Source organism: Falco biarmicus, chromosome 11, assembly GCF_023638135.1.
Source record: "Falco biarmicus isolate bFalBia1 chromosome 11, bFalBia1.pri, whole genome shotgun sequence".
Classification (NCBI taxonomy): Eukaryota; Metazoa; Chordata; class Aves; order Falconiformes; family Falconidae; genus Falco; species Falco biarmicus.
Window position 1 is genome coordinate 18,122,068 of NC_079298.1, and position 288,358 is coordinate 18,410,425.

Consider the following 288,358-nt stretch of genomic DNA (forward strand, 5'->3'; position numbering starts at 1 on the left):
GCTGCTGTGGGGTAAGCTCTGCTCCTGTGACAGCACTAACACCAAAAAGCAAAACACTCTTCAGCTACCACATTTCCTCAGTCTCCTTGCAGGGCTCCTTACAAGTATCTAGCTATTTTATGTACTCATGTCAGGGCAAAATTCAAACTCAGAAACACAATCCAAAATTGTTTTAAAGGTTTTTAAGATACTCCCTAAGAATGAGATAATCATTCGTGAGAATTGATGCAGTCCTTACAAATAATCAGCTCTTGCCAAAGACTGAATTAAATCAGAGGGACAGCACTGAATCCTGTTAAGAGTATACAAGAGGAAAATGTTTCATACATATTTTGCATACATTTTTCCACTGTCTAATTGGGCTGGAGGAGTGAGATAACTCATAGCCTATTGTTCTGGCAAGCCACCAGTGTAAAGAGAGCAGGGAATTGTTTACAAGCTAATATTAGTGCAGTAACATGCCTCACTCATTTTATTTCTATGTTGGATGGATGTCACAAATTCTCATGTAGGAAATTTGGTCTTCCTTTTGCCACAAAGATTAGCTACAACCTGTGATACCAGTACTTTGCTGGAAGGAATAGTACAGGAGCTTCACTGCTGTGTTATTATCTGGGATCTATTATGTTTTACATTTTTCAAAAATCTTTAAGCTAGATCTTTGACATTCAACTGCCTATAAAGACATACACCACCCGATGAGAAGCTTTGATGTGCATTTTGAGGATTAAATAATCTAGATGGAAGGCAATGTGTTTCCAGCCAAGAAGAAAACTATGGAGGAAATTTTGCCTCCTGCCGTTTAGCACTGCTGGCAGTCAATACCTTTTAGCCTACCCTCTAAATTTGATTTCATACATATTTACAGACTATTTTTCCTCTTACTACTAATTCTTTTGAGACCAAATTAAGAACAAACATAGCAGGAACAGGCTTCATCAAATAAAAATGTAAATATGCTGCATCTCATTTTTGGATGAAGAAAGTTTATTTAAATATTTTCTCCAATGGAATATCTTTGCAGTATCATTATTGTTTGCAACTGGAAAAGTAATAGCCTTGCAAGTCAGAGTAACCCATTGAGGCTTAAGCAAATTTATGCATTTAAATAATGTAGTTTACTTGTAAAAAAACCTAGAATTTCTGCATTTTCAGACAGGGAAAGAATACTAATAATAAAACAATTAGCTACTAAAGAAAAGATAATCTTATCTCCTATATCCAAGGTACACTCTCAAATAGCTCAATAGTTTTAACTATGGAAGAAACACTGAAGTAATCACAAAGCAACTTTTTTTTTATATACGTTTGAAGGCAAACTGAAAAATCTAAAACTAAAACTGAAAATGATGGTGCTTCTACAAAGTGACATTAATCCATAACATACTTTCAATTTTAATTTTTTTAAAGGAGGTTTAAAACCCATTGATGTTTTTTGGGTTTTTTGTCTGTGTTTTTTTTTTTTTAATTAGCAGCCCACCTGTTCTGTCTGATCAACTTCACAGGTAAATAGAGAAATATGGTAGATACAAGGTACTGTCTTGATGAAGCCAATGAAGTTACAGCTGTGACACTGGTGGAGTCAAAATCTTACCAGACATGTTTGAACTCTTTTACTTCCCAATTTAAGTTCAATGAAAAAAATAAACATACCTTGTCTGACTAACTGAATGCTCTGATAGTCTTTCCTCAGTTATTACCTCTAATCACAGCCAAATAAGTATTCTAAAAGGATTCTGAAAACCATTAGCAATAATTGTTGCTATAAACAACAGAAGTCTTTACATTCCATTATCTTCATTTTTCAAAAGTTATAAGACATATTTTCATCTGTAACGACAGGCTTCAGTAAAGTTCAGCACAAAAAGCAGAGTTATGTACAAAGCAAGAAAAGAGTAACTAGACATGTTTTCTATGTGTTCCTCTGGCATGGCATCCATAGTAATTTTGCCCTCTAGATTTCTCTTAATTTTAAGGTTCTTCCATCTCATGCTACCCAAAAACCACACAGAAGCTTCCATATGGGTTTTGTAGGACCAAAGTAGCACAGGGACTTGTGAATCTAGCTTTAAAACACTGTTAAGCATCTTATGGTATCAGCTGCTTCCCTACATATCACGCATTAGCTACATTTACCGTACTTACAGAGAAATAATAAAAAAGAATTTAGCAAGGCTTTAAACATCATGTGTGTGCTGTTAAGGGGTCTCTTCTGGCCAGTCTCTGATGTAGATTAGACACCTAGGGATGTTCTGGTAACCAGGTTTGCCAGAGATAGGCACACTGTTTCTGAAGGTGGCGTCCACAGTGCCATGAGGGACGTGTAGGAGAAATGAAAGGTTGCAACAAGAAGCCCGCTGGGTTCTCAGGGCCACATCAAACTTCCTCTCCACTCCTCAGCTTCTAAAGAGAGCATGCAAACCAAACTCACTGAGCTAAGGATGTCAGCATTTACGTGGGCATCTGTACATTATCCTTGCCTGCAGGTATTTCTTCATAGAAGGATGTATTAGGGCCTGCTACCTTGAATCATTTTCTTTTGAGAAACTGAATCACAGTTCTACTACTTCTGAAGTGTCATATATTCACAAGCGCAATATTAAACTGATATGTGTTTGTTATATAGTATATAGATATCCTTTGTTGATGTCTCATGATATTTCTATATAGGGCAAGATAAAATCTACTTGAAAGAAGAGCAAATATGTTAACTGTTTGGTTTTTGGTTTTTTTTCAAGAAAACTCATGCAGAGAGGTAGGAGAGATTAATCCTTTTGTAAGTACTGGCAACATTTCAGAGACATATCTACAAAGAATTGTGACAAGTGTAACAGTGACATTATGTAGAATCGCGAGGAGACTATAAACACGAAGTTAAAGAGCCAAACTTCCCCGTTAAGTCTCTGTCTACATCAATCCGTAAATCGCGTGAGTTTAAACACAACCCCCTAAGCTGGTAGGCATGTTCATTGTTTGTAGGCCTATACCTGCAAGTCTGCAGTAGGAGACCCAGATATTCTAAATTCAGGATTGTCCCCTATGATTTTACACTTAATTTCTCTGTTTTTTCAGGAAAAAAATCTGCAGCTCACTCTCCGCAACTGCTGTGCCTACTGTTTGCCCTTACAGATTGGAGGGCAACGGTGAAATGGGCCCTGGGAACATGTCCCTGCTTGGCTGTGTTGGCAACTGTCATACAAACAGCTTGATATTTCTTTATCTGCCAGACTTCAGATGTATACAAATATTAACTACACAAATTTCAGGAAATTTTCAAAATTTTCTGGAGACTAGGAACACACATTTTGAAGGTTTGTGGAGTACTAACAATAATAAGCTAAATGTAGAAAAAGAAAAAATATCATGTTCTAATAATGAAAAGAGAATAGAAAGATTTAAGACTGACATTTGAAAGAAAATATTTCTTGCTAAATGTTTTTCTTTAAAGGCCTGGCATCTGATTTCTGCAGATAAAATGTGTTCATGACAGTAAGTGTTTTCTTAGAATTATATCATATAATTTGTGAGAACTGAAAAAAACACAAACTTTTTCCCATCTGCAAGATTATATTCAAGAGAGATGTTTAGCAAATTCTCCTGTAAGGACTGTATAAATCAGAATTATACAAATGAATGTTTTCACAATCTCAGAGGCTTCACCACTGTAATTAAAAGGTGAATTTTTCACTTTTATTTTGTTATTCTTGTCTCCTGAGTCTGATTTATAACTTCTGTTACACAATTATATTCATTTATTTCTTTGTGCCATGTTGTATGTTATTTCAAAAGTAACATCTAGGGTGTCCTTGCTTTAAAATGTAGATTTAGCCTCTCTGGATGAAACTTGGTAGAACATCTGTGTTTGAAAGTATGAAAAATTACCACATTTTCTGAGTGAACCAGGCTGAGTGCTCACATTATACTGTCTCTAAGAGAAAATTAAAGTGCTGCTGATAGCTGAGGGACTGGATGGCTCAAGGGAATTGTAGTGTGACACAGTCTTTCATCTGATGAAAACCAGCATGAATTTAGCCCATGCTGATAATGACCAAAAGTCATTATCATTTGTTCAGTAACTTATTTAAAATGAGTTAGGGGTCCAGCTCACGTCTTGGTAGTAAAGAGTCCAAATTAGAACTGAGCAAATAATGAAGAAATATCTCTGCAAAAATGATTTCATATTTTTAAATTAGTATGCTTAAACTTCTTTGTGTTTATTACCTTCTTAATATTTTAACAAACATGTCGAGGAGGAAGGATGTTTGTGAATTTAAAAGATGTATCTCCAAATTCTCATGGAAAGCAAATCCTGAATTTATGGAGGCAAGTATTTGCACTGGAAAAAAGATCTACTTCTTAGGATTCTGCTTATTCAACTAAGTACATTAAAATATCTTCTATGTGTTCTCTGTGCCTGGTCAAAACTAATAAACAGCTTCTCTTTCATGAATCGGATGCTAACAAATGAAGTGCTTTCAAGAAAGCTACAGAATCACAGCTATTTACAAAAAATACTCAGCAAAGAGAAACATCTCACCAGTTAAACAGAAAAAAAGACTCCATAAAAATACATGGTATCTTATTAACTTAATATTTAGGATAAACTGAGGCCTGATGGAAGTGAGAATGGAGAATTTAGGTCTTTGCAGAACTGGAACAAAGACTGGTGTGTGAAGTCATTCTGGCAATATGGCCAGGGATAAAAATCACAGGCTGATGTATGAGAGACTATTAAATCTAGCAGAAGCATTTGCTGGGCTCATGTTCCCAAAACAGGGTGTATGAATAAGTATGGTCGTCTTGCAAAAATACCTCCAGTGAAGGTATCTGGTGTATGCTAGCAAAATGTGTAAGTGTAAAGTAAACTTTGGGTTAAAAGCTGATATAAAAACAAAAATAAAGTATCTGCCAAGCTACATAACTCTCAGTAGGGCTGCAAGGAAGGAGGACTACATCATTTCACACTGACATTTAACATATGCCTTTACAATGCCTAAGCATCTCCATCATATACGGCTACCTCTTTGCCTGACTAGGACAGGGGGTTGAATACTGCACTTCAAGTAGGCAACTTATTGTCATGGTGGTACATTTAATGAAAGCATTTAATGAATATTGGGATCTGGAAAGTAGGGGTATGGATAAGAGATTCACACAATCACTCAGGTTGGCAGGGACCTCTGGACATCATCTTGTCTAATCCTGCTGCTCAAAGCAGGGTCAACCTGAGGAGGTTGCTTAGGGCCATGCCCATTCAAGTTTTGACTGCTTTCAAGGATGGAGACTCCTAAATCTCTCTGGGCAACCTGTTCCAATGTTTGACTGACCTCACAGTAAAAAATGGCTTTTCTCATGTTTGCATGGAATTTCCTGCATTTCACTGTGTGCCTATAGCCTCCTGGGTTTTTGTTTGTTTTTTTTTTTTTCTGGTCACTGCTGGGAAGAGCTTGGCTTCATCTTCTTCACTGACTCCCATCAGGTATTTATACACATGTTCATAAGACACACACACACACACCCCCAGGCATTTTCTCCAGGCTGAACAACCCATTTCAGCCTCTCCTCATATGACATGTGTTCCAGACTGCAAATCATCTTCCTAGTCTTTTGTTGAGCTTCTCCATATCTCTCTTGTTCTGGAGAGGCCGAAATTGGACACAGCACTCCAAATGTCTCACCAAGACCCAGTAGAGGGGAAAGATCATGTCCCTCGACATGCTGGCAAGGTGCTGAAGACTGTCATCCTTTGCCACAAAAGGACGTTGCCGACTAATGGCAAACTTGGTGTCCACCAGGATCCCAGGCCTTTCCTGCAAAGTTCCTTTCCAGTTGGTCAGACCCAGCCTATACTGGGGCATGGATTTACTCCTTCCTAAGTGCAGGGCTTTGCATTTACCAATTTTTAATTTTGTGAGGTTTCTGTTAGTCCAGTTCTCCTGCTTATCGACTTCTCTCTAAATGACAGCAGAACCTCCAGGTGTTATCAGCTGCTCCTCTCAATTTCATATCGTCTGCAAGCAATTTTGGATTCTCTGCAACAGATCTCCCAATTTCCAAAAGAATGAAATCAAAACAGTGTGAAACTAGTCACAGAAAATGGAGAATCAGCTTCTGAAAAATGAGTGACTTTTGCTGCAAGCAGGAAACAGGGAAACTATGTGGGTGTAACTACAGAGCTGAGCTGATGGCCTTTCATGTGTGAACACATGCAACAGACTCAAATTCCACTCCTATTTTACTAAGGATGGCTTATGGCCTCAACCTTTAAAGGCAGACAAGAAACAAGGTTGCAAAGACAATAAACAACCGTGCTTTGTTTCCCTTGCATTCGACACTCTTGGCTGGGCTCCTGATTCCCTGGGAGCAACAGGACACAGCGACACTGCAAATAACATGAACCGTGGCAAAAATCACAGGCAAAGGAGAGCACTTCCAGCATTTATATTTCTGTGACTAACAATCATGGCACAAGCCCCATGAAGGTCTGGACAGACTATTGTTTCAGACAGCAGCTTCTCCTCACTGAGAAACACCATATTTAACTGGAATAAATGATATTACTCCTGATTTACATCAGCAAGTCTGAGAGGAGAAAAACACCTGGAAGAGCTCACCATGAGAGGAGCCATAAGCTTATTTCTATTGCTGCTAAACAGAATGTCAGCAACAACATTTCCAATCTGTAATTTGTACTGTTCACTATGTTCGTCTTCATGCCACAGGGAAAAATTATGCTTAAGGCAGAATGATTACACCACACTAGCCTTAAGCTAAAATGACATCATAAATAAACAGTGCAAGAAATAGCAATAATGGCAGCAATCAAGACAGATGTAAAAAAACAAAACCAAAGTAGAAACGTGGCAAAGTAATACATATTCGAACTTCTAAAATAAAACTAGCTAGGACATTTAAAGATCCATTTAGAATAATAAAGATAAAAAATGGCAAACTAAAATCTATTATTATGCTTGAAATCGTCCTTTTAACCTTTATTTAAATTAGCAAAAGTTGCATGTTCATACCTGATGGCAAAATATAGTCCTTTTCTAGAAAACACGGAAGTTTGGTATTAATGCAGAGTATGTAATATTAAATAAGTCATCTATCATAAAATCTAAGTCATGACTATATTGCCAAGTATTGAGCTTAGTAAAGAAATACTAATTCTGCTTCAATTGGTCCAAAGACCTATAAAGATCTCCAATAAAAATTTGGGTGAATAGCCCATTTGCAGACCAGTAGCTGCAATAAAGGAGACAACATCTTCACTTGTTGAAAGTAATATCCATTTAAGTTCTGAACACAAGCATCCTCTAACAATAAACCAAATGAGCTCTCAATATAAAATATGTCTTCCTTCTCTGAAAATCTGTATAGCAAATACAGCCCAAGGGAACTTTTAGCAAAATGCTATAAAACTGAAAACTGACATTAATAGGAAGTACTGATATATCCTTGGTGACAATGAGTTCAATTCTCCTGCCACTGCATAATGGAAACACCAATTGGCTCCAATTTGCTTCGATTGGATTTGCTCCGATCAGTGACAGAAGAATGAGGCCCAGTCCTGCTGAGACATCATTATGAGAGACAGATTTAGCGGAAAGTATTGGCCACAGCTGAAATATGTGACTCTCTAACGTTACTCAGGCTTTGGTTGAAATCCATGGGGGTGCATAGGACACAGAAATGTGGTCAACGCAGTCCTCAGAGTCAATGACTAGTTCATATCATGAGCTCCATAGGTGAGGTAAAGCACATGGCATTTCTACCTTCTCACTGCATACATCTGTCTCAAGTCCCCCTCTGTGCAAATTTACCCTGGCCCTTTATTTTCAAAAAATCCTCTAGCGTCTCCCACCTCCTTAATTATTGTGCCTGTCGCACATCTTTCTTTTCTGTCTGCCTAAATGCACCTCATTTTTTTTCTCTCATCCCGGCCTCACATCTTAGCCTCTTTCTCCCTTCACTGATCCTCATCAGATCTCCTTTAGTCCCTGCACTGCAGGGGTGGTGAGATGGGGGTGCTCTCCCACAACATCTGCCCAAAGCAGCGTGAAGTTCCGACTCTGTCACTCTATTATTCCATCTTTTCTGCAGTGTGCGTGAATTTTGAAGGGGATGAAGCAGTACTACAGTCCTCTTCAGGAAAGCTAGGAAGGGGAAATGCAATCTGTCCCCTTACCACGATGTTCTGACAAAGAACAGATATGCTGCACCAAGAGAAGGTGCAGGAAGGAATTTACAGTGTGCTAGAAATATGTGATTAATTTTATACTGAATCCAACTTAATGGTACAATTGATTTTTTCCTTCAACTCAGGATTGAAAGGCTATTATAATACTACTTATCAATAGAGAATGTTAATTCACACTTTGATTTAAGTGGGTAAAATGGGGATTTAATTTAGATTTACTAAGACAGCAATTGCATGTTAATTAAATAGCAATTGATTATTAAAATATTTTTACTGAGCTTTAACAGCTCTACTATATAAGAAGATTTGCTAAATTACTGTCCAAATTGTGTCTTTAGATGTACTGCAGTGAATTCAGTGAGGTTGCACTGATGCAAATGAAAATGAAATTTGACTAAATAGTTGTTTTCTCTTGAGTTAGTGTTTGTTTAATATACAGTAACTCACTAGTCTACATCAAGTACTTAGCTATAGATATTTAGGATAGTTAAAGTGTTAAGGAATGTTATTGATTATGTCATATGTTTTGAAGGTGTAAAATATGATAGTAAATATCTAATAGCATTTATTAATTGCCAAAATAACCTTTAATTCAGAAAGATACCAAAATCTGTTGATACCTTGGTACTTAATTTTGGCAGCAGATATATAAAGTATAAATTAATGTCATATATAGCGATCCAGGCTATTATGGCCATAATAAAATTAGGTTAATAACAACATGGAAATCTCAGTGGGGAAGTGAGGGCTGAGCTGGACTCAGTCACTCACCGGGTAAGAACTCTCTTGTGCTGTTGTGTGGTGTCCAGGCACAGAACACTAAGCAGGTGCTGTGATGAACTTTTTTTCCACTTGATGCTGAAAGCTGGGCTCAGGACATGCATGAGCATAGCCTGGGTTCTCCCTCTGCAGCTGAGGCAGCCCAAAAGGGGACGCCATAATTTGCTTGCAGAATATTCACTACCAATTAACATAATCAATGGAGATCTTTGCCAAATTATAAGGGCAGGATAAAACACTACAGTTGCATTAGTAGAATCCCATCAGAATCTAATTCTGTATGGGTAGATGTTTTATCTGTATTTTCCCATCAGAGTTTAAGAGGTTGACATCTTCAGGGAGGAGAAAAACAAACATTTTAAAGCCTTATGTAGCCACACAGTAAGAGCATAACTGTGATTTTTTTAATCACTTTTATACAGTCTTAGATTCTCACCCAGTTCTTCCCTCTTAAGATAGCTCTTCTCTTGAAACAAAAACAAAATGTACTGATTCTCCCAGTGTGCATATGGGTAAAAATTCCCCTTTCTCATTATGACTCCTTGGACATATTTTTTTTAGTGTTATTCTAACTAGTCATATTCAGCTTTTTATTCCTGATTTAAATGTTTTTATCACCCCTGATCATCTCCTGTTTTATCTGCTGCCTTTCAGCAGTTCCAATTCTTCCTGGTTTATAGAACACCAGCACAAATTTCAGCAACACTGCTCATTGGCATTTTTGTTTTCCATCCTTCATGAACCAGAAATATTCTTCCAGAGCATGATTTTCCAGTCCTTTGACTTATCCTATGTCTTGTGATATCAGATAAATCACCATTTTCTTTGGAGAAAGGGCTTCCATTTCTTATTTTGTATGAAAATGCAGTTACCAGATAAAGGTCTTTGGCAGTTAGAGCCACTATTTTTTCTCCCCTACACACTCTGATGAACACTAGAACATGTATAGCAGAATCACAGAGCAATCCTCTGGATGTCAACTCCCCTCCCCCAGCTTATCTAGTACAGGTTGGGTGGGGGTGTGGGGGTGTGTAAATCACAGTTACACCAAGCCAAAGCTGGATTTTAAGTCAATATCCCTTCTTTCAGCAAACACTGGTGCTGTGTCAGGCAGACATACACAGAATGACAGAATGACAGAATCACTGAGGCTGGAAGTGACCTCTGGAGATCATCTAGTCCAGCGCCCCAGCTCAAGCAGTGTCAGCTAGCGCAGGTTGCCCAGGACCATGTCCAGGTGTGTTTTGAACATCTTCACAGCTGGAGAATACATAGTCTCTCTGGGCAACCTTTATCCTTTCTCTTTCATGGCAAAGTGCTCCCGTCCAAGGAACTCAAAACCTTCCCGTCAGCATCAGTCTCTGCCTAAAATTTTATTCACAGCTGAGTTTGGTGACAAAAAAACCCCACCCTGGTTTCCCCCCAGAGCCTGAGGACTTGCTTAGGGTCACACCAAACACTGCCACCAGGCATGCCCAGGCTTTGGTAATGGTGGGGGGTTCGCTCCTGGTTTCTTCAGTTACCAGCTCCAGCTCATATTTCTTCTCTTTTTGAAGCCATTCCAAAGCAGTTCCTGCCTGAAACACGATCCTCTTCCCTCCCCTTTCAATCCTCCAACTAACCTACAAGTGAAACTCTCCTGCAATGTAAGTTCATAATCTTAGAATAAATGTCAGTTTGTATCCAGTAGCTGATCTTCCAACAGAAAAGATGCAAAATTTAGCCATTTGGTTTCTTGCAGTGAAATAGTCGGGAACCACATCAAACAAAACCATATACTTCTGAACTTCTTGTGCTATTGTAAACCAGATACAAGGGATTCAATTACTTACTCTCCATACAAGTACTTAATTTACCTTCTTGGGGAGGAGGGTAAAGGAACAGCTCAAGTGCAGCTGTACAAAGTTATGTTGTGATTTTCATTACTACTCCTACCTACTGGACACAAGCTACTCGGTCTCCCTAGGAAGTACAGACATACAAAATATAAACCAAATACAAGTCAATGTTACTTTTATCTCTATTTCTTGTTCCTTTGCATTCACACTTGTGTGACTGATTTGTGTGTGAAATGGTTTCCAAGTTTTCAAGCAAAAAGCAGTTAAGAAACAAAATATTTATACTCTTCTAACTTGTACTTCCTGCTAGCTAGATCCAATACAGATGCAAAGTCACTGGTCTGCAAGAGCCTTGCACAGTTCTATAATAAAATAATTAAATTAGTGAGTTGTGTTTAGATCAGAGATTCTTGGCTGCCAGCTCCTAAGAACTGGGGGAATTCAGAACCGCAGAAGGATCATTTGGAGTCCATTTGGCAGAAACGTCAGAAACTTGCTGCTCCTGGGAACATCCTTTTCCAATAACATTTATAGCTCTAGATGGAAGTGAAAAGCACCATATGTTAAGAGTTTCCTGCAAAGCTTCCTGGTAAGAGAGGAAATAAATTCAACTTGTCACATCTGCTTGTGGGCCAGTCAAGTAGGATTTTATCACAGCTTTAAGTGGTTTACAAAACTGTCCTGTTATCGACTGAAGGGAGCTTTACTTCTCAAGTTTTTTTTTTTCAATACGCATGCTTATATAATCTCAATCATTAAATGATTTATTTGTCAGTGGAATTCAGTAACATGTATTATTATTTATCTCTAAACAACAAAGATTACTCAGTTATTCAGCTAACAGTAACAATTCAGTTGGGAGCCAATTTGCATGGTTCAACTGAATGGAACTACGGAGTTCCATTCTGCCCTTTGGTTTTTTTGACCCCAGCACTCTATATTGTATCACATTTTCCATGACAAAGCACATTTAATTAGAGAAAAGTCAAGCTTCTACCATATTCAGAAATCCTAGGTCCTAAGCACTGTAAATGCAATGCAAATAGCTGGCTTCAAATTCCTAGGGAGTCGGGGATCCCAAGGAAAATATGAACCAATACATATTGCCTCTGTAGTTACTCAAGAAATCATTACTCCCTTTACAGAAAGCAGAAATCTGTTATGTGAAGTGCAAAGATAGCACAAAACAAGGCAATAGTATTTTGCAGCAGGAATTTTTGCAAAACTCACAGCGCTATGAAATCAGGCGTAGCCAAACTCCACAAGCTACACACGCGTTTTTTGGCATCTTGTCCTGTTCTCATTGAAGTCAGTGGGAATTTTGCCACTGACTAAACAAAGAGGAGGATTGGGCCCAAACTATGCAGCTATTTGCCAAAATAATCAAGTTACAGGAAATTGCTCCTCAAAAGGTAGACGTGTTTCAAAATTCCAGATGCCTACATGGAGCTGATCTAATTTACACACACTGGGCCTTATACCGTTCTCTGTCTCTGCACACAGTTCACTTTGATGTTAATGGGAATCTGATGCTGCTTCAGGGCAGTACAGTACGTCCCTTAGAGCCCTTCATTCCACTCTTTATCGGTAAAGAGTGAGCACAAAAGAGTGGAAGGAACACATCACATTACATCCAATATTCATGCAATTATTGAAGAACACTATATGTATTACATTTGCAAACTGTCCATAATAATTTAATTTTCTCTCCTCAATTTATAATATGTTAATAAGGCATGAAATTAAATGCTTTTTAACATACAACTGATTATGCTATAATGTATCCAACAAAGATTGATTACTGAATAATAAATCAACATTTGCATAAATATTTATATAATTTATTTTTTAAAATCCCATACTGCATAAACAGATAACATGGGAAAATGACAAGTACTAGGACAGAAATTGTACTTTGCCTTTTAGAGGTCTTTTTTCTTGAGACTCATCAAGACTTTGCTATACATTGAGGAAACAACCTGTACTCCATACAATAAGAAGCACTGTAGTCTTCCTTTAAATGTTATCAAAACTTCATAACATAGCATGCTATTCTTAACCTGCACGAACAAACAGAAAACTTGCCAGAAAAGAAGAAAATTGCACTTGAATTGCAATACAATGTAAATTAGCTTTACCCAATGCAGAATTTTCATAAAAAGCTGACAGTGTATTTGGGATCAATCCTTGCTCTTGCTTGTATCAATGGCAAAACCTCTATCTGGTCTTGTACCTATCATTACTGTATCTGACCCTCAGAAAATGTTACTGCTAGTATTTCAACCTAGGTTTCTCTGTGACAAAATGACAGTTGTACTCATTATATTAGCAAGAAGTTTAGGGTGAATAGTTTGTGTTTACAAGACACCAAGGAAAACTTTCAAATACGAAGAGAAATCTAAAGAAACTCCATTAGCAGAGACTGTTGAGAACTTGTTCAGCAGATTTCCTAGCAATTATGGTCACACTCTGCCTGCCTGATAGCAAAACTCAGGTTTTATGGACTACTTGTCCTTGAGGAGCTTTCCACCAGCCACAGCTCAGATACCTTCTCTCTCCTTCACACGGTGCCTGCTCCAAAGATGACTAAAGTAAATGGAAAGACTCCCCAAGACCTGATGAGCTTTAGATCAGTTTCACATTCTGCACAATCTCCTCGTAAACCAATGGTCATTCACAGGCTAGTCCCAACATTGGACTCTGTCCTGCCCATACTGAAAGGGAAGGGAGACTCCAATTTGAGTTCAGCAGGAAAGACAAACTGCATGTGACTGGATAAATGCCTCTACCTTGACTAACTTTGTTTATGCTTCTTGTTGTCTTATTTAGAAGTGTCAAAGATATTTTAAAATAACATTATCCAAAACCTGCAGCCAAAGCAATGGAGTAAGTTTTTCTGGACATACTAACTTGTTGCTTAAAAGCCAGGAGCAAGAAATGGTTTGTGAGAAATCATGCTGGCTAGAACACAGAATCCTCTTGTAAAAAGAAAACCAAATTTAATGTCTGATTTAAGATAACCAATTAAAAATAAATTTCAGTGATAGAAAGAGGAAAAGAAATTTATGAAAAAACTGTCATGAGAAAAGAAAACTGCAACTGTTTTTTTCTATATTTGCTAAAAAGTCACCAGCTAGCCCGCAGAAAGTGCAAAGGAGATGTATTCCACACAGGGAACAAGACTGAAATAGAGCCCAGCTTTGCCTAAGTGCTGCAAGCTGCTGTGCACCTCTTGAGAAACACTCGGCTCTTCACAGAAACCAGTGGGAGTTTTAGTGACTCACACTGTTACAGCATCAGATTTTTGGTTATTAATGTGGATTATGTTTAAAAAGTCTGTTTTCCTGCTCAGAAATCCTGTGATTAATTTGATCTCCAGTAAGTTTTCAGGAAGTACTCATCATTAGTGGAAGGACATGGTATAATTTCAGCTTTTACAAAAAGTTTTGAGATGATACTTCCCCTGGCTGCTGCAACCATACATCTGAGAAAGGAGGTGGGAGTGAGAGAGGGACCTGATGGGCTGCCCTAGAGCTCCTCCTGGGCTGCTCCCAGGGCACAGAAGATGCCACAAAGCTGAGTCTTCCAGGCAGTTTCTGCAAAAGTAGTATTTTTTTTTTCTACCTCTTCCTATCCCCTTTTTCATTCTCAATTACTTTCTCCTTTTTGTATCCAAGGTACCATGTAAGAGGATTTGGGTTTTAAGAAGCGATACTCTCTTTGTGACTATTCCATCACAAGTGGAGAACGCCAGACCGTCCGTGTCTGCTAAACCACACTCCACCTCTTAGATTGCTGTTCTGTGTTTGGCACCAGCTTCAAAACCCATTTCCTAAAATGCACAGAACTCTGTAAGCTGCAATCCCTCAGGTACAAACTGGTAATGCTACTTAATACACTGAATTCTTAGAGCTTTTTTCTGTGATCCCAAAATGCTTAGAAATATAAATATTCCTTTTGCACACAGAAAACCTGGGGCACAAGTGCATTAAATGACTTAAGAGTGTACACCCAACCAGTGACAAAGTTGGACACTGGTCACCCAGCTGGCAATGCACTGGATCATCTGACATCCCTGAAGTAACCAGATCCATCTTTCCTTCCTCACAAAATTTGACTAGTCACCTCATTTTTTCTGGTTCAGTTAAAGACTGCTGTATATGTTCTTTTTTAAAGATTTCTTTTGCAACTATTGGAAGTTGTTCTCACCCCATTCCCTCCTCCACCTCACCATTTGATCTAGCGGTCCCTCAGCCAAGTATAAGAAGGGCAGTGTGCTGCCCACCATGCCCTGACTGCTGTGATCCACATTTCCAGCACTTGTACTCTTCTACGTTCACTTTTTACTACCAGATTTCTTACATGCAGCACACTGTGAAAGTGACACAGGATGTTACATGAGGTGTACTGAAATGCTTTATTATTAAATATTTTAAATTAATCATGTGTGATAGTTAATTATTCATTGAAACAAACCATGAAAAATAGGGACTGCAGCAATTTCCTCTCTTCAGTATCAGATTGCTACTAAATGTATAGCACAATAAAACACTCAAATTAAAACTTCCTGATGTGACACCAAATTACTAAATATCTGAACTGCTGAAAAATTAGAAGTATAACCCTTGCACAACATATTTGTTATATTCATTTCCTACTTAAAACTGCGTCTTATTTGGAAGAAAAGAATATTCATGATCTCTCTTCTACAGACTGGAAAGGAAGTTTCTTGATTTGCCTGAAAGTTTTGAACAGCAGCATAAGCAAATCTTAAGGAAGGCAAGCAGTTGGTGGTGTATGGTGAAATTAATTACATAGCAAAGTGTCACATCTTGAAGCCAGTCTTCCCACCTGAACAGCTTAATTTTTATTATTATTATTTATTTAGAGTGCCCTTCACCAACACTGAGTAAGAGCAAATGTTCACTGCACCAAAGAACTTGAAAATTAAAATCTTATTACATCCTCCTTGAGAGAGGACCCGTGTTGGTGGAACTAGTCCTTGTAATAAGCAACATGCAAGATAGGAAGAATCTGCAAGAAAGAAGCCTGGAAGAATAAAGAAAAAAATAAATCACAAAAGAAAGAAGTCTCTAAAAGAGATGAAGAGTAAATTGCAAAGGAAAAGTTCAGCCAAACCAAAATATGATACATACCCTGCTAACCCTCCAATGCTATTGTACAATTGTACCTCTCAGGCTCAGACGGAGTAGGCCCTCTCCTGCCCTCCCTTAACAACAACCAAAACCATAAATGATGCCACAAAGATAAAAACAGGATAGAAAAGATGAAAGAACCCAATCACAATCTTTTTTTTTTTTTAATGATTTTGTTGTAATTTTGTCATAAGCACTCCACTATATAAGTTTAGCTCCTATATAATTCCCAAAGCCTTCACAATATGTAAACATAAGAATTTTGACTGAACTTAATGATTCTATTTTGAACTGCCTGGGTTCTGGCAGAGATACCATTATAGTATATATTCCTGAAGACTCAGTGTAACGATCAAAGCACTCTCAAAGTACAGCGATCAATGAAGGGTTGTTTGTCTGTCAATCCTTCAAGAGAAGCAGGAATGCCCGGCTCAGCAGAACAGCAGGAGAGCACGGTGCTGTCTGAGGAAATCACGGCTTGGTCGTGGTCTCTCCAAGGTAATAATATTTTGTCAGTATTATTTCTTTTCTTACTATAAAAAGAGATCTGTCTTCTGTGAACCCATTTGTTAGATTGCAATTTAGAGGTTTAACCTTTCATTAGTCTCTATCCACTTTCATTAAAGCCACTAATTTGACAAGTGAATGACTTCTTTTTGAGAGGTTTGTCCTTTCCTTTCCAAAGAGATTTTTTTCACCTCGCCTATCAGCGCAGCCCAGGCACTGGGTGTGATTACTGCCTTCTCTGCCGACAGAAGGAGGCTGGAACAGGAGAGTGCCTAGGGAAAGGCTTGCAGAGGTGCAAAGGGATTACATACACAGATGAATTTTAATACTGATCATCTTTTTACCCCATTCATCCATCCTCTGCTCTTCCTTCCTCACTTTCCCCTCAAGTAAAAGCCCATGCTCACCCTTCTCTTCATACACTGAGATATTCCTAACAGCACCTTTGAATTCTCTCTCTTCCTCTTACATGTCCTTCTTCTAGTCTTTCTCCTGCTTTGATTCTCCTTTGCTTTCTTTTGTTTCATCTTATCTCTAGTCAGGTCTCCTATTATTTGTTTCGTCTTTTGTTGCATTTTTCCCTTCATACAGTTGCTCTTTTGGTGTGCTACTGACTTAACTTAGTTTCTTTTCCCAAATCTTGAAACCACTGTTGGAAAATTCTTTCTTCTCCTTTTTCTTTTTTTTTTCCTTTTCCCCACCACCCCCCCCTCCCCCAAAAGCTAATCCAATCTTTCTCCAAAGCACAGCAACTCGAGCAAATTACAGCATTTTTTTAATTTAATCTAGCACCTCCTCAGTGTTGCTCTTTTCTTGACCATCATACTCCCTCTTGCTTTTCTTCAATCAAGGATAGAGAACTTTTGCTGTTCAAGGTGAGAGAGAAAGGGAAAGGTCATGAGACTGCTCTTCTGAAGCTCTCGCGATGCTTGTTGGAGCCATTTGCTAATATTTATATTATCTATTGAATTGTTGCTGCCATTACAAGATCCTTCCCCTTTAAGCCTCCAAATGTTTCACATCATAGCCTTTCACTGTTTTCTAGAATTATATGGCTCTCCGGTCTTCTTATAGTAATAATCTGGAAATATATTCTGCACAGTATTATTTGTAAGCTTTGCTCTCCCCATCACTTTCAGGTTTTTGTTATTTAGCTTTTTATCTGTCAAAGCTTGGACCACTGTATTTGAAATATACTACTCAACATCTCTACACTGGAAGAACTGTGAGAGCAAAGGAAGTATGGACCTTCCTGAAAGTGTTCCTGTTCCCTGACAAGCAGGACATAGAACTTCTGAGAGCCATTACGTTTCTTCAGGCATTACCCTATAGGTGAAAGCTGGCCAATACGTAACAACTGTTTGGAAACAGCTGGCATAAGTGGGGTCAGCGAGGGAATGGGTTCCATTCTGTACAGTAAGGTTTGTTCCTATATAGGCTCTGCTCCATAGTTTCCAGAATCAATGAGCTGCGAGTGGTTGTTTCTTCTCAGGTCAGGTTGTGCATGTGGGGAGCAGTGCATAAAGAAAAATTTGTAGAACCCTGAGGTTATAATACAGATAGGGCGTAAGTAATTGAAAAAAAGAATGAAACTGCCATGACAAAAGGAAAATAACAGAAAACATAAAATAAGAACAACATGCAGAGTACCAGGCCAGGCAATCACAAGGGATGGAGAGAAGAAGAGAGATGTGGGAGGTAAGTCATCTTAGCTCCTATCCACACAGTAAATCCCCTCAGATTTCTCATAATATGTGAAATTATACGTAATTCTCCTCAAAGTTGTTGACAATAAAGCTAATTCTACCTCAACAATGTGGTTTGCTCTTTACAGACATCAGCATGTAGCAATAGTTCTTGTCTATGATTCATCATAGCGTAACTATATATGTATACAGCAAACTTATTCAAAAAAACCACAACCACTTCCTAAGAACAAACACTCTAATCCACAGTTAGAAGAAATGCATTTTTTTCTCTAATTATATATATGGGTTCTTTGAATTGAAAGTGTTAACTCTTAGACAAAGCAGCACAGAAAGTCGAAAGCTAAGCCAGAAACAGAGATAAGTGTCTTGCTTTCAAAGCCTGTCTCTGAGCATCATTCATTCACCCTTTGTCAAAAAAGACAGTTTGAAGAAAAGAGTCAGGCTGTAGGAGATACTAACACAACTGGACAAGTAGCATCAGGGAGGCCCTGAAACGTAGTTAGGATGGCAGACAAGACAAAGAGATAATTTGTTGATATTTACTTGATAATTATTGGATGCAAGTGTTCTCAATACTAAAGGTATAGGCACTTTGAATCTTAACTATGTGACTCTCCACCTGTGAAAGTTGTTTCCCAAACAGATAAATTCTAATTGATAAGTGACCTCAGGCTGCTGAGATGCAAGAACAGCAGCCATACAACAAAACTCTACACAGACTCATGTGAAGAATACCAGGAAATTGATTCACTTAATACCTAACAAGCTTTTTTTCTCACTAGATTTTGTAGATCAGTATTTTAACAATCTGATTGAGACTTCAGCTGCATGCTCACTAGATTCCCTTTCTACATCCATAAACAACCCAACAAGTTGAGTATGGTGCTCTGGATTTTAGTAAAGACAAGGCTCCTGCCTTGAGCAGATTAAACTTCAGATAATCCTAAATGATTGAACTAATCAGTAAGAACAATCCTCAACTAAATTAGTAAAGGCACTTTATGGTTTACACTGCCATTGCTCTCTTTTCTAAGGGGAGTTTATGTTTGTTTTGTTTTAAAATGATCAATTAAGGGAAATTTGTCTGGTGACAAGAATTCTTCTAATTACTAAATTTTCACAGTATTAAATACTTTAAGTTAAATCAACCAGCATTTAGCAAAATGCTGCTCCCCCCTCTTTCCCCTTCCACATACATACTTTTTTCCTTCTAAAAGCCCTCTACTGAATTGGTTGTTAGGTGCTAATTGCAAATGATTAAGCACTCACCAGTCTTACACTTCTTGCTTTAATATTAATGAGATGTATTAGCATGGAACATGGCTTGTATTAATATTATAAACGGAAGCCTGCATGGATCACTGCCTACTGTTTTGCATTACAAGGAGCATGCAGCTAAAGAAAAAAGTCCAATTTAGACCAGAAAAAGCCTAGTATACCATATATTTCTGTTGGCAACAAAGAAGTAAAAGGACTGAAGAAAATAAAGTTAAATGCTATCTGTTCATATAAACAGCATATCATTTTTTCCATAACCAGCAGTAGCAAACATATAAAAAAATAAATTTCTCTCATCCATCTTTGAAATAACTGGAATATATGAAGCTAAAGTTAAATTTAAATTATTCCATTAAGCAACACCATGCCACAGAAAAATACCTTTTCTGCCTTGCTCTGAAGAGGTAACTTGAAGTTCTTTTTTCTGTGTATATCAGGTTCAAGGACTGTACTACATTCAAACATCTTACTTGTGCTTTCCTATTCATAGGATACCAAAGCGTAGGTAGCGGGGGTTTTAAGTATGTATATGTGTAATTATTTATCCTTTCTTCCATGAAACCTTCACATTTCTTCAGCCACCATAGACATGTAAAACATGGGTCTGTTAGCATGTACACCTTAACTGCCTTGACTCGTACTCATTATACATAGTAAGTCATGTGCTAAAATTAAATCCAATGTGTTAGAAATTAAAAAACATTGTTTTCATTGTTCATTGCTTTGTGCAACTACAAATGGTCATAATATGTTTAGATGATAGGCAAATGAAAGCTCTCTGCAAACTGTGTCAGATTTAAAGACAAACGCCCTCTACAAAGCCTGCATTTTCTGGGGAGCCTAAAGTCTCCTCTAAGATGAAATTTTTAATGCCAGTTACTGGAGAAGTATGGAAAGTATGGTGTGCACACTTAAAAATAAACGACAGGTTTCCCTCATCTGAAAAATACAATAGTTCTTTTTTAGCTTTTCTCTTGAAGCTGGTTATCAGAAAAAGCTTGTGGAAGGAAGGGAAATTATAGAGCCTTTTTATAAATAAGTTGGAAGGATCAATACAAATGTGACTTTACAAAGACAAAGCCAGAGAACAGAAATATATAACCAGAAGCAGAATCCTGGGATAATTTTGCCATTATAATAGTAGCAGGAGCGCATAGCAAAACTGAGAGAGGACTGATATCAAAGCTCCAGGTTATAATGTCCCATATACATACATTACTGCTGTCGACATCAATGAAACAGATTAAACAGCAAAGGGAAAATCTAGCGCAGAAGATGCTCTCAAAGAGAGTGAGCAGCTCAGCCACAGCACACCATGTAACATGGGACAGTATCACTCATCAACGAACTCCCATGGGTGCCTGGCGCTCCGGTAGCCCCTACTCATTTAAAAACTCTGCCCAAACCAAGAAGCATTGACACAGAAGCACAGTGGAAGCAAAAAGGGCACATGAAAACAACAGAGCCAAGGAGCGCTGAAAGGGAAGGACCCTCCCTGGCCAAGCACCATCCTTTTGCTGCCTCCTGTGCACTGCCTTCAACTGTTGCTCTCGTGGCACTTCAAGTTCAGTACCGACCCCACAGCAAAGCCGTTCCATGCACCTCGGTGGCTCGTGCAGGACCTGGCACAGGCCAGCAGAGGAAGGACTGGTTTAGCACAGAAACAAGAGATGACTGCAGCTGCACAATATCATGTGCTGCCCTAGGTAACTGACACATCACCAGCTAGTTACTTGTTTCGCTTGTTTTGTTTATTTGAAACTTCTACATCTATTTCTGTTTCCTATTACTTGTTTATTTTGACTTTCAAATATGGTATGTAGGAATGAGTAGGTTGGGATCTTGTAGCTGCTGATCTCAGCTACAGGTTGGGTTAACTGGAATTTCATTTGGACAGATGCTACAGTCAAAGACAGATTTGTGAAACACTGCAATTAGAAAAATATTTTTTTTCAACAGTAAAAACGTTTGAATTGTTTTTTTAACCATTACTAGATTTCACAGGGGATTATGAAGATAATATATGAAGATAAGTGCCCCTAATTAGTCTAATGAATATTTTGGTTTTGGTTTTTTTTCTATTGAATGTCATTACAGAAAAGCAACAACATTGGCACAGTGTAACTTCACATTCAATGATCTCTGCTGTCATTATCCTGAAACACCTTTTGCATAGGGAGACTGTTTTCCCAACGTTTCTTATTCCCTACCATCCGTCTGACAGAGAGACAGGAGCTGAATGAATACCAATTGTCACAGTGATGCTGTGGCAGATTCAAGAGTTAGCCAAGTTCACTTGAATCCTACTGACTCACGCTTCTGTCACAGAGGTTGACAATCACTTGTTCATCTAGGAGGGATGGAGACATACCTTATATACCTGTATCAGTCATCCAGATTTTTCTGAGATGGAGGTTGATGAAAATTATTCCCCTCCTTGTGAAAAGATGAATAAAGGGTTGTTCCACTTTAGCTTCTTCATTAGTCCAAGAATGCAGTATTAGTAGGGCTAAATTTATGGTGTATATACACAAAGGAGGAATATTAAGAAAAATAGTCATCAAGTTATTAAAAACACTATCAGATTACATTAATTCTGATACAAGACTGATATCAAGTTAGGGTTGTCCTCCAAACCTTGAGTTCCAGCTCTTACATTATTGAATTTACAACCTTAATAATGCCTGAGATTTTCAATGTATAGCTTTGTTTTGACTGCATATACATAGAACCATCATAGAAATTCAGCGTTTGCCCATATTTATCACACACTGTCACAGAAGTTTCTCAGCCTTCTGTTCTTAGAATTGGAAATAAAACTATTGCTAAGAACATAATTTTCAAGACAAACTACTTCCTACAGGAATACTAAGACTGATCATTCCTTGGAGTAAACACTGCCTTTTCAGCCCTTGAATCAATGAAATTGAGCAGTCATTTCAAGTCAACTCCATAGCTGATTATTATAAAACTTGGCTTTAATTTCTAATGCAGGACAGGAAAATTCAAAGGCAGGTTCCCATCTCCAGTGAGACCTGTCCTCTGGGAATTACGTACTTCTCACTATCAGCAGCTAAACCCTCTTTGCAGCCGCAAGACAACCATTTATTCCTCAGTGCCTTATACAAAAAAAATGATGAGCACCACCCAGATGCTGTCTTCCTGGGTGCCACAACTCACCCATACAAGATTCTGCCACAGCTCTTTCATTTCTTTCCTTTATGTTCTCTGCTGCACCAAAGTGATTTGGCATAATTGATGGTAGAATTCTCCTAACATGAACTTTGGGATTTAAATGTTTTAGATTAGTGAGTGTTCCTATTGCACATTGGTGACTGTCTGTGCAAGTATTTGTTCTTCAGATATGCTACTGAGACTTTTTCTCTGAAAATGAGTGTTTGGAAAGAAGACAAAACAAAAGAAAAAATCAAAATAAACAGCAAACACAAGAATTCTTGTGGCAGTAAGGGAATCAGGGGAAGCATTAGGTTGGTATTTGGCTACACGCACTACTGAGTTCAAGGATTGTGCTGTTACTCTGTATTAAATTTCAGTTTCTGCTGGACTTTCCCAGGACATGACCATTGGTTTTCCTTTTGGAGAGAAAGAATAAATTAACCACTAGATGGTAGAGGAGTTGGCACAGTGTATGGCTTTACCAAGTAGGATCACTACACCTACCACTACAAATGTATCTCTAAGGTGTAAGTCACTTGCCTGAACGTACACCAGAGTATGGCAAAAAATCCTGCTACTGGCTCTCTAATTCATGCCACACCAGTCTCAGCAAACATATGCTACAGTTACACTATTCTTCCTTTTATACAGCAAGGGCTTGATGAAGGACTAGGATATCACTCTTGTTACAGCAGTTCACTTTCAACAGTTCGAGAGAGCTTTATCATTTCATTTACAATTGTCTATAAATGCATCTCCTCCCTCAGTATATTTTATTTCTTTTTCAGGATAGTGAGCAATATTGAAAGGTCTAAAATCCACCTTTCACAGTACCAGCTACCTCAGGCAGGCGAGCAATGGTTCTTTTAGTTAATGTATGTCATGGTAATCTCAGGAAATTTTGATTCAACGTTGTAAACTTTACAGCTCCACAAATTTCCCACATAAATTACAGTTCTTCACTTTCTAGTACAAACTGCAGCTTCTGCACTACATGGCTCTGGATAGCAGAACCGCCAGAAAAAAGAGACATTTGCCTTCACTACTGATGGCATTGCAGTGGAATCACCTATCTTCTTTGCTGCCTTAGCCCTGCTGACTTCTCCAAACAGGTGTAGAAGTGGGAACAGTCTCTGCAATGTTTGGTCTCTACAAATACATAGTAACTTGATCTTACATGGATCTGAACCGCTAAGCCCCAGCTCAGGAAAACATTTCAACACTTGTTAAGCTTTAATTCAATAAATTACCTAACTGAAGTCCACTGAATTACTTTGGTCCCTGAAGTTAAGCACAATAAAGCATTTAAGCATGCACTGGGACAAACTGCTCTGCACTTTTGAAGCTCGTACCCTTAACTGAGCAAGTCTTAACTGACTGTCACGCTTAGGAGCTGTGGAATGAGAGTCTCACCCACTTTACTTCCTTTGGTCTTGAGTCCTTAACAACAAGCACATTATTCAGTCACCTCTTATTGCACCACATCAGGTTTGCAACACTGCAGCTTCAAAGAGGCAAAGTGCTAAACATGAGGCAGGCTGATCATATGACATAAAAAATATGAAAGAATTTGGATATGGAGGTGGGAAAAGAAAAAAAAAAAGAAAAGGGAATGAAAGCATGTGCTTACAATCGCTGGACAAGAACAGCTCTCTCAAAGACAATGTACTGTACATATGTTATTTATATGCCACCATTTTAATGGCTCTTCAATGAAAAACATCATGTTACCATGGTAACTGCCACATTGCGTGCTATCTCTGAGACTACCACATCATCATACTAGACACACACAGCGTTTCACACCAATAAGTCATGGGCATGTCTGGTATTTTACAAAAGAACAACGTGAACGTATTTTCTTTACCTTAACCCATTATTCTGCATACACATTTTCAATATTAATTTCTCAATATGAAAAAGGAAAATTGTGTTCTTGGTTTGTTTGGTTTGGTTTTAATTGCTTTAGCAGATGGCAACATGTGTTCATAATGGCAACTCACTATAGCAGGAAAAACTTCATTTTCAATGATGATTTTACCTCTCCAAGCATCCACAAGCTATTTAGAAGTTGGAGAAGAATTTGTTGAATTGTTTCATCTCAATTTAAAAGTGTCTACTAAATCCCTTTTGGCATTTCTGTAACACTGACTTTTCAGGATATTTTGCAGGGAGTTATGCTTGTCCGCAACTGAAATTCCCTGCAAAGACTCACTGTGAGGTGCAGCAGAGGTCCATCTACATTCTTCACTCCATCATTTATATATTGTAAGATATTGTGCACCTTTCCTAAGCCACTGAACAAGTAATGTCTCTTGCCCCAAATGCTTCCATATTTCTATCCAATGCTATATTCTCTGTCAGTCATAACTATCTTAAAGATTTAAAACTACACAAAAAATGGACTGAATTTTCCTTTTGGGATAGGGCACAATGAAAAATGTTTTCCCATGAGCCTAAGGAAACTTTAGGTGTCTGTACATAGTCTCCACAGGCAGAAATTCAGAATAAACTATGCGAGAGTATCTGCCCGCTGCATACAGTAACAGGTCTGAAACCTGTGAACTAACATCCGTTCAATGATATAGCTGAAGGAAACACAGCTCAGCAGTCTGATGTTTGTAATTTGATCAGTATGACGTCTTCAGACATTTCATACACTTTAAATGGGCAGGTTTATTCATTTTGTATGCATTATTACATAACCTTTTTTTTTTTTTAATCAAAGAAGAACTAACTCTAGAGCCTACCTGTGACAAATAAAATATCAGTATTGTTGGCTACATTCACGATACAATTAGCAGAAATATCAAGCTTTTAAACTTACTACAATGTTGTTAAACATAGTAGCAGATACCACAGTGGGACATTGCTTAAAGATTTCTTGAGAAAGGGAGGAAGAGTAGGAGCCATCACTGCTAGATTTAAGGCTCCTGCTCTGCTGCACAACATATGGGTGATAAAGAGATATGACCATTTTTAATTCCAAAACCCCTCCCTCAAAAGACAACCGTGATGCCAAAATTCAGGCCAGCTTCTTGCTATGCCTCAACATTAAAAGCCCCAAAAGGCTTCTGATTTGAGGGTATATGAAAGTCAGGCAAGTCTACTATGTAGTCCAGGAAATTACCTAGAAGACAGTTATACAGAGGCCTGAGATGTTCCAGCATTGGAGGACTGCTGTTAGGGCAGCGCCACGTCGTTCCTAGGGCTCTGCCCCATAACACAAGCTCAGCAAGAAACATGTATTTTTGATCATGTGACTTATCACACCAGTAACCAGCGCTTTTCTCTAAGTTATAGAAAAAAATACCTAACTAATATACTAAATATGTGATTCATCTGGAGAGATATTTTTCTTTGAATACTCAGGGATATCCTGCATTGTCACTGATAGGGACAGAACTTGCTCAACTTAAAAACTTTTTAATTGACTAGAAAGTCTGGAAGCCCTGAGGCCACGTATGCACATTGCACAACAGACTGCTTCTGCTTTCCCACTAAGAATCAGGAGCAGCCTTGCAGTATTTTCCTCTTACTCATGAAATTGGAACTGAAAAAACAATGAATTTCTCACACTGTACGGAAATGAGCTAAGCCCCAAGACAGATACTGGGAGCTTTAAATCCTCACACCAGAAGTTATTTCAGACCTGACAAAACATACTTGTTTATAATATTAAGCATAGGCTCTAATGGCAGGAGTCAGCATATCTGCACTTTCTAGGCCACACCGCTGCGCACAAATGGTGCAGGGGGTTGTTGATTTTTTTCTGCACAGATTGGAAGGAACCTTTTTATTAATTTTATCAGAAAGTCATTTGGTGGTTTGTTAATCAATCAAAAGATAGAGGTCATGAAAGAATAGCTTAATATAACAAAGTTAACATGCCCATATAATCTATTCCTATTACCAAGTTTCAAACACAGAAGAAAGCCATGTAAAAGTCTCTATGTAACTGCAAATTTTGCCAGTTTTGCAAAAGGACAGGAAGAAATAGCATTAAGAATTTTAAAGGGGTTCAAATCGTCCTATGAGCACAGAAGTTAAGAAGAATAAAACCAAAATATTTAACATTTAAAAAGATGTAGATACTAAATTAGTAGAATTTCAGTTTTAAAGTCCTCTGACTTCCCCAAGTTTGGCTGACTATTTCAAGCTTCTGTCTAATGTCATTATTTCTCATTTGGCTCTCTGCTCCTCGAATTCTTGAATATCCTTACACTTTGATCCCCCTTGTAGCTTTCTTCACTAACCTCCTACTTCCCATTCTACCGAACTACTGAGACAACTTTAAAAAGGTTATTGTGCATTTAATTGCACAGGACCAATGATGTGCTTTCTTTGCCACTTAGTATCTTTAAATTCTATGCCTTAGACCACAAAACCCAAGCTAGTTCTGCTTGCTCAGAAATCATGATCTGCACTGTTATTGATACTAACAATAAGGGACCAGACTCTGCAACAGCAGAACACAGAATTTGTGGCAGAGATGGAAGAAAGTGAAACAACTGGACATCAATTTAGATTTGTTTCCTTAACATTTTCAAGTTGTTCTGTATTGTGTAGGAGCAATATGGTTTAAAAAGTAATAAGAAAAGACAAGTAAGTGACCACTATTTCCTGTAGTTTGGTCAATTCAGTACATAGAGTTCTTTCTACCTAGAACCCATCAGTGGTGTACGGGAGAAAAAACAGGAGTGTGGGAAAGAGACAGAAAGGGAAATGTAGTACATTGGTTGTTTTAGAAGGCTCTTAATATCTGCTAGCAAACTATATGGAAAAAAAAATGAACTAGTGCCAAGCCTTCATATGTTCTAAACCAAACTTGTAATAGAAGGTTTTCAGCACTGGAGAGAACTTGTCGCTCATTTAGGCATCCAGGATCCATACGACCAAGACCCAAGTGTGAATTGTTACCCATCCTCAGCTACCCATATTTCTGAAGTGCTTTCCATATCTCATTGCATCAAAGAAAGAAAAGTGTAGTTATTATTTCAAAATTTGCTGAAGCAGCACTTCTTAAATTATGCACTCAGGACTTTTTTGAAATCTGTCATTTCCTAAATTTTAATCCTACCTTTCCAGACATTGCTCATTATCACCTGAAATTCAGGACCACAAGCAAGGAAGACTTGCTGAACACATGGTTACAAGAGACTGATTTTCCTAGCAAAGACAGACATGTGAAAGCTTTCAGAACTTCATTTCCAGCTCTTGTGAGTTTTTAATGATTTGGATAGCGTGGGTAGTGGAAACAGATGCTATCGTCTCTACATTTTTGGCAGAGGATAAAGCAGCAAAGGCTAACATATTCATGCTGTTTGCAAACTGATGTATACCACAGATCATCTTACCAAAATACATTTGGGCAGGACAGAAAATTTTCAGCTCTTGACGATAAAAAATTATACCATTAATGTCTAAATATATCATTACTTCTTAAAAGAAAATACCCCCCACCCCTGCAATACATAATCCTTCCTGCAAAGGACACATATCTGTGTAGCCATTTAAATTCTTTTCCCTCCCACGAAAGAAAAATCAGGCTTGCCAAGTGCTTTAGGATCCTCAGATGGAAGACACTTTGTATGACTGAATTCCATTACTTATTGCTACCATGCAGCATTCAGTACATCCATAAGGCTTCCTGCAGTCGGAGAACTATATTAAGACCTAGTGCAAGCAAATGTAACTCCACTGACATCAGCAAAGCTGCATTTACATCAGGCCTCAACATGGTCTAAACGCTGCTGCCTACAGTTCATACATTGTCTGTTCTTACCAGAGAAGCCTTTGTAACATAATGATTACTGCCTAGACCTGATCCCGAACTCAAAGGTACACAAGCTACTCAGAAAAGACGACTAATGCAAAGCAAAGGTCCATCTTTGTTTCAACTTAAGCTTCACCCTGTCCTAAAGCAGCTTGATTTGGAACCTTAAAAATTTAACCTTTAAAGATCACAAAGCAATAAAGCAGTTAAGTATTAAGGAGAGCTGATAAAGGGCTTGAAGCATTCTGTCTTTCCATATAACACAACACACTAGACCACAGCCTCTGCAACTGTGTATCCCTGTCCTTTGTGTTATCCCCTCTTTATTAGTTGTAGGCTGTACGACTGAGATGCATCATGTATCATATTTAATAAACAGCATCTGTCATCCAATAACCTGAAAATACTTCAGTTGCATTCTCTCAAGAGATTAAACTGCATATAAAGTGGTGAAAGAGGAAGGTAATTCCAGAATACACTCAACATCCTAACACCTGAGAACCCAATTCGGCAGCTCATTTTGCACAGGCAGGTCACTGTGCAAGTGCATATCCTCCTTAGGGTCAGTGGGACTATATGGGTAAGTACACCCCAAAAAGGGATCTGGTTTCAGGATGAGATTTTCTAAGAATTCCCATAGCATTGAGGCTCAGGAGAGGCACCAATTTATATCATGTAAAAGGCCAATCAGATAGTGTAGACTGACAATTACTTACAACTGACAATAAAACGCAGGGTATTTGACAGGTTTCATTGATAGTTAGAAAAGAAACCTCAACTCAAGATTCACTACCTGACCTTTGATCTGACTAGGCCCTATTCCTAGAATCAAGCTGATATCACTGACAGCATCATCAGGGATTCTGATGAGTAAATCATATTAATGCTGTCTTGAACTGTACGAAAAACATAGGAAAGGGAATCAATATTTTTCCCATTGTGGGAAACAGAAGGTCACTGAAAAGGGAATGGCATTATTCTCCAGCTTCTATTAGCCATGTCCAGCCATAATTAAAAACAAGATACTTACAATCATCTGTTTTATAGTGTGGTGAAAATAATTGCAGTATGTTTTGTATTTTGGCTTTTAAAAGTTACAATTTAATTTTTTTGATTTCTTTACTTCTAACAAAGTAATGACATAAGCTTTTATGCAGCATCGTTTGAGAACAGTGTGTCATGTTTTTTTTTAAAAAAAACAACTCTGGGGAGTTTAAAACCAGACTTGCCTCATACCAGACTAATACTTAAAACAGGTGGTGTTAGAAAAAAATCAAGTGGTTAAAAATCGAGTCTCAGTTGCATTTTTTTTTTTTTTTTTGGTTTAAAACTACCAGAAATCTCCACTCTCTCTTTTAAACTCTAATGCTATTTCCATATACACTATAACATAAAAATTATTTGGCTAATCTATCACAGCTCTACAATCCTACTCAGTTACAATAAGAATCCTACGATTCAGTTTCAATGAATTTTACCAATAATTAAAAAAGCTGTGTTAAGTATACTTTAAATAAATACATTAAAATATTATTGTTTTAAAATAAAATATTTCAAGTGAATTGCCAGAAAAAGACAATTATGTATTATAGAGAAGTGAGAAATTAAAACTGCCCACCTTTCAGAATACGCATTAAGGCATATAATATTTCCTCGTTTTCCTTCTAATGAGTAACAGTGATCAAACAGTTTGGAATCATGGTGGAGTCTTTGACCACTCTGCAAGTTCTGATTATGGCACTTGTTTTGACAAGCAGTGACTACAGCCTGATGTTGCTGTGTTTTCCTCTTTAGGGAAAGCTGTCTTGGTCGCCTAGAGAAGGTACGGCTGCTCTGGAGAAGATGGGGAAATAAGCAGATCATTTTTTCTTAGGATTACTGTGTACCATATCTAATGCTTCTTATTCCATCTGTATGCTTGAGGCAATAAGTCCTACCAGTAAACCTTTCACCTTTCACATTTTCTATTCAAAGACTGTCAGGACAGATGGCAGTAAATGCCATCTTTATTGAATTATGATCCATAGTACTTTACCAGAAATAAGCAAGTATTAATCAAAGTACAAAGGTTTGAAAAAGGTAGAGCCATGGGAGCTTTGGGATGAAAACAGCTTGGCAGACATGCTTTCATTTTTGACAAAAATTAAAATAAAGAAACATTACAGGAGGTAGAAAACTTGCCAGATACCGAGCAGGGTTGGATGGGGTACCTTTCAGACTCTCTACAAATTTTCAGAGTATTCTGTCCTTTGTTCTGTGCCATGTCTACATGCCTAACATGGCTGTTTTCCTGGGAGAAAGCATAACTTTTTGATTTTAATTCCTTTTGTATTAATTTTAGTTAGTTCACCAAACGTTTTCAATTACATATGTTTGTCCTTAGGCCTCTTACTGGTTTGGGGTTTTTTTTGTGTCTTGATTTGGTTTCGTTTTGGTTGTTTTTTAAAAACAAAACTTTTTTGCCTCTTCTTGTGGTCTTGCTGGCTTTTTGTCATCATAACTTCATGCTTCTGCAATTTGTTGTGGCCAAAGGACAAAATCAACACTAGTCTTTCTCAGAGCAGCATCGCGTTCTTTGCACTGCAGGTTGGAGATGGGACACTGCAGTAAACCTGTACTCGTGCTCAGTGTAGCTCCAGAAACAGTCTGCAGTTTGTCCCCTGTCCAGGAGGAGTTCTGAGCTAGCAAATAATTTGGCAAACCAAAAGTGTATATTAGAATTTGAATCCCTTAGTACACCACAGCTCTGGAAATTTGAAGCAATTACTTATTAACAATTACCTTTAATTGCCAAGGACTATTTTCTATAATTTAATAGAAGCTCTGAGACAAACATATATATGATGGAGTACGCTCACATACGACCTAGGTCTAGCCATGACAACTAGGAAGATGCTAATGGGCTACCACAGCCTTTTTAGTCCCCTCACCACTCCCCATGAAGCCAAACACCGCATACAGTGCCAGCTATCCCGTAGCACATCTGCTGTCGGAGCCACAGAAGCAAAAAAGACCTCTCTATAGATACATGGGAGGACATAAGCACACATTAGAAGAACTACCTCTGGGTGACCTTTTCTCATATTAACTTTCTTTTATGAGTGTGGTTTAAATGCTAACAAGCAGGTAATCTGTTCATGCACTTGCATGCTGAATACCTTGAATCAAAGGCATCAGTCAAGTCATACCAGGTTTTAAGGAAGAAACTCAGACTTAAAAATTCTGTTTAGTTCAAGTTGGAGCCAAAAAGCTGTACACATCTACCGCAGATGAAAGTGTTTTCTCCAGTGAAATCCCACTAGGTGTTTTTCCAATAGCAATACTCATTTAACAAGTGCACTCTGCCATGCAGGTGGGACCTGTTAGGAGCAACAGCACACTGGAACATAAGCCCTGTGTAATTAATATTTATTGCTTACGAATATTCATTTTATTTATGTCTTCATAGCCAGCCCCATGCTCTACAAGCCAGCATGGTAGGAAAGTAGTAAAAGTTTTCACTAGCTATATGCACCTTCTACTGTATAAAACGTCTCCAAACACCTAAACACATGCATTTATGATGATTTTTTAAATTAAATAGAACAAAATATCAACCGATTTATCACTTGTCATAAAATAAAACAAAACACTGAGTGACTCCAGATGATAAATATTCAAAAATGTCAACATGGGGCAAATTACAGTCTGAATGAGCAGCTCACAGAGCTGATTTGCCCACATACATGTTACTCTCCAGTAATCTCGATGCGAGCTTGCTTACCCACTGATGAAAGGGAAGTTATCCTGCAAATACAAGTGGGCAAAATTATGCACAGCTTGTGCACTGAGGTCAGAGCAGCTGGCAGGCTGCTAATTACTCACGAAGTTACCCCACAGTAACTCAGCAATGTGTTTGCATTCTGGACTTTGAAGCATAAGCAGCTCTAGGCACCACAAAGACTCATCACTTAACATCAGGCAGTGGCATGTAGCACAGGGTATTTATTTACAATTAAGGCTCATTCTTTTTATAGGGACTTTGTACAAGACCTGAAAAAAACTTCATTTTACAAGACCCACTATTTTGAACTTACCTAATCTGACACCTAAATAGTATCTTCACCTCCTGTGTATCCTTTCCTCCTAAAGTAGTGCACTATTATTCCTCTCTTTTCCCATGCAATACTCCATGTTATTTTTCATAATGACAAATATCAATTTATCTACTGTTCATCGTTTGTTGTCACTGGTAGCATCCTTCTCCTAACAGCACTTTTTGTGACATTTTTCTGGTATGGTGGCATTTAAAGAAACTGTGGTTCTACTCTGCAGAGCACTTTACTTAAATTTGGTTCTGCTGCAATCAGTGAAGTAAAGTACTTGTGTAAATGCTTTGCTGAACTAAGGCATAACTAAATATCATGAATTCTAAAAACCTAAATTTCCATTTTGTCTCCAACAGCACAGCAGTTCTCTGAAAGGCCAAAATAAATCTCATGTACATCCTAGTCCAGTGGATAATAAATATTTTACATTTCTTCATATATATGTAAATAAAAGTATATAAATATATAAATACATACTGAAAGATATAGATATTTACGAATTAACACTGGCACAAAATAAAACTAGTGTTTGTTCTCTCACTCGCTCAACTATTTGTATTTTAATGCATTTTTTCAAGGACATAGAAAAACCTAAAAATTAGCACAGATAAACACTATGAAAAAACCTTTTCATTTATTAATACTTCTTCTACCTTTTAAGTAGGATATTTTAAAGGACTGTAAATACAATTTAGGCTTCAGAGCAATGTTGTATGTCAAACCACACAGAGACTTTCTGTATGGTTCTGTGTCAGGTGGCAACTTCTACCAGGTTACTGCCAGTTTTAAATTGTTAAGAATTTCTAACATCTATCTATATGTCTATTGTTATTTCTGGTTGACTTTTGCCAGGTTTGCCCTAAGTATAGAAGAAATAAAAATCTGCGCTATTTTTAAGTCATACTTCTGCAGTTTTTAAGATCAATATTTCTTTCAGAAATTAGATAACACCATTCTACCAGCAAGATTAGCAAAGCTGTGATATGACATAGTACCACACATGTAAACTTGTTCCATAAGACTTTAAAATCTGTGATCATCCTTGTTTTTTCCAAGGACATTTTTATCTGTTGGAGGACAATGGGTCAAGTAGCAAAAACTAAGCAGTTACTCCAAGGTAAACTTCTCAGTTATTTGCATTCAAAACTAGAAGCACGAAAGACTAGAATCTAGTCCATGGATAGCTTATGAGATAATTTACTTGGGCAATCTCACATCAGGGCTGTAGCAATGAGCAATGAAAAATGAGGAAAAGAAATAATCCAACAACATGAACAGAATAGTTTGAAATGTCTATTTTCCCCTTTCTCCTCCTATTTCAGTCCCAGGTTGTTTATTACTCAATACAGAGCACATGAAATCTGATGCACAGTAATGTAAATTCAACTTTAATGATGCAATGAAAAATGTCTTATTGTTACCACGATCAGTTTCTTTCTGGATATAAGAGGATTTATAGGATTCTGAAATAAAGCCTTAAATCCATTATAGTTTTCCTACAGAAAAGTAAAGGCTGATTGCTAAGGACAACAGTAACAGTATTTTGGTGAACTACAGACCCTACTTGTCATTAGTGGCCAGAAACTAAATTAGATCTCACAATATATTTTTCTCTATATATTCTAAACAATCTTCTTGCTATTTGACCCATGTAATTTCAGAAAATAGGCTGAACACCGGTAAGTTTGACAAAGCTGCAGAAAAACAGACTGCTGTACAGCTCTGTTTCTGATATATTCCTAGATTAAAATAGCTGGTAATTTACATCCAAAGATGTAAAATAAACAACTCATGAGGCATTCAAGTTGGAAGCACAACTCCTTCTGCAAAACTATGAATAAGTTATTCACTAGCATCAACAGTAATTTCATCTAGATTGCAGTCTTTACATTGTAGGCACTGAAGGGATATTAAGTACAACAGTATTAACTTCTGCCTTTGTTATCAAGCAATACCTCTTACTCTTTGAAATTGAAAACAATGGCACAAAAATAAAAGTAAAGAAAGAACAACAAGACCAAAATTAACTCTGCAAATCCAGAGGATATGGATAAATGTTTGTGAGTCTACTGAAATGCTTAAATGAAAAACACTGTAAGCCTTAAATATGCAGCTAGATTATAGCCCTACTTGTAAAGGAAGAATGACATTTCTGATGCAAAATATTAGACCATGCTGAGTGAAATATATTACACACTTGTTCCAGGTGGGAGATCCATAAAGACTGTTTATTCTTTACCTTGTTCAGATACTTTTCAGAACTCAAATTAAAAGGGGAAAAAATAAAGAGACAAACATCAAGTATTCAGTATTTTACTATCAGCTGCTTGGTTTCATTTAGTGTTAACGCATATATGCTTTGGTGCTTACAAAGAGAGTTCCAAGGAACGTTGGGTGTTATTAGATTGATAACCAACTCATATCCCCAGCAGGTGGCTCATAAATACTTAAACATATGCAAATTAGTTGGGAGAAGATAGTCTTCATTTGTGGTTTTAGGTCATACTAATGTGATTTTCTCTTTCAAACAGAACTCAATAGATGTGTCAGAAGGGGTAAAATTCTTAATGGAAGAGAACACAAATAGTTTCTAACCTGCTGGTAAGGTTAGAAATGTCACGGGTTGTTGTCATTACCATGGAACAGAGAGTTCTTCATCATTTCAAATGCCTTTTCATATCCACAGGTAGTCAGATAAGTGACCATTACCACATGTAGCAAAAGGACAAACAGATGGGATGCAGCTCATTCATTTTTGTCTCTCCTGTACATTTCTACTGTTTTCTAAGTTTGCAGTCATCTACTGACTGCAAGATGGGAGTGGTTCCCTCTTTTCTTCACTGAAAAGACACTATGTACAACACATATCATGCCTTTTGGAAAGCTGCTTTCTCCAAATTTAAACAAACTATTCATTTGGATCTTTGAGACAGTATCTATCTGGCACACTACTGATGCAGGCACAGTTCTAACAGAGACTAAAAGCAGAATCAAAAGGAAGATTTGAACAAAAAAAAATCTTTGATGATGTTTCTCCACACTATTATTTTTAAGCAAGACAAAAAAAATAGAACAAGGTTAAAATTTAATAAGTGAAACAGTGATATAATCAGAAATTTTGTAACACTGACAGATTATATCAGAGTATCAATCATGAGTCATGATATGATCAAGACAACTGACCTGATGCATCATTCAAAATATTTTAAAGGAAACTTGTCATTTTCAGTAAATCACAGCTATTAAAAAAAAGAATCCTAGCAAATTAACATTTTCAGCCACTGAATATAATTTTAGTCAAATTTTGTATGTAATTTATGCAATAAGCCTCATGTATACATAGACATATATATAGCTTGAACAGGTAAAGTGCAGTAACCTTTGAAGTGCCCAGTGTAAAACTGCAAACAATCCATCTCTTTGCACATCTGCTTACAAAATTATAGAGCAGAAAAGTCAGTGGTGTGCACAGTTCATACCTATGGTTGTTGCCACCTAAGGACAGACAAAAGCATCTCTAACTAGACAACTGGGTTCCTTTAGGCACTAGCAGCATGTCTTCATTTAGTTTGATTTCAGTAAGTGAGCGTTCAACAGTGACTGCAGTGCAAGGTTGTAATTACGTCTCAGGAGTGGAAAGACACTGAAGCCCAGATTCTGCAAAGACTTACACATGTGCTTAGCTTTCTCTGCTGTAAGAAAACCCATTCATCTCCATGAAAACACTGCTCCCTGTGCATGCAAATACATGCATAAGTTCTTGCTGGACTGGGGTACAGCATGGAATTTTATTTCAGTCATTTAACTGTGCAAACTTGCCAATTTTGATTAAATGTTAACAGTCCAGTAAAATTGAAAAATGTTGTCACCCCTAGCTGAGACTCATACCATGAATCCCTCACTGTTCTTGGCCCAGCATTAGCCCAGAATGACTGTTTTCACACCACTCAAAAGACAGATCAATAGAGTAATATTCACATTGGCTCAGATGGCCAGAAAAAGGCCTAGTGCAGTGTATTTATTGGCATTAAGGTTTGATAAGATCAGCTGTTACCAGGAGCTCACATTAGAGCTGCTATGGAAGAGTATGTGGTGATGGACCCAGAATAAACGATCTGCTGGACCTACGCTGAACGACAGGAGTGGCGAAGTAGGCTGCACAAAGGGACATACAGTTTTAAGTCATATAGGACTCACCATTTCTAGCCTGATTTGCTGGATGAGTGTTCCACTAATGGGGCAAAACAGTCCATCTTTCAAACAAAGCAGCAGATTTTTAGGAACGGGTTGTCAGGGACACAAACCAGCAATGGCACTCCTGTTCTGTCTGTGCCGGAACCCTGCTGCTGCTGTGACACTAGGGGAAGCGGTAACATTTGTGAGCCTGAAGTAACATCAGCCCCCTCCTGTACCCATCACGAGCAACTGGAAACCCATCTCTTCAGGTTTCCTCCTTTACCCTGAATGGGCTTTCCATCCTAAATCACCTATTCTCCTTCCTTTTCCTTTAGACAAACAGTGCAATGGTAAGTACCTGGGACGCTCCCACGCACGGAGAGCAAGGGGACAATCTTGGGCATCAAAATAAGAGAGAAGTAAGAAACTACAGTGTGTTGCTTATGACCCTATAGCTTATGACACTCACTTATGACACAGACTGAGAGAGGTGCTTACATTTCAAATTAGATCATATCATGCTGCCAATCATGCCAATTCTCACTGCTGAACTTCTGCCTAGGCCTTTCCTTGCACACACACTGCACGTCTGCACAAGCACCACGCACATCCCCTCGCCTTCCCAGGAAGGCAAGTTACTCCAACCTTTTGCAAGGAAATGGAGCTTCATCCTAGGTTTTGGAGCTTTCTTGTTATGTCTGAAGAGGAGTGCCCAGTCGCCTGGATTCCTTTCTGCCAATTCTGTGTCCTCTGGAGGTAACGGGAAAAAATCCTGGGAAAACTTTCCCCTAAGGAAAGCTGAGAATTTCCCCAAATCAACCGCTGACTTCTGCCTTCAGACATAAATGTCTCCTAGTATGTATTGCCCAGGTGTTACACTGGAAACTCTTTTGTGAGTGAACTTGCCATTGGAAGAACTCAAATGTAACGTCATAGCCACATACAAGAGAATACACTACTAACCAAACATTTCACTGAAGGTGATTGTACAAGCAGACTGATGTATACAAGATCTTTTTCATTTATTCTTTAGAGGCACTGAACTTTTCAAAATTATGCTAGTTTGGAAACGGAAATTGCCTAGCAGTGATACTTAAGTTGCAGCTGGGCTGCTGATCACGTCCAATGCCTTACTGGTATACTGCAATGTAACTAAATCAGAAGCATTATTCTAGTTCTCATGGTATGCAGTCCTATCATTGTGGTCCCATATAGAGTCCCATTTAAGAGTTCTGGTTTTGCCCATTAAAATTTGCTGGGGAAGATTATATGGGCGGTTAGGACAGAGGTAGGGAGGGTGATGAAATTTGTGATGCTTCACCTCTGCAAGTAAATTACTTATTTTGTTAATTTGGAATACATATCTTACAATTGCTTGATTTATAAGTACACAAGAAAAGGATAATTACTCCTGTTTCACTTCACTACACCATCATCCTCCATTATCCACAGTACCCTTTTAATCTTCTACTTAGTATTAATTATAGAGAGAAGTAAAGTTATACAAAACAATAACAAAATAGCAAGTAAGGTAGTTACAAAATGTAAGCAATTTAGGGGACAGGTATTGCGCCACTACACTGTACTAAATTTACAGACGTGAATGAATTTAATAGTCACACAAAGAAACCTATGAAATTAAAAGTTTAATGTAAAGAACCTTAGCAGACTCTTATCTGTAGTTACTAGTAAACTCTCTTTACACACACATCGTCTTTTACAATATCTCTAACTCTTTTTCCCTCCTTAAATTATATGATTTCATCCAGGCTATAAGGAAAAAAGCTGAAGCTCTGCTAAAACATTCTAATGGCTTGTAAGATGCTGTCGTTTTCTGGTTTACATATCACCACTTATAAGTAAAAAGTTATTTTATGCTGGTCATGTAGAACACATCTCCATTGCACGTTTCCTCCTATTCTCTTCCTAGCTAATAACTTGGAGTAGGGATTTAAGTTAAATGGTTCTACACCTTGACCTCAATCTTGATGTGAACCATAGGTGGCAGAGACTGTATTAGAGTTGTCTCTGGGGTGTTATGCAAAAGACTTCAGTGCTTATATAGTAAAGAAAATTGTGCTTTAGTGCTAGCCTGCTGAGTATGCATTATAATTCCCTAACTATTTTCAGCAAGGTGTTTTATGGGATTCAATGCTTTCAGGTGCCATATATTTGGTAGGAGGTGGCATTAAATTTTTCATGTAAGGTTCATTAGCTAGGTTTACATGTTAAATTTAAAATTTTTCTTGTACTTTATACAGAAGTATGCCAAGTGGCTGACGCAAAATCTAAATCTCAGACCCTAAAACTATATTATTATTCTTCCCCCTGCCCCCCACCAAGAAATTGTCTAAACAGTGCAATTCAATATAGATGTGCTGGGAAAAATATATTGCAGAGGAAAATATTGCCTTTTATAAACATACAGACTAAATAAAACCAGTAAAATCTGCTAAAACCATTTCTGGTTTACTCAAGATCTGTCTGGTGATACTGCTCCAGACACTTAAACAGAAATCAAAGACCTAACTTTAACATAATGGATTGCGGCGCTGGAGTGACTCTTTATAAAAGAGAAACCCTTCTTAAGAGCTGAAACATGTCTTGTGAGACAGAACACATCATGCCCAGTGTTACTTCAACATAACTCCTTCCTTCAGTCTTACGCAGGGGGAAAAAAGACAGCCCTTTCCTTCTGGTTATTTAACTTCAGTCTGTCTTTACATTTTATCAAACCAAAGCATGAGGGCTTTGGGGCAGAGATTATATCTGGGGATGTACCAGTACTGAGCTCAGAACCATGGAACCAATGGTTCAAGTTGAAAGATTTTATGATGTTCTGATTTACATAATAGAGATGCTTTCTAGATGTATCTATATATACATATATAATCTCTAGTTACATGGTCTTTCTGTGTAAATATATATATACACACATATACATACACACACATATCCATATATGCACACATAGATATCAGGCCAAGCGTGCCCATGAGCACGAATTCCACTGAACAGTAACTCAAAATCATGATTCATTGTAAACCACCATCGGTAGGATTTCAGATTTGCCAGGAGACTTTTCCTGCATTATAGTTTAGTGTCTCTGTTTCTTTTAGTCCTTAGCTGCTAATATACTGATGAAAATTAAAAATTTCACGTACACCATCAGAGCTGTTAGTGCTCTGACAAACAGCAAGCACCTGTACTATCTACTTCCTATGGCATTCATAAATTTTTTAGTTACTTTTGATTCCCAAAACTTTTATGGTGAAATACAAAAGAAGAAAAACTCAGTTTGCTTAAGATAATCTTGATCTTACACAGCTATGAGGAAAACAATTTTTGGGTTTGCTCTTGAATTGAAGAATGTAACATTAAGCTAGTTCAAGAAAAGAAATAAAGGATATTCCTCTTCTATTTCTTTTGGAAGCAAAAATTAGAGCTTTCTGCCATTCATAAGTTGTTGGGGTTTTTTTTAGATAAAACATCAATAAAATGAGTTGCACATACAATTCCTCTTAATATTCCATTAGGCAACTGTGCTGAATGTACTTTTATTTGCATGTGCTATTTACAGCCTACATGTACCAATGCTCTCTCCAGTTCATTTAATACACATTTAGACAGGAGAAAAAACATTACAACTACAACAAGACAGTGTATTTGGAGAACATATCCAGCCTACCCAAGCAAGTGTAGAAGTCTACCCCCAAATGGTTTAAGCTGAGAATAGAAGGAAAAAGACCTAGAGCAGGGGTGGGAGGGGACTTGTTTTAAACATCAATGATGTATTTGTTCTGCTGAAGTACTGTATTTTCATTTTGCCTTTGATATAATGATTCCCATCACATATTACCATTACCCTCACAGTCTGATCATAATGAAATAATGAAGTGGGCTTATGAACAACTGACACAGAACACTAGATAGTCATCACAATCCTTTGCCAATCCATACTACAAAAAGAGTTCGGTTTAGATGTTGTTAATTCTTGTGTTCACGTAATTCATATTTCCAAAGAACATTATTTTTACCTATGTAATCTTCTCTCTTCATCTACTTTATTTTCCTCCTCTCAGTTACCATTCTTTCCCCAACCTTTCCCTGCTTTGTCCTGTGTGTTCCAGCAATTTATTCTTTCAAGTACTCTTTTTAAACATGATTGTTAGTCCAGAACATTTGGGTGTTTTATATCTAACTCAGCCATTTCCCGGCATACGCATTTCAGAATTTCTCTGAGTCATTTTTAACCTTTGATCAGCTTTTACTGCCAGGACATAAGTCTCAATATGTATCAGATATTTTATGTACCATTAAAATACTATATCTTTCTAACTTTCTTTATCTGAGTGCACCAGTTTTTCAAACTACATTCCACATGAATGGTAGTTTTTGCTGTGTTCTCACTAACTCTACAAGTAAGAATTTCCCTCGCTATCCCAGAATAATTGCATCTTGGGGTTTTGCTCAAACATGCATTTCAATATTATATTACCACATTATACTGTAATACAGGTGTCGTACCAAGAAGGCAAAAAAACCCCCCCAAACTAAAAACCTTATGCACTACAGTTAGTAGTAAATCAAAAGTGAAGGATTCTCCAAAACCATGATGGGGGACACTGAATGCTAGTTATTAAGCTAGTTCAAGATTATCTTTCAACACTACCTACCCACAAGGCACCCCATTTCCGGGAGAGAGGAGAGGCACTTATGCAGATGTATGCCAGTGACTGAACAAAGCAACAGTAACTAAACATGCCAGTTTTAGAAACATAACATGATTAAGATATAAAAAAGTCACTTTTAACTGTTTCATTAAAATAATTGCAAACACTATGCATAACAATTTACCGTAGTTAGCTAAGACCATGCAAAGCTGTGTACTTAATAAATGAGGTTCATCTGTAGTAAATGGCTTGGTACAACACTGGCGTCTCTAATCAAATTTGGGACAGATGAGTTCCATACATTCAGTTTATTTCATTAATTTACAGCTGCTTAGTGCTCATGGTAGATGGTCAAATGATATTATTTGTGACAACACTAAATAAAATAAGCAAAAGAAAATGAGGCACATGATGTATTACCAGGATAAATCATACCACAAAATGTAGGGAGATGAAAGCCTACAGCAGCAACACTTAGCACACTTCATTTGATTCCCATCCGTCAGCTTCAGTGCCAGTGGCTCAAAAAAGAATGCAAAGGTAAATGAACACCAAAATATGATTTACAGCACTTGAAAAAGAATCACACAGAAATAAATCAAAATTCTAGTGTTACTTGAGGCCAAGGTTTATTCAGAATATGGGACTTTTATAATAATATACTGCTAGTGTAAAAACATCACAGTACAAATGCAGTCATAAAAAAGTCCCAAATAAAATAAACTTCATCTGTAGCTAAGCCAGTCTACAAAAGGGTCAGGGGTTAGAATTTTCGGGTTTTTTTTTTTTTTTTTTTTTTGTTAGTTATATTCATTTCATCCTGAGGAGGATTCATAGTCACCTAAAATTTCAACTGTGGCTCATGATGCTGACTGCCTTCTCATTTGCATCAGTCTTCACAAATAAATGGTCCTCTCCTTTTTTCTTTTTTACATCGAGATAGACTTCTGAATTGCTCACAAATTGTATGCCTGTGGATCATAATTCAGATGGGGTGCAGCCAGGGGGACTTTGCCAGCTAGGGAGGTTTCTCAGCCCTTGCCAGCTCCTGGGTAGCATGGTGGCTCTCTCCTGTTCAGCAACACCTCATGCCATATGTAGCTAGTTGACAGGCTGGCCAACCATACATCATGCATGGGGCTACATCCGTGGGGGAAAAGTTGGGGTGCTCCTTGCTAAGGGGTGAGGTACGTGGTCAGGAACAGTGATAAAGCTAACAGAGCAAGAGATCTGCATAAAACACAAGGTCTGAAAGATCTCAGCACACACAAAATGGAATTTTCCAACAACCTGTTTATCCTGGAGCAAACAGCTCAGCTGCTGGCAAGAGTCGCATGCGGCAGCACACAGCAGGGCAGAAAGCAGCAGGCATTACCCAGACAGGCAGAAGCAAGGAGCCATTTGTGCAATGGCCTGTCCATCCTCCACCTTGCAAGTGACACCAGTTCACACTGTTGCCCTAGAAAAGTTCTTGAACATTTGCTCTACAATCCATGGGGGTATGTTTTCTCCATCTCTTCTGACACTTTTTATGAGCCACTGTTGGGACATACTAGCCTAATTAAATGCATAAAAGCTTCAGTAAAACCACCAGGTCTGAGAGAAATCTTAGGGGAAAACACAAACAACTAGACACACATTGCAGGCTTGTCCTATGTGAAATAGGAAAAAGAAAAGGAGCCCTTGCATGCCACACTGTATCCAGGTCAATCCTCTCTAGATTATCCTCAAGCAGGCACGCTATATGCAGTTCCTGGACTGGTAATATTTCACAACTATATCAGCAATCATTATTACACTAAGCTTACAGTGTTGATTGGTTTTGCTTTCAATAATCGGAGCTCTTTCTCAAGGTTAACTAGTCCATGGCTGCAGCCTGAATGTTTGATTTCCTTTTTTCTTAATTGCATGTAGAAGCAACACATTGGAATGATTTTTGACCACCTACTGCTATATCTCATAAGATTTATATCCAGTACTTTTATTAACAGGCTAAAAAGCAGCAGCAAAGAAAAGCTTTGATGATAATAATAAAAAAAACCCTAAACCTTATTTCATACCTGTAACATCATTCACAGAAAGATATTTTCCTAGTGTTTGCTCCACAAATGCTTTTTATATTGCTGAAACTTAAATTGTAATACTGTTGCAAGTAGGGATGAAACATTAACAAATTTAGGCTACTAGAGCTGTATGAAGTTAAGATTATACATTTCAAAGGTTTAAATAGGTGTTTGCCTAAGAGCAGCAATCTCTATGGAAAACAAGTTTGAGAAAGAAAACACCAGTTGGATTTTCATTCCATTATCATTGAAATGGCATGGGGCTTTTTTTGTTAATGACTGAATAAATCAGCATTTCAGCTTTATATTCACTACATTTTCTCCTAGTTATTCCATGTTTGATGCAAAGCTGAACGGCAGCTAAGAAATAACTCGCTTTACAATGAAATGTGGAGTCCACAAATTTGAATTGGTCAGACAGTTGTACTAGATGATAATTGTTAAGTCCCTTCCAGCTAAAACACTGTTCTATTCTATTTGTATTAGCTGAATTACCTCCCAGGGAAAAAAAAAAAAAAAAAAAAAAAAAAAAAAAGGGAAAAACAAACAAAAAAAAACTACCAGGGGAAAAAAAAAAAACCACCAACCACCACCACAACCAAAATAAATGGGATTTAATTTATTGTAACAGCTAAAATAAGAAGAATGAAGAATCTGGAAGATTGCCAATGTTCTTCTTATTGAGGTGGGAAGGATGATAAGGGTGATCCAGGGAATTATAAACTCATGACCCTCATTTAAGTACCTAAGAAAATTGTTAAGAAAGTCATTACAGATGTCATTATAAAGTACCTGAGGCGCAAACCAGCATAGCTTTCTGTAAGTGTAAACTTTCTCTAATGTATTAGAATTCTCTGAGAAAGTTAAAACAATGAATAATGGGAGAAATATTATATATACTGTAACTTCAGCAGTTTATGATGAAACAACTCTCCATTTTATTATGGTGAAATAAGGATGAATTTTACAAAATAACAATAAAGAATTAAAGAATGAATCTTACAGCTTTTGGCATGAAAGCTATTACATATCATTTGGGGTCTGGATGCACATTTAACCTGTTTCCCTTCCCCCTCCCGTCCTGAAGCAGGCAGTCTCAGCACTGTATGGTTGAGCCATTAGGTTCATCTTGGGTCTTTACAACCCAGGCAACTTGCCACAACCTTTCCCTAACAGAAATGCAAAGTCTTTTCCTGCTCGCTATAGATTTGGAGCAAGTCTTCATTTTCCCACCAGCAATAGCCCCAATAGTTTTCTAAAAAGCTGGACATAAGCACCCCACCAAACCACTACAGCAGCACCACACACAGATATAAACACAAATTTAAAGCTTATGGCTGGTGAGAGAATCTCTTCTAGTGCTTGTTACACCCCAGTATTATTTCCTACCTGCATAAAAATGTTGAAAATAAAATGTCTGATTTCTATGATTCAGTATTCCGGCTGTCAACTGAACTGGCAATTAAGTGTTGCATGCAAGAAAAATTATCTATATATGCACAAGAGCTAGTAGAAGTAATTATGTAGTTAGTTAAACTTAGAGAATGTAGAAGAACCTCCTGAGGTGGTTAATGCAATCTGCACTAGGCATTTGACAAACATCTGCAGGCTGAAGCTCTTGGAGCCTGATTGTCAGCCCCTCCATAGCTTTTGCAGTTATTCACACCTGCACAAGGCAGGTGTAAAGCTGGTGTTCAGATCTGGTGGTGTTTACATCCACACAGCACAGCTGTGAATGTCGACAGAAATCAGCTCAAAGCACCAGCTCATCCCAGCTCATCTTTCAGTTCAACATGTTACTTTAAGACTGGAAAGGTGCAAATGCCATCAGCTCCATTGCCTTAAAACTCAATGTCTTTAAGAAGTTCAGAATATAATGTCTTTTAAACTGTTTTAATAAAATCTATAATTAACTAAATGAGGATCATAAATGTTTTGAAGTTTTAAATAAAATGTGACCTGATCAACATTTGTAAATGACTTGTCCATTTCAACCCTGGAGACAGCATCTGAGGTTCATAAAATTATTAGTAACACGTGGCCTTACTATAGTTTCCAACAGAAAATTCTGAAGGAGGAAAGCTATTTCAGGATTTTAACCATTAGCATGATTTACGAATAATCCTTACTATATAAATCTATTTTAACCTAGTGCATTAATAGTTTGAATGATACTCAAAAGCATGAGACTGGCAACAGCAGCACCAGAAAGTCTGCTGGGGTTCCAGGAGTTCCCCTTCCTCGATGCTCTTCCTGCAGCTTCCTCGTCAGGGCTGCAGCTGGAAGGCAGGTCTACCGGCACGCTCCTGCCATCACCAGGACTGGATAAAGTTGGGAGTCGGCTATGAGATTTCATGCTTTGCTGCATCTCCTCAGCACCCCAAGTTACACCCACATATGAAAGCAAGCAGTGAGGAGGGGAGGAAGGAGTGGCAAACCAGCAAAGCTCACTGAAAACCCTGCAAGTTTCACCCTCGGGAGCTGGAGGTGTGGAGTTTTGTGCAAGCAGAGGAGCCCTCTGCTCAACGCCATGCAAACCATCCGAACTTAAATTGATGATACCTTCAAGAAAAATGACAAATCCTAAACAAACCACAGGTTGAGCCAATAAATCCTAAATTTATCTTTGTCAAAATATTTATCTCTGTCAATTCAGAAATTTTTGCACACAGCTCAGTATGGTAAGTTTTATTCATTGCTGCTGTCAGACTACTGTCACCTATACCTTGCTCATAAGCAACTGTGCATCAAATTCAGTATTCAAAAGTCAAAGTCATGTGGCACCTGCCCATCCTTAGCATGGAAGAACATATGCCTCAATCTGTTGCAAACACCTATTCAGAACAAATTAACTTGACAGTTTCTGTGCCTGTCTCCCATTTTCTTTACATTAATTCTGTGGAACGCTCAAAGGAGAAGAAATGACAAAAACAGCAATGGAAAATTAATTTTGAAAGTAAAATGAATATTTGCAGGTTAAACAAATTTAAGGGTAGGGGCTGTCCAATTCCAACAGAAAAAAAACCAAACCCAAACACACGAGTGTTCCTATGAGTGGGAGAGCAGGGTACAACATAAGAAAAAGAAAGGGAGTGAAAAATGAACAGTAAATAAAATATTCATTAATTCTATTCACAATTTTGGAAGGGAGGAAGGGAACAGTCCATTTTAAAATAAAGTCATCATAAGAAACTGTTATTGACCCCAAGGGATGGAGAAGAAAGCAGATCAGGAAATGTTTACATAGATAAGAGAGGTATGTAAAATGGCTGGTCTATTGCCCATGAGAGGTTTCAATTACTTCTCCAATCGGCAGAACAGTAGGATTACAAAGAAAGCATTAATTTTCCTGGAGTTGGGACAGAGTCAACAGGTTTCAAAAGTCATTTAGGAGTTAGTTTAAGGAACTAAACCAAATAAAATGGGCAAACATCTATAGCGTTAAGAACAGTTTCAAATAGACATGGCTAAAACCTCTCAAACAAAACAGTACGTAAGTAGTGAAATTTTAACAGATAAAAATACAGGGAAAACTTGTGCAGATTAAGTAATTTAGAACAATCTACAGGTGAAGTTTACTTTCAAGATCAGTGAAACTGGGTGCACTCCAGTTACAAGGCAGTTTATGACTCGTACTTTGCTTTCATTTGTACTCATCCCTGATACTGTAATTTACTTAAATGAGAAACAACACGTTCCCATTGAAAACCCTTATACTCTTCAGCAACATTAAAGCCGTGTTACCAATCTTTCAACACTAAAATAAATTAATAAAAGATGTTGTTGCTCTAAGGTCTCAGTACTTTAGAGACTTAAGTGTGTAACTTCATGCAGTCTATACATTTCCAGGAGGCTCCTGAGAGTACCAAACTTTACAATATTATAAATAACACGTTAGCATCTTAGCTGCCAGCCACAATATAAACTGATTTAGCTAACTTCACCTTAAGGGAATTAGGAGCATTCATGCAACACAGTACCCAAGTTGAGGGGTGCTAAATTGCATGGAAGAACCAGTACCTTCTTTCAGCTCTTCCAGTTAAGATTCGCAATGCCATCTATACTTTGCAGATACTTCTAAACCTCTGTTCAACAGCTCCATAGGATTCAAATTACATTCTCTTTCCTCCTTCTTCCTCCAGACTTTCACACATCCATACACTTAGTCCACTCTTCACTCAGACTCCTATCCTCTGCACACCCTCTTTTTCTTTCTCCCATTACCCCCCTGGATAAATCAGTCTTGTACAGACTTTACAGAATTATAATACTTTTGGACACAAATCAAGCATGCAATTTCTGCTGAAAACAACAGGTAGTCCCAATTGGCAAGTCTTCCCTAATTAGCAACCTCAGTTACTCCTTTCCCCTCTTTACCCCGTTGCTTCAATTAGCATTTTGAATGTTCATATTTTAAGTTTATCTTCAGATTGAGTAGTTACTAATTAATGCCTCTTATTCTCTGCATAGACAAACTCTGTGCATTTCTCTTTTCTAAACCTTCAATCACAAGACAATCCTTTTGTTGCTGTGTTTGGCTGCCTACTAGGTGAGCTGGCAAAGACTAGGAAACTCATCAAGGGGAAAAGACAAGCAGAAACAAAAAAAATAAGAATCAAGAACTAAATAACATTTTCCCTGGCTGATGCATTGGTTCTTCATCTCTGGCAAAATTCTTCCCTTCATAAACTGATCCAAGGCCATTAGTTGAGGGACTAAGTTTCATTATAAGTTCAAATGGACACCTGGCTGTTAGAGGGAGAGGGCTATAGCATCTCAAGATCTACACACCTGATACTTTTTTTTCAATCACAACAGTGAAAAGAAATCCTAAATTGGGAAATCAAGGAATCCAAGTGTAGAAGTAAAGAACAAAAAACGTTCTAAGTAGCAAAATAAAGAGGGTCAATTTTGCATTGATATGAAACAATATAACTGGTTTATTTTTTAAACGTCATTTTCCTTTCAAAGTTCAAGGCCAATTCCCGACTTGTTTTGGTAAAGTGAAGTGATAAATTGTGTTCTCATGGGTTGTGGTGATAATTTGCAGTTACTAGAAAAATCTTATCTTGTAATTTACAGCAACCAGGACTCAATCTCCCTTTGCCTGATATCCTGTAAAGTGTGCTTAAATGGGGCTGTCAGGGCTTTTCACTTGGCAGCTCAGGGGCCGTATCCCTGCCGCAAGGGACAGTCGAGTAATGCATGGAGAGTCAGAGAAATTATAAAATTAACCCAGCTGGAGCCCAGGCTGGGCTCGCTGCCAGGGTTACAGAGGCACCCTGCCTGCACAAGGGCTGAGCGCTACTGGCTACAGCTGCAGTGACAGTTGTGTGATGGCAGCACGGGACATCTTATGACAGGGTGAAGGTGAGAGGGGGGACAAAGAGTCCTGCAATCAGGTACACCCAAAAAGGTACCCCAGGCCCCCCCAGTGGCCAAGAGGAGCCGGCCTGCACAGGGGCCTCCAGCATGGGGAGCACTGGGAGCAGGGCGTTGGGGAGGCAGGCTGCCATCCAAGGAGGAGCAGGATTTTGGGGCTGAGCGTCCTGTTACCTTGCTGCCTTGTCCCTTCACTGGATATGGGGTGAGGGGGCAAGATTCCTGCTTAAAAATGTGCAGGATAAACCACTGTAGCCCGTTTGCCCCCTTAGGTAAAAATAAACAAATTGGAAATCTAAGATATACTCAGTCTGGTTCAGGTCAAAGATCTTCACGCGGTCAATAAGTCAATTAATACACATTCATAATTTTTCAGGGCCCAGGCAATGATGCTAACCAGTCTCAGGTTTAGTTCTTAGATGCTCCCAGAAGTCTCCACTTACATAGGAAGGTATAAATGAGGGGCGTAAGTAATTCCTGATCTTTCAGTCATTTTCATAAAAATGCATTTTTCAGAGCCTAGACCACTTTTCCAGTTGTGGTTGCACCATTGGCAGGAGTCACTGAATTGCTCTTTCTGTGATGGAGAGATTTTTAGATATGCTAACCAAAACTCAGAGGACTCTCCCTGTTCCTGGTGCTAACTGAACACTCACTCAAGATCTTCTATTCATTATTGCACCCCTTTTAAAAAAAAAAAAAAATTCCCTTCAGTATTACAGGAAAGTTTCTGCTTTTCAAAATATTTTATGCTAACATATTGCCTTCATACTTGCAAGCTGAAACTCATTTTGGTATTTACAGGGCATGGTTGGATTCTCTGTAGATGCTATTTCATTATTTACTTGTCTTTCTCGTAATTGTTTCTTCTTTCTGTTTTAACATCCTCCTCAAATTGAACAAGAAAATGTAGATTTATTTCCTCATCTCTTGGATGAACAAAAATGTTGACTGTCATCATATTACAAAAGTATAATAATACAAGTATCAGTAAAAAGAACACTTGAGAATTAACAGCTTTTAATGAGTATGAGAAATAGCTTATAGAAAACAAACCATAGTTAAGAATATCTTGACCATAGCCACATGACCGCATATATTTTTCCCTTACATCTAAATGGTATTCAGTAAAATAAAACAGATTTATCCTGAATTACAGACAGATTGTATTTACTCCTTCTCACCAGTCATGTTGTTTCTCACCAACATGTTGCTTCCCGCACATTTTAATCCAAAAACAGCCCAGCTGTTTATTGGAAAAACCTGTGACAGTGATTTATGCCAGTACACTTCTCACAGGCAACTCTAACTTTGATTTTTACACTATAGTTTTGACATTTACATTGGTCAAGATGTACTCTTCACCAAACACAAAGAGGAAAAAGGTGTTTATAAAAAGACAGAACATCTAAACAGGTATCAAGTGACAACAGAAAATCCAACAGAAAATACTCATGAGCTTAAAGTAAAAGAAAATAGGCAGTGGACCAATGGATTAGACAGGCCACCCCATGGTGTGCCCATCAGCCAGATCTCCCATAAGGAGCCTGGCCTTGTCCCAGCTCATCGCTGAGAGGGGCCCAGGCTGCTTTGTCCTTCCCAGGCAGATTTTCTTCCAAGGGCAGCGATGAGCCTTGGTGTGACTAGCAGTGTTGAGTGGGTGGTGCAGGGGCTCTGCACCAAGAATGTGGTTGGGGTGACTGAGGATGTCACTAATAGCTCCTGCCCCGCAGCATTTCTCACTCACATTAAGGAAAACAAAATATAACCACCACAAGGTGCAGTGAAAGCTACCTTATTACAGCTAGTCATTGCTCGCCTGCAACAGATTTACTGTGCAGGGGGCAAGGACTGATGGTATGGGATTGCAAATCCTTTCTAATAGTATGAGGTATAAACAAAATAAAAATGAAGCACGTACTGTGCTTGTCTTTTCTATGAAGAGGTCAGGAGTTTGCTCTTGAAGGAGAAAGATTTTTTTTTTTTCTTTAAGTCTGTAATGCTACTAGCATTATTAAAATGTTAGACAGTCTTAAAAGTCATGGCCAGACAAATACCCAAATGTGCTAAGGAAGTGGGGAGAGAAACTAAGGAATTAGCAGGCACATTCACAAGTTCATTTAGTTTAGAAGAGACCCCTGGGGACTGGAAAGTGGCTAACATAACGAAGTTATTTTAAAAGTGCCTGGAGACATAACAGGAAACCATAGACCAGTTAGCTTGATATAAAGTGGGGAGAAACTCCTAGAATATAAAATGGGAAAACACTTGAAGAAGCACAGCTTGATTAAGGATTGACAGTATAAGAGTAGAGAGAGGAGGGAGATCGGGGTTCATGGCTCGCTAACTTGCTGGGGTTCTTGGAGGAGATTTCTGCCATGGTAGTCAGGGAATGCAGTAGGCACCATCAATATAAACTTTTATCTCTATCAAAGAAAGCACATGCTTTATTTCAGATGAGAATTAATTCTTTCCTTGATGGCATACTACCACAGCCTCTGTGCAGAAAAAACTGATTATGCCCAGACACAACAAAATATTCCCTGACAAGCACCACCTTTTGTGGAAAGCTGGTCCTTCCATAAATACACTTCTTACACAGGAATAATCTAAAGTAAAACCAATGAAGAATTTAGTGATACTTCTCACCAGCTGTTTCTGGCAGTATCAGTAGCAATGCTGCTTATCAACAATCCTTCTTAAATGTTGTAAAATATGTTGCAAAAAAGGTAGAGAAAAATTAAGAATTGGGTCTTGTTTCTAAATCCTCAAAATGGAAACAACTTGAAATTTGATTTCTTTATACTTTACATGAAAGTAAGCACATTCTCTTGATATGCCACAGTCTGTAGATAATGAACCAGGCAGAAAAGACAGCACTGAAAGTCTGCTTTGATTCATGGGTGAGACAGCACAATAAAGGCAATGAATATGAAGCCATCTACCACTCAGTAAGCATTTCAAATCAGTTTCATGATTATAAATAATTGTTACCATATTTGTAAAACTGAACACTAAATTCCTCTTTTTGTTAAAGAGATAATTGTCTAGTTCATGTGAGCAGAAGTTCTTCTTCCTCTCCTCCCTTTTAAGTAGCTATTACTTGTGCTAAGTTTTATTACATGAAATAAGAGAACCAAGATACTGATCAGCACAGTTAACTGAACTGAAATGTTACCCAGAAATGAAATGTTGCTGCAAAGGAAACATTTGGCGAATGCAGAACTCAGATTGTGGTCATGGAGAAGCATTTTACGATTAGAAATGTCTCATTCTATTCTTCCGCCTGTCCTTGAGGAGCCAAAATTAACTTGGATTTCTGGCTATAGGTTGTGAGCTTCCAGGCTGGGTTGACTGCTTATATGTTTCACAGGACTGAGCTGGTTGACAAGACTTGCCATTTTGAGACAGAAATAGCCTGGATATAACAGCAGATTGAACACACAAGTTCACATGCCAGAAGTGTATACCAGAAGTGCATTACCAGCAGGAAGACTGTAAAGTATGAACTAAATTAGTTTACTTAATGATGAATTTGGTGCTATTACCCTCACAATCAAGAGCTTCCATATTTTTAAAAAAAGCGTATGGTGAAAACTGTTTTAAGGACTTATTTTACCAAATTTGCGTGGCAAGGCAACAAAGTAATAATTTACTGAAGACCATGAAACAAAACAAAAAAAACAAATTCATCTAACTTGCATCACTGGCACAGCTCATGTGAACCCAATTCTTGTTGCAGAAAGATGGGATATGCTTGACATGGCAGAATTATCCACTTAAAAATCCTCTGTTTTGCAGACAACAGATGACATTCTTAACAAAAGGTAGCAACTCTGAGAGAAACTCAGCCAGCAAAGAAATGGTTATAAAGAGACACTGGGCTTTAAGACCAAAATTTGAAACAACTGCAAGGCTTGTAAACAGCTGATTTAAAAGATTGGTTGGGAAGAATCCTGCAAGCTGTTTTCTGTCCTGCCTTGAAAAAAAGAATGCTAGAGAGCGAATGGGCTGCAGTCTATGCTGGCCGTCAGCCTTGTGCAGCTAAAACCAATAAAACTACCCATGTGACCAGGACCTGGGGGTAACAAGGTAAGCTGGAATCAGAAGCTCCATATGATAGTCTATATGCCTTACATTGTAATCCACCAACACTACTTAGGCTAGAAAAAGACAATTAAAAAAAAAAGAAGCACAATCTGTGATGGCTTAAGTCATGTGTCTCGAGCATTGTGAACACAGCAAATGGAAAGAAAGATTTAAATATCATCTAAAACATGGCATTCACAGCTACTGTATTCATGCCTTTCTCAGGCTTTCCTTATTCTTTCAACAGCCTGAAAAATATCTGGTTTCCATTCAAAGAGCAAGTGTCATCACCTTCTCTATATACATCAACAGCAAATCTGCACGTATGACATGGAGTGCCGTGGTGTGCTTTGCAACAGTTTTTGCAGCCAAATATTTTCTGCTTCATACTCTACATTTGCTCACGGAAATGCCAATATGGCTTTCTCTTTCTCTCTCCCCCCCTTCCTCCCTCTGTAACAAAGGAACAAAGATCCCATAGCGATTCTATTGTTAACAACATAAACCAGTTCTCAAGGTAATGTCTGCCAGTCAAATCCTTATGGAAGGGATGATCTTCATGATGGACTAAAGTCACGTTTTCTTTCCTTTTTGCAGAAAAAAAAAGAATCACTATGTCCCTAGCCTGAAAAAATAATAGAATCACAGAATCATTTAGGTTAGAAAAGACCTTTAAGATCATTGAGTCCAACTGCCAACCTAACATTTCCAAGTCCACCACTAACTCATGTCAGGAAGTGCCACATCAACATGTCTTTTGGCTAAAATTAAAACTAATGGGGTTTGGCTGTACCTGGCTTCAGATCTCTAGATGTCACTGATTCTTGATGTTGCTGAAAAGAAATGAGAAGTAATTCTACTTCAGGCCAAACTCCTGAGAGCATGCAGCCCAGTCCAGGCATTCCCAAAGGCAAGTTGCTTATTCAGCAGTTTTCACAGCAGTGAAAAATATTTCAGGTCCCAGTTCCATCCAACACTGTGCCCACCAGAGAAAGCAGGCTTTATCTGTTTCTCTTCCCTGTTACAAGCAGAGCTGTAGCCAAACAGCTTGGCATCCCTAGCACTGCCTGCTTGCAAGTGGTCACAAACCAGTTTCCAGGTCCTATCACTGCAGGCTGACATGGTCACAAGCCGTCAAGCCAGCTCTTGCCACCACCTGCAGAAAAACAGAGTCAGAAGACAGCTCCTAATTTCCAACTGCTCATGCACAGGAGTTACTAGAAGCTGGAAGCAGACTGCCAGCTCTGCCCTGTACCTTTCTGAGATAATTCATGTAGCTCAGCCTGAAAATCTGTAAGTGCAATTACTACTAGCCCTAGATAAATTGCTGGTCTGAAGGCTTCTCCCCCCTCCCCCCCCCCCGATTATATTCCCACAGCCCATCACCAAATTACACAATATTATCTGAAATGTCATCTAAGACTTTGAAGGCTTATCAGAGTTGGCTTAACCGGTTAGTATGAGATCTTTTTAATGAGATGATTAGCTACATAAAACAATGACAGACCTTGAACCCTTGCATTTGGCTGATATAAGAAACATTAGCCAGAGTTTTACTCCTGGTAAAGTGGTAAGTGGATAAAACAGGTGCTATAATGAGATAACCACCTAGCTGGGACTTCTGAGGAACTGTTAAATATGAACTATAAAAATATTACCTTTTTTCCCTACCTTCTTTATCCCTTTGTGCAAATCTGTTTTCTTCCAAGTCCCAGTGACAGCAGACAGCTTTCTCTGGACAGCTATCTTCTGGTTATAAACTTCACGCTAAACAACTCTGAAGAGAACGGCCAGTCTTCCCAGATATAGCAAAAGGCACCCATCCTTTCACAGCTATATGAAAAACAATCCCAGGGCTGCTGGGTCAAGCTGTTTTTCAACTGTTATGTTGTAAATAAACTAGTAAATCAAACAATATCCAAACAATGTAAACCGCTGCATTTTTTAGACTAGCATGTCTCATAAACACCTTGTCCAATTCATTTCTCTCACCATCCTCTCTTAAAAAAAACAAATACAAGTTCTCTTGTGGCAGAGGAGAGCACATGAGGAATGTCTTGGCTGCATGTGAAGTTGAAAATGAACTCAAACTAAGATTTATGGCAAAAAAAGCTAATTACTAGCTTAAACATGGAAACAATTGTCTCATATAATATATTGTGATGAATCAGCAGAGCAGTCACAGGTCATTGGGGACGGTGTGAGGAATGAAGCTGCTGCTTCTATCAAGGGGTCATACGTCATCAAGAGACAGATTATTTGGGGGAAACCAAACAATCCCAGAGCAGCTGCTAGAAGGAGCTGGCTAGTCTGGAACAGGGACAGGACCTCTTTCAGAAAGGGACAGGCCCAGAGATCAAAAAGAAATGCGTGGCATTGCATGGCATTAACAGGACTGAAGTGACAGCCCCTTGCACTGCCCTGCATGACCCTGGTGCAATGATGTGCCAGTGTGCTGGAGAAGCCTCACAAGACCCCTCGGCACTGAACCTCAGCTGGCAGGGATGTGCGATGCCTGCTTGCCTTGTAGAAAGGAACAGACTGATGGAGGATAACCAGCCCTTGGTTGGCTCACTTTGGGCTAAGCTGGAAATTTATTAGTTGCAACTGTCAAATCTAGCAAGACAAAGTGTATTTGTAGCTCTCTGCCAGCTCTACTTTATCATCTTTCCTTTAAGACGTGTTCCAGGTAACTACCAGTGCCCAAAAGGCTGTAGAATCTGTGGGCCTGCCAGCTGCCTCCCCTGCATCACAGTGCATGCAGGTGCTTACCAAGAACACAAAGAAAAGAGGCTGGCATGTCCCGCCAGTCCAACATCCCCTCTTGAAGATGACTGCCTGCATAACTACACACAAACTCCAATATAGTCACCAAATATCTTGCAATAGGAATCTTTTTGAGGCGATGGGGGAGAAAAAAACCCTTTCATTTCATGTTGCCAGTTTGTTTTCTTTCCTAAATGTTGCTTACGTTACTGTCATCTCCACTGCCAGGGGCGTTTATGTACAACCCATCTACTGCTACATTCATTTGGAAGCCGAAACCTTTGAGACCTGAGGCATATGGTATTGCAGAAGGGCCCATTTTGGGGTTTTGTTTCAGAAGCATTTTTCCTGATTGTAATCTAACATAGCTTTGTCATTTGTCAATGTCTGTCTTTCCCATTGTATTTTGCTGATTTTCAGTATTCGATTTTTTTCACAGGTGTGGTGTTGAATGACAAATTTCTCCCTGCTCTAAAATAGGTTACTTTCTCAAGGAAGTCTGTAGTTTTTCATATATGTAATTGTTCCTGTAATTGCGTAGCATCATTCAAGACCCTACTGATGCCTAAGAGACTCCCAGCCTGCATGGAGTGTAGTAACATACATGAGGGAGAACGCTTCTGGGATGAATGGGTGAGAGGCCAGTATCTTATAAAAAGGAAGGTGTTACCACGCCTGTTCATACACAGCCCTATTAGCTAAAAAAAGTCATGTCCTGTCAGAACACCCACAAAGTACTAACACTTATGCCCGCTTTTCAAGGAGCTGAGCATGCACTGCTCACTGCGTACAGTGGTAGTAACACCACACTACCTGGAGAGCTCTGCAAGCCTGCACAGCTTCCAGCCTTCCAGCTCTTCTGAAAATTACTACTTTTCCTTTTTGTTGTGTTTTTGGTTTGTTTGTTTTTTTAATAAAGCACTTTCATCTCTCTTTTACATGATTTTGTTTATAAGTCTGCATAGATTTAAAGATGCTTTATGCAATCAGCTCAAAATTTATACTTTGGTTTGTTTTCAGCCAAAGGGACGCAAAAGACTTGATACAAGAGCTGCAGCAAGACCTCAGTTAGCTAAGGAGAAGCTGTGTAAGGAGTAAGGGTTTGGGTTTTTTTTTCTGTGTTTAATTCCTTAAATCCACCCTGACATCATTCTTCCTCCATGCAAGTTTATTATACCTCTTCGATTTCCTGTCACATTAGCAGGAAATTCCCATGCCTCGTACCAGTACCACCTAGAAGAAAACCACACTCTTCATTTGATCTGTTCCAGAGCGATCTCTCACACAGAGACCAGAACCTCTGGGCCCTCTACCTAACCATATCCATAGGAATATTTGTGGTATTGGTAGTTACCAGAGAGAGAAGAGCTTTAATATTGCAACAGCTTTTGGCAAAAATATCATCTCCAAAATAGATTTTTTGGGGCCCTATTTTTGTAGGTAGAGAAAAACCTCACCAGCTTTACCACATGTCTCAATAGAAAGCACATTGGTTTCTAAAGGACAGCCCCTCCTGATGGAAAAGTCAGCCTAAGTGTGCTCAAAACCCATTTTTCAGAAGAAGACATGAGATTTTAGATTAAAAATCAAATAGAAAATAAAATATTCTGGATAGATCTTTTACACAGTCACTGCTTTGCTACAGTTAAGAACTTTATTTTAGAGGTCAGTCATCAATGTGCTCCAAAATCCACAGCTCTGAAAGGTAATGTAACCACCAGAACTGAAAACAGGATTGGCAGCCAGGAATATCCCAAAATATAGTCACATATACCTCCCTAAAAACAAAACAAAACAAGTTTCCCATGGAGAAGTACTCCTAAATATTTCTAAAATGGTGGAGAATTGTTCACAAAGAAGTTCTCTTGCTGCAAAACTAATAAAAATGCATTAATAACACATTTCTACAGACCAAGTAGTTAAAAGGATCTCCAGTCACCTAGTTTTCTCATTGATTGGGAAGAAAAACATGGGAGTTGCAGGAGCTAGTGTCCATGTGGATTAATCTTAGGAACCAAACACCAAATACCTAGTATCACAAAGGTATCATACATGATTATTAAGATAAAAGTGATTTACAAGTATGGATTTTCATGTAAAACCAAAAAGGGAAGGGTGGGGGAGCGGGTGGGGGGAGTGATGCAGCTTAGCTGTTTTGTTTACAGGTAAGCTTGCTTGCTGGTATCTTCATCTTTTCTCAACTTCAAGTTCACCGCGACTCAGATTTCTGGAACGTAAACCAGAACAAACTGAGGCATCACTGCTTCACAACAGAGCTAGTGCCGTTCCACCTGGTTTCACCAGTACTTAACATACACAGAAAGTTCAGCAGGAATGCTTACAGATAATCCTCACTGACCACAGTCAGCCCTAGCTCCCAAATTTCAGAAGACCAGATCACCAGTAAGTGCATTGACATCAAATTCTAAGATACGGTTTCGCAGTGGACTCAGCAGTATTAGGATTACAGTTGAACTTTAAGATCTTAAAAGTCTTTTACAACCCAAATGATTCTACGTTTCTATGACTTTTCGGCTTTATGCTTGACTCTATCATAGATTTCTACTTTTCCCCTGTATCCTATTTCCACACATAGCATCTCTTGTTTCTCACAGCTATCTGTATCCAAGGGTCTTCATTTCACTACTCCATTTATTGGAAATAATCTTCCACACACATACTATCATATCATTTTCCACCAAATACATTTGAAAGGGACATTTCTCTTTCATTTAGCTGCAGCTCTATTACAATTTTCTGCAGTCTATCCACCCATCCCTTCCTGACAAGCCAAGGTCCACAACAATATTGGGCTGTTACTGTCCTGCCAGAGATGTTCCCAGCTGAAGCAAAGAACTGAGCAGACAGAGCAACTTTACCAGCCTCAGCCTTGCTTCCTGCATCCAGACTCTCTTCTCCATTCTTTACTGCTGTTCTTTTCTTTACCACTGGCTTCCATTGCCTTCCATTAATAAGAGACCCTCGCTTAGACAACAAATATCTTTGTATCAGACTGATTGCTCCTCTGCATTACTGCTGATGCAAAACAGTACTGTGAGCAGAGAGGCAGCTAAACCATATGCTAGCCTGGCTTGCAACATTTCCAACAGACAAAGGACTATGCGCGCAGCTGCCCTTTTCCAAGAGTGCACATAAAGCTGCAACATGCATTTCCTCTTTTCTATCTATGCTGTTCTTTTGTTTACAATTTAGTCTGTTTGTACTTTATTGTCATCAAAGAGAATTAGACATTAACATGGGCAGCAAAAAAAAGCTTCTGCTGCTCTCAATTAAACGTATCTTTTTCCTCAAAACCAAAAAACTATTATCCTTAACATATTTTAGAAGACTGCTGCCGAAGGAAAAAGTGAAAAAAAAGATGTTTTCAGTTGTATTTGCTACTTACACTTCAAGTAGTAGCAATGCAGTTACCATGGTAAGCAAAGTATATGAGCAACACAAAGTTCCGTAGAGACAAACAGCATCATCATCCCACTAATGCAGTTGAGGATAAAACAGAACTCTTCAGACTTGAAGTATTAGTGAACTTCAAGCTAATACCCACATTAGGAACAGCTGTTCTGAATTAAACTTACTTATCTTAATTAAGTGGATGATTCTAGGCCATCTAGCACCTGTGCCTGAAACAGGTTTCTAAATATTTTTAATAGTCCTTTTTTCTTTTCCTCTGTACTTTTTTAAAGAGGTGGAAAGGCGTTTAATGATGGTTAGTTACCATGGAACTAAGCAGGTAAGGATTTATGTGCTAGAATCCTTCGATCTTATTCTAATGCTCCATGTATAATATTCTTCACTTTGTTCAGGCTCATTTGTCCTATGAAAATTGACACATAGACTTCTAGAGAAAATCCCAGCTGTTACAGGGATACAGAAGTAAGCTGATAACTTTACTTTATGAATGGCTTCAAAAACATTGTATGCCAGATTTGAGTTTGGTGCAGCGTGCTATTGGAAACATCAGCTCTCTGACAGGATGTCTAAGGTCTAGCAAAGGACTCGATTTTTCCCCTGTGAATTTCAATATCAAATCTCCCACTGCTCTTGACTGGAGCAGTATTAAGTCTCTTCTGGCGTGTTAGCTAGTGCATGAGCAGATGTCTGTTCCACACACCTACATTTTTCCACGCACTTTCAATCAGAACTGCAGAACTACAAGAAGGAAACAGCTTAGGCACCATCTTTCTAGCAGTCCATAAACTACCAAGTAAAATAGGAGAAGAGTTAAGAAGGAAATAAAGCCCTCTGAAGAAGGATATGGAGGGGACTGAGCAATTCTCTGAAGACATATTTTTATTGAAGTACATGGTTATTGATACAGTCTGGAGCATACAGCAACAAAATACATATGTGCTGTCTATGAACTAAAGTGATCCTTTGAAGGGAATTCTCCACTGTATCCAGAGCAATGCATAAACTGAAACAGATGCAAAAAAATTCCCTTCTGCTCCACTGACACTGTGTAATTATGATATTACTGAAACAAATTTTTATTTATATGTATTTCATTGAAACGTTTCAGTAATATATTTAAAAACTGGACTTTATAGTCCATTTTTTTTATAGCATTACATTCTTTCTCCTCCCCTTTTCTCGCTTTGTCAATATTATTTTGCCTCTTTTCTTTTTCTCCTTTCTGTCTTTTTTCTGCCTTTCATTGCTATTATATTGTAAATATAATGGCTTACTTTAATTAAGGCCCCAGTATCTGGAACTGAGTGACTACAGGAGGATAAGGTTCCACCTACTCTAAACAAAACTGATTTCCTGCAGTTTTATACCTTTGTCTAATTCCTACCCAAAAAAACCTACAATAATGTCATGTTCCCCTTTAAACTTGAAAACACGACTGGGGAAGAAACAGCAGTACTGAGACTAGTTTCGATATGTAAGTCTTAACCAGTCAACCCACTGCCATCCAGACAAATTCATTGTGATTGAGTATTGGAACTTTATTATCAGCGTTGTTGTTGATATTATTATTTCATGAGTATAATTCCTTAGTTTTTGTAGTTAGAGAGAAAGCTTGAAGGAAAGGCAAATTATAAGAACCACAACCACTATTCTATGATATCATAATCTGAAGAACAATTTGTGAATAAATGGGATTAATAATATCCCTTTATCGCTGGACAGACATGCTTGTGTGCATATGGACACAGATACCCTATTTACTCACCCTTCCACCAGTATTAGAAATAGTCTTCTGTCTCTCACTCACACACAAAGGAAAAAACCCTTCTCTCAGGCAAGTTTGGCTACCTGCTCCACCTCCCAGCAAGCAAGAGAAAGCTCCCAGTATAGGGAGGGCAGAAAACTCTCGTTATCATTCTGCAGGCAGAATCAGGCAGTGTAGCCTTCCTACCCGCTGCCAGGACACAGCAGGGCTATACTGTATCTCAAGCAGTAAGACAGCCACAGGGCAAGCAAGTGATAAGTAGGGACACAAGCTTGGCCAGTCACCTCTAAGTATCCTTGCTCCACCCTCTCTGTCAGGTAGTTTGTACGTTTGTCCATCTACAGATCAAAACATAGCGATAAGTCTCAGGTGAAGAGAACTACCTCGGAACACAGGATATAAACATACCCATCTGTTTATCAAGTCCCTTTTTATATTCTAGGAAGAATGGTGATAAATATATTCATACACAAAATAAACTATTGATTATTGTTGCTGCTATGAAGGTTAGTTTCCCTGTATGAAGAATACTTAATAAACTCAGGAGTACACTTTGATTCTCAGAAAAACAAAACAAAACCCTGCATGAAGCTAAGATTCCCTTATCCTATGGAAAGCACAGTTTAATACAAGTTTTACTTGTTCCACTGCATAGATATTCAACAATGAATTAATTACATCTCACATAAATGATAGTAGAATTCACAAGGGAAATCAAGTAGTCCTTAATTTGTTGACTTTCACCACTGATGATAGCATATCCCAGTGCTATAGTAATTCTCATAAGTGAGCCTGTAAGCATTTTCCAAGCCAGAACAGCCCTCAGTCTTGCCTCAGTTTGTTTGGGACTGAAAATTACTGTGAAAAGGAAGAAAAAACTCCAGAAGATAATTCTGAGCAAAGAACATAGGGAAGCAATAATAGTAGATATAATCTTATTTCATTTTTAACACCTTTCACCTTGAAAATTTCTAAAGCTCTTTTAAAATTCTGTATAGAGGAGTAGCTTTACCAGCTGCTGAAAAGGAGTGGTACCTAAGAAGGAACACAGCTAGCTGCAAGAGAAGAAAGGACATGGTGTTTCCTTCCACTGCAACCTTCCTTTCTCCCTGCACAAAACACAACACACCCCCCATACGAACACCTTTTATGCAGCACACTGCAAGGCCGCAATCCCATTCCCTAAATCCACTTTCAAGACATTTCAGCATTCTTTACAAGCATTTGACCCTTCAAGACTTAACACAAAAATGAAAATCCCTTTTCCCGTCCCATGCATATGCTAACATCATGGTGCTGAAATAACTTCCACCATGCAGCCACATCATGTCTCACCTGCAGCCTCGGAGGCCACCTGTGGCAGCAAATTCCCCCAGCAGTCTGGAGTGTCTTCTCTGCCTTGGAGGCCCCTGTATGCTCTGAGGTCTAAGGCATTTTTACCAGTAAAGTCTAACTTGCCAGCTTTTCAGGGCAGGACTGATCTCCCATCTGGGTGTTTGAACCAGCTCATTCCAGCATGCCATCGGACATTGTGCAAACCAAACAAGTACAAAACCACCAGATTAATAATAAATTAACACCTGGCTAAAGTTTATTTATATGTAAGTTAAAGCACATCGAGATATTTCTTCATACAAAAGACAACCCTGTCATTTAGTCCTTTGTCAAAAAGAAGGGTTAATTTACTGAATAAATTATTTTGAATGACGTCTACAATAATACTGACATGCCTTTCTCAAAGAACTATTAATATTTTATTTATATTCTCATACTGCCTTCAAACTTCAGCCAAGAATCAGGTTCCCATTATGCCCCCTCAACAAATAAAGAGACAATCCCTGCTAGGAATATGTACCAGGTAATTAATTTTTTTAGGGACTTTTTCCTTTTCTTCAGGGTGCCTTTGCAGAAGCAGAGCCTGCCAAAGTTACTAACCTGGATTTTCTCTAAAGCCACCCAACTCTTTCTGAAATTCAATTTGCTTCTCAACTAGAAATTCATCATTCATTCTTTTTCAAACTTACATCCAAGGACACTTCTTTCCCAGTACTTTAACCACGCACAGCCCATGAAGACAACACACCAAGAAGCACTGCATTACTGGCCAATTGCAGACCAAGGAAAAAAGGAATGATGTGAAGAGTATCATACATGATCCCTCACCTCCTACTCTGTCATCCCTGCCACAAAATTTGGGACTTTTACGAAATTCCATCGACAGAGAGTAGTGCAAGACATAAAATATACAGAATCACTGGCTAAACTAGTGAGGATCAAAAGAGAAATCTTCCATAATTTTTTTAGGGTCAGATTCGGATGGAGAATCATTACATGAAGGAGTCTCTATCCAGAGAAACAAGTGAAATCTTTGCAAAACGTCTTTAATACTCATCTCACCCACAGTACTGTACAGGATCATTTCTCAGGTTATAAATGTGGAATAAGAGAACAGAGGGAAATTTCACAGTTCTTTCATTTGCCATAAACTTTTTGAGGTCGTTATAGATCTTGTAGTAGAAACCACAATGCTCCCACTGGAATGTGACCTGCCACTTTTTAAAGTAGAAGAGAGACTGGCAATGAAAACGTCCCAATTTCCCTTTCTTTCCAGCAGAGGCTTTTCACAGCTTTCCTCATAATTGCACATAAATTATGTACTTCCTTCAAAGCCAAGCTGTCCAAAAGACCACATTAACAGCTAGTGCATCTTCTTTTCTTTCACCTGCTGTGCTCTTCTTTGGACCAACATTCAGCTCCTAATGTGATGACTACACAATGCTCCTTTCTTGGATTTTTTTTTTGTTTGATTCAAGCTCTGTTCCCTACAAAGAGATTTCCTCTTCATTAATTACACTGAATTAACGGCAAGTGGTCGTAGTGTAGTACCCAGGATCTATCATCAACAGCCAAGTAATAGCAGGAATCCTGACTTCACATGCCCGCCTCTTACAAGATACAAGAAAGCAGAAATCTAAATAAATTCTTTTGAAGTTATTGCCACATGCAGCAGCTCATGGTGCAAAACCCATAAGGACTGAAGTCTTGCTACAATCAGTCACAGCAAGTATCATTTCATAGGAAAATTTTATTTATTTGACCTTGCTTTTGACATAAAACAGAGCGCTGTCAATACGTCCTTCTCCTTTTGACTGCTGATTTCTTTTTGAACCAAGACTTGGTGACACAACTGATTTTCACTGAGTTACCTCCATCATGGTTTCTTAGGTGAAGCAGCAGGCAGAGAGCAACTCCACTCTTTCTCTCCTAGCTTAACTTTGGAGATCCTTCTCCCAGCCTGTTGCCAGGACTAAGCAAGCTCTGACAGCTCCAGCTTAGAATTTCCCAGGTTTTTCTCTCCAGCACAGGCAGATGTCTGCTTCCATATTACAGCAGCTCCACTGAGATGGGACTTTCTCAGCGCATCATCTACTGCTGGGCCAACATATCTGCTATATACAAATTAGTACCACAAAAGGAGGGAGCCTGTCCAATCTCATTACCCTGGACTACATCATTTGCAATGATGAGACGTATCATAGACAGTGAAAGCTAAGGGACTTACCTAATTTACATGCAGTCATGAACACTAGTTAGACTTCCTCCCAAGCTACTTATGAATTTAAATCTGTGAATTTGAAATTAAATATTACTTTGGAAATAGGAGCACAGCCTGAAAATAACATATGAAAGATTCTAATACAGAAAAATCAATGATAGCTACCACACAATCATGCTTTCAGGAAAATGAGCCCTCCATCTCCTGCCATATGTAATCAACTGTTAGATATGTGGCAACTCTCTACTTACAACATAGCCAGCCAATATCAATATTAATTAGAGTTCAGGAAGCAGCTCGTAACAAAGAATTCATATGATGAGTTCCACATATTTTGCAAATGTCACTGCTCTCTTAAATTTATAATTTTTCATTATTTCACAGAATATACACTATCTTTGCCAGCTAACTAGTGTTGGAATTGTTACTTAATTAATTGTGGTTTGTCACAGAGATCATTTAAGAAATCTTTTCTTTTAATTTTGCTTTGTATGTTATAAAAAACTCTCATAGAACACAAGTTTTAAATTAGTTTATTGGGAGAACAGGAGCTTTCAAGATGAAAATGAACATTCCGTGAACATCTGCACACATATTTTTAGTAATTGGACAAAACACACAGAGAGCAGAATGATATGACTAAAAACGATACACTAAAACGCTATGGAACATTTTGAGGAAATTTTGATTGCATTTAATAGTACCAATTCCAACCATATTCTGATGAACAAAAATTAAAATGTCAAAGGAAGGAAATATCTGCAAAATAGTGTTTCTCAATTGTTTGACTCTTTACAAGGTCTTTCACAGTCTCTGAAGTCCTGCCAGGGAATCCTAGAGATCACCGGGAAGCCAGAGGCAACTGCAGAGAAGCCCCTTATCTCTAGGCCAGCTCCTGGTCACTATTACTTGCTAATTGACAACATATTCCCAAGTGATTCACACAACAGATTTTGTTACCGAATTGAAGACTGCTGTTTAATCATGCTGAAACTACAGAAGTACTTTCAGACAGGGCTTGGAAAACCATTAAAGCCTTATGTTGCATTACAGTTCCTAGCAGACCTCATTCAGTAGAGAACGTGTCTGTCTCAGCCCTCTCTGTCTTCTCCTCTTGCTCAATGCCTGTCCCTTCCCCATACTTGGACTTCAGAGTCTGAGATGTACGGGGTATGGGGACACGAGTATACTTCCCAGAAATCTATTCATCAGACTTGTAGATGGGGAAAAAAAAAACAAAAAAAAAAACAAAAAAAAAAGGAAAAGAGAATATAAGACATAAGACTTCCACTGATTTCAAAGAAAAAGTCAAATACACAGCAGTCAACTGTACCAGAGTACAAACTTTTCAGAAATGTACTCTTGCAATCCCAGTCCACCTTACTAAGTATTTGACTTGTTCCAAGATTTATTTAAAAGTATCAATACTGAAAAAAGGTTTCTATTCTGTTTATATTTGAGAACTCAGCAGCATTTTGAGGTTTAGAAAAGCTACAGTTTTCGGTCAATTTTTATTTTGAATAAAAATATCCTACATCACTCAGCAAAGATTTCTCCTGCACTACCGATAAAGTTTTTCAGAAAAGACAGCTACCATTTTAAAAAATGGACTCAAATACATGTATTCTTCTCAACTCCTCACATCCTAAAGCATCCTGCAATTTATTTCCCCACTTTCATCTACTGAGATTCAGAGCGGCCATGGTGTGATCATATGTTTTTTCAAGAATAGCTGATGAATACCTGAAAACTCTCCCACTGTGGGACATTCTGTTTTCTCAGAAATGAAAAAAGCAGCTAGAATGACACATTTTCTATTTCTAAAAATAAACTAAAAGGCCAGAGAAATCAATGAAAAAACCCCACTGCTAAGACAGCACAAAACAAAGAATACCAATTACATTTTGGCAATGTGACTAATGAGATAGCCTGCTAATTACCCAATTCTGATAAACTTTTTAGCAAATAATAATCTTACGGGTAATGCTTACTTCCTTTCAAGCAGTGCCATTTTTCATCATGAAAAAGAGTAACAGGTAACATATGATAAAATCCCTCCCTACCTAAGTGAGATTGTGGTTGTATGCTGTTAACCACCTGAAGGCTCAACTAGCTAAGGAGATTATTGCTGGATAAGCAACCTGAAAGAAGGGGTTTGTCTGGGAACAGGTTGATCTTTTCCCTGTATTGCCTTATGTGAGAAGGTAATTTAATTTACATAGCCTTCTCTGCAAGGATTTCCTGCATTTCCATGCTCTCCAATCTGGAAACCGCCTGGGAGGCAGGAAAGGAAAGGATCTCTCTGTAACCCCCACTTTTCACACAAAAATTCACCTCCACACTCAAGGGATCCCTCCTTATTTGTTAAACATCAAATCTACAGAACGAAGAGGTGGTTAATTCAACACATGCTGCTCAAGGCAGGTGAGAGTAAGGGTAATTTTTTTGCTTTTGCAGGTCCCTGTGCCCTTCTCTGATCCATGAACTCTGATACATAGGAATAGTTCCACCAGTTGGAGGATTTTTCAGAGCACTGTGGATATCAGCACAGATCTGCTGCCTTCATTTCTACACTTTCTGCAACACTGGAGTACAAGCATTATTCTGATCTTTAAAAAACACCTGTTATCATGTCCCCTCCAAAGGCATAAAATTAATTCTTTTGAGTAATTCCTCTCTGACATCACTAATCCACAGGCAACATCCCCCGGCCCTGGCCTGGGAATGCCCGTGCATTGGGGAAGTGGGGGGGCCATGCCAAAAGTGACTTGAATCTAAGGGCAATTAGAAGCCCTGATAACCTCAATTATTATGGGTTTCTAAATGCTATTAAAATTCAATCTAACTCAAATTGCAGAAAGGACATGTAATAGAAATCTCTACTTTTAAAGCATGAAAAACATTTGTAAATAATATAGTTCCATCATTGCTTTGTATCTCTCTGTCTGTATCCCCTTGCTATCTTTTGGGAGTTCTTGCTGCATGTTTCTGCAGCATATAGCACTCTGAGATCCTGGTCTATGGCATGAACATCTATGTATTTCACTAATACACATCATAATATATCTCCTTGGATATCTAAAACATGTTGCAATTCTCTTTTATTTCTGTTTATCTTAAAACCTGAGATTTCACTGAGTTGGCAATAACAATTAAGAATAGATATTACAGATCCATATACTTTTTTATCACAATAGAGATTTCAAACAACAACTGTGCATGAATGGTAAGGAACTTCAGCAGAAATCTTGCCCTGCACAGTAAACAAACAGCTGTTTATCATTGGCCTAATCACCAAGTTAATGAGATACTAATTTCTATATTCATAAACTATGCATGAGCAAGCATAAGTGTACGCAAAGCAGAGCACAGTGACAAATTTAAATAAAATAACAAGGTATTGGTAAATAAACATTAATGATCTTTAAAACTAAGAATCAGGTAACGTTTTATGGGAACCTTGCATGAGCAAGACATAATTCCAGTAAGTCTAGATGTTTGTATATTATCAGCATCAAGCAAGTGTAAATTACTTCAAACAGCAAATGTACAAATATAAACTGGGGAATAACTGCACTGGCAGCAGCACTGAAGAGAGGTTTGGAAGTTTTAACACAGCATCAGAATAAGTCAAATTAATAATATGCGGGTGTTGCAAGAAAAGGAAAATTTTCTGGGAGGTCACCTACAACTACAAGCAGTAATTCTGTTTTCTGATGATGCCACGGCTGAAATGCTTCATTAGCAAAGATTTAAAGGTATTAATGGGAATCCAGAGTAGAACAACAAAAATGATGAGAGGTTTTGAATTTGTCAGCTTTGCAGAAACATTGAAAAAAATTTAATTCTTCCATTTAAAGAGTAAAAATCTAAAGAGTATACTGTAAATTCTTCGATTACATAAAATATTGCAATGAGGAATATAATGACTGATTTTCTCCACAAGGAATTACGAATACTCACTGACAGTAGTGGAGACTTAATATATGAAGAAATCTTTCTGAATAGTCAAGCCCTGGACATCTAAGCACTGCAACAGCTTATCTATGAAAACTGTAAAACTCTTGCAACTGGCAGGTTTTTAAGAAGCAGTATGACAACCATCTCCCAAGAGATTCTTGCTTTAGAGCAGGAGGATGAGATCGAATAGATGGCTCCTGCACTTTTTTTCCAGTCCTTCACTTCTGTGATTGGCCATCTTTTGCTGATTCTGTATATATGAAAAGTAGAGTGAAATAGTTCCCTATCTTCTACAAAAACTGGAATATACCAGCTTCCTCAACCATACTTCCTTGTGTCCAACCTCTGAGGAAGCAGTGTATTTTTTAGGAATAGTCTGTGAGATAAAATCTACTCCTTGCAAATATACATGCCTGCATGAGCCACGTCACTGACAGAGCAGAGATATCAATTCAGAAGTTTTCTCTTGCTGACTGGTGCAGGTGTTTCAGTAGGATGATCAATGTATTTCCACAATTGTATTGGAGAGCATGAAAAATGAACAACATGAAATCAAATGGTGTGAGAGCTCAGGATCATGTCAACTCCGAGAATGTTCAGCCTGGCAAAAACATGATAAACAGCAGCTCTTAAAAATTGTTGCTGTTCCCTCTTTCTATTCTACTCCCCCAAAATTTGTTTTAAAAGTAATATATGACAAACTGACACTGTGCACAACATTACAAATCCTGGCCTGTCAGCGTAAGCCTGAGAGCAGCTGGCTACCATATGCCTAAAAATAGCTTGGAGTTCTAGAAAATGCTAGAAGTGGAGCTGGCTTAATCTTTGTCCTTGTCCTTTGTATGGAAGGATGGGCATTCATGGGTCCTGTTTATGTGCAGATGGTAAGTGCTCCCCCAAAATTATTTACCTAAAAATGAGATTTCAGTTGCATTGAAGATGATGGGTTTGACACATTTTCTCTGGGAAGTCCAGAGCCCCACATCATCCCTTCTCATCCATTATCCAGGCTTAGCCTCCTTCTCTAGGACAAAGGAAATTCAATTCCCTCTTCTGCTCCCAGGGGAAGGGAAAGAGAGAGTAAGTCCATGCCTCTCACATCGTGCTGAGGTGTTAATGAAATATCAGTAGAAAAATTCATCACCTCAGTAATCTATTTCTGTTTTGTTTGGGTTTTTTATCATTTTTAGTTTGGCTGCTAAACTGAAAAATATGCTACGCACACAGATCTCTACACAGCAGGTCATGGATTCCCACATAATTAGCTACCTACTTACAGGTAGCTGGATTTTTTCAAAATTTATGTGACAAATGGTAGTTAATAGTGGGGTGTTGGTAGTTTCTTCACAGCTTCAGCTGAAATTCGCTCTGTATTATAAACCTTTTTTTTTTTTTGTCAAATTCTCCCCTTATTAAAAGGACATTGCATCGTGGAAAAATTCTGGAAATCAGTCAGATTTATTCTTCTAACCATAATCATCATTTCAGTCACAGTGCTATTTAAAGCAAGGCTTAGACAGTGATTTATTTTTTTCTAAAAATTTAGAATCTCTTTTTTAGTACATATTTTGACTCAGATTCAGGTACAAAGTTTTTATACTATGCAACAGTTTACGCATATAATGTATTTTGTGCATCAGAGAAGTCCCACAAATTTCTTAATATCATGTCAAACTTCTAATCTCTATTTCATTAAGATCTCACTTACGGAAAAATGAATAGAGAAGTTTCTAGACTTTATTGTTTGCACCTATATTTATGCAATACTTAGTCAAGTAGGTAATAACAGGATAAACATCAATAAGCTATTCCATTTTGCCTTTCCTTTCAACCTTTAGGATATTCTTATCTTCAGTGAGAAAAAATCATATGGAAATACTTTTTAGATTCCTATCATGTTGAACAGAAAGACTTTCTAATTTGTATAAAGTCTAGTTCTGGTTTCAATGTCATCGTATTCATTCTGTATTTTTTGAGGCGTGGAAGTCTTGTTTTCAGCCATGGTACAGTTTTCTTGACAGAAGTTACTAGAAAACATTGTATTGGGTCTGGCTGAGCCCCGCAGCAGCCCTCACAGTGCTGTGCCTGTATCGGTAGCTAGAAAGGTGGTGATAAACACCCATGTGTTGACTACTGCTGAGCGGCGCTCGCACAGCACCAAGGCTGCCTCTCCAACCTTGCCCCCCAACACCACCAGCAGGCTGGGGGTGGGCAAGATCTTGGAAGGCAACATAGCCAGGACAGCTGACCCAAAGCGACCTGTGGGATATTGTGTAAGATATGACGTCTGCTCAGATGTAAAAGCTAAGAGAAAGGAAGAGGAAGGGGCGGCATTTGTTATTTATGTTTGTCTTCCAAAGCAACCACTACGTGTACTGAAGCCCTGCTTTCCGGGAAGTGGTTGACCATTGCCTGCTGATGGGAAATAAAGAATAACATCTTTTGTTTTCCCTTGCTCCTATGCACACGACTTTTGTTATTGCTTCATTAAACTGCCTTTATCTTGACCCATTTTTTTTTTATTTTTCGTCTTATTTTCTTCCCCACTGTTCTATTGAGATGGGGACTGGTGGAAAGGCTCAGTGGGCTCCTGGCATCCAGCCAAGGTCAGCCCACCACAGAAATTTACTTGCAGAAGATGGAAGATACATTGATCTGCACCGGTTGTTGCAGCTGCCTGGGTCCGAGGGATTTCTGCATTTCCTCCCCCCCCACACCCCCCCACACCCCCCTTTCAGAAAGTCTCTGACTTAAAGCTTTTATTAAAAAACTGCAAAGATACTTTTTTATGTGGCTGATGGTTTGTTCTTTCACTCTTTATGCTTCCTCCTAGTGATTAGAAATTGCTTTTCTTGCCCCATTCCCTTCCAAACTTTATTTTCATTTAATATAACCGTTCTCCAACCTAACTGAAGTTCTAAACTTGAGTATCACCTATCACAATATTTCACTTTCTTTTCTCTTTCATTTATATCTTTCTCAGTCCTAAATATACTGTTGAAATTATAGGGACAATAAAATTTTAGACTGAAATCCCCCAAAAAACTATTTACAACTTCACTAGCTTTCAAATCAACAGTTAGTACATTCTTGATCTAATTCTTTTTCTGGCTACAAAGATGACAGAAATTTTAGAGCAGTCACATTTTCCAGCTATTTCTACGTATCTCACATTTTCCAAAGTTAATTTTCATAGTTTTATGTCTTACCTGAAATTTTCTGGGGAGTGGGTACCATCTCCCTACTCAGCAGCAGTAGCTCACTTTTATTCAAGCTATTTGCTATTCAGTCTTTAAGCTCCTGCCTCAGTTTAGCACTGCACAGCCTCACTAAATTCTCCTAGCTGTTAGATTGCTTTCTGTTTCTTTTATGAAAGTAAGGCCTATCGCCAGCCCAGCATCACTTCCATCTTGACTGTCCTCACCCTGCCTTCAGCCAGTTGTCAGTCTGCTGCCATTTCCTATGGCCTAGATGAAGCTACTATCAGTCTCTTCCCTATTAATAAAAGAGTAAACCTAATTATTCGACCAGAACCTGAATACAAAAGTCTAGTAGCGACCAACACTCATTGCTTACTATTGTATATTCATTCTGTATATTATAGTCTGTAATGTTGGAAGAGCGCCTCTGTTACTCCATCTTATAAGGCTCACAGCAATGTGAATTGTTCTGAAATTACTGGGTGTCACCAGGAGTCAGATGCAGCCCCCTGATGTGGGTCTGTGCCCCCTTGCACCCTTCCCATAGTAGCTTGCATGCGAAGCAGAATTTAGCCCATGGCTCCTTCCAGGAAGCAGCTGTGATATTCAAGCCGCCTGTGCCAGCTTCCCTGCCTCATAACTTCTATACCACTATTTAAAGCCCATACATTTTGTTGCGAAGTAGAAAAGAAACTGTGGTGCAGCACTGACGTGCTGAGAGGCGTTTGCACTGTAGCAGAAGAGAAGGAGATGGAAATATGTAGATGGGCCTTCCCTCACCTCAGAGAATCATCGATGGTTAAAGCATGGATGAATATGCAATCTCCCACAAGTGTCTGGTGGCTTTTTTAGACCTTGGCAAGGAAGAAAGAATTTCCCTGCCTTGCTTTAGAGATAGTGTTGATATAAAAACAGTCGTCAAAACCTCATCATCCAACCATCAGATATCGATCCTTGCATGTCAGCCAGTGCTCTGGATTGTCCAAAAAGAGCAACACACCATTCCTAATAATTGATCCTATGCAGTATGAAACTACCACACCAGCCTGTCTAAAATACCATACCTTTTCCAAAATGTACAGGAATAAAAATCTAAATCCCTGTAAGGGAAGAGGAGAGGTAAGACACATTGTCCATCTTCTGAAATTTTGTCTAGAGAGTCCGATCAGGTTGATCTCTCCACAGACCTCAGTGGAGCCTAATCAAGAGGCAGTGGTTCACAGGACTGGAGCAGCTCATGCATTTACAGCCTTTGACTGCCATCTCATTGAATGCAGGGATCTCAATGATCAATTCTTGTAATACACCTAGTGTTTGTCCTTCTCTTACCCAACAAAAATTGCCTCTTGTCCTCCTCTAAAATCACACAAAATTAATTCACGGCGGTATCCTGATTTTAAGTCTGAGACCTCCACACTAGAGAAAAAAAAAATAATAGAGTAATGCAGCTCAATCCTCAAAATCCTCTGTCATGGTAACACAAAATAGGAGAATACACAGACTGTGAGAATTCTCACTCTTAACCTTCTCCTGACAAAATAAGTTAAGCTCGATGGCCCTGTTGTTCAGAATCATACTTAACGGGTATTTGAACTGAGGCCTAATTCTGAGAGCCTAGGATGACACTTTTCAAATTTTAAGTATTTTCTGCTTTTTGGCACACAGGAGGGTCCATGTAGCTATTGTCTTTTGATGGCTGTTTAGCCGTGACATTAAATACCCTCTTTTCTCTCTGCTTGCAGCCTTTTGTTCATCTCTTAAATACAGCAGTAGATTTCTCATAACCTCCTGCATGTGAAATAGACTTCTCTGCTACTCCCTCCCTCTGTGGTAATCTTGTTTCACTAACATTACGATAATTTAAAGTCATACTGGTAAATCTTCTATTAAATACCTTGTCAGCTGAGAACAGACAACACCATGCTACTAAAGAGTCCTTATAGAAGACTTAAAATCTCTCCCAGATGTGACAATAACTATTAGTTATTGTTAATTTAATAATTTTCTCTGAACTTGAATGTCCAGGTTTACTGCCAATCAATCAAGCTGCATTTGAAAACCTGTTTAATTTCCTAAATTTAGCAAGAGGAGTCCACAAAATGGAAAGAATGGTATCTGCAAATTAAAAGTGAACCACAGAGAAGGCATAATAATGTGAAGAGGTTAGCTAAGGGCTTGCATTGGGAAAATGCCTAAAAATTCTGCATTAAGTGAGAGGAGTGTGAGATAAGCAGACAATGTGATTTGGCTGTGATAGAATGAAGCAATCTAAACTGCTGTAAATCTTCAGGACTGCAGGTTTTCCTTCCTCCAGCATGGAAATTTTGGAAGCTCATCTACAGCATCAGTTTCTGTAGGGCGGGAAGATGCTTTAAGAAAAAAGCTGCATAAAAATGTGTGGCTGACTGGTTAGAAAAATTAAAAAAGAAAACAAAACCCCAAACAAAATAGAGTTTTCTGGGCTCAGTAAGAACCCTTGAAATCACAGGCTGAGACCACTGTGCCACAGACAGGGACGCCTCCTGGCCGTGCCTGTAAGTACCATTTCACTGTGCATTCCATGTGAATGGAAAGATGCCCTAATGCAATACCAGAATCTCCGAGGGCACAGTTACCCCAAATGATGTACAAAGGGCCCCCAGTGAAGCTAGTGGGAGCTACAGGTATACTGTAATGGAAATTGAATTGGAAGTCAGTTGTGAATTCAGTAGTGAATTGAATGTCAGTTCACTTTTAGTCACACATGAATTGAGGAGCTGAGTTTCAGGAAGCTAGATCTGGGTATCTAGGGCTTGGCTCTTTTGTGATACAAAAGCCAATGGATAAGGAGGAAACCTGAACAGATTACAATGAAAAGCCCCCCCGTTTAGCTTTTTAAAAGTAGAGGGAAGTGGTCTCGTTTTAAAATCATCTTTATTATTTTCGTTTTCAGCCAACGCTCCTTGGGGGCTCAATAATCTACGGAGAAGCCCTGCCTGGCAGTAGTGAGTGAGCAGTGCCCTCGGAAGACACAAAGCAGAAGTGATGGGACAGTCATCGTGGAACATGGCAGTTCAAAGGTCAAGCAGGAACAACAGGCACAAGGACAGTAGTACATGCCAAATCCCAGTACACTCCACCGAAGGCAGCTTGTGGTGCAGGTGTGAATTATACAAGAGGAAGGTTACCCCTACCTTCTAAAAACCTCTGTTGCTCTATAAGCTGCTTGCACTCCCTCAGTGGCCTCCCTGTGACTGGCTCCATGCAGTTTATCTGAGGTACAATTTATATACTTGCAAACTGGTTGGTTATTAGTTTGTCTTCATGAAAGCCTTCTTATGTTACGGTTGTTCACTATGCATTAGGTTAGCATGAGAAAATAAAGTGCACCAGTAACAATTTGGCAACTGGTCAATAAGTAATCCATGCATAAACCATTTCTGTTAGCTGATGTGATCCACAGATGCTGGGATGCAGGGAAGTCTATTTTCATCATTCTTTGGGAAAGCAGTAGCCTGCAATGGTAAAAGATTGCGATGAGTTCTTCTAGCCATCTTCTCTGTCAAGCAGGGACTGCTCCCTATCCCTGTGGGCACATCAGCAGGGCTGTCTGGGCAAACTTTTTTTTTGAAAGACTGTTTATAATCTGTCATGAGGAACACAGCTCTTTTTCCCTACAGACTGTAAGAAAGGAAAGACATTTCTCAGCAGCCAGAATGCAAACAATCTTTTGGCTCATACACAAAGTTTAGGGGAAAAATGTTTCCCGAAGTCATCCTTTTCACCTCTTCTACCAGTCTTGCCCTGCACATCTCGGTGAGTTATCTTGTGGATGGAGCTATATTAGAAACTCCCAGGTTAGTAATTTTATTGTGATCCCTGCATTTCAGCACACCCGACTGTCATTTAGGGAGTTTTTTCTGGCTTAATATTATTTCTGTCTGTTGCCACATTAGTCAATGAATTTCAAAAGACAGTTTAAATTATTTGTAGTACATGATGGTTTACTGATTTTTTTCCCCATTTAGCTTGCCAAAGATCTCGAGTGAGCTTGTAAAACTGCTTTTAGACCAAGATTTGGCAATACAGTGTTTACTATAGGTTACCTGAAAATTATCTAAATAGTAATAGTAGATGTCTGGCAAGAAGCCAACAAAGGTAATGCAGGCTGAGTTTGTCTGCAGACTAAAACTGAGAAACAGAAGGAAAATCTGGGATCCCCAGATACAATTAAGGAATAAGCAGGCTGAGATGCAGAAGAGTAACTACAGAGGGAGGCAGGCAAAAGAATGATGATTAATATCAGTATGTGTTATGGTTGATAGGACCAGTCACAGCACTTACACTAGTGATTCTAAAATGGGCTCGGGGCATATGGTTGCACATAAAGTTCAGAAGTGTTACTATGTCCAGATATCACTTATAGCATTGTAAAATAGTACCTGTAATGATTGCACCATGAGCTGTCCAAGAATACACATACATGGAAATCATTATGAAGTTTGTTATACCAGATTTGCTGCATTGCTATTAAAGATACAATTTTTACAACCCAAATTCCTCTCTGGCTATTACAACAAAAGCATCTGCTCAGTGTTGCTACTCAAGACAAGACTGCCTGCCCTTTAAGTGAATGGGATTTTTGGAATACACAATCAGGATGATTAAGCTTTCCACTGCTGCAGGGATTTTTATTTACTTCTACAGCATATTAATATAGACATGAAAAAACACAGATAAACATTTTTTTGGTTGTACTAGATGGCAAAAGTGTATAATTACATCGTTCAGAATCTCATCAGCTCCCATCAGTCCAAGCTACTTTATGAACATATTTATAACTGCCGAGTATAGAGCAATTACAGGAAAACATTCTCCTTTCTAAATGCATCTGCACACTTAGTATGGTCTGATCTAATTAAAGCCATTTCCATTAAAGTCAACTGGAGTATTTCTGCTCCATGTTAAGGCAAAGACACAAGAGGCACAAGAGGATCCCAGTTCCTATAGCCAAAGCTTCAATTTTAACCAAACAAGAGTATTTCTGGAAATGATCTGAAACATGACCTGGATACAAACCTCTCATCAGACAAGATTTTTGGCTTCATTTTCTCAGTAGAAGTCAAAAACCTTATTTAGTGTGGGGTATCATGCAGGAAATTGTACTCTGGACAAACACTATTTGGGGACAAGAAATCACGGAAAAACCTCCATGTTCCATTATTTACAGGCAGTTGAAATTGATCTCAATATTCCTCTCAAGTACTTTGTTTTCTGAGAGAGACAGTGATATATTTTAGGGTCTCCAGTGCCTTAAAAGCTCTATCAGTGCTAATAACTGGAAGACAATGGAAAGAAGTTAAAAAGAAAACAAACTGTGCAGTTTGATAAAGCTATTATGATAGATTACTTGTTTTTCATGGAGAAAAGAGAAAAGATATGAAAAACTTTAAAAGTGAAAAGTTAACATGACAGGCAAGTTTAACAGGATTCATTCATAATTCCATATTAAATTCATACCAACTTTTTTCTCACCAATACTCCCGTTATCTGAAAAAAACTCTGACTGTCAAAAGCCTGGGGGGACTGCCAAAGACCACTTCATTAATATATTCAATAGGAATTTTTCTGTCTCACAAATATAACTAGTTTATGGTTATTTCAGGACAAAAGGCACAACTAAATATTCCAGCTTGAGTTATCTGGGCATCAAAATTTTAGAGGTTTGTCAAAAGGCAAAATGCCTTTGCTCAGATGACTGAAAATATTTAGCAAAAGTTTTCAACAGCTGAGCAGAAACTACACACAGTGTCATTGACTTCAAAGCCCCTTCACTTGCTTACATTGAAGGAGCAGCTTTGCCTAACATGCTGGATTTGTTTTCTTTAAAGGGAAATCCATGGAATGTGTCTATTGACCAAATGTCAAGGTAAGTACAGATCAAGATTTTTTCTTTACATTCTAAACCAGATTATTCAATGATAGACACAATTTTAAGTATCATTAGAGTGGGATAGTTAGTGACAAAGCAAGTACCTTGTTTTAAATAACTAGATCGGTATGTTTTAATGAAGCTGATTTGATTTTTAGTTTTCAAAATTAGGAAGGCAGAGAGCATATATGTATTATGTCAAAACACAGAGCTGAGCACAGAGATTAAAAAAGAGACAATTTCTGATGATATTAAGAGGTCAGGGTAATTATATTTAAGGAATTCAAACTTGTAAAGACTTTAGTGACAATTTAACATTACTTTCAGGACACATCACTATCTTCCATTTTCTTTCTCTGTACATTGCTAATAAAACATTCATAACATTAAGTACACAGACAGAATTTGAAGGAGATGTAATTAACTGCCCAGCAAACCAGAAAAGGCACAGTTCCTCCAGTTCCTCCAGAAAGAAAAGGAGTGACCAGCTAATGATATGAGTAGATGGTTGTGAGCTTGAGAAAGCCACTTTATCCTTGAAAACAACACTGCGGAGTGAAGAACTATCACAGTAGTAACATAGACTGAACCTGCCTAAGCAAAACCAAGCATTTCACAGCGAACAAGCAGGAAAAGAGCGCTGGCGCATAAGCACCAAGCTCCGAAATGGATACAAGTTGGTATAGGAATTTTACTGACAAGCAGAAAATTTCCTCTTTCTCTTCCTGCTTGTCCCATTTCTTTTACATTTGAAGGGATTTCTGAGCTTGCAGTACTATGCCTTTTTCTTTTTACTAAATATTAGGTAAATTTGTCATCAAGACAAGAAGGTCACCAAGAAACATTAGGCAAACAAATATGTAAATAAGACAGTGAGCAGTGTGATTTGCACTCTTATACAATCGCATTACACAAGCCAGATTTACATGTAAGCATTTCAAATACATAAACCTGAAGAAATATGGAAAGACATACAAAGTGTAACTGGAAAGTTGCCTCCCTCTTCTATGGAGACATACACACATACTTCTACACATCTATAAAGTTTTTTGATAGCTTTGAGTCATTACTTCTTGGTAAGTGCTCTAGCCTAACGTTTTAAGGTACACTAAACCATCAACTTTTCCACAGTTTCTGAGTAGCAGTGAGCTCCTACAAATTTTCACCAGAACAGAACATAACTCATGAGTCTTTACAGCAGGGAAATATCCTACTCTGACATTGTCAAAAATTACATAAGACAATTTTGCTCCAAAAGGAGGGATATCTCATGCTTAAGACTGAATTGATAAAAGAAATCAGGTTGAGTTCCTGACTATTTCACAGTCTTTCATTGTGGCCTGAGGCAAGTACCTTAACCTCTGTGTATCTACTTGCTATGACTAAAATGAGTATAATAACATTTTTTTTCCTTTATTTTTCGTCTGCCTTGCCTTTGGGTATTCTCCAGCAAGGCACGTTTTTCACTTTGACTTCAGTCCTGCTAAAGTGCACACACTTCAACAGAACTACCCATGTACTTACTGTTGCACACATTCAAGGCTGCACTGGGAAAAGAACCTACCACAACAAAGCTTCAAAAATACTGTGATATACATAAGTAAATAATACTTGCTTATCAATACCCTTCATGGTTAACATGTACTGATTTTTTTATGAAGAACTTACCAAAATATTTATGCCAGTGATATTCCTATATTATAACACGGAGTCTAGAATTACAGTTGAAAACTGTGATATTTTTAACATACTCTTAAGCTTAGTTTCAGTGGTTTCAAAACCTGTAGCAAAGATACATGGGCTGTAGCCCTGCAGGAGCAAGGCTCTAATAGGTGTAAGTACTAAATATCTTAGAAAGTGACCAAAGAACCATGAATTCAGCAGGTCCAAAATATCTTGCACCAACAACTGCATGTTGCAAAGGAAAACCTGAAAGGTTTATGTTCGGTGTACTGTCAACATTGTGTGAAATCACCTTTTTATAGAGAAAAAAGACTATTCCTATAATGTAAGGTTTTAAGTAGTTCTTATTTGTGAAATACTGTTACTTCATTTTATCAATATGACTAATTTGGTTTGTTAAAAGTAATACATTGTAGGAATCATTCAGCTCCTGCAGCAACAGAAAAGGTGTATAAACGAGGGACATTTTTTCATGATGAAATATGAATGTGTGGCATGTCTCTTGCCTCCAGGTAATTCCTGACCCAGAATATGCATTACTTGATTTTTTTCTCTTTTCTTACAATCAGCTTAGTGTATAAACAAACTACAATATAATTATGAACAATATTTGGCATTTATTAAATAACGTCTAGTCACAAAACTGATTTCCTAGTTGTCAGGGACTCTACCACTGGCCATCACTGCTGCTATTACTGGATTCCTCTGGTGCTTTGGTGCTTTACTGCTGTTTTAAGCATGCTGCCCACACAAGCATTTTTTCCTCACTCTCCCCCTCCTGCACTACCTCAGACCAAATGTCTTTTGTCTCTCTGTTTTCAGTGTCCCATAAAACAAATCTGTTGTCAATCTGAGGACACCTGGAATGAACTTAGCAGCGGATTCCTTGACCTTTTTAACACATAGGGGTCAAAAATCACCATCAGCAGTTGGAGAGAAAAATGTGAAAGATCAAAGTCTTCCACTCCCACTACTGTTCTTGCTTTCCTTTGTTGATATGTGCATTGCTGACAGAAACCAGCAATTTTTATCTCAAAAGTGCAAATATTTGATAGGAAACTGAGGCCAGATATATAAACCTAAAACAAACAGCAAATATTTCTGTGATTCTTTTAACAGTACAGGAAAAGGTCCTTTTTAACAAACAAAATCTTTCTCCTGGAGGGTTTGTAAATCAAACATTGTAGCTTTTATTAGTTGATAGACTGTTGATACTAAATAAGAGCTGACTTTAAGCCCAAGAGCAACTGCATAGACTCCTTTCACTATTGAGCTGAGATATGCAAAAAGTAAACACCATAAATCACGAAAATTTTGCTTTGTACAAGTATTTCAATATAATGGTATACAACATTTTGGTAGAACAGGCAATGTTGTGTTTTTTTTAAAAAAATACATATTTTTTAATTACTTTCTGCAAATCTATATCTTACAGTAAATTAGTCATTTTCTTTCATTTTCTTTGAAATAAACTTTTTCTCCTTTGTTTTCCAAGTCTTACTTTTCTCTGCTGACCTTTATGTGGCCCAAATTTTAGAGCAATGTAACGAAAATGCCTCCAAGCATCTTAACAGTTTCAAATTGTTTATATTCCAAATTGACTCCATCCCAAATCAAATGTCAATATATATTTGGTCTTATAAAAAGGCACAAGATTCTTTTTGAAGTATGTTCAGAGAAGTATTGAAAAAAAAGAATAAGTGTGCAGAATCAAAGAACATGGATTTCATCTACAGTTGTACGTGGTTTGTCTTGTAAAGTCAGACACTGAATTCCCTCTGCTGTTCCTATTTTTTTGCAACTCAACACAAAACAGAATAAGGTGTGAAGCTTCCACTGAGGAAGTAGCTGGTAAAATTTTAGGGCATCTATCACAATATGAGTAAGATCCCCACTGATAAAAATTTTAATGTAAAGTCTCTTATTTCCTTAAACCATTTTGCTTTGCACCACTGTCACATGGAGTGTCCCAGTCTTAAACTGTGCTAATAATCCAGGGAATTTATTTATGTTCAGATAAGAACTCTACCCATGCAATTACAGTTAAGCTGACTACGCATGAAAATAGCATAATTTAGGATTCAGGTTTGTAAGGATTTCTTGTTCAGTGGCACAAGTACACTTGGAGAAGCCAAAGCCACTTACCCTCTCAGTATAGAAACTAGAAAGATGCTGCATGCCAGCTCTTAAGTGACTTAAGAATGGACTGCTGCTAAATAAAGACCAAGGTCTCTGTCGCAAGGGTTCTTCCATGCAAACGGACCCAATACCAATGGAGTTGTCAGAATATGTGTCTAACTACTTAAAAGGGTACAATCCAAGAAATCTGCCATTTGCTGTGTTCCCTTTCCACACTGCATACATAATACCTATAAAACCAAGCAATCTACATTATAAAGAGCTAACTCTTAAAATGTGTGTTTTTCAGTCAAAATATCAAAACATAGCACATGTTGAAAATCACTAGATGATTTATCAACTAACTGAAATATCTGAACAAGTCCTTAGAGGATCTTAAAGCAGAAGCAATTTCCACACCAACTTAATCAATCCCCACTATGATTTCCACGATTTGATGTTTTCAGAGGATTTTGATCCAGTCTTAATTCCCATAGCTTTACCATCTGCACGGCATTTTTATGAACGGTAATTTTATCCCCTCTGCCAACCTGTTAAATATTGTCATGGGAGGATTTAGTAGTTTCCATGATTCCAGACAATATTTTATTCTTCCTGAGTTTTCAGCTGGCAGAGCCAAGTTCCTAATTTTATCAATTGAAAGCACTGAAAGAATTCATTAATAAAAGGCTCTAATCTACCAGTTCTGTGACTCAAGAGCAACACTTGCCTTTCAGCCTGCAGCTGACAACCTCTTTCATAGAAAGAGGGAGAGGGAAAAAAATTTTTCCATGTGTTGTAAATCTCTTCAAGTTAAGAACTCTAGTTAGAGCTCCCCCACTTTCTAATAAGCAAATCCTTCAGAAGTATGAACGTATCAGAAGTCTAACTGCTACAATGTGCTGGAGAAATATAAGATTCAATTAAGCTCTAAGCTTTTTAAGACCATCAAACTCATTTTACTCTTAAAATTCTGCACACACTACTGATGATCTTTAATTATTATAGTACAGTGTTTAATAAAAGTAACAATGCAACAGACAGTCTAAGCACACACGAACCCTTCCTGCTTTAGGGAAGCCTGAAATGCAAGACAGTGGATTCTTTCCAAACGTATTTATCAGAAAGCTGTTTATCTTCTGTAGTAAAACTTGATTCATAGTCATTCCATTCGTGTCAATGAATGCAGCACATGGTCTTTAATACTCCCTGGTTGGGAGCTAATGCCTTTAGCTTTCCATTAGGTAATCTGAAAGACCTATTCATTTTTTTTCACAGTCAGCTAACTAATTCTTTAACACTTCATTTCAATACCACTAACACTTACTAAGGGATTGACTTCACTAAGTGAACAATCTCAGCTGTCTCAACATTTCATCGTTACCTGACATATATAGCTGTGTCTAAATCAATGAATCAAACTGAGGTAGGTCTATCCCCTTGAGCATTTATTTTTTTTTTTTTTTTTACATCTAGTCCCAGTGCTCCTCTTTATTGTTCAATGGGAAACTTCCAAGTTCTATAAAGAGTATGATATACTTGCTTTTTTACCCTCATTTCTATACTGTTCTTCCACTCAGATTACTGACCATCAGATGTGCGTTTCAAGAACAAGGACTGCATTTCAAAATGCTTCCTTTCTGATGTACCTCATGGCAAAGGTAGCAAAGAAAAGAGTGTTTCCTCCTTCCCTTTAGCCTGCAAAGACAATCAGATATCACGATGACAGGCAGAGTGTGGGAAAGGTGAATTGGTTTTTTTTTTTACCCCAACTTGTCAGAATTCATTCTTTTTCAGCAAAATTCTATCAAGTACTCCAAGGATTAATATCAGGGATAAATTCATGAAAGTTTTTAAGATAAGTCAGTGAACACATATTGAGTTTAGATTTCTGTTGGCATCAGCTTTCACTACAAAAAAACACCAAATCAAAATGTAGTCATTTATTTATTCCAGGCATGCTTTAGAAGTGAAAAATGATATAATTTTATCTCCTGGCGTGGCTACCATACAGACAGCAGTATAAGCAAGTTCCTAGTAAAAAATACCAAAACACATTAGAAACATATCACTAAAGTTAAGCTAACCTTCTTTCAGCGCATTCACTAAACACTATAAAAAGACCCTACCAAAATGCAGAACATGCAACCTTTGTTGTGAGCCTGTTGAACATGGTGTCTTCGCAGCTTCTGCTGTTCTGAAGAAGTTATTGTCCCTCCATTGCCAACTTGCCTGCATCTTAAAGGCATCACCAAAGGGTATTATAAGAAGTTACTTGTTTTGAACCTTCTTCAATCAACTTTGCAGTTGAATAATGTCAGGAGTTTAATTTTATTCACACTACATAGCTCATCAGTAGTGCACAGGTAGTATGTAACCTGATTTGTGGCATAATCAGGTTTGCATTACACTGTTTAAAATCAACAAAACAAAAAACCACCAGCGGTCTCCTGGAAGGAAAATAATCAGATGAGAAAAAACTGTCTCTTGAAGCTTTTTAATATTAGCTTTAGTGATCTAAAACATCAAGTGAGCTTTCTCTTTCCAGAAGAATAATAAATGAGGAAGAAAAGCTGGTGTTTGCCTGTAGGATGCCTGTCACTGTGGTCTCTCCAGGGCAGCTCTAAACTCCTTTGTGAGTTTCATTTCTATGAAAAGCAGACGGTGACTAAATCTCAAATAATCAGTTGGTTTCATATGCTGAGGATCAACAATCACCTTTCTACTCAAGTCTGAGTGAATTCCCTTGACAGAAGAAAGCAGGTGTCAACTTTAATCCTACAATTTCTGCTTCTTTAATGAATCTTATAGCAGATATAGTATACTTTGATGTTTTACTGCCATAAGAAATTATGACTTTATACAATTCAAAGCTGGCTTCTCCACCTTTAGAGGTACAACATACTATTACAATAACTAAATGATTTTCAAACTTTTGTACTTTAACTTAAACCTCATTTAGGTACCTAAAGCCATCCTTCAAAGACAACTACAACTCAACTTGACCAGGAGTGAGTAATAAAAAAACAGAAAAAATACATAAATGCAAATAAATTACATAAACTTTTTTCTGAGTACAGAATAAATTACTGCTGTACTGAATAGTGTGTATATGGCTGTATTATCTTGAAATCTCATCATTATGATAGGTTTTTACAGTGAAAAGGCAGTGAAGTCTCATATAAATCAGAACCAATTCACCTTCTTCATGACTGTAAAGCTTCTTCTTATTTTTACTGACAGAAAAGAGAATCACTTCATTGGAAATGGTAGAACCAGCTACACATGTTCAGCATTGTAACACAGAAATCACATTATAAGATTACTATTGAGTTCTTTTAACTCAGACAAAGCCCTCTTGTTAGCAAATGATACTTTGTATTTGGCCATGATTTGTAAAAGCGGATAATATTTTCCATTTGTATCATAAATTTCATCACTGGATATGAAAGTCAGCTAGTACTTATTGGCTGCTTATGTACAATATGATTCCTGACAGAGCATCTGGTTTTTTGGATAGAGAGATGGAAACACCAAATTAACTGATATTCCCCAAATATCCTCAACACCTTTGGAAGAACAGGGAATGAAAGCCAGCCTTCCTGAACCCCAGGCTCCTGTGCCTTCACCAGAAGAACACCTTTCCTAACTTTAAGTGTCTTTGTTATCATTTTTTAAAAGAGAAAGACAGGGAGGAAAAAGAACAAACAGAGCTAAAAAGAGAGGCCGTGCGCTAGTCAGAATATTGAGTAAGCCAATTTTGCATGAATGTTGATTTAATTATCTCTTCACAGGCCTCATACTTTTCCAGAGTAAATTTTAAGAAACTTAAAAAATATCACCACTATGATAGTCTTAGGAAGCTGGACCCATTTCATCAAAATACACCTATCTGGACGGTGAAGAATTAGAAGTCACTTGCATTATTTTACAGAACTCCTATATAAATAAAATGGGTTTAGAAGAGAATGTGCAACATCAGGAATCCAGCCTCCAGTCTCAAATAACTCTTTTCCAGTGATTTTGAAGACTTTCATAAAATCTAGAAAACAAAGCTGAATCTCAATTAAGGATTGCTGGAGGGAGAATGGTATCCTATAACACTGACATCTGGGCTACTGCTAGTGGATGTAATGTATATCTGTCACCGACAGCTTATCAGGTTATATATAATTCTGAATCATTACTCATGTCTTTCTCAGCAAGCACAGGAATCTGCAAAACCACCATAGTCACAGAAGACGTACATGTGGAGGACAAACTCACATGTAACAATGTTAGAAGGTAATCATAAACCATTAATATAATGCAGACCATAAATGTCAGTACAAATAGTTAAGTGCATGTCAACAGGCAGCGTATAGGCATGACTGACCTAGACAATCAACTTAATATGGCAAATGATAGCTTTGTAAATATCTCCAGCATTGGATACACATGTAGTCTCTATGTGCTGAAGATCCAATAGGAAAAAAGCAAAATCCAACATGATTTCGTAAGGGAGGAAAAAAAATATCTGTTCCTATTTCCATTGCCTTGTAATTCGACTTATGAAAAACGTCCAAGAAGAATGCAGTGTTTCCCAACACAAACTTATTCAAGATGCAGCTAGCAGATAAAACCCCACACATGACACCAACTGGTTAAGCACAGGCAGGTTCTACATGCCCTGTCATTTGATCATGATATAGATTGATCATTTCGATTACTGGACTAGACTGTAATGAAAAGCCTTGTGAATGTGCTAAGATCATTTTAACAGTTCACTAGAGACCCAAGTGTGGAAGGAACATGCCTAAGCCAAGCTCTATATACAGTCCATATACCACCATGAATAATGAAGTGGTTTAGGAAAAAAAAAAAAAAAAAAAAAGATATTACAATGAGCATATTTTTCTGTCATGGAGATTTTTTTTTGCAGGAATTCTATGGAAAAGTGATTGGGTGTTTTAGGACTGGGGGAATATGTTTAACCATTTGGTTGAATCCTCAACCATAAACTGCTTTTCTGAATAGTAACTTAGTGGAAGAGGCAGGAATTTATATACTTTTAGGAAAAAAGATATGAAAGAGCCCAATAAAAGACTGCTGTAGACAACTGTTGTTTGCAAACATTTAACTAGCACTGCTATTAATTTCTTCTAAAACGTGGCAGTTTTCTTTCCTGTAAAAACACAGTGAAATTGCTGTCAAATAATAAACAGTACATGGGCTTCCCATGTAGGTTGGAAGCATGACAGACATTAATATGTTTATATAATGTTAGATGAGATATCTTAAAAATGTTAAACTCAGTTCTTTTCATAAGAAACTGTAATCCTGAATGCATTCATTTAATTATTAACATTTACTGTTAGCATCTGAATACTCAAATAAAAACTTCAGAAATTACATACAATTGTACAATCAAATTAGAGCAATAGTCCTTAAAACTCTCCCTTCTGAAGCATATGCTTAAAAAAAAGGAAGAGGTTATCATAAGAATGAGACCTCCCAGACTCTCTTCTCCAAGTGTCGTTATTAGCTCATGCCCATGACAAAATTAATTCTGCAGTTCTGCCAGGAATGACAGTTTCATTATCCATATTAGAATGATGACAAAAAAAAAAAAAATAAGAAAATGGAGGGACCACTGAAAATTCTGAAAAAAATTAAAAATTGTTTCAGGGTGAATAGTATTTTATTTAAGTGTTCAGAACATGTTATTATTTTATTAAACAAAAATAAATGTTGAAAGTTTTTTTTCAAATACAATTTAAACTATTTAAAATAAAAACACTCTATAAGCTTTTTTTTTTTTTTAAATTTCAAATGAGCCATTTCATGAAAATAAACATGATTTTATTAAATATTTGGTGTAGCCAAAACTTTATTGCTTATTGGAAATGCTGAGGTGGAAAAATTTTGTCCTGCTCTGTTTGTATTATAGTGGGAGAAGCGGTTTCAAAGCAGACACACCTGCTGATGGATGAAGTAGACTAGCAACACATAATGGTTCTGAACAAGTCAAAAGTTTAGAGTGTAGTAAATGTATAGATCATATGAATCTCATTATATTTGTGATGCATGTATTAAACTGCCTGTCTTCTTTTCCCCAGAATAGACCAGATTCATAGCACCACAGTTTCACAATACGTGTTAGAATTGATGGTTTGAAAGGACTGACCCATTTGGACTAATGATACTTATCACTCTGTTACACATTTGAATGGAAGCAGCTTGCTTTATTTGCTGACAATATTCAGAAAGGAGATTAAGATTTAATTTTGATCAGAGATCATTTTTTGCTTAGAACATGAATTACAGCAACAGAAATGTTAAAAGCAAAAATAGCGTATGGCTCATGGACTGGTTGAAGAAACAACTGCCCTTTCCTTTTTAAGAGCCTTCTACCAAATATTGAGTTGGTGCCTGTTAGCAGCAGGTGTTCATGGAGTCTCTGCTCATGGCATCAAAGACAATGCAGGAAACAAATGTTAACGCTTGCCTCAACGGAGGGGAAGTGCCATTCTCTTAAATGTATCCCATAATATGTGGATTAAAAGACAATTCAGTAAGTTTTCATATATGTCCAATGAATAAAGCCCAAACCAGAAAAAGGTTTCTTTACAGAGACATGGGATTTGGGCCAGATCTCTTGGTGAGGAATGTCTTAGAAATGGCCAGTTAGAGCAAAGTAAACAGTTTAAGTAGGGTTCCCCCCTGTCTGCAGGAGTCAGTCATTAGGGGCCTTCAAGAGATAAGAAAAATACTGACATGCCTGGGGATAACAGCTAAAATTACACACTTGCTCTTAACAAACCACTTACCTTATTTGACTATTTTGAACACCATTGGAATTTAAGGAATATCACAGCAGTGTGTTATGTTTCTGCTAGAGAAAAATTATATCACAACTGCAATGCTTTTAGATGCTATAGATTAAATTGTACAATTTTTGTCTTCTCTCATCCCAAAAGAGCGAGTCTCAGAACTACCACACAAATATTCTTGAGCATTACAGTATAATAAGGTGCCTATAATACAGTGATTAGCTTTCTGTACAGTTAACATGTGGCAGAAAAATCAGTATTTTCATCTTAAGGCCAGAGGGAGTTGATGATCAGCACTTTATGTCTCTTCATTGATAAATGTTGAGCAATTCCTAACGCTAATTCCAGTTTTCACAATTTACCACAAAATTAAAGCAACACATGAAATCTAACACATTGCAGCTTATGCCAGAAACTTTCTCTAAAACTTTGAGTAAAGTCAAGTAAAACTGTATTTGAGCGATGAAGTTTAAAATTTGAATCATAGCATCTGACTTCTCACATTTCCGAAAGGATTTCACATACAAACACCAAACAGGATTTTTAGCCTTGCAGGATATATAACAAACATTTGTTGAGGAAGTTCATCTTGCAAATTCTTACCTATAAAGTAAGTTTGTTATGACTGTGAGAACTTCGTATTTACAAGGAAAAAATATAGTTCACTTTCAAAAAATCCCTTCAATTCAAAAATAAATAATGTGAACACTGAGTGTCTGTATGGTCTGGAGATGCTCTACGCCTTTAGTATTTGGGTGACATTTCCTGTGTATTTGCTTACTCTAAAGTATATTTGAATGTTGGAGGTTCTACAGTGCTCTCTTAAAATGCCACTACTCTGAAAAGTGACTTCAAAAGATAGGATTGTTTGATGTTTATTGTTTCTTAGTGATTTTGGTACAAATGTGTTCCAGTTCAAAGTCAAAAAGATTACTTACTTTCTGTTAGATCTGCAAATTCATCCTACTTCCAAAAAGTCAAGAAGCTCCCACTGCTAAAATTTCTATAGGATTTCAATGATCTATGTTTTGTTGCAATTATATTAATTAGTTTGACACTGCCGCTCAAGAAATGTGCAATCTATCAATATTACTTCTTGATGATGCAACATAAAGAGTAGCATCTACTCTATACCTTAAAAATCTATTTTAAAAAACAGAGGCTATCTGTATTTTTAAGCAAGCAAATGCAATTATTTGGACTGCAGTCTGTGGAGTGGAAAAAAAACCACAACCAAACTTTGAAGCAATTAAGTGATGCAGCTAATTCTATGGATTTTTTTCAACAGCTTTTAGGTAAATACAACATGAGATTATGACAGAGCTTCTTTCACGGTCTTGAAGACATAAGCCAATGAACTGTTAAGGGGGATTCCACAGCATCACAGGATACATCTTCCTCACCTTTGCTTTCAGGTTGCCCCATCTTTTCAAACCATGTCTGATTCCTCAGGGCTAAAGTAGAAAATATTACATTACCAAACTTTTTTAACTGTAATCTGCTTGGACAGATACAGTCAAATTTTGCTTATGCAAAGGAAACGAAGTTTTGACTCATGCTTTTTCATCCTGCAACCCTGATAATCAAAAACTGCAAGAAAATGAATCAAGACGGTGTGCTGGGACAACAGATCACTAGGGCAGCACCCTACCTGGTTTGGCATAGGAACAAGAAAAATAACGCCAAGTGAATTTACACTGTAAATGACTCTAGATCTGTCCTTGATAGCTACACCCTATCTATCATTAATGATCTGCTTACTATTTGAACAAAGCTAAAGTACTTCATTTACATATATAGTAAACATCTCTTCCATTAGCAAACAGGTTTGACTCAGTCTGTCCTAGACCACGCTAGACTCCTTAGTATACACAAGACTCTCAATTTTCTATTTAGAAGAAAGTTATTCTCTAGAGTGTAACTTTTTGGTACAAAAAACTGTGTTCTTTTAAGAATTTAAGTATCTCGGTAGTGTCAATGTAATTTTCAATTTTTATTACTTGCACTTTTACCAAAAAAAAGCAACCCGATCAATTTCTGCTAAATTCTGTTCAACTCATTTCAATGAGTTTTTAACTCAATAACACGTTGCTTAGCAAAGGCCTGTGTCTAGAATCATTAAGCACACATTTAAACTAAAATTCTGTTTGGTGTCTAATCTTTCTCTCCCAACACCCATAGAGTCCTGCTAACTGTAGTCAAGTCTCTGGGGCAAAGGTGAAGGTAATTCTTTGACTCTTCATTTAGCGCAGTTAATCCAGCCCTTGGTCGGGAGCTTATGAAATTTTGGTGTCCAGAGGTAACTAGACTTCTCAGGTACATAATTTCCAGATTGGCTGAATGATTTTTAAACTTTTTCAGCCAAATTATGCAGGGATTTACAATCTTCATCCTGAATGCCAGACTTCCATGATATGCAAGGACACCCAGCATTTTATACAAGTGAGAAATCAGTACAACGCAGATATCATCAGATGCTGGTATACCCTCCCCTACAAAGTATTAAAAAATGCTGTGGTAAGTCAAAAGTTGTTTATCAGTGATTTAAAGATAAAATTGTTTATGAAACAATTGAATCTAAGAAAATAAAATCTCACAGGCCAAAAAATGCAGGGATAAGCTTAACCCATTCAGTATTCCTATCACCTGAGCATTGTTTATCATTGTCATGCACTTGAAAATAAAATGCTAAAGACAAATCTTAGAATGCAAATAATTTTACAGAAGATAAATCCAAAAGAAGTGAGAAGAATTAAATCAACAGGTGAGTTACATTCATTATTGCTGCTGTTACTATGGCAGTTACAGGCTGCACAGCAGTGCTTGGGAGCAGAAGAAGAGTAGATGGAAACAACATGTAGCTTCTCAGTGAGGGAGTATTTCCTGTAGGGTTGCTTTTATCCTATCCATTAAAATTTATACCCATAGAACTCAGATTATGGTGAAATAGGATTATATTAAATCTTTCCTTACTTTAGGAACACTGGTTCTTTTACTCAGTTAGCGTGCACTGTAATATTGCTACTGAATTCAGTGGTGCTATGCCAGCTCACTTTAGCTTAGGCTGGCTAAGTATTAAAACTCTGATGGTTTTAATACATTGTTATTCTAGAGGTTACCAATATTCCCTTTTCATCTGTTAATTGAGAAATTTTTTTATTATCTGTTTCTCTTTCTAACTAATGACCCAGCACATCTTTCACTCCCTTCCCGTTAACATTTTCTTGTTGTGAATATTGACACAGAACATGTTTATAAGTGTTCAATAAATACCATACCATATAGAAAACCCAGTACAAATAACTTCTGGGAAAGTAAAAGACTATAACTCCTTTATGGAAGTTCATTTAAAAGGGATTACAGCATCATATTGTATCCTGTTACAATATCAAAGGCATCACACTAAAATTAAAGAAGTAGAAATAAGGGAAAAAAATCCAGATGAATGAAAGTACTTGCTCAGGGGAATAGCTTTATTCTACTCCTGAAACTGTATATGTATGAAAATCATCAAAATCTTTCAAGCAAAATCCTAGATGCTGTGACCAGGCCTCTTCTACTAATCCACAACTGGAATGATTTTTGGTAGTCCTCTGGGTCAGAAAAGGCCCCTTGGCCAGTTTATGTCATAGCAGTATGATCCAGAAAGAAAAAAGACTTTGAGGATTTGAGGATTCTCACTGCTTTAGTAGCTATACACCTTAGCTTTATTTTCCATGTCATCAGCTCTGAGAATGAGATTCATTACCCTCTGTTCCTTTATTAACTGTGCTATCAAAGGCTTATGATCCCTGCATGACTTCAAGATCTCACTTCAACATCAACTTGGTTCAAGATCAATTCCATTTTTTGTCAATATTATTCAAAGACTCCGGATGTGCATCTCATCTTTTATTTAAGGCGTCTATGTACTTAATCATAGTGAGGTAAGTACAGGTCTGATAAAAGCAGGTACAGTTCTACCAACTTCAGCTGAACTGAATCTGGTCAACTGGCATTCAAATACAAGTCCACCCATAGGGTAAAATCCATGTTCTATTGCCATCTTCAAATAACATGTCATCAAGTGTATTTGTATTAGAAAGATCTGTTTGCGCTACTAATAGAGGGCATGATCCTAAAACACCTTAAGAATTTAAGTTAATAATCTTAAATGATTGGCAAATCTAATTAATTTATGGTATTCTGTATTTACAAGCTGATCACAAATAAATCAAAAATATCCACCAACCTGTATTATTCAGCACTTTCATATCCTTATTAGTGTTGACTGTATGCATATAAACAAAACAAGAATAAACCAAAAGGATTATGACTAAATATACCACTCACACTAGATTTTAGGTTTCTGATTGGAGAGCCTCAGAGTAAAATTTTCAGTATACGCTCACATTCCCAATTGTAACATCATCCCCAGCATTCACTTCAAACTGGCCACTTTCCTTTACTCTTCCAGTTAGAGATCACTTTTTCTATTACACTGACCTTCAGCAGAGAGTGAATTATGCCTCAAAATAAGAGCAGCAAGTATGTCAAAATAACTATTAAAAAGTAGAACAAAATCAGTTTAAAAATTCAAGTAGCACTGTCTTGTAGCATTTGCTCAGTTCTAGCAACCAACTCTCAGGACTGCACCCAGAACAACGCACTCTGAATCTGCAACAGGGATTTAATAATGCAGCTGGTTAGATAGGAGAGAGCGCTTAGAAGCTTCCCAGCAGGCTGTTGTTAATAAGCTTTATCCTCTATCAGCCTGGTCCTGTCTATCCCATCTCAGTGCTGGCATAATGGAAGAAGTGAGGATGAGAGCTGAACTTCCACACTAGAGACCTTTTGCAGCCAGCCCCTTCCTGCTTGCTCCCACACTAGCCTCTTCACTTTATTGCTGTCTAGACCACAATACAGACGAAGCACATACAAGACTGTATGTACAGTCTTGGCACTTGTCCTGGACCCTGGACTTCTCCCTTTGGGCTGAGAAATAAGCCATCAACTTAATGAAATCACTGATGGCATTTCAAAGGTTAAAACAGCACTGCAAGTATTCCCTCTTACTTTCTCTCATCTCTCTAGAGAAGACGACCACTAGTTCTTTGAAACAGTAAATAAACCTTAAACCTTTACGTGTTCAAAGGAAACGCTGGCTTGTCTCAGAGAGCATTCCTTTTGACACAGCCTCCAAAAGCCTGCTCCCTCGCAAGTTCATCCTGTTCCTCAGGCAAGACCTGGGTATTCCCTGCTGTGAAAGAGCAAGCCCTTCTTCCCCTTCTCCCTCAGTGGAAAGTACATCTTCTTTCTAGCCAAGCTAACCTTTGACTTTGTCTAGAGCATAACAATATTCTCTCCTTTGAAAGCTTCCTGGAGGACTTCTTCCTTTAAAGCACAGAATTGCCCTAATTGGACCTCCAAGAACGACTGTCATCTTTTTTCACAGTGCTTTACAAACCCATCGTCCTCGCCACCTCTCTATTCTGTGCTGTTAGATTTTGTTAGGTTTTAGATTAAAATAAATTAAAGGCAACTCCATGAGGTTAAAGGCCCTTTAGGGTTTAAACCAGTTATTGCAGTAGCTCTCTCCCTACTGTGGCACTATCATGCATCCATCACATTGTCACTTCTCCTTTCAGTGTACAATTGACAGAGAACAAGAACGAAACAGTCCATCAATCTAGTGTCACAGCTGTAATAAAAGTCTACAGAAAACCTGTAAAAACTGCTTACACTCTTAGCTATAGCACCAGTGTGCTGGCTGGTGCAAAGTATTCTACAGAGCTGCAAAGAGGTAGCATGTCATAAGGAAAAACTGCCATTTGAGCCATTCTGCAAGTACTAACTGCTTGCAGATACTACCCTATCATACCAGGAGAGAATGAAGACAGCACAAACAAACACTTCTGCAGTTCGTATACTAAAAGCACAGATAATTCTGCTATGCTTTCATCTGCTGGGCTACATCCATCATACATATGCTAAGGGACATAGTCACCCAATCCACAAAGCACTTGTTTAAGTAACTAACTGGTTCATAGCAAGTAAGCATACAACTCGTCTCAATTAATTGACAAATTTTTATGTCGGGTGTTTTTTTTTTTTTGCATGCCTCAGTAATTTATAGACAACATACCTGAGTGTGGATTTTTTGTACAAAAATACTGAAGTCACAGTAAAAACAGGACTGCCAGCTTTCAGAATAAGAACATGTAACACAAATCTTTACTTAATAGTTCACAACGTATAAATTCATTCCATGGAACGCATGCTTTAGATACTCTGCTCACAAATGAGAGGCATGTAAAAGACATACGAGACACAAGGCCCACTGCTTACGACCATTTCCATTCTTAGGGACAAAAATGCTAATACAAAAGTAAATTAAGGGAATAAGTAAGTGAAGAGAGAAAATCATCAAAAAGGTGTATATTTAGGAGGGAAATATTGAAGCATCAGAAAACAAATACCTAAACAGTACAAAGATGTCTGAGGAGGCTGAATGTCAGGGAAAATACATTTACATGGCGTAAAATTCAAATTCAGAATACAGTAACTTTCGAGAAATACATATCTAGGTTATACTGATTAAAAAAAAAAAAAAAAAACAAAACAACCAAAAAAACCCCACAAACATTAAACCTGATAGGAATTATATTTAAATTAAAGGAAGCACCTTTCTTTTAAAGATATCAGAAAATACCCCCTATTCACTCGCATGAAGAAAGCAGTCGGTACATTAAATTTCTCCTTTGCCAGTGAAAACCAATCAAAGAATATCTTTACAGACATTCTAAGAGATTACTTTTACTAATAAAGCAGACATTCACTCTTTAAAATGTTTATTTCTTACTTGGTTTTTAAGTGATTGGCCCTTCTTTAGTACTATAATCTACCACAAAAAGGGGGTTACAAAGCAGTTAAATTCCACAGTTTTGTCCAGCTTTCTTCATAGCCTATTTGTCAAAAATTCAGTGGAGGAATGGTTTTGTTTATCAAATCATAATCAGATGTTTGCAGGGTGACCCAGAATATGAGCAATGGCAGATGTGTCTCAGTCTTTGTGTCACAAGATAATGATTTGAGTTAACAAAAATTGTTTTGGTGAGGTCACGGATCTTTCTATCATCAAATAGGAGTTCAGCAATCTGGGTAATGAGGAGCAGCAGGAAAAGCAAGTGAGAGAATAGAATGAAAAATAAGATTTCTACTTTTTTGATTCATTGAGCCTAAGAGTTTAACTGCTCTAAGAAGTAAGATTTTTCTTCTTGGTTTTAAATAGCATTTCTACTTCATCATTTATGTGGACATAGAAAAACGTGCTATAAAGCCAAAAGCAGAGAACTGCTAAAATCTGGGATATAGGATAATTCTTACCATATTGGCAATTGCACTCTTTCCGATACATATGAAGGCTTGTCCTGAACAGGATAACCAAGAGTGACAAAGGGGAAGGTGAGGAGTCTTTTATCATCCCAACAAACACAGTGGTTCAAATGTTAAAAGACCCACAAAGCAAAGAAACCCTCTGCAACACGAGCAAAACTCACACTTGCATTATGGAGCTGACTTCTACACATAATCCTCCCCCCACAGAGCCACGCTGGAGACTACATCCATGGTCATGCCCTGTTTCTTTTGCAGTGTTAATCAATCTTTCAGCATTTTTTTTTTCTTTTTCCAGGATCAAGAGCCTTTCAGTACTGCAAAATCTGCTTTATGTTACACCTCCAACTACCTGAATAAACATGGATTTACTGGAGCAAAGGGGATTTAAAGGAAGTTCTATCAGCTCATCTCCCATTATGCTAGACCATGTGAATCCACAGCTGTGCAGGACCACGTCGTAAATAAGGGCTCAATTCACCTTCCCTGCCAACAAAGATGCAGTGACCACAGCCTAAGTTACTCAACACTTTCATAACCACGACTGTAGTAAGGTTGGAGCACCACCTTGTTAATGAAGGCATTCAGACAATGGAAAGGTTACTGCTTCCAGAGCTGAAATAATACCAACATGGCTCCAGGATTAGGGATTTGCAAAGATGATGCAAGATTTCTCTGATATTGCTGCTCAATGAGACCATGAAAGCAGGGCCTTTACAGGTGCAGGAAGAATTATCATGCTTGGGGTTACAGAGCTTTTGCCTGCCTAAACACCCTCTAGTATCTAGGTTTGGGAACTGGCACTATACTCCTGAGCTTTTTGAAGTCCTCTTGCCTCTAGCCACTGCAACTGGCCCAGCATGAGAGACCCCTTATTTATTCTAAGTTCAGAGGATCAGTATTGATCTCCAAGATGTTGCGTGAGCTTAAGCAAACCTCTTCTGAAAACTTACTGCTCTTGTATACCTCTCAGAGCTGAACCACATCCAGACACGTGTATGCATTTCAGAGGTTCTTCATTCCAATTTAGCTTTTCTTAGATAGCAAATGAAGAGCACAGATCCACTCATATAAAAATAATTAATTCCTAACATAATCCTGCCTATTTTCCCCACCTACCTTGGAAAGATCTCTGGCCTTATTAATTGTGTCCATAGCCACCTCTTCACCTTTGTGAATACTTCCGCCTCTTCTCATTTCCCCAGTACAGGTGGTCTTAAGCACATCAATACACTCTCCACCTGTAGAGAGATTTTTCCTCCCGTCTCCCTATCAGTGAAGCCAGAGAAGACTTTTTTTTTCCCCTACAGATACCAAGGTTACAGTTCTATTTTGTTACTGTAGGTAAGATTCAGCAACCCTTTAGACTGACCAGTTCATGGATAAGTACATAAAACTATTCCATCTTGCTAGCACAAGGTGCTTGAGACACCTTGTCTCAAATAAGACAGTTCTAAGACTGGATACAAGAATGTAAACAGATTTATGAAAATAAATTGGAGGACGTAGCTTTAGATATAGAAAAACTTCTCACATGAAAAACCTGCAAATTCTACCAAGATAATAGGCAAAGGTTTGACACTTTGTAAACAGGCTAAAGACCTAAAATGTTTAGCCTACCTTAATTCTGAAAAAGTAGCATCACCTCAACCATTTAAAGAACTATTAGCCCTGAGGGTTGGTGGTGATTGTCCTTATGGTAAGTTATTTTTTGTGAAATCCAATATACAGGAAAATTCACAGCAATTAGTGTATAGTGCAGTTTGTATAAACACATTTTGCATTATTTGGTGATTTTAATTGTTAAGTGTCACCCAAATGGGATTTTGCAATTAGTCTTTTATTTGATGCATTCTCAGCACAGTGTTAGGCAGGACAGCTTTAGATAAAGAATGTTCAGATGTTTGTCTTAGATTAAGTAGGAGGGTGTTAATTGGCAAAATAGTCCCTGATTTTGATATTAAATATGAGTATCACGCAGCATATTTTCAAGTTTATGAGGAAGCAGCACCTAAGTTCTGCATGCTGTGATTACTTTGCAGATCTTGAAATGAGTGATATATGTTCTTGCTAGTGTACAGATGGTCATTTATTTCCATACCAAAGTAATGATAGTTTTTTCCCTACCTTTTAACATCTGCCCTAAATTTATCTATTCTTGTGTTACACTTAGCTTTCTTAATTAGAGGAGGCAGTGAGTGTAATCTGAAGGCTCAGCTGGGTTACATTTTCCAAACCACCCATAGGGTCTGAGTCTTTTTGACTCTTGGGAAATCCAAACAGCTTGATGTTATTTTGGGAGCTCCTGTTTTTGAAGTTCCTTACTTTCTCTTTTCAACAGACAATGCCTTCCTCCAAGTCTCCCATATGGACAGTAAATGGGATGCTAACATCCTGTATGGCTGCTAAATTCAGTTCACTTAGTTCATGGGAACATCGTGACTACTCACTTGTTTCCACATGTTTTCAATGGTTTCTTTGACAGTCCTTACCTCAGGACCAACTCATTAAATAAAGTTGTCAGCAATCTCTTGTGTCCATTATGTTGGAAGATTTAAATCCCTTAATATACTTGTTTGACTATACAGAAATGGCTTTTCCTATTTCTAGATTTTCTATTTCAGTTGCTAATTTTTTAAATATAGTTTATTAATTCTCCCCATATTCCCCTTTAGAGCATTAACTGGTACCTGCCTGATAACTTGTGTTGACTTACAGCCCCAGGCTGCTGTAAAAAGCATCCTCTGAGGACATGCTGTTTGGTTATTCATGGAGCTCTGTGTTCTGCAGATTGTTCAGTCCCAATTTTTCAGAAACAGTTCATAAACTAAAACTACATTAGAAAGCTCACTCTTGACTGCAGCAGATGATTTAATGGAAATTATCAAGATCTTCTGCAACATTTATGAAAAATATTTAGGAGAGAGAAATGTAACATCTTTCCATCCAGCTTATAAAACATTGCAAACTCTAGTCAGAAGTGCAACAGACTTCCTGTAAAGTCTTGACAGCAACAAATTTGGATAATACATTCCTGCTCACCTGTAAAAACCCTAAATGAAGGGATTTTGATCTTTGCAAAGCCAGTTCACTCTGAATTACCTTAGAGGTACTGAAAATGTTTACTATCTGTATCAGTTTGCTGTTGCTACTTATAATTTTATTTAGATTTATTTAAAGTGCTCATCAATAGCTCTATTACATTATTCTGCTACTCATTTCCCTTAATCAGAAGATTCAGTAAACAGTGTTGCTATAGCAATACCGCAAATTCTCATATGACCGAATTCTTGTCCACTGTGGTCTGTGCAAAGAAATTTTTTTTTTTTAAAAAAAAGAATACTATCAAGAGCTGAAGTGGTCCAGTGGTTTACCTAGAAAAAAGTCACCTCTTATTTTGAGGGCCTGCTTGCACACTGGTATTAATTAAGGGTACACATAAGATATACTTTAAGTTTACTACTGGCCTTGATACATGATGAACTTAAAATGGAGGGCTAATAACAGAGCATAAAAGGGGTTTCTTCACCTTTGTGCAGCACAGGGGATGTTTTTACTCCTCAGGTCTTCAAGGTGAACTGACACAGCCCGGCGTTAAAGGCTAGAAATAGGTCAGATTCTCCATTAAGTAGGTACTGACCCAAATTTCTATGCAAGCCGCACAGTGTAACAGTCCCTGTTAGTCCAGACTAGCAAGTCATGCAGAAGTACCGCTCTTTGGTCCTACATTCACAGGGTAGAATTTGTTTCCCCATTTTCCTTGTGCTTGACCCACATAAAGCCCTCTCAGTAAAGATTTAGTATTTGAATTAAATTCACTGATCCACAGTTGTATTTCTCCAGTGTGAGTTATGCTGACATAAAATGAAGTGACGAATTAGGCCCTGAGGGCTTTAGGAATGATGGGGCCTTTTGCATGCCTTTTGGCTTGGGATGAGTTTTTGCCCACAGTGAATACATAAAATAACTAGCAGATTCTTTTACTTTGAATATCAGTTACAAGACCAAGGAGTCTTCATTACTGGCTGGGGATTGAAAGTTCCAAAATTAGAAAAGCTACTCAAGGAAAAAAAAAAAAAAACCCTCTGCATGCTATAATTGAACTGGTTATGAAAAGAGCTATGAAGAGACTATACAAGTGAGGCAGTGAATGTACCACTCAACAGAACAGCAGCGGCAAGAGGAATAGACACTGCAAGCCATTTCTAGGCCAACGAGGCACAGAGGGGGATAGCAGGCCAAATAATGAGAACAAAAGAGAATTAAAAGTGCTTTATCAAAAGATTAATTTCAAATGTTTATAATAAAGTTACACAAATACTTCAGTTCAGTAATTTAGTCTTAAAATAACACAAATTAATAATACTTTAATCTGAGATCATATGCTCTCATAGAGTTTGTGGGTGGTTTTTTTTAATACATTTATCTTAATGTAGAGATTGATATTAGAACTTTTTACTTGTGTCCATTCCTTCTAGTCACAAAAGTTTTACTTCCCTTTGCTCCCATGTAACTCACTAGTCCTTTGTGATTATTCAGGGAAGAGGGCAGTGAAGAAGAGGAATGATGCAATCCTTTTTATCCACACTTGAAAAAGTAATAAAATAGTCAAAATAGAGAAGTACAGCTACATACACATCAGAGGCAGATGACAACAGCCCTGTCAAACAGATATCACATTCTATTCATAATTCAAATGATACAGGCTTCCTCCCCAGCTATTTTTACTGACAGAGCGTTCTAGAAGTTGTTCCAACAGCTTGGGAACTGGTAGTATCATTTATTAAAACAAAAACAACAACAAAAAGTATTTGGTGCCTCTGTGCTCCCTTAACCTTGTTATCATTAATTATTATGTTGGAAATCAAAATATCATCTATTTTCTTGGATTAATTTCATAGAGATCTCTAAAGCTGGGTGGTGTGCATGTACTTCTGCCAAGCTACTTGGCTCAGCCTAGAGTAACTCTGTTGCAGAGCAGCAGTCTTTCTGGCTCAGCCCTCCTACTCCACCCCAGCTGAGTATTTTCTCCTGTGTAGTAGGTTGCTTTTTCCTCTGTATCACCTACTTGTTATTTCTGTGCTTGGCTTAAAAGGCAAGAACACATTAATCAAGTCATTATTTTCTATAATAAAAATACCAAAGTGTGTTCTTTCCTAGGTTTTAATTCCTCTACTAGTCAGTCTACATGCAGCATCTACTGCACACACTCTGCTTAGCAATAAGGATGCTTGCAGTAGGCTAAGTCTCCAATTTCAGAAGCGTTTTTTGATCAGCTCTACCTGCCAAACTATGTGAGGGAGTGAGTCCATGCCTGTTTATAATTACTGCCCATGTATAATGATTTTTCCTTTTGTTTATCTGCATCCTAGAAGCTGTGATGAAAACTTTATTGGTGGTGTACAGGATATATAGCAACACACGCTGGAGCAAGCTGGAACTTACATTCCATTTCTCTTTGGGATTTCAGTATACCAAACCAAATTTCATTAGCACTGGATCCCCTGACACAGACTCCGCTTCTCCTACACACTGTAAGTATTTATAATGCACAAGCAGTGCAGCATCTGAGCCCCACACAACTGGCATATGGAATAAATCTTTTGTAAAATGTAAGACCAGCAATCAGCACAGAAAAATAAATGCATTCTGAAGCATAACTGTAAAGCCCATCCCACAGAGAACACATTAATAGTTGTTAAATCTATCAGTATGCATACAAATATCCCATTATGGTAGATCTACAGTCTTATTAAATAGCTATCTTTCTTCCTATCAGTTAAATCAATCCCTCTTTCCTTTTTCTAAAACAAAGCACTCCATATTCCCTGTAGTTGGCTCTCAGCCTAATTTTATGTAAATCTGACAGACAAAATAACTTAATTTTCAGTATGTACTGCATTCAACCAAGGCTTTAGGCTATATTTGGAATGGCAACCCTCCCCCATGCCCATTCATTCATTAATCTGTTTTCCATAAATCTTGTTGCATAAATAATGTAAGTTCATTATAAATATAACTAATAATGAATCTAGCTTTAAACTACAAATAAACTATGCTCTGGAGTTTTTCCAGTTTCCAAAGAATAATAATTTTGCCTGAGAAATAGGTGAAGAACCAACCATTTTGATCTGACACAACAGAAAATTAACATTATAATAGCAAACTTCTAAAATCAATATAACAGACAGACTCTGCTGGATGCATCTAAAATCCCCAAGTTAAATGACAGTGTCACTGAAGCACTCAGAGACAGGGGATGTTTGGAGGCCCAGCATGTGTTTGCTGTAGCACTCCACTGAAATGCAGCTTTTATTAAGCCACATATCTTATGGAAAGTTTCTTTATAGCACTTATTTTTCCTTGTCCTAACTCTGGTTTCCAGAAAAACATATGCTCAAATTTCAGAGGCTGAGACAGACTACCAGGTAGGGGAATAGAGAAAGTATTACATGCCCCTTTACCAATATCAAATAAAGCTTTGTACTTGGGAATTTTTTTTCAGAATTTAATTAAAAATTGCAGACAAAAACCTACTTGTAGAAGGCCTATTTGTATGTTTATGTTTTAAACGTTTAATTTTGGAGGTGCCTATGTTATCTTTCAATGCAAGAAAAAACCAAACAAAAACCAGCAGATGAATTTGAGAGTTGCATTAGCAAGTAACAAGCATAAAGTTTGGAACTCTGGCTCAAAAGTTTTTCCTTTCCCTTCATTCAGAATTAAATAATTACAGAACTTGCATATAGTTTATTCTGAACTACTACAGTTAATAAGAGATTCTACATAGTATTAGTATTCATGGACATCAAACAAAAAACTGGCTGAGGATGGCATATTTCCCTTCTAACAGGAAAATTGTTGTGTGAAACTGTACGTAGTTCAAACAACTTCAAAAATAATGTTTAATATTTAAAGAAAAGTACTAGTCAAGGGTTCCATAACTTCAGTAGATTTTATCATGTATTATTTACCTACTGGAGACTCTGAAACCTGCTCTATAACAAAAATGTAAAGATGGTGTTGAAGTAGCCCTTCTAACTCTATGAGAACACCTGAAGGAGGGGTTTTGAGTTTATGATACCTTAATAGTTAGAAAATATGTGGATCATCATGTTAGCAAAGAAGCTATTTGATGACATTATTATGTTATTTATTCAATTAGATTTAATTTTTTTCAGTCACACTAGACTGAACTAGGAACTTCTGAACTGAAGCTTAAAGAACAGAGAGGAAAGAAAAAAATGTCCCTCCTCAATGCCCAGGTATGGTAAGACTCTCTATACTGCCTGGCCACTGCTCTTGCAGACTGAAACAGAACCCCATCAATTATACTGCATCAGCAGGACAACTCTTGGTGGTTAAAAAAATCAAACTATGTGGAATTATATTGATTTTAAACCTGCATATATAACTGTCTAATGAAATAGCACTATATTTTAGAGGGAACAGAATACAACAGAATTTCCAAACCCTCTGGCCAGAGCTGACATAAAGAAAAATCAAATGGGACAGGGACATGCCTTCTCAAGTGTGAAGCACAAAGACAAGTTTAAACTTTTCTGCATGACCTTACAACTGTATGGCCTGAACACATTTTCTATGAAGGAGTCTCCAGGTTACATGGGCCAAAAGACCTCTCTGAAATAAACAGTCTTATTTCTTTGCTCTTTCCCTGGCACAGCCCACAGGCCAGATCTGGCTGGCAGGTCCCAAGACAAGCAACAGCAAATGCCCCACACACAGCTCAGAGCCAGCGGCACCCGCCAAGCCCTGGCGGTGCTGCCATCACCGGGGCACACCCTGACACGCATGCTAATTTTTTCTGTTGGTGAGGCACTCCTGAGCAGATGGTTTTCGCTACCTTAGTAGCATGAAGGATACTGTAAACAGCAGATCTATCACAACACTAAGGTACCGTAATCCCACCTGACTTTAAATGTTATACTTCATCTGAAGGGGAATCAATAACAGACGTTTCGCTTGCAACTAATCTTCAGCACAGCTTCAATATGGAATATGAAGTGGCAAGAAAGGAATAGATTTGCTATTCTTAAAAGTTATTCAGAAAATACCAAATAAAGACTAACTTTAAAGACTTTGCTATTTGTTCACTGTCATCCTATAAGCAGAAAGATTTATTCAGCATCTATTCATTGAGTAAACTGCTGTGATTAATTTTTCAGTCATCAGTGTCTTTTGCACAGAGACCTTTAAAGAGCACGTGCAGTGAACATTTTATGAGTTGCATTTTATTTAGCCAGGAAGCTGGACAAGAGGAAGATGACCTTGCCTGACACAACTTCTTTATGAGACCATCTTCTCAATGATCTATGGCTCCACCGAATAGAATTATGGTTTCAATGCTGCCCTTGGAACATGGGTCAAGTAATGTTGTGAACATACATTCTTCCCTGTCAAACATCTAACTGATCCCATAGTTTGCAGAGCCACTACTGTTACTTCCAAATTTGATTTGCATGTTTTCAGCAAAGAGGTGCCTATGCCTGTACATGATAAGTAGCTACACCTGCCTTCAATTTGCTTTACTACATCTTATTTCCTAAGTGAACCATTCCAATACTATAAGATGGCCAGATTTCAGTAGAGAAGGTAAGGACTGAATTACTCTCAGCTTTCAACCTGTGTTTCCCCATCCTTGTCCAATTTCTTGACTAAAACTGGGAAATAAGGACTCAGCTCCACTAAACAGAGTTGTCGTCTGTTCACTGGGAAGCCGCAGGACAGAAAAATGTTTTATCATAACATGACGCTTTATTCTGGTAACTGAGTTTTATGACCATTGTCTTCAAACTATCAGAGAATTTATTCTAACCTAGAAATAAAAGGTACAGATAATCTTTATTTGTGTGAATCCCAGAAAATACGCCTGCTGGTGTGTTTTTAACCATTCTTTTTTTGTTGAGAAGTAGTGTGCTTGTGGCTAAAAACAAACATAGAGAAATAAAGCTTTGACATCTTTTGTCCAGTTCATGTCTAATAACTTGATTCAGTCACTATTGCCTAGTCAGCATTACATGTTTGAGTCTCAGTTGGAAGCAATTTCAACCATCAGGACCAACACACCTCACAGTATCAACACACTATGGTACAATCCATGCTGGTATATTAAGCTTGGACTTCTGAGGGAAAAAATTTACTTATGTCCATTGCTTTCAATTGGTGTCTCTGAAATCACACAAACAAGATGGGATTTCACAAAATGTGAAATAAGTTTTTTTTCCTAAGAAGAAAATAATACTTTTCATTTGATAAATAGTACTTTTCATTTGATATAAGAAGATTATTCCAATGGAAACAGAAAGTTCAATAGAGCTTTCCAACATGAATGTATAGAAATTATCATCTTCTCAGTATGTTTTCTTGCTGGAGATCTGGGAACTGTTGTAAATCATATGCTGTTTCTTGCAAAAGAAAATCCACTCTGAAATAATCTCAAAGATAATGAGAATGTATAAAAAAGACAAAATATAACTAGTGACATGCACAGTCCATAAATAGAGGGCCAAATAAAATTTCCTTTTATTTTATCTTAATATAATTCCCTCTCATTTTACATTATAACATTACCTTATACTACACTTCCCCAATTTTCGTAATGTATTTAAGCAGGCCTGAGCACTCTACCTATTCATCAAATCCTGAATTCTGTCACTCCATCACTAAAAAGACAGAGAAGGATAACAATATATTTTGGTGCTACTGAAAATTAGGTTAAATTTGTTACATCAGACGGAAAAAGATAAAATTTGGAGGAATGAAATTAGATAATTTATCTAAGATGATTAGATATATTACTGAATCAAAATGTACCAGGTTTAATATACAAGTCTTCTGAAAAACATAGGAGTTCAAGGAAGAGAGAGAACAATTAATACAAGTTTGTTTCTAGAATATGAAATGTCTTATTAGATGTGAGTAATTACTTGATTAATTTTTATTCATACCATTTAGATTTAGTTGGGGTTAATAGTCACCATGTCATAGTGGAAAAGTGATAGAGAGCATACTTTACTGTCTGAATAAGCATATCTGCTTTTCAAGATCATGCTACCATTTTCAAGATCATGCTAGCCATTTGTTGCCTTCAAGCTGGAATGCAATATGCAATGTTTCTCCTGCAGAACATCTCCTTGTCTCATATAATATCACTTCCAAAGTTACAGCTGAAGTAATTTTCAGAATGTGGTTTTTAATGTAACCTCAGTGCTTTATAAATGGACTCTCCTAGCAACTAATTCTTTAACGACACATAATGCATGCTTGAACAGCATTATCTTCTAAGGGCCCTCATGAGTCGTCCAAGTTAAAAGAGCAGAGAGAGAAAATCCACTTGTTAAATATAGTCAGAGTAGCAGAATAAATTTTCTACCTGCTAAACTAATAATTTTATCAGTAACATGATTCTTTTATTAATTTATCTTATGAGAACTGCATAATGGCAGAAAATCATAGAAACATAGAATGGTTAGGGTTGGAAGGGACCTTAAAGATCTTCTAGTTCCAACCATGGACAGGGACACCTTCCACTAAAGTACTGATGAAAAAATATTTTTTATTTGACAAACATATTTATTCCATCATCAGATACCCACCGTGACAGAAGGTCAGTACCTAAGACATCCCTGCAAGTTTAAAGGAGAAAATGTACTTCTAGTACCAGGGCAAACTAAAATGGACTGAAGAGCCCACTGAACCATTAGTGTCTAGAAACTGGCCATATCCTGAATACCCACAGAAACAATCCCACCTGGTGATTATTCACTAAGCCCCCAGAAAATTATTTGATAGGTTCAACAGAATAATCATCACCACAAATTGGCACTTTATCTATCTTTCTCTCAGGAGAGAAAGTGAACCAGTTAAAAAGAAATCGCAAGTGCTAGCCAGCAAAGTGCCTTTTAACCTTCTAAGCACTTGGGCTGTGGTTTTATCAAGTCACTGACTGTAATTTCACTGTCAATAATAAAACACGTATTACACATGATATACACCGACATTTTCATGACAAAGTAGTTGTTCTTCAAGAAAATATTTGTCCCCATGAGATACAAATTTAGCTCTCATATTCATAGTAAAGCTCAACTCCTGATTTCTCAAAAAGTGGTATGATGAAATTTGCACTTTATTTCAGGATCTGATCACTAAATTCTTTGCCCAGGCACTGCCAGTCAGAACAGAGCAAACCTGCAACAGACCACCTGGTGAATGCAGGCTTCACTTCACCTGAGCAACACTACTCATGCTCCAACAGAAAAAAAAAGAGTAAGATGCATTTCAGGAACTGGACCAAACACTGGTGGTTCAGGCTTTTGTTTCTAATTAAAACTCCATAAAAATATATTGATATTGCTTTATTAGCAAGTTCTTTCATCCCACTATTTCTCAAATGTCAGTTGCTTGAAAGGGACAAACTTTGCACATTATCAGCTCTTTCAACAAATTAGAAAAACAAATATGAACATAGTATACCATATTCCTATATAATGAAAAATTGATTATAAGCAAAGAATTGCATACTGTGCTAGTGTTGTAAATTACTTCCTCTGTGGCTTTTACAACATTGCCTATGAACATAATTGAATGTCACTAGTTTATGTTTGCAAATACAATCCCAATGACATTGCACCTGGGAGCGTGTACGCACAGTCATCTGTTATGGAGAAGGATCTAAACATATGGCCTGTTGATTGGGGTCTGGCCCCAGAGCTATCACAAAATCCTCCAGCCGGTTTTCTGCCAGACTAACCCATCACAATAATTCAGCTCTATCAAATAGGAGCCTCCCAACAACAACTGTGAAAGTGTATAGCATTTGAAACAGCCACTTCAGATCTAAACACTAAACATTTGAGAAAGCAAAGGTCAGAGGCATACCTCTTACCAGGAGAAAACTATATTGGGTCCAATCCTACATTTTTATTCATCTTACTAGGCTGGACTGTTAAGATGCAGGTTTTATTTTCTTCTTCAATTTTGCAGTAACACCCTTCTAGAGCAAAGCTTTAACAGTGAGCTTATCCTTTGCGGTATGGTGTGCGGGTAGCATCTGTATGTTCAAAGTTAAGTTGATTCTTTAAATGCAGTTGGACCTCATGCGCATGGTTCCCATCAGCTGTTAGCAGGCAAATCAGTTTTGGATGAGTCTTCTGTGGCTCACAAATGCAGTGCACATGCTATCACTTACATAGGCAAAACATTTTTTTTTCCTCATGTCTGTATGTGTATTTCTGAATAGGATAGTAGTTTTAAAAAAGCAGAAATTAAATGTAAGTTTCTATTTGTGAAAATGAGCACACATTCCTGGAGATTCAAATAGGATAAGATACTTAAACTTTAAATAAATACCTTTGGAAAGAATATTTTTCCACCACTAAACATATGAGTTTGATGTATTTGAAATGAGATACAGCTTTTGACAATCACTAAAGCTAACTGTGGAGTTCCAGAATTTAAAAATAAAAGCCTACACATACATTTTTTGGAAGAAACAGCAATCAGACTAAGAACTAAGCACCTGTTGGCAATGCCAGACTCTACAAATTAGGGCAGTATCTGTTGGTATCTGTTATTACATTTGAATTTGAAACATCTATCCAAAGTAAATTGCAGCATTTGGGCCGCTTCCTTTGTCATACCTTCCAGTAAAAGCTGGCTTAGTTTGATCCTGAAATGCTTTTAAATTGATAACTGTAAGTGAATGTGCGCAATGGCCATGCTCATGCCATTTTACATTCTATAAAATAAAATAGTCAAAACTTGGTACTGTAAGTGATAGCCTGCTGCTAGAACATATTGAAAAGAGAAAGACGTTCTTTCTAATAAACCCTTAAAGTGAAATATTCTGGAGGACAAAAATATTCAAGTTACTAGCTGACCTTTAGAGTCATATAGGAGAGGATGTGCATAATGCATTATTCTGTCGGATATGCATTACTTATTATAAAATAATAGAGGCTTCAGTACTTTACATGTGACCATTAGAAAGATCAGAACATAACCAGCCTTCATAATATAATTGAGTGGTGCAAAAATATCTCTAATGATTAATATACCAGACATTATGCAATGCTCCTACAAGGTAATTTTGTCCTGACACAGAATGATGATTGTTACAGTACTCCTGCAGCTTAAAACACATTAGGCCTCCTGGCTTCCACGGCCAGTTGTAAAGCTGTTCGTGGGTGTAGCAATCCCTCATTAACATCAGAGTATCTCCGACATCTGTTTACATTAAGCCAACACAATTTTAAATACTTGTCTACACATAACTGCACAATTCCCCCTTCAGTGTGGAAGAGGAAGAGCCTTCAAAGCTAAATACAAACACTCATTCACGTAGCGCCGCTCACGCACAGCCTAGGCCCTGGCCTTGCACAAGGCGGGAAACAGGCACAAGACTGTAACCCCCTCACCACATCCCTGGGAAAGGACTGGGAGAATCCAGTGATTTACAACACCTCTAAGTCTACTTCAGCTTCAGCCGGGGCAACTTGCAGAGATGAGCTACAAGGGACTAACGCTGCCCTGTTAGTGTTGCCTAGTTCACCACGGCAGGCAGCGGGGAGACGGGGCACGTCCCTGTCCCTGCTGCGGGGAGCGGGGCAGCCCGGCAGCCCGTGCACAGCACCGCTCGCCTCTTCGGCTCCGGCCACCAACCCTACTCTGTCCACAGCAAAAGGGCAGGAATTAACACATTAAATAAAGAACTAATATAAAATTACTGCAGGTTAGAGAGATGCAGAAATGTCTTCTTTTTTCTGTTATGATGATTTGAGAAACAATACTAAAAACTGATGTCCACATCTGTCACCCAGATGATTTTTGTTGTTGTTTTGACATAGAATGAATCCTTGCAGTTCATATGAGACCAGCTCATAGCGAACCGCAGTTTGATACTTATCCCATGGCTTGAATATCTTTTCCTGGGAATATTGAATAAAATTAACTTATTTTCTTCCTGTCCTATGGGAAAGTGTGCTTAAACCTTAGCACAAGAGAATTCACTTAGGGAGCTTTCAGACATCACCTATTTCTTGTTTTTCACCTGAAGACTGTGTTCACTTTTCTTTTTCTTGGCATTATAACATGGATGGAGTCTTTCAACTCCATTTTTTCATGCGTTTAAATCACCCAAAGAGGCAGCAACACAGCAGTTACAGACAAGTGCAAAAGCAAATGTGCAATATGTGATTCAGCAAGTATTAAAAAGTGAAGATAAATACAATGAGGAGACTTCTGTTTTTACAGAAGCCACCTGTAGAAAGCAGAAATAGCCTGGGGACATTTTGCATAGGTCTATGTTTATGCGCTTCTAATATGGACAGTGATCAATTATATCACATTTGGCCTTTTCTTCATTATCTACAACTCACAATGCCATGGTTGCCCATACAAAGATTAGAAACTTGCAAAGTTCAGCATACTGGTTAATTAAACTTTAAAGGTGCATTTTAAAGTACTGTTTTCTTGCATAACAAATACTACGTTGTTATATATGTATCAGCACTTGTTTTTCAAGTCTGCAGCTGTTACCATAAACAGCAGCTTTTTTAGCTTCTTTCATTAGCTTATTCATATCACTGTCTCCATGAAAAAGCTGGTGTATCTCTACTTCTTACAGTAAATATTTTATGGTATCAAGAGTCCTAAACTCAACTCCAGTACTGATTAAAAGGTGTATTTTATTTGAGTTCTGTATGCATAGAATAAAAACAAAGATCTCACAGCTAAAGAGTCAGAGAAAGTGTAAAACCAAGAGATCATGTCCTGCCATGGTGACAGGGTTGCACATACTGGTAACAGGCATCAGTTTTCTAAGAAATCTACTATGCAACATTTACTCATCAATCCATTTGGACATACCTGTTGTCTTCAGTTTACACCTTGCCAAAGACAGATCAAAATGGAAATGTTTGGAGACTATTTAAATATGCATTTTTGTCTAAAATAAGAGAATTTTGCACATAAATTACATTAGTAAATCTCAGACTACAGTTGTATTTTCCACCCCAGTGCTAAAACCACCACAGTCACTTCATAGAGAAAAGCTTAATCATGATACTCTTTCCAATCATAACAACTGACAGGTGGACTTTATTTTATGCTATCATGTGCACCTTCCTAGACAGCAATGTTAAAGACTGTATGGTGAGAGGAAAAAGGAACCACAAGACTAAGTCATGCTTATAGGGTGAGATGCTTGAAAAGCAGGGACACAGAGGAGGGGGTTTGGGGTGGTGGTGAATAACCAACAGAATGCAACGATGCTTTAGCTAATGCATGACAAATACAGTCCTTAGACACAGAACCAGAGGAATACAGAAGCTCCCAAACATCACTGAGTCATGTATCACCTTCTAATAAAACCAGTATTTGTGTTATCACATGGGTTTTTTCTCGTTTGGGACTACACACTTTAAATGTTACACAGTTTGAATGAAGTGTTTCTAGACTTCATAGTCAAATATGTGCCAGAGAGGTTTAACATAAGTCAGGCTTGCCAAAACCTAAGATTTCTGTTTCTATTTAAAAAAAAAAAAAAAAAAAGTAAGGCTTTGCAACATTTGGGAGCAAACAGACAACAAAAACCAGAAACCAGAGGTAAAGAAAAATAACTGAAGACAGCCAAATAGTTCATTAGCTGGGTCACACAACATTTTACTGGATCCAATTAGGCAGCTAACCCCTACACTGCTGTTTCATCTTTCTTATTTCTGGACCACAGAAAGTCTCCCAGTGGAAACTTCAGTTAAACAAGAATATATTAAAATTATAAGTTATAGTTTTGATCAATCAATATCTGCAGAAAAAAATGTGTCATCAGAAAGCTTCCACTTCAGTCTAGTCATTCCACTATAGTCTAGTCTATACTCAATTTTATAAACACTTCAGGATTTTAGACAGTGAACCAAAAGAAAGACAATATTATTATTTATGTTTTTTCTATCATTTCCATTACAAGAAAAGCATTTAAATAATATCAGAAAGGTATTAAGTTGTTGTGCTGAACTATTTTCAGTAGATTGCCTTATTTATCTAGACTAAACCTTGATATTCCTGCTAACTCATATCTAGGTAATTGCTGAATATAAGCCAGAGTTCACTGTATTTAGGTGTCTACAAATTTACATAAAGAGAAATAGAGAACGTTAATTCTTTTAGCATTTTAGAAATGTACATATGCCAGATCTACACTCTGGAAACAACGTGTACATGTATAATGATGAGAAGGCTCCCCACACTAAAAGGATTGCAGTATAACAGAAACAATGGTCATGAGAGCTTACAATCCACCTTAAACAGCGTATGTGTATACTGTACCATCTAACATGATATTCTAAATTTACAGTACAAATTACTAACAAAAGAGAAAGCTAAATTTTTAAGTGAAATTTAATAGTGAAACATGTCACAGGGCAAAATCATTATTTAAAGTAACTCCAAAGTGAAAAAGAGCAATTTAGCTAATTTGAAGAGTGAGCTAGCTCAAAACCATTGATCTTCAGTAGTGTCTTTACTACTCTTCAGCAGATGGCTAAGACTGTATTAGAGCTCCAAAACATTAGACTGAAGGCCAAGTGCCCAAAACAACCCACCAAATGCTTTTATTTACTAATTTCTAGTCTCTGCCACACTATTGCCGTAAAGCCGATCTTAAATCATCATTGATGTAGTCACAGCAGATGAGACTTCAGATATGAACTGCCACGTACTTTAACTACCACAATAGCTCAGCTCTTTGGCAAGTATGACACTGCTGCTACAAAACTTGAACTTTGCTGAGCAGGTGTTTGAGGATAACAGGTAATAGCAGTTACTTATCTTCTCATCAGAGAGTAAAGAAGGAAAGAATGCAAATTCCACTTAGTCTGCTTCTATTGCTTTATTTCTTCAGGCACCACGTGAAATGGCAAACTCCACCAACAGTATTAACAAATATTATCACATCAGAACAAACACTATAATATTACAAAGTTAGCTGTAACACTGCTAGGAGCATTAGGAAAATACGCTCGTACCTACCTATGTGATGACAAATAATGATACTACTTCTTGAGACCAAATTTGCTGCTTGGGGTTACTCTGAGTTACTACATATTAATCTCTTTTGACCTGCAGACTGCTCAAATGTCTGAGCACTTCAGTGCATCCCATTCACCTCCTTACATGCACTGCTTTTATTTCAAAAAAACCAAAATCATCTAGATTTTATTCAATGTCATTGAATGACAACGACCCCTCATTTGTTTAATCACTTAACACAACTTCCACTACACATATCTCATGGACCCTACTGCCAAATCTTCATCATCAAATTACAGGATAAAACTATGTTGGCCTACTGAGTTTAATGGATATCTAACAACATGTTCCAAGACTTAGTGAAAAGCAGAAACAGAGAGGTTTGCAAATCTTGTTAACACTGTAAGCATTTTAAGAGAGTGTCTAGCTCCAGGTTTTGGAGAGAATGGCAGGAAAGAGATTTTAAAGGGCAATACATTTTAAACTTTCAACAACCAGAACCTGGTGTGGAAAAAGCAAAGTTGAGGTTTTTAAGAAATATCGTAACTCATCTGTGAGAGAAAACTCATTTATGCAGCCCTCTTCAGAGCAGGACTGACATCAGTTTAGAAAAGACTATGAGTGAAATACAGACTTTGTGGAGATCATGATGTACAAGAAGTTAGCTCCACTGATGCTCTCATTGTACAGAGTTCCGTCACATTTACTACTTATGAAACTGGTCTGATGAATTCAATTACTGAAGAAAGTCTGTTTTTAATTCTTAGAACTACTACTTCTTTCAATTTAAATTGATTAATAATAAAAGTTACAGCATTTCAGAAGAACAGCATATAAATTAACTATAAACTGAAGCCCTAGCCCATGGCAGTAAGATACAAAGCTCTCCTTCATGTCAGCTCAGATGCAGCTTTCAAACATAGTCTAAAGGTACTTCTTCTGGATAAATATTTTACTTTATAAATTACAGTTTATTGCCAGCTGTTTAAAATATCTATGATTTGGTAAGATGAGTCTTGCTAACCCCCAGCTGTCTCCCATTTACTTGAATTGGAAAAACACAGGGTAAATTGCTGCCCATGGAGCACAAACATAAGCAACTGAAGTACCCATAATTTGTTAGAGTTTTAGATCATCCTAATTTAGATACTTTTCAAAAGACATAATGTAAAGTAGACTCCACTTAATCGCCACCCTGATAAATAGCTCTATTGGGAAGATAATGCAGTTAGTAGAAGGGTAAATTAAAAGCAAAATGTAAAAGCCATTTTGCATCCATGACATACCCAATGTGTTTGGAATGAAGTTGTCTGATGGGCTGATCATAGAAGTGTACAGCAAGCTACCACTATATATGGCATTATCTTCAAGGGAACTTCTAATGCTGTTGAATTTATATTTACACAGATATAATTAAGGAAAAACTAGAAAGTTTCTTACTTCACTTTGCTCTTGTGTAACAATATGAGCACAGCATCCATGTGCTCTCAATGGGGCATTTAAATACCATAGATTCATCACAGAATCATAGAATGGTTTGGGTTGGAAGGGACCTTAAAGATCATCTGGTTCCAACCACCACCACCACGGGAAGGGACACATTCCTCTAGATGAGGTTGTTCAAATCTCCATCCAGCCTGGCCTTGAACACTTCCAGGGATGGGGCAGCCACAGCTGCTCTGGGCAACCTGTGCCAGGGTCTCACCACCCTCACACAAAAGAATTTCTTCCCTATCCCTAATCTAAACCTACCCTCTTGCAGTTTAAAGCCATCCCCCCTTGTCCTATCGCTACCTGCCCTTGCACAAAGTCCCTCTCCAGCTTTCCTGCAGGCCCCCGTTAGGCACTGGGAGGCTGCTATAAGGTCTCCTCAGCCTTCTCTTCTCCAGGCTGAACAATCCCAACTCTCTCAGCCTGTTTTCTTAGGAGATGTGCTCCAGCCCTCTGATCACCTTCATGGCCCTCCTCTGGACTTGCTTCAACAGGCCCATGTCCTTTTTATGCTGGGGGCTGCAGAGCTGAGCGCAGTACTCCAGGTGTGCTCATACAAAAGCAGAGTAGAGGGGGAGAATCATGTCCTTCGAACTGCTGGCCACACATCTGATGCAGCCCAGGACATGGTTGGTTTTCTGGGCTGCCAAGCGTACATTGCCAGGACATGCTGAGCTTCCTGTCCACCAGCTCCCCCAAGTCCTCCTCCTCCTTCTCAGAGCTGCTCTTAATCCATTCTCCACCCAGCCTGTATTTGTGCTTGGGATTGCCCCAACCCACGTGCAGGACCTTACACTTGGCCTTCTCGAACTTTGTGAGGTTCACTAAGGGGCTCCTCTCAAGCCTGTCAGGGTCCCTATGGATGGCATCACTTCTCCCCAGCAAATTGACCACACCACACAGCTTGGTGGTGTCGCCAAACCTGCTGGGGGTGCACTCAAAGCCACTGTCCATGTCACCAACAAAAATGTTAAAACAGCGCCTGTCTCAATACTGACCCCTGAGGAATGCCACTCACCGCCGGTCTCTACTTAGACACCAAAGTGTTGACCACAAGTCTATGAGTGCAACCATCCAGCCAATTTCTTGTCTACTGAGTGGTCCATCCATCCACCCTCGTCTCCCCTGTTTAGAGACAAAGATGTCATGCAGGACACTGTCAAATTCTTTGCAGAAGTCCAGGTAGCTGACATCAGTTGCTTTTCCCTCATCAACCAGTGTTTTAACCCTGTCAAAGAAGGCCACCAGATTTTTCAGGCATGACTTCCCCCTATTGAAGCCATGTTGGCCATCACCAGCCACCTCTTTATTTTCCGTGTGCCTTAGTGCAGTTTCCAGCAGGATCTGCTCCATGATCTTGCCAGGCACAGAGGTGAGACTGACCAGCCTGTAGCTCCATGGGTCTTCCTTTTTTGCCTTTTTAAAAATGAGTGTTATGTTTCCCCTTTTCCAGCCCATGGGAACTTCACCAGACGACCATGACTTCTCAAACATGATGGATAGTGGCTTAGTGACTTCATCCACCAGCTCCCTCAGGACTTGCAGATGTATCTCAGCAGGTCCCATGGACTTGTGCATCTTCAGGTTCCTTAGATGGTCTGGAACCTGATTTTCTCCTACAGTAGGTGTTTCTTCATTCTCCCAGCCCCTGCCTTTGCTTTCTATTACTTGGGCAGTGTGGCTGGAGCAGTTGCTGGCGAAAACTGAGACAAAAACGTCACTGAGTACCTCAGCCTTCTCCATGTCCTGGATAACCTAGGTTTCCATTTCCTTCTGGAAAGAAAGATCTTTCTTTGTAGGTTCTATTATGTGAAAAACTACAATAAGTGGGGATGCAGTATACAGTCAGGATATGTACCAGATTTATATGCCAAGGAAGCAGCATGAAGTCAACCTTAATAAAAAAAGAACTGACAGCATAGGAAAGGATACCTTATGTCTCAGCAAGTTTGTAGCAATGTCTAATTACTACTGATATTTTTTGTGGTTATATCTATATGTTAAACAGAGACAACATATGGGTTGAATACTATACTACAGTATTTGTCAAAGATATCTGTAGACTGCTAGGTACTGTCACCACTAAGCAAAACTTGCAAGCTCAAGAACTGAGAAATGTGTAGTTTTTCAATATGTTACAAAGCCAAGTATTTTATTCTCCATCAAAAACACATTTAATATTTCCTTTTGAAGGCTATTTATAACCACAAAGGCAATTTTGTCCTCTTTGACTACCTAAAACCTTAATCTCTGGCTTTCTGGTTCAGAAGATATTCTTCACAGAATGATTTTTAACTGTTACAATCCCTTCCTATGACCCTTAGCTGTGGCTGAGCCTTTCCCCTTTTTACAGGGCGCAGTAAAGTCCAGATTAGGAGAGAAACAGAAGACAGCAGTGGCAAGAGAGAAGCAAAGGAAGAAAAATGTGCAAGGAAAGGAGACAGAACTGCAGAAGGTAGAAGTGTGGCTGACAGCCCTAGAATCCCCCAGGATCACAGTCAGCAGCAAAGAGAATTACCTTGTGGAAAAGATGGCAGGGAAGATGTCAGCCGCAGGAGGTATAGAAAAACGCAGGCAGGAGAAACAAGTGAGTCACTCTGCGGACAGGAGTGCCTTGGGAATAACACAACATGGGTAAGATGGCCAGTGACTTTCAAATGTGCATGTGGCTCACAAATTAATATAACATTTGATTACCCCTATCGATCCAAAATGGTTTCCTTGGACACCAACCAGAGAGAGCACTCAAGTTACCCCTTCACTCACTGATGGGCATGGTTCAAAAGCAAACACCTTATATCCCCACGCCAAGGGTATTAACCTGTCATTACCTCACATTTCCTTGTTTTCCTAATGGGTCCTGTTTCATCACCCTGGGTATTACAAGCTGTTTCACAGCACATCCACCAAACAATCTGTACCGGTGCACTTAATCACTCAGCTGGGGTACTGAATAATGAGCCCATCTGTACAGTCCTCCCAACCCTGTCCTGAAAGCATCAGTAAGCTCAAGGAGCAACATTGTCAAGGTACCTCCACCTAACCAAATTTCTAAGTAGCAAAGGTGTACTCTTATTGTTAGGGTGCTTCTTGTACAGTATATAAAATGAGATTTTTACTGTTCAGGAAATAAAAATTGTTTCACTCCTTTTGTGTTGATGGACAAACAATAATAAAATGTCTACTTACAATAACACCATTTTAAAAGGGACCCAGAAGCGAATGAGAATCTTCATTCCCTCCTCTTCCATATTATGTCACAGGACATACCCAATTAGCAGCAAAACGCTTGAATCCCTGTGCTTGCACTCAGATTAGAACAAAAAGATAAAATAGGAATTTGGTGGAAAACTTCTTAATATAAGCATCCAAGAGTAAAAACCTGTGTTCTGCAATGGCAAAAAAACCCAACACCCCCCCCCCCCCCCAAAAAAAAACCCAACCAAACAAACAAAAAAAACAAAACCAAAAAGATGGAGTGGGGGGAGCAGAGAGAGAAAAAACATTTCTCTGACACCGCAACACCTTCCTCTTCTGTTTGTCCAAAAAGAAAATGCGGTTCTTTTTCATACAGGACTAGCTGGAGCTTTGTACAAATAAAATGCTTGGGAGTGAAATCTATCTTCTATTCTGGATGAAGACATGGGTCAAGCAGATTTCTGACCAACAGGAAATAATACCTACAGCCATATTTTCACTTGCCTTGGCTCCTGCTAGGGTCAAAGCCAAGGCTGTCAATCTTCATTTATGTTTAGGTATTAAAAACATTTTCAGTATAATTCTGGATTTTTTTAAGCAGTTGGCACTGAGCAATATCTGAAACTGTCCCACCATATACTAAACTATGGCAGTATTTTTTTCCCTTCAGATACTAGTACAGCAATCCCCTTCACGTCTAATTCTTTGACAGCAATTCAGTTTTAGATGCCTTATAATAGGCTTTGCCTGAATTCTGCCAGGATTGAATTGTTATTGATTGGTACGAGGCAATGGTGTAGAAGGGTGCATTTCCACAGCTTGTATTTGGATGGGTCAGATCTTTTGACAGTTGATTTTGTTAGAAAACCTGGGGTCATTGTGGGCACTGATTATTACACACCCTTGCATTTTTTCCATCACTGTAAGCTCAGGTTCTTATTCTGCAAAAGGCAAAAGTAATTTTCTTTCTAAGGTCTATACAGAGGTGCTTTCATTATAATTGGTCTTTCTCTGTACATAATTTTGCTTCATATTACTCTGAAACAGTACATTAGGTGCATGAAAATGAAACACCTACTGTTTTAATTTTTGATCATATTACCCTGCCTGGGCCAAATCCAGCCATCAGTGAAGCCAATGGAACTATCCCGCAAGAGTAAGAGTGAGCCTGTCAATGCACTTTGAATTCTGCTTTGTCACAGAAGCTCCCATGTGTCAAAAAGGTCAGGTCAAAAACTGAAAAAAACCAGTCTTAGTCTGGAGGCAGCAGCTTACTGTATTTTTTTACTTCTTTTGTCGTTGGTTCTCATTTGTTTGAGGGACATATGGCTCTCACGGATCAAGGAAATGTCCCAAAATCTCCATGGACTGCACAATCTTAGGTTTTCCAAAAAAAAGAGGGAGGGAGGGGAGAAGAAATACATGGGGGAAAAAGCCCAAACCTCCCTCTACTATTTGTCTAAAAGAATACCATGTTCTACTTGAAAACTAAGCTCTCATAACAAGTTTTAACATCACTGAGCTTCAAGTCTGCTGTTGTCAGTCTTGTTGATGTAGAAAACATCAGTAATTATTGAAGACAGTCTGAGTACATCAGCTGGGATTTTTAATCAATCCACTGTAAGAGAGTTTAGGAAGGAGAAACAGGTTGCAGGCAACGGATGCCAAGTGCCAGTTTCCTACCTCAGCACAGCCTACCAGCCTGAGTGTTGCTTTCTTATAAGCGTATTTTTTCCCTATCAGTGCAGGCTCAGCTTCTCAACTCTACAGACAACGTACTTCTCTACACTGCTGTGTAAGTCAAACCCATTCATGCTCCATTTCTACACGTATAAATACCAAAATACTTCAAGTCAACAAAAATGTATGTATTTGACTTCAAAAGATGAAATGATGTAATTAGTAACATTACACTTATTTTATTACTGTTGCTTTGATTTAAATCGTTAGTGGTTTAAACATCTTAATTTCAGAGTGAATTATCTAATTGTTTTTGTTGCCTGTTTATCGATTTTTTTGTATAATTAGGATGCAGTAATTTACTTTATATCTCTTTAGTTTAATTGAGTTAATAATGTCTGCGGAGAAGCATGATGTCACACTCTCAGCTACTTGGCTGGAAAGCTGGGGGAAACACTTTCACTGAATGTAAGAATTTCAAAGGGCAACTTTTCTTCCAGAGCTGTAACTCTGCAAAAGTTAGCTTTCTGTTGAAACGACGCAGCTTCTTCCATATTTTTCTGCTTCTGTTATTGCTCTTGTGATAGATCATATTAAAAAATCTTTCTTGACATGCCATCGTTCTCCCTGATGATACTGTTATCACAAAACACTATCTACTGTATCAATAACAGCAAATAGGAGCAAGGACAGTCTGTATTGAAAAAGAAAACTTTAGCTTTCAGTTAGTGTCTAATAACTGAAATTGCCTCCCTTGAACTCTATCAATACAGCCAGTATAGCACTTCCATCTCCACTGGGGAGCATCATTTTATCAACCCTTCAACTTTTCATGACCCAGCTGGTCTGGAAAAGACCCCATCTCCACTTGGACCATATCAGAGAGGACAGGCTGACCTGGGGGCTGGGTCCCACAATAATGGAGAGCATCTTTGGCACGAGGCTGCCGATGAGGAGCACACACTTGCCAGCTGCTGTGTGGCATGTCAGCCTCTCCCCCAAAACTGAAATCCTATTTGGTATGTACCACTGGTCAAGAGATCACATGGAAACCACTACACCTCTGGGGTCACACAGTAACTCACACACAGTGAACAGGTCTGGTGTCATCAGCATCAAGTTATTATGGAAAATCAAATGAAGGCCATATATTGGGATAAACTACTTAAATGACAGTAGAACTGCATCTACTTTAGAGGTTGTGCCACAAAAAAAATCAGCCTAAAAGCCTAAATCTTTCCTTATTCTAGAAGTTAAATCCCATCATTAAAGATTATGTTAATAATCCCTAAAACTGGTGGAGCTACTCACTAGTAACTGAAAGAACTTGTTTTTAAAAGCCACATCTGTTAATAGACATGTATTTAACATGGGGTCCCAAATACTCAGTGCACGTATAAAATTTTCCATCTCCAAATTGTGGTTAAATATTAACTGACCTTTATATACCACAGAGAGGGGAATTTTTTATTATTATTATTATTATTATTATTATTATTATTATTATTATTATTATTGTTGTTGTTGTTGTTGTTGTTGTTGTTATTGTTGTTGTTATTATTATTATTTATATAATTGCCATTTTCCAGCTGGAATAATGGAGATGTTAAAAACAGGAAAACAAGGAAGGAAAATGCAATGACTATTAGTGTAGCCATGGACAACTTCATAAAACTGTGACAAAAAAAGGAATCTTCACATGGTCAAAATGTAATACCACAATCTCTAGCTGGGAAACACAGAACTAAAACTGGTAATTTATGGATGAAGGAAATCAATAAACAAAAAGTCAGAAAAAACATGAAGCTACATGAGATGAAGAAAAAAATTCAGTATAATTTCTGTCATTCCAAGACAGAGTCACTCTCACAGGACCTCAGGCATCAGGCATCAGATAATACATCCACCCTGCATCTACAGCTCACAATACACTCTGCTGGCTCAGACTTACCAGCATGGTTGATACAGGCACCCTATGTCCACCACTGCCTGCGTTCAGAGCAGTTACAAGCAACACTGCATGGCTGCTAGTAAGAATTCGTAAGTACCCAGTAAGTGTAGCTAAAGTAGTTCTTTTAGAGGGTGAATGGTATTCACATTTTCTGCCCCACAAACAGTGGTGAGGTTCAGAACTAGACAGTGTCCAAGCAGAAACAAAACTCATAGGAAAATGGGAGGAAAAAAGAGGGAAAACATCTTGTAACAACTTGGAAACGAGTGTGCTCAGTACAGAGTAGCCTTAATCTAGACCAATCTGTTGTATAAAGAGCCAAGTACAGTTTTACCCCGGAAGGAGCCTTGGCTTTTGAAACTCAAGATGCCCACAGTCTGAGGCTGATACTTACCCATTAGATGCAAGTGAATACTTAAGTCCTGTATTGTGGCTCACTGCAATATTCATTTTGAAATTGTCTGTACAATTTAACCTTCCAGTGCCACAGCCAGCAGCAAGACTTCCTAAATTAGCAAAAGTAATAAACAAGAGCCTCATTAAATCTTCTTCTTCCCTGTTTTTTTTATCCCTCTAATGAAGCTTTCTGTCCTGTAACTTCTCTCATTTCTCTAATTCTCTCTTCATCACTGATTTCTTTATCCTTTGATACGACGGAGTCTCCTGTCATAAGTAATGATAGAGCTATGTTCTAGAGGGCAGAGTATGAAAAGGACAGGAAGGCATGTTGCTCTAAAAACTGTGGCCCAGCAAGGCAGATGGCTCATTAATGTACCAGTCTTGCCCTCTCAGCAAGGAAAAAACACACACTCACTCACACAGAGGGGTCAGCCTGCAAGGCACGCTCCCTCTGCTAGCTTGAGTCTGGCTGCTTCTGTTCAAGCTGTCTTCTGTACTACTCAGGTTCACCTTTATGCAGCAATGAAGTGAAAGATTTTTTAAAAAGATGTTGGGACAGCTCTTGATGCACTCCTTACAGCTTTGAGTCTGGCAAAATCTGAAACTCTGGAGAGCCCCTTGAGATCAGCAAAAAAAAACCCTTGGTATCATGTTTCTTTGCAGACATCATTAACTCAATTAAACAAAAGAGAAATAAAGTAATTTACTGCTTGCTAATTACACAAAAAAAAAAAAAAGTTTAATACAAGCAGGCAACAACAGAAAACTAATATAATTCACTCTGAAATTAAGATTTTTTTTTTTAAAACACCCTCGGCTTCTATCAAAGAAAGTAATAAAGTAAGTGTATTGTTACTAATTATAGCAGTTCATCTCCTAAAGTCAAATACACACAACTGTGATGACCTTATATATTTTGACAAATGAAACTTGAAAGAACAAGCACAGCTCATCAGATCAGTTTCCCCAACAAGGAAACAAGGTCAAGGCTATAGGCATATAGTTTTCCCTGCGTTTCTATCTTTAAAGGAGGTGTCAAAAGTACATTGACAAAGTCTGACAGCCACACACGATCCCAGGAAAGGCTTTGTCACTTTATTTTTCTTCTTATTGTCATTTGAAGAATAAAAATAAAATTCTGTTATGCCATGCACTGCCTAATCAGGACTCCATCAACTGTTCACTAACGGAAACCGCAGCAGCTCCCTGCGCTGCTGCCCCTGGGCTCTCCTTCCACGATACCTTGGAAGCAGGTGAACTACTTCCATACTCTAATTCTACCATCTTTTTACACTGGATTTTTTCCTTAAATAATGAGGTTTACTTGCCGTAATTGCTCTCCTACCTCTGTACTGCAGAGTAGGTACTCCAAACCTACTTCAGCAACGGTAAGGACATAATGGCAAATTGATCTACCCCTGAAAAGCTATGGAGCACATTATGAGGGAAAGCACAGGGAACTCAGGGAGGAGAAAATATCAAAGTCTTCTCCCATTCAAACTTAACTCCTCAATCTCAAAATTACCATTGAGCACCCAGCATCCCCAGACCCTCACGGCTGTGATGGATTAGTGCTCTGTTTACTATCCCAGCCACTGTGTTAATTAGTACCATGCATCCTGGTTCACAGCATCACTTAATACCAATGCTTTTCCAGATTTTGTATACCTTTCATACAGTCTGCTTTTCACAAATTCAACTTTTAATGTATTTTAACTGAAGACAAATTCATACTTGCTATGCGGTCTTCAGAAATCATGGCAGTTCAATAAATGAAGCTTTACAAAAGTCTCAGAAAATGAGAAATGCTCCTTGAGAGATCTCTGTGATTCTGAGGCCTTTAAAAATGGAAAGAATCATTCTAGCTTCTAATGAGAAATTCTTCTGAAGCTCCAATGGGAAAGGAAAGGAAGGTATCAAGGCATAAGGCCTGTGTTCCTTACATGTGTTTCTACACATCCCTTATCTGTGGATCTGATCTCAAGGGGCAATGCTCAGGATCTCCAGAGTTTCACAGGAACTGTAAAGATTTCCAGCCTTTTGCAGGAAAAGGCTGGTGTTGTTTTGTTTGTTTTTTTTCAGTCAGCTCAGCTTACCCATAAAACCAATCCCGTCTACCTTAGCTACTGCAGATCAGTATCCAGGGGTGCTGGTTGGATAGTGGGTGGGGAAAAAGAAGAGGAAAATGGAAGTGAGCATGCCTTCCTCTAAGGTCACACAGATCTTGCGGTTGATGGATACCTGCTGAGCCCCCCCCCTTCCTAATTGATTGTCTTGCCCAGCAGGAACCTGCAGACTCTCCAGGAGCTAAAGGAATGGGAGCTGCACTTTTTAGCAGTAATAAGTGTCGTTAACAAGACAACTCTGCCAAGAGGGTTGAAGGCATCTGTTATTTTGTAAAATACTTAGACGGATGATATATGCGCTGTACCTGTTTAAGTGTGTGCACTGACTCTTACAGACGTAATGTATGAAAGCAGCAAAATTACTGCCCAATAAGCCCAGGCAGAGCTCTTGAGCAACAAGAAAACTGATCTGATTTTACTCTCAGTTAAGGATAGTTGACTTTTTGTCTATTAGTGTAGCTTTTGATATTATAGTGTAATTAAATTTGAACCCAATGTGCCCAACTTCTGCAACAAATGATACATATTTCTCTTTCTTCTCTTTGTGTTGAAAAATATATCCTGGCTGACTGGAATCACTAAGGCAAGCTGTAAATGATGTATGAAATGAAAAATTCCTGCTCACTGCAAAGAGAGAATATTAACAGGGCTCAGCAATTGCTGCTGGGCTATGCTATTTGCTGAAATATTCAGCTCAAACACAGTCACAGAAGCTTGCCAGTGCTGACACTGGGCAGCAAGTTTCATATATAATTTTTTGATCTTATTCAGGATCAAGTGACTAAGTAATAGCTGGTATGATAAATTCAGGAAGAAATTACAAAGATCCTAAACCAACTTCAGTTGTTGGGTTTGTTTTTTTGATTTACTCAAATGACTAATGTTCAACTGCCTCTGTCTCAGTAATGCTCTGAACTTTACAAATTCATAAAGTGACATCAAAAAGGGCTGGAGAACTGGAAAAACTATTAAACAAAAAAAAAACTTGACCACTCTGGAACTATCTGTAGACAGTATTTAATACAAAATGAACCGGTGCCACGTTTATTAGGGTGCACTGCAATCAGGAGAGTTCTTAGAACATCTTTGACCAAAGTCAGAGGCAAAGAGTCTCTCCATCCTGTGGTATAAAGACATAGAAATACATCTGTATCTCAGCACAAGCAAAAAATTATTTGCATTCCTGTACAGGAGTGGCGGTACATCGGAGATATTTGTGTTCATTCCTCAGACTGAGTCTATGATTTAATAATATACAGACTTTTGCAGATTATGGAGTTCCTGCTAAACCCACACTCCCCATTTGTTGTCATCCCACATCTCACAGTTTCCTCCATTTTACCAAGGCAACTGAAAGACAGCCATGCTGTGAACTGAATCAGGAATCTGGCCTGACTTAAACAAACTCTGTCTGAATAAAGAAGGGAATGGAGTATTTTTGGTAAGCCAGACAAGTTCTCCCTTAACAGAGGGAAGGAAAAGATGACATGTAAGACCCTGCACAAGACTAACTTGCAAGTTAAAAGAGCAAGGCTGGGGCTCATTCTGTCACTGGAAGCATCCAGGGTGGATATGTAAACATCACGAACAACTGTTTGGAAGAGCTGTCAATTACAAACCTAATTGCTGCAAAGTAGAAGGGAAAGGCACAACAGCTGAAAAGAGGGGTGACTGTGTTGGCAGTAAATCTGTGACTACTGTCTCCTGTGATGATTGTAAGCCTGACTGACAAAATGCAGATCATGTAGCACCTATGGGGTTCTCTTTAAAGATTCTTATTCTTGAAGCCCTTCAAAGATCACACAACAAGTTGAAATTTGAGATTTCTTTTTGCTTCTGTGTTCTTCCTTCCCTCTCTTCCATTGAACTGGCTGCAAAGGTTAGAAACGTCTCACCTCCCCTGAAGGCAACCAGCAAAAGGGAACCTCAAAAAAAGGCTTTTAAATCCACATACTTTAAAATGTATTAACTGTTAAACTTTGGTTTTGTTCAGACATTTTTTACATACACATTTTCATGCATTATGGAAGTTTGGAAGTCTAGCTTTACATACTTAATGCTTAACCTTCCAGGCATATTTTTGACTTCTTACCCCCTCTAAGTGGGTGTTAATTCAAACTAGTCAAGAGGGCACGAACTTGAACAGAAGATCTCTTTTCCAATGTTATTTTCTCCAGACCTTTCAAAGATAAGGTTAGATATATGTGTCTGATCCAAATGTGGTGCAAGAAGTTAATGGCACTCAAGCACTAGTATAGCACCTTGAGGCCAGAGTTGATGAACTGAAGGAGCAGGAAAATACGGATGTCTACAGAAACGGCAAAGCAGTGCTGCATCAGAGCTGGCTATCCTCACCATGCAGCAGGGAACACAGCACACATAAGAGGAGCTGGGGATAAGGTCACTATTTTAAACAAATAGAATATAACAGAAGGAGAGAAGACTACACTGTAAAATCTACTTAAATCAATTATGCCCATACAGATATAAGCCCAAATGACAGAAAACAAATATGATAGAAGCATCATTGTGTTAATGATCTCTTGATCATGGAATGAACTCTGACAGTACAAGGTATCTTATCTAAGGTCTTTTTCCTTCTGTGTTTAAATAGTGACTAGTACAATGACAGCATGGTCTGCAAATAAGGCTGCTGTGCATTACTGTAGTCTGAATATTTTTCCTACACATTATTTATTCTGAGCAGCATTCTAATATCTACAATCCCCAGTTATGGGGCAGGACACCACTGAGAAAACCAAGTCTAATAAAACAGCAGTAACAGGCAACTTCAGCCCTTTGTATACAAATTAGATCGCTTAATACTGTTACAGCCTGAAGTTGAGCAGAACTCCATCTGTGCATGGCTTTCTGCATTTGTTTGTGACCAGGTGCTCAACGCCTGAGCCATCATTTGCTGCCTTCCTGCAGCAGGGAGGGCCAGCTGGGAGCTCCCACTGCAAATTCAGCATAGTTTACCAGGGAGATCCAAATACCTGGATGCAGCCTCTGTGGCTAAAAAATTTGGACAAATGTAATTGAATGTTCTGAGGGGCAAGGCAAGTTTAGAAGAGGGATTTTTTTAACTGACTGCTGTGGGGACATTACTCTTTCTATTCACGGCCAGCAAAAGGAGCGAAAAAAACCAGCTGATACAGAAAGATGGGCTGAAAGAAAAAACTAAGATCAAATATGAATATTGAAAGCAAAAGATGTAAAATAAAATAAAAATATTTATTCCTAAGAATCAACAAAACAGGGAGGCTGATGTGTTAGAAAATAAGGGGCACCAGAAAGGGACAGAAGCTAAGCCCAAAACAACCAAATTACTTTTGGCAGGAGACACTGCACTGAGGCAATAACTGGCCCAACTACCTCTCTCTAGAGTAACTGAAGCAGGATGCACCTAACAGGTGAATGTCAGAGGTGTGTCTGGGGCTGTGAGCTGTCTCTCTCCTTTTCTTCTCCTGCAAGAGCAGGCATTTGACAACACAAACCCTTGTGGAGCTCCTTAAAACCTTGCCACTCCAGTGGCTCAAGGAGCCATTCTGGATTTCTTCACTCCCTGGAGACAAGAGCACTCCAAGTTTGTGACTTATACTTTGATTCAAACTTATAAAAAATAAGATAATATTTGTTGTAAAACAAAGAAATTTATTACCTAGTCTCAATATCAGACTGTTAGCTATAGCACTGGATACAAAAGGTCCAAAGTGAAAAAAAATTTAGTCTAATCTTGCTTAAATTAAGGTTTTCTATTTACCGATGGAATTCTTTTTTAATGGCTTACACCTGTTACATGGGATTTCAAAATGTATTTGACACACTGGAGGTAATGGTTAAGGTTAGCAAACATTATCTGTCTCCTGAATGCCACTGCCAGTGATCAGTAATTTTATCTTACCTGACCCAAGAATATGTTCATCTTCAATTCTAGGCTGAAATGCAAACATCAATGCTCTTGCAGTCTCTTCTAACCAACTATCTTGGGTATCATCTCCACCTTGTTACACCGATCAGTCACAAGATACATGGGCTCTCAAAAACCTGTTAGTGGCTTCTTCCTGATTATTTTGCGTGTAAAAGAGTTATTCCACCTTTATACCTGTCAACTGGCTGTTTAGCCTCAGTGTGATCTGTTCATTATTTATAGGTTATTGATTCATTATTCATTCATTCATACTCAAAATTATGAGATTGGTGATACATAATTTCTCTTTGGCTCATGATTTACTTCGCTACCTTTCTGTACTGGTATACATGCTGTTCATAACAGTTATTTCTGGAGTGCAGGGCCAATGAAATCTGCAGCAGGTCCCACAGTTCTGGTCCTCATATTCCTCATAGGTTTCCTCTCTACAGGACTTGGGATGGTGCATGAGGTTTCCTCTCTACAGGACTTGGGATGGTGCATGTCTACTCCAGATACGTGGCTAGGTACAGTCAGCTAAGGTTCTGCACCTTGGAATGTAGAAATAGCCTCTTAGAAACAGCCACAGATTGGGGCTGGTTACAGAAGGAAATACATATTAAGTGCACCAGCACATGGAGACAAGCTGATCTTCATGCAAATACCCTAAGGGAACTTCAGAACAACATGACTGAGCTGAATACAAAAAAAGTTATCAACTTAAATTTATCTACTACTGCAGGGAAGTTGGGGGCATTGGTAATTTGTGTTTACCCTTCAGAAAGGTATTGGGGTGATTCTGGAAGCCAGGCACTAGTAAGATTTTTTAAAAAATAGTGCTGAAACAACTGCAACAAGAATAAATTACACGTGATAGGGACAAGCAAGTACAGCTCCTACAAAGGAAGATGTGTCACTGTCATCTGTTTAGCACTTTGGGGATTGTAAACAAAACTGAATGAGGAAGAAACAGCAAATATTTATATGGGCTTCTAAAGCTTTTGACAAAAGAAACTAGATCTTGAAGTCAAACAATGTCATAGATTAGATACAGACTTGAAGACCAGAAAGTTTAAATAAAGGAACAGTTTCATCTGGTAACTAGATGGGATTGCAGACTACTGGTTATTCTGTTTGTAGGTTTCTTAATTTATCTTCTTAAGTCTTCAAATCAGCATTATTATTCTAAAGCACCTTACTAACAAGATTTCCCTCTTGGCTGGAATTTCCATATGCTCACATGAGTTAAATTTAGATAACTAACTTTAATCTAAGATTTTATAGCTACTGAATTTTTGTACTGGCAATGAGAAATCTCTAGCTATGAAAGTCACCTTCCTCTTTTTGGAAGTACAGTGATGATACTTCTTAAAAGCAGGGGGGAACAGATTAAAAGTGTAAGTAGCACTGCCAGTCATGAACACAATGAACCTTGGAAAAGGAGTTTCCAGGTTGCTTCTATGTCCTGAACATTAGAAGGAACACAAATGCCTAGGTAAAAGGAATACTAGAAACATCAGTTTGGCTGATTTTTTTATTATTTTTTTTTTTACATTTTTGCTAATGTGATAATATTTAGTTTTTCAGATTGCCCTAGGTGTCTGCTTACACATATACTGGCCAAAGGACTATGTGGAAAAGAAAATCGTGGATACATTTAGAACGAAAGAGCAGAAATAGAAACTCTTTCTCCTTGCTGTTGAAAGCTCCCTTATTTTAAAAGACAAACCAGAAGAATGGAGTGACAAAAAGCCATGTGCCAGTACTATGGTCTCTGATAATATTTTAGGCCATTTATGATAAGTGATCACTTTGGTCCCTTCAGCTTTACCATCTATCAAATAATTTGTATAAACAATAAAAACTTAAACTTCCTAAAAGATTAAAAAAATAATCTCAGAAACTTGCGCTGAAACATAAGAAGTCATCCTAAACTCTGCAGTTTTTCGTGTCTGAAGCAGAGCACACAGAAAAGGTACTCACTGCACAGAAAGAGCAGGGGAAGATGAGAGCTGTACGGCACCTGCAAAGGCAAATGAAAAGTAAACCACAGCAAGCAGCAGTAACTGTGAACTGAATGAAGGAGATAAACAACAGGGGTGCCTCCAGTACGTTACCATTAACACAGCAAAGAGGAGAAGATACATCTTGGATCTTTCTACTACATGAAGCTAATGGATCAGCATGCCTGAAACAGTCTCACCAGCCGTATGACCGTGCTGCACTTAGCAGCGACACTCACTGCTGTACAAGAGAAGTTTCAAACAGTCAGGAGTATATTTTGCTTCTCTGCCTATGCAACATCAAACATTTCTTTAAAGCACTGTCTCTCACTCGATAAGCCAACCCTTGAGACAGACTGAGACCATACTCCCAAAACAGGTAAAACACGGACAAACTGGCAAACTGTTTTCTGCATTAATGTTTTGGCTTGTCACCTCCCTCAGCAATTGATAGTAACTTTTGAAAATTAGCTAGCTGTTCCTTACACCTCTGGGTTTAAGGAAGATCACATATCAGAGCTTCAGGACCAACTTAATGTAAGGCCTGTCCCCTTCCCTAAGGCTCCTTCCCTGCCATTATTATTGCTGCTAATATTGTAAGTGTAGTGTGGAATGGCCAATTCACATGTGCCATGTTTTGCACATTGCCTGAACCTGCTGGAACATGATTTTCTTAAGAATGATGAGAGTAATAAACATCTTCTGGCAGAGTCTTGCAAAATCTGCACACATTTTACTCACGCAGTAATGAGCCATAAAACTCTTAGAGAACTGCAGGAGAAAAGCAATGTACATACACATGCATAAATTAAAAGAAGAAATGTGAACTTGGTGGAACGTTACTCTTTTAGACATTTAGAAAAGGCACATATAGCAGGAGAAAACTACATATATACTCAGTAACACTCACAATAGTCAGAAATTCGAGTGTAGTAGTTTCTAAAACCATATTTTATGGGATAGTTTTCAATGATCCAGTCTCAGCAGTTGCCCCAGCTGGATCCTAGGGCTGAGTCCTCCACAAGAGCTGTAGCAATGTTGCAACAGCAACTATGCAGGCAGAAGAGTCTTAAAATGTGTTCTCTCCTACTAACCTACTACATGGATTACTTTTACTTTCACTGGGTGACCAACCAGTAGGGAGGATCTTCAGTATTTACTCTGCTTCACTAACCAACTCTAAACCTTACTGGAAGGGTTTCAGATTTTTTACAGCCTTTAAAGAAATGCAGAAATCATTTGCATTGTTTTGGAAAACTTGTCTGATGTCAGTTAAAGCTTTCCAATTGTTTTCAGACTAGCACTGAAAATAATCAGAAATGTTAAGAGATCACAGCAACTACCTCTTCACTACACACTGCTGAATGTTTTACATACCATGTGTGACGATAGCACGGCAAGTCCAATGCCACAGTTTTCTCCTGATAGTCTTGTGGCCCTCATTTGACTTGCTTTTGGAAGAGCTATTGCTAAACTGTCATGGTTTTTCCAGAAGCACAGGTAATGCATGGGTAATAGGAATCACCGTCATGCAAAGCTAACTTTCTGGGATAAGGAGGTATCTGACAGCATTACATTACGGAACATACAACTGGATTTCCTCCAAACCAATGTCCAGTCAGAGGGATAATAAAATTTCTATGGTCTTTCTAAAGCTGAGAGGTGAAATTCAACTTTATGCTGGAAGAATTCTACCAGCAGATCAGGAAGGACTTGGTAACTTGTGTGTAAAAGAGTAGCAGGAACGGGGAAAAAACTTCAAATTTTTTTCAGTGAAAATTGATCACCTCTCTCAGTTATTTAGATTACCTACTTACACTGTCAGTGCAGCAGGGCAAGTTTTTGCTTACCAAGGAACCAATTTGGAGCCTGAAATTGTAAAGTAATTGACATTCTGCATGCTGCTGCTGCTGCTGCTTCAAAGAGACGGGGGGACTGCAGCTCCAGGTGTTGCCAGCAGCATGTAGCAAGTATTTCCTGCATTTGCTGAGAAGCTCTGAACATGCAGAGAAAAACTGATGGGACAACTGAGGTAACGTGTAAAAAGCACAGTTTTGCCACAAAGTTGATGAAAGCATAGTCTTAAGTGCACAGGAAAACAAGTCTTTCTCTTTTGTTTTCTCATTTTAGCAAATTAATTTGGATCACAAAAGTAATACTTGTACTTCAACAGGATGACCTCTGAATCAAAAACAGTAAATGCATAAGAAAAACAACAACAAACAAACAAGGAAAACAAGTTTTTGTCACTGAAACCAAACAGGATACTCCCTGTTCTCCTGTTTGTTGTTACATATGTGGTATTCAGCCATGGTCTTCCTTCACTGATTCTGAACAGCTTCTAGTCTTGCCATCTCTGACATAATTTTGCTTTGAGAGTTTTTAACTACTAGTGACTAGCAACAGGTCAGCTAGGCAACTAATTCCTGGTGTAGGAACAAACTGAATGTGTCACCTTCAATGAAAAGTTTGGTAGGACACAAAAAAGCTGTGTCATGTTTTTTATCTTGTTCCTCCTTGAATGTCAACTACATTAAAGTACCATACCAAGTTTCACACCAAGCACTGCTACATAGAGGAACAATTCCAGTCATCCATTTAAAGCTCCTCCAGCTGCCCAGTGGCATGTGTGCCATTGTCTTACACTAACTGTCAACTGCCAACAAAATCTTATTCTTTCATTCTACTTTTGCTGAGACTTGATATGTCTGGTTCTAATTTTTTTTTCTCTTTTTCTTGTAATAAAATTGAGGGCCATGCCATGTAGTAGAGGTGACAGAATGCATTCCTATTTGACACTACCATGACCCTGAAACTTGGGCTCTTTTATGCTCATGCAAACTCCTGATCATGCCTTTTATTTCCTTTTGGCATAACACAGTATTTTAAGAAGTTCAGTTATGACAATTGTAAAATATTTTCTTTAGATCTATGAAATGTATGGGTAGTTTTTGTCTTTCAGGGCTCTTTTCAATATTATACTTAGAGTGAACCTGGATTAACATATGCTTTTCCGAAGTCAAATATATCTTCCCTTAACATCTAAAGAATTTGTCTTAGTTAAGATGGTATTACGAAGAAGTAATTATAATTGAAAGAACTGCAACACCTAGGCAATCATTCCAACAACCTGGATCAACTTTTATTCAGTACTTTGACTACAAGGACAGTATTTCGCTATTCTAATAACTTTTTGCAGTCCTTTTCTTACTGAGATGTTCTTGGGAACTTAGCAATGACAAAATTATCTCAGACAGTCAACATTTTCCCAGTGATAAGGTTTCATTTGCACTTTTCCAAAGATTTATCTTTTTATTGCATCTTCAAAAAAACCCCACAACACTATTAGAAACCAGTATCAGCTGAAAAGTAGACATGTTGGCAACACTCCTCCGGAGAACCTAGTTTATCTTCTATGGGGCAGAACGGCTCTGTAGTGTATGAGTTTTGCAGGTTCAGAAATAATTTCCCCAGAAGCTTCAGTATCCTACCTGACAAAAACAGAATTCTTTTGGGGGTACTGTAAGAAGTAGTTCCATACACAGGAGTTTCCCAAGAATATATGTATGATCAAAAGTTAACTAATGGTAAAAACCAAACCAAACCAAAAGGATAAAACAAACCACATTTTGAGATTTGGAAGAGAGAATTAGTTGGGTAAGACTAAAAATCTACCTGATTAGGTAGATTACCTAACTACCTACGTAACTATAATATCAGCATAAGGAAGAAACAGACTGATAATAAAAAGGAGAAGGAAAAAAAGCCACTTCTTTCAGCAAATTTTTTCACTATGTTTCTTATTAGTCTATTAAAATTTAATAATAATAACCACCATATTAATCAGAGAGAGAGAGACTGTTCTGAACTTTAACAGAAGTGGTATTCTGGTTCTCGTGCTCTGAACTTCTTGGTTTCTTTGTCTTCCTACCCTAAAGTATTCCGACTCCAAGTCTTACAGTCCATTTTATAATACAAGAAAGTTCTGTCTCATGGAATTTCCAAACAAAAGACATATATTATTTACATGTGTAGCCTCCATAAGAAAATGCCTCCCCCCCGCCCCCAGCCCTGTATCTTTTTCTGCAGTATTTTCAGTGCTAAGTTTCATGAATAAGCACACAGTATGGAAAAGACCCCTACCAGGAAATACCACAAGAAAGCAGGAAGGTCTTTTTCATGTTAACTAACTGTTAAGCATGTTTAGTCAAGAAAAGAAAAAAACCACAGGAATGCTTTTTGTTGTGGCATGCATTAAGAACAAAGGCATAAGCCAGTCTCTGAGGCAGCCCGTTTTGACAGATTTGAAACCCATGCAGTTTCATTAACCCTGGCTCTTGCAAATTTACCCATTCCAATAATACACAGTGTGGTTAAAGACTATCTGTCAAGATGATGATATGTTTTAAAATGGATCACAGTTCCTTCAGATTAAGAGGTTCCTTTATATTGTAAAGCGTTCCAAAGTACAAAATGGGAAGTACCACTGCAAGTGGATTTGTTCTAAAGTGCTTTTAAATATACACTTTAATTGCTATTCCCACTTTATCTAATCATCACCAGAATTACTGAAACTCAACACATTTGATAACGTTAAGAAGCCTTGTGGTAATGAACCTAGGTAATGTTTCATCTAAGTCAGAAAGCTTGTCAAAGGGCAGTATATTTGACCATTAATTTAACTACAGGGCAGTTAAAATATTTTCATCTTTCCAAATTTGCATGACTAAAATAAGCACAATGAAAGAACACTCAGATATGCAGGGGTGAACTGCTTAGTAAAATTATCTGTTATTAATTTCTGCAGCGGTACTGAAACAGTGACACTTTGAATCCATACTCACATATGTTAAAAAAAAAAAAAGCCTAGTTACTGATTGAACAACAAAAACAAGTAGGCTGCAAATACATGTACAGGTGTCAAAACTACAAAAAGTGGCAATGAATAACCCAACATACTATTGCTTTGTTAATAATGGCCAAGTTGAACTGAAAACCATTGGCTGCCCTAAACCACGTGATATCACTGAAGCTATGCCAGTAGCTATGTAGGATCAAGCCCTTAACATGGTAAAATGGTAATTCCAAGTCACAAAACAAGAAATACTGCCTCCTCAGAATTGCAGGGAAGGAGAATATTGGGTCTCCAGTATGTATACAATATAGATAGGCCTGTACTCACATGGCCTAAATTCTTTTTAAGTCATTGTGTCTACAATTTCCCATAGGCTCAGCACCTTTTAAGGTCTACAGAAGAGTCGATAGGTAATGTAAAGGATGGGGACAATGTGAAATTTAAACTGCGTGAATGTAGACACTATTGAAAACAGGTGATATTATTATCTTCTTTTCACCTGTGTAATAGACACATTTTCTATAGCTTGTCATTTGACATTAATGGATAACATGTATAAGAAACCCCACTCCATCGGTTCAAGAGTTTTCTTATTCTTTGTCCCAGAGGGAGGAACTGAAAGCTACAGCATTTACTCATTATGGTTGCAGTGACTGGAGCACGGGAAATTGTAAAATATAGATTTAAGAACAGACTCCTCATAAAGAGATAAACTGGGTCTAAAATAAATATGGCCTAATTCTAACACTGTTGAGTGCAAGATTTTTCTTGCCATGAGACAAATAAACAGAACAATATACGGGCACAAAACCAGCCTATTTTAAAACATATGTCAAGCATTTTCTTAAGCTTCCAAACCCTGTAAATTTCAAAATATGCCTGAGGAAAAATAAAATCTACCACATATCATTTCTTGCATACCAAATTTGTAAGCTATTATTTTTTATAAATCGAGATGCTTTTCTCAGGACACAATTGGTTAAATTTTATGCCTGTATATTGGAACCTGAGAGATTTAGGGAATACTTGAACTTCCAGAAAGACCACCCTAGGTCTTTATGAGAACTATTTACTGTAAACAGGTAGCATAGTTTGGTTCTGTCTTTTTTTGCAAAACATCAGTGAGCAGGTTCTTGTTTCAAAGAAAATATTAATTATTTACAAACATTTGCGGAACAAAAAAACAGATCTCAGACTATACTGACGAGCATTTTCTTCAGCACTTGCTCCTTGCTATTCTGGTCTACCTGGACAAATTTTTGAAATAGGAAATGAGGACAGATCCTGAGAAACCCAAATGTGTGATAGCTTGATTTTGCTTCAAAAGGAGCCTGGAGAGTAACAAATATTAAGCAAGAAGTAACCAACAGAGATTTTCTATCTGGTGCAGAAATATCCCTTGTCCTGTGTGAAAGTCAGGAGTCAAATGAGGTAAAACAGTCACAGCAGAAGTCCACACTTCAGTCCCTGAAGAAAAGCACTTCAGTGAGAGTGGGAGGCTGCAGGTACCACAAAGAACTTTATGGTATTGCTGTTCTGATGAGCAAAAAGCAATCTGAACAGGACCAAGATTATCATTTAAACATCATCACAGAAAACTTTAATGAGTATAAGTATTTGATCAAGTCCCATAAAAATGAAACAGCATCAGCTGCCAGCTTCTTTCTGGCAAATCAATTGATGTGAAGACAACAGCCTGAAGTAGTTTTACAAACCTGAGCTGTTGTACTGGCAAATCACAAGAACACTACACTAACTTGTTATGAATAATGCCTTCCAATTCACAACAGAAAATGCATAGTCCCTTAAAAAGGATACTATCTTACTCTTTATATTCTTTGGTCATTAAAAAAAAAAAAAGTATCTCTACCCTGTACCGTAGCTATTAAAATCTTTTAGTATTTGTCTGCATTGCCTCTCATGTCTATGTATTGTTTCCTTAACATGTCATTTTCATTTTATTTCAAACAACTTTTTATTTTAAACACTAATTCTGTGACAGTACATATTTCTAAGTGCTAGCTGAGCCAGGTAAAGCATGCAGGTGTTTGATTCCCATCATCATGGGTCTCAGTCTAAATACATTTGGTATTTATATAGAAACTAGCCATTGACTCTGTAATCCCTTGTGCCAGGCTTGTCCTGCAGAAGGATGACAAAAGGCTAGTACAGTATTTGTCAGGATACCCTGGCTGTCTCCTCTATCCCCACAGGCAGTGACTGTAAATGTCTGTGACTCCAGGCGACTTTGTGTTGTGATATTACTGTGCATGTTCCCAGAGGGAGGTCTGTGAAAGGACGTTTGCATTCATGTTAAGACAGAGAATTCCACTGCCTTCCACAGGCACTGACTCCCCAAGACAAAATGAGTGACTGCTACATGGAGGGAAAGCTGAAGGACATAAACATACTGCAGTGTGTTTGGTCACAGATTATGGCCCTTTTCACAAGGGACTGAACAAAACAAATAACTGAAATAAGGCATAAGCGTGTTGAGGCCTCATTGCTCAGGTAAATGCAATGATTCTGTGTTTCAAAACTTGCCAAATACATAACCTTTATTTTCTTTTTTTTAATTATAAAATCTCAAAAAGAGGAGTTCAAATGTGAGGTTGTAGACTACTGATCTTGATACTGATGAAGCTCTGGGTTACTTCAGGTTAAGGATAGCCAGGTTCTACAAGCATAGGTGCCATTCTCTTCCCCTCCAGAGAGCAGTCTGGTAGCTGAACCCACACCACATCAGGACATATTGGACCTGCAAGGCTGAGCCAGGTGGATCTGAACTGTTCTCCTCAGGGCCACAGGTAGAGAAGGGCTCGGGACAGCAGGATGCAGGGAGTCAGCCCCAGGCCAGCACTGCCCACAGGGCATATCCAAGTGGATATGCACAAAACCAACTTGGATATATCAGGAATCCTTAGCATGGGCACTCCTGCCTCTGTTTTCAGCATCACAGAAAAGGCACATGCTCATCACCTGAGGCACAGTTAGCTGTTTCTGGGCCAGCGTCTAAAAATCACACTCACCCTCTGCCTTTGCCTACCCCCAGCCACTTCTCCTTTGTACACTACCCACTATTTACTTCCTCACCTTGCACTTTACATCCTCCGCCACTGCACTCCCCTGTGTTAATACTATCACTCCCACTGTAAATTCCAGTGTCTCATCTCTTCCTTCAAACACCTGTAACAGAGCAGTCCAGCACAGAGAACAGCCTCTCGGCATTTTGGGGTGAGCCTTACTGTCATTACCACCTAGCTATCACTCAGACACTGCTTTCTCACTTACATGGACACACAGTCCCTGGCCTGTGCTGCTCCCTTTCAATGTACATACAGCCTGTGGATACATTTTCTCCCTTGCAGTTAAATGCTTGTATCTGTCCACCTTACTGGTATGCCTTTTTAACCTTTCCAAATGAAAATTAACTACATCTGCATAAACCTCTTCATGAAAGGATCATGTTTACTCACAGAGCTGGGACGTTTTAGCATTACAACAACTGTATGTAAGCAAGGCCTCAATATGGTAATTTTACCGTATCAATGAAATCTCAATAAACTGAACACTTTATTAAGAATAAAAAACCCCAAACATCTAGCTAATGAATGACAGAAAAACCACATACAGGCACCTCAAATCATGCACCCAAGCACCCCTGTCATAGCCCACTCTGAGGAAATGCCAGTGTGCTAAACCAGTGCAACCGTACCCAGTCTCGATCCTGTAAACATTTATACATGTATTTATATTTTACACATACGAATTTGAAGAAAAAAAACCTTCTTGTTAAAGATGCAAGCAGATAAAGCCAGTAATGATTTTCATGGTCATTTGATATTTGTTTTTTATTAAGAATCATATCAATATCTGCCTTGAATTATGACCTGAATTTAGCAAAATTTCATTTTATTTCCCTATAGAAGAAAAAGGCTGATGAGAAATTGCTTAGAAGACTATCTCCCTCAGTAACCAATTCCAGACAGCTTGTATGACATTTCCTTGGGAATGCAGACAAAAAACTGAAGAAGAAAGTAAATTCACTTGGGGCCTCTCCTTCAAGCTATGAGCAAATGAATCCCTGTTTGCGGTTCTGCTGCAGGCTTGGAATATGGTAAAGTTGTGGGATTAGCAGAAATCAGACATTCCTGTCTCAGAAATGCAAACTTTACTTAGCATATGAAAAAGAAGAAGAAGACACAAGTAGAAAAAGTTTTGAAAAATACCATTCTGTAATTTAAATCTGTCTGGTGTGGGTCTAAATATATAGTTCTGGCTATTTTCAAAGAATGTCAGCATGGATATTTACCATGGGCACATCTGCATAAGATTATACACAGACAGAACATCTTTCTTAGCTAAAGAAAAAGTGTTATTATTGTCCTTTAGTTATATTTTTGTTCTGTATTAAATTAATGTAACAAAATACTTGTGAAAGCTCAATAAATATGCACACTTTTGATACAAAAGAAAAAAATCATTTCTGAATTAATACAGTAACACAAGCCTGTGGAAAAAAAAAATACTGCTTTGGAGACTGTTTTCCGAAGGACAATCAGCAAGTCATTACTTTTAAACCTCCAGAAAGTACTACTAATACCATATACAGCTGAATACTGAATGGCATAAATGACACTACAGAGAACAAACAGTAGCATAAAAAGCCAGCATTTACCAATTAGTCAGTCTACATAAAAGCGTATGCTGTGATATGGCAATTACAAGAGAAGTACTTACTACAAGGCATGTAAAAGGGATAAAACCAAATGGAAATGCAGAGCTAGAAAGTATGAAAAAAACATTTTAATATGTACACCTACAGAGAGTAAAATATACACCAGAAGTATATAATCAAACACTGTTTGCTTAGGACAGCATACTGAACAAACCAAGGAAGAAGAAAACCAGGAACTAGTGTATGTAATCTGAATATATAATAAACATAATGACTCGTGTATTTGAGATTTGCTGTTATTACCTCTAATTTGCTAGCCAGACTGTCTTTTCTCTAAGACATTCAGCATGTGACGCTACACTGGAAGTATGCAACATTGCAAAATCCTTTTAATGGACTTCTTTGAAATTTCTTATAAATCAGAAATAGGGAACTTGTATTTTAATTAATATAGCACAGGTGTCATATCTTTCCCACAGATTCAGGCACTGGTATGAAATTCAAGACATCTGGTTAAATTGTATTTTTTGCAGTTCAAGCTCTGTACCACTGAAAATATTTGGGTCACATAAATCTTTTTTTTCTGGATAGCAAAGAATTTCATTTAAAAAAATCACGTTTAAAATCTTTCAAATATTTGCAGCTAAGAGAAAACATGTTTTGGCCATGGCTTTCAGCAAGCTAAGCCATTTTGAATTCTGCAGGCTTGGTATGTCATAGCAAAGACATATCAGATCTGATTGTGTTGTCGTGTTGCATACCTCAGCAGTTCATTGACAGACTGCAGGCTCTTGATCCAGTTTTGTGCCTCTTTCTAAGTTTTGCTTTGAAAGCTCCAGGGTCAAACAACAGTAGATACTGACAGCATTTATTTTCATGTGAATAAGCCCTTCACTTTTGTGGAAGACACAGGATAGGAAGACCCAGTCCATCAGTGCCACACAATACTTACATTATTTGGTTCTGCCACTGTTTGATTCCATCAGTTCTCAATACACAAAGTCTGACATGAAATGTTGAGGGTAGACCCCCATATCTTAGTTAAACCAGCAGTATAAGAAGCTCCTTTAAGTAAGAATTTTAAATTCTACTTAAAGCTCACTCTCATTCAGGCTTTAAATGGTACCTACAGAACTCAACCCTTCAATATGCCTGTGTAGTCTATTTTAAATATTTTCAAAGTTGAGGTAGTTTACTGGCAATTAGTTTTCAGTTGCTTTCATACAAAACCAGTGGGGATAATCTAAACATCCACTCTGCTCTCTGACTAAGAGACATCATCCTTCATGAACTGTGATCACCCAGGTTCTCCTACCCTGTGCCATTTGAGTTATATGAAATAAAAGCAACACATCTAGATTTCAAAATTAATTTCAACATAGTCAGGACATAGAGTCAAAATGTTGCACGGGCCAGCCACAGGTAAGGCAATTTTTGCCGTGCCCAAAACACAAGCATATTACAATTTTAAGACACAATTTACCCTGAGGAAATGTCTCAAAGATTGTTCAACACAAATTAAGGACTGATGCATTCCCTATGTTTCATTTTTTCTGGGGAGTACAGCTGATGTAACTACATCTAGATTATTTTTAAGGTCATTTCTATAGGAAAATGACCTGTGTACCTCCCAGACATCTTCCTGTCACAATATGCAGGAACAAAGAGATCAAACTTCTCCAGCTTTCCCTTAGATTTTGAGGCCATCAAATGAGTGTGGGATGTTCATCCAAACTTCCTGTATTGGTTGGTAACAGTTTCTGGGGAGATTTCTCTTCAAAGGAACTTTCAGTTTTCCTACTATGCCTGAGTTTTAATCAGAATCTAAGAGCACGATTGCTGCTATTAACCCCTGCTATGTAGCCTTAATATGTGCTGCTTTAGCTAAGCAATATTATCATGCTAATATTAGCGTTTACACTTATGTAACAGGATACTTTTGTATCCGTTATTATAGCCACCTAGCTTTTTAAAAGTAATTGTGCCAAAATTAAGCTTAAATCTAAAAAAGTATTTTAAAATGCATTGTTTTCCTTGTTCTTCTAAACGCAACATAGTCAACCAAGTCATTTTTAGATTATTTTTTGACATTCTGTATTTCCCTTTTTAAAATTCTAATAATTATCATTATGTATCATATCAACTTGAGGTTTGCAGCATTTTGTGTTAGTAATCAAACAGTACCTTGGATAAAGTTAACTTCATAAAGAAAGAAAAAGTACTTCTGGTCAAACACCATAACTGAACTAAATTCATCACCATGAGGCAATGTTTAGAAAAAGCCTTACAATCTCTGTCCACTTTATTCAGCTACAAGATGACATTCAGCTATTATATGACTACCACTCTCAATGAACCAAAGTCCTACTTAAATCTCATTTCTTAACAGTGTGTTTCATAGAACTGGGATATTTACCCTTTTTCATTAGCATCTTTAGCATCCTTGTGCAACCATGTTCTGCTTGCTCTCCTACAAACTACACTTTCCCTTTTAATTATTCTTGAGTTCAACAACACTTACAAAAAACAGTAAAAAAAAAAGTTGCAGTAACATATGTAGTACAGCAAAAGAAAATTCCTAGGTCTATCTCCCTGTAGCCACATCATCTAATGACATCCATAATTCTGCTCTTGCTCCTTCTTGAGAGCAATTAGATTTCTTACCCCCACTGCTGTACTTTAGCCTATTTCTTACATGCCTAAAAAACTTCTGGCTTTGCACCTGCTCATGGCTTGTTTATGTATGTTTGCTCTTCTGCCAATATCATAATTAATCTTAAAAATTTTTCTGTCCATAGCTTATATAGGTCTTCCCATGTAAATATGTTCCCTATCTTCACCTCTACTGATAGCTGATGATCAATGTGCAGCTTATGCTGGCAACTTGCTGTTACACTGTCAGTAAATTTCATCCATTAGTCACTCATCAATTACACTCAGAATTGCAACAGAAAAGTCAAAAATTTACAACAGATCCAGAAAAAGAAAGTTACTTCATTCACAGTGCCAGAACTGACCCACAGAGACAGGATCCAGTCATATCAATGATACATTTTTATCCCAATGTACAAATTGTCATTGTTTTTTACCATCAGCAGGAAACTAACAAAGATAAACTCATGCAGGATAATTTGCTTCTTATTAGTCAAAGTCCTTATAAATGTCCACCTCCTGTGTTCTGCAATATTTTTTAGCTGCTCACTGGTACAATACTAAGCCGATTTCAAAAAGGCCCAAGATGTATTTTTTCCAAAGATAAAAACCTGTAGATAACTTCCAAAATGCATTACTACTCAGTTGGATGGAAGTGTCTGTCTATGTTCATTTTGTGTGTACTGCAATCTGTTTTTTTCTAAAACTTCTAGAAGCTAGATGACAATTTCAGATCTTAAGATGTAAATACAAACGTTCAGGAGAGACATGGGCCACAGGATTCTGTCAGAGCTCATCATTACTGCAGAATCTTCTTTTTTTTTTTTTTTTTAATTATTTTCATTTTCAGAGCAATTCATCAATTCAAAACCAATTTCCAACACTAAGCCCTTGGGCAACTCTGAGCTCACCTAAAGTCTGAGTACTGGATGAGGTTGGAAGTGTATTTTATCTCCAGAAATTATTTAGAAGTTTCTTTTGAACTTCACTTCATACCTAAGTCTTAAAGTCTTAAACTACTTAATAGAGAGTAAATTAATAAACGAGGGGGGGGGGGGGGGCGCCCAGCAATAAATGACAAGTAGTATACAGTTTTGAATATATTTACAGTTTCTGCAAGAAGTTCGGGGCTCGATGTGCCTTCTTACAATAGCAAGTTAACTAAGCAAACCATCCAACTAGGATTCATTCAAGTAGGATACAACATCTGTGTTTGTGTATTTGGGAAGACATAAGTCTTTTTATATGGTTTCTTCAACTCTTTCCTATACAGGGTATGACTAAACTATCATACAAGTTAGATCTGAACTTTTGAATGCAGGGAGTCTGAATATATTTGAATTAATCTCAGAGAAAATTACTTGAAATTGTGAATTCATTTGGATAAATCATTGGTTTCTCTCTGACAAAATCATTGGTTTCTCTCTGACACACATTTCTATTTCCATTAATAAGTATTTCACAGTACCCTCTATAATTTGGATTCTTATCCTTCTGGTCAACAGATATTACAGCAATATAAATGAAAACAAGCACAGTTAAGTATTTTGAAGGTTAAAACAAGTAGCATCCACTGATGGAATGAAATCAACATAAGAAATCACTATATGCATATGTGTATATATATATATGTACACATACACATATATATGCATGTATGTATGTATGTATGCGCGGAGAGAGAGAGGGAGGGATGTATGTATATAGGTGTGTCTGTCTTTGTGTGTGCATGTATATGTATATTGCCAAGCAGAACTACTGAGCTGGTAGGTCGTTATGTCTCAAATCCCTTGTACTTTATGCAATGTAATGATAGCATCTGAAATACTTAGAGCTTTGCAAGTCCTGACAAATAACAAGAAAGCATGTTTCCTTCCTGCTTCATTAGAGACACTAGTAGTTAATGTTTATAGAATATCAATAATGCAGTTTGCAGTTCTGCATAATTAAAGACACCCTATGTTAATAAAATAACTTGGAAAGAGAATGCAAAACACAAGACATAAATCCTCTGATGCCTTTGGCCTAATCTTAGACAAGTTTAATTACAATGATGTCGTTGTACTATACTCTACAAAAATATTTTTTTGTCACTTAAACCTATCAAAGTATATGCCCATTTACGACATTTGTGAGGAAGAGCAAACAATATAATGGCCCACAAGTGGATACTTACAGTTTATGGATTACTAGAATATACATTTGCAGTAGCAGCTCATGGAAATGAAGGAAGCTTTCTGATGCAAAGAGTTACAATCCATTATTTTAAGGATCCTCTGATAAATGAAAGAAACCAGGAAATTCAGAGACAGAAGTAAAATGCCATCTTTATGCTGCCTTAGACTCTGATACCTATACAGGGAGAAATTTTTGCGTGTTTTAAGCAGTATATCTATTGATTTCAGAAGGAAAATTTGAGTTCAACAAGAAAGTGACTGGATCTGTCCCATGGGAAATGAGACAAACTGAGTTTATGAGATTCCTCAGCAATAATCATCTGCAATATCTTGGTATGGTATTTTGTAATTTATTTGCAACACTACTATTTTATTGCAGCGGACTATTAGTACAGAAAATTCAATGTAGCTTTCTAGATCACAGATTTAATTATAGTTGGACAGCTCACTGTTGGTTTGCAAGTTTCTTGAGGGAGGAGAAAAAAGCAGAACAGAGACGGTTTCTGCTGTGACCTCTTTCTGTTTCTCTTAAAAGGAAGGAAAAAAATCTCAACAAATACTGCACCTCAGAGCCAGTACTTGTGGGCTGTACTTTGTTCATGTGAGGCTCAGTCTACAGCCTCCATAAGTCACTAACAAATAATCAGACTTTACTGAGAAAGTGTCCCAGCTCAAAGTCACACAAAACAATACGATGATGATAATAAACTAAGTACTGTAATAATGTCATAATTCCTCATATGCTCTGCCATCAAAGAGACAGATAACAGAAAATGTCAAAATAAAGAAAAGTGAGATGAAGGAAGTTACTTTGCAGATGGAGAAAGAAATTAGGGGAAAAAAAAATGAACAAAAAGAAGTGGCTCTTTTTCATGAGTAGTTGAAAGAAATTTACTGAAGAAGTAAAAGCAAGCTGCCTTTTGATAACACATTCTCGTAACCCTCAAATTGTACAGTAAGTTGTCTGTACAGACCCATGTTCCCATAAGTTATGTCCTTATTCTCACTTTCCTAATTTCCTCTTACTGCTTGTTAAGCTCATTTATTTTGTTTGTATTGTTAGCCTTGACCCTACAACTGAAATTTAAGTCTACCCGCTTGCTGCCAGTTGCAGGCTTGAAAACCCAGGCTGTTGATCTTGAGGTAAAAACTTGGGTCTCCAGGACACACGTACACTGCCCCATGAGGACCTCTCTCTCTAACTGGGACCTTTGGGTGATACCACAATACGCACATGAGCAATGCTGGTGGAGGCCCATGGGCTGGGAGGGAGTGTTGAACATGAGGTTCCCTACCAAAGAGGTTCCACAAAAGATAGTTGAGGTTAAACTGTGGTGGGGTTTTTTTCTGATTAGCCTGTAATTGTTCAACCCCACTGATCCACAAAAGTAAAATCTTGCAGTAATATAAGGATAGGTATAAAAAATTCATTTCACTAATTCTGGGCAAAATTTCACCCTTGCAAGGTTTAAGGATTTAAAACAAATCCTTCTTAATAAAGCAGGGTATGGAGGTGGGAAGTAAGTGAAAACACACTGAAAAAAATTGAGAAATACTTAGTAGCTACAACTCCATTCTGCCACAAAATTTTTTACAACAGTGAGGATCTTAGCTCTCTTTATAGGTGTGAGAATAATACAATTTTTGTATTTTGGATAAAATGCAAATAGAAGAAGTAGAGATGACAGAATTGCTGTTTCAGGTCAATGTGAAATTGCACCTTTTGCCAAACAAAACATTTTGAATCAGTCTGACTATCTATTTAACTTGAAAGAACTGGAGACTAAATTGATGTTTCTTTGCAGATAGCTTAAATGGCAGGTGGTTTTCCTCTTAAATATAGGTTGATCTTGAAAAGGTGTTACTGTTGAAAAGAAAAATCTATATATTAATTTGAAAAATATTCATACAAAGCTTTTTTAATTTCCTGACACTATACATTAATTTAGATCAGATTTAATACCAGGTTTATTTTCCAAAGACTCCAGTTTTCATTTTCCTTTCCACAATTTAATACCTGCTGAGGAAGAAAAATCACTTAGCTGTACTTATCAATGGGCAATGAAGTTATGCCTTTCAACATTAACTCTGCCTTCCTCGTCTGCGTACTTACAGATACCCTTGCTTTCCAAGAAGATGCACAATCATGATGGAATACAACATTCAGATTAATTAACCTTCTATACCACAGGTAGTGCTACAAACCTTTTCCTGCTGCTTTCTCAATGTAACCAAGCTGAAGTGATTAGAGGTTTGACAGTGGGAAGAACAGTCTGTAATTTGGGATGCTGCTTCTTGCAGCTTTAGCCCAAATTACACATCGCTTCAAAAGCTACTTCTGTACTATCTCCAGCTTCATCCCATAGCTCTGTCTGTCTACAACAATGAAGCTGCTCTGCTCCACCTTACGTGAGTTCATCTACTCACTTCTGTGTACAGAGTTTTTAAGCTGGTTGCAGAATATATAAAATCCTTACCCTATTCCAGGAAGAAAAGGGATACGCAGCAATTAACATTAATCTTGTACTTTCATCTCCAGTGAAAATTTAGCGTAATGGTGTGGGTTTTTTTACTTCATACCAATCCATCAATATTGCTGGAAAGTCAGTAAGATTTTTAGTGATCTGCCATGCAAGTAATACAGGATGACTCTGTAAAACAGACGTTAACTTGTTTATTGGGATTTTTGTCTTTGTTTTCTAAGCTTTCCCTGGATGAATATGAGTAAGCAGTTGTTTTATGCTACTGCTTTCTTGTTTTTTCTCTTACAACATAATCTCCTATCAAATACAAATCATGGCAATGTCCATTAGCACAGCAAGAAATTTTCAAGGATGACTCTAAGGCATTTCAGTTACTGGAAAAAAAAAACATCATGCAAGCCTTTTGGGCTATTTACATGAAAATAAGACTTATTTGAAGGAATTAAGTTCACAAACAGATGATAATGAGCAACAGAAAGTATAAGTTTTTTGTTGGAAAAATGGATAATACCCAGAGTATATACCCTCATTAACGTGCTTTTATATAACAAAGCTTAGTTATTTTATATCCTTGAAGCAAAGCACATATGTTTACAATACAGTACTCCAGAATTTATTGGTAAATGCACTTCTAGGATCGGAGTTTTTATACTCTCCCTATGCTTTCATTGTTGAAATCACTGAGAAGAATATTACTTTAGAGCTCAATGTCCAAAGGAAAAATTTGCTCAAAGAACTAAGTTGATGTTGGAGAAGGACCAAAACCTATTTCATGTTTGAACTGAAACTGTGGAAAACACTGCTAATCCAGAGGCTGATGGTCTTTGAGAAATATTACTAACTCCTACTTTTTTGCAAATTAAGAAACTCTAGTAACTGCTATAATGATTCAAATTCTGTATTTTTCTATATAATCACTAACCATCACTGACCTCAACATTCATTCAATGAAACAGAGTAACAATTTGATGCTTTGTTGATGTGGAATATAAAAGAACATTCAGATAGACTGCTGGAGAAAAGAGAAAAAATATAAACTTTCTGGCATATAGGAAAACAGAGTGAAGAACAAAGATATTCAGCAAAACACTTAACCCCACCCAATCTTCCAGTCTGTAAAGTACTCTTTTTCACCTGTTCCTTCATGTCAGAGTTTGTGAAGTGCTGTAACAGTACAATATATAGATATAGCATAAGTAATTAATGAAACTATATTTATCTGGCATGGCAGAATTTATTTTACATACTTTTTATCCTCCAAACATTTATTCTTTATTGCTGAAAGCAATATTTATTACTCTTCAGAGAAAGATGAGAGGAAAGAAGTTAAAACTGCTGGAGTTGATTCAATGAAGCAAAACATATCAAAGTATCTGGAAAACCCATTAAATAGTGAAGTCTGATCTAGCAAACTGCAAAAACACTGAATGTTTCATGTGGGTCAGAGATAATCTAATGAAATTGTATTTCAGCAATGTAACATTGGTTTGGAGATTAACACCACAGCAACTTACCAGTTCTACCAATCTTATTAGTTGTTTGCTTTTTATCTGCATTTCTTTCATCTCTCTACTTTGCCCTCTCAGCATTCCCTATATGCCATCCAAATATATGTCCTGGGAGCAGCAGAAGGTGATTCTCCTTCTCTACTCTGCTTTTGTATGAGCACACCTGGAGTACTGCGCTCAGCTCTGCAGCCCCCAGCATAAAAAGGACATGGGCCTGTTGAAGCAAGTCCAGAGGAGGGCCATGCAGGTGATCAGAGGGCTGGAGCACATCTCCTAAGAAAACAGGCTGAGAGAGTTGGGATTGTTCAGCCTGGAGAAGAGAAGGCTGAGGAGACCTTATAGCAGCCTCCCAGTGCCTAACGGGGGCCTGCAGGAAAGCTGGAGAGGGACTTTGTGCGAGGGCAGGTAGTGATAGGACAAGGGGAAATGGCTTTAAACTGCAAGAGGGTAGGTTTAGATTAGGGATAGGGAAGAAATTCTTTTGTGTGAGGGTGGTGAGACCCTGGCACAGGTTGCCCAGAGCAGCTGTGGCTGCCCCATCCCTGGAAGTGTTCAAGGCCAGGCTGGATGGAGATTTGAACAACCTTATCTAGAGGAATGTGTCCCTTCCTGTGGTGGGGGGGCTTGGAACCAGATGATCTTTAAGGTCCCTTCCAACCCAAACCATTCTATGATACAATTCTGTTTTTTACACAAATGAAGTGTGTCTTCAGAGAAAGCATGTGTGAAGTGCTTTATGGCCAGAGATGTCAAAGCACTTTACAATGGAAAGCAAGTACTATTTGTGTTCTGATCATGCAGAGGGGGTAAAAGAGGCAGGCAGAGGTTAACTGATCAAGTAAAAGCCGTATCAGCAAGCCAATTTCACTATCAATAGAGTAATTGTGTAACCTAAGTCACTGACATCCATAGGACTCCTTTTAATCACTTGGACAGTTTCATTTCAACACTGTAGATAGCAAAAGGGGAGATCACCTGAGGTAAATTCAACTATTATCACAGAGGTACAGACTTGCTTTGCAGCATTCCCCCTACTGAGACAAGCAGATGTCATGTCCACCTCCCACAACAGGACACTAGCAACTGTGCACAGCATCCACCTAGACTCAACTGCATCTGGCCTTGTCTTAAGCTTTGAAAAATACCCAAAATGAACAGTAATCACTCTTAGTGACTGACTAATACTGATACTTGTCAAAGTGTTTTCATGTTCACAGAGTTCCTATGGGAAATACAACTATTCCCCAACACACTGACTAAAAATTATTTGCTTACTTGAGGTTTCAACAGAGTGAAATGATATCATGTCATGGAAATGTAATATATTAAAAGACAACATGACTCCCCTTTATCATATCTCTATTGGAAAATCAAGTTTTACCAGCACTAGAGGAAACTCCTGAAATTATAATACAGTATAATTTATCATATTATAATCTAGTGCTTCAGGATTTTATCTCTATTACATCACTCAGCAGGTTTTTTTTCCACAGTGAAGTTCATTCACATGAAACACACAGTACTAGGGAATGCATCTCTTCCTGACTTTAGAAGTACCAGTAGCAGTAATGCTAAAAGTGAAATCAAGGAGAACTACACTCTTGACAGGCAGAGGTGAGCTTTTCAATGTTTGAGCAGCCTTATTTTCACTCAAAGCATCTAAGCAAACATCGGAAAGGATTAGGAAGTTGCTTTTCCTTAAATTAAAATGAGAAAAAGACAGTTTAAAGTAGCCTATGCCAGCCTGACACTAAGCTATTTCTTTTCATTGAAATAAAATTTCAAATTCAGCTCAACTGAACTTGGTACACTGCACTGAAAAGAATATGTTGCATAGCTCAAAATGCATACCATCATATCTAAGAGTCAGTGGGAATGTTCCTATTACTATAGTGGGTTTTGTATCTCTCCCATAAGGTCTCATGTAACTAATACAATATTCTGTCCTAAAACCATCAGGATAAAAATGCAGACTTAAGATTCTGATCTGGGGATTTCTCAAGGGTGAATCCCCCTTCTCATTTAAGCACTGCATTGCCTGAAAGCTTAGCCCTATGCTGATCTAAATAATCAATGTTGCATTGTTTGGAATTCTGTCACAAATCTGTACGATTCTTTGCCAATTCTTGTTCTTCTCTATGCATGACATGTCAGGCTGATGAAGGAAGTCTTGTATACTGGGAAAAGATTTTAATTAATTGCAAGATTAAAGTATTGTCATGAAACAGATGAATAGTTCTCATGAGTCCTCACTAGGCTTCCAAAGCAGCAGTGTCAAGCAGAAGCTTTCTCATCTTCAGTGCTTCTGCTCAATTTCCCAGAAAGCATGGCCCAGCAGTGCATCCTGCTTCTACTGTTACCAGCCAGCATCCTGTAAAAACTATCGTGCAGGCTGCAAGCAGAATCTTTTAACCTGGACCTTTTCTCCATGCATTGTGACAAGAAAAAAAATGTACCTAAACAGATGAACTTACTTTCAGTAAGTTTACTAAAGCCACATTGTGATAATTCCTCAAGTAAGTTTTTTTTGATATACACTCTTCTTCTGGATATGTCCTCCTCTTTAACATATGTATTTTGACAACTTTTTTTTTTTTTTTACACCCACCTATTTTATATGCTTTATTACTGGATGCATAAGTCCACTGGATGGCAAAAGGAGACAGAAGAGCATTTATTCCAAAGAAACTGAAATAATTACATCAACCATGTAACAAAAGATACTGATGGGAAGGAAAGCATTTCAGCAATTGGATGGGAAACTACTAGTAGAGCTGGTTATTTACTAGATATTTTGGTCAAAAGGGTGAGAGAGGTTGTATCAGCACCTTCCTTCAATAATTTGAGCACAAGAAGAATGATATTAAATCTATAGCAAACAAATTAATTCATCATTTCTTCCCTACCATAGATAAGCTTAACAAAATAAGTGGTACCAATGGAACCTATATTTCATTTTCTTTTAATTATCTCTAAAAACGTTCTCTTTGGTTGGCTGTCTCTGCTGAATTTATCAGCTGTGAAACAGTTACCACCAGTGCATGTGTTAGGCTCCCTTCAGAGGCAGCACCCATTGCGATTAAAGGGGCAGCACACAGTATCATTTTCTGGAAGCTACTGTTTCAAGCTGTCTGCAGATGCAGACAGACATTGCATCTGCTTGGGCTCATTTCACATTTTGAAGGTTATCTTTGTAACCATAAGGGCTAGAGGTTTAATTACTTTTGCAATGAAAGCTTAGATTCTGAAGCACTATTGTATGGCACATTCAAAATGAACTGTAATTATGTAGCAATTTAGGTGACTGCGTAATCACATTACACATTATACATCAGCCCTTTATAAGATGCTACACGCGTGTCTAAGGTTGTAGAAAAAAATGGATGGTGCTTTTAGCTGCAGGTATGTGCCTCCCCCCACCCCACCCACCCAGCCAGCAGACATTAGAAATGACGCAAGACAACACAGCTAAAGACTCTGCTTTGCAGTGCATACATAGAAATATGCAGAGCTAAACTTGCAGATCTGGACATCTCCTGCCTATTTTAACGTGAAAGCTAAACTTTCTGTTAATGCAGCATTTCCTAGGGCATTAACAGAAAGGGCTTCTGAGAGTCATTCTTTGGAAACCTGGCAAGGCTCAAGAGGACTTTTCAGCTGTTTCATTACTATACTGTAATTGTGCAATTAATTAAAAACCTCTCCTCAAAATAAAACTTTTTCATCATGTTTCCCAGCTGCTGGGTTCCCAAAGCATACCAGAAGACTGCCCAGCCTTTGTGCTGGATACCTAGGCCCTCAGGGAACTTCTCTCACCTCTTCCCATGAAGCCCTTTAGGGCTAAGCAACACTTCAGTATGAGTCCAGCACCAAGGAATGTAGGTCACACTTCAGCAACCAGCACAAGTGTTCCCTACCAACCTCCCCCAGGATCGGTGACACGGATCTCCTAAGCGTTCAGAAGACTGCTTCTACAATGTACCAACTCCACGGCTGACCAAAGGAGCAGCACGGTCAACTCGTCTGTATCACTGTGAAGTCCACTAGAGTTTCCCACAGTCATCCTCAGGTGTCACTGAAATTTAGGCTGCGATGGGAAGCAAAGCGTGGTAAATGGGGATGAGGTCATTCCCACTGAAAGCACATCTCTTATCCAAGCTGAAATGCTAAGATAGGTACACCCATCTAGATGCCAAATTCTCTGGGGCCAGTTTGAGGTCCTATGCCTACATAGCACTTAGTGTACTTCTTCACGATTACCTTACTACAAGTAGCAAAATATTCAGAGAAATAGAGACCAAACCGGCTTTACTGTAGGATGGATAAATGCAGACACTGTTCCCCAATCGTAAAGAATACAGTTTATTCTGAATTACAACCTACAACTTCTGCTCTAGGAGTACTTTTTATAAGATTTATTTTCTCAGTATTGATCACGATATTGTATTTATGCACATGCCAAAAATTTAAAAGTGGGAATTTTAACATTTCCTACATAAATGAAAAGGGACATAGAATGGTAACTGTCAAAAAACCTTATTCTGAGAAGTTTCTAATGTTTTATTGACTTTGAAAGCTATCATCTCATACCTCCTTAGTGTCAGTCTTAATGTTCCATAAGGAATTATGTCTGATGCTAACAAGCCACCCTTCCTGAGTGTGTTAAATGGATTATAGGATCAGCCACACCTTTTTCATACAAGCCCATGATCTCTCCATTTTTTTTTCATACTAAGGTAATGTTTTCTAAAATTTCTAAAATCTATAGCCCAGAATGTCTTCAAAAATCCTAAAAGAACATGAAATGACTGTCTTAAGTTGAAATACAAGAGAGTATGGGGCAATGGCTGCTAGTTCTTTTAATTCTTATATGCAGTGTTTTGCTCTATATAGGTAAGTTTCAGTCCTACATTTTTATGCAGCAGTGATAAAATTACCACACTCATTTATGATATTTTAATAAGCAGTGATTTTCAGTCCATTTTTTTTACAAACCAAATTATAAATGACAGTAAACTTATAAGCTACTTTTCTGAATTGGATAGTAAACTCTTTCTTAAATTGGATATATTTTTAATCTTTAACGTTTCATTTACTCATAAATACCTAAAGAGATAGTAATGTAAACTGTTCTTTTCCAAAACCCTGTGTAAAGTTTAATTCTATTAAACTATACAAACTATTTAACTTAATAGAAGTGATTTTTTACACAGACTTAAAAAAATTACTGTTGTATATGAAATTAAATAGATGTTCAAATTTTGCAGGTTGCCACCTCCTGGCTGGACTTTTGACTGATTCATTCTGTTACAATGTTAGCGGAACAATTACAATAGCACAAAAAAACCATGTAAAGGACTGAGAGGAAGAAGATCAAAGTAGCTTCATAAGCACAATAAGATGGAAGGCTTCTAAGGTTTTGTGTGCTCTGATCATTCACCAGTATTCATAAATCTTTTAACATTTTTTCAGCTCTTTCTGATTTTGTATATTCAATTAATTTTAACAAAATGTGTTCTAAACACTTCACAGGCATTAGGAGGGCACAGGAGTACTAAGCCTGAAGCACCTTCCAGGAGAGAAGCATTACCCCAGGATGCTCAGTGTGCAGGTGCAGAATTACCAGACTTCTTGGTGAAGCCATAATTCTACTTTGTTTGATCTCCAGCTTTGTTATAGGTGTAATGAGATGCAATAATTAAATCCTAACACTTCACATTTCAGAGAGCACTCATTTTTCTGTTGTGGTCAAAGATGGGTCTTAAGAGATAAACAGAGTATCAAAATATTTTAATTGACTCTCTATTTGACCAGCTACAATATTTGTATTATTTAATCTCCTTATAGATATAACAGTCCTTTCTGAGGGTTTGCTTTGTGATTCTGTTCTCAGTGCATGCTTTCCTTCAGACCTTCAATTTCAGTTAGATTAAACATCCTGCTGACTCTGGAGTTCAAATTTTCATTACTTCTGTCCTTTTACTGCATCATATGCGTCCATCACTTTCCCTACCGCTGGTTCAAGAGCCTACATTCCTCAACCAAAAGCAGAACTTGTTTAACTTCTACATTTAAATAAGAACCAGTCATTTACAATTTCATACTGATATTCCAGTAAGTACTGTACAGAATTCCTATGCAATGCAAGTCGTACCCTTTAAAAGAGTGCCACATTCCCTCCTATGGTATAATTCTGAGATGTTGAGTGCCTCCTGCAAAAAACTAGATGTCTTCACAAAGTTTTGAGGGCAGAAATTCTCTGTTATTCATGGGATTGAGATTAAACAGTCTGTGTATTGTATACTTTGATCATCAAAGAGAAATACTGCTTTTCTGGAGGACAGGGTATTCCTCTTACTCATAGATTGCCCTGTTAACGAGGTATGATTTTCTTCTTTACTGAATGAGGGCAATTCTGGACACTAGTTCTCATAAGTCATGGAATCCACCGCAGCGTTTCTCAAACTATGGTTTGTTACCAGCAATGGCTCAAGGGAGCATGGAAAGGTTATCAGAAAAAGTAAGAAAAATCACAAGACTTCAGCTTGGCAAGAAACCTCCCAAGCTATGTTTGTTAACCATAAAGACATTAATTTGCGTTAACAAAAAAACTCAACGCATTAAAATCAAACTGCCGATTTCTAAGCAGAGTCCTAGATTATGGAATTAACTTTCTCCTACATGGAGGTAGAAATGAGTGTTTCTTTTCATGCTTCCACCTTAGAATAACTAGGCCCTAATGTGACCTAAGAAGTAAGCACTAAGAAGAGGTGGAAGAACATACTGCTAATGGGAATGAGGAAATTCAGCATGCATGCTCTCTACCAAAACTAATCTAATGCCTAAAGGAAACTGTTGCCTTTGGGCCAAAATTTCTTAGTTCTGAAAACGGGCAAGTGAATACCCCAGACAGGCTCCAAACAGGCTATCTGCGTGTTCTAGCGATGTAGCTGCATATCACTATGGTCCTGTTCTATAGCCAAAAAGGCAGTGGAGACCTGTTACTTATTTTCTTCGCTCTACAAAATCCTGTCTATTAGAAGCCCACGATGCCAGGAATTGGAGCAGGTGACAAACTAACTAGGAACATTCCATGATTCCCAGGTGAAATACGGGTCATTGCAGTGAGTGGCAGACTAATGCTAGAAAATTTTTTTTGCACCCCTGCTGAATGAGTCCTTAGACATCAATATTTAAAAAGCATAACAATAAAGTATGATCTGATCATACCAAGTAAATTCTTTGTATGCACTAACAAAAGAAGAAAGAAAATAGAAATAGCAGGATGTGCTAAAGAAGACTCAACTTTGTTACAATGAATGTAATACATGGGAACCTAAATTACTACATTATTACAACCTTTAACACAAGCTGCTATCTGACTATATAGTCTTCACACTGATGACTTTTCAGCCTTCAAGGAAACAATTAAGTCCACGTGAAGAAAACTGTGGTTAGAAAGTAGCTTAAGATAAAATTCTGGAAACTGATTAAGTAGAACATGAAATTACACAGATATAAGGGCTTGAGTTATGGCCTGATTACTCTCAATTTACTTTAGAGGGAGATTCTGTGATGAGCATCTCCTCAATTCCAGTAGGTTTTAGAGCTGCTACCTAACAAGGTGTCATATGAGTATTTGACAGCAGATGCATTTCCAGCAGTTCAGACAGTTCAGTAAGGCAAGAAGTAAATGAGAATGGGGAGGCAGCTATACTAGTGGTGGAAAAATTCTTGTAAAACCTTTTGAAGGCAAGAGAGGTAGGTATCAATTAGCCTTTGAGAGGAATGTATAGCACTGTTACAGATCTAATGAAAAGTACCAACCACTTAAAAAAAGAGACAACTGATCAACAAAACCAATTACCTATGCAGTAATAGAAAGGAATTGATGTTGCTTTTGTGAAGTTACAATCTTTTCCACCTAGCAATGCAGGTTTTTTATCAGCACTAATGTCCGAACATTTCAAGAATATGATCTCTTCTGATATCCATCTGGAATATGAGATGAAGGAAAGCTGCCTTTAGATGTAAGATGATCACCTTATCCTAGGATATCCAGTAGCAGTCATGGTCTTGGAAGGTAAATCATTAAAAACATTAAGCCCTGCTACTGAAACGGGTTTGTTCAGGCAGAAGCTATCATGATAACAATGGCAACATCTTGTCTGGTCTTTCTCAGCAACCTGGAAATTGGAGGAACTGGTATCAGTGTGTAAGGGAGCCAAGGGCCAGTGAACAAATAAAGCTTCTGCCAATGCTTCTGGGACTTGAAGGAAAATTCAAGGCAGTAAAAACATACAGGAAAAGACATCTTGCAACCTAGTGCGAAGTACTGCACAATCTTCCGCTTTTTCCATTAATCCTATCGGCTGCCTTCCCTTTAAACAAGGGCTTTTCCCTGTGGACTTCAGGTTGAAGGTAAAAAAAGAATTGAAGATGACAATGAGTGGCCTTTATAACTGCTACAGTAACTTTCCCTACATAAGCCAGGCAATATTGCTCAACATCTGCAGGACCACAAAAGATCAAAAAGCAGAAAGCTGTCCTATCCCTGACAATTCATGAATTAAATCATTACGGTTTTTGTGTGTAACAAACTACACTGAACATCTTTTGCAGCAGAATAAAGTTTCTAAAATGACTTCCTAAAACTAAACTTACAGTCAAGGTAACAGAATTCAGGAATGTTTTCTAAGTAACAGCTTTTAATTCCCTGCACATTTAGAACTGAAAGATTTACTATGTTTTTAACTTAAACTGCCATTTTTGCAACTCCTTACTTAAAAGCTGCATTCCTATGAATTCCATATCATGCAGCCTGTGGATGTTTGCAGCAACTAAAACATGCAACCATCTGGAAATAAAGCTTGAGTGCTTTACCTGAGCTTGCTCTGGATAAGAACTTTTTTTTCCTCTGCATTAACAGTGGACAACACAAACATATCTATCTCTGAAGACACAGAATTGACTCATGAGGGGTCTCATTTACCAGTGTTCACTGAACCAGAAACATTGGTTCGTTAACTGATGGGTATTGACAATTTTACAAATGCCAAGAACAATGTCATTTCATAACAGCCCATATTTACACAGCATTACTCACTTGCAGCAGCATGCTCCGTAACAGCCCTTTGTCTCTTCCGCTGCTCTCCTCAGTGAGCAGTAAATCATGTCATTAAACAAGTGCTTCCAAAGCACACTGATCTGTCATGATCCAGTGAAGATACCAGTTATAATGTGGGCACTTAATCTGTCAGAGGTTGTGGTGATGCATTCTAGAGTGAGGATCACCATGTTTTGCTGCCCATAAGTATTCAGTGACAGAAGTTAAATGATAATGTGAGTTAATTCCTTAATCATGTGGAAATATGTAACCATTACAGGGGTTATTCTGACAAAAACAGAGGGTTGTTCTCAAACTTACTTTCCCTTTTCACCATGAAGCCTATTTAATTTCTTTTTAAAACATAATTCCATCATTTCATGTGTTCAGATATAGACTAATTACTTTATCACTGTAAGCAACACAGGTTCTTTAAAAATAGTAATTTCTGGATTTATTTATATGCAAGCTTGCAACTGACAAATGCTACAGATATTTTTCATACATAAAATTAGTAGTATGAGGTCATTGGACAATTCCCTTGCAATAAAGAAAACTATGCCATCAGTAATTTTCCAGACGTTTTTTAACTATCTCATACTCCTGCCTCTCAGGTCCTGATGCAGAGAGGAAGGAAACTTGTCAAAAAACATCAGTTCAGATGAAGCTCCTATTTAGATGGGAACCACATGGAGAATGGATTGGAAAAGCAGCAATAAAGCCTCTTTGATTTTCATCTCCTGCTACCCCATTAACTTCAGTTTTGTCAAGCCCACCCATTTCAGTTAAAAAAAAAAAAAGAAAATTAAATGCCAGAATAAGCATAAATTACATCTGTTCCATAGTACAATCTTAGTGTATCATGAAAATGTAAAATGATATTAGGTTATAGTGCACCCAGTGATACTATTTTTACTACTGCTACACTTTAAAACCGTGCTCTGAACACAAGATGCTCTGCTCTGAAACATGCATAGCTGTTTTTTATCATGAACCCTGTCAAAAGATAAAATAACTCACAGTACTTGGATTTATAAACAATAACATACATACTTTGAAATAAGGTGCAGAAAAATGTTTCCATTCAAATTATATTTGGTATAATGCTTAATCTACAAGTCACTACAAGGTGTAAGAAAGAATGTGTACCAATTAGAATAGGAAAGCAGGGTTTGGGGGGAGATGTAAGAAATACCTAATGATATTAATTTGATTTTCAGAATCCTAGACCTATAAAATCTTACACACTGTGGAATTAAATTGTAAATACTATATAGTGGCTATAGACTAAAGGATTCAGCTAGGATCAATCAATATAGGGTATTCCTTTCAAATAACACTACAAAAATAAAAATCTACCCAAAATTATTATAAAATTATTTTGAATAATCATAATTATTAAAATAAACTAAAGTGAAAATAAGCATTACAGACAGATCTTTTATGCTACACTCATTAAAACTCTGTATTACTGGAGAGTCTATTTTGCCATACAGAAAAATAAGCCACATTTTAAAACTAGCACATACTAAAATTTAGAAGTGCACTAAATTAGTTCTGTAGAGACACTGAAAAAATACTTTTTTCATATATTCTTCTGGAAAAAGATTAATATATATTTTTTATGTTTGTTGCTGGAAATTCTTATTAAATTAATCTAGGTAAGGATATAATCATTGCAAAATCAGGATTATACTTCACTATGAACTTCCTGTAAATTCTTCGTAAAGTCATTTGAACTTTTTTTTATCCTCCATTTTCATTTTAAGTATGATAATTTTCAGCCACTGGAATGTTTCAATAAATCTGAACTGTATTTTCTGGGAAGTTGAAATATTTTCCCCCAGAATTTAAACTGTGATTTAAATTGCTTGCGGAGAATGTTGAATTTGGCAAATATTTTTGATTAAAGAAAAAAATAATACAAGAAATAGAAACACCTTTATTTTTGCTATTTTTAAGATGAAGCGTTTAATTTTCAAAATGAAGATTTAAAACATTTATTTAACTTTAATTAAATCTGAGTATACGCACATAAAGGCCAGAAGGAAGCAAAAAATAAATACAATAAACCATTTTAATGACAATTAAACTCTGGGGGTTCTGTATAAATGAAAAAAAATTCAATTACTTTTAAGGTGACCACAAACAAAATCTTTTATTTTTTGCAAAAACAAAACAAAAGTTCTCAATTTAGCTATGAAACTAAAGATTAACCATTTGTACTAGTTGAGTTGAGAGGCTTACTTAGTGATTTAAACTACTTCTTAATTCCCATATGGTTATATAGTGCAGGAGCTTTTTCAAGTCATATTTTTAATTATCTAATTGTGTTCTATCAGGGTCAATCAAATTGAGAGAAGACAAAAGATCTAAATTTATTTTTCAAGTTGTAATTCCAGCCTGTATTAGAGATTTTCCAGATGAACTTTTTAACCCCACTTCACTTCTGCCTAAAAAGGTCTTTAATTATTCATTTTATATATATATATATATATATTTAGAAACCTTACATATGGCTTTTACATTAAATCATCCATCTAAGTAAATTTCAGGTGCAGTCTTCACATTTTGAAACCTATCAACATGTCTTTAAACTTTTTCTGCAAAGGTGACAAGTATGACAGACACGTGACTGAGTGGTGCTGTCTGCTTTGGCACAGAGTGACTGAGGCTAACACCAGCCATACGAAAGTGAAGCACCTACTCTAAGCAAGTCTCCTACATCTCTGTGAAAAAATGAAAAAAGCAAGCATCTTTAGAGGAGCAGGTAGGTGATAAGAGAAGATCAGCAGATTGAGCCTCTGAACACGTCTTCCTCTCTCCATTGACCGCAAGAGGTGCCTTGGTGACAAACTTTGAGTAAGTGTTCCCTGTTGATGGCTAAAGACAAGTGAGGTGAATCTAACCCTAAGCATCTGAATCAAATCCACGGAGGGTGGCAGTGGAGTTTGGAAAGGTAACTGCACAAGTCAAAATGCAACTTCAAAGCATCTGGCATTTTCCCGAACCTTGTGTAACGTTTCTGCTTTTTTCATTCTGCCTATCCACAAATCAATAGTTATAATACATTTTAAAACATTTTAATAAATATTTCCAAGGATGCATGGTTTTTATTATATGGAATCAAAGACACTTCACCATTAGAACAGTTCAGCTACATCGTAATTGCCATGGCCATAGATTTCTTTTCAACAAACAGGCCTTTGCCTTGTGTGAATCATTGGCAGAGTGTACTTGAAATCTGCAACAAGCATCCACACATGCTGTTGATTTAGATAAAAGAAACCCACTGGCACAGTTTGGATGACTGCTAAGCAATATGTACCTCACGTGATGCCTTTTAATAGAAAGAGCACTCCATAGCACACACACACACAGAGCAGGTATAAAATTAGAGACAGACTGGGGCTGAAACACTAGACTATAATCAGAGTTCACACAACTTCAGACATCAAACCCTAACTTCAAGACCCCACAGTCTTCTCCAGTTCCCCATATATTTGCCCTGACAATCCATACTCAGTTATCAGAGTATCTAAGCAGTGACTGCAAGAACTTAAGACATCGATACAGCTTCAGGATTTTATATATATTTCATGCATATCAGCAAACAGCACCTCTGAACAAATCTCTTCTCTGTGATTTACCCAGTTCTCAATCTCTACTTTCTAGACAAACTATTTTTACTTTATTTTGGATTAACCGCAGCCAGGCAGTATTAGAAGACTTATACAAGTGCTTGTTCTGTGAGTTAGTAAAAGTCCACAAATTCAGGTACAATGGAAGGAAACATAAAGGCTTAGTCAGAATAAAACCGACTAATCTTTGGAATTTTTAAACTCAGATATGTCATGTCTTCTACAAAAATGTTTCTCTTGAATTATGACAAGAAAGTCTGGTGCCATGCCTGACAGATGAGAACCATGCTGAAACCCTAAACTGACTATTTTAATTAGGCTAGAGATGTGACAGTCAGAAGGTAGGTTATATACCCACCTTCTACCTGTATTAGCTATAGCATGACATGAGATTAAAATCTGAGAGTTAAGGAGTATCTACCCATTTCAGAGTAAATGGCAAGAATTCGCTTTGCCACCTGAATTTCTCAATTCATTCCATTGTGATTCACTTTGTCCAGAAAAGGTGAACAGACAAAATAACTATTCAGAGGGAATGCAGAAAAAGCATTTATTAGCTATCACTGCCATGCCTGGGGCAGCTTGTAAGTGAAGACCTCATGAAATCAAAGGGTCCATAAGGAATGTCTTTGCATATGATATATCCATCTAATTAACAAAGGGAGGAAGTTCTTGTTTGATACTTAAACTGGTTCTGTAACATAAAAGTGAAATTAGAAAGAATACTGTTGTTAGGGGGTTTGTTCTGTTTGAAAGCAATTTCCAAAGTCAAGTTTTACAGAAAAAAACTGCCCTTCATTTCTTCCAGATGCAGCTGTTTGCTTCTCAGGCTGGTATTGCCAATTTTTCCCACCTCTGCCTTTCAGCTACCCAGTTGGAGTCTCTCAAGTCCTGCAAGTATGCCTCAGAGTATTTCATTCCATGTGTCAGGTTCTCCTAATACTTTCTCAAAAATATTCAATACACTGTACATTTGTCAATCCCCAAATAGTTGCTTTTCTGTTATCATACATCTATACTGTCCATCTGTTCTTGGAATTTACTTAGTGTTTTCCTTGTTGCCGTTTCAAGGCTACATCTCCTGTGTTTTGGCTAGCACGAAGATTCTGTAAATGCTGCAGATGAGTACCTGCTTTACTTCCACTTTAAGTATTTCTGCTTCTTATCTGTGTTGAACAGCTTCATCTCATTCATCCCTCTTTTACTTTGGGTGATTTGGGATTTTTGTCCTTTCTTCTAAGGGCACTGGCTCTTATTGTGAAACTAATTTTTTTTTAATTTTTTTTTTTTACTTCACTGATACTTTTGTATTTTACAGCACTTTTTTCTAGCCTTTTTCTTCTTTTTTTCTTCTGTAGACTTTTTTCTTTTAAGACTCTCTTTTCTCGTTCTGTCCTTGTAATTTAGTCTTATTACAGTTCTTTCAATTTAGCTCCCCTTACTTCTTTCTCAATTAGCTCATAACTGAGAGGGGAAAAAAAAAACCACAACACCAAACCCCACAACCAAAACCAAACAGCCAAACATAAAAATATCAGGAAGTCCTAATTATACAGTTTCTAATCTTAATCCAGAATGTCAACTGACTGTGGGCAAGAGCAGTATATTCTTATTAAACTCTGAGCTCACATAGCTTCATTTACCACTGGGGCTCATACAGCATTGGCTGCCTAGCTGAGTTTTCTTTAAGAACCTTTTCACTCAAGAAGTATGGAGCAGCATATGTTGGGACACAGGATTACATTCCCACATGAAGCAAGAACTGTAAAAATATTTAGGAACTAATCATCTGATGCACACCTGTGGATAGAAATTTCTCTCCCAGACGCATGTGCTTGTCTATTTGAGTGCTTCTTTCTTAGTGAGCATATAAACAGTTTTAAACTACATTCATTCTTTCAAAATGTACTTCTTTTTTTCTCTCTGTGCTACAGCTGACTTTTAGATTTTTTTGGCATATAAATGACTTTTAGAAACTCAACCATTCCTTGTAAATGTGTCCCACCTGTGTGGTTTGTTTTGTATATAGTTATGATATAATTTTAGTATAACTGCTGACATAGTACATCTAATTTTTTCTGCTCAGAATTCCAGGATTACTATTGATTATTTTGGGGAAGACAACAGGCAAAGCCATATTTGGGCTCTCTTTTTTTTTCTTTTCAGCAATAATTTGCATCTAGCAAGTCCAGTGAATTCACTGTGCCTCTTGTGAGGACACAATCTGTTAAGTACTCATCACTCTGTCAGAATCAACTAGCCCCCAAATTACCTGTTCTGTGTAATTTCCTCCTACCTTTTAAGTATTGACATATTCTAACTCTTTTTAAACTTAACATGTGATTGTCTGAGGAAAAGTGTAATTTCTGGTGTCATTCCAGCTACTTGCAAACTAAACCTTAAGAGGCTTCTCTGCTACTAAGCAAAAGACAAACAATGTGACCTTGGAAACATTTTTGTCAAGAGAGCCTTGAAGGTTAGTTCATGGATCCTTAAGATCCAAATGATTCTGGTAAGCTTTTTCAACATGTATTGCTATTTCAGGTTGCTGTTACAAGTGGGACATCCTAGTTTGTTATTCTGTCTTTTTATCTCTCACATGAATAAATTACAGGGTTCTGCTTCTTATCACAAAAAACATTCCACTGATCATCTGGGGAACACAAAATATTTTTTTCAGTCTATAAATTATTCTTAAAGAAACTCTCAGAACCAGTGAGACAGTAAGTTGGTTTTGGTTCTGGGTTTTGTGTGTGCCTTTTTTGACAGCATTTGTCTAAAATAATCACATGTGGTCTATCAGATTTTAGTTTTGTCATCAGAGCTGTCAGTATTTCATAGAACATTATTTTAAAAACATATGCACACACAGAGTAAACCCTTTGCAGCATCTTGGCCAGTAAGTGTGAATGACAAATATACCTGGCTGCTCTCCTATGGTGTTTTCTTACTGTTCGTTGGCAGAGAAAGTGATTTCATGGTAGAAGGTTGGAAAATGACCTCTTGTAATGATGAAATTTGCATAAATAAATGCTGATTGCACAAAACGAATAATATGCAGTGAGTATCATCACAATAAGTTGTCTCCTACTGACAGACTCTAAGTTAGAAGCGTACAATTATGCAAATCAAACTAATGCCAGTTTCTCATTACTGTCGTGGTGGAGGCAAACACATATCCTCCATAGACAGCTTGATGCTGGGACACAAGCCAAAATGTTTGGTTTTGCTGACATAGTAACTGAGTCAACAAAAATAGGATATAATAGTAGTACATCAGAGGAATCCATATCAGGGCAGACCTGAAACTTAATGGACTGTGAATCTTTTGTCTGCAGAGAGGCCTTTCACTGGTATTGACCCATAGTACGTCTGCTCCCACTTTTGCCGATTTTATAGAAATAGATTACAGAAGCAATTGCTTTTTGCAGCTGAAATGTCTGCAAAACAGTCTATTAGCTTTCCTTATAACAGATGAGATGACATTTATAAATACTTAAATAATGTCATATATCCCACGTTTAAAAACTTCCCAGAATAATTCACAGACTGCTTGTGGTTGCTTGATCTAATGTTTATGTGAAGTCTCATTACGATACCACTGGGATTTTCAAACAATGCCACTTTTCTTTTTCCATCTTAAAAATATTCAGACAAAAGATATTTTATTTTTCTTTTTTAAAAAAATGCAGCAGCAATTACCATTAATACGAGGGACTGAATATAAAAAAGATGTTGATAGCTCCACTCAGAGTTACTAACCCTTGGGAACATAAACGACATTGGCTCTGTGAGTCACTGAAGAAGAATCTAGTGTTCTATCACTTCAATTTCTTACCCTTCTTATTCAAGTAATTACTATGTGTTTGTCCTTATCTGCATATTTGCCTATACTATTGTATACTTCCATATACATGCTGGCATGCAATTCAGAAATATCAAGCTAAGACTGAGCTTACAGTTTACAAATCAACGCTTTTCCAGGCCCCCCAATGCATGCACAGTTCCAGTACAGGACTTTGCCTCTCCAACAAAATTCTGCATTAAGGGTCATTTCAAAAATACAACTTTGCTCAAAGACGAATTGGAAGATTCTCCACTTGACTGAAGAAAAAAAAAAAAGAGAAAAAAAACCCCACCACCACCCCAAAACAACACACACAAAAAATCCTCCAGACATTTTAACAACCATATCAACTAACATCAGCTGAAATATGTTGTATTCTGTGAACTCTTCTCCTTGAAAGAGTCACTCCAAACTACCCAGCATCTACACAAATTTGCCTTAAATTTCAGCTGCAGATAGTCTCCTGGGACAGAGCGATTAACAGCACCTGTACAAACTGGCAGTTTAAACACTTCTGAAAATCTTTCTGGAATAAGACTTCTGCATTTCTATTACCCATAGTACCAGTAACTGAAAAAAGGTTTAAAAGAGACCAAGGAATCTCTCCCATGTTACTTCAGGATACCCGTACAGTCTCCTTTCTGTTACATGAAGAAACATAGCAGGCCCTTCCCTTTAAATATCCTTCTTGCAAAAGCATTACCACTTTCAGTAAATTGGAAGTATTGACGAAGCAAGTCGGCATACCTCTGCATACCTGCCTTTGGAGGCAAAGATGATTCTGCAAGACATCTTCTTTTAAGGTATCACTTAAGTGACAGAAGATTGGGGTACTTCCTTGCTGATAAAGTTTGGCCCCTTTTGAGATGCTCCTCAAATCAGAAAATTTACACCTTGACCTTTAAAAATACTGTTGCTTTGCTTTGGGAAATATATCAGATTGAATTTGATGATGGATATTTAAGAAAAAGAACCTCATGAAAGAAGGACAGCTCAGAAAAAAAAAAGTATTTTAAACTTTTTTCATGCACAATACTGCTTTGAACTCACGCAAAATGAACACTGCACTGTATTAACCAACAAAGTACATTTTTCTCCAGAGCCAAGTATTTTCAGCAAGAATATCCAGCATACATTTATAGTTCTATTACTGATGCCTTTTTTTTTATGGTTACAATTCCAGGAAAGCACAGCTACAAATGAAAAGGAAGTACATAAACATCCAGTTCCTTAGCCTTTCTTCAGCTGTGAGTCCACAAACATTTTAACGGGGCTCATCACAAATTGAGAGGCAAAATATAGGGGGAAAAGTCCAAGTTAAAAATTGGTGACAAACCTGTGAGAAACTGGAAATTCTGTTTGATGAGGGCCAATATTACACATACCAGCACAAGAATTTTATCATTGTAAGTGTGTATCTGTTACCTGTTAATCATTTTTCTAACTGTTGTCAATTTCAATAAATTGACAAAGAATCTCCAAGAGATTTTCTACATATTTCATAAAGCCAGCTTGTTAAGAAAGGCAAAGTAGTCCTGTGAAGGAACTGATATCAAAGGAAACCTTCATATACATCCTAATAGCAGGAAAAACTTCAGAATTGGTCCTACACTTTTCTGACCCTGAACAGAACCAAAATGCTCTGAGAAATCAGGTTTCATGGGCTACACGTGCCGCCTCAGGCAGGTGAGGCCCATGGTGCACCCAGCAATCTGTTCCTGCCACCACCAGGTCTCCTCATAGACCCGCTAGCTTTCTCTCCTCTCCAGATCACAAAGTGGACCTGGCATATTTCTTTATTCTGCTGAACAGATTCATTACAGAAATGTTATTATGGCAATTTCCACCTGTTCTCAGAGGTTTTGAAGTCTCCTCACAGAACCTATACTTCCTTATTTTCATGCTGTCCATTTAAAACTGGCAAGTTTCAGCCTGGCTTGTAATAAAGTTTATAATAGAGCATGCACACCACAATTTTCTCTTGTTAGGATATGGACATGTCAGCACTCTTGACTGCCTCTTTCTCACAGCAAACAAATTCTACTCTCACTTTTCAAATCTGTTTTCCTCAATTCAATGATGTTGAATGGCCAAGAGGATCTCAAAATAAAGATGTTCAGGCATGGATTGATTGGAGGGAAACTAAAAGGAAACTTGGGTTTACTTAACAGGAAGGTGGCATTTGTGAGGCTTCTGGTGGATGGCATACCTTTTCTACCTCAAAAAAAATGCTTTCTGATGTCTCAAGCTTATAACAGTACAGCTAACTGACTTTTATCTTGCTTGTGTCATATTGATCTATCAGTGAATCCATAATAGAAGATAGCAGTCTGAAACAGTTAAAAGTAATAGCCATTGCGATAGATAGCTGCAGCTAAAACGTAGTTTCATTGGGACACTTAGTGCAAAGAACTGTAGATTCATGTCAGGCGGGGCGTAAGTATCCCCTTCAAAGCTCACTGTTACAAACACCAGGTGCACAGATGACCTGCCTTCAGAATATATGTTTCTATATTGATTTTCACAGTCTCAGAACAACAGGAAAAGCCAAGTGAAAGTTTCTTTGCAGAACACTAAAAGTAATTTACGTTCTTCTTTTGATTCTTCTCTGTATTTTGCTTTATGGTTCACAGTACAAGTGCTTATTTTAAAAATTCATTCGTGACTCAGAAAGCAAGCACACAGTTGAAGATCTCTGGGAGTGCAGAGCAAGAAATGAGCCACAAAATGAAATGAAACAAAACAAAAATGCATTAGGATTTAGTGGTAAGTCATTATGCAACAAAGTTTGTATTTTAAACACAGACACACTGGCTGTTCTGGTAGCTTATAATGTTATAAATCTAGGAGCAACATGAAGAGAAAAATATGTTATGAAGATCTTGTTATTACAAACATGATAACATTGGCTTCTTATGGTCTATGCTCCCAGTCGTGACAGGTTCCTGAAGCCTGCCTGAAATACTTCTCCTGTGTATAATAAAACCATGATTTTAAGATTTTCCAGGGTTATGACTCAGGGCTTTGCTTAAATGATACAAATGCAAACACCCTTCTCCTGCAGCATTATGCTTCCAGGACCATACATCTATTTTGAACACTTAGTTTTCCTTCCCTCTTTAAAAATGCAAATTATAAAGGAAGGGGCACAGCAGTTACTCACTGTGAAATGCCTACACGTGTAAAAAGGTCCTGCCTCACTCTGCCTCTCCACAACAAAGTCTCTGAAGTTCTGTGTTGGATAGAGGCACTCAAGTAATGGGACTTGGGAATTAAATCTGAGCGGCCTGGTAAAAACTCTCTTATTCAGGATTACTTATTTCAGGCTATCTCAAGAGTCAGGCAAATATAACCTAATTTGTTATAGTTGGTTTACGGTTTCAAGCATTCCTTCATTCTCATGACATTTTGTTTGTTTGTATTTAATTGTGCTTACGGCTTTTTTTGCACGTGTTTGGTTTGTTTGTTTGTTTTTTTAATAAAAAGATAAAACATACTGTGGATGTCACCAGCCAGCAGAATAACATCTCATGCTGTGACAGCACTCCAGCCTCCCTTAAATGCTTACAAGAACAAGAATTACTCAAAGGGCTGAGATTCTATATACATGCTTGTGTTTCCTGTGCCTACCACCGGATGCCTGATTTGTTGTAATAACCGAGCTGGTTATATTTTATAGCTAATAGACTGGCTGTCCTCTCTGAGAGGAAAGCTGGCTTTTCAAAAGATTAAATGTGTGAGGACAATTTCTCCTAGTATTTCTTGAAGGATTGTTCAGTGTGTTGGTTTGCCAGCAGTTTTTGCTGTGTTGACCTTAAAAACAAACTAAAAGCTCCAGAAGAGTGGAAGTGCAGTTTCTCTTGAAGCTCCTAAGGAATAGCATTAATGACAAATTGTGTTTTAAGGTAAAAAAGTGTGGGGCTTCCCTTCAGTTCCTGCTAGCAATGGCAGAGGACTGTATGTTAAGCTCCTTGTAGTCTTCGAAGGCTAACAAGTTTACAGCTCTTCTTTTTCTGATGGCTTAATCACTGCAGCACTCATAAACATTCAACCCCATTACTCTCACTTCTGCTTACCTCTGAGACCTACAAAATACCTTCAGAAGATGTTCATAGAAATAGAAACTCATAACCCTATCGAACTGGAAAAAATAATCATAGATCCAGCTGAGACACTGGTTATAGCCCACCATAGTCTTCCTCTCACACACCTCCTGCTGACAGCCTCTCACTCCCCTGTCCCTCAGCTGCCTACTTCCCTGCTGCCACAAGCTGTCCAGCTGACCCAGTATCAAGGTGTCGGTGCAGCGGGCTAACCCACCCCGTCACAGAGCCAGATGAAATGCCTGACCCGACACGATGCCAGGCTGCTGCTGAAGGTGCCCTGCCCCTGCCTGCCCTTCCCCTCCCTCGCACTGACTGCAGCATTCACCCAACCATGCAGGGAGACAAATCAGCTCAAGTCAGAAGAAAACTAATCCAGTAAACTATCCAAATAGTTTTCTGTCACTACAGTAAGCTGGCTCAGCTCACTAAGGGATTCAGAGGTTCCGAGGAGCTGGGACAAGGAAAGAGGTAAGGCCACAAGCCAGCGGGGAGAGCTCCCGGGACCTCTCCGTGCCAGAGCTGTTACGCTGACTCTGCCAACAGTTGTGCCTAATGATACATTGCTGGGGAGTTTATTTCTTCTCTTTCAGACTTGATAAAAGGTCCAAACAAAACCTATTAACTTTCCTTAGAACTTTTATTTCTGTGGAGTACTCCAAAACCCTTTTCATTTTCTAATAGCGTGCAATTGTTGGGTATCCTGGAGACTTCTGCCATTAGACCAAATTCAGCAAGTGAGATGAGGATGAGGAAGTTTAAGCCAAAAAGTTTAATGCCAAAAGTCTCTTGGAGTCATTTTGGTTTATACATTTTTAAGCAAGCTCTGATGGTATGGGATGTTATTTTACCATCTAGTGAATGCTATACTGAGAAGGACAGTGTCGTCATAGCAACCATTTAAAAAACAATTCACATATTTTGTGCCAAATTAAATTAATATGATCAATAAAAAGGAAGAATACAGCTATTAGCAGGAAAACATTTTCACAAAATGGCCCCTCCCCAATGACCTTTCAGCCTTCACCCCCACACAAGATTTACAGAATACCTTCCAGAGCTAATCCAGGAACTCAATAACTAATGGATACTAAAAATCATGGACTCAATAAAGAGATTAGTTTTATGGCCCATTACAGTCTTCTTACTCTACATCCTACTGATCTCTCTCCACTCACTGATGCTAAATCGCGGTTTCTGTCTCCACTCCACAGGAATTCCCTCCAGCTAACACTCATCCATACAAACCCCCACCTTGTCTCAAGTTGTCAAATCGATTAACATAATTAAGTTACACTAAAAACTGTTTCTGTCATTAGCTGGAAGTTTACTGTTTCTACAACCATACTTCCACAGCTACTTCAACTTAGCCAAAACAAATGCTGCACAGAAAGGAGTGTTTTCATATTTTTCCTCCTCATCAATTTATTCTCTTTCCACTTATACCACAAAATTTAATTGCTCTGGATAAAAGGTACATGAGAAGATGAGACGGTTCATGATAGCCCCATCAGGCCTGAGAAAGACATGTGGAAACCAGACAGCTGGTCAGGCCAGCTAGAGAGCACCCTAAGCCAGGGAAAGGAAACAAAGTTCAAAGCAAGAGAACTGCTGCGCTCCCACTGCACAGCAGCCACTTTGTATGCTGACATCCACAACCCACATTGCCCTCCGCTGATGCTTTCCTCACTGTGCTGACTCAGAAATAAATGACACAAGTGCCCACTGAGAAGGACTGTTTGACAGACTTAGATACTTTAAGCAACTCCTTCTCTCTAAAAGAGAGTTTCACAAATTTTGATTAACGTTTATTTCGCATATCCATTCCATTTGAATTTCAAGCTGCTTTACATCCAATTCTCTCTCTACAGTACACCTTAATTGAAAAAATGTCCTAATTCTCCCATTAACTCTTGAATATGTTTGCCATCAAGATAAGCTGGCCATGGTCTTTCAACTTAAAACCCAGAACCATTTCTTAACAGCTGTATCCTGAGAGGATCATGTATAGTCTTAAGTATGCTCATTCCACCTAAGGGAATACATGCTGACCTGGTTGAAATGTACACCCAAAAATGCAAAAGAGTCGTCAGAAGGGGAACGGGGAAGGGAGTGTAATTTTAGGGTAGAAATTTCACTTGTGCAAGGAAAGAAGAAAATTTAAACTACATTTCTAATTAAAAGATGATTAAAAGAAGTATCACGTCTGAAGGCATAGCCCTAAAGGTGATGAAACCATGGCCAAAGCATATCCAATCATAATATATTAGCAACATCTGTATTTAATCACATAGACAGAACCACTACCTGATCTGTGTCATTCAGATAAAGCTTGTAAAGGTCAAGATGCATTTTGCAAAAATTGCTAGAAAACATCTAATATACCATAAAAGATCAAAAGTCACATAGATACAATTTTCACTGCTTCTCTTATCAGGTCAAAAAAAAAATAATAATAGTCTCTCCATTAAAAGAAAATATCTGAGTGAGATATATAAATATATACTAGCTTCACTGTGGTTGCAGAACAGCTCAGGACATTATTGGTGTTGGCTACCCTTACTTCTGTAAATAATTATAAAAAAAATAATTTTTAGTATTTCACATGACAGAAGTACCACTGACTCGACACCTTAGCAAATAAACAGAGCTAAGAACAATCTTTGCAGGAATGGGGTCTAAAATATTTTGCTGCACCTGAAAATATAGAGTATTAAAGTAGTAAGACATGCACAAAAGCAAGCTATTGGAAATCCATCATTCTGGTGATAAAATATTGTTGATGTCCCTCCCTCTCCCTCTCAGCATTCTTCTATTCTAGGAAGGGAGTGGAATATACAGAATAAAACATTTTACATGTTCAAGCTACTTAAGGACAGAGCATTTTATCCTCTGTTCAGTATTTTTTCAGACATCACATGGAAGTATACCTACAGCATTTTCAAATGGAAATTCAGAACAGTTCCTCGAACTTAGAAGTTTGGGAAATGCATTGCCTAGCACCAGTTAGACATGATTCACAAAATATTCAAGATGCTATTACTATGAGAATTTGTGTTAACAGAGCTTCAAGGCTAAAGTTGGTGCCCCTCCAATTAAAAATATTTCTTCACTGCTTGAAAAGTCTCAAGAAGCATCCAAGCCTGTCTATCAGCACCTACACCCACATGCTATCAGCACATTTCTGGGAGCAGTGACTTCTTGACAGCAGCACCAAGAGGAGCAACATCAAAATGACCTTTTGTAAGATAATGTATTACACCCTTCATCATCATCATCCTCACTGCTGGGATTTCTCTCAAACGATGCATCAAGGTAATGTGTCTGTGTCTCCACCCAGCCATGTTTTCAAGCAAGTTAGTTACATTATTAAAAATAAAAAACTAATTTAAAATGTAGGAGAAAGAAACAGACTATAAACTGTGAATGCTGCTCAAAGAACTGAAAATGCATATTTGTGGATGTGTAATGCATCATTATTAAAATAATTCCTTTGATGGCCAAGCACTCTAAAGAGGTGGTGCTATAATCAGGGTAATTTGGGCTGCTATTAATGAAAGAAGCTTTACATGATACACAAAATCCTGGGAGCCTAAGGTGGGGGGAGGCAGGAAAGAGACAGACAGAGAAAACCAGAGAAAAATGAAAGAGGAAAGAATAGTACCCAAAAATTCTTTATTGTTTTCTTCAGAATAAAACTGATTTCATTACAGAGCTATAACTTTTCCCTCTTAAACCGCCTTGGTAGGCAAAGTCTAGACTGAAGGATAATAAAATAAATCAGCAGAGAAAGAATATCTCAGCCCTGTACTACCTATCCCTTCCTCAGTCCTTTATCTCTCTATCATCTTTCATGCACTCCCCTGAATTCTCCTTCCTGATTCACGTTATTACACTTCAGTCTTAGTTTTCATTAAATTAATTTCTTTTTGCTGTTCCCATGGTCTATTCCTTCCTGCCTGGTTCCTATGAAGTCATGATGAGGCAGCGGAGAAAGAGAAAATAAGCAATCAAAATTAGAACTGCAGGCACATGATGTGCATCAAGACCTCTCTTCTTCCTCTTGCTCTCCTGACAAATCGCAGTTACTTTCTCACATTCTTATTCTACTGGATGATCAAAATGACACACATCTAGCTAACACTCAGGACACTGTAGTCCTGGACAACCCTGGCTTCATTCATTTCAGTCCTTCGTGGAATTCATATTCATTTCACACACCTCCCTGCAGTTTCCCAACCATCACATTGTGATGAAGGGAAGAAATGGGGAGAGGAAAGTGAAACAATCTCTACCTCTACTACAGTTCTTTCACACGTGAAATGAAGACTTAAAGATCACTTATGCCAGAGCAAGGCCACAAGAAAGAGCACGGTCTTTTTTGTTTAGAATATTCATTTAATACTCTCAACTGTAGGAGCTGAAACACTACCTAGCCGTCCATGCTCCAAAACTTATACGTATTTAACAACTGTCACATAGAACTGTCACTGCCATGGAGCGGTGACTGAAACCAAGAGCTTCTCTCTTCCTTGCAACGTCCAAATCCCTAGGTTACAGAGCTATGATCTCCTAAGCTTCCTTCTATTCAATCAGTCTTTCAACCCTTTTTTCTTTTTTTTTTTTTAATTACTATTGTAACAGCCTTAGTAGATATCTGTCTGGAACAATGTATAGTCTAAAAGCCAGGTCAAGTTCCAGGACTGTAAAAAGATTTGGATGCAAACTCAGATTCATATCCTGCATAAGTGCACTAACCAAAGTCATATTATTTAAAAGGGAATAAGTGACCATCCACTCTTACAAAGGAAAATACACCTTAAAAGAAAAGCATAAGCATTGAACTTAAAGTCTGAATTCCAAGCTGTGAAAACTATGTGAAAAGAGGTATTATATATATATAGATATTTATGCACCATCAATCGATTCCCCTACTGGTTGCTTTATATGGCTTCATGTTTCCTCTGCATCCTGTTAGGACCTGACTCTGTAGTCATGCAGAATTTGGTACCTACTCAGAAGACTCTAGCTAAGGGGATCTAAATGGTTTTGCATTTCAGCTGGAGTCTTTTGCTTTTGTCTCTTCATTGGTATGACTATCCTTAAGTCTTTTGTCATTTTTACTGATATTTAACAATCTGTACTTCTGTATGGCACTATCTCAGATGAAAGGTGCTGAAATCCTTGCCTCAATGAAATCATTGCAAATTGCACCTAGGAAGCCTGAAAACAAATGCCTTAGAAAAATGTCAAAAGGATAAACAAAGATTTTAAGGATAATAAATTGGATTTTGAGCTGCAGATTTCAGTTCCACAACTTACACTACGGTACAAGTTCAATGATGTGAGTGCTATTCCTCTCAATTTATACCAGTGTAGGAAAGATCAGGATAGCACCTTATAAAATTATGTTGGGGTGATACTTCTAGGACCTGAAAGTTTTTCAGGATTTTGTCTCATTAACATCCATTCTAAACAGAAGATATTGGCAGTGCTTCAGAAATCTGAAATCACCTGTACTCACTTGTGTGTCTGTTTTTCAAACAAGCTGACAGCTGCAGAGATAATGCTCATCCATTTGACACACTGCATGTAAAGTTGGTCAGGTAAATATGTGAACCATGAAACACTGATGCCTATTAAAAGAAGCATGTGCTTCAAATTAATCAGCTGAAATCCCAAATATTGTACTTTATTGTATTAACACTTTATAGCCACTATTTCTAGTCAATTTTCCCATGCCATTAGCCATTTTTTTGGCAGGGTTCTTTGTCTAATTTCTACAGCTAAGGTGGCAAAAAGGTTATTACAAGTAATAGCAAATTTAAAGTTTTATTAGCAGTAAACTGCAGAACCTAATGGTGATGCCAATGCTAGATAAAATCATTGTCACAGTTAATTTTGAACTCTTTATTTCAAGCTTAATAATAGGAAACTCAATGGAGAGGATATTACACGGCCCATATCACTCATGAGTGCCGCAGGCCTGAGTAACTTGTTATTTTGCTCATGAGTGAAATAAAATGCAGATTATACTGCCTGCTATCAGGGGCACTGCTTTAATTGAGGGTGCATGCATGGTGATGAAGGAGTACCAAGCAGGTTTCATTTTCTCAAATGTTACAGGGATGATCTTTGTGGTTCTAACTGTGACTTGTCAAATCACCTCTCCATTACTGTTGAATTTTTTAAGTTTTTTCTGTTCCTTCATAGATCTTGAAAAGTGACTGTGTACATTTGTCCCTTTAGTCAGGGATTATGTCAAACTGCTCCTGTAACATCCCAGTGCCTGTAGCCTCTGCCATTTATTTGCTTCAGAAGAAGAAAACAAAGGAATACCTCTATCTTAGACTTAATCATGTATGCCAGACAACACAAACTACTACTCCACTCTGAGATATATTCCCAATCAGAAATAAATAATACAAGATACACTCCTCTTTACCTTACATTTACTCAGAAAATAGGTGTGTCAAGAAGTGGTAGCACATGGGAATGTCTGTTCTTTTTCTACAGTGTATTTCTTTTCTCTTCATCCCCTTATTGTACTAATGCACTGGATGCCACAAATCACGTAGAAATGTCTCCGTGTCAATTGGATGTATTATGGACAACCTTTTTCACAATGATCCCTATATAGATTTGGGAAAGCTGTCTTCATGATTACCCCAAAACTAACTTTTTTTTTTCCTTTTTTCATCCTGTACTATTGGCTAGGAAGGTCTGATTTCTAATCAGATTGCATTTTTCTAATATTTGCCAAATCTTGCAACTTCTTTTCTTCAGCCAGAACTACCAGCGAAATACAATCCAGTAACTCACCTACCAATGAAATCAACAGAACTGTTACTGATGTTAGCAGGCTTTAGGTGAGGCTTTTATATTTAAAGGGCTCTAAATTTCTTTTTTATTTATGAATACATAACAGAAGAAAATGCCTACACCTTTTAATCAACCATAATCAGGACTATCACTATTGTACTTCTAGATAACTGCTGATGGCATTCTTGCAAGGATACTAAAGAATTACTTATCAGCATTCATTATCAAGCTCCAGTACAGTATGGCCAAGAAGTAAAAGCAGCATTACGTGGCTGAAAGTGACCAATTGAAATCGTGACACTAGACAACTGTAAGCACAACGCACTTCCATGTAAAGTTGCTCAAACCAGCTTTTTTATAAGTAGTACAGCTAGATTAGTGTGGTGTTCCACTGAAGTTAATTTAGTCAAATGAAAAAGAGACAATAGGTGCTATCATAACATTGCATTGCTCGGTGCAGAGATATTTCGAGGGACAACTTCTGACCTGCTGAGAGTGAGAAACGAGGTGTTGAGCTAATGATTTTGGGGGTTTTGTTTCAGAGTTTTTACTCAAACTATTTCTCTAGTGCAACCAAAAGCAGAATCCAGTAATCAAATCCCACACTTTTGGAAAGGTACCCGATAGCAACACCGTAACAGCTACTTCCTAAATATCTGAGAGCCTATGTTAAGTCACTAAGTAATTAAGTGCAATCAATCCTCAATAGCTAAAATTATCCTAAAATTACAGTTCAGATTTCTCCTGAATTAACTACCATCAAGACATCTTTACTGGATAGACTATTTAAAGCCCTATACTAAAGAGACCATTAAGGATTTTCTATGACCCAGTACATGTGCATTTACCCAGGCAGACCATCATAATTCTAAATAAAATCTTCTAACAGCATGAAGGACCATCTTTTGTAGCCATGCCACCGTGACTCACACGGTATGGGTTTATGCTCGTAACTCCGTCTTTCCTAAAGAACACTCTTTCGCTTGCCATGATGTGTAAAAGACAAGATGAAGAAGGTGGCTCCTTTTTGAAGTGCCTTTATTTTAAAAGGAGACAAGATATTGACACACTTAAAATCAAAATTTCTCCTTCTTCAAAAAGGGACAGAGCAGAGTTTAAGAGGTTACCATAGTTTCATCTTTTTAAATTAATAAGACAGAATTTAGTTTAAAAAAAAAATAATCCATTGTTAAGAGTTCATTTTGCTTTTCATTGGTGACATGTGCTGATACAGGGGTTTCGTGCTTTCAGTGCTGTGTTTCTCTTGGGACCTATTGTAGACTTCAAAAGATAAAAGAAACTTATTGTTCAGTAAGCCACTGAACAACGTAAAATCGTATTGTAGTATAAGTTTCTTTGACAGGTTGACCTCATGAAGACATTTTAGTTATTTCTTTTTATTTTCTTTACTGTGGCTTTGGTGAATTAGGCTTGGATATTGATTTTGTGGCAACACTGAAATCATAATGGCTTTTAATTTCAAAGATGACCGACTGTCTTACATTACATGTCTGTTTCTGAGCAGTTACACGAGAATTTAAGCATTACTACCCTTAAACTTTACATCTGCTTCCCACTTTGAGGTCTAATAAAGCCTTTAAATCTGCTTTTCCTTTCTTTTTTTTTTTCTTTTTTTTAATCTCGTCTAAACATGTGCTCAAGCAGAGGACTGCAGATCATTTCCTTTTACTCCTGACTTGATTCAAAGCACTTGCCATATGCATGTATTCAGCACAGAACACACTGTCCTCTAAGCTGTGTTTATTAGAGACTCATGCTCAGAATTCCATCTTTTTTTTATTATTATTATGGATAGCCTGAGCCAGACTATCTCACATATTTTGGATAAAAAAGGGGAGAACTGGCTATTATGCAATGAGAAGTTGTGATCAGAGAGAAAATATTGTTGTATAATAACCTAGGTTCAAAGAACAGTGAACCCCTCCCCAGCGTTCTACTGAAAGGTTCGGAGTCTCAGTCATCAAAACACACATGAAATGTTTAACTGAATTTTTCAATCATCTTTGATCTGTATACAACTCGTAAGGTAGATGAGGGGAGAGAACACAAAACAACAAAAATACCCAAGGCCAGATTTAGAAATACCAAGAGGAAATCTTCTGTGGGCAATATTCAGGCACTCTTATTCTTGTCTCAGCTTTAAAAGTAAAAACAGAGAGAATCCTTTTTCAGAATTCCTGAAAGTTATTCACATCATAATTTATAAACCTGAAAATCATAAAGTGAAATCAGAAAATAATTCAAACTAAACATGACAATACTACAGGTCTTTCACCAAACATTTCCTCTTCTTGCTCAGAAAGATTTTCCTTTTTTGCACGATTTTATAATCAGTATGCAGCCCAAATTTTTCAAATGCTAGAGGTTATGTTTCTTACTGGGACCATATGCTAAGTGGAAATTTTTTTTTAAAAAGACGGGACATCTAAGAGAAGGAAAAGAAACCACCAAAAACAAACAAACAAAACCCCCAGTTCACTGGAAAAAGCACTGAAAATATTTTTCTGATAAAGGTGTTTATTTTCACAAAGTTACTGAATTATTTTTTTTCTTTATAAATAAGTCAACCATACAAAATAATAAGAAAAAAAAACATTAATAAGAAAAAAAACATTATTCAGGAACAGACTTTACATCTATCCATAAATGAGCAGAATGGCTAGTAATAACAAAAATGCTCACAGAAGTCTGAATATTGGGAGTAAAAGCAGAAAGACGTGAAATGCCAGTTTTACTACTGTCAACAATTGCCCTCAAATGTAAATAAAATCCAGATAAATACATTTATTATTTTGCTGCATAATATCTGTAAGCAAGGAATTAAGACAGATCTAATGTTCAAAGTTGTAGCTGATTTTGGAATGGAAGCACTGAAATATTTTTCTACATTTTTCTGTTCAGAAGTAACACAAAAAAGCAAGGTAATTAAAACATTAGAATTACTTTTAAAAGTTCATTTGTTGAAGGTCTCTTTCTTATCTTTTAATTGTAAATACAAATTATTCCTGGTGGACATTTATGAAATATTTTAACCTAGTAGAAGAGATAAAAGGACAGTGAGTTCTTTTCCTTTTTTTACATACAAATACTACAAAATAAATTTCATAGCCAACTACTTCTTCAATCATTGCCTAATTTAGTTACTACAGTAAATATTTTATATCATTAAAAGAAGGAGAATATGTTTAAGGGTTTCGATCTATATTTCAGTTAAGTTCAATGTGTATTATAATAACTTTTTTTGCCTAAGGTACTCACACTGCATAAGAAAAAAAAAAGTTTATTTTTGTTTTTCACGATAGTTCTTCTGTATCTTTTTGCATTAATATTGAACATATCTGTCCCAGTTTTCTCTCTATTATTCCGTACTTGCCAGTTTCAGACTAATAACCCAGGATTTGGGGACTGCTAGAGGGTTATATGAGCATTCTACTGAATTTTAAGTCAAGTTAGTCATATGAATCCTAATTACCATACACAAGAAACTGATACATCCCTATGAAATACCTTGTGATAGAAACAAAAAGAAGTCAAAAGAAAATTTTATGTGTTTCAGTTCACACTTCATGCAAGTTTTTCACTTTTTGACAGTAAGAACTTCACTATATATTGCCTTATGTTACTTAGATCTGAGTAATATATATATATAAAACACAAACAAAAAAAAAGTAAGGAAAATAAAGATTCATTAACATGTTCAGTTTTCAGTTGAGAAACGGGCAAAAGGTTTGGGGGATCTCAGCAACAATGCAAACGCAGAGAAACAGAGCTGAACCCTAAATCCCTGTGTATTGATTTAGCTCAGGTTTATTCACACATTTGAATTTGACCCAGGCTTGTATGCATGGCCAAAAATCCTTGAATTACTGGGAACGAGATCTAACTTTGCAATGAAACACAAGGGTTTGGTTTCATCTCTAACTTCAATGAAAAGTGGCACCTGGATAAAACAAGATGTGCCCAGATTCTGGGAACACTTGGCATACATACAGACTTTTTGCAGCATTCTGTGTTACAGGGTTAAGCAGCAGCTCACAAAAATGCCAGGGTTTCCTGTGTTCTCACAAATAGTCTTTTTCAGTGCATTAATTTGTTGCAGTAATTCCCAGTATTAGACGTCTAAATTGATCATAGCCAATCATAATACCCTCTGCATTCGTTTTCAGCTGACCAGTTTGTTGGGTTTTCAAGATGTGCTTTCGCAGCACTAGGCACTGCTGAATTCCAGCCTCTCTTAGTCATAGAAGTATTTTTTTATTCAATCATCAGCCCCCGGGTAACATTTGTGGATTGGAATCCTAACAAGTCAGAAGCTGATGGTTGTTATCCAGTCTGGTCATCATCACATCCTTTGTCAAGAGCCAAGAAATCACTGATTCATGCTCTGATTTTCAGGCAGGATTGGTTCTACTCAGACATCAATGATGTCCAATTCTGTGGCAGTTTCAATCACAGGCATCCATCTAATATCCAACAAAAAACACCCAGTTCTGCTACTAACACAGTCTTTAAGTGCTGCTCTCTGCAAGGTGTCCAGACCTGGATTCATCTTCAAGTGACTCTCATCTGTGCTCAAATACAGCAGCTGACCTCTTGGCAGTGAAATATCAGAGAGTCAGCATAAACGATACTCAGACACTCAGATAGTGAAAACTCAAATCATTTATCATGATGGCGGAGTCCCTGTGCATTGCTGCGAGTTCCAAATGATCCAGGGTCACGAGCCATCTCCTCTCTGCCCATTTTGAAGGGTGACTTCAATTACCTTTGACACATAACTGCTGCTCCTCTTCTCTGAGCTAGATGCCATTTAAATTTATCATGTCTCTCTTTCAAAAACAGTTTGCTGTCTTTAAACTTCTAAGGATAATGGTCTACTATCATTTAGATTCCTATTTATTTTATAGTTCTGCCTGTTTTCAGTTGCCCACTGAAAGTATGTGAAAATTTTGAATAGCAGCATTTAATATCTACATATTAATTATGACTCTCCCTCATCCTAGCCTGTCAGAGCCACCATCAGTTCTGAATCCTTAGCCTCCTTCTATCATGCTGAGCTCCACAGTGAGTCTGGAAATACACTGCCTTAGGGTTCTGACAAACTATGTATTTTCAAGTCAGCATTTCCTGGTAAATTCCTCTTTTTCCTCAGTTCCTACATATGTAAGCTAGAAGGCTCTCTGCCTGAGTGTTCTGGTGGAACAAAAGAAGGTTGATTAAAAATCAACTAGTTTCTGTGCCAAAATTAACACCCTTTAATTATTCCAATATAGGAAACCAATACAGACAATGGAGTATAGATGTAATGCATCAATACCAAGCAGCACCAATGATCACACAACTTCTACATTGATGTAGGGACAAAAATTACAAGAAGAAAAGAGATGGGGAGCAGATGTTCTCTCCTCAGCCCAGACCTCTCACACTGCTCTGTGTGTGTGACTGCACTAGACACTCACACAATTGCTTGCGCTCAGCTGGACAAAGCTAACCTTTCCAACTGAATATTAATTTAAATTCTCAATCTGTATTCAGACATCATGTGTTGTTGATGTCCAACTTTCAGGTGACAAAAATACAGGTATTTACTAGGAAAGTGAAATCCTAACAAAAATTTTCCAAACATTTTACTAAGAGGAGAGGCTGGAAAGGGTAATAGCTACCAATGATATTAATTGCATATACAGAAGCTTAGTTGTATTTCTTCCTCTATAGAATACAGACAACAGGTTAGAAATTTTCAAAATCCTCCACTGGAGAATCTTCAAGGTAAACAAGCAATCACTTTTAATGATCTCTTATAAACTCTCAAAAGGGGAGGATTAAAAACTGCTCAAGTGTACTTCTACCCATTTTTTTCTAATTTCAACTGCTCATGAATAATATCTCATAACCAATAATAGCCACAGTCTCTGTAAAACAGTCTGTTTTACAATCATTGGAAGGATTTATATTTATAAAAGAATACTGTAAAGACTATTTTACCATTTTAAAGGTCTTTCCAAATCTTACTAGAAAGTTTTAACATTGAGAAAATACTGGTATACCTATACAAATACATAACTATGTAAATTCATTAATTGAATATAGTAACACTTAGTTTATTCCTATATAATGAAATGTATCCTCAAAGATCTGAAAGCTTTTTAAATTATTTATATAGCAGCTGTTCAATAGATAAGAAAAGTGATAAAGGGCTTGAGAAAATGGGAATAACTGGAGGCAAGCACAGATAGCAAAGGGGTAAAGATAGTCAAGAGAACGATCAGTGACAACATCTTCAGCAGACAAGAGTTAAAGTCACCTTTCTCAAGAAAAGTGGTGTGGGCAGCATTAACTGCCAAATACATACACTGGAGATGGGCAAGGAAAGCTTGAGAAAAAGACCATTCAAAGAAAGTGATGAAATCAAACAATTCTAAATAGGTAATTTTTCATCTGTTGAGTTTAGCACTACTCGGTAACATGAAAGCTTCTTTTCAAAAATCCAGCATTTGGCCAATTTTTCAAGACCACCTTTGTCCTCCCATTCTTTCTCGTTTTAACTATGGTAAACTTCAAGGTGAGCTTTAGTCACTCCTCCCATGTCCCCCTCCCACAATGATTTTAGAGTAAGGGAAAGCAACTTATGTGTCCACAGACTTTTTATGCGATAGGACAGACTCAGAAGGACTTAACAGCAGTGAAATTTCATTAGGAAATGTCAATCTCAACAAGATACAAATGGTGACATGGTTATTTAAGCTTCAATGCCACACCAATACCTAGAGAAGAGACTGTATTAGGGTATCATCTTGATGATGCTAGGCTAGTCACATATCTTTAACATAGACTGATGGATATGCTGCAACATCATGAAGTGTTTGGTCCACATGGGGAGAGCAGGGTTTGCTGCTTTAAGCTAAGAGCTTGGAGGAGGAAACCACTCAGACCTGCTCACCTTAACTGGACAGACTGCATTAAAAAAATTAAAAAATGGGAACGCCAACCCAGCAATAGCAATCCATGCAAAACGAATACACACCCGGCCTCCAATGAATAGAAAGTGCATGTGCAAATATCAGTGGCAATATTGAAGGACAAGCTCTTGGTCTTCAGGAAAAGCAAAGCCAGATCCATTTGAAATATTAATTTGCATATTTAGACAATGGGAGTTAAAAAAAATTGTTACTGCCCAGAAAGATGTGCCTATACGGTGTCCCAGAGAAAGATACTCCTGAATAATGTGAAAGACCTTTCTCTACTCAAATGAAAGCACTATTATATTGTTTTAAGCAATGTCATTGGGGTTACTTCTTGGCTTTTCAAACTGGTGTCAGGATAGGTCAGGAGGAACAGGCAGTTTTAGGATTATGGATTGAACTACAGAATACCTAATAAACCTTTGAGATCCCCATGGACAGAAATAGTACGGATATGTTAAGAAGGGAGCCTGATTAAGACTGAGCCAGTCCCTCTGACTCCAAAAGCTGAAGCCTAGAGTTGATTGACAAATATGTATTTCTTCCTCTCTCCCCAGGTACCACTTTCTAATGACCATGGTATATCACAGCAACCCACACCATCATTCTGCTTTATTCGAGACCCGAGACCAACACAACTTGAGTCCACCTTTCAGCTGTATTGCTCCCTCAACACACCAGAAACAAGGGGTGCTCTTGAACCACGTTACTATGCAACAGCACAACACTAAATTAGTTCCACCCAAAAGGAAATTTTGGCACAAAGGAAAATCCTGTGAGTGCTTCACTGCTCTTTTAAATACTAAATATAATACAGGCAATATAGTTCACCAGGCATACTATGTAGCCTGCTGTATCTTTTAGATATTAAGTATAATAAAAGCAATAGAGTTCACCATACATACTACATAGCCCGCTCTAGTTTTCACAACAAAATTCAGTCAACCATTACATGTTAAAAAAAACTTTTCATATGGCAGAAAACACCATATGCTTACACAGTAATAGATAAAATAGATAAAAATATAACTGGTAAATATGCATTTTGAAGCATTCGTTCCCAACCCATCTAGGCTGACTTACTCCCAGTGAGGATTTCTTCCCCAACACTACATTCAGTGTTATAAAAACTGCTGTCTCTTGCTGTATTTTTTCAGAGAGCACCATCGTATAGTTTGTCCAATAGGTTTTTCAGAAATTAAAAAAAAAAAAAAACCTCAATGCTTCTTTTCCCACAGTTCTATAAACCTTTAAAATATCTGTTGATAAGCCTTTTTACTTAATAATGCTAACCATTCTTGTAGTTTTGTCTTCCTGAACACATTCTATATACTGCAGGTACAATTATTAGAAGAATTAAAAGTCATCTGGTAAGCAGACTTTGAGCCTCATGATTTTGATTCCAAAACGCAGGCCCTAGCATAAGCCTTCATTTTGCAAGCAGACATACTAGCAAATCCTTCATCCTCTGTACGTGAAATCGCTCCTAGCGAACAGCGTACCTTATGCTCCCTTTACAGTCAATTTATACCACTCTGATACCTTTCCTTAGTTCTTCTTTCCCACATGCACACACAGAGAACACAATCATGTCATTAGTCTTTTTTGAAGCATTGTATAACACACTGTCCTGAATGGACCTCAGAAAACACCATGGTTGTTCTCACAGGAAAATGTATTCTAAATTGCGCAAACAAATGCTTCCCAAATATGATCTCATGACTATCTAAGAGTGGAAAGTGAAATGACTGAGATATCTCCTACACTAAATCAGTTTTTCTGTTGGTCCTAGGCTCATTTAATAGGAATTACTGAATAGAGATGTTGAAGATTCTGAAGAGTCTTATGGCCAGCATGTTCTATGATGATCACAGTGGTTGCATCAAAATAGAAAAAAGCTTGTGAAATTTGGAAAGGCTTTTTTGTGTCTGGAGAAACTCTGGATGAAATACCAAAAATCTATAGGCTCAAGAAACAGCTCATAAAACACAACAAATTTCTCCCTGAATAGCTAGCAGTCATAGCATTGCAGCATTGAACTGGAGGTCTCAGGTGATTGTTTCTCTTAAATGATTCTTAGTACATCTTGATTGTAGACTTGAAACAGAAATGCACTCTATTTGTTCATTTTCTTTGAAATGTTTTAATAAAAACGAGATAAAATCACCATTTTACAAATAGTGAAGGAGAGCAAACTATACTCTTGACAGAGTTTGCTTGTGTTTCAAATGCAGATATTATCAAGCTAATAATAAAGTTTTATAACATATATCTGAACATTTCCAAGCCACAGAAAAACCTATTTGGATCTGCATCACAATAGCACTTCTGTGGGTTTATTTCAAGTCTTTTTGCCCAGAATAAACAGTAATTGCACTGGAAGACTTCATTAATCAAGTCACAATGGTCATGCATTTGTGGAATTGCATATTTCAAGATCCAAATGTTAACATGAACTATTGCATTGGACAGAAAAAGATGAAGTTTTTGTACAGAAGCAGATGTTTCCCAAAGATAAAACTTTACCTAAATACAATTGTGTCATTTCCACTACATTTGAAGGTTAAGTGGAAACTGTTTTCAACATCCTTAGCAAGAATTGCTCCTCTGCAATTTTCCTCTCTGTGTATCTGAATGTAATTCATATCATAACCTAATATCAATTGTAAATCACGCAATTTCCGACGGAACTATGATGAATACACATTCGAATAAAAGAAAAAAGCAGTGGAGCAATATAGTCCCTGGAATTTAACACCCTGTGGTCAGAAGGTCACATATGTTAAGTTTCTTATTTATATCCCTATTAAAGCTCTGATCTGTGGGAAGCAGGATAGAAGTAATGTGACTCATTTTACAAATAAAGAATGTATTGTTGTTGTACTGTACATGTTTTGTTTCTAGGTACTTAATGATAACACTGCATGAACTGCAGGTGACTATAATAAGGGGGAAAAAGATCTTCATCAGGAGACACAAGTATTTGTCCCTACTACTTCTCTGGCAAGCACTTCATTAAAAGCATAATACAATACATATTTTATGAATGAGTCATGCAAATTAATATTCTTCATATTTTTTTCTGACTTCTATGCAACTCTTGACATCAAATTATGTACAAACCGACCAGTTATTTTGACTACAGTTACGCTGAACAATAAGCCTATAAAGAAGGAAGAATAAAGATTTTATGTACATTGCATACTTCAATTCAAAATAGTAAATTATTCTGATCTAAAAATTAACTCGGGTCATCTGAACCAATCTAGCAAGCCTTCATTCACCAGAGGAGCCTCTCCATGACAGTGAAAACTACACTGTGGCTTACTATTTGTCCCAACTATTTTTATCTGTGATATTAATATATTACTGTTGTACATCACACAGGCACATTAAAAAATGACATACTGAAAGTTTTCTATCAGCAAGGTATTAATGTCCCCTCCAAGAAAATTTCTTTCTTCTTTTCATTAAAAACACATGTTTTTCATCATCCAGAGGTTAAGCATTAAAAAGGAATAACAACAGAGGACAAAAGAAGATGGGCAGATGATAAAGTGTTGAGCTTTTAAAAACAAAACAAACAAAACCAAAAATAACAAAAAAAAAGCTGAGCTCTTCCTAACAAGTGGAAAGACTTCTTTGGGAATTTGGGGTTTGTGTGTTTTGAGGTGGGGTTTTTCTGCCTCTGGCCTAGTATGGTACAAAGGCCACTATTACATATACCCATATACGTAACTACCTACACAGACTTGTCATAGCCAAAACTCTTTCCACAGTTTTTTCCCAGCTTAACCTATATTGGCAAAGGATGCCAAGGAAGTGTTTTTTCTTCTCGTGGTTTCATGCCATAGTTGCAAACATGTTTGGCATGAGTCTGATAGGACACCATTATCTTGGTTATGGCTTCTTCTTTCTGGCATAAATATATTCCCTTTGAGCATATTCCTTTTTAGTTGTGTTAAGAAGTGTGAGTCTTACTGTTTATTTGTTTTCTTTAGAAGAAGCAGGTGCAAGATTGTAATTATGTTCACTTCCCACGTTGGCAATAAGCAAGCTTCACATTTTTGTGCATTTGAAATCACCTATAAGGAGGGGCTGAACCACTTCCCCCTAGAGGTTTACAATTTTACCAGTACCTAAAACATATTGCTGTTAAAGGGGTTCTTGATTCATTTTTTTATTATATTGAGAATACTTAATAAATCAGTTTGGAATATATTGAATAATTAGAAGTGCAGTATCAGTAGAAAGATGCAGCACTATAGTAATGTTATCAGTTCAATTATTTTTCATAAATTGAAACACAGCAAAAACAGTCAATGATTGTCTCCTGGACATCAGGGGCCAGGTAGTGACACCTCAGTCAAAAGCTGGCCTTTGAGGAAAAAAAAGGGTGGAAGGAGGAAGGAGGAGAGGTTGTGAAGAAAAAAAAAATGGTGACAGAGCCCCTGGAGAATCAGAAATTATGCAAAAGCTTCAATGCTCACTCTGCTTCTGCACCATATATCTCCTTATACTTTGTTTGTCCTGCCCACATAAAACCATGTTTTGGAACAGGGCCCATTTCTTGATAGTTAAGAGTGCCTAATAAAAGTTAGCATCCTGCTTATTCCTTTCTCAATATCTAATAAGCAAACAACATTATTGAAACAAAATGCTGTCACCTTTTTGACCTAAGCATCTATCCCAAATTCAGGCTCTAAGTCCTTTTCTCTCAAGAGGAGGAACTGATGACTGAGTCCAGAATTTCTTCACTGCAATCTACAGTAAATTGTATGTTAAAGCTCAATTTTCTTGAACACAACAGGAATCAAGCAGCAGGAGATAACTTCCTCACTCACAGCTTCATGCATCTCTTTAGCAAGTACTATACGTACAACTCTCTTAGCTTGCGGTATAACTGCTTCTTTGGTTGCACCTGGAGCTTCCCTGCTCCTTTTCTGTGTGCTCCTGTAGCACGGCTGCCTTTTTCCTCACACATACTGACACCCAGCTGCAGCCAAAGCCCTTCCCTTTCCTCTGCATTTAACTTCCAGCCCATCAAGAAACTGCTCTAACAGAATAATGAACAGCATTATAAATTAATCAAATTTTTAGGGTTGTTTCAATATTTTCAACTATCTCTAAACACAGACACATTTAATTGTTCCCTCATTCAGCTTGAAGAGAAGGTGACCATCACATTTAGTAGCTGCACCAATGTTTTTTCCCCATCCCTAACACAACCCTAAAAATACCGCACCACCATTTCATTCTTTGCTGAACATTAGTATTTTGGCTTATTTTCTGCTCTACAAAGAACAGTACATTTAGTATACTCCTTTTATATTCACTTTCGTAAGTGGAACAATCTTTCAAAAATGACAAGTTATTTCTTCTCATTTTTCTTTCTGTGTGAGATTAGCACACACTGAGAAGCTGGAGGCATTTTCTGAGGAACTAGAAATTACTTGGCAGGAAATAGATCATCTCTTACACAGGATATTTCCACAATCTGTCCACCAAACTATTTTTTAAAATTTGGCTGAAAGTAGACTATCACCCTCTATACTACCAGATTCACATAACTACTCAGTCTCTCCAGATCGCCACCGCCACTGGTGTTCATGCTTGCACATTGAGCACCTCATCCAACCCTGAGAGTTACTTTCACTTGACAGGGAGGACTCACCCCCTCTTGGTTACAGAGCTCCTAAATTTCAAAACTCAGACAACAGCAAAGCAGTAGTGTCTGCTTGCGAATCCATAATCTTGCAAATGAAACTAATCTTGTTTAAAAACCTTCAGCCAACGAGTAGACGCTGGCCAAAAATACTATTAATGAACATTCTTCAGTTTCATGGGGACATTCAGAAAGGTCAAAATGGAGGTATATAATTTATGTTTTATGGGAAGATGTATTTAATGTTTATAAATCCATTTGGATAACCACACTGACTTTAATGGACTGATAGATATATCTCCTAATACACATTACAAGAATGGTCACACGCAGCACATGAAAAATCTAGCATTTCCCTGTTGATTAGTCTTACTTGTCTGTTACTTAACAGAAGTTTTAAAACTCTCAATAAAATGTAACTTTCTTAAATGTGTTAACAACCCACGGATGTCAGAGGGTTACAATCTCTTTGAGCTTTGGGAATAGCATATGTGAAATGGCATCTTCAGTCTTCCGGCTTCTGGAATTGCTGATAGGTCTCAAGAGAATGGATGTGTAGTCGCTCTTAGATAATGCAGCAGCTTTTGGCAGCAGCAGTTTTAAGAAGCCTGTTACAAAAGGGAGTGTCCATGCTAATGACATGGTGCTAATATGAAAATGAATGGTTTAACAACTATGTTAAGTCTCTGAGCTCTGTATTTTCCATGGCTGCAAAAGTCTCATGAGCTAGCCACTCAGGAAATTAGTAAGCGGATCTAGATAGAGCCTTACGGAGTGCTAGAAGCAGCAGACTCTAAAGCTGGACTGAAAAGATGCAGCTCTGCAGGCTGGGGTTGTAAATAAATATATAATGCAAAGGCTTTGTAAACAGCACACCAAGCAGAACACACAACACACACCAACACTGGCCCAGTAGCCTACACTGCCTCCTGGGTACTTGTTAACTCTAATAAAAAAGGAAACCAAAATCTAAATCTCATATAATGGCAAGGAAATACAACACACCTTTATTTTGACCTCAGTGGTGTTGATAGGTTTAAAAGGTAAGCAAGTATCCCTAGGGGACTGATATTTATATTATAGTAAAATAAGGATTATGAATAAGGATCTTTAAATGCTGAATTTAAAACATGAAAGAATTGTAGTGGATTTAAATTCCTTTCTGCTTTGATATACTGTAAATGTGGCACTATCATGGAATGCATGGAATACCAAATACAAAATGGAAATTACAGACAAAACCCAAAATGATAGTCATTAAGAAATACTAAACCTAATACCATTGCTTGATTACTTTTTTTAAAGGTGAGAAGAGCATAAAGTTCACAGAATTCACCATGAAAATATATACAGTAACACAAAAAAAAGTTGTTTCTATCAGAACTGAAAACCAGACAGAGAATTTGGTCAGAAGATGTATAATCTCTGCTGTCGTAACACAAAACTAATGGTGACGAGCAATCTGTACCGGAAAAGAAACACACTGAAAAGCATGCTGTAAATATATGTCAAGAAGGATATAAATGAATCACAATTTTAAAAAGAGGACCAAATATCTGAAAAACAGTCCAAATTGTTTCTGTGCTAAAAGTGACCCTTTCTACATCTGCTAGCGGATCTGACAGCTCCAGTTGCCACAATGACATACCTGGCATAAGGATGGATTTTCAAAATCATAGCAATAATCTCTTCACAACTATCAACACCCACAGAATTCACTTTTTGACATCCACACAGACATACCTAAAGGAAATAGGATTTACTTAAAAGTAAAGTGGTAATGTATCTAGTTATGACTGATTCCACACTAAAACATGCTAAGAAAAATTAAGGGAGCAGAGTTACACATCAAAACTCAAGATACATTAAGCTGCTTCTGTAATTTGACAAGTCTTGGCCACAAGTCCACAATTCAGTTTCTAGGAAAGTAAATGCAGACATAATGTTGTCTGCATGCCCACTCCTAAGACCTGAAACCAAAAGTTTTGAGATGTCTGAATCAGAACATGGTTTAATTCTGTGTATAAATACTAATTCTTGGTTTCTGCACAGCTTTCATTATAGTAATTATTAATGGTATGATGACTTTGCTTTCTTTCACAAATATAGAGCACATCTTCCTACATATATTGCTCTACACACATTGCCATAACAATGCTATTGTTATCATGGTCCTAAAGCATATTTTGAGACTTCAAACAAAATCCTAAAACCTGTAGTATATTTACAGTACATATGACCCTCCCAACAAGTCTCAGAACTTGGCTCCAACAGCTCATTACTTACAAACAAAATGTTACTTACCTCTCTCAGGCAAGCAGCCAGTAGAACCATTCATCACAATAAAAGATTTGCCTCCATTTTATGAATTAGTATCAGCATGGAAATGTACTTATTTTCAAACAGGATAGCCATAAAATGAATGACATTTTACTATTGTTACATTTTTAAAGCAGATATAATTTCTTCAAAATGGTACTGGTTCATTTCTCAGACAAATTAAAACTCAGTCAATATTCATAATGTTTTTAACATACCAATCATTAATTAATAAAAAAAAAATGCAGCTAATTATCTAAAGTCTGGAATTCTTTCAGTCTTCACTGAGTTGTACTGTGAATCCAGATGTACCTCCAGATATACATAAAGCCAGCTTATTTTCAGTAAGTCTCATGCTTCCTGGTGTTCCCGAATAAGAACATACAATAGGAAGAAGCAGGAACTTTTCCTCAGTCCCTCCACAAAGCAAAGGCTCAAGTGTCTGAGGACTCCAAAAACAAGAACAAACCAAATAAATTATGGGTACCTCAGCAAACACAGTATCTCAAAGAATCAGAACTAATCTTGGCTAAATAAACTGTTCTTAGGGACTAATCCATTAGTCAGGTAACCGTTGGTTATGTTCTGGCAGATGGAAAAGTCTACCAGCAAGCCGATAACACAGTGGAGACATGATGCTGCCCATTTTGGAAATCTTAGCAGGAAGACAGATTTATTTTCATAATTCTGCTTAGACTAGACAACACGAGGGAAGAGGGGGAAGGGGAGCTAACTCTTTCCCAAGGCAGTCTTGTACACTTTTAATGTGTGGAATTCCTCTCCCTGTGCCAGAGGAAGTTTCTGAAAAAAGTCATCTTATTCCAATGGAATATAACCAATACCAGGGGTCTTGACAATGGATAGTCTGAAACTATTAAACAGACATTTTCAGGCACATTAAGAGTTTAAAGGGATATTCTCTGACATGAAGAGTACTAAGAAGATGCCAAACAAGCTCAACATTGTACTAGCTATTAAATATGAAATAGCTTTCCAAAAAGCTTCAGTATCGTAAAGCCAGAGACAAATGAACACAAGCCTCTAAAATATATTAATACATTTAAGCTACTATGATGTGGACCTTACAACTGCTTAACATGAGGTTAGTCTATTTAAAATTCAATTAATACACAAGTTTCTTCACAACCAAGACTTTCAAAAATCCCAAGCTTTGCATGATCTACCCACATCAGGGATACCTTCCAAGTTCAGCATGTATTTTTCTAATCTATCGTAACTTCTGAACCTGTAAAGAATCATTTCACATCACAGATCTTAAATGCTATTTTCAGGGACAAAACCTAAATAGTTTGGATGGTCACCAAGCTGGTCTTGTACAGGTGAATCTGGATAGGTGAAGATCAAGCGCTTGATATCTATACCATGCCATTAGACCATTGCTTATCGAAAAGGATGACACAGAAAAGACAGCAAAGAAACAGCAGCTTAGAGTCATAAAATAAGTTTATATATAAGACCAGGAAAGGCTTGACAATAGTACAGTTCTTCAGGCCAGTATAAACTGGCAACAGAGTTACCAGTGGAGAAACTGATGAAGATAGGGGATTTTTTTCCTCTAGGGAATTCCTCAAGGACTTCTCCCAAGGGAACTCCAAGTTCCTTGATGACTTGTGTAACACTCTACCCATGAGGCTATACACCTTGTAACATACATGCACATGGAAGAGTGCTGTTATTGAAAGAGGCATAACTGTGGGCAGAAAGCAAAGCTGTGAGTTTTCTTTTTTAATTGAAAACACAAAATAAAATCTAATAAAATATGTGACCTCTTTCATAACTTCCATGGAAAGAAGCATGTGGTATTCACCTCAAAGAACCTGGAACAAACCTTTCTGGTATAGTACACAACAGAAATCCTCTACCATTTTGTATGCATATGCCTGCCTGTGTTTGAATAGCATGCTCTTGTGTTAGTCTTAAAAAGCAAAGCTCATGCCAGAACTATACAGAGACTGAGTTTCCTAAATAATAATAATAATAATAATAATAATAATAATAATAATAATAATAATAATAATAATAATAATAATAATAAATCTTATCTATTCAGAGACTCTTTAAATGAAACAGAATTCTGAATCTTTCCTCTGTTTTTTGGGGGGTTCTCCTAGCTGAAGATTTAGAGCCAGAAAACAGCACGAAATATTAAAAGAAGTTGCACTACTCTACCTTTCAAAATAATTATAACTGAGGTGGTGTAAAAGTAAATAGCATTAGGTCTTCTATAAATTACAATATTCTGAGGGAAAGAGTCACAAAATACGAAGGATTCTTTGTGCAGAAAAATCTCTTTATACAAGAACACAGAATATGAAATGCATAGATACAGCCCAGAAAGATTAAGATGTGAGACCAAACTCAAACCTAACAAAAGAAACATCAATGGGATAAAGCCATATGAAAATTAATTTTGTCACAGTAATCTACAATGGAAAAAGGCAGCAGTGACTTGCACAATGTAATTCTCTGAAACAACAGAGCTCCCTGCAGCCACAAAAAGGACAGATGCAGGTACCTTTTTCTTCCCAAATAGATCTTTCAATAAAGAATCTAATTTATATCATGACTGCTTTCCAGAAACAGATATAAATGCAAAAGGGATGGACAGGAGGAAGGCAGCATACACTTATAGCAAGGAAACTTTGTGCTCATTGTGCTTTTGGATCCCCAGTGACTGCATTACCTGAACATATATGGTAACAGGATTTAAAGGCAATAGAAGTTCATTATAAATCTAAAGTGAGAGATTCACCTGATAAAACAGAGATGAACACAGGCCACTGCCTGGTATCAGACTAAAAAGCATTCACACCAGCAGTTCAGTTGAATTTACAAGAAATATCTGAATTTTGGTAACTTCATCTGCAATAACCTATTAAACTGTTGGAACGTACAATTATTCTTCCAACAGTATTCAAGAAGAAAATAAGCAAAGCCCAAAGAGGATAATATATCCTGAAGAGTTCTATTAAGAATAAACATATTAGAAAACTTAAACAGTGACCAGTGAGCAGAATCTGGACAACTTCAAGTAACTAAGAAAGTACTAATGAGGTTCACCAAAAAGTAGGAAATTGCTGTTGGGTAAAATGTAGATACAATTACACTTGATCAGCCTTGAAGTATAACATAGAATCAGACTAAAGAATTTTAAAGTAATTCAAGTTTTAAAATGCATACTGAGATATGAACATTCAAATAATGTAAAGTGCTTCCATTTAGAAAGCAAGATAAAAGAGTACAAACTTGCACAGAGGGTACTTCAGAGTGATTTACAGACCACACACATTCAGAGTGAGCTACTCTCATGAATGTCTTTACGAAGCACACAGCAGAAGAGAGACTATAGAAATGAAGATTTTAGATCTAAGTTTAAAAATATGTTTATTGTGATTCAAAGCTGATGTTATTCATTACTCAGCCAACACATTAGTGCAGACAATATTCTCTCACTTCCTCTGGGTCTTCTCTAATCTTATCTGGATTTATTTTCTGTGCATTTCTGAGTAATCAAAAGTTATAGGCTTGATATCTCTTGAAATAAAAACACCCCTAGTGGTTCTGCTGTTTCTTTGTATATATTAATTTTTTTAGTGAGTCTTTAAAACAAAGTTTAAAAAAAATTTAAAAAAAAATCAAATAAAGCTATTACAATCAGAAAGAATTAGCAATTTGATTTCTTCCAATGTATTAAGGAAACATTCTTGTTAAGACAGGAATTGATGCAAGTTGGTGTTGAGAAGGGTAGCTGAAAATTTAATGTTAGGCATTTCTTCAGCAGACGTGCACATTCAGGGCTATGTGTAAAAGGAAAGCACTTAATTCAACTTTCCTTTCAATAAGTAAAATTATTCAACAAAACCTTCATTTGAATTATACACCAAAAGAAACCTAAACATACTCACAAAGCATTCATAAACAGAAACACTGAGGAATTTTCTGATTAAACTGAACCTGACAACTTGTCAAAGTTGAAATGTTTTGCAGAAATGTCACCGACTCAACAAACTTTCATCAGCACACTGGTGGTACCTCCCAGGGCTGGGCTGGTTCCAGGCTGGGACCCAGGTTCCTGTAGCTCCGGCCAGCCATACTATATGGGGTTTTCTAAGAACCAGGAGATTGAAAGACCTCAGAGCCCTACAGGAAAGTGCCAAAACCTTGAACTGGAGCTATCCTGAACCTCTTCAAGACTCCAGACTCAGTACTGTGGAACCAGGAGCCTTGACAGTAGGACATGCCAGCTCCAACACCAACATAGCTTCTCCTGTACCTGGAGCAATGCAGTGTGGCCCCAAGAGTCTCAGCTGAATTCACTGCTGTCAGAGCTTTCAGAGTTCACATGCTAATGCTGAAAGCCTTGGCTTTCTGGGTGTGCTTCTAACCCAGGCTACAGAGACACATATATTCACTGGGAAATTTCTTCACGACAAGCATGCCTTTTTTGGAGTTACATTTAAAAACGTAAGACATGTCTGTGAATATGTCGTGACTCTGTAGCATATTCTAAGTATATGTGAACTAGGTTTAAACCTACCTCAGGAACTGCTAGAAATATATCTATGGTACTACTAGCTGACCATCCAGTCAACTACCATCTTCCTGGATGCAATTTAGTCTGCAATAACAATGCAGTACTAACACTGATTTGACCAGCTAACTGATAGGAAAACCACAAACTACTTCATCTTGACTGGATTTCTATCTCTTGCTGATTAACTCAGGATGGCTAAATCAAGAACACATCACACTTTCCAATGAAGTCAAAACCTTGATGTATAAAGGTAAGGCAATATTTTTTTTCCTGGCAGAATAAAAAGACACATGGAAAAAGCATGGAATTTACAGGCAGGTGTGAGGGGAAATGAGTGGTAGCTACACTATTCAATGCAGAGAAAATATATATGATGTGTCAACACATGGCAAAGTGTGAAGAATGCATGCCTGCATATATAAAAGAATATATGTATTCACAATACTAAGCAATTTGCACTTTAAGGAGTAGCTATCATAGTATCTGTTGAATGTATAAAGAAATCCCTGGTTGCCATAATGTTTGTAAATTTAAACTTCAAATTAATCTGTAAAGATGCCCTTACCTTGTTCTACCAACTTACTTTTTGTAAAGAAGAGAGTTGACTGCCTTATGATTATGTTCTGTGAGACCAATCCTAATGCCATATGTATTTTCTGTTTTCTTAGTAGACCTATTTACACGTCTTAATTAGGACTTCAACTTATTCTTTATCAGTGAGACAAAAGACAGGCATAGAGAAATTGCCAAAAGCTTTCATTAACTCATTTTTTTTAATAAAGGATATTGTTGCATAAATATCAAATGGAATTTCCTAACTGGCCCATGTTACTTCCACACATTTTCCAAAAATCATGTATTTGAATCATTATAGCAACATAAAACTTCATATTTCATTCAGATTGGAAAGTTGGGAGCACTATAATACTGTCTGGGATTTAAGTTATTTTATTATTTTAGATAGATAAGGTTTGGGGGTTGGTTCTGTATCATTGAACTGTTTTGTTTGGTTTTCCCCTTTATTATTTCCTGGGACCCTGAAAGACTGACTGCTTGACAGAGACACTTCGTTCTGGGCACTTGCTTTCCCTCATTATCTCTGAAGAGGAAAAAAATACTTCTTTTGTTCCCCTTATCGCTTCACTAACTTATCCAAATATTCATTTCTCTTTTAAGAAGAAAAAGACAACTGAAATCATGCAGAAACTATGCCTTATATATTAAGAAAAACATTATCATTCAGGCAAAGTGCTAAGCACTCAGATAATAAAACAGAATAATTCTATTTCTAGGGTTTTCCATTTCATGTTTTTTCATTTTCAGCTTAACCTGAGCAATTTAAGACAGACTTTGTGTGATATAAAAGAAACATTTTCTCCACCAAACCTTGGGATTGCATTACAAATGATTTATCTGCATTCAATCATGACATTTTTATACAACATCATTAGCAAAAAATAAAATAAATGGTGACACCTCAGATGGTGTGAACTGGCAGAGCTCTTCTGACTCTAGTGGAATTCTGCCAATTTCCACATTGGCTGAGAGTTTGGACCCTAAACTTGTGTCATAAAATTAGAAAGAACTAAATTGCAAATTCTGTCTCTCTAAATAATGAAGCCTCAAAGAAAATACAGGTCTTCTATCCAAATAATTGTAAAAGTATGTGATAAATTATACTTATTTATTAGTAACTGCACCTGAGATACATTCCTGGCAAGGTATCAATGCCAAGAGGTGGAAAATTTGCATTGCAATAAATGCAATGAGGCTTTTCAGTTTGAGAAAGGTTTTTAAGCAATTTGATTATTTGATTAATTTTTGCTTCCTTCTTGTCCATAATGAAGCGAAAATTCTACACTCCCATGAAACACACATAATTGTTTTCTTTTCTCATCCATGTCCATATGGCACAACAAACTTGGTTCCAAAACATTTTCTCATGAGTGAGGGTAAATGCCTGATCATTACTTTGAGCATATGGTAACATTTTTTATTGTTCTTCTATTTATAAATACTTTATTATCATTTATCACAGAATCGAAGGGACCTGAAAGACCATGTAGTTCTGCCCCCTGCTATCGGCAAGGGTACCTTCCACTAGACCAGGTTCCTCAAAGCCCCATCCAGCCTGGCCTTGAATGTTTCCAGGGATGGGGCAGCCACAGCTGCTCTGGGCAACCTGTGGTTGCCACCTTTGGTCTTACCACCCTCACAGGAAAGAATTTCTTCCCTATACCTAATCCAAACCTACCCTCTTGCAGTTTAAAGCCATTTCCCCTTGTCCTATCACTACCTGCCCTTGCACAAAGTCCCCCTCCAGCTTTCCTGCAGGCCCCCATTAGGCACTGGGAGGCTGCTATAAGGTCTCCCCAGAGCTGAGCTGCTCCAGCCTGAAGGACCCCAACTCTCTCAGCCTGTTTTCAGAGGAAAGGTGCTCAAGCACCTGAACATCATCTCTGGAATTGCTCTAACAGGATCATGTCTTTTTTATGCTGGGGGCTGTGGAGCTGAATGCAGTACTCCAGGTGTGGTTTTACAGAGCAGAGTAGAGGGGGGAAATCACCTCCCTCAACCTGCTGGCCATGCTTCTTTTGATGTAGCCAGGACATGGTTGGTTTTCTGGGCTGCAGGCGTACATTGCTGGGACATGTTGAGCTTCTTGTCCTCCTCCTCCTCCTCAGGGCTGCTCTTAATCCATTCTCTCTAAATCCCAGCCTGTGTCTGTGCTTGGGATTGCCCCAACCCACGTACAGGACCTTGCACTTGGCCTTCCTGAGCTTTGTGAGGTTCACATGAGCCCACTGCTGAAGCCCGTCAGGGTCCCTATGGATGGCATCCCTTCCCTCCAAGGTGTCGACTGCACCACACAACTTGGAGTTGTCATCAAACCTGCTGAGGGTGCACTCGATCCCACTGTTCATGTTGCCGACAAAGATGTTAAACAGCACCAGTCCCAGTACGGGCCCCTGAAGAATGCCACTTGTCACTGATCTCCACCTGCACATGGAACCGTTAACTGCAGCTCTTCAAGTGTGACCATCTAGCCAATTCCCTATCCACCAAGTGGTCCATCCACCAAGTCCATTAAGTTAAATGATACAGAACATATATCCAGCCTTGTTCATATATAAAGCAAGCAGGCATTCTATGTACTCTGCATCAGCAAATTGCAGAGGTACAACAGTCATTAGAGTCACACACAGCAATTGCATCTGTTAATTGTTAAAATAAAGTGTATTATACAATCTTAATTCCTTATTAAATTTTATAACTGGTATGGGAAAATCACCTCGGGGGTGGGGGGAGGTGGTCAGGAATTAAGAGAAAATTGGGTCCTAACAGAAGTGTAGTATTACAGAAAGCTTTTTTAGGGTAAAAAACCACCTATCGCCTTCAGGATGGTTGGCATGCACAGAATCTACATCACCACAGTTCCCTAACAACCTATCCTGTCAGCTCAGCACATGCCGATAGGGGTGATGGAGGATGGAGCGGAGTGGAGACACCAACGGCCATGCTCTGTGTGCTCCATGCAGGAACGGGAACTCGATGGCACCACACAGCTGATAAGCTGCATACCAGTTGTCACATGAAGAATCCATGAGATATCTGTGTCCGAGCCAACCATTGTGGCGAAATTATTTTCCTCCGATGAAATAATCTCATTGTGATACTAACACATACCTCCATCTCAAAGTTACCTGCCTCCAAGGTACTGCTACACCTCACTGGGCACACCATACCAGTTACTAACAACAACATGTATGACTAGAGTCACTCAAGCTCCACCTAAATGTGATGGAAGTGGACTAGTCCTGGACTGAAATAAATCCAAAGGAGGGGAATTGCTGTCTAAACCCCCAGATTACCCAACTCTGATTCAGTGTTCACATAGTTAGATCAAGCTGACTTACTCTCTAAAGCTGTTATGAAGAGACTTCTAATCAAAGGTAATCAGCCTTGGGGAGGATGAGAAACAAAGAACAGGTAGTTAAAATAACACCGTTACCTAAGTTATACAGAAAGAAACCTTCAAGTGAAGAAAGTTCTGGCTATGACAGGAAACAGGATGACAAGGTATTGCAATCCACTAACATCAAATCAGTTGAAAATAAGACAAAGATAATTGTGATAGTGGAAGATCACGACCTCCAACTCAAATAGCCCTTCCTGAAAGAGGGCAAAACCCTGCTTGAGAAGCATGCATACTTACTAGAGAAATGGAGTAGTGCTATCTGAGGATGCTTACTAATTTGCATTAGAAGCAAGAAACTTGTAACCAGTCCTGTGTATGATGAATGAATATGCAATGTACTATGAAGTATAAAAAGTGGACAGATGAAGGGAGAAGTTAGGGAAGACTCCATCATAACTTCTGGGATCAGTTGACGGGCTGAACCTGCCTTCTCCCCCATAGGGATGCCTATTTGGTAAGAATTTTGTCTTTTGCATGCTAAATAACTAACTCAGACTAGCTATTATTAGTGATTATAATTTAGTTGTATGCACTGTGGTTGTATATCATTTCAAATTTGTTATTGCAGACAGTCCCTGTCATTGGTGATCACGAACCTTAATTTGTCACAATTTCATATTAATAAAGAGTGTTATTCCGTAAACTGTTAGTGTTAGTCCTTTGTGGACACTAGCAGTTGCTGGCAGTGGGTAACACATTCAAACAAAGTGGGGAGACCCACTGAGGGGTCCCCCTGATGCTGTTGGCGTGCTTCCCTGAACAAGGCAGTCAAATTGCTCTCTGATCCAGTGGGACTGTTCAGTGAAGGGTCCCTGTAATGGGACACTGACAGATTGGTCAGGCACAAGGGTCTCGGCTTTCCTGGAATGCTAATAGACAGATCAAACACCTGGGTTTGAGAGGATTCCCACCCACCCACACCCTTTTTTCACATGACAACTGGCAATATAATAATTTTGATTTCCAGTTCTAACATATTTCAACATAAGCAAACACTGTACCTGTCTTCTGTGCACAACAGGCACAATTCTTCATGAGCTCCTCTCTGTGCCACTTCTCCCTTTCAGAGCTCATCCATTCTCACAGGACCTGGCCCAAGAATAATGAACCTTGGTGTGGTAAAGATCCAAATAGCCAAAGGGTACCAAACCAACACGGCAAAACCTACAATACACTGCAAAAATAACAAATGAAAAAAACCCTCCAGTCACCTATTCATAAACTAGCGAGTTTAAACTAGCAACTTGGGTTGTTTTTCATTTAAAAAAGTGGACCGGGACTTTCCTTCAAGGGTTCCCTAGTCAAACCAACAGAATTACAAACAGTTTTGGAGCTTCATATAGGAGCTCTGAGGCAATCCAGTATAAACTCTCAAATCAAGTGAAATTTGTTAAATGCAAGTGACAGAAACATCATATAATCCTAGAATGATGACAATCAGAGTTACTGCACATCATTAATGATTAGGCACCTGCTTTAGCAAAAAAAGACTCCTTGGTTTCTGTACAGTCAATGTAAAGACTCTGGTCTGCCCTTTGGAGACAGTCGATTGCTCTCAGCTGATAGTAAAAGGAACCTAGGGCACAGGTTATCCGCCTTAATTAGATGGCTCACATTGGGTTGTGTGAATTTTTCCTCTATATACAAAAACATATAGAATTTCATTTAAAAAGGAGTTGCCTACTTTTTTAGCACTCAGGAGGAAGGCAAGAAAAATGGTTAATGGCAATGGCCTGGGAAAAGCAATTTTGACACCGTGGGCAAAATTTTCAGCTCATCTAAATCAACATAGCATTTACTCTTTCACAGAACTCTGCAGACTTGTGAAAGTTAAGAATCTGGCTATATACACAGCTAGTAAAATCTATGATTAACAGTTAATCTGGGAAAATAACTATCAGGAAGATAAAGTGCCTGTGGAGAAGGCAGATCCACTTAAAGTAAATTCTAAATCGTTCATCTTTAAGCTAAATGAGTTCAACATTTCCAACACCGAGGACCAGGTAGTGGTTTTGGGACTGTCATTCCACATCACTTCTCTAGATATGTTCAGTGTGCATGTTCAGTCACAAGAAGGACATTTGGCTGTTGGACTTCATAGGTTGCCATTCTGCATCTATGCCTAAGCAAATAAGAAATTTTTCCTATGGCCTCAATCCCACCCACAGCAAATCATTAGAACCAGAAAATGAGCAAAGTGGGAATACATCCATACCTTAATTTATGCAGACCTTGTGTAAGTACTGTACCTAATAGTGCAAAGACACAGTGTTCCTGGCCCAAACAAATTTCATCAGAGAGGGGAAAAAATCTCAATAAGTAAAATCTCTTAGTCAGGTATCATTAGCTAACACAAAGGACTTGCTCCCCTCTCCCAAATCCCCACTTGCTCCCCACAACAATGCAATGGCATAGAATCAAACTAAGTAACCTAGAAGGTATTTTCTACCTCCTTTTTTTTTTTTTTTTTGGGGGGGGGGGGTTCTTTTTAGTTAAATTCTTGCCTTTTGGAAGTATATTTTCAATCCTAATGAAACATAATTTATGGAGGTATATTACAGATAAGCAAAAAAAATCTTGGAAACTATCTTTAATAAGAAGGGGGGAAATGAGTTAGCTTTTTGAAATACTATTTAAAAACAAATAAAACAAACCCAGTTAATTTTTCAAAAGGCCCACAGCAATTTCAGGGTAGCTGCTGTCAAGACGACTCAGACAGGCTGTCAGAAAGTAAATGTACCTTCTGGCTCCAAAGATTGCTGGTCCCTAAGGAAGTCATGTTTCCAAAATTATCTAAATTTGCAAAATAAATCCTTTTTTTATTATTATTTTTTATCTTTCATTAGAACAGCAATGTATCATCACAACGTAACTATGGAAGTCCTTTAGCAGTAATAAGTCATATTACTGAATCACAGAAGCAAAAACCACCAGGTATCAAGGCAAGTTTTATATGTTGAATTTCTCAAGAGCTTAGTTCACTGGTTTGATATCTGCAAGCCAGAGCTCTTTAGGTTTACACGCAGTGTCTGACATGTCGAAGATTTTATTGCATTCAGAAACTGGCAGAGCACATACTGAGAAAAATGTGTAAGAGGCAAGTGGAGAGTATGTTGTCAGATTCTTAGTTCATTTAAGGTTACAAGAACAGTACTTAGGCATCTCAGTCAAGTATGCAGAATTCAAAACTTTTCATTCAGGCTAGTGTTAGGAATAACCAAATCTAAAAGGTTTGAGAAAGTAACTTTATCTCTTTTTCAGTGTGTGCTTCTTTTCTCATGCTTTTTGTTTTAAATCTTCATTTCTTGTTACAGTCCACTGCAGTTATTTACTTACATTCTAAATATAGAAACATAGAAGCACTTAGGTTGGAAGAGACCTTTGATATCATTATTTAGTAATTACATTACCAACATTAGAGCTGACACCGGAAAGGAGGGGAAATTGTTGCAAACTGTTTTCTGAAATTATAAACAATTGCTATTATTACTAAATAATTACCTAAGCCTTTTAATTTTTGCAAAAAGTTGTGCAGCATTCTGACAAGGACAAGTTCTCCCTTAAGTTCTGTGGGAAATTTATTTTATAAGCAGGCCAAAACATACCACAGAAATACTGCCCCTCTTTGGTACAGAATTCCGGCAACACATAGCTCACATCTGGGCCAGATCCTGGAAACGCAGAGGAGCATGAAAATGAGAAGTAATAAGGGTGGGGAGGAAGGAAACATTCCAAACTTGTCAAGCCTCAAGAAATGTTAAGTTTGGGTCCAGTTCAAGTTTTGGGTGAAGTTTTAACTCAGTTTTTATTTTCTTCAAAATGCCTTGCACCCTCAGGGAGTATTCTCTTCCTAGAGACCTCTTAGAAAAGCATATTTTTTCACTGACAAAAGGATCAGCAAATGGACCCTGATGCCAAAAGTTTGAAGTTAAACCAGTTACTGTGGCAAGATTCACTTGCATGTTTGTTCATTAAAAAGGATTTTTTTTCCTTAAAAAGGATTTTAAGAGATTATGCAGAATTCGTATATTTAGTGATGCTTCGTATTTCCAAATGAAACAGTTGTCTATTATACTACATGCAATGAAGCAAAAATTACTTCTTTATGCTTTAGTTTCAAAGTCTCTTACACACTGAAGTTGTTCTTTAAAACATACTTTCTAAAGACATTTACAGCTGGAAATGTGCTGCTGATCCAAAACATCAAGAAAAGGAACAGAGGAAGAGGGAGGATCTCTGAATAATTTAAAGCAGCCTCCTCATTCAAAAGTCATTCTTTTTAATCTCTCACACTTTGTAGCCAGAGACTTTATGCTGAGTTCTGCCAGAAAGTCAGGAAACAATATATCTGCAGCTTTAGAGCAGGATGAAAAGAAACAACAAAAAGTACAGGAGACCCACTCCAAGTTCTACTTTTAGACAAAGTTTGTTTTCCAGATATTTGTCTGCATCCACAGGTAGAGTTCACTGCTTGAGGACAGAATCTTTCGCCATCACTTGCCCTCTACCTACACAGGACATAAGCACGCATGCACATGCATGTGCATGCATGTGCATGAGTACACACAATTTATTCTGCTAGAACAGATGTCTTCAGTTAACCATTGATATTTATGTTATTTTTTATAATGAGTTCTCCTGGAACAAAAACTTGACTGAAAATAAATTATCTGCATCATTAACAAAGACAATGATTAATAACCAATTGAGTCAGGCCAAAATTCCCCTACCCAGAGTTTATGAAAACAGGCTTTCCTCTAAAAACTGCATTTTTTAATTTTTTTTACTTTTTTTTTTTTGCTATAATCACTTTTCAAAAGACCAGACAGCCCTACTATAGAGGATATCTCAATGGATCCAATAACTGAATAGATGCCACCTGACTTGAAGGAATACTTTACAAACATCCCTGGGAAGAATCAGATAACCTGGAGAAGAAAAGCTTCCCAGGCATCACCTACTTGGAAGCTGACTACAGAAAACTCATCTAGAATTAGCTAAATTATCGACTTTTCCAGGCCTTAAGGGCAGCCACAGCTTTTTGGTCAGCAATCTGTCTTTTTGATAACCTGAAAAGTATTCTCAAACCTTTGCATACTACTTACCATTTACAAAGAAGTTTTTGTTTTACCCTACTTCCCCCTCCGTTTTCCTCTTCTTCAATAATGTCTTTAAATGAAATGCATATGAAGAGAGGCAATATTAAAAACACAAAATATTTTCTTTTGCTTCGAATTGGCACTTAGAACATAGAAACATCCCAACAACATTAAGCTTCTGAACAACCACCAACATTTCATGAACCACAGCGTGAGAGTCACTAACACCTTCAATAACTGTTATGGAGTTCTGATCCAGTACAGAAGTGATCAGATAATTATTTCCTGGGGAACCTGTGACTTTATTCTCAAAACTCATGCCAAAGATGTATAAGAATAAATAATTGATTGCCATGCCATGCTTGTGTGGCCTCAACTCAAGCTTCCATTTAGTGCTTGCACATAACTTGGGTAAATGGCTAAACGTTCTAAGCACACAAGTCACTTCTGACTGCCATTGCTCATGACTGCAACAAAGGGCACTTGTGCAGACAGGCACACATCAATATGAACGTAAAACAGAGGACTGGATTTCAAATCAGTCTAAGTGTCACTCATGATGAATAGTTAGATCACAGGAAAGAAATCAAGACATTAAAAATACAAAGCATACAGATAACTAGAAAGAAGGGAGATGTGTTTAGATACAAAGAAAGGATAGTAAGTACAATCATTTCACGGGTATGTCTATTGTTGTTAAGCACATATCCTGAAGCTAAGCACCATAGTACAAAGAGGGGCCAAAGGAGAAAAGCAAACTTGGCAACCTGACAAGTCTTCTTTTAGAAAGAAAGTAATCCTGAAAGTATAATAAAATTACTATTCACTGGCAAAGTTATCCTCTCATAACATCCCACTGTTCTTGAAGCCACCTGTTCTCTGAGGCACACATGTACATCTTTAGCCTGAGGTTTCATGAAAAACAAATCTCTACAAATCAATAAAGAAAAGTGCATTACAGTCAGGCAACATAGTCTCCTGAAGTCCTGGCAGACCCTAATGCAGTCAAGAATAAACTTGACCACTCTCCAACCACATTCTTCCAGGGGAACTTCCTTCATTCACTGCCCAACATGGCAACCTTCTAGATGTCGTACAGAAGGGCACGAAATAACTGCATTCCCCAGTGCCAGGCTGACCTGGGGGCTCGAGGCAAAAGCCCCTTTGCAGTCACGCTTTTCTTCTTAATCCAGAACCAGAGCAGAGCAAGAGTGAATGTTCTGTAAGAGTTTTGCCAACAAACAACCATATGCACTCAGAGGTCACCATGTGCTGTACCCAAAACAGGCTACAGAAAACTCAGAAAATGGTAGGCATTTCAACCCATAGCAAACTACCACAACAGCAACACCGACTTGAACCGCAGCCACTCTGCGTGTCCTGCGTACAAGCAGGGTATACCTAGAACTTTGTACTAGCATTAGGACTTAGCTGAACGTGCAGAAAGACCCATTTTCATCTTTTCACAGAAAATCCTTGCAACTGATTTCCTAAGCAGCGATGTCCATGATGTGGTATATAAGAATATGATAAAATATGTTCACTGATTGTACATTACCACTCTATACATCAAATATTTATCTTTCAAATATATTTTTCTTTCCATTATACATTATAACCACTAAATACCCTTTTCTTCTCATCTTTACTGTAACTCTTATTAATTAGAGATTCCAAACAAAACTATTCAGGGTGGAGGGTACATTTTCCTTTCCTTTGTCACTAGGGTGAAAAATGTTTTCTTTGACCATGTTCTATTTCCTCTATTAAATTGTTTGAATCTGTTTCCTCTGCTTAATTGTTGACACAGTTTACCCATGCCTATGTCATTTCCTCACTGAAGTGTTTAACATTAATGTGAATGGCACTGTATTTTCAAGCCAACTAGAACTTTTGTGGGACTATGTAATCCTAGTTGGCTTTACTTTCTCTTTAACAGTCATGCGGTAGCATACAGTATGAACGGCTGAACTATTCTCCTAAATATTACATCTGGTTTACTGTATTCCACACATCTCAAGTTTTAACTGAAGGGCAACAAAGGTCTCCAGCTGATCATTGATAGTTTTGAATTGGCACATAATGATAATACTGAGTTCTGAAGGGAGTCCTTCGTAAATCTCAGCATATGTCTTTATGTTTAAATAATTAAGCTACATCTGGATATAAAGCAGATCAGAACATCTCTCAAAGGACTGCGCAAGGAAACTCACTCAGCGGACAGAATACTTCATAAAAGATGACCTTGAAGATAATTTTTGGTTTAAAAAACTACAGGTATTTCAAAAAGAATTCTATGAAATGTATAGCTTTATACTAGCAATGCATTTAAGCATTAATAAGGAGATTTCATTCAAAGGCTCTAGAGGAACATATTATACTTTAACACACTTCATATTTATTACTTTTGCTATGTCTAAGCACACAACCAAGTGCCTATGCTCCAATAAGAGCGTAAGAAGGTATGGCATAATGCAAGACTATCTATGTTTCCAAGAAATATTTAATTAATTTCAGAATCAGCATAGAATTCAACATTGGTTTTGGAGGCAGGGAAAAAAATAGCAACATACATCAACTTTGCTGCCTCTAGTCTTTGTAAACAGTACCAGTGAAATTAATAGCTACTTGAAGGAGAAGTTTTGCTTTAAAGGGGGGTAAGGAAGGCAAATATTAACACTATTTTTCAAATTCTGAATTAATCTGGAAGGGGGAAAAAAGCTATTTAGCCATTTTCCAATGCCTTCCCTCTCTATTTTCTTCAGTAATGTGACAATTCATTAAATCCTATGTCTCTTTTCATAAACAACTCAGGACATTTTAATGGTACAAAAAAATAAAAAAGAAAATGAATATTTGTTAAAATTATCTTTTCTGTCCATATTTCAAGTATTACACCATTTCTGAAACTCACTTTTATGGAATCACTTTCACATCCTCACACATCTTAAGTTGGAGAGAGTGACTATGTGGGCCAAATCTATGAACAAACACGAACAAGAATAGCTTAAACCATTTTTAATTTGTAACATCCAATTTTATTTTAAAATAACATTGTTCCCTCTTTTTTTTTTTTTTTGAAGTAATTCTTGTATCTGGCAAAATAAAAAAGACATAGGAGTAATCTAAGTGAGCCAAAGCCTCAAAAGATTTCCTTTGCAATGACCTGCATGTTTTTTTGTGCAAGTTTGTGTGAGAATCAATCTTCATGATGAATCAATTGTTATATCAAAATCTGAAAATTGCACAGTTATAGAGTGGCACACTCAACACAAAGCCAAGTATGATAATTACAAGAATAAAAGAAGAAAAAAACCCAAAATTTAACTCAATAGATAATGGAAATCATCTATAGAACATAACAAAATGCTTCCACAAAGTTCTTAGTCACTATATTCAAATCTAACATAAAGATGAAATTCATCATAAATCACTGTTGTCAGGATTTAGTAGCATTTTGGGAAGAGAAACCGATAGCAAGTGCAACAATGCAGGCATCAAATATTCTAAGAATCTTGATGTTGCCAGCTTTGTCTAATGTTTTATATTAGCTTGATGATACTGAATAATAATAAAAACTTCTTGAAGGAGTCTTTTAAAGAGCAAACTACCAAACCTTTGATACTGAATTAGCAGAACTAAAACAAGCAAGTCAACTGGTATGTGTAGTGTGAACAGTTACATACAGGCTATATCCATATTTGGACAATAGTTTGACTCTTGGAAAATGTTTTCTTTTATGGTAAATTTGATAAAAAGTTTAACATATTTAAGTTTTAACACGGTACCTTCAGGGAAAGCAAAATCTGGGCCGTGCATCATGAATGACTATCAAACATGATGCAACACCACCCAAAAAAAAAAAAATAGCTGGATGTCATGTGGTAGGCAGCAACAATCAAAGACGAATAGATAGAACTATAAATTTCAGTTGAAGTTTTCAGATAACAAGTTACCTTTTAAGCTGCATGTCACAGGGTGATACTCTGTTCCGAATGTTTTACCAGAGTGAGGCTCATTCATTGCTCCTGGGTGTGCTTATCCCTGTTGCACAAAACTCAGCTGCACTTAGTTGAGGACTACATTTCTGTTATTCTCTGAAAAACAAAAATAAACCGAAAAACAGAAGGTGAAGGAATTTGAGTATGCAAGGGGGTTTGTATGCACCTGAAATCTGAAACCTACCGAAAGACTAGAAATGCTTTCAAGAGGTTTCACATCACGCATGTATTTCCCAAAGCCATTCCAAACACTAGAATGATGCATAATCAGGCCCACAATTAGGATATGTAACTACAGCAGTTGTTACAAACTTATACAAAGAGCTGGCCCAGCAAGACATACTCTACTACACAACTTCTTACGTTTTACAATCAATAATACAACAAAATGTAATAGCTCCCTCACACTTAACCATGACACTTGACCAGACAACTCTATGTCTTCTTCATCTAAAAGCATGTCATTGGCTTTTCAGACCCCATCTGTTTTGCCAAAATCTAGCCAATGATTTTCTCAAATAGAATAATTCGTCAACTGTAAAGACATACACTGAATTTCAAAAGATGTGTATCAAGAATTTAGCATTATTATTTATCAATTTTCTATTTCTATTTACATCAGTATGGTCTTACATTTTAAAACTAAAGTCAAGCTTGACTCCAGTAACAGTATAAAAAATTTCTTATTAAGCAAATGAATATCCATCTCATGTTGGTGGATTCCGTTTTTCCCACAGATTTGGTTAAATAATAATATTAGCTAGTCATAAATTTAAGAGACTAAAACCTACAAATCTTTAAAAAGAAAACCCCAAAACTATTGGAAGGACACAAGATGAAAGGGAAATTTATTTATTTTATTGTTATTTCATTCTGAAAACTCACAAGTACTAAAGAAGTCAAAGTCTGTATTCAGAAGAAATTAATTCCAAAATTCTATACACTGTTTGCAAAGGTTCTTCTTCTTAAGTCTTTAAGTGATTCTCCAACCACTGGTAGAAACCCTGAAAATACTCAAAGGGCTTCCACTGGAAATGCTACAAGACCTTCAAATACTGATCTGTTGAAATTTCAGAGTGAAGTATTTTCTCCAATACATTTGTTCTCCCCGTGTATAATAGACATAAACCAGTGACCAATAAATTCTGTATTATTAATATTTTTATAATCATCTATTCACAAGATACATTCACTCTCTGGGAAATCATGGCCTCTAGGAATACAAAATGAACCACAATGAATAGAAGTGACATGCAAATAAAATTTCATCCCAGAGAATGAGATCCATAGAGAACGGGTCCAGAGAAACAGATCCATACACAACTGACCAAATAACAGATGCAAAGGAAATATTTAGCCTCGTGCCTCCTCTGGAAACACTGTCCATCTACCCTGTCCAACAGAAAAAGGAGGTCAGAACATCCTGTGAAATCACTGTTCCTATTCTCTATCTAGATTACTCCTTCACAAGACAGGTTACTATTTCTAAAAATCTCACTCTGTGTTATAGGACAACTGGTGAAGCTTAACTAAATTTAATCTTCAGTGTTTGAGACTGGGATCCATCAGCAGGATGTCATCTCTGCCACTCAGTTAATGCATCAGGTGGCCACTAGCAGGAAGACTCGACAGGTTGCTCAGAGAGGAAATAAGAATAGGAAATTCATTCTACTTCACAGTGGTGAAAATAGCTGTGTGTGATGCAAGGCAAAGGAGTATGTGATACAAGATCTGAAAGTCACAGTGTGAACATTCAGAAGGGGCACCTAGTTCTCTATTTTTTATTACATCACTTTGAATTGTATTATTACAATAGGCATTTCAATTTTGTCCCGTAACTTTTATGTTCAGCAGACTAATTTATGTTTTGCTAGACATTTTCCCAAGAAAGTATCTGAACATCATTTGAACACATGAAGCAACAGAGATAGCACTCCATTTAGTAAGTTATTTTCATGGTACAGTAAGCACTATTTGACATTTGTCCCACTTCAGCTTCCAGTCCATCATCTGGACTGCAGATGCTACACCTTTACAATGTTCTACTTTCCTTTGCACAGTGAGCCACTTCTACAATCCCCTTTTTAAAAAAGTTCTATACAATAGGCTTTCTACAGCTCTCATTGTATGCATTTTCTTCACTACTGGTATAATCTTGGTAGTTCTCTTCTGTATCACTCCTACCTTTACATCTTTTAAATAAATGATATCAAAATTGTATGTAATGCTCTACTAATGCCATCTTACAGAGTTTAAAAATCCTCTCTATTTCCAGCTTGTATTTTTATGGATGATGCTAGCCCCTTTACCTCAATACTGATCTGGCAGCTCACAATCTGTGATACTTGTCCACAGTAACTATCTCCTCCACCAGAAGCCCCAGTTTTCAGACCGCCGTTCCCCATTCTCTCACCTTGTTCCCAGCTATAAACAGCTGGAATTAATGCACTTTCTGTTTTAGAGGATTACACCAGCAAATGATACAATGACTCCAAATTATTGCCCTTATCATGATTATTTCCCAATTTGTCAATCTTTTTGCCATCATGTATTTTATCAGCAGTTACAGCACTGAGATACAGCTTGTGATTTCGTCAGTTATTCCACCATTGTCAGAATGCCCAAATAATATATATGTAAACCTGTCTATATGCATACTAATATGCTTTTCCTAGTTAAATCTTAGTAAAGTCATATGTAATTAGTCATTAAGATTGGAAATAAAAGTACTGGCAGCTGTGAACTCTCATTTTTTATCTTAATTACCAGGTGAGGAACACAACCACCTATTGGTTTTGTGATTCTTGTGCACACTCACATTAATAAGATTGTTTAATATGGGAGTCTGCTAGTCGTTTCCTTCAGTATCTAGTATACATTGCTCATTTTGACAGTGTGTTTGCTTCACATTTGCTTCTGAGCACATAATAATCACTTCCTTCTCTAAGTTCTGCTTTTATATATAAAGCAGAAAAAGCAGCTCTGCTTGACTGAAGCAGAAATTTTCATCTGTAAATTTCTTTGGACACATATGAGAAGAATAGACACATTTCTGTTCATGCCCCGAGTTTCTGTTGTATGCAGATTACTTGTTTATTTAAACTGAATATTTAAAAGACAACATGCAGCTAATTAACCTGTAACAGTAACTTAGTTGTGAAATCCTTTTCTGAGATATGCTAAAATTAAAAGAAATATTGGGAGAACATCAAAGCCACTGTCATTTTAAAGCTTTTATGTCTCATTTAAATAAAGAGCAAATAATGAGATACAGGAATTTAACCATTTAGATTTATATAAAATGTGAGTTTGTTAACACAAAAATTAATAGGAAATATAATGTTCAATGGCTAGAAATAACACACATCAACCCTGCAATTTCACAGAATTCATAAGTCAATCTGTGTATGGGCTCCCAATGGGACAAACCGCCACCCCTAATTTTTCCTGTCCCTTGCCTTGTATAAGCTCCACTGCATATGTCCATTACATCAGTGAAATCTGCTGAAAATTATTTTTCCTTCTTTTTGGCACAGTAGTTTCTCTGACGGATCAGTGGGTTGTGATGTAGCCCACTCAGCAGTAACATGGCCAGTACAGAAAATGCAGGGGAGCAGCAGGAGGATCTAGCTGGGAAAGTGAGTGATCATCCCTTGGCAGTGTAGTCTCAGGTCAATAGGTAAGCTAAATCTTACTGTGACACTGCATTTGTAAAGAAGTAAAAAATTACCTCTTTTTCAAAGGGAGGAGCAAAGCTGTCTCCTGCATAACAAAAATGCAGGTGAGTTTCAAGAAGAAAGATTAATTTTCTTTAAAATCCCTTGTGGACTCCAAATGAAAGAGGCTATAAAAACTAATACGTTCCACGATGAAGAATCTCCTCCAAGCAATGCACTGTATAAGTAAGATATAAAGATGCACTCACTTTACAAACTCAACAACATAGTCCACCTTTAAACAACACTGTCCCTGACTCCATGGACACAATTCTGCACAGTGTCATCCCACGTGACAGCCAGCCTTAAGCATCCACATGAACAAAGCCAATACTGACTTCTAGCCTCAATGCATTATCGAAACCATACACTTTACCTTCATGTAAACATCACCTTCAGCTGCCCGTTGTTTCCTCTAAACTTTACAAACAAGCATAAGCATCACAACTCCATTCTACCCACGAGTCTTACAAGAAAAAAAATCTAGATGACTGCACTAAACAATCTCTTGTGTACCTAGGACATGTGTATAACATCTTTATCGCTGGGACTAAAATGAAGACTCACTCACTGTTCTGCACCACGAATTAATAACTAGTCCGCTCCATCAAAATACTACTTTTACATCAACAGTCTCTTTAGAAACAAAACAAAAACCATAATGCCAACCTAATACATATCACAACCTAATTAACTCTTCAAACAAGAACTGAGGGGAAAAAAAAACCCAAACAATGCATAATTACTCAGAGAACACACCTTCCCTAAAGAAAATACCAGTCGCAACACCTTCACCAATCCAAAGGTGACACATGCACTTTCTGTAGTAAAAGTAAAACTATCCCGGACTGATCTAAAATACCCGGTTGTCACAAAACATACTGACATTTAGTCAGAAAATCATGAAATATGCAAGAACTGCATAAAGATCATGCTTGGAAAAAATCTTCCCCAGAGCCTACTAACCTCTAAACAGTAAACTGCCAAACAGCATCAGAAATGGACGAATGGACAGATTAGGGAACCAAAGCAGACTTGTGAAAATGTAGGATCTCAGCAGGTCTGTGAGGAAGCCTACAAACACTTAAGTAAAATGCAGAAACTAACATGGTGTATGGTATATCTGAACCTTAGCTGCTCTAGCTTCTTTGAGCAAAAATTCATTTATTTTCATTTTTATTGCTAATTGTGGAAGTGATAATTACCTTGGCAAACTGTGAACAACCTGGTGCAAAGAAAGGCAAACATGCATTTCAGACCTTGCTGTAAATGCTTGGAAATCCAGCATGACACTGTCTCTGATGCAACTAAAACATCTGAAATATAATCTCATCACATTGCCAACGTGCACAAACAGTATCTTGCTCAAGTTTACAGGGCTAATTTTATTAATTATTTTTGCAAGCAGCCTACACAACATGCTTGCTTCAGAATATGAGTCTAAAACGCCATGTATAAAGTAAGCAACACAAGGATCACAACACAAGTTGTGCCACTGCTAAGACAAACCAAGCTGCAATGGTAGAGAAGTATAAAATACCTACTTATTTTTAACAGGCAACTTTATTAACTACAGTGGGTCAGCATTACAAGAAATCAGAGTTGTTAACCTGTGACACAGCACAGATGATTAATTGCCTCTTAGGTACAATACCTCAATCATGCCACATCATTTTTTGATGCAAAGAATTCAGTAAAACCTGATTTTCTTCATTACAATGTTCACCTTTATCCAAAGAATGACCTACTGTCAACAGACTTTTGGCTCTTGGTGTTTTACTTATGTTTTCAGCAAATTTACTTATGTTCCATCAAATACCTCACTCAGGTATTTCAAAGGACTAGAGGAAAGCGCTGCTAAAGAAAGCTGCAGAGAATAACATAGCTAATTTTTGGAAGTCACTGAATGTGAAAGATATCATATATGAATATCAGACAACATGAAATAATACCCAGGAGACAATACGGCAATATAAGTGGCAAACAAGTTATTGATAAATTCAAGCTAGATATCGACCATACAATACTTTTTTTGACTATGCAGATAAGACTGCAAAGAATGTACTATTAGACTGCCTTACTGGCCTTGGTGACATGAAAAAGGAAAACAGCTAAGATTAAGAAAGTGTGGCACCTTACAAATGAGTTATCAACTTCAAAATTACTCAGATTATCACTAGACTAAAATAAAAGCAGAAAGGAAAAAGCAAAGATATCACAAAAATGTTAGGAAACATTTGTACAGAACACAACAGTTAGGGCAAATATGGCACTGTAATACTGCCAGCATGCAGCAAAGTTCTTTAACAGCAGTAGCTGACAATTGTAAGTTTGTATGGTATGTGATCAAATTTGGTGTAAAATTTGCCCAAACTGCCATTGGAAAAACAGAAAAATTTTCCTTTGAATAACATATTCAGATGTATTCTGTCCAGAAGAACATTATTATTCATTAGCTACACTGGAAGGCCACCAGATGATGTACTTTCTGTCAGATTTGCATTACAGAGACCATATAGTTCAGTTCAAATGCATACTTTCTCATGAAATTGCGTTTTATGACACAAGTGAATTGTTTATTTGCAATTACCATCCAGATGTATAAATATTCGGGAGTAACTTTCCTGTAATACATGTGAATTGAAAAAAAACTTCTGGATATTCACAGCTATTAGTAACAATATTGTCAGGGAGAAAGAAGATATTTCTACAGCTCCTCTTTTGTCCCTAAAAGGCAACTTTTTCACAATGTTAAGAATCTATGGTTGCTCCAGACAGTTAATACAAAGATAAAATATAGATAATGTTATGATTATAGCATACTGTTGTACAAAAACAGCTCAGTTTTGAATCTGAGTAGTTCAAATATGAATCTGAGAATCTTGAGTTGTCCTCCTATACATTAAACACCTGAGCCACTTTCATAATTTCTGAAAATGATGATTCTTGGAAAAATAAAATGATCAACAATGGTGTGATATAACATAGAAAATACAGTAAGAGGAAAAGTTCCTTTAGATGCTGACTAGCAGAAAGTTGTTTGGATTTTTCATACTCATTTTACCAGAAAGCTCTAGTTATCGAGGTCGAAATCATACACATATTGTGGTATAGCCAATACAAAATGAGCATTAGGAGCCATCTTGCACATGCAACTTCCCCAGAAGTCATGGCCTATAAAGCCCCTAAATCCTTAGTCAAAGCCAGAACGTGTAGGTTGCAATGTACAGTTAGATCCATGTGCCTACAACACTCTTGCATTAAAGTTATTCCCAGATGGCTCGAGACTCCTTGGGTAGTTTCAAGCAAAAAGTGAAAAGAACTATCATCATTGTAAGTAAAATCCAATCACTGACACAAATGACCATTCTTGTCCTGAGCTACATACAAACGTGAATTGAAAGAAGACTCCAGTTCCTTGTATCTAATTGCAGCGTCTTACTTAAACTTTTATCATCTGGAATCCATATGGGTCACACTGTCTTAATAAACAATAACACATTTTATTTTGGTTTACTGAAAATTAACAGGGCATTTGGGAAAATACTATTATTATAAAAGCCTGTTTCACATTTATTTGGCAATACTAGAGCTATCTAAGTGGAAAACAAGAGAACCGTGTGGGTTTTTTTTTTCTCTGTTGTTGATATTAGGAGAAAACAATGCAGCTGGTAACATTAATGATACCCTATATCCTCAACAAAGATGAAAGAGGTCAAACAAAGTTGTAATAGGCTTAACCATATGAAACAGTCATACTGGATTGATTAGCTTAGCATCCAGACACAGTAAACCCATTTTTTCAAACAATATTCCATGCTGTAGTCCAAAAGGTCTGCAAAGTCTCAAGGCTTTGCACAAGGCAGTTTTCTTAATATATTCAGCCCTACAGCAAAATGCAATGAAGGGCTATTTCTGTTTTGGCCTGCCAGGCTTTGGGGGAAAACAGGGAGAAGGGAGAGCAGACTGAATCATACAGCATCTATCACAGCATCACACTGGCTACTCTGTTGCGGGAGTACTGGCAGCAACCTTTATTATACAGTCCTGTTTTCAGAGATTTACAATTAAAACTCCATTATAAATATGTCTTCTTGGCGAAAATGTAGCAAACAAGCTTGTTCCAAAAGGGATTTATATTTTAATTACAGAAAAATCAGTTCAGCTGTCTTTTTGGAAAGTCAGAGGGTTTGGCTAAGGAAGACAAACAAAAACAGATTTTTGGTGGTTTCTGTAGTTCTTTTGTTCTTCTTGAGGAATCAGTACCATGTCAATGTAATAACCATAGTGTAACAAGATCCTCACCAAGAAATGAGGATTTCATTTGACAACTGATCAACACTGTCTTTAAACGTAGTTAACATTATTCCTCTGTAACTGTCTAATCCAGATCCCATCTTCCATTCTTTACATTTAACAAGAACAAAACCCGAAACCGATAATCCTGGAACTTAGATTTATATTTTTCTTGGCCCTTCTAGGATGCTCATGACTTCACTGTTGTCACTAGTGCTCTGGTCATCAGAGCACCACAGATGCTAAAACACATGAAAACTCACTTATTCTTTCCTTTAAAATCACAGATTTCATTAACACTGGGCCATTACAGTACAGCTGATCCCACAATTGATTAATTAACCTAAGGATAATTCAAGAAAAAGTGATATTCAACATGCAGTGTTCCAAAAGGACAATGCTAGGATTTTTCTTACCCTGTACAATACTGAGAACTTGATTCAGCTCTGTTCTTGAGACACTTTCCCTTACCTTGCAAGAGAAACTCACATGACTAATTGCATTGAAGTCAGTAAGGCTGGTACTGGAAGTAAACACAATTTTGAATGCCTCAGTTAACTATTTCCTGGAACTTGGGACACAAAAAATATAAGGAATGAAGTATTCATTTTGATGCTGTTTTACCATGATGTATCCCATGTCTAAAGCATAATCTGTGGGGTGTATCAGCCTACACTCTCATCCATTTAGAGCCCTTCTTTGAGACTATTAAGAACAACACTGAAGGCATATGAGAAGCATAACTGGCATTCAACTGTCCAATGTGCAACTGTTGCAAATAGTCTTTGCTACATCTTCAAATGGCCCAGTGGTCTGAAAGGCACCTATTAAGAATCTTCATGGTACCCTAAGAAAACCAAAGGTTTTCAGTGGAAGCTTTTCAAAAGCTATGAATTTCCACCACTCTTGTTTTAAATACTTCTTTAATGCCCTTCTGTACTGCAGCAATTTAACAAAGAATTAACTTCTCTTCCAGGTAATGCAACACACACGTTAGAAACAAAGGCATTGAGAGTGACAAGGAAGGAAATTTTCTTCCATCACAAAAGGAAGATGAGCAAAGAACCTTTAATCAAGAAATAGAAGAAACCACATTATTGACATTAAAAAAATAGCAAAATAAGCTTCTCAGAATTCAAAGCACCAGTGACCCAGGTTCTCTGTTCATTGCTCAGGATTTGAGAAAAAACGTGGGAGGAGGGTGATATGCTTTGTAGCCCTCTACAGTAACACAAGAGGCAAGAGAAAAACAAGACAATAAACACCCTGGTAGCCCAGAACTTAGGAAAAGCTTCACCTTACTTTACAAAATAACAAAATATATTCATAGCAAAAGCTGAAAAATTAGAAGTAAAATTTTCAAAAATGAATGTTTATTAAGAAGTTTTAAGCTGGAGGGATTTATTTTTTACTCCTTTTGTCCATTTGTGCAATATGTGACCAAAGACATTTCCTTTTCCCATTCCTCAAACATCAAGTAAATATGTGGTTTAGAAAAGAAGTTCATGTAATTCATAGCAGGACAGAAAGTAGTACTTGTTGTATCATATAATTAAGGCTAAAGTATTAGAGGTGGGAAAGAGGCGAACAGAATCTGATTTCCTAAACAAAGACATGATGAATTTTTTTTCAAAGACTGCAAAAAATTCCCCAAACCATTCCTCTGTATGCATCCATATGTGCCAACTTCTCGTCGCATTCATTTATTTTATTGGCCAGCATGTTTCCCATCTGCTTAAGAATAAGCAAAGGGGAGCAAATTAATCTGTTTGCTCTACTGCAGGGCTGTTCTTCCTCCAGCCCACCTGAACAGAGCCACCAAAACTGTCTTGCTTTCAGCAGGGGCTGAGGAGAGACCCTCTTCCTGCACCGACAGCCACTGGGCTTCTCTGCCCAGCTGCCCTTTGCATTCAGTGCCCTGAGGCACTCACAGGCTTTAATGGCCCTGATCAGCCATGCTGGAAGACCCCATCACGACCCCTGCCCATGGATCTGGAGCCCCCTCTTGGCTCAGCCTGGGGCCCTCCTCAGCTGCAGTGGTGCCCCTGCCTGTCCACACTGATCCTCACCTGTGGGCTGGCATCCCACTCTGTCCTTGGGCCTGTCCCACCACCATGGACATGCCCCATGTTCATGGGGCTGTGCCTGACCCTGGTTACCTGGCTGGGGGCTAGCCCTGAGCCTGGCCTGCAGAATGGCTTCCCACCTTGCCTTTAGACCTGCCTCAACAACATGAACTTGCCTGGTGGACACTGGGCTGCCCCAGCCTGCCCTGCTCCCTGGCTGGGGTGGTGGGACTGGTCCCGCCATGCCAGACCTGAGAAGCCCCCACTGCCCCTGGCCCCACAACCCTCAGGCAGCTCAGAGACACCCCAGCACTGGGCAGGTGCCTGTCCGCTGTGAGGAGCTCAGCCTGGCTCCTGCCCACAACCAATGCACCAGCCCAGCAGCAGCAGCAGCCAGCATGTGCAGGAATCAATTAGCATGATTATGAATCCTCCCCACACAAACAAGAGAGAAAGATCGGCTTTTACTTGGGGTTTTAGACTCCCTGACCAGAAAAGAAAAAGCTAGGAAAAGCTGAGGAAAGACTGTCCCTGGAGCAGCACCAGCAGCCTCAGGGAGCTCTGCCTAGCTGTGTACCCACTTGAGAAAGTTTCTCAATGGGAGATCAACAGGATTTACCCCAGCTGCTGCATGGCCAGCTACCAACTGCATGGACACCTCCCTCTGAACATGCGAGCAGAGGCAAGACAAAAGCTGATTGAAATAAAGAGGTACCAGAGCTAGTCATGAGTCAGCCACACCAAGGTATACTTCACTGCATTTTCTGTGGCAGTATTTCACTTTTGCATTGCAGGAGTCCTCATGTGCTCTAACTAGGCTCCAATTCTGCTTCTCACACACCAAACATGGGGTGTCAGCAGAACAAGACAAAACACCAGGCTGGCAGGGCACGTGCCAGCAACCAGGATATTAAATCTCTAAGTCACTGATGTCCAAATGACAGATCAGATCTATAAGATCTGGAAGAAGAGGAATGAGAGGGCAGTATCTAATGAGTAACCATACTGCACATCACAGTGGATCCTGAGACTGTTCCCATTCCACATTCAGTGCAAAACTTCAAATATCAAAAACTTTCAACTGATCAAAACCCCATGGATTTGAGGAAAAGAGACCATCCACCTACAGTCACCCTGAAGGAGGTGCCAGGGAGGAGTGTGTCTGGAGGCAAACCCAATACAAGATGAATGACTCTAAATACCATAAGCAGCTATAAGACCTAGGTGACAGCAAAGATCCCAAGATACCACTAGGAAAATTCAACTGAGATTTTAGCAGAAGCAATTTCAGTCATGCACAAGGGCTAGCTGCCAAGCTGGAGGTGACCCAGGATGGACCAAGGCTGGATTACTGGAGAGAAGCTTGTGGCGAAAGTTGTGAACATCATGCTCAGTGAGTTTTGATGTGCAACATAAGAGAGAAACAGCAGGATAATTGGGAAGATAGAAGGGTTTTTACTTAATGAATGCAGGAAAGCAGGCTGTGCCTGCTTTAGAACAGGAATAATCCAAAATACAAGCAAGAAGACTGAGCAAGGCTGAGGCAAGAGAGATCAGAAGGTAAGCTTGAATGCAATCTATGGCTGGAATAGGAACTACAAATGCATGAATAAATTAAAAACAAAGAAATCTGAAAACTAGCAGTAAGGTGGATGAAAAACCACTGCAGAAATATTTCACATCTGCCATCAACATAAAATATATAGACTAGTTACAGTCAGAATATAAAAAATAAAAGTATGCGTTGTGTCAACTCTAATTAAATGGTAATGAAGGTAACAATAGGCAAAGGAACAGTAAATCTGACAAATAGAAAAAGCAAAGTTTTTTTTTAATTAAAATGGATTCACAGGGTCACCAAGTAACTTGCTCTTTAAACTTTACCAGCCATGTAATAATAAACTGCAAGAATACAATAGATCTCTACTGTGCTTCAAGTCTTTACTCTTCCTGCTCATCAGTACAAGCTGGGAGAGATCTTGAAACAGATCATTATAGCTGAAATATTTAGCCATGTTTTCCTTTAACTTTTTTCTGCTTTAAAAAAAAATATCCTTCCCCTAAAAAGTAACATAGTCAGAACATCTATAATGTGCATGTATTCTCCTTGCTGCTGAACAGACCTGAATGTTTTCTCACTTTCAGCTTGTAGAGATTTGTACTTTGCTGTTATTTTCTCCCTGAAGTCTCCATTTCCCAACCAGCCCACTCCTGAATTCTCAGCACCTCCTCCTCAGACAACAGCTCACACTGTGCCTTCTGCAACACTGCAGCATTAACCTATTTTTCCTCCTTGGCAAAAGAAACACTGGAGTTCTCTCGAGAATGCTGATTCAGAAATTTGCTCTGTGAACTTCCTGAGGTTCATAATTAGGTATGTTGGAGAAGTCACTGAAATTGTGGACCTGTAAGTCCCAGAGAAAACCAGGCCACTCACCTTTTAGCCCACAGGAAAACTCTTATGACATCCAAAATAAGAAGCCCAGAGGAAAAGGCAGGTTTTTTAGTCACTACAGAGATATATAGTTTAGCATGGTTTTTTTTAAATACAACTGAAGAATAAGATCTGAAAATTCAGCTGAGTCGAGACTGGCAATTTTCATAGTCCTCTATGGGTATCTTAGAAGCTATCACAGACAGACACTAAGAATGATAGCACATATTCTACATCAAAAGACCAACAGAAGGATAAACATGACTCATTTTACAAGAAAGAGAAATGTTAACCACTTTTTCTTCAATAAAATGAGTTCCTGTCATTTTGGGGAAGCAAGAAGGTATATGAACAATCAAAGATTCAAGTATGGCAACAAACTAGTACCAGAGGTTATAGCAAATTACAAAATTTTAAAGTAAGCAAGCTACAATACTGCCAGTCCTGTCAGAGAAATACTGCAACAGCAGTTAATCTACTGAAAATGTCTCCTTTCCCTGAGACTAATGAAAATGGCAAAACTGGGTGGTTTCACACAAGATTTACTATGAAAAGCAGCCATGGCAGGTGAATGCTAAAGTTACTGCTCAGGGTCTCTTTTTTCCCCATCATCACCAAGGAAACCACAGGATATCCTCATGCCTGCTAACATAGCACCTTTTACAGTCTTGCAGCTCGCTCCCTTTTTCTCTGTAAGTAGGGTAAGCTTTTATGCCCCCAGACACATTGGTAGACATCCTGTTTCGCTCTACAAGAACCTGGTACGTTGAAGACAAAGCTTCGAAATTGTTGCTGGATGAACTGCAGTTCTTAGCTGCTGCTAATGCCTTCTGAACCTCTAATTAATCTTCTTTGAGCAAAACTGCAGTCGGCCCTTGTGCCTCAAGGGCAACAAACCCTGTTAATGCACTCTTTCAAGAGACCTATTATCAGCTTGAAATCTCAAAGAGCAGACCCTCTTCCCGAGGTGCTCACATTACTTCTGGCCTTTCAGGCTCTAAGGGTGTGGTTTGATGATCAATTTAAATTGATCTAACTGTGGACCACTGCCAGACAGGCAATCCTATACCGTGCCTATCAGGCTATGGAATGAGTTAATGTAACTGCTCATCTCTTGTGTGCTGGGATAGTTTTCAGTCAGATCATTTCCCAAACTGAGCTATGGCATGACAACAAACAGAATGGCACTAGACAAGAAGCAGAAATGTACAGCTGGCAATAAGGTCAGTACATGCAGCCCAGACTTGGACCTGCTTGAACTTCCCATCAAACAGCACCCTACACTGGACATCTGGGTGGATTATTAATACGAGAATGAACAAAACATATTCTAAACAGTAAAATCTGTGTGTCTTCATCCCCAAAGAATCCTTAGCAATTTCATCGCAGCTTTGAGCAAAACGGTAGTATTACGAGCTGACAATGCAGAACTGGCTTTCATTATACGCTTCTTAGGTCAGTATGCAAAATGTTTTAAGAATCTCTCTTCCATGACAGCTCTGAGAGCATCTCTGCCCACAGTACACAATCATGCTACAAATCACAACAAATGGTACTCAAAAGTTCAGCTGCTTAGAATGTTTTGTAGGTTTCTTTACTCATTTGGACATGTTTCTTTTTGCTTCATATAATTTTTTTTCTTATTTTACCACAAAACAAAGTCAGTGCAGTAAAAAAGCTTCAGTCTGTTTGCTGTTCGGGATCTAATCAGACAAAGATAATGTGAAAGTTCTTCTCTAAACTCTTCTTTAAGTTGATAAGAAAAGTTCACATTATCTATTTTTAAAGGAATTTAAAAATGACAGAATATGGATACATCTGCTTCATTCAGTAACTGGATCCCAGTTTTGTACCTGGTAATTATGTGAAAGTGAAGTCTATCCACATCTAATATTATTTATTTAGGATGTTATCAGGGGTTTTTTTTACCCCCTAATGCAGCCAAAGATATCATGATTCCAGAAGTCTTTGCATATGGAGTTAACACATTGCCTGACAAGTCATCAAATAGAAACAAGTAATAAAGCTCCAAGTGTTTAGTTAAATTTAATTTACAACTAAGCAAAACAGTGTTTATTGGAACAAAAAAGGTCATTAGTGTCTTGCTAGGAAGCAATTAAAATAACAGATCAAAGCCATTCATCAAATCACAAAACAGATGCTAAGCTTTACTGTAAGAGATTTAGAAGCAATGGTGTATGTAGCAGTAGAAGTCCACAAACTATGTTGCACCTTCTGTGACCACAGAGATGTTGCTGAAAAACAAGATTTATCGCATACTAGATTTAACTTTGATTCTCCAGCTCCAAACGTGCTCATCTTACTCATCTAGAGACTCAAAGTGAAGGCAATGAACCAACTGAGTTTCAGTTTCTATGTTTTTAACATGAGAATTATTCTAACCCAAAGGAAATATTTATCATGCTTTTGGCAAACTATTCCAACCTCAGCACTGATTCTGCTTCAACAACGTAATGGAAATCTCTACTGTCACTAGAAAAGAACTGAAATGAAAAAAAAAAATCCAAGTTTTAAGCAGTTTTAAAAAGAAACTTTTACTTTACATTCCCTATTCAGCAATGGACTGAACTTAAACACTCAGCCTCCTAGACTTCAGGTTTTCCAGATACAGTTTAATTCTCACTACAAATTTTAAGTAAGTGGTGAAAAATAGTTGTAAATAAAAAGGTAAGGCAAGGTTGATATTAGAATTATGTTTCTGTTAGAGCCTCTCTGTTTCATACAGGAGTTGCAATCCATTGTTGAAAAACCCTGCTAATTAATGGATATTCTCATGTCACAGATTTAGGGAATCTGCCTAAAAAATCTTAAAATGTCTGCTTAGAACAACATGGACACTCCACATATACATCTATGTCAGACTGCAAATGCTGTTGTCTTCTTGCCACCAAATTTGTTCAGAAATTACAGTGTCTACCCAAACTGAACCGAGTCAGCAGGAGTGTGAAGAACCAGAACTGGAACCAGAACTGAGTTGCAGCTAAATAGCCCCAAGTCAATGTAACGCAAGTAGAGCTGCCCAGAAGCCTGCAGTTGTCTTTGTTTGGGAAACTGCCAACCCAAATGCCCTGATTCAGTTCAGGTTCAGCTAAGGTCCAATTAACAAAACTTTTTGAAGAAATTTCTGAATGGTTCTGTAGGTATCAGGCCAAATCAATGACACACATGCCAGAAGGAGACTTAGTTCATACAAAGCCTCTTAGGATTTATTTTCCAGTGCTGGTACTCTCTGAATTCTTATTATCCAGTGTACCCTAGACAGCACTACCCTGAATAAGAGAGCTGGCTGCCTGAAAGAAAAAAAGAGACCCCAAAGAAGTAGTGTTTACACTGGGGGAAAAAATGTACTCTTAGTCACTGGGCTGATCAACACAGAGGCTAAAGCAAGTTAAATGCCTCTGTATTTATCACACAAAGTATAAATATTACTAGTGGTCATAAAGTTATGTGATAGCAACTGTCATTTCTACCCTGAGGGCAGCTCCTCTGTCTGCACGAACAGCCAGCTTAAGTCCCTCCTAGTGAAGATTCCCTGCTGTTTTTCACAAATTTTTAAAAACAAATTGGGAATTTGTTGAAGAATGCCCTTAAGCACATCAAGTGAGTATTCTCATTAACAAATATCAAAGGGAAACTCCATATGCTCTGCAAGCAGCTTTTAACCAAGCAAAGGATTACTTACTGACTAAGAGAAAAGAGTAGAAGCTACCAAATTCCTAACATCACTACTATTTCATCTCAGTTTTCTCTGAGCAATCCTCATCTATATTCTAACCCTGCAGGAATGAGATTAACCAACAGGGCTACACACACAATACACTTCAGTGTAATAGAAGGACACCTGACCCCGTATCGGATATCTGTGGGAATTAGCTTGGGCATCAAAAGTAGCCTAAACATGATAGTGTAAGTTCCATATAAGCTAATGTATTCTATTTCTTAGAAAAATCAATTAGACTATGCTAAAATGAGTGCTGTCACAGACAGACCACTTCTGGTATCCAGCCTGGCTTGTTAAAATTAACTTGGGTATCTCTATACTAAATTGTGCTGTGTAGCAAGATGAACAGATAATATAGTTTAACTGTTATCCATGTAATGAGAGATTTAACTTTTACATCACAGGTTCTCAGTAACCTAATTAATAATAGTCAGTTTTCTAATTTCATTTTGTAACACTAGGAATTAATTTTGGTCTACATTAATGCAACCTATAGGCAGCAGATATCCTTACCAGCGTATCTTGTTACCTGTAGAATGAGAAGATGATGCAACAGAAGGAATACCTTGCAGAAGCTTAACTTGGCCAATGACCCACCCAAATGAAAGTCAGTGGTAAAGGGAGATGGTAGGAAAAAAATCAGCCACATAACTGCTTTGCATGGAACCTGTTTTTGACAATGTACCCCGACCTCTCACCCCCAGAGAACTTTTTTCCAGATACTTCTCAGGTTTCTTGTTTACTTGACAATTTCTTGGAATTTCAATATTCCACATAGGATTTGACAGATTTTCATATGCATCTTGTAACCAGCAGCCTCAATGTATGGTAACAAAAGGTGGGTTAAGAATAATCTAAGTTTGTTATTCTTTTAGAAGGGTTACCAGATTTGCTTCTTAAGGAATTTGGTGTTTTCTGCATGCATCTGAAGCTTCTAAATTATTTTGTTATATCTGTGGGAGCTCAGTCCTTTTGCTTATTGACTGTCATCTTGCATTTCATCCCACTGATTGACAGAGCAACTAGAATGTACAAACAGGAAATCAATAATGCAGGACCTCCAGACAGACCACTGCTGCTCTTAGAAGTAACTGGTTTACCGATTGCCGTGCCAGTCACTGATCAGAAAATGTAAAACTAGCCAGCCATGAACCGAAAAAAATGTAAAGACAGATGCAGTCTTTCTTTGCATGAAAGGTTTCTTGTATTAGTTTCCTGTGTATATATTCTCTTACATTTTTCTCTAAAGGCAGACTGGGGAAAGGATGAATGGAAAAAAAGAGGGGTTGGGGGCGGTGGGGGAGAGGTTAGCTATTTTAAAAGCTGTGCAGATTTGTATGCATTTGTTTTTCTATCACCATGCTAACCTTCATCACCCCTTAAGCTTTAGGGATTCCAAATGTAAATTTATTCTTTAACATAACATTTTACTTGTTCCTGAATAAGTTACACTCCTGTAGAATCCAGACTTACTACTCACAAGTTAGTATATTACTGCTAAAACATTCTCCCACCCTTTACCTTCTATTTTTTCGTTACTCTAATTACAGTCCACAGGGCATCAATGGTCTTCTGCCACTACAGTTGGAGGTCAGCTTCAAGCAACCTCTACCTATTAGGACCTCCTGCTGAATTACTGGTTATTAAGGTAATGCAACTTTACTCTAGTATAGAAATAACACAGAACTAATATAATGAATAGCTTTCGAGGGGACAAGACTTCCCTGTCTCAAATACACCTTACTTAATAACAATTCTTGGATTTGTGGGTTCCTTACTTCCTCTTAATTAAGAAAAAATAAAATCTGTAGCGCTTCATTGTGAGCAAAAATTATTTTTAATATGTAACAAAGCAAAATGGTAGATGCAGAAATGGTTTTCTAGTTTTCTGAGAAAAATACGTCTTTCTACAGATTGACAGTAAGAAGACATCAGTGTAAAGATTTCTCAATAGTTCTATTTTGTCCTTTTATAAGTTAAAATAGGCAATGACCTTGGTGTTAATAAAATGTTCTACTTATGGATATTTGATACATAGAGTGAAGAACAAAAGGAACCAGGAGCTAAGGACACTTTATTACTTACTTAGAAAAATCAGCTCAAGGTTAGTACTACAGTAGCGTTTCTGACTTCACACTATGAGAACCCACAGAAGGTAAAAGCATAAAAAAGGCATACAGGAAATTGAGTTTGGTGAATAAATTGCTGCCAAACAAGCCTTTGGTAAGAACTCTGTTATTCAACAAACTTTACAATTTAATTTGCTTGGAATTTTCTAATTAAATGTTGGGAGTTTTCCTATTATAGAATATCAAATAATCAAACCTGAAAGCATATACAGCTAGTTTTAAGAAATTTACTACTATAAAAATTCTTTGGACAAGCTGTCCCATTTCAATGTTTTCCCAGCGTAGGTTTTTCAGTTCAGAAGAACTTTGTGTTTCAAAGTAAATATTTTTAATTTCAAAATGAATTATGCATAGAAGTTTTAATATTAAAAAAAAAAAGTTCTAAAGGAAAACAAAATAGTTCAATAATAGTAATCAAGGGTTTGGATTTGCATGTTGTTTGTCCTTTCAATGTCTTGCCTAAAATATTTCCCCAGAATGAGTGTATCTCTACAGAATCACAGAATCACAGAATGGTTTGGGTTGGAAGGGACCTTAAAGATCATCTAGTTCCAAGCCCCCTGCCACAGGCAACGGTACCTTCCACTAGACCAGGTTCCTCACAGCCCCATCCAACCTGGCCTCGAATGTTTCCAGGGATGGGGCAGCCACAGCTGCTCTGGGCAACCTGTGCCAGGGTCTCACCACCCTCACACAAAAGAATTTCTTCCCTATCCCTAATCTAAACCTACCCTCTTGCAGTTTAAAGCCATTTCCCCTTGTCCTATCGCTACCTGCCCTTGCACAAAGTCCCTCTCCAGCTTTCCTGCAGGCCCCCGTTAGGCACTGGGAGGCTGCTATAAGGTCTCCCCGGAGACTTCTGTTCTCCAGGCTGAACAACCCCAACTCTCTCAGCCTGTCTTTGTAGGAGAAGTGCCCCAGCCCTCTGATCACCTTCATGGCCCTCCTATGGACTCACTCCAACAGGTCCATGTCCTCCTTGTGTTGGAGGCCTGTCATGGTTTAACCCCAGCAGCAACCAGGTACCGTGCAGCTGCTCACTAACTCCCTTCTCCTCCCACCCCCAGTGGGATGGGGAAGAGAATCACAAAAAGGTAAAACCCATGGGATGAGATAAGAACAGTTCAATAATTGAGATACAGTAAAAATAATAACAACAAAGAGGAGAGGGAAGGAGAGGAGTAAAACCCACGGAAAAAAAACAAACAAAAACCAAGTGATGTGCAATACAGTCGCTCGTCACCTGCTGACTGATGCCCAGCCAGTCCCCAAGCAGCGACCCGACCAGCAGCTCCTGGCCATCTTCCACCAGTTTACACACTGACCATGATGTTCTATGGTGTGGAATATCCCTTTGGCTAGTTCAGGTCAGCTGTCCTGGCTCTGCTCCCTCCTGCCTTCTTGTGCACCTCCACACCGTCAGGGCACGGGAAACCTGAACAGTCCTTGATTTAGAATAAGAACTGCTTAGCAGCAACTGGAACAGCAGTGTGTCATCAACATTATTCTCATACTAAACCCAAACCAGAGCAGTGTATCAGCTACTAAGAAGAAAATTAACTCTATCCCAGCCAAAACCAGGACAGGGCCCCAGAGCTGAATACAGTACTCCAGGTGGGGTCTTACAAGAGCAGAGTAGAGGGAAAGAGTCACCTCCCTCGACCTGCTGGCCACACTTCTTTTGATGCGGTCTAGCATACAGTTGGATTTCTGGGCTGCAGGCATACATTGTCGCATCATGTCAAGCTTCTCATCCACCAACACCCCCAATTCCTCCTCCTCCTCAGGGCTGCTCTTAATCCATTCTCTGCCCAGCCTGTATCTATGCTTGGGATTGCCCCAACCCATGAAGAGGATCTTGTGCTTGGCCTTCTTGAATCATGATGTTCACACAAGCCCACCACTGAAGCCTGTCAAGGTCCCTATGGATGGCATCCCTTCCCCCCAGTGCATTGATCACATCACACAGTTTGGTGTCATTGGCAAATTTGCTGAGGGTGCACTTGATCCCACTGTTCATGTTGCTGACAAAAATGTTAAACAGCACCAGTTCCAATACCGACCCTGAGGAACATCACTTGTCACTGATGTCCACCTGGATATAGACCACAGCGCTCTGAGTGCAACCATCAAGCCAATCCCTTATGTCCCAAGTGGTCCATCTGTCAGATCCATGTCTCTCCAATTTAGAGACAAGGATGTCATGCAGGACAGCATCAATCAAATGCTTTGCACAAGTCCATGTAGGTGACATCAGTCGCTCCTCCCTTATGTGCCAACGCTGTAACCCTGTCATAGCAGGCCACCAAATTTCAATAATCAGACAAGTCTAAAATGGCACGCTGAACCACAGCGAGTACTAAAAAGGGTACTCTTTCCTTTCTACAGGATGGAAAAGTGTTGGCTCTTTAACATACTGACCATTGAAACTCAAGTCTTCTGTTGGTAAGAAATGGCAATGGACTTACTGATTTAACATCAAGCAAGTTTGCTCTATAATAGCGATAAAAGGCGTAACGGCTTCTTCAGCTGACTGACAACAAACCCAAAGAACCAAGATTAAATAAGCGATTGCTTATTTTACTTCTAAAATCACCTGGGATTTTTACATTGTCAAGGGTAACATGGTCATGCTCTTGGGGCATCTGAGTCAGACACAATCTATTAAAAAATAGTAATTTTTTACCAGAACTTTCCACTCACAATACCTACCCTTTACATAAAATTCCCATTCTGTACCCTCAGCTTTCTTCAGTAATGAACGCTTTGCCAGACAGTTTCACAGATGTATTGCAAAGAAGCCCATTAATGCTTAACATCTAATCTAATCCTCTGTAAGATCGTCTTAAATATTTGTATACTGATGCAAATTCAGTCCTGGAGCCACAGCTGTTGTGAAAAACAGCAGAATCTGGTCCTGTCTTTGTCACTGCTTTGGGCAAACTGACCTGTCCTTACGGGGTAGAAGTTAGTTTTAGCCAAATTCACCTTTAATAAAAGGAACTATTTATATGAAGGGGCACAACGTCTTTGTGGCTGAATTCTTAAAGGTTCTTGACTGAAAGCTTTCTTCTGAAAATGGCACATACCAACTTTTCCTTCTACTAAATGATGCATTTACTTTTTGTTCAGTTATGACGGACATGCTTAATGTAATTGACCACAGGAACTTCACACAAAAGTTCAACGGAAGGCAAACACTCTGGCTGTTTCCATGACAGTCACTGATTAGAATACGTCCATTCTTACAGCTAAAAGATTTAAAACGTCAGTACATTTGTATCACTTCATGGCATGTGTTGCTTTTACCACACTCAAGTAGCAATACTAAATTACTTAATTAACTACACACTCATTGAAACCACCAGTTTAGCTGCAGGATCACAGAGCTCAGAACGAACTCATACATCCCTGAGACATGCACAGGTGTCTCCTCAAGACTGCAATATAGTTATGCTGTTTACAGTGAACACCATAATCTTTTTTCTTATCTTGTATTACTTTTTGTTGTAGTGCCATGTACTGCAGCTGCACAGCTGTAGAGTGTGCTGTCACTGCTGGATTTATCCAACAATCCATCACAGTTAAAATGTAGCTCTGAAGTCTCAGGGGTCTGAGGTGCCTTACTAGGGAGTGACAGCCAAAGTATCTGTTTTTTCATAAAAAAATACCACTGGGTCACACTCTTGGAAGAAGAAGAAAAGGAGAAGAGGTTTTAAAATTTCTATCTGAAATTCATACTTAAAGTAAGAAAATATTTTTTTTTGCCTTTACCCAAACATAAGGTAGTCTTCCTTTGTGACAGCCTAATTCTTCAAAGAAGTTAAACTTCTCTCCATCAGGATGTTTTAAAATGCAAACTTGGTTCTGCATTTAGCCAAAAGAACCATTTACATATTTGAGTATGAAAAGATGAAAAATGGAAGTTAAAACCACTTGAAAAAAAACTTTCTGAAGACTGCTACTCATCTAGATCTGACTTAAACTACAGTCATTTCAAAATATTGGTCATCACATCTACAGACCTTTATGAAAATGATATACAGACTGCTCATTCTAAAGTTTTTCCTTATTATATATATAATATTGACTAAGAGTTGAATGCTATAAGTGAAAATAATCTTGAGACAGAAACTCAAATGGTAGTGGAATATACTGTGGTTGAAGCCACTTTTTAAATCTATGAAATCAGATCTATGATAACTGCTAAGAGTTAAGAATATTGTAATAAATGCCATAAAATCCATAAACTAGGGAAAATTAATCAACCTTAGAGGAAACATACTTACAGGGAAGGTAAAAGCATGTGTAAAAATAAATAGTGAAGGCAAAAAAAGGGAACACTGATAGCAATTAATATAAACTAAGAGTCAGAAGACTGCTAAAATGCTTAAGGCTAACGTCAATGAGAAATCCGTGGCCAACACGATATAAGGACAACAAGGATTTTTCAAAATACTTTAGCAACAAAATGCATTCTAACAGCATAATAGATTAATATAGTAGAATGGTCATTAAAATCCAAGCAACATGGAAAGGCTCAAAAACTAGTTTCTTTCTGAATTTGGGAGAGTTCCAATACAAGTCAAGAATATCAAGAAAGTATACTGCAATCCAAAAGTGATTTAAGGAAGTAATACTGAGTAGTTACCACACTAAGATTTTTTTTATATCAGCACAGATAGAAAACTGAGATCCAAGGGCTGGAGAAAAGCTTATTTTTTTGTTGGTAGCTCATGAAATTCAGAGATGATGATGAAAACTAATACTGTACTTGTATCTTTAGAAGATAAGTCGTATGACCTAAATGAATAGTGGGTATGACCTCAGCCACAAGCACAAGTAATGCTAGAGCTGCTTGTGTGTCACTTCATAAAGATTTTGGAAAGTTCAGTAGAATATTCAAGATTTATTTATTGATAGATCTCAAAATACAATTGCAAGTAGAGAATCCTCATTGTATGTGTGCTCCAACTGAATTCCTACAAAGACCAAATTTTGGTCACATTATTATTTGGCATTTTTATCAGTCCTCTGCGAGAAACACAGAATCTTTACCTATAAAGCTGACATGCAAAGAGGATATTGGCACAAGTTAATATTGAAGAGATCAGGTTATTGATACAGAGCAGATCACTGTAGTGATTGGAGCACAAATTAATTATATTAATTTCAATATAGCCAAACATAAATTAATACCAAACATAAATTAATAAATCTAGGAACAAATAATTATAGGATACCTCTGCCTGCTTCTGTTGAGCAGAGGTACAACACAATCCACAGCTGGAAGCTGAGACAAATTCTAGCTCATAATAAAGTGCCGATTTCAACTTCCAAGTAAAAGGAAATAGGGTAGCAACCTTCCACCAGTGGTAGTGGATTCTCCATTGCTATAACTAGTCAAATCACAGCTGGACGTTTTTCTTTAAGGCATAGAGTTTAGTCACAATGAAAATGAATTTAGGGAACATTTATGTTGTGCTGTCAACTTACATATAAACCTCTTACAAATGCAAGGTACAACCATGAGCAGGAATATTCCTTGCGATTCCTGGGCATACAGCCAATTCAATGGTCTTGATAGGATATAAATGGTGTGCAGTGTACAGCACTGGGCCAGCATTTCCACTGCCAGTTTTATTTATAGCCTTGCCACATTCATTAAACAGAGAAAACCTCTGGCACAAGAAAAAAGGACAGAAGAACTAAATGTTGGACAATATGACTCTGAAAGTTTCTTTTCAAACTGTTGCAATGTTGCATAAAGTACTGCTAGTCAAAAGCAAAATCCTGCCATCTCTACTTGCTCTTCACTGAGACGGGGGTCCCAGATAAAATGTCTCTAAAGACAAATGAGAGTCAGTAGTTCATACACAACCATCCAGAACACAAACTGATGCAAGCCCCGTTAAGTGTAATAGAAGGGCAAGATGTTGAATTAACACTGGATTTGCTGAATTGCAGATTCAGGATTCATATGTGAAAAGAGCGAGAATTTGAAAACACATTACTACCTTAATGCTCACAGGGTTCTTCAACGCAAATTTGTTACTCAGTAATGCCTCTTGCCACCTGAAATCTACATGACTTACAAGCCATTCAACAGAAAACACCTAAATAGCCAAAAATAAAATCTGGATTATGACACATTCGTTAGTGAGGAGTGACAAATAACAACCTTGCGTGTGGTAGGACAGTAGCTTCCCTTTTCCACTGTACAACAGCAGTGCTAGACTCCTCACTCTGCAAGCAGCTTGGAAAAGTTGACATCTACCCCACTGTAATGCTTAAGTGTATTCTGAGGTACACAACTGGGAAGTTTATAACTGACTGAGGAACACAAATTTCTGTTCATTTTACAAGGAGGTAAATATTATTCAGTAAAAGTCAGCCTTCAGGGTAAAAACCCTCTCTAGTGACACACATTTTAGACCTGTTACTCCCAGTGCACTCTGAAGATAATCAGATAGCAGCTCATAGAATCAAAATATTCTATGTTTCACAAAGAGTCATCTGATAAGCTTCTTAACTCTAATTTTCAGTTTTTCACATAATCATGAAGTATGCCTAATCCAAATTTCCTTCTTTTTTTTAGAGACATCACTTCAGCCATTCCCCTTTCAAACTCTGTTTAACACCTTGACATTAGACTCTGCCTGTGGGTATGTGCCAACCACAATCACAACATGGGAATAGATAAACCACAAGTACAAAATAGTCAGAATCCTTATTACTATAATTATTGTTGTAATTCTTTTAACAGATGTTAAAAAAGAAAAACACAGTAAGAGCTGGAAGAGCAATAAAGGGATTAGATTTCGCAGCCATATTCATAAGCCTTACATAATAAGCAGAAAGAAGGCAACAGAGGATATAAAAAAATGAGAAAAGAAACATCTTGAACCCTCACTGAAAGAGGAAAGGCTAGAAAAGAACCATCCTGCTACAGCTTATTTGTACCTGCCACTAAACTTTCATCCATCTTGAATTCTTGACCTCCTTAAAAAGTGTATCATTAAATGCAATAGAATTTGGTCAACGGAAGAAACGTGGAAACAGCCAGCAAAAGGCTTTTCCAAGCCTTTCCAAGGCAAAAGGCTTTTCCAAAAGGCTTCTCCATTCTTAAAGAAGCACGAAAACTTCAAAACTACTGCACCATCCTCACTGGCTATGGTAACAAAACATCTAATCCCCCACAGTTGTCAAACTACACGTTTAAGACTTGTGCAAGCGACGAATGTTAAAAATAGAAGTTCTTTTCCAACAAAAGAAAAAGCTCAACTGTGAAGACCTTTGAAGGAAATGCTGCACCTCAGTGCTAGTATCTTTGATCTGCAATTGGTACCTCTAACAGAGGTACACTTGACACTTTAAATATTGATGAGATATTTGCTGAGCTGCCATTAAAAGCCAAAGCTTCACTTTTTAGTGAAAGAAAACCACAAGCTTCAAAGACTCTGTAGGGGTCCTGATCTCAAGAGCCTTTAAAGAAGCTGAAAGTATATCAAACCAAAGGAAGGAGGATCACCCCATCTTGGTTTGATATGCTATAACACCAGTTGTTATACACAATTGTTTGGAAATACTATAAAGTGTGTAGCCTCTTTTGTAGTTACCATTCTCCTACCTAGGGTACTGGAAAAGAAAATCATCCTCTTTTATCAAGATAGTACACAGTAACAGTATTTATACTACAAATAACTTTGAATGGTTTTGTTCTTCGATTGTGTGGATAACTCTGATTTATGTTATACTATCTCTGAGACACATAAAAAAATGCATCTGAATACTTCTGACAGATTAAAGTCCAACAACTAGAAAACTTTATGTCCAAAACAGTCAGCAGAAGGTGAACTTTCACGGTCATATGCATCAGCACACTCTGCAGATGAAGTAAAAGTGAGTGTCAGGGGCCAATAACGCGTTCAGTTGAGTTTTCTTGCCTATTCCACTGTGATTTCATCCGTATGTCCATCCAAGCTTCATTATTATTAGTGTAACTATCGGGAAAGGTATGCTATATATGGAAATAGCTATCAAGGATAATGAACAAAAGTTAAGCTACTAGCTATACTTCTGGTACATGAAAGCAGACAATGACCTTCATAGGTAAAGAAAGCACACAGAGGAACTTTTGACCTTTGGTCTCAACTGTGTTACAGCCTGCAGATCTATTGAAAGAAGTTAGGCATGAAACACTGCCCAAAAACTTCCTGAGCTGGACTTAGGTTACTGGTCAGATGCTCCACTGCTATCTAGCATTCTGATCAGGTGAGCAGCAAGAAGGGTGAATTTGTGGCTGTTCTCCTTCTGTGTGAGCTGAGCAAGGAAGAATTAGAAAAAGAAGTTAGCTGAGACAGGAGAAGGCTAATCCATTTTATTTCTCCACAGAATAAGGGGGGAATATGGATGAACTCTGCTTCGTAAGAACATTGCAAGGTGCTCATCCAGGCATGTATGCTTATTTAAAAGAATTGAATAGAGAGCAAGCCTCTTAATATAAAAGGCAAAGCTGCAATCAAAAAATGCATCTCTTTAATTTTAAAATTAGTTACAAAAAGGAAAAATTAACAAATAACCATTTCAAAGACAGTTGAAAGATTGTGAAATGCTTCTTCAAGTACATTTTGCCAGGAGACAGTGCCATTTTCAATAGTGAGGAAAAGGCAGTAGAGAAGTTACAGTACTTCTCAAAGTTTACTTTCACTTTTTTAAAAAATCTTTGTCAATTTAAAAAAGAAAAAAAAAGTTCAGAGCACTGGCATCCAGTTAACATACAGACTTGACACTTCACTTTTTACTCTAACTTTAGGGAAAGACTTACGCAATAAATTCTGAAAATAAGATATATCTGAACAATCACAGATGGTATTCCAGAGGCTTTCATCCAGTGCCCTGTATGCAAGCCCCAACATGGTGTGTTTTCCTGCCAACAGCAATTTGCCTAAGTGCTCATGTATATGCGTATATTGTAGGCCTGTTAAGACACTAGATCATAAAATAAAAACACTGGCTTCAGCATTAGCATGTGCTATAGGATAAAAGTAAGGAAATTAAATCTTCTTTTTGACTGACATTAAATTAGAAGTGAACTGAGCAAAAAATTTTCAATTAGTAATTTACTTGATGATGAAATTAGGATTAAAAAATATTTAAAAATCATACCAAAGAAGAGACAATGTTGTCTGCATTTGATATCACAGTGCTATGTGAAATTACCTGAAAGAGCCACTTTACTTAATTTTCTCTGTAGAACAGGAGAAAAAAAGGACGTAAGTACAATTAGACCAATATAATATGAATCTTTGTACATTCAGAAGTGAAACTTCTTATTCTGCTTTCATATCGATTTTATCCCTAAAAATCTTTTATTTAAAGCAATTGTAATTTACACTATGTGTGAGAGAGTATTTGCATTTAGAAATGGAAACAAAGGTATGTGTCATTTTATAAGCAATCAAGAAACACTGCATATGTTTTCTTTACAATGTAAACCAGCTGCATTTTGCCCTGAGTCACACCCTGACAACAGCTACTCACACTAAAAGTTGTAATAGAGGCATCTTGGGATTTTTGAAAGGGCTTTCATACAATTAGCTTTTGAATTCTAATCGCACTAAAAAAACTGAGAGGCATGGTGTCAGCTGAGTAGGCAAAACCCACTTCTACGTGCTAATCTTATGAGCTAATCTTATTCCAACAGAAGACCATGCAATTCCATAAAGGTTTAGAGTTTTTAAAAAAATCCCTCACCACCACCCTGTAAAACTAACTTCATTAACTCTGTTTAGTAGAGATTTTAAAAATTGGGTCCCCCGAAATGGATATCAGCTATTAGGTGACTATTAGACAGTATGTGCTCAGCAGTACTCCAGCCTAATAGCTGCCCCAGCTGAATCAGTATAAAGTTTCCTTTTCACTACGTTATCTCTTTAGTAATATCACATTATTATGGCCAGCTCATGAAATAGTAGAAACTGGCAGAGCACTATTGATTTCAGGAGACCTATACTAACTTGCACCAGCTGAGATTCTGGCTTTCTTAACATAAATGCATTATAAACTTAAAACCATAGCTAGAATTGTATGGATCAGCTATGTGTAGACAATATACGACATACCAGATCAACTGTAAGAGGAACCATATAAAGAAATACTTAGTAGAAGGCATATGCTGAAGAACAGACAATGCAGCTAAGGAATCTTGTTTTAAATACAGGAGGTATAGTTGGAATGCCTAAATGTTGTTTCAGATAGCTCAAAAAGATTATCTTCAAATAAAAAGACTGATATGATTCAAAGTCAGAGCTACTTGCAGCAACAAATTACAAAGCAAGAAGCAAGCACCATTGAAGTAGATCATTCAAACAATAAATACAACTAAAACTAGCTGAATACCTTTCAAATGCAGAGAATAAGCAGCAATTCTGTGGATACAGAACAATTTAAATAAGACATTCAAAAGAAAAGTTGCAAACGTTTTTTTTTAAAATAAGGGTGCACACAACGCTATTTCAGAAGATGCCTCCATTTTCACACTAATTTTGAGTGATTTGCTGGAACTCAAATAGTTAAAATGTCATTTAGACTGTATAGAGCACTCAAACCCTTACTACAATAAATACTGTTCAGCTTCCTCTGTACTGGATTCTAGTACCTTTGCTCACATTAAGTTATACTCAATTTTGCACATATTTCTCTGGTGCCCTAAACTGAGGACTTACATACATCAAAAGATTAATGCAAAAATTCCTATCACTACTGCTGGGCCCTTACACTATCAATAAGGTGTGTGAGGTTGGTGGGCACATTTCTACAGACTTCTAAAATTATCAATTGCTCATGAAATGTTTCACTCTCATACTCATCACAGACTTTGCTTACTGGCTATACATGAGATTCATATTTTGATATCACAGTATGATTGCTCTTTAGGAAAAGTGCTATATACCACAGATATCAGTAGTTATGGAAAATTCATAAGCATAATTTTGGATCCCCAGTCTCGTATCAGATAAATCTGTTTAACATATTCCTGGGTCACAGGAGGACCCTTACAGCTGTTTGCAACCCCTCTAGCATGGGTAAAATACCAGGACAAATTTTATACAACTGTTAACATAGCACATGCCTAGAGCATCATGTGAGGCTAAAGACAGATCAAAATAGCAATGGCCAGCCCAGCAGAGGCAGGACCAGAACCTTTCAAGTTTTCCTTTAAAAAAAGGATAAAATTGTACTGGGAACATTAAACTGCTCCAGGTTTCTCTTTTAATTTAAACTGTACTTCAGAAGCACAGAACACTCACACATATATACATACACACATACAAATAACATCCCCAAAAAGCCCAGAAGCCAGGACAAATTATTATCCTTCATCCTTCTACAGATAGCCATCAGAAGGATTTGACATCAATTCATGCCACATAGAAGTTCAGCTCCAGAGTTGATATTCATAACAGGAATGGGTGCTGAAGGAAGTAAACAGACAATAGTTGTATAAGGGAAATACACACAGTGCCAGGAAGGGGAAACAAATGGCAATCTTACTTAATTCCATGGAAAAATAAAAATAAATAAGTATATAAGTAAATAAATATATATTAAATACCTAAACAAATGTATATAGAACATATAAAAACATTTCAAAAGCATGCTATCAAATCAAGGACAAAATTTAGTACATGAGGAATACTGTGTGGTTATATACCCATATAAAGAGCACTGTCCAACAGTATGGCTTATTACATGCTCCAAATGTGTTAAATAAAGTTGATTACCAAAGCCACTCAATGGAAATGTTTCAAGCACCCTTCTTCTTTACATATTTTTAGGTAACAGGTGCTTTGACCTCTGCTAAGTGACATACTTTTTTAGAAATGTGGTTTTATTTGTAAGTATAAAGCACCTATGAAAGTAAGGACCACAGTAGCAAAACCCACTCCCCTCACAGAGGCTGTGGTTTGACTTAGCTGAAGCAGGAGTCACCCTTGGGCCCAATTCCATTTGGACCCTCTTGAAGTCAGCTAAAGTCCTTTTATCCCCTCCATAAGATTCAACATACAAGACCGTTTCCAGGCCTATGCCATGAAAAAAATGCCAGGAAATTAAAAACTCAGCTGGTGTACATCAGTTTCAATGGTACTGAAGGGCACTTGGAGACATGGCCAAAGACAGCCTAAAGCTGGTGAGCACACATGGTTTTAAAACCATGGCCAGTGTCTGTCCTTCTGCACCAGTACTGTTCATATCAAAAAGCAAGCAGCTGTAGGCTGAGTAGTCAAGGATCTCATGACTAAAGATACATCTGCAAGGAACTTTCTTAACACTACAGACAGAATAAATTCATAGCAACAGCTATGATTTTTTTTTTTCTCAGAAAAACGTACTAGATTACAGTGCTTTACTAGAATCCATTAAAAGTATAATGAAAAGGATGTAAAGTAACATTAACACCAAATTTAAGCACAGGATACATTGGTTTTGAGGACTAATCACAGAATTAAGTCCTGTGTCGGACAGAGTGTGTAGATCACTCCACTACTTATAATTCACTTCATTTGGGAATAGAAGCAGAAAAACAAGTGACAAGTTGTGAGCATTAAAGAGTGTATAATCTGTGCTCCATCTCCGTAAGAAACTCCAGTACTTATCAAATTCATTCAAATAGACCTATGCAACACAAGTATGCATGTTACTTATGCAGAGTAAAAACAGGGAAAATTCGTAATAGTATCAAGCTTAATACAGTCATACCACACTTATTTTCTGTTGCAGGTGAGGAAAAATACACTGTTCCTTTCTGCACACAATCTAAAGAGAGACTGACTTTCTAAATTCCTCTGGAGGAAAATGAATCTGAGTAATTTGACATTATTTTTACAAACCCTGATTAAGATGACACTAAATCAAAGCAGAAGAGACTAAATCAAAGTATTCAGAAACTGTGCATACTGTTTTTCAAAAACAGTAAATATTTTCCTAATATTATTGTATACTTTATATACATTTTATTGTTTGATTGAAACATGATAATTATCCATTCCCCCAAATTACGTGATATTTATAGGGTGCAACAGCTCTGCAGAGGAATTTTATTAAGTACAAAGGCTAATAATTAAAAATTTAAATAAAAGGCAATGAATGTCTACACAGCTATCTAAATATTTAATTCATATTTCTAATATTTTTTCCTCTGCTAAATTTTCCTTCTTGGTACTACTACACTCTCTCTTACACTGACAGTTCCCCAGATACTTAAACCACAGCTAGCATGACTTCTACTTTTCATTTGGCCATGATCACAACAAATACTTGGGAGAGTCCTTTCCCTCTTGATCAAATTCTATAATGCACTACAAGGGAGGGGAAAAAAAAAGGGGTGGGGGGGTGGGGGAAGCAGAGGGAGTTATAGTGCTCTTTTTGTATATCCCGCCTGAACTTCTTATAGCAGAAGATGGCAAAGATGTAGCCCTCCTTGGGACCTTGCTCAGTTAACTTCAAGACACAACATGGTAATGCATCACGCTTGAAGGCCAGCTGACTACAGTCAACAAGAATTGCATTGAGCTGTACGTAAGATTTCAGATTCAGTAGCCTGCAGACACTGATAAAGGAATGGGAGTTCTCCCTAAATCCCACCTGATACTGGATGATTTAAACTTCGCATGCGCTTTTCAACATACAGGGCCAAGGTCTTTACTACAACTGTACAGAAGAAATTAATATATGTAAGGAGATGGCAGGATGCAGAGAGGAAGGAGCACCTACCCTTTTTCCCAATAAACATGATGTCAGCACAGCAGAATGCACTGCTATGTCCTCTCGCAAAGGAGCTGTAATAGACTTCCAGTAATAAACTTCTCATTTGATGCTTAAAGGTTATTTTTTGTATGAAAAATAAATGTCTCCTTCCCAGACTGTTATGAATCAAATCATGTAATATACAACCAAGGTTGGAGATGACAAAGACCTATTAGGTCATCTACAGTGTGTTCATTGCCAACACAAGATTGCTCCCTGCAGTCTTCTAGTCCCTTCTTCAGCTTGCTTTGAAGAGTCTCCAGCAACGCGGCTTTTGCTTCTTCTGGTATCACAGAGATCTAAGTTACAGGAAGGAATTCTCAGCTGCTATGCTAACATTTTTATAGATACTCAGGCCCATTTAGATTGGTTTATTTAGAAAATGACCTGTTGAAGGCAGGAACTGCCCCTACCTATCTGCATGCTCCCTGTCCAGCACAGCACAGCCCCAGCCTTGTCTGGGGTCTCTAGCAGATGCTGCAATTCAGGTAAGCAATAACTGATGGCTTGGCTGTGAGTTCCAGAGGATTATAACAAAGCTCACTTAGGTTGCACTTCTTCTGGGATGTTTATTATCACAATGATTACTGTCTTTCGGCTCAACCTCTCCCCCTACTTCCCCAATTTTCATCTGGGACCTTTACTTTCATTTGGCTTGGTTTATGTTGTGTCTTTAACTTGGAATTCCAACTCATTGTTTTAGATTAATTCATACTGGTTTATTTTATTATCATACCATGTGAGAGTCAAAATGGGGCATGGGGGCCTCTTAAGACCCAGAAAGGCATCTGGCTCCACTTGAAGAAACAAGCAGCCACAGTGAGGGAGGTGAAACCATGAGATTAATTTTTAACCAGAGTTTTAAATGGGTGTTTGTTTTCCATCTCAGGAGAAACAGAGAGAACTTCTAGGTGAGTCAAAGAGGCAGCAGATGTGGTCCTGTTACCTTATAAAAAGCAGGAAAGGGAAGCACTATTCTTTCATTTAGCCTAAGATGTCTACTACGAAATTCTACACCTGTGCCTCTGATACATGCCATGACTGATAGGGGCTAGAACCAGCTGTACCAACACACCCTCATCTTTCATAACGGCTATGCCTTGATTGACATACAGGTCATTGGGTTTTGCAGTTTTCTGGTTTGGTTTTTTTTTCTTTTTTCTTAAAGCAAGGAACATTAAGGCACAAACACAGATGTCTTTGAAATATACCTGAGAAAGGGTTTGTTACTATTTCGCTCAGGTATACTAGGCTCAACAATTTGAACCTTGGCCATTTATTCTTTCCCTTAGATTAATATACTTCTGCCTTGAAAAGAGCCAGAGATTAAGTCAACTTGTTCAAATGTTTCTCATTTTCATGCAGCATATACCGTATGATAAGCATTTTAAACTAAAAGTAATATTTGGTATTTGGTATGTCAACAACATCTCTTTCACTGCCAAATACTTCAAAGTCCAACACAACAAGAAAATTTGTATGGGTTCCAAGATGTAAATATCTTGGGACAAGGTTAAACAAGGTGGCAAATATTTGTACGTACTACAAAATTCCACCTGATAAAAAATAAACAGGTGTGCATATTTATTTTTTTGTCAATGCAATAGTAAAGGGCAAATGTGGAAATCCACCCTATACACCAATATTTCACTATATTACACTGTATCAAGGCTCCTTTTCTATTACTTCAGTACCTACTGACTTATGATCTGATGTCTTGTCCACCTCCAAGAATGAAGGCAGAGAAGGGTATATGCAGTCTCCCATTCTTCAGATTCTGGGAAATATCTATGCCCTGTTAAAACCCAACATAATAACACCACCTTCAATAGCAGGGTGAATACTGACATGCTTTAAGTGAAACTTGTGTATACTAACATCACAATGCGAGGGACTGTATCATGACAAAAAAATCAGGCTATCAGTTTTTAAAAAACAGCAAAAAAATCCATATCTAAGATATCTATTGTACAAGTGGTGGCACTGAACAAAAGAAAGTGACCAGTACCTGTTGTGTGATCTATGGTTCAAACAGTTAGTTATTCAGCAGACATGAAACAAAACTCCAGATTCACAGTCCTTTGGTAAAACTGCACTGCAACAAGTAAGATTCTTGCCTGAGGTAGGACAAAACTGAGTCCCATAATCTTTTGAAGCACAACAGCCTGCCCATGATAAATGCTTAATTTATAAACTGGTGGACATTAAGTGAAGTACTCTGATAGTGGAATAATAACATTCAGTATGCCTGCAGCCATACCATCTCCCAACTATGATCCCATCAGGTCACACAAAATAAGCCAGGTCAGCTTAGGTCAGTGTTTGAATCAAACACCTCCAAAAGAGTGCAAGAGTTGCAGAAGTGTTACTGTCTGATTCAATTCATAACAGAGATCTTTGCTTCAAATCAGGAAGCTAACCACACCTGAGTTAACTCTTCTTAAATTAATTATTCTTAATCAAGATACACAACATGGCAAACTTCATAAAATCATTATTAAAAATAAATATTATCATCAAAGGCTGCAGAACCAGATTAGATTATTCAATTATTAGAGGAACTAATGTACCAGGAAAAAAAACTATTATTTTATGAGCTGCCAAATTCTGCTAACTATAGCTGCTGTGTTTACTCCCTTCCTGTTAACCAACTCAAACAAGAATTATTAGAACATTCAACACTGAGCTTTCACGCTAGATCAAACTCAAGTTAGAGTTACTATTCAGGTAGTAAGTGGAGTCTGTTCTTCAATGACAACAGGCTTTCAGTAATGACCCAGTATCTAAACAGAATGCTAAACAGAACTGGAGACAAATATGTCATCTTTATTTCAATCCTCACTAACACTTTATTGGTAAAAATTATACAATGTATGTTATTCTAAGCTTTTCAGTCTGTATCAAAGCAGAGACTAACTGATCAAGTTCTCTAACACTGTTTCAATGAAAGCCAAATCAAAGCTTAGGGGCAGCTTATGGAGCTATTTCCAAATGCATCTCCAATACTAACAGCCACATAAATCTCTGCTGAGACCAGAACCACCTGCTGGCATGCATCCCCTCCCTGCTCCTGGAAGGCAGCAACTAATAACAGCCATTTGCAGCTGGTAAGAATACCTGCCAGGAGTAAAGAGAGGAAGCACACTGAAGCAGCTGTTTTAACCCCTCCAAAAGGCAGCCTCAAAACTATCACTTTCCAGCTGAGACCACAGGGCCCCCTCTCACCTTTAACAGGAGGAAGGAATACCTGGGTTCAGATTGGCAGCAATGCCACTAGCAGCTGCCTTCTCCAGAAACCTGTGCCTGGACAGAGGCATGGTACAGAGTCGGTTAGCAAGCTCATCTGGCCATACTCCATAGCTCAGGCTATTAAAAAAAAAAAAAAAAAAGTTTAATAATTGCCAAAAGAAGAGGAGGAGTGCCCTCAATGTGGATGGTCCAACAGAGGCAATTACATTTCATTTTCAAACACAACATAAGATCACACATATCAGGAGAAAAAAAATGCAGGTAATTCTGATTTACTCTAGCCAACTCTCAAACCACAGCTGGACTATGTCCCTAGATGCAGCTGAAGTACATGTGTCATGCTTAGTCATTTAGCAAAAACTGGTGGTCAATAGTGACTGTGATATATATTGACAAGGTGTCCAGGGTACATTTATGTTATACAGTTTTGTTTTAACATGAAAAAGAAACTGAGTTTTGTTTCATTGTTCCATTACAGTACCACCCCAACTCTAAACTGCTTCTGGATGATCAAAATACAATGTTCTTACTGCTGCTGCATAATGCTAAATACAAACCGACAGTGGCTTTTATAAATAAGTCCGTTAATAGCTGACTTCCCTGCATTCACAGGAAGATAAATAAAGTTGTCCTGATAGTACCCTCACAGAAGAAAGTTTTTGTCTCTTTTTCAGACAGTCTGTCTGCAAATACCATCCTGTGGTAAGTGAAGTTGCAAGTACATTTGTCTGAAAATGTGATGGCAGTTTCATTTAAAATAGTATCTTTTAATTAGATTCACTGTTACTATTTCTAGTCAGAAGAGTCGTCCTCTGGTAGGACAGAGAACTTTCAGTCAATACAAGTGTACCATTTGAAATCAATTCTATAGAAGATATATTAAACATCACTTGAAAAATACCAGTAAAAAGAGCCAATTACAAGATATTTTTTTTCATTAAATAGGAATAGTCATCATACAGATAAGCAATCCATTAAAAGAATGACTGAGTTGTCTAGCAGCTGGAAAGAGTTAATCTTTAAAGCATGGGAAATCTATAAAAGCTGTGAAGTCAACAATACATGCTGACCACAAAGATTCATTATTTTTAAGGAGACAGCTATTCCACAAACTAAGCAGCCTCCATACAAGCATCCCAGTTCACTTTATAAACATAAATTAAGTTGATCATGAGATGTTTATGATGTCCCTAAACTGTGTTCTAAAATGGGGGATAAAGTAAACGGCTGCAAAAAACTAATGATCCCTAGTTTTGAAATGGCCAATGTATAGCGCTTGAATTTCTTGGGGGGTGGGTGGCATCCTCTAATTTTAGATTATTAATTTTGCTTTTCCTAGTGCTTGTGACAAAAATGTTGGGCTGGCAACAATAATACCAGCAGCTGTTGTTATTCACCCTATCAACAATACAGTCCTAGACCTTCCCAGCAGTATAGAAACCTCTCTACAGTATGACTTTCCCCATTTACCTAGTTCAGTGGAGTTGCATGACAAATATTTTTCCCAACATCAAAGAGAGAGAAAGGAATGAGATTTTTAGTTTAGTTTCTGTAAGTAATCAGCTGTCAAGTGCTACTGATACTCCTTCACTAAATGCAACTGAGCAGCACTTAGCCAGCATTACGAAATGTGGTTCTTAAGAAAGACACTTTACACATGGTCACAGCTTTATATAGTTTTAGGGCTCTCTTCACCATAAAAGAGCTGCAAACGCTGCTTGCTAGGGAGGCCTTTAAGAGTGACTGAAGCATGAGGGCTGGGCTCTTGCATCTAAATGGGTTGTTCTGTACCAGCAATACCAGCTAAATATAAGTAGTCTGTGAGCATGAGGACAAAGGGTAAGACAAGCTCTCCTCTCCTTCATAGGGCTAAACCTGATTCATCCTGGGAAGACAGCCAGTGTTTCCCATTGTGCCTACCTGCAGTAAGGACTCAAATTTGTGAGCTGCCGAGCAAGCACAGCTGTCTCTGAGTCATCAAGCACAAAGGGTGCTTAGCACCCTGGGAAATCAAGACCTACCCTGCTTTTAACAAGTGCAGTGTGCCTGCAGTTCTTACTGGTTTTACTGAGAGCACCTTTAAGAAACCATAAAATCATGGGTAAAAAAATGGGAAAGGAGATATCCTGCCCCTCCTCAGAAGCATCAAAATATGCAGCATGCACTCACACTTCACTCATGGCCTGATTTTCACAGACACTAAGGAAATGCTTATGGCCCAAGTCTGCAACACGGTACTAAAATCTCCAAAGATCGCAGATAGTTCATATTGAACTTTTGATTGAAGATTACAACAGCATCCTATAATAACATTTTATTTTAATTTGCTTAACAATTCTCTCCAGAAGTCTCCTCTGCTAATCACACAAAGAACACTGACTGATTGGTAGTATCAGTCACAGGAATTAAGTGGCTAATATCCTAAGTGAATTTCTGATACTAGTTTCTAAAGAACAGTCTTGTCTTCACACCTGGACCTAAGCACAAGCACAGGTGAATTAAAAAGAGAATTGGAAATAAACATATTCATAAATAGAGAGAAAAAGAGGTGAAAGCTGACCACAACTTGCCACCTTGGGATTTCTATTGAATGGGACAAGGCTCAGGTTGCAGGTAGTTACATATACAATGGGATCCTCCTGATTTCACTAATTCCTTGCAATGGCTTTATGAACGCTGTATATTTTGTGATGTCCCACCTTTAGGAAAACCAAGTTTCTTATCTCATGTAATGGGCTAAACTTTAGCTCATGCGTTTAAAGCAGACTGTACGTTTACAGGTTTTTCCAAAAGATTCATATACCTTGTGTCTGTGCTGTACTATGGATCTGGTCTCAGCAGACAACCACTCCTCAGATAAAGATTTATTGTTGTGATATGCATTTCAGTTGATCAGGTATCACACAGTACCAAGAAGTTATGACTTATTAATTAATAAGTTCTATTTTTCCTCAAAAATCAACTACACGTAGGGACATGTTTCCTGTTATTATTAGTGGTACATTTTTCCTGCAATAACAGCTTTATGTGCAAAAACAGTCCGCCACCAACTTGAGTTCTAGCTACATGATCCTCATATGGAGGAACTATGTATTAAGATTGTTTATGAGAAAAGCAAAACTTCATGAATCAAAACATTTCAAAAGAATATTTGGAGATCCTGTTGCATTAGAACTGTCTGTCTTCATAGGTAGAAGGCAGATAAAATCTAATTAAACCCATTCATTTAGCTCTTATTCACATGCAAGGGGGAAGAAAACATGGCCAAAAAACTCATCCCTAGAAGCACCCCAAATTCCAATGCTGAAAACACATGACAAATTCTTTGAAAGAAAATGGACTATGAGCCCCTTACTTCCTCGCTGTAGAGGTAATTGAACATACCATGTGAAAACAGGCACTATAATAGCCATTATTAACTCTGTATTTTAAAACCTGTGAAAAATAACACAACAGCCTTATTCTGTCAAAGACAAATGTTTGAGCTAGTTCACATTGTTTGACCCACTCTGACATGCACATATTGATACAGATCATAGCAAAAGCAGTATTAGCCATGTCTGTATTATAGTCCCTTCTTGCTGCTTGTAACCCTCTGATGTGGCTAGTTTTCTCTTTATAAAAAGCATTACACAATTAGAACAGGCCTGATTTATACAGAATATGATACAGCAAGATGGCACTTTCCCATGAATCCCAAGGAGCATCATGCTTTCTTTGTGAACCGTAACTGCAAAAATACCAAAAATGCCAAAAGTGAACCAAGTAAATCACACCCTTGAAGCACAATGCTGTGTCTATGCATAAATTGTACACACACATCAAATACAAGTTTTTATAAGAATTAAAGCTAGAAAAATTCTAACTTCAACTTTTTTTAGCTATGCTGAGGACAATCCATTGAAGTGTTCCAGTGATGCTGGTGGTGGCCAGTACAAACAATAGGTCATGCAACGCTGAAGTTGATCGTTGGATTGCTTCTCAGCAGTGCAAAACCCCCAGCATTGGCTCTGCTGGGGGTGGGGGTGGGGAGGGGGGTGCGAACACAACACATAGGACTGCATGAGCTGTCTCAGATCCTGCTTAACACTCACTTTGGCTCCAGCAGTACCTGTCCCAGTTCTTCTCCAGATACTGATTTTTGTTTACATTCACTATAGAAAGAGAATCGCTTATATATAAGCTAAAGTTCTGTAATATTTGGACCAATGTGGCCCTGGGAATAATTGGGGTAAACCTGAAAAAAAAGGTTCAGACAACAAATTTTTCAGTGCTCCATATAACCAGCTTCTTACCATTAGCGATATCAGGTGCCTTACAATGAAATGGCTATGGCAAATACTCTGTATGTCATCATTCACTAAGTTACAAAGTTTTAAGGTAATACACTCATAAATGCATTCTATTACCTTCTTGCAACTGTTCTGGGTGTGGTTTTTTGCCTAATAGTATGATTTTAATACCATTCACAACATGGGGCACTCACCCACGTTCACTTTTTTGCGACTTACTGGGAACCATACATCCGAGCGCTGGTAACTAACCATCTGATTGCACTCTGAAAATGCAAAATAACATGTATTGTCTTCTACTGTTTTCCAGGTAGTTTCTCAAAAAATGAGCTTACTGCAAACCAGCATGTTTTACCTTGCAGTTGTTAGGAGGACACACAGAGCTCCTGCTGCTTAGCTGGCACAGAGCAATTTGTGGAGATGAGGTATCTTGGGATCATTCAGACACTATAGCTTTTCTCTGTAAATCATGGAATCATTCAGGTTGGAAAAGACCTTTGAGATCATCAAGTCCAACTATTAACCCAGGACTGCCAAGCCCACCACTAAACCATGTCTCTAAGCACCACATCTATGCGTTTTTAAACACCTTCAGGGTTGGGGATTCCACCACCTCCCTGGGCAGCCTGTTTCAATGCCTGACCACACTCTCAGTGAATTTTTTTTTCCCTAATATCCACTCTAAACCTCCCCTGGCATAACTTGAAGCCATCTCCTCTTGTTCCGTCGCTTGTTATCTGGGAGAAGAGCCCAACCCCCACCTGCCTGCAGCCTCCCCTCAGGGAGCTGCAGAGAGCAGTAAGGTCCCCCCTGAGTCACCTCTTCTCCAGGCTAAACAGCCCCAGTTCCCCCAGCTGCTCCTCGTAAGACTTGTGTTCCAGAGCCTTCAGCAGCTTCATTGCCTTGCCCTTCCCTGGACACGCTCCAGCACCTCAACATCCCTCTTGCAGTGAGGGGCCCAAGCTGAACACAAGAATCGAGGTGCTGCTTCACCAGAGCCAGGGGAATGACCACTGCCCTAGTCCTGCCGCCCACGCTGGTTTGGATACAAGCCAGGATGCTATTTGTCTTCTTGGCCCCCTGGGCACACTGCTGGCTCATGTTCAGCCGGCTGTCAGCCAGCACCCTAATGTTCTTCCCCACCAGGCAGCTTTCCAGCCACTCCTTCCCAAGCCTGTAGCGTTGCATGGGGCTGGTGTGACCAAAGTGCACTTCTCCTTCTTGAACCTCACACAACTGGCCTCAGTCCAGCCTGTCCAGATCCCTCTGCAGAGCCTTCCTACTGTCAAGCAGATCAACACTCCCCTGCAACATGGTGTTGCAAGCACTGCATGGTAAGCATGCAAGCTTGCATGGTAAACAAGCTTACCGAGGCTGCACTCAATCCCCTCATCCAGATAGTCGATAAAGACATTAAACAGGACCAGCCTCAGCACTGAGCCCTGGGGAACACCACTTGTGACCAGTCACCAGCTGGATGTAACTCCACTCACCACCACTCCCTGGGCTCGGCCATCCAGCCGACTTTTCACCCAGCGCTGAGTGCACCTGCCCAAGCCATGAGCAGCCAGTTTCTTTGGGACAACGCTGTGGGAGACTGTGCCAAAGGCTTTACTAAAGTCCAGGTAGACAACACCCACAGCCTTTCCTTCACCCACTAGGTGGGTCATCTTGTCATAGAATGAGATCAGGGTTGTCAAGCAGGACCTGCCTTTTGTAAACCTGTGCCAGCTGGGCCTGATCCCCCAGCTGTCCTGCACATGCCACGTGATGGCACTCAGGATGATCTGCTCCATAACCTTCCCTGGCACTGAGGTCAGGCTGACAGACCTGTAGTTCCCTGGGTCATCCTTCCTGCCCCTCTTGCAGATGGGCATCACATTGGCTAACCTCCAGTCTGCTGGGACCTCTCCAGTTTGCTAAATGCAAATTGCTAAATGCACTTGTTTGTTAAACTTTATCAGATCTCTACCTTAATAAATTTTACTCCATGATTTAATTTGAAATAAATTGTGCTTTTAAAATAGTTAATCACTTGTTTACTGTAAGTTCCACAGGTTGTTTAGATTTCAAGAAATGCCTCTCTCTCAAATCCAAAAAGTCATGTGGTAGAGGACTGAACACACACCTAATAAAGGCCTTCCCTTGAGAACAGAGCTGAAATAACAGTCATTTCTACCCACAGAAACACAAGTATCAGGATTCAGCACTCTCAGCAGACACATCCCTTGGTAATGAGTTCACAAGCTGGACTTTACTGTCTGTATTTATCTTCAGTACCTTGAGTGACTCCTTTCCTACAGACTGACAGACTGCAGACTCACAAGGCAAAAACTGCCAGTGAAAACTTCAATAACTTTTGCCAAATAAGTCTTTCATCTACTATATACTACTCCTGGCTTCCTCTTGCTGAATTGCTCTGCAAACAGAGAGTCTTCCAGCCAAGAGAGTGATTCCTTCCCATTGCTTCATCGCAATCAGCGCTGCCGTATAAAGTATGTCGGTTACAGCTACATTGATTGCAGTGATAAAAAGATTCATCTCTCTACTCAAGCTTGCTAATGGGTCCAAGCAAGGTTTTAGAGCAATAAAAGCCATTTTTAATGACTAAAAAAAAAATTGTTTTTACTCCCTGCACTCCTCATTTCTTTAAATGCCAAATAACCAGCATTTTACACAAGATCTCAAACTCAAGGAGAGTGCAAGAAGGCTAATGAGAAATGGCTGTAGTATTACTCTTTGCTAGTGACTACTTAATGCAATGTATCGCACAGCATCAAGGCCAGAGCCTGCCAAAATTTAAATGCTAAACAGTGATAGCACATCTATGTGAATAAAATTGTAACATAGAAGTTGTGATTCAGTCAGTTTCTTTATGAAAGTTGGATGAAGGTTTTTTCTATAGACAGCCCTATAATTAACATCTTGCTTCTGATTTGTTTTCTCCCTGATCCATTGAGCCATTGACTTAGAAACAGGGATGAGTTTAATCTTAGAATCCCACTTTTTTTAAAAAAAATATCATTTTAGCTAGTCAGTTTTGACTGCAGTATTGCTGCAAATCATTCAGGATTTCTGTATACGCTCAGCTTCACTCCATGAAAAAAAGAGAAAAACAGTGAGAATGGGGGTGAGGTGTCCATTTATGGCTGGTACATTCTCAACTATCCCAGAGCTGCACTATCAGTATTCTGATGATGTGCTCATACAAGATGTTCCTTCCCCTGACAATGACAAGCATTGTGCCACAGAGTACAGGATTAGAAAAAAAAAATATATATTGGAAGCAGCAGAATCCATTCCTTTGTTTTCCTATTTAAATAAAAGTGTTTTTCCTAATTGTCTCCCCAGGAAAACAGCTCCCTAGTCAAACAAATACACATTAAGTCACAGTTCTGTAGGAAATAATACCCTTTGCACCTGAAGAAACATACCAAGTACATTGCTTTTGACTTTTAAGCTTCCTAGTCACTGACCATTACATTTTAAAAATGCTGACTTCTGAGATGAGGGCTTACAAGCTTTTTGACTGCTTTTGGACCTATTCTGAATCCATCACCTTATTTACATTGGCTATTGGCCTTTCACCTGTCTCCACAATTTGCTTTCTTAGCTATGAGGGGCAGTTAACTCTACAAGAATATCAAATGCCGAGTTATCTCTATTTCACAAACCATTCAGACAGAAAAAAGCATTATATACACCTTGTAGGTAAGAAACCTGTGGCAGAGGTTAAGGACAAAACTTTTCAAAGAGTGCTGCCCTCCTAGTTCTGGGATTCCAACAGAAGAGAGCAAGCAGTTCGACGCATACAAATGAGTAATGCCTGCAGTTGAAATTACAAGTGCTCGGGCACCTCAAGCTGGGTTCACAAAAACACAGAGCTGCAAAATGAGACGTTATGTATGACCCGTTTCTCTCACAGGCTTAACAAGGTCGCTCAGATGCAAGTCAAGAATGGAAACTAGAATCTCAGATGTTAATTTCTATGTTTTTACACCAAACCACCAGGACAACAAAGGCAGACAGCATCCACAGAAATGCCCACAGCAGGATGTAAAACTTATGTAAAGAATCTATTTCAGTTCTATTGCACAGCTGCTGTATATAGGCAACATGAGACACACATGGCTACACTGCTTCCTCTTGCGCTGTTTGGTGATGCCATCTGGCAGAAGAGGTGGCAATACTGGGCAAAACCCCCGAGGGTTGCTTTAACTTGTGCTAAGATCCAGCAAGCCAGACCAAAGCTTTTTAGCATACATGATTGCAGCTACCTTCTGACTCAATTCCTGAGCGGCATTTAACTTTACACCGGCATATAACTCAAAACCATAAGCCCACCCTCTTGGGGTTTGGGGTTTTTTTGGTGGGTTTTTTTTTGTTTTTTTTCATTTTAAGCAAAAAACATGTTGCACTAAAAATGCACACCTTCCTCTCCCATCTCTCTGCCTCTGCTCCACCTCAGGGGGTAACTGAACATAAAAGGCAAGCAAAAGGGTTACCCATTCTATCCTTTGCTTTGTAAAGCTTAAAATCCTTCAGAAATTCCCTAATTTCATTTTCCTACCGCATTTTAGCTATAAGCTATTTACATGTCAGATGAGTTTTCCCCAAGCTCTCATACCACTAAGAAAACTGCAGCATTTTTTGTTAATTTATCACTGTATTAATATATAAGGAATGAACCATACATAAATAGAATGAATTATAGGTATACCTCCCATACGTTCTGTACATCATGCTAAGCAAAAGCTGTGTTGTGTTAACTGTCAAGCTGAGAAATAGCTGACATTTGTTATTTTAATTAATAGTTTACTTTGCTGAAATAAGCTTCTATGAGAAGCTATGACTTTTATTAAATCTTTACTAGTTCATTATTTTCACAGATTGGGAAGCAAAAACTAATTTTCAAAACCATTTTGCCCTGCAAGGCCACCACCAACAGTTTGACATACACATGTCAAGGAAACATCTGCTTCAGAGACATCAATCTATGTTAAATGTGCATGATTTCAAATGTTTAAGACACATTTCATTTAAAAATGCTTATTCAGTAATTATGTAGGTTTAAACTGGTGCTTAGTAGTGAAGTTCTTTATCCTCTGCGGACTATTTTTTTATATTTCTTAACTGCCACCCTGGATTCTTAGACCTCACATCTGCTTTAGAAATCACAGTGAAGTATACCCATGGATGAAATCAGACAGACAAGCTGTCTGTCACTGATGGAAAATTTTATACAATTACACAGTAATTCTTTGCCCAAATATTTTGAGGTCATTGATGAGACCAGAGAATTTTTCATTTCTGTCTTCCACGAAAAGAATGATCTTCTTTTCAGCTAAGCAAATTTATTCCATTTCATACCAATACAAGTACACTCGGCAAAAGAGAAAACTCCTTGGTACACTGACCCAGTGATACTCTGGATGCAGTTCTTAATTTAGCAGTTTCACAGACTACTGCCACTGATTTCAAAATAGCTCCATGTGTAAAGAAGACACAATGTTCTGGAAAGCCAGACCTTTTCTTCAGATTCTTGCTCCACTTGAAGACTATAAAGCAGGATGCCATTAAAAACTGCACAATCTTTGGTGCTTTTTTTTGACATCAGCGTATGAAGATCGATACGTCAATTGATTTCTATGAATTATATTCCACTTAACATTTTTTTATTGAGGTTTAGCCTTACAATGAATAAAACTTGTGTTCTCAGGATTGATCTGTTGCTTCATATTAATAGAAAGATTCCCATTGACTTCAAGCTCTCAGTGCTAGAAATAACAAGCCCAAATGTTTATGACTATGTAGTGTAACTGCAGGCAGGTAATAGCTCGCTCTGCCTTCACTCTGGAGTGATTAAAAGTTCCATTGTCAAGGCTAAAATAGACCTGGGATTTTTATATTTGTTAGAATATATGTATTATGCTTTGAATTTCAGAAGATGGAAAGTTCTGCTCAACTACTTAGATATTTTTGTTTTGTTTTTTGAAGATTTTTTTTTTTTTTTCAAAAGCATTGTAGTAAAGCTGTGATAGCTAACTTTGGTCTTAAGGATCCAAGAGTGGCACAGGTCATGGAGAGAAAGAAAATAAATATTAAAGCAATACTAGAAAACGGGCAGGGGTTTGGGCTAAAAATCTTTCATCAGGGCATACACATAAAAGAAAGAAATACACATTTGCTTGAATACAGATTCCCTTACAGGCATATGCAAAGGATTATTTCTTTCATGCTTTCCCTCATGGGCAACAAATTCTTCTAATCCTGCATGTTCTCATCTCCCATAGTCCTCTGGATTTTGTCACTGACCCAATGGGACTGCTCAGCAGGCGTTAGTAGCCAGGACTGGGCCATCCAGGACATCTGTGTTTACACTTTGTTTGCTTTTATCTGTGCCTTTTCATATTCCATAAAAACAACTTTCAAAATCCTCAAAGTAACAAAATGCTTGGTTTCATAATGCACCTTTCAATAAACAGGTTTTTTGCAGCAGGTATTCCCATTTCTGGGGGAATTCTGGTTTCCAAGCCAGATGTTGCATGGCTGACCTGTAACTGCACAGCTCTGCATAGCTTCCGTAGCATCCCCGTTGCGCACATTCATGAACAAACTGCACTGGTTACAGGTCTGATTATGTTTCTCCAGGAGTCAGCTATGCTGTCCCACCTCAGGCCTGAACCTGCTGCAGCTGAATCGAGAGTATTTGCTGAGCCTGAGGCCATAACCTGCTGCTGCTGCTGCCGCCTTCATCTTTCATTTGATAACTGCCTGATGCCACCTGTCTACCTCACATGATACAGCAATTGGGATGAGCTTGTCTCCACCACACAGAAAGCTGGAAATAAATGTCCCTCCCGGTGTGTTTATAACTCCACTAATGCAATAGAAAGATACTTTCTCATGGAACAGAAGGGGCACAAAAATGCTCCCATCACAGCTCAAACGGAACAACTTTTATTTAAATATCTCTGGAAAAGTAGAAAGAACAGGTTTGCAGAACGTTAGTATAGAGTCAAACACACACTCAACAGACAACTGAGCCATGGGATTTCCTTCCTGACAAAACTGTGTGACCATTTCATAATTCCTCATTATAACATTATTTATCAAATGTTGTACTTATTGTGTGGCCACAATGCAAAGAGGGATCCTCGGAAGAAAGTAGGATCGAGACTGAAGACTTGATGAACTTCAGCAAACCATCTGTACTGACATCAGCTCCATCACACTGTGATACACCAAAGGAAGCTTGCAACCCCGTTAAACCGACCAGCTCAGAGAGTTTGAAAAACAGGAGTACAGCTAATTTCTCTGATTAGTTCCTATAATCTTCATTCTCCTATTTTCCACAAATACCACTTACTATAATCAAAAATATTGCAAAAACATGATTATTTCTTCTTAACAAGAATAAGTCAGGATTATTTTATATTAACAATGTCAGATGATGTTATATTTAAGCTTCTACATTATATTAAAATATCACAGTTTACATATAAACACTGCATTGCTGTCTATATTCATATATAGCATTAAAGACTGAAAATAGAAATAATAATGGAAATTATAATGATAAAACAAAAATTTCCGTGAATTATCAACTATAGGTCTAAATTAGGAATCTGGAGTGGAATTTAAAAAAACAAGAGGAATAAAAGGAGTTTATAACACAGGAAAACAGTTACTTCACTTTCTTATCTTTGGCCAGTGTGCAACAATATATATATATTGCCTATTAACGTCTGCCAACAACAAAGCAAGATGATATCAATAATTTTTATAAGGTATATAAAGATATTTATGGAAGTAGTGTCATCTTATATCTTTTGGAAGTTCATTTTCAGTTCCTGGCAGTATATGAAAATTCAAACTCTACAGCACTGCTTAGTGATAATCCCAAACACTAGGAAATAGATACTACAAACCAGCACTAAAGGAAAAGATAAGTCTAATAGCAAACAATTCTGACATTTGCTTTAAGCCAATTTTTTTTTATAATTTCTATATAATTTCCAATGGGATAAAAGACAATATACAACATACAACCTTTTTAATATGGACAAGCAATCATCTTTTAAGCTTTCCTAAGAGCTAACAGAGTGGTAACAAGCACATATGTAGATACAAAGCAGATGCTTACAAGGTAACAAACAGAATGCAGAGAAACAAGCAGGACTTGAATGGTTAATCTCATGTATTTTTAAAGAAAAAATATATTTACTGGTTTCGTTTTCTCCAGCTCTATCATCAATAATGCAACTCTGCTTTGTTTACATATTCCTTACAAGCCACCTGGGCTTTATTCTCCTTCCCGTCTCCTCTCCACCCTACATTTCTAAGCTCATTTGTTTTGGAAATAAAAAAATAAAAAAAAAAAAAAACCCACCACCATAATATTAGGATCTTTTACTGCCGAGAACTATTAGGATGAAATGTAACAGATATTAAACATAGGGAAGTTGTTAAAAATGTGCTAACACAAGTGAAATCCAAAAAAACTAAGGTGTGTGAGAAGCATATAAAATTTCTTTACGCATGTCCTTCAAAAAAGTTTAATACATAGTCAGGTCACATTATTGCACATCAAATTCTCTAGGTCTCTAGCTGCCAGTAGCAATTATCTGTAAGAGAACATATTTTCCCTCGTGACTAGCTATCGGGAATTTTTGACTATACCTAAGCATAGCCTTGAGCAAAACTCCTACGGGGCATATTTGGAATAGAGTGTTTCATTTGGATGAAATACTAAGGTTTCTGTGCAATATGTCTATCTATATATTTATACATCTGTCTCAACATATTGATCTGTTTATCTGTTTACTTTAATTGCATGAAATAGTTTTAATAAAATGTAAATAGTTCTGAATCTATATATTTCTGTTCAGAGTTTTAGGAAGTACAGTTTCCTGGTTCCTGAGGCTTCCGTCTATAACAACATACCCCATACCGATGGCTCCCACCAGCTGTCCCAGTTCGGCAGGTCTGCTGGTGGTGGACCCCAGGGCTTGGCTCTGGAGATGCTTGCTGCAGCCCTGAGTTGGTACAAACTCCCCTCACTTTGTATCAGGTAACGGTAATGGGACAAGCTAGTGCTTAGTATGGCACGACTGATGATCATACATGCAACTGGGATGGGGGGGGGACAGGGGACCAAAACCCCAAAAACCAGAAAGGGTGGAGTCTTGAAGGAAAAGGAGCAAATTCCATCACTGCAGAGGGAATATGCTATAACTGATCATCTTTAAAAATGTATGAGGCAATCCAGCTTGCTCAAGGACTTTAAACACAGCCTGATGCGGTGGTTTATAAACTTCTGCATGCCACAGGGTCAAGTTTGCTACCACGGGTTTTCAAACAAGTTCCTAGTTTCACAGTGCTCTAGACAGAAGGGTATTTTTAAGTTTTCTAGAAACATGGTGCCAATAGAAAGGACAGGAAAAGGAAAAAGCGTAGTTGAACGATAACAGTCCCAGAGCAAACAAGAACTACTGGACTCTGCTAATAAGAAATGCAATGCAAATGTGTAGTAAACCTACTAATGAATGAGATTAATTTAATTTCTATCTTGTGAACACAGGTGCAACCACCTGCTTTCAAACGAGATTGTGTGTCTCATTTTGATATGGACTGAGTCTCAACTGTACATTAACTATAAGAATGATTACTTGGTCTCATACTACAGCCTCTCTGAAGTCTATAATAATCTTTCCATTGATTTAAGAGGAAGGCAGGTCAAATAATTTACATTTATGCATTATGCATGTGTATTTATTGTATAACCACATTTAAATGGATGGCAATATAGCTGTAAAAATTAAGAGATTATTATTCAAACAGAGAGAGTAAACTTTATCAGGAGGCTAGTGCTTTTTTAAAAAAAATTCTAACAGCAATAGACAATCACTAATTTTCATCAACACCGTAGTTTCAATAAATGCAAGAGCAAGCACAGCAAAGACTTTGATAGCTTTTATATGCACTTCTATTACTGCAAAAGAAAACAGCATTACAGCTTTGACATATGAAATATTCTGTGAGTCTTTATAGCCCTGGTAGAGCAAGAGTTGATACTTTTTTCTAGCTTTCAGATGACAATGAAATGTATGAAAAAGCAAAAAAGCATAAATTCTTATCTCTCATCTTAACAATGCATTCACAGTCTTAAATGCTATTCTTCCTTCCTGGATTTTTCCAAATCTATCCCATTTATCTGCCTGGATTTCTGTCCCATCTTTCCACATATTACAGCTAATTAGTACCCCCTGATGAGAAAGAGTCCACCGATGGAAAAAGCAGTTGGATAAGATCTACATTAACAAATGTAGTTCATTTAATATCATTTGTACTGCTGCATTATTAATAATACATAATTACCCTGTGCAGGCTGCAAGGGGGAAGAATAAAATAATTCATTAATTTCTTGGCCTTTACAAAAAGAGTAGTATATATGGCAAAGAAAAAAAATAATACTGGACTTACAGACTGCCATTCATCAGTTTTGCATGTCACACTAAAATATTAACTGTTTTGCATGGAAAGTACTGCTGTATTCAAATGAGATCTTTCCACTACCCCAAGATATGGTGTGCCACAGTGCCACTGGAACCCTCAATTATTATTCTGAAAACACTGAACAAAAAGCATGACAGCCGACTATCTGAAAGTTGAGATTTCCAGACAGCTACCAAGGGATGTTTTCGATGCATACAAACTCCAGGCTAAAAACAGATACAGAATTTCCCATGACTTACGCTTGGTTATATTTGTTGTACAATCTGTTACTTATCTAATAATCTATTTAGTATTTTTTCATTCACATGTATGTGTTACTCTAGACTTTGCATACTGCAGGAACCAAATATAGAACCACCTTATTTTTTGCCCTCCCTCTTTAGTCCAAATCAGCACAATAACATTTTTCACCACTTTCTCAGTGTAAAAGCCTGCTAAACTGCAGGCTAAAAGTACTTTTTAGGTTATAGAATAAATTCATACAAACATGAGTCAAAATCTGGTTTTCTTACTTCAGTAATAGTCTGTGTTGCTATGCATATTTTGCCTGAAGATGTGATATCTTTGTGGTTTGACCCTCACTCTGATGTTATCAGAAACACTGAGCTATTCTGCATAATGATCCTTTCTAGAATTGTCATGTTCTGAGAGACAGAGAGAGAATGAGTGCACATGCTAAAACCCAAAACTGTTTCTATATTTTTCCTGGAAGCAAGAGTCTGATTGTCTAATGCTGTATGTAATACACATGCCTGCATTTATTAGAAGAGGAGGGTTCACATCTCTAAAGCACTTTCCCTCTGACCAGGAGTGGGAGACATGAGGCACGGACACATGAAGCATCTGACTTTTTTTCAAGGTGTGTTTGGACCACAGTCTGACTTGCTCTCAGAAATGCTTAGCTCAGCTGAGACAGTACCTCAGAAATTTTGGGGAGTATTCCTCATACTTTCTACATAATTCCTATAATAGATTGTGATTTAAAGACACAATTCTGCTGTGTCAAAGTAATCTTTTGTAGGACACCACGTTTACATTCAGAAAGGGCTACAAGGCTGAATGCACTGCCAGAACTGCTAGATGGGAAAGGCAGTCTCGGGTTTGGGCACAACCGGGACCCACCTGTGTTTCTATGTTCGCCTCAGGAACATAAATGAAAATACAAAAAGTTACCAATGTATCAAAACACAGTGGTATGTTAGCACTGAAACAAAGTGAGTAAGAAGAAGAAAATTTTACAAAGAAAAAGTGAATTAATATTTTCTCATATAAAGGTAACAGGTGAGAGGACCTTAAAATGAAGACAGAGATATAAAAAGGTGAGAAAAGAAAAATGTTTGGGGTTTATTTTTTAATCAAATAAAAACTATGTATGCAAAGGGCACAAATATGAGCTATAAAACAAAACCACATAAAAAAAAAATCAAGAAAGAGAACAGTAAAATGAATGCACAAAACAGAAAGCAAAGTATGATAGGTATCACTAAAATCAGAGTTTTTCCAGGTACAAGACAGGCTGAATAATGGGTTGAGTTCAGAAGGCAGAGCTAAGCTCACTTTGAGGACAGGGGGAAAAGCTCATTCTATATGAACTGAATTAACGTACCTGCATGACAGAGTACGTGGGAGGAGGGCCCAGCTCAATTAAAGATAATCAGTGGGAAAGAAACAGTCCAGTGAGTAGCTGTTTGTCCCGTTCAGTTAACCACAGAAACAAAGTCTGCACTGCCGTAACAGAGAGGATAATTTGGATTCAAGTTGTTAAATGTTAGAGATTATTTAGCAGAAAGCTTAGAAATAGACTACCAAGTAAAATGTTACAGTGAAGCTGCTTTTTAAATGGATGACCTAACAGTGGACACAGGGTCCCCTGAAACTGTTTCTATCATTTGGTACAAGCCTGAGGGGAAAAAAACCAACCTCTAATATTTTATTAGCGGAAGGAACTGTGGGGGTCATGCTTTACACTAAGAAGTCAGGACACAGGTCTTCTCAGGTCCCCAGCTGGAAACTGCATGCTGAAGAGAAGACCACAAAGCAACAGCAAGGAGTCAGATCCATCTGGACTGAGCAAGAGCTAATTATAATGCTTAGAGACAAACTTGAAATCAACAGCCTTCTGTCTTGACAGTGCTGGGGAGGGAAAACTAACCTACCTTCTGGAGGTACTGCAGACCCTTGAGTCATCTGCACCCTTTTTTCAAGTCACCTCCACCACTCCCTGGAAAACAAACAAACAAAAAAAAAAAAAAAGCCCCCGAAGTCTCACTTACTTAATAGAGAGATATCCAACAATAAAACTGTGCAAGAAACTAGAAAACCCTTTTAAAGGATGTAAAGATATATTGCCAAAAGATGAAATGCAGTGAAGCAGAATAACAGAGACTAACTCAACGTTTGGAGTATAAAATGCATTCCAGAAAGATCTGAAGTATTTGAAATACAATATTTTTTCGGTTGACTTCTCAAGCTACTTACTTTAATTCTACAAAGTGTGAGCGATCCTAAAGGTTTCAAGTGACTACTAAGTGTTTTAAAGAAAATAATCTTAACTAACATATGATCAGACAGGACTTCTAGGATTGTTCAGGGTACTGTGTGTTTTGCAATGGTCATTTATTTTTTTTCCTAAGAATTAAAATATTAAGACACGTTCCTCATCTGTTTTTCACACAAAGCTACACAGTGATGTGTGTGCCCATAGCTCTGCTTTAAATTAATGAAACCATATGGTCTTAAATCTTCAAATTAAGAATACTCTACATGGAAAGCCTATGAATTCTGAATTATTTGAATGCCACTATCTCACCAATATAACAAATGAAAAAGTTACATTTTATTAAATAACGTAGGAAACAGCAGTGCATTTTTCATCCTTAATTTTGAGAAGTCACGAAATGTCATTATATCCCATGTATTTTCTCAAAATGTAGTAAATTGAATATGCTCTATATATGTTGAATATAAATAATATATATTTAAATATACAAAACCAATATACTTCTATATAAATAATGCAATTCTAAAGGACCAGAACAGACTTCTAATCCATTTTAAGTCATACAATACAAGTGAATTCAAGGTTAACAGCAACTTTAACCTAAGGAGCGTTCACTGCCAACACGTACTAGTTTTACTGTATTTACTACAGGATACCACACTGAATATATATCACAATATAAAATAAATGGTAACAAATAGAAAAAGCTAGAAAACAAGACAACCAACATAAAATGAAGGAAAACTAACACCCAACAACAGACATTAACTTGACAATCAGTCCAAATCCCCTCAATATAAATGTCCCATAACTAATCCATCAGGATTCACTGATTTAAGTAAAAGCTATGAGAAGAGGGGCAAGAGTACCATCATCAACCTAAGCTGCTCAGTCACAACAAGCAGAACTTCCAGGCAGCAGAGGCTCTCTTTTTCCTCACAGAGAAGAAAAGATCTCTTAACATGGCTGGGTATCCTCCCCACTTCGTACCCAGGTCTGGAGACCTTTACTCTGCTCAGCTCAGTTGCTGTAAATGATGATCAGGAATTCTTCAAAAGAGGAAACTCGCAGGATAAAAATAAGATACATTCAGCTTCTCTAAATTTATCTACTTGATTAAATATTCTAGAAGAATATTCAAATGGTAAAACTGAAATTCTCATCTACTCCCTAATGATCAGAGATGCTTGGGAAGTAATTCAGAGGCAGGGTGTGTGTGGGTGTGTGGGTGTTAACCAACAAAAAACACACACAAAAACCCAAAACAAACGAACCCACAATCAGAAAAAGCAAGCAAAGAACAACAACAACAAAAAAAAAAACTTCGACAAAAAAGAGGTAACCCCAACCCAGGAATTTTCTCCACCTCACTTTATCAAGAAAAAATGGAAAGAAAAACCAGAAGTCATTCAGCGATTTGTCATTCTTTCACTCCTCATGACAGTCTGTGCTGAATGGCTTGTGGCGTTTTGGTGGGGTTTTTTTTTAAGATTTCTACAATGTTTAGGTTCAGACAGGTTGTGACACTGAGGAACACACATCACATTGGAGCTTATGGTTCGGAAGCTCTTGAAAAACTGGGTATGTTAATTTCTACAAATTCCTACAACAATACGCTAACCATCAGAACTTGACACATGCAGCTGTAACAAATATTACACGTAAGCTCCGTGAGTAACTTCATATTTCTTATCCAGGTAAATCCGAGCATTGTACTACAAACCACATCACTGCTCAGCCCTTGCTTCTATGTTAAAAGACACAGAGACACCACAGTCATTGCTAGCACTCTATATTGATTGGGGTTTTGGCAATCTATGCTGGCCTCTCATAGCATGTCAATGAACTACTCTCTCCACTAAGAAGTATAATGTGCTTCCTTCATTACAACTGTTCTTAGCAACATACAGCAGCAGTAACACGCTGGTGAAGACGCTGCAGAGTGATGTAGTAAAACGCTGTACATGGATGTGTACAGTATGGATTTGCTGACCCCACAGAGCCAGTCTCTGAGCTATCATCTCTAAGCCACTATAACAAGTTTCCTCTCCCTTCACTGAGACACTAATCCCTGTATTTGTTGACTGAAAATGCTTTACACCTGAGTTTTTGGTTTTCTAAAACTAGAAGGAAGAAAAGGAATGCAAGACCTAAAATTGCATTAATGAAATTAAGTCCCCTAACACACAGTCCAAAGCAGTCACACCATGAAGTTGAAGCTTTTCTACATTTGGCCATGGTTTTTAATTTGTGCATTAGCCAACTGGGAGTTAACAGTATTTTAATGCCCATGAAGTGCAAACATATTTTTTACTCAAGATTTTTAAAGCTGTCACATATCTGAAACATAAATGAGACTTGGTTGATCCATCTTCCCTTCCTTCCCACCAAATGCCGGCACGGTGCTTAGCGCCCCATCTGCCCCCAGCAGCTCTGTGCTCCTCCTCTCCTGGCTCATCAACACCTGTGAACAGCAAGCTTCCTACCAGTCTATGGCTTCAGACCAGGGGCTTATAATTCTATCCTATTAAAATACAATCGCATTTCAACAGGCAAACTATTAGATGGAAATATTTAACATGTAGGATTTTTTTTTTTTATAGAGGAGGCCAAAAATTCACTAAAGTTTGCATATAATGAAAATATTTCAACAAGTGAAGCATAACAATGCAGTATTAAGTCTAATACTGGTGACATTTCACAGATCTTGTTAAAAACTATGGAGCAGGCTTTATTTGAACTTTGTTGCCCCGATATTAGATTACTTTTTTAGAATTAATTTATTTCCTTGTGGTTCTCATTATGTTTTTATTGCATTCATGGAATAGTGGAGCATTTCTCTAACTAATTTAACACCTGTAAATTCCCACAGCTGCTAATGAAAGACTGTGTAGACTACCAGATAAATTTCTAATTCATATTTCAGAGGTTGTGAGTTCAAATACTATTAAGGTTGTACTTACTAATGTTTCTATTAACTCTTTTCCATCTCTGAAATTATAGATTGAATTAATAATTTCAGTTTTTCTAAAGAAAGAAAACGAGTGCTCAAAAATGTCACACAGGGGACAGGGAAGGAGAAGGAAAGCAGCTTAGTAAAAGGACAGTTCAGATGCAATGTCCACACTTTTCAAAGGGATAATGCCATTCTCGCAATTAAAGGCAAAAACCAATGAACTACGCATCTCAAATCCTTCCAGAAGAAATAAATTCTGGTGCACATGAAACAATGGAAATGCATAGTTTTTCCTCCATATAGTGCAACTGCATTGACTGCAGCTTTCACTTCCATTCTTGTCTTTCTAACACACTTTTCTTTACAACATTTACCATTTAATGCCCACTGCCTCAGTTTATTCATCTGTAAAATGGATGCAACAGTTATTGACCTCCTAGTTTAATAATCCTTAATCCTTTGCACATCTCTAGCTATTTCCATTAGAATTTTAAAGCTAATAAATTAAATGCAACTCCAGTGGGATTTTGTCAGATTTAATTCATTAGTTATGAGATTCTTAATGGAACAGCTATAGATGTTCAAAGGATTAATTATAGCTAAAAAACAAGCACTTAGAAAACTACTTAACTATATCAAAAAGAATATATCTCTGGAAATAACCCTGCCCAATGAGACCAGGAGCTAAGCAACCTCTAATATTGCCCTTGACTGACATAACTTTAAATGCAGCAGCATTCTGGAACAATGCTCTAATTTATGCTGATACAGTACCTATAACTCCTATCAGAAATAATTATGCAAAGGGTTTGAGGAGGTTGGGTTTTTTAATATACCATTTTGCATATTAGATAACATGTGAGAAGCTGTATTTTGTGCAGCCATTAAAGAAAATAATTTGAGTGGTATACAAATATGAAATACTTGATTAGCAAGCAGTACACTAGAATCCCTTCTCATTTCTTGAATGGTAATTACTTTTTTCAAAAGCACGTAATTTTCTCAGAGTAACATCATGGTCTCCCCTTTAATTCTCATTTACAAGTATTCACTGTACTCTTACGTTGACCTCTAAGTCATAAGGCTAAAAAAGTGTATTCTTATCTTCATTAATTTCTTTAGTTTATTTTGCTTCTTAATCACTTCTTAATGAGCTTATAGCATATATTTCCAATTAATGCAGAACAACATTCTATTGAAATTTAAAAGAATCCATATGGACCCACAAATATATACCTATAATTTACCTGGGTTCAAAAATTCCCACCAAAAAAAAATCCACAGACAACACTTAGAGGAATTTTTGAGCCAATCTGCAACATCACTTTAATCTGTTTGAGAAAAAGTGAATGTATAAGCATCAGAAGCACTTTTATTTATCTCTTAATTTAAAATGGAGTTTGTTCTCTCTTTTGGCTTTTTCCAAATCAATGTAAAACTGCTCATACACATTAGGCTCCAATTCCGAGACAAAAATACCTATTTTCCCCACATACAGTATGATAGCATGAGTCACTAGAAATCCCAAGGCATACAGTCTCTGGTGGAAAGGCTTGTGAGCAGTACACCATAACTGACAGTACACATATGTCCTGATTCACAGGAGCCACCGTACAAGGTCAGAAACTTTTTGACCAATTTCTTGTATTAATTTGAGCCCTGCTTTACACTGTGCCTCACGTTTGGGCCACATTTATACCCTTAGCCCAATGACAGCTGCAGACTATAGCTTCCCTACCAGAATTTGCTTTTAAAAAGACTGACAAGTTCCTCTGTCAGTTTTCTTGGGGAAAAAAACTATATATATCTTTCTATATACATATATATAAATATATACAGAAAATTCTCTGAGGGTCATGCTCTTGGTATTTTCAGAGCTCTAAAAACTCTACAGACTTAAGGGAGATGGAGCTGACTTCTTGCTGTTGATCACAAACTCCATCACAAGGAGAAAGAAGACTGAGGCCTTGATGTAGACTGTCAGGATTTATACCGAGGGGGCCTGCCTTCAAAAGAAAGCTGTGGATAAATAAAAAGTTGGATACCAGGCTCTTCAGACAGAGCGTTAGAATCAAGGCGCATGGGCTGAGGAGCCCCATCAATAGTATTCCTGCAACAACAACCTGCCAAGAAAACTAGGGAGGCTCTGAAAAATGAGTGAAAGGGGAATGGGAGAAAGATTTTGTTTATCCATATGGTAACAACATTCACACAGCTCCTAGTAACATGCAAGATGTAGTAATGTCCTTGAGAGGAAATCATTTTAAAATATATTGTCTCCAAATTCTTATGATTCATACTAGCTTATAAAATCCTTAGGGCCAAATACTGCAGTCCCTCCTCAACCCTCATTCAAGGAAAATCAGCTCAAAATCAATAGGAGTTTGTTTATATAAGGAAAAAGCAAAAACTAAGGATAAAATAGGGCTACAATTCACAGTACACGTGAAAATTATTTTGGTTGTTCACACACGCAGTCTATAAATCATAATAAAAAGATGCTGTCCCACTGATGATGTGGTTTTCAAAATCTGTATGCATTTATTAATGGAACCGAACTCAAACTTCAGCACACGTGCAAAACTAAAGTGTATCACCTGGCTGACATTTTACGCATCTGAATGTCCTGGTCTGTTCTGGTAAGTGTTCAGAAACTGTCAGCCCCCTATACTGCTTGAGCTTTCTTGTTCACACAATTATGTACAAGTATTTTGAGAAAAGACTGTATGCAATTAGTATGGGAAACATTCTAATTTTCTTATGGTGCCTCTGCATAAAATAACAGTGCTATCCGGTTTTTTATTTTACCTTCTAATAACAGAATCTGGGATTTATTTTGGAAGATTTGAGTGCTTCAGAATAATTCATCTCTCACAAAAAAAACATTACCATGACAAATATTTAGCTATTATGTAGGTCATGTTTAATTCATCTTACTAAGTAAGAACGTTATTAGTACAGACGCTTATGAAAATAAGTAGGATTGTTTTATTATTTGTAAATAATTTGTAGTGAAATTTCCCAAATAAACATGAAAAGGACAAAGACATTTCACAAAAGATGTAAATCAAACAAAAAAATTGTTATTCATACTTTTTTCTTACTACTTTTTATATTATTTTTTTAAAAAAAGGAGACAGAAAATTCTGCTCAGCATCAAAGACATTGATGCAGCTTTTAGGGTTCCTGCATTTAATCATCTTTGCAGAGAAGAGAGAGCCAGTGGTCCCCTGGATTTCAGCCAATTCTACAACACTTCTCTCATTAATTTTCCACTTCCTTAATTCATCTTAACTATTCTTCTCACTGTTACCAGGTTCTTGTTTTAGACTATGAAATACAGGTAATATAATGCAGTAAAGCAAAACTGCCCCAAGTTTTAGTAGTATGTGTACTAGTGCTTTTTCTCTTCAGTTACTCCCTTTTATTTTGCATTTGTTCTCTACTCCACCCCTTCATCATCATTTTCTTCCCAGACACACCACTGCAAACCCCTCCCCACCCAACCACTTTCATACTTTTTAATTCGCTTATGCTCTCAGTTTCTCCTACCACCAGCTCTTTTTTCCAAATTGTTTCATGATACTTAAGGGTCTCCCTCCCTCGTTCATCTTGTCCCTTTTCTGCTTTTTGTTCCTGTCTTTAAATCTCCATCACTCCCTCACATTAAACACAGCACATTTAGGAATTTACCTTTTTTCCCCCCTCTTTCTTTCACAACACCTATTCTCTCTCCTGCACCCTGATCCCTCCCCTGCTGCAAAATTTCCCTATTAAGTGAATTTTTCTCACCCTCTTTCTCCAAGATGTTTTCTGAAGACAAAGCAAGATTTCTCATCACCTTCTTTACTGACACATTAGTGCATCTCTCCCTCTTACTATGCAGCAGAACAGCCTGTGTGTGCATAATGGGGTGTATATTCTAGCAGATTGCAAGGATGGTGGGTGTTAAAATGCATAAATGTGTGTGCGTGTGCATGCTGGTATGTGTGGGTGCGCATATAGATGCCAATTGCCAGCTACACTCCTAGACTCTATGAATGACTGCAACATGCACCAGAACTTTATCATTATTAAATTCTACTTCAAAATCATACTGTAAAAATATTTTGCCTTAAGCAAATTAAAGCAGATACAGAAGCTTAGTATGAAATAGGAAATGTCTCCACCTGATATCTTTGAATCTGTTAGAGAATCCGAACCCAAACTAGAACATGAAGGCAGTACAAGTGATAGGATGATTATATTTTTAAATGTAACAAAAAAAAAAATTCAAAACTGCTGAATCTCACAATATGATATTCAAAGGAACAAGGGAACCTGCTACTGGACTGCAGAGGTTAGAGAAGTAGCTGCCTGTTGACACGGGGCAGCTGTGAGCACAGGAGACAGGAACCCACGGGAATGATGCAGACTCTGGGTAAGAACAGAGGAGAAAGGAACAAGAATATCCAGCTGAAGCAAGGACAAGTACACGAACACTGAAATCTCCTGAACCTGAATGATCCTCTAAACTAAGAAGCACCCATGGGTCTGATAATGTCACATGTTCTCTTTAGATGAACAAAATGTATTTAAAATATTTAACTCTTTCCTGGAACCAGCAACTGAGATGTGAGTATGCATGTACAACTTCATTTGACAATGCCTAATGCACACCCCTAGAAAAAAAATGTTTGTTCCTTGAAGTAAACTGTAGTAAGACAGGAACCGCACATGCTATTTTCTAGATTCCTGAAGCTCATATAGAATTCTCAAACAAACCACCTCATTTTTACAAATGACATATAAACTACTGATATATCTGTTTTTCAGACTATTTTTTTCACGTAATTTCTTTGCAGTGAAGCACCATGATTAAGGAGACTATGCCTACTGCTAACCTCTCACCCCCAAATTTTTCTGTTGTTTTTCAGTACGGACTGGTAACTCGGAGGTTATGCTAATCTTCATGTATCAAGTCAACTGCATTTAATCTGAGTTACTAATAAGAGAGGCACTTGAGTACTACTCACCACTTAAAGAAGTACCTGGATGGTTCTCTGCACATGTAAGAGGTTGCGTTTCCCATTAATTAAAAAGCAAGAACATGCAGATAATGTCTTTTTTTCAAGTGTAATGTAAGATGGGCTACTACATCACGTATTAGCCCAGTAATACATTGTTATCCACTAGCTATGACTGGTGCTGAATTGTCATCCCTTTGCTCCCCAACAGCTTGGTACAGCAAGTTCACTTCTCCGTTTATCTTGATCTGAAAACCAGTAAAACATTTACCTTTTGAATACTCTGAGATTTAGAGGCCAAAGGTCTATGTTAGGCAAACAGATTAAAAGAGCAAGAATAGTATTACAATTCAGATATACTCAAGTAAACTGATTTTAATCTGCAACCAAAATACAGGAAAAATAGTTTTATCTTTCATGTGCCTCATTAAGAAACATTTTTCTCTTTCCTGTTTCTCTCCCTCCCCTTTTTCATAGAACAAAAAGAAGCAATGACACTTCCTGTGGACACTCTTCAAGAAGGGTAAGTATGATAACCAGAATTAAATGTAAACACAGGACATTGGCAGAATAATACACCAGAGACATGAATAATTTCACAAATCATCTCACATTCACCTACTCATCGGTTCTACAAACTGGAACTTCATGCTAAGCTTTCTATATTGAAATAACAGGTCTTTGTTTCAAAAAGAAAAAAAATACATATAAAGGTAAATGCAAACCTCCTTTTCACTATATATACATATACAAAAAATAGCATTCATGTTTGGTGGCACTTTTCTTCATTACTGCAGCTATGTGCTCACTATATTCAATTCAGTCCTGCCATCTTACTTCATTTCCACAGACATATAATTGTTATTACATTTTCATCAATACTTAATTTACTTTGAAAATAAACAGTCTCTATCCACCTCTAGATAGGAAATTATTTTTGTTTCTTGCCCACCATTGCTGCAATAATGAAATATCTCCGGAATTATTGTCAGATGTGTTTCTTTTTTGAAATGACATCATTACACAGTGCCCCATGACAACCAAATATGAAGAAAGAATAACTTCTCAGAAGTCACATTTCTCCATCAACACAAGCTTACAATTTTAATAGTGCCATCAGTCAGATGGACATAGAAGTGATTGTGTATTTCATAAGGTGCCAGAACTACTGTCAGCCAGGAGTTATGTGTCACATCCATACAGGAAAAATACTGGAAATATAAATTATCCTTCTGTCTTCTGTAATGTATTTATACACTGACTTTTGAGCAGCATATAATGAAGAGACCTGTGACTAACAGAACACTAGCCTACTCAGTATGTGGAAAATCAGGCAGCAAAGTGTATTTTTGTCATTTTCAGCAGTAAGGAGACACCTAAATTTTCATCTGCCAATTTTGCCAATTCTGTCACAGCTGAACAGCAGTTCAGTCCACTCAGCTGTACTTCCTTGTTTCTTCAAGCCATCAGCAATGTGTCACAGTTCAAGCAGATGCAGAGGGTGGACACAGTGCAATGAGTGCACACAGCAGGAACTGGAATCATTTGGTAATGTCACCGCCATGGCCACTAGAAGTTACAGTGGCTCAAGGCCAGCCAGCTGGTACGTGTAAAAGATGGAAACATCACATTCACTGCTCCCACGTACTGGGTGAAATGAATCTTGTAAATTTGTTCACTATGTGCATTTTGTAAGTTACAGCTACCAAGAGATGAGTGGTTATGAACACTACAAAATCCAAGTTAATATAAATGGTGGTTAATGACTAGCTCAGGACGAGAGATATTATTTTGATGGAGGTCTTGGCCCTTTCCAGAAGCTTCTCTTGTATACTCTGTGCCTTTGAAAGAGACCGCTAGCACTGTAAACAGTAGGCAGAAAGTGTCGAGTTTTCTGGAGACAGCAATCCAAACCCTGCATTACAAGATCAAATTTCTAAATCTTTCTTACCTGTCCAGGACTTTGATCATACTGCATTACTCCATGACTAGTCTCTAGGACAACCAGTGCCTCTCCTCTTTGCACACATCACTTATTTAGACTGCATGGAACAAATTGACAGGACTACATACTGTAACAAACAATCATTTCAAAATGAGTGTGAAAAAAGACATTTTTCGGAAACCATGAACGAAATCAGCACAGCAAAAGACCTTTGCCTATAAAATGTTACAAGCAATGAAGACCCCTTGTATCTTCTGTGTTTGGCTCATCAGAGGCATGATAGCTGAATGGTGAATATTCCTTTATTTCATACTTAGAAAGTATTGGGGGAAAAAATTATTTTCGCTTAAAATCAATGATTGGATTGTCTGCAGGAAAAAAAAGACTGTGTCTAATGCAGCTCTTTGCAGCTGCCTGCAGAAAACTAAATGTTGACTTTCTGTTTTTTTAATGAAAGCAAAGGAAGCCTTTTTCCCCTTCGTTTTGTGCTTATCTAACTTACTGCCATTAACCTTTCAGATAATGTCTTCCATCTTCTTCTCTAATGATAAAAATGAAATAAACTCATCCCACTCCAGCACTGCTTTGAAACTCTCCCTTCTGATGTGTCATCAAAGCAGTCCTGAGCAGGCTTTAAAATGAGAGGGTTAAATGAACTGCAATTCTGCCACACTTCCTCCTCCCACCTGTTGAATCCCATGACCTAGAAGTGAAAAACCCACTTGCATTCCTACCTGCCAGCTCAAACGTCTCAACATGATTACTGCAGGTAAATTCAGGATGCAACAGTGGGACACAGAATGATAAAAAATAATAATAAAAAAAATAGCAATACTAAGTGAAACTCAAAAAAGAGAATGATATAATAGGGGGTAAAGCTAACTGCTACCTCAACAGCCAGAACTACCTTCCTCAATACACTCCACTGTGACACACAACAGTTACAGTCCTGACCTGGTAGTGTTTCATTTTATTAAAATATCACCATTCTTAAATTAAGCCAGAAGGACCCCAGATCTATAATTTTTCTTCCACTCAAAAGCATACTGCTGTTTTGGAAAACATCCCGATCTCCAAGGCAGATTATGAGAAATCCCAACCCATTAATACTCTTCCTTAGGAGTTAATTTCATCTCTATATAAGTCTATAAAAGGGTTCTTACATGGAGGGCAATAGAGTTGAACTAAAGCTGTGCAAAATGTTCAAAGAGCCACATGAAACTATATAAAACTCACCAGGTCTAAGGCGTGCACTAATAATTTGAACCAGCAGGGCTTTGCTCTAAATTTTATTGAGCCAGAGTACCTTTCATTAAAATTAGAAATGTAATTTTGAGCACTATCTGGAATAGTACACATTTCTGGAGGCTAATTATTTCACTTTTTCTCCCTCTCTCCTCCTTCTACGTCGAATGCTGTGGCTGTTGCACAAAGCCACCGGTATAAGTTTCATGGTTAGACTTCTGGAAGCCTAATTGGCTCCGTGTGACCAGCACGACGCCAGCTGCAGCTAAGCAGAGAGCCTCTCTGTAGCTGACTTACATAATTCCTATTTCCAAAAAAGTAACATTTCTAAAAGAAACTCTTTTAAACACTAACACATTGTGTTCCTGTCTCCCACTGCGACTGACCCAAAGAGAACAGCCGCCTGTCACTGCTCGCAGCAAGCAGATCAGTCCTTCAGCTCAGCAGCAGAGGTCTGCGCTTCAGAGGGAGAGGTCTCAGGTTCATTCCCTCCGACAAAGCAATTATGTTGTTACAAACCTCTACCAGTTTCCACACAAAGTTTCACTACCTATTTGTGTAACCAGGGAGAAGGAAGTGAATCAGTGTTAACTCTTTGCTAGCTCTCCTAAAAAACCTAGAATAGTGATTGAAATTTGAAACGTAAAGTGTTCCTTAGATGACTGGACCACGATTTCATTCAGGTTTCAAGCCAACAACAAATCCAATGGTGGAGAGCTAAGAAATGCTTGTTTCCAGCAACTCTTTTGTTAGTAAGTCTGCCTGAGAGTGTTTAAGTATAACAAGCACTCCATTCTCCTGTTTACGCATGCAGCAGAGGCAATTTAACAGCCAAAAACTCTTTACAAGTATGCGAGTTCCAGATTCACACGTGCTGATGAAAAAAATTTGGATACACCGCTTCTTTGGGGGAACTGGAGCTTCACCAGTCTTCAATTTATATAAGTCTGGTTTTCATAGCACTTGCATGAATATATGTATAAAACAACAGCAGTAGGAGAAGCAACTCCTTATATATAAAAAATAAGATAAAAATGGAAAGAGCTCCTTGGGAAGGGAAAAACTTCACAGACACTAAACAGACCAGATAAGGTGTGAAAGTCAGGGGGTGAACTTGGCATAACATTCTCATTATCGTAATTTTTATTTAAGTAGTTTGAACTCAAATTGCAAGAGACTTGGTCTATCTGAATATAAGTTGATCTAAAAATTTTGATAATAATTGAGCTTTTTAGACAAAATAAGATCAAGGACCTGGAAATGCTAGTATTGATTATACCAATTACAAAATAAGATACTGAAATTGGTGAGGGCAATCAGAGAAAAAGATGCAAGACATGAAAGAAATTGGGGATTAAAATTTAATAAAAACTGGATGACCTTAAAAACTCAAGTAGCAAAAGAGAGATGAAATTTAGTAATAAGTTGTTATAAAGCTAAAAGCTTGGAAAATAATAATTAAAAATGCCCATAACCAACAGATGAGGCATGGTGAAGTTAAGCAAGAATGCTGTGCTGCAAAGCTCTGGCGTCATATACTTCCAATATTCATCTATCAGTGTAAGGTTTGCTTTAAAAAAAAATAATTGAGGAAATCTGTTGGCAAAATCCAAATAATGACCTTTATTGACCATGTCGTAGCAGTAGATACATAGCATTCTGTCTTTCCTCCTGAATATCTGACATCAGAATTTACTTTGCTTATTTTAAGGGCAGAACATTCAACATCTGTTCAAAAGCACAAAACTATACTAGTAAACAGTTCATGATCAAAGAAAAACAACCCAACCATACTGTACTGTGAAAAAACCCTAAGATCCACCAATGAGGTATACATAATTAACGAGAGTGAGTAAATTCCCATCTTTGTTAGCATTTGGACATGACTTTTTCCCCACAGATATCTGAAGCATGGAAATGTCTTAATTTGTGGTCATTGTCATTGTCTTTGGGGGGGGGGGGGTGTTTTTTGTTTTTGGGGGGGTTTTTTTTGGTTTTTTGTTTGTTTTTTTTTAATGAAGTCTTCCTTTAACCTGAGCAACTGCTTGCGGCCACCTTCTGAAATTGGGAATTTTGTTCTTTGTTCCTTTGTATACCCTACACCCTCTTGAGACATGATAAAAAGTAAAATTGAGAACTGGGCATGAGCAGCATATGTGTTTTCCTTTCCCTTCACCATTCCAGAAGCAGATTTTCACTGCAAACCACAGAAAACCAGGCTCCACTATGTCTTCTTTCCTTCTACCACATTTTCATTTCAAGCTTCAGCTCACAGAAACATTTTGCAGGAGGGAAAAAAAAAGAAAATCAACTTTTCCCAGTGCTTTTTTTTCCAGTTGATTGCTACTTCTTGGCACCAATTATAAGTAACTGCTTCACAGCTGAACCAAAGCAGCACAGTCAGCAAAATCACAGCCTCTCCATCCTCAAGCAATCAGGAAGACTGGATGCAAAGGAGCAAAGGTGAGACAGACACCAGCCTAATAGGCCAAGGAGGAATATGCCTCTAGTTCTCCCCAGTCCAGGCAGTCTGGTTGGTCAGAATGTAAATTTCAGGTAAACAATTTCACTGCCTGTCTGATAAAGAACTGCAAACTCAGTGGACAGTACAAAACCACTGGGACAAGGGGGACTGCAGATCCTGCCACACTAAAGCCAGTGTCAGAAATAAAAGCATGCAATAAGCTCACTGCCCAGCTGGACTGAGGCGCCTCTGGTCACTGGTCACTAGCAACAGAGGTAAGAGAAAACAAAGACCATATTCAATGCATCTGCTTAATGACAGGATATATCAAACAGCTGCCTGTATAAGCAGCCTTCTGGGAATTTGCAGTCTGGCTCAATATTCACACCTTGATTCCTGGCTCTGATCCTTGATCCTGCTTCCTACCTGCTCAGCCCTGATTCCTCTTACATCTTCTTAATCCTGTCCTCTGGCCTCTGCATTACAGCTTGTCCCTGGGTGGCCTGCTCAACCAGCTCCAGCACTGCCTGCTGGCCTCTGCCTTACTGCTTCAAGTCCTTGGCAGCCTCTCTCTGACCAGAACAATCCCTTGAGCCCCGAACTGATGTATTTTTTAATTACTGTGGGTCCTTAATTATGACCCTTGAGCTGCTTTGCCACTCCGTCATTCAGCCTGGTCTACCTCAGAAGCACAATCCTCCTACCCAGGTGATGTAGGTTTTGGTTCTTCAGGTCAGATTTCCTTTGAACTCCACTAGAAGTCAGCACCACAGCACAGGGGAGGGTCTCTTCACATCTCTACTGCTTACAAGCTTCAGTAGAGAGGACAGCTTTATTAGGTTTGACTCGGTCTCCTGTACAGTGCTCAGTCCCACACAGTCAGGTTTAATAAGTACCACAGAAGATGAACAAAGAAACATGATAAAGATAGATACGCACAACACAGCAGCTCAGATCACTATGATACCACACCCTGCTAACTGTTGGCAAGTGCTGTTGCTTTAGCAGAAATTCTGTACGCAGTTAAGTAACTTTTTGCACAGATCACTACAGAAGTGCCCGTCTTTACCATTAAGTAATCTCCCTGGCTGATCTAGCAATAGTATAGGTGGATGCCAAAGGAGATTACATTAAACTATTTCTTTATATTCATAAGGAGGTGCTATACGGTCTCTCTTAAAAGAGGTGAAAAATAATAACCAGCACACAACGACAGTTACAGCACAAGTATGAAAGCCGCCTAGGGCAGCAGGCTGGTGTGGGCAGCAAAGTCACAACTTCAAGTGAGAAACCCTTTCCTGCTCCCACAGGAACACAGGTCTCCAAGCTGGCTCTGTGGCAGCAGCAGAGCACAGGCCTGTCAGAAACGTGTTCCATCTCTGTGAGGAAGAGGCAGTTACCAGCTGGTACCCCTCAGCCACCAGCCCTAATGTTGCCTCACAGAGCTGTTAGGGCAAAGGGGAAAAGAAATTGACAGAGCAGGATAAAAAGACCGTGGCCAGATGTGGCGTGAATACCCACTACTAGGGAAGGATACAGCACACCATACAACGTCAAGAAACTTTAAAACCGTTTGTGAAAAAATGATAGTCAAGGCAGAGAATGTATTTTACAAAGAACAGTGTGATCTCAAAAATGAATTCACCGTCAGCCAACTCAACTACAGTACCATCAGCTGGATGAGTTGCCTGTCCTCGAGTGACCGAGAATTGCAAGATTCTCTCTGGCATTTGTGCCAGGCTGCTCTGCAACCCTTCATCACTGAATTAACTGTTACTTTGTTGGTGCATATACAAGTCAGAAATCCAATAGCCTTTTTCTCATTCACTTTCTACTTACACATCAACTTTGCTGACTTTCCTCATTTACTCTGCTAAATAGAGTATGAGCTGTGAACTGCTTTAAACTGTAGAACTACTCTTCCCCTAAAATAAGAAACCCTTTCCTCATTCTCCTGTTTTACAGTCTTGCACTACTCCCCCAGTTTGCATGTACATAATTTTCTTACATCCCCCAAAGAGAGAGACTTACATACGTCCACTGACTGGCTCCACGAACAGAAGTTCAGGGATGATGATCCCGAAAGCCTGTTGCAAACATGTTATCATTCACCTTGGAATAGTGGGGAAAAGTGGGGTTGAAGCACTTGTCCTATGTCACATTTTTCCTATGTCCTATGTCCTATTTTTCACCTATGCAGGAAATCATGGTAGAGACTGACAATACTCCGGAAATCAACACTTCCTTGGGAGGGTAGTCATTTGTAGAGGACACTCCTGCATCCCCTCTAAAGTAGCTGTATTAAATTATTGTCGTGCTTTCTTGTTCTACAATTCATCATAAAAAGTGCATTTAGAATTATTTTTAAACATTCATCTCATTTGACAATGAAAATTCTCATTAATGCAGAAGTCATAAGTACTTAGTGACGCTCACTTCTAGGGGTCCCTCATTTCTCACAAGCATGCAAAACTACATAACAACCAAACTAACAAACAGTATTTCATCACTTTTCTTTCATTTTCAATAATTCATAGCCCTAATATTTACTTTATTACCTGTGCAGCATAAATATTAATGACATGCCGCTACAAACTTTAGAGTATTTTCTGACTAGATCAACAACAAGGAACTCTTGCCCTTGGCCTAAACACAAAAGATTGTCACTTTGATTAATAACAAAAGTGACAAAACCTTGTAACTACACTCAAGAAACATAATTCTAGAGAAATATTTCACTGGTTTCTAAATGCATTTCACAAAAGCTTGAGAAGTGTTTTTAAAAACGTTAGAAAACCCACCCTGAAATTACTGTATTGCATGGAACTATTTGCAATCTTATTGCATTGCAATATTCTGAAAGATCCATGCCTCATATTTAACACGTTTTTCATTTTACGTTTAACATTACAATGCATTAGTAAAAACACAGGTTACTCCCTACTTTCCCTTACTAATTAATTTCACCTTATTTTAGAGGAAAGATTTAAATCTTATCTAAAAAAAAAATTAAATCTTATCTAAGAGGGGAGAATGGAAAGCACTGTGCCACCAAACTATCCACATATACACCAATAAATAAAACAGGGCTCTTTCCTCCAATTTTCCCTGAAGTAAAAGCAACACTTTTATTATTTCATTGAGTTAATCTACTCAAAACTTAGAAAATTCTGATGACACAAATCTGCTAACACATTCAAAAGGTTCTTGCATTTCCCTAATGCTACTAATAATTATGCTATATCCTAACTTTTTTTAGTGCATAAAACTCTATTCGGGAAAGTTCAGCCACTTGGTGAGCCAAGGTTAGCATCTGCACAGTGCTGACACAAAAACACTTAATGAAAGTAGAAATCTGCAACTTTGTCATTCTTTAAAGAGTCATAACTATCTGCTGATAGATTGTCACCATATATAGTCAAGGACAATCTGGACTCCTGGACTCTGAACTAATACTTATCCCAGTTATTACGGACAGCTTTTTCCCCACCACCAGTTTTCTCAGTTTACTAAAGGAACAAAACAGGCAGTTATCCTTTTCCCCCCTCCCCCTCATGAAGCTGTAAATCTTTAAATATATTTCTGACATTCTGACAATTATTGACAGTTGTCTGTTGAGTGGGGGCTGCCTGAGATGGGCAGAATCCCATCAGCTCTCTCTTCCACAACCATCAGGAAGAACTCAAAACACAAGTCAGATATTTATTTAGCAGATAAGTGAAATGTAGTGTTTTGGCAACCTTCACCAGCCTCTGTTCTTTCATTTTGTTCAGCTTTTCTGTCCTGTGCTTGGCTTGTTGACCAAAGTCCAAAATGTGAGGGCTACAACATGCCTAGTTTAGCATGGAAATGCAAAGATCAAAAGCAGCCCTCCCTTTTATTAACACACACGCATCCTCTTAGTCAACAACTATATACATCCCACCTCTGGTTTTGCCACTGGGAATGTAAGATCTAAATGAGATTCAGAGATCAGGAGAGAGAAAATGAGTGGCATGTCATTTCCAGGCATTCCAGCACAGTTAGCCACGAGTTGTGGCGTAAGCAATATTTTACATACTCTGAAATTTCAAAGAACCACAATCAATCAACATGAGATTCCAGTGTGTGTTTGTTTTTTTACTTTGGCCTTTATGTAAATACTATTCTGGGTATAAATTCTCATGGATGGCTGAAGCATATGGAGGCAGGCATACATGGACCCATCAATCAGGTAGAGAAAGACCTGTGCTTCAAGCATGTGCAGGAGAGCTCTCTTTGAGAGAAAGAGATAAACAGTGTCATCCTCTTAATGTCATTTAGCACACAGATTTAAAACCTAGCAATTCAGACTTGACCGTGACGAACTACCTTCCACAAGGACAAGACTTCTCTCTCTACTTTCCTGTAATTTGTAAACTTTTCCTACAAACGGTCCTTCTGGGTCAAGGAACCCATCTGTAGTTCTCCCTTGATATGTCCATCAGAGTCTATACAGAGTTGTCTTCCAGATCAGTGTTTGATAGCTTTTCTAATAATGTCAGTTCATCTCTGATCCTTTTTTCCACAAGGACTTCCTTTTTGCTTTATGCAAACATTGCCTTTCTATTGCCAGAGTGACAGCTTTTCCTATCTTTAAAAAAGATGTTAAAATAGAAATAGAATAGAATACTTCAGTTGTAAGGGACCTACAGTGATCACCTAGTCCAACTGCCTGACCAAAAGTTAAAGCATGGTATTAAGGGAATTGTTCAAATGCCTCAAACGTTGACAGGCCTGGGGCATCAACTACTTCTCTAGCAAGCCTGTTCCAGTGTTTGGTCACGCTCTTGGTGAAGAAGCGCTTGCTAATGTTCAGTTTAAACCTCCCTGGCACAACTTTGAACCATTCCCACATGTCCTATCGCTGGATACCAGGGAGAATAGATTAGCTTGGAACAAATGAAGAAAAGCATTAGAAAGAGCAACATGTACAGTAATGAACCATGGAGGAATCACCTGACGTTTAGGTTTCTGAGTCCCATTCCTGCCCACCCTCCCCACCAAATGAAATGGAGGCAATAGAGCAGAACACAGCCCCAGTTCTGCTTTCACAAGTCCTGAGTTAGCGTCAGTACTTCTAGAGAATGATGCACGAAATAATTTCTATAGAAAAGCTGAAAACTCAGTGTTGCTTTCATCTTTTCATAATGCATAAAGGATTGTTCAGTATCTCCCGGGGGGGGGGGGGGGGGGGGGGGGGGAATGAACAACAAAAAACCCAAAAAAGAGGCCTTAACCTAGTCTACCATTCAGTGAATTCCTGAATAGGTAAATAAAAGGATCAGATTATAAGGAGAGGAATGTGGACAGTTTCTATTGATCCTCCCAAGGCCATTTAATTATTTATAATTTCCTTGATTACATGTGAGAGGGGTCAAATCACTATTCTAACACACAAGGTTTTTATGTCATTTTTCAGCTGGCAAGGTAAATGCTTATGGCTTTTTCCCTCTAGCTCCAGATGGGCTCTTTTTGTTGATGTCTGTTATGTTAATAAAGTATGTAATATTAAGGCATATAAGTTATTGATAACAACTTATAACAGAGCTGTGACCCAAACAAATCAGATCTAAAATATTAATGAATTGGTCCCTGAGTCTATTAATTCAGCTACAGGGTAGAAACCCAGCAAATACATTTTCTCTCTCTCAGGCACTAAAACAGGAGAAAAACATCAGCCAGGGTCAAACACACTTACACACTACCAGAAGAAAAAAGTATGTTTGAAGGTGACATACAGTTTAATTTCAGGAAGATTTCTTAGTAACATCACTAATTATAAACAGAAACTGGACTACTTTTTCCACAAGATATTCCTCTATATAATACAATGCTGAAAATACATACATATAAAACCCAAGATAGTAAAAATCTAGCAAAACTCCCTGTTAGATTTACCATTATTTGTAGTGGAGTAATGCCATATCCAAAGTCACAATGTTTTCAGTTCCTTCTGGGAAACAAAGAATGCCTTTTTGCATATGTGCATACATAAGCATATAAACGCTTATTGGATTACTGATCCCAAGGAATATTTCCTTGGGATACATTCTTCACAAATTCCTACAGGCTAGCTTTAAAAACTGCTTAGGAAGTATACCATCTTTTTTCTAGAAAAATGCATTCAACTTCTGTAGAATTCTTCTACATCATTTTTTTAAAGGTCTTCTGGAAAAAGCCTAAGGAAATTAATAGTGATGAAAAAAAAAAACATTCTACAGATCATACTGTAAACTCTAATCTATTTTCTGTAGCCTTATTAGACTACTTATAGCATTTGGTACCAAGCATGAGTTTTTTTTCCAATAAATCAATGAAGGGGTTTTGTTTGTTTTTTTAAGTTTGCTCGGTAACTTACAACCAGGAAGATGTAACAGTTGCACACAAATTCATTAGCCTAATGAATATCAATCCAACCATGTTACTTGCTGTTACGCAAGTCTTTAAACCAGATGTTTCATTTTCTTCCTTTCTATCCTTCTCCTTCACTTTTATACTCGGATTTCTCATTTCATCTTTACCTGACTCAACTACCCTTCAGGATAATCTCTCCATACTTTTCTATATACCCACTTAATTAATAACATTGCCATTGCATTATGACTGTCAGAAATGTTACATTGGAAAGCATTGGAGGTTATTAAATTACACTGTATTAACCATTCATTCCCATCACAATTATATTCCCATACATCCGCATGTCTACAGAAATATACATAGGAGATTTAATTCTTTCTTTTCCCTGGCTCTTGATCACAAACGTCAGTGCTGCAGAACTGAAATTATACCTCCTTGAACCAAACTGGTCCTGTTCTCTCCCAGAAATACCAGCTCAGATACTGCAACTGGTGTCATCACCATGTTACACGCAGGTCTGAGTGACTCATCGGCAACAAACTAGAGCCTCTGACACAGGAATGACTTCAAGAACAGCTCTAGATCACTGCCAGAGGACAATGTGTCTGGCATCCACCACTAAGGCCTCCTGCAGGCTCCACGCCAGTAACAGCTTACACAGACAGAGTTGTGGCTCAGTCTGCCTGTTGGCTTTTTTTTTTCCCCCAGAAACTATGAGCATCACACAGGCAACACTGGCAGAGTGTCAGATCCGTACCAATATGGCTTTTGCCTGTTCTTTGGGATATTCTAGAAACACACAGTGTTATACTTTATACTCTAACATATTTGTTGTCCTTTGTGATTCTTGGCAGAATCTTTTTTGTATGTTTCAATTGCCATATAAACCATTAAAAGCTCCCATAAACACAAATACTAATGTCCTAATAATGCATACTTCTCTATGCTGCAGAATAACTTACTTTTACTATAGTTCTGCTTTGTATATGATAAGGGTGCAATAAAAACAGCATCTTGGCATTTTACATTCATATTCTCTCAATTACTTTTAATACCATTAATTAAGTTCTAAGTTTAGAAGTTAAATGTTGTTTACTTTTCTGCTTGCCAACATGCAAATATGATACCAAATCTGAGAGTCAAGCTAGGTCATCTTCTGCTTCATGAAAAACAGTCAGCAGAAGTCGAATCTATCACTTAACTCTTTGCTTAGTGTTATCTGTGGAAATCCACAGAGCATTTCCCACTTGGGGCACACTGTGCTAGAGATTTTCCTGGTTGGAGAAAAATAGAAAGGCAGGGAAAAATCCCTAACAGCTGCTTTTTTCACTTGGTCAAAAAGGTATTAAGTAGATACCATGCTTCACAAGATTCAACACTCAGAAGCCTTCACTTGTGACTGCTTTCTGTGAAATAATTGCTTATTGATATCTCCATGCTCTGTTTCCCATTTCTTTTTGAGTACTTCCCCAAGCACATGAAGAATGAATCCATCAATCCCCAGTGGAAACAAACCAGTTGAAATCTCCTGAGAAGGGCTCAGAAACAAACTCTCACAGTCATACAACATGGAGAACCTTACTCATTGGGGTGGGGGTAGGGGGGAGGAGAATCTACTCTCACTTGTACCTTATAATGTCATTTATGATTTTTTTTCGATCATAATATTTGGAAAAATATGAGAACACAGTGGATTTCCAGGAGAACCAGGCGTCAAGCTTTTTCTCTAACCAATACCTTGGTGAAAGTTTTATTCAGGATGCCAGGATCCAGCCAGCTATGAAGAGGTGAAAAGGGAGGACCAGAAACTAACATGGAAGGGCTCTGGCCATGTTACAACATGTAACAACAGATACATGACAAGTAAGACCTCTTTGCAGACGCTTATGGCAGCAGCAAGATGGAAGCATAGCATGATCTAGCAAGAATATCACCTTCTACTTAGCATGCTCCCTTTTCTGTAGCATACAGGAGTGGGGTTAGACCACCACACTTACCATAGTTGTTTCCACTAAAAGAGCGAGCAGGAAGTCAAAAATCACTGTCAAAAGACTCACGAGGAATTAGGAGAATATGTTCCTTGTGACAAAGCCAGAGCACTTTGGCTCACACTGAGGCTATGTTCATAACATACTGCATCCCATGCTTTCCAGAGGGAATTTTAAAGCATCTTCTAAGATAATTTCTCAATTAACAAGTACCTTGGAATTCAAAACACCTCCTATATTTCAGAATCAGTTTACTGAAAACTGAAATATTTAATTGTTATCAGATTACACGGCTTATATTCTTTACCACTCTGAGACAAGACATTTAGCAAGGAAATAAAAAAATTGTTGTGAATTATGAAACAACAAAACCAACAACTAGTTGCATTATATATCTCATTAAAAAATTTTATAGCATGATAAAGTAGCAGAAAGGGAAAACATCTGGATGACAATTTAATTTATCAACCGCCTTCTAGACATTAATCTCAGGGCCTTTGAAACCTACTATAAAGTTCATCCCTGGACACTAAGTATTGTAACAGTCGTTTAGCTGAGAGGTAAACTGGGATACAGAGATCTTTTTTATGTCTCAAGTCTCTAAAGAAAAAAAAATAATGCAAAGCAAAAAAAGCAGAACGAAGTCAGTAGTTTCTGTTCTCTTAGCTATCACACCACTCTTTCTTTCAGCTGGATCTGAACCAAAGGATATTTGAAATTGCCCTCATCAAGTTATGAAATGACACAGGCACAGCTACTACTACCATCCCTCTCTCTCTTTTCCCAGTCATACAAGTACTGGACCTGCCACTAATAAATAAATAAAGGCTGTATGATCTGTGCTAGTTTCAACGACCAGAAATTCTTTCCACTAGGAAGATGCTTCCAAATGACAATAATCAAATGCAACACTTACTTTTTACTAGCAAAGAAAGCTAGTATACTTTCAGATTTACAATCATCTGTGCATAATGGCACACACTAATACTTCTGTTATGTAAAAGAAACTACCCAGGTGCATGAAACTAAGTAACAGTGTAAGCTCTACATAAATAAATTTTCTTACTTTGTCATTATGTTAGCAAACCACTGAAGAACTCTGGGACTGTTCTTAATGTCTGAACATTTTGTTTTCAGGGAACACAAATAATGGGCAATGAGTTCTGTTAATTTAAAATTTTAAATATATGCAAACAACTATTTCCAACTTCTGCTTGATAAAATGCATCACATAGATCTAATAAAATGTTTTCATATTAGGCATGAGAACTTAGAAAAGCACATACAGTCATGACCATTTAGTAGATAAAATCCTACTCACTGCTTCAACAAGAGGAAAGAAGAAAGAATGTGCATATACTAACCAGAAGCTGGCAGCCACGGTTAGTATGCTGCCTTTCCTCCACTATCCCTGCCACCCTGGAGGACTGGTTTCTCCAGCTTGGGAAGGAGGGGGAGAAGGCAAAAAGAGGTCAATAGTGGCCACTGTGACACTAAGTTAATTTTCAGTGTAAAATATTAATTACTAAAGTACAGCTTCTCCCCACTTCCCTCCAGTGAAGCCCAGCTGCAGTAGTCAGGATCACTGTAGGGGTTTGAATGGTGCAGAAGTGCAGCATATATTTTAGATTTTAGAAAATAACTTCCCTTTTTGTTCTCAAGCATCAGACTGACAGGAGGATCAGCAGAACTCTGCAGACAGTGTTGCAAATATCCCCCACACCATCCCAACCCAGGCATAACCCTGAGCACTTGAGCTGCAAACTTTCCCTCTCCATGACTGCTGGGGTATGGAATACAGAGATAAAAATAGAATACTCTTCTCTTTCTCTCTACTCAGCACTGCCATTCACATAATGACTACCCGCTATATTTAGGTTTAATCCTAACTATGAGCAAACAAGCAGCGATAATCTCAAAAAGAAACTTTAACATATTAATGCCTATTAGCTTCACAAAGTCCATTCTCTTTCCTCAAAAAAAAAAGAAATCTATTAACAATATACAAGCCCACAGACTATGAGTTTTATTAACAGCTGTTTTTTCAGGCATTAACAGGACAACAGTATACCACTACAGAAGTCTTACTACAAGCATTAAAAAAAATATTTTATGTAAAAATGATAAAGCAATTCTATATTAAAGCAGCAGGGGAAAGGATTTGGAAGTTGTATGGCAGCTGTTTCAAATAACCATAAATTGCAACTATACTTGATAAAGTAACACAAATCTTTATGAACTGTATACTGTTGAATTTTGGATTAAGGCATTACAGTTAGGGCTGTTTATTTCAGATATACCAAAGACAGTAAAACTCATTTTCAAATAAAATTATCCATGTATCAGAAAGCTATAGAGAGATGAAATAGTACTGGGTAGAAATTCCAGACAGAAGCAAGTCACAGAAACACCGCCTTGCTTGTGTACAGTCTAGTGCAGTGCATGTATACAGTGTGGTTTTTTGTATTGAGAGATCACTGTTAAGTGTTTTATGAGCATCACAGCTCTGTTAAAAACCAGATCTTTTCCTTGAAGAAAAGCAGACACACATTTTCCTTCTAAGCCTGTTGCTTTGTTCATTTTTTAAACAGCTTTGCAGCCCATCATGAGGATACTGTACAACTAAATACAAAGTGATAGTTCCCGTTTTTCTTGTTTACACTGATGATGCCAGTTTTTAAAAAAAAAAAACACAGTTGACTTGCGTTTTACATCACCCCTTCGTTAGCTCATCTTGCTCCTCTAGGTTATTCTAGCCATTCATCACCCCAAATTACATGAAAAAATGTGTCCAAAAAGTCATCTGATTTGCTATCTTCTCATACTTGCAGTTTCCACCACAAAGTATGGGAGGGCTCTCTCATAAACATTAAGGTGGAAAAGGAGGGAAGACATAGGCTCGGTTCTGGGTCTATTCAGATCTTTCACTCTCCTCATCCTGTAAGAGAAGCATCAAATATTTTAAGGCATTTACTTGTTTGCAAATGGCTTGTGTACGTGTGTCAGGAAATTAATAAGAAGGAGATGATCTACAGTGATAGATGTACTTCCATCTGAAACTTATTCCTGTGGCTCGTCTTATCCATGAAAAGGGTGAGCTCCACACTCTGATCCTTGCCAGTCGCCGGAGCCCTCCAAGCCTCTCACTGGGGGCCGCTGCTGGCAGAGCCAGGGTGGAGAGCCCAGGCAGCCACAGCCAAGCTGTCAATCTCCCCTCAAAACTTCCCAAATCAAAGAAGACAAACCCTTTTGAAGCCCCTATCCATCTCAATAAAAAATACTGAATGAAAAGCTGCCCCGAACCACGCAGGGCTCAGATCAAACCTTGTCCAAACTCAGCTCTCTCAAAGCAGGTCATAAAATGACCCAGGTGCCCACTGACCCCTCACTCCTCCCTCACAGATGAGGTATTTGACACCTGCTCTACTAACCCACATGACTTCACATTTCTCCAGAGCTGGTTTTGGTTTTCAGATGCCCAGCTTTTTCCTCCTAAAGTCTATCTTTACTACAGAAAATGGCTTTTTAATGTCCTTTCTGCTTTATCTGTTATAAAGGTAACATATTTCAGGCAGCACCGTGACTGACATTAAGAAAATACGAGGATACTGCACCATGGCTTCCAGTGAGGCTAGCTTGCAGGACACAGAAGTGTTTGCAAAAACAGTAATAAAAAAAAAAAACAGTGTCTGACAAAAATAACTTTTCCACCAGTGATACTAAACGATGCGTATTTCTTTTGTCAGCAAGCTGTATTTTTTCCTTTTAAACTTTTATAGCATTCAAAAAGATATTGTTAGAATAAATGATGGGCCAAGGAAAATAGTGACTGTAAGCAATATGGTGACTTGAAGCTCATTGTGGATGATGACTGTCTGAATGCAACATTTTAAAATTCAAGTGTTCTGTAATTGTTACAGATTTCTTACACTTCCAACAGCATACATTTTTAATGCTTGGTTTAGAAATGTTGATAACCACTAAAATTGTTTAGTGGTTATATAAGAATCAGAAAAATGTAATTTACAGTTATGGGATAAATTAATTTGCATCAAAGTAACTACAGATTTCCATAGATTTTGCATTGTCGGGGTTTTTTTCCTCCAACAAAGCTTTCCAAATTTGTGATAACATTAGTGAAAACAAAGCCACACAAGGAGGAGGGAATAAAGGAAGGACCAGGGTATCTCTTCCTGAGTTCATAAAGCCTCTACAGATGCACTTCCCAGCCATACAGTGTTCTCAATGGTGACTACATTGGCTACATTAATAACTCTCTTCCAAGGACATACACTTTGAAACAAAAATGGATAAAATGTGTTGTTTGAGTTTGCAGAGAGATATAACAGTTACATTAATAGTGACCATATTTAGGGAAAAACACCAAAAAAGTTATTTTTTATTTGTTGCTCTTAAGGAAACTTGGAGTCAAGATCAAAGATCACTTTGATTTGTTTGAAAGTTGTAAATGATCCATTTCCAGATTTTATACAGTTAGTGTGCAATCTGTAAGTACTTGTGCCATAATCGAGAAGGAAGGCTCTTCAGCTTCACATGTCAATGCTGTAAACATGTAAATCTGGAAAATATTTTCCAAGCAGGCAGCCATGTGTAAAATTTACAGAACCTGTCATGAGAGAAGTGCAGCTGCAGAAGTGCAAACTTCTCACTGCATCTTGAAAAATCCAGATGGGGGGATGTGAGAGATTTTCCCCCCTCCCCCTCAGCATGGAGGGTTCCAGCTGGATTGAGTTGTTGGTGCCATCAACTTTTAAAGTAACACTTCACCCAGTAATGAAACACTGATTATCCAATCACAAACAACAGAACAGAGGAATCTCTTTAAAAAATAAAATAGAAACAAATCTTAAGTTGATTACACCAGTATGTGAAAGACTGTGGGCTAATTTATGACAATTTTGCAACATGTCCAGATGTCACTGTGCTGAGACCACCAATGTTATATTACGTGAAACCAAAAAAAAGTAAGCAGAAATATCAATTCAAAATTAAACAGAATCCAAACACACTCTTCAAAAGCAACAGTACAAAACTGGGATTTGAAATATATGTATTTATATTGTGTCTATGTGCATATATATATATATACACACACACAAACCCACTCAGTCTCAAAATGACCCCTACCCTTACAGTCCTTCCATGGAGTCTGAGGTGCAATAAAGTTTTGGACCACCTCTTCACCCAAGTCCTTTCATCACTGTGGAGAAATGGGACAGCAGAGTCATGTTCCTCCCTTACTAACCCTGTGGGCTCAGCGGCTTGGCTCCGGACCTCTGTTCAACCTCTGCCACCCCCAGCATGTTTGAAAGGACCAACACCGATCAGTCGCTGTAACCATACACAAAGGAGAATAATACTGGGAAGACAAAACAGAGCGATAAGCACACCACACCCATTTTCTCACATGCTATCAGGTCATCTGTTCTTTTGTAGCTCATCTTCTTTGAAGATGCCAGGAAATAGAGACTGATATGCAGCAAAAATCTTTGTCAATGCTTATAGAGTCATTATACAATACTATCCACCAAAGCTCAGTGCAGTACAAAGAGCTGAGCAGAGAACCTAGTTATCAGTTTTCAAAAAGACAGAAAAAAAAAAACAAAAAAACCAAATTTCCATTTGAGGCAAGCTAACAGTCACATGGCTATTTTATGTGAGAACGTAGATGAAAAAACACTGAGCAGTCTTAAATAAAAATCACTATTAAATCACATATCTCCCTATAATGGTTCAGAAAAGTCTAGCCATTTGGTTTAAAGTTCATCCCTTGACAGTGAAGCCAATTCTGGGAGATCATCTGTGCCAGCCATCTTTTAAAACCTTCACAGAGCTATGCAGTATTTGCCTTCCATTTA